Source organism: Perna viridis, chromosome 8, assembly GCF_037379345.1.
Source record: "Perna viridis isolate PV_CMFRI_1.1 ecotype Kerala chromosome 8, ASM3737934v1, whole genome shotgun sequence".
In the NCBI taxonomy this organism is placed as follows: domain Eukaryota; kingdom Metazoa; phylum Mollusca; class Bivalvia; order Mytilida; family Mytilidae; genus Perna; species Perna viridis.
Genome location: NC_142452.1, coordinates 14,502,405 through 14,790,762, shown reverse-complemented (window position 1 = coordinate 14,790,762; position 288,358 = coordinate 14,502,405). Strand labels below are relative to the sequence as shown.

The following is a 288,358-nucleotide window of genomic DNA, read 5'->3' as shown; positions in this document are numbered from 1 at the left end:
CTTGAAGTTGGCATGTACCTAAAATTCTTCATACATTGCCCTGTTTCATTCTGATCTTAAAACAGCATTACAATATTTTTAAAACTATGGTATGTTCCCGGTACAAAAATGCATTTTTAAACAGTTCCCATTCTGAATAGGACTCACATGACATGAAATCTACAGAAAGTATTTCATAAATATGAAACCTGTACAATTGCATTTACATGAAGTCACTATAAATTGTTAGCCAGTTCAATAAATATTACCACCATTTATAAACGAAACCTTTTTTTTTCACGCATTTATACACATGATTTTGTCCTTTTCATTATGCTTTCATTTCAGGTTTTTACAGTTTGCATTTACTTTTATATGTGCCATGTATCAGTGCTACACATATACCTGGTGCAAGTAGATGTGCATAATGGGACATACATGTATCTACAGTTGTAATGTTGAAAGCTTGCAAAGGGAGATAATCCAAGTTTCATGTTTCTCATTTTACAGCCTGCACTCCTCCAAAAACCATTATATGGAATTTCTTTGAAACTTTACAGGGAAAGATTAAGCTATAGAATTTTGTTGAAACTTTACAGGGATAGATAAAGCTTTGGAATTTTGTTGAAATTTTAAAGGAATAGATTGAGCTTAGAATATTGATTTACATAAAGTAGTATTATTTCATGAAAAGGATGCTAACCCAACTAATAGATTTCAAGAAAGGAATGCATGGATTCAATTTGAACAAGATGGGTATCATTTATGTGCTTACTCAAAATAGGTCATATGTACACGTATGTGGGTCTGCATTCATAGTTGGTCTGATTATGAACAGCATACAAGTACCTTGACGGAACTATTAAAAGCATACATTTACAGTACAATCAGCCCCGTGCAGGTCTGGGTGTCAAAAGAAAAGGCCTGCAACAGCGCTAAGTTTGTCGTAAAAGGCGACTAAATAGTGCTCAGGAACCTAACCGGGGATTAGGCGCTCTGCCCACAGAGCAACTGGGATGTGTGCCCCAGGTGGTTGAATGGGGTACCCCTTGCATGTTACATGCTAGGGTTGTCCGGCTATAATACGGAAAACCTGACCACAAACCATAGTGGTGCACCTTGTCGGGAAAGATGTCACGTTCCTTGCAGGTTAAAGAACCTTGCTGTGGTATTTGATAGGAGTAGGAACCTTTGCGCTCCGCCACAGGATGCTAAATTGCCCGACCTTACCCACCCCCTTTTTATAGTGGCAATCAAAATTTGTCGACCCTTTTATCCTTGTGTCCCATCCGTTTTTCATTTCATCATTTTTTCATGTTCATTTTATCATCCATTTCATGTTCATCGTCTGAATATAGCTGAAATATTGCTGCTCGGACGTTAAACCCCAACAAACAAACAAACAAACAAACAAACAGTACAATCATGTGATAAACTATGTTCTTTGGGTAAGTAATTGTTAGTGAATGTATGGAGGAGTCAGACTTCAGTTATTCCATTAAGCTTGTAACTCGGGAGAGAGGGAGATGTGCTCCAGTCCCTCACACTTCAGTGTGAGGTGAAACAATTTCTTGTTACGTACTAAAATTGGTCGAATGAAGTCAAGTCTGGCAGTGTTTGGGGTTCACTGCAGCAGCCATCTGCTGCCACGTCCCCCAATTCGACCCTATAATTATTAAATTGGTACGTAGTTCATATACTAATTTAATAATTATAGGATCGAACGGGAGATGTGGCAGGCTGTTCAGCTACCATGGACAGTTTACTTCACCATTTGTTTTGTCTATAAAATCGTGATATTATTCAAAAACTACATCAATCGTGTTTTTCATGCTGACCGCGTAATTATTTGGAAGTGTTCAAACTTGTCAATTTTGAAGAATTTATTTTTAATTATCATATTCGTGTTAAATTATATGCCACACGGAAAAGAACTTTCTGGCAATTTTTGTTCTTCAATAGTAGATGGCGTGTCGCGTCGTTTTAGGTAGAATGGCACTGTCTTATCCCCCTTTAAAACATTGGAAAGTATCAAAATTGTTAAATTTGTTCTCTTTGTGATTTTTTTAAGTTATTGGTAATTTGTATTTCATTGTCTGCATGTCACGTTCCTTTCAGGTCAAAATCAACAGTCATGCTGCAGATGTTATTTGTCAGCTATAGTTGAGTGTTTGTGAAAGTGAATGGCATTTTCAAGGTTTGATTACATAGTTAGCTTTCCTATAATGTCCGTCTCCTCATGCGTGTATTCGATTTATAATATGACTTCATTTATTGAAATGACAGAAAAAAAACTTACATTTAAGCGAGCGGTGTGTTTGACATAAACTTAAAAAAAAGTGCGGTTGTTAGCACTTCCGGTGATGTAGGTTACACCCATTGTGTTATGGAATAAAACAAACATGACCCGGATGGGTTATTTAGTAACTTGTTGTTTTGTTTGCTTATGGTGATTAAATGCAATTTAGATTTAAATACAAATGATTTAAAGCAATAAAACAATAATTAAAGTTTGTTTTGCCTAAAAAATAACATATGTCTTCCCGTTCCACGAGTTGATAAGTTAATGATTTTTTTTTGTTCGAATAAGGACAAGATATCAGGCAGACTATGGATTAATCTGTTTGATCACATTATACAACACAGTCGGCTGATCTGTTTCTTTATTTGCATGAAGCTATATTTTTACTTGGGCTTTTACGGGATAATAAACATTTCCTTTGTTTGTGGCAATACACCGACATCTCATTCCAATGAAGTATACATGTAATGATTGATTTGTTATTATCGTACCTATTATATGTTTAGGGTCTTTCTTTTTAGAGCTACGGAAAGCTCCTTCATCTGGAATATGTTCTTTTTATATCCTTACTATCTAATTTTTATAGGTAATAATTTTAATGCAATTATTCAGTTGAACGATATGAAGATTCTATCTCACAGGTGAAAAAGTACATCTTCAGTAAGATATTAAGTTAGATTTTAAGCAAATCCTGGAAAAAATAACATATAAATCCTCTAGTCGTGGTACACGAATATCCATACGCAATTACTGCTATAATAAATATAACTATTTTCGAAAAAAAAAAATATATATATATATATATATATATATATATCATGTTATCCATTATCTGGATACGTCGTGCTGTCGTGTAAAAGCGTTGAAATATGTTTTACAAAAATATGCTTTTCATTTCTTTTGAAATCTTCAAAAAAATATTTTGGCACGATGTTATTTTTTTCGCATGACTTATTGGTTTGCGATATCAATTTCAAAATCGATTTCCAGCGTTTTAAGATATAGAGTTAGTAATGTCTAATGTCTTAATTTTAATTTTGTGACTTTTGGAATTTTTTTTTACAGTTTCCACATTATTTCCTATGTGTCTGGCTACTGTATTATTTTTTCTAGACTAGATTCACTTACATAACGGATGCTGCTGGTGGACCATGCTTACCCCTCCGGGAGCACTTGATATCAGTATTACTTTTTTGTTGGAGTTCATATTGTTTCTATTGTTCTATTGTTTCTCTTTTTGAGTGACGTCTTATTTTCCCTGTCTTCAGTTTTTATTAAGTAATCTACTTTATTTGGTTCGCTTCATTGTGTATCGACTTATTTTCTATGTTTATGACAAGTTGTTGTATTTTGTCGTATTTGATTGTGTTACAACTAATATGTGATATGTTTTTGGCCTTTATTTGAATGTACTAATCAAAATTGACTTGACATCATCAAGGATAGTCCTTTTGATGATTGACACACATTTTTAGGAACAAAATATGATGTCTTGATACTGGAAGTGGTTTTTCAGGACTGCGGGGTAGTTCGGCACCGGCCGTCGATCCGTTCTATGAATATATGTACTACACACACTACACTCTAAGGCATATCATGAAAGCAAATCTGGATGGATCTAATGTTACTTTTGTTAAGACGTACGCGTTGAAGTTAAAAACAGGTATAAATTTTATTATTACCTACTTGGATGATAATCGACTTTTTTATCGCTTTTAATAGGATTTTGGATTCAAAATATAGATTTTTATAAAAGCATTACATGCATGCATATCTTATGGCTTTACTGTCAATATGTATAGCAAATCAGATGCAGATATCTTAAATCGACATCCTTTAAAACAAAAAAAAAACTTTAGAAATACTTTTACAAATCAAGATGGGGATATGGATTAATTCTGGTAATCATTTCATTTAAAGTTTCATTGTTAAAAACGTTAATCAAAACCTCTAAAATGATAACAGGTGATGCAGTAATCAATTACAGCGAATGAAGGCTTCTAGGTCATTAAAATGTTGTCTTTAATTGCAATTGATATTCTATTATAATGAGTTTTGTTTACGGTGGCTGTTTGTCAAAGTGGGTAATTTTTATCTTTATCCAGAAATCGCAAAATGTCTGCTTGATGGTTTTAAATCAAAGTTCACCTTGTGAATTGGTTGTATCCAGATCAACTGTACTGAACCAAGCAAGGATAGATTTAGATACAGGTCATAGGTCATATATATGTTCATATAATAGTTTTCATAAAGATGTCCTGTACGCGCTTTAAGCCGTCCAACCTACGTGCCAACCTACCAACCAATCTATCATGATGTGATTAAATCTTTATGAACACATTACTTGAAGAGGAATCTTTTAAAGGGCAAATGTTAAACACAATGTCTTATTAATTTATTTTATTTATGTAGGTGTCATTGAACGAGTTTAATGGTCAGAAAGTTCTGGCATACTTTCGGCATATTTTATTGACTCGGATGACAAAACATTCAACAACACTGCAGATGCTGTTGATGTTTCCATTCATTGGTATTTCATATACTATTCAGTTCATTCAGAGAGCACAGTTTACAAAGTTGAGAAATCGATGGGAACGTAACAATTGTGTATACAGATCCACAGACAAAATAAGTGTATACAATTTTAGCAGTAACTTTTCAAGGTAATAATATCAGTTGTACGTCTTTGCCTTTTAGAACAAAATAATAATAAATCAAAGACTACAAAAGTGCATTGCAGAGGTTAGCTTGTTAATGTTAAGATTTCAGAAGTATCGTTTTATTTCTTGACAACTAACATAGTATTGTAACTCATTATATAAATTATCAATTATCAACATTTGAACATTTGATGGGAAGAAATGTTTATCTTATACAAAACCTGTTATTACAACATACATTGTATTTATATAAAATATATATGTTTCCCATATGCATTATACATGCTTGTCTCGACGTTTGGAGAGCACTGCTGTTGCATTGCATTACCTGAACGTTTCGTCTGACTCTTTACAGGAATATTAATCTAGTCAATGTTTATACTGTTTATTTATCGTTTACAATTGTGAACTTGAAATATTTAATATTAAGTAGTCTTTGAGCAAACGAAAAAAATAAAATTTCTATATAAGGAAATATGTTATAACTTTTTCTATTATTATATTATCATTTTCTGAATTATGTTCACAATAGAAGTGATATACCGCTATTGTTGTGCGTATGTTGGCACTGGTGGTGTGTAAGATATATTTAGCAAGCACCTTATAAACATATGATTTCCTTAACTAACATCTACACTCGCATTGCCATAACGATTCGATTCATAGTGTAGCTAAGCAGGATACTAAAACCTTGAATTTATGTAAGAGCTCAACTTCCGTAATTGTCAAAAATATCCCTAAAAGTACTGATATTATAGTAAGGAGAGATTTTTAATGAGTAACCTGCCCTCATTTATTACACCTTTTAAATGTTCGTTTTTAATCCGTATCTAGGAAGTCGAATTTTCAAAATAAAATCTGTATAATTCAAACTATCCTTAAATAAGAAGGATAACTTTTTGACACTTTTAGTTGAATGAACAAAGTTCGTGCATAGTCTTTTTAGTTTTATCTACGGGAAATCTGTGACAACATTAAAGTAAGTAACCTTCACAATAAAGGTAAAGCTTTGTCCTGTATAAATATGTTATATAGTAATACACAAAGTTCAGTTATTGTAAATCAATGCATATCGAAGTATTTTGAAGTAAATGAAGGTGTAAGGCAAGGTGGTGTGTTATCTGGTTTTTTATACCTTGTGTTTATTAATGATTTAATCAATGAGCTGTGTAATTCTAATCAGGTAACAGGTGTAAATAGTATAAAATGTTGTGCCCCTTCGCTTGCTGACGATATTACATGCATTGCTACAACACCTAAAGCATTACAACGAATGCTTGATGTGTGCACCGAATATGCGAATAAGTGGCGGTTTCAGTTCAATGGCAAGAAATCGTGTGTGATACAATTTTCTAAATCGTTCGTAAAATCAGACTTAAAATGGACAGTTAGCCAGGAAATAATTCCAATTTTAGAAAGCCATGTGCATTTAGGGATTGATTTCAATGGTAAATTTAAGTCTCTCTCAAGGATAACGAACGTTTGTAGGAAAGGTAGAAACATTTATTTTGCAATTGCCAATATCAGATGTGGAAATACAAATCCGTCAGTGCTTATAAAATTATATAGATCTGTTGTTATGCCCACCGTTCTATACGGTTGTGAAGTATGGAACAATTTAACGAATACCGAGCTAGCACTTCTAAATAGATTTCAACATTTTGTTGTCAACATGCACAAAAGTTCAGCACACTCACACGATCGGACATTTGCGAAAGTATGGTTGGGTTACGCAGCATTACAAGTGAAATCGAAAAACGCAAACTTTATTTCTTCGGCAAACTTTCAGACTTTTTACATGCCTAACAGACAATCGAAATCGCATAGGCTTTATCCCGGATATTTTAGATACCTTAATCAAATACAACCTGTACGAATGCCTTGCGATCTTTATCAGAGACGGTGACTTTCCTGGCAAATTAGAATGGAAACACATGGTGGTAAATGCGGTTCATACAAAACATGATAATGACTGGAAAACACGTATAGACTCACATAGTGGCTTTAGTCGATTCAGAGAAATCCACAATTCCATTGCTGTTGCTGACATCTGGAAGTACCCTACAAACTGCTTTTGATCTGCGTACCGCTCACATTATTGCTAAATACATTTCCTCTGTACCACATCTAATCGAACAATCATGTAAATTATGTGATCAAATATTCACCGACATGCTTATCCATGCTACCCAAAACTGTACAAGTACTTCAGAGTTGTTTAATGTTTGGATGGACCTTATAATTGAACATTTTCCTCTAGAGTTGTACGTAGAACTAAGCGAGTATGATGATGAATCGCTTGTCCGAATTCTCCTCGGTAGAAAAACTTCCACTGAACTTTGTGATTCCGATATAGATGAATTCAGACGACTCTGCTACATCCATATTGTAAAGTCAACAGGCGAATATTTAAGATGCTTACGTTGTTGCAATACATTTTTGTAGCTAATGCATGTAATGTCACCAGTACACGAACATGTCTTGCTCACTTTACTTGTATATAGATATGAATTAATAATACAATTCATTATTATTATTATTTAATACTTCCTATTTGTGTGTTAATTAATTTGTAATTATGTAATTGCAATTCATGTAATCTCTATTTTGAGGAATTAAAGAATGAATGAATGAATGAATGAGACAAAAATTGAATGCCATAAGGGAAAGGTAGAATTCAGAAAACAATGAAACCCTTGGATAAGGTACAGTACTAAGTTAGTCTATGGAATATATCTTACTCAGAGGAGAAATAGACAATCAAATTATTTATTCTACATTAATTTCATGTAATTGTTTATTTATCATCGTGGCAAGATAGTTTATTTTCAATAAACTAACTTGATATTGTAACCTCATAAACGTTGATCGGTACGCATACCGCAAACCAAATAAGGCCAATTTATAAATTCAACTTATAATTTGCAGATAAAAGATGGTGAGTGTTACAATTTACAATTGACTCTAAAACTAATAAATGTGTAGAAAGTTTTGTTACAACCATGAAAGGTAATGACACAATTACCGAACTGATACAATCTAGAGACTAGTTAAAATGAATAGTCAAAAGGAAAGGCTGTCTAACAGATATCAAAACCTGGGTAAAAACCGCAAAGTGGAAACCATTGCGATGGTCCATATCAACAATAAATAACAGAAGCTGTCTCCAAATTAAGGATTATTAATGAAGGGAACATCGTCAATTTATCGGTATGCAAAATTAAAAGATCTGGCCTCTTTAACTTGTTTCTCAATTCACAAGACTGAAGGAAGTCCAATTCATAAGAATAAAGAAACAGATCAGCTCCTAGAAGGGCACAATTAGAGATCAGGATTTTCTGTTCGGAGGAGTTAATTGTTAAGGTATTTGTTAATTTGAAAAATGTATTAAATGTAATTAAACTTATCCGTTTAAATGATGAAAAATTCAAAAATATATATAATTTAATGTGATAATGCAAATAATTTATAAGAAATCTGCAATGAGGGGGGTGGGTTTTTATATGGGGAGTGTTGATAGGAACCGTGGGGGATGCATGGGTAAAAGGGGTGTTATATGGTGTAAGTGGGAAGTTCAGACCATTCCAGAACTGCAGATCTTTAGATTGTAATCAGAACCCACATATGTGTAATGCCATACAGTTTCATAGTTATATTTATTTTTTTTCTAACTTCAGGTCTTTCAGAATGTCCCACAGCTTGCGTGTACATAGGAGAAATGATTCTATTATAAACATTTCCTATTTGTAATTTAGTTGTTTGAAGGATATCTATCAATGACCTTGTTACAAAAGAACACTAGATAATGAAAAGACTTAAGGTGTATGTCAGGCTATTGACAACTTTCTTTGTAAAAAAGACTTCTAATAGCATTCGCCCTACTGTGCTATTGCCATTCTTAGCCGTTCTTAAAACGTTATATTTTATTTCTATGTGATAAGAAAATCGATTGTTTCTACAACTCTATTACTATTATATTATATGTTTGTACTAGTAGGATGTTACTTTCTTGATGCACGTGTATAGCATATCGGTGTTTTGGTAATTATTTAATTATAAGTAATTATTTACCAAACTGATATTGATAATCTTGTATATATACCTTTATCCTGATGATACAAAGAATGGAATTATACCGTCAAGATTTTGTTCTTTATTTATCATGGTTCGCCCATTGCCCTATCCGTACAACACTGGCTTACATTTAAAGGAGAAGACTATGTTATTATGCAAGTCATAGATATCGAAACTAATCTTTTAAATGTTCATAAAAATTAAATTGAAAGAAAATAATTTCCTTTTCTTAACTAATTACCGGGATTTATAATTAGGGAATTTGAATTTCCCGCGCCTATGGGTGCCACCATGATCGGTTGAGCTGTGACATCACGAAGTCGGTTTGTAAAGTGAAATTAAATAATTAATTGATTACGATGTCCGAAGGAGTCGCAAATTTGGGACTTTCCCCTTATAATTTCAACCCAAGATAAACTGAAGAAGAGATTGAGGCACAACATGTAAGCAAATGTCAGAAAACATTGATGAACAACGGGATTTGCAGCCAGAAGACTAGTATGTTAGTGGAAAATTTAATGGCTACTTCCAAAGAATGTTCGTGTTGCCGGTCAAAAACCTTTAAGAATTTTTTTCTTCTATCATTCGAGCAATCGTAAGCTTGATGAGATAACATGTTTTGGTGTTTAGATAAACAGGATCGTAGAAATCTTTACGGAATATGCTTTGTTTACATATTATTTGCAGTACTTGTATCAGTACAAAACCGAATTTATGACTTCACGAGGCAATCGGAAGCTATCGGTAAAATCAATAAAGTCTGCTTATGATCTTCCTTCAGAGAGAAGACTTCTGCAAAATGGCTATCCACATATACTTCACAGATTTCGAACTTTGCATAGCCTTAAGCATTTTATAAAAGCACATTTTGCATTTAAGTTTATTTATTTTTTTTACATGGGTATGATTCATAATAAGAGCCTAACTTAATGCATAGGTGATCTTCCCCTTTAAAGTGAAACAATTGAATGAAAAGCTTATTCATTGGATTTAAGACATTCAATTCTTCAACCAGCTTCGAAGTTTCACAAAGAGTACTATGTTGATGTTTAGAATGACCGTTATTGTTCTAGGGAACATTAGTAAAACAAATATTGAAAGTATTAAAAGATATTTCTTCAATTGTTGTAAAAGAATAATCAAGGGAACCAAGGTTATAGCGGTATTCAAAAGAATGTTATCCAGGGACAAAGACCAGACATGGAAAACAGACATACACAACAAAGAGCATAAAGTAACTAAAATCAAACATACAAAGTAACAAAAGCAAATGAGCAACTCGGACTCCACTAAAAACTCGGAGCATGGACCAGGTGCACCGTTAGGGTAAGCGTAATGTGCTGTTCTAGAAACACCCGCCGAGTTGCTCATACAAAGTCAAGTCCGGGGTAGACAAACAAGGAAAGAAAAAGCATGACCCGTTGAATAAATCAGTTTTCATTGTGCAGATGGATACACCATAAGGATCCACGAGTTCATGACGACGACCATGACCATAAAACTTCTGTAGTGATGACTTCAATCTTGTAGAAAAAATAATTAGTCAATATTCGTTTTAAGTACTATGTCTAATATCTACAGAAATGTAGGTTACACAAACATAGTGATGATACATACATGGTGATTCACAACTGATTTCTGAGTCAAGTTGGGTTTTCAGTAATGCATGCAAATGTTATTGAATCATTGCAACCCCATAAATATGTATTAGAAAAAAAACATTGAGACGATGTCAATATCACTCAAAGAGTCTTAAACATTTATAATTATCCTAATGACTTATCCCTTTCACTGGATACGTTTAGAAAATGTTTCTTTATTAGAATGTTAGAGTTTTTAGACAGAAGTATCAGCCCCTGGAATGTTCATGTGCCATGAAATTATGACTTATAATTTTACCAAACTTGGAAATCTTTGATTCTGATGATACACGAATTTTATTTATGGCCATGTTTCACCTATTGCCTTATTCTTAGAGAGACTGACACTTAATGCAATGTCAATGTAATGAATATTTATTTTTTTTTTAGATTTTAAGCACGTTCAATTATTGAAAAATTTCTATGTTAAATTTTAGTATGACAGAGTTGCTGTTCTTTGACCATCTGGTAGTGAAAAAAATATTAAATGCACCGAAAATTCCTTATTAGTTTTTGAAGGAATGGAAACGAAACTATTTCAACCAGACATATTACGTGAACATTACTGATCCAAGTAACCTAGATCATTAATCGCCAAAACAATATTATAGTTAGAAATAAAACATTATCGATAAACAGAAATAATTGATACATAAACGCTTTTGTATGGCCGTTAACTGTGTTACTTTTTTATTATTATATAATTCTCTATTTTTATTTTTCCTTTAAGGAATATAGAGGAGTATACAAATAATGAGAGCAATGTTTATACAACATGTATTATAGTTTACGATAAAGTATTTCTTATATTTTTTTCTAAACTGTGTAAGATAAATCCATCACAGTCGATTATAAATCAATTGATTACTTTATCTCCGGAACCACCTACCATAATATGTCATATAGTGTGACCGATTTCTGTTGAATGTGCTGAATGGCATACTACCACGAGAAATGCAAAATAACTGTAAGCTGCATCTTTTTAACCGCCAGTTGTATTGGTTTCGCGTCATGATTTGGGTTTTATGTCCTTTAACTTAGTATCGTTTAGTTTACTGAAAATGCAACAAGGCTTGTTTCACCAATAAATATATTAATAATTGGCTACTTCAGTTTATATTCTAGCTAAATACATAACGTATTATTATTTAAGTCTTTCAGTAGATGGATGAGATCCATGGATTATTTGGAAGGGTCGAGCTGTTACGATGAAAGCTAAAGTTTGTTTTTTTTTAAAAGGCATGTCAACATAATGACCGTGGTCAGGGCATGACAACATCCTACAAATCTAATTGTATTCAATAATGTTTTTTGTTAAAGGTATTCATTTTTGTAAATAAATCTTCCATTCTCTTGTTATCGTTCAGATAATATAACTTTACAAACAACACAATAAATAAAATTCCACTACAGAATCATGTTAAACAGGAAGTTATAATTTGTAATTGCCTACAAGCCATTTAATAGTAGAATTCTCTTTTAATTGGGTTTGTAGTCGTAAAATTTCAGTTATGTAGATACTGACAACTTAATGTGTCCCAAAATTGGCAATAATAAGGTATTTTACTCCCTGCTTAAACGCTTTATTTACACCTCAAAATATACTTATCTTTGTTATTATCTAGAATATTTTGCTTAGTTTAGCATTTGTGTGCAAGTATCCGTCAGTAGTTAAGATCATCCGGTTTACCCATGATTTTAGAGTTCCTGTATTATTTATGTCTCTTTCCTATTTATGAGCACGGTAATTGTGTTTTGACCTTTTTATACAGTTGTCTTTCCCTTTGAAAATTGACAATTTACCCACGTGTTATTAAAAATAAATTTGATTTTTTGGATTAAATATTAATATATTATTGAGATCCAAAGGCAATTTATGTGTGAAATAAACTGTTAAATATTAATATGATAATCAATTGGGAACGAATTAAGCCCTACTACAAAAGTTGTTTGTCAATTAAATAAAAAAGCATGAAATAATTCCCTTTGAATTCTTTAATACCTGAATGAAATTCTTTGACCTTGACGTTTCATTTAAAGTAACCATGTTCTGCACAACCATAGTAACAGAATGTCCATGAAGCGATGAAAAAATTATATATTTGTTGCAATTTTACACTTTGTTGCAAATCCCGAACATTATAAAAATGATTCTAACACTTTATATGTTATCGCCAAAAAACCTATGTTTGACGGTCGTAATAACATTTTGATTGACCAAAATGAAGTTTATATCTCGCAGGTGAGACAAGGTATCTTCAATTAGATTCGACGTCTTACCGGATGGAAAACCTACCGAACATGACATTTACTAGCCTTAGTAAAGAGGCTCCTTTGACATATGTCAAAGTAGTTATGTCATTGGATGCACTACTGTTTTCTATTACAAATATAAACCACACCTGCTATCCTGAGAGTTTGTTAATATTACCAAAAGAATTTAATTTTTGTCGAGGTTTTTTTTTTTTTTTTTTTTTTTTTTTTTTCAATGATTGCATGGCAATTGGTAAAGATATAGAACTTTTCTATCCTCTACCGGAGGTGTTTTTTTATAGCCATAGCACACATACTAGCTGCATTGGTGTAGCTCCTTTGAATTAAGTGCATCGGAGCAAGTCATATGATTCAATATAGTATTATTTCTATTGCAATTACATGTAGCTGAAATTATACAGCGATATATTTCAGTTGCTTTGAAATATTCTATGGAACTATTGACATAATGATATTTTTACTTATTGCTATGTTTGAGGGGGCTTTTGCATATGTAGTTGATATTGTCAAATGTTCTATATTGACTTTTGTTTGTCTTAATTTAACTTGTCTGTATTGCAGCTAGACTATTCTCAGATTACATGCTTAAGGTATTTCGTGTTTTGTACTAGACTAGTGTTTAACCGAACTTTTAATTGGTCACTCACAGTAACAGTCCGAAGATAAGCGTGTTATCCACTATAAATTCATTCTAAATTCCGAGTCATTCAGTTGCATCTTTAGTATACTGCGATTTTTTGTAGTTACTACCAAGTAAGATTTTTAACACGACTGCGAATTCACAACCTGCGACTCCCGAATCAAGCATGCTGTTAGACTACCAGTCCAACAAGGTGGTTATCTTGTCCTTGCGCAGGCAAAATATGGATTCCTATTATTTCAGTCAGTTTTTTTTACAATTATATTTAATATTGTAGTCATTTATACATTTAACGTTGACACACGGCTATTACAACATAACAGTCTTCTTTAAGCATTCATTTTCATATATATTCAATGTATCAGATAAATGTGCAGCCTTTAAAATGACTTGTACCTAAATGATATGTTATTACCAATATTGCATTACAGATTCTTATTTATTTTACTAATTTTATGATTTTTTTTTTCGGATAATGAAATACTATATAATTAGTCATTATCCATTTTAAGTACTATGTCTAATATCTATAAAAATGTAGGTTACAAACATAGTGATGATACATACATGGTGATTCACAACTTATTTCTGAGTCAAGTTGGATTTTCAGTTATGTATGAAAACATTATTGAATCATTGCAACCCCATAAATATGTATTAGAAAGAAACATAAAGACGATGTCAATGTCTACCTAACGGCATCGCATAATTCAGAAAAGATTTGATTTATTTTTTTTTATTTTGGTCTTCACAAATATATAAATGTACATGTTGTTGGAAAATTTTGAAGCACATTATCAATGGTAAGATTATAAATGAATTCATAATGTATAGTGAAATATACGTGAATAAGTTGTTGAAATGAACAAATTTTGAGTTATAGTTTATTTTCCTATAAAAAAACAGCTTTGTAATAGTTTGTACAATTGTTCTTATTTATAGATTTGAATAAATACTGATATGTATTCTTAAATGAAGATTTTATATCAAACTGATTTACCACAACGTTGTTAAAGAGTAATCAAGGGAACCAAGGCCATAGCGGTAATTAAAAGAATGTAATCCAGGGACAAAGACTAGAAATGGAAAACAGACATATACAACAAAGAACATAAAGTAACTAAAATCATACATACAAAGTAACAAAAGATAATGAGCAACTCTATAATAACTCTATATTATAATTCTATAATAGCCTATGCTGGAAGGTTTTTATACAATAAAGTTTTACTAATTATGTCCAAAATTACTTTTTAGTATCAAATGTATTTTTGTGATGCACTCCTCGTAAAAGGTTATTTGCAAGCCGTTGCATTTTTCATGTGTCTCATTTGACCAGTATACAAAAATTATAGCTAAAACCTGTTGAAAGAGTATCTACACTTAAGCAAATTTTGATTACAAATTTTTTATATGTTTAATTTAAAAGTTTTTGCATAGTATGCGGATTTATTTGGAAAAAAAACAAAATGTTTGTCCAAATGTTTTATATTTACTGTCTTTTAGAATGGAAATGTGTGTTTTTGTTTTTCCCTTCGACATTAAAAGCATCATTCTTACAAACTTTGTAAAGTTAAATTGCATTGAATAGAAAATCCCGGATATCTTCCAAGGAAGAGAAAACAAAAAACTTAACATCACCGAAAAAAAAAAAGATTTAAGGTAATCTTTTATATAATCATACTAATTATAAATAGATCAAAGCATATTATACTTTTAACGCCTTTGTCAATTACAATTGAGAACTAGGCCATGAATGAAAATTCCCCTTCGTATATAAATTAGTCCACCGACTTTGATGGGTGATTAATGTCATTAGTACTATAATGATCACTTTATTTCACCTATACTGACTCAGCAATATAAAGGAACGAAATGAAATATCTAATAAATGGATCTAGACGAATTTAAATACTGAGAACTTAGGTGGCCTGATTGGTCTGAAGTGTCTCAAAGAAATCTTAAGTCGTGAAAAACACGAAGTATTAGAATTCATACAATAATTGGAATTGCTTGGTATTTCGATAAATAAAAGTATATGCAATGGAATATAATCTGAACTCATTTTTGTGTTGGTTGTTATATTTAAAGTTGACTATGTGGAAAAACATTAATGTATATCTGCTTAAAAATTCAAGTACGGTGTTTCTATGACTAACATGATATTAGTTTAAGCGTCAATAGTCGGAAAATTATTTGAAACTACGTTATTATTATTATTTTTTTTTTTGTTATCGTTGATTTTTATTTTATTTTTGCAGTTTTTTACAATACGATTTTTTACCTTTTTACGATATTACAATACAGCAATGATCTCTCTGAAATTTGTTTATGCTAATATCTATGTTTTTTTTTTAACATGAAAACCAAATAATCTAACTATTGTATAACATATTGTATTTTACTGTATTTTGTATTTTATTAATTATGTGGTTGGAATTTCTTATTTCAGCAAGCATATGTCGTAAGGAAAATGTTGGATGTGGGTTCAGTTATGGGAAGGATGTTACACTAATCAGTGTAAATATATTACTGTTCAAATCATTTCAAAAATAAAAAAAAATGCTAATCACATATATTGCAAGTTTTAAAATGCTGTACAGCTGTTTCAAGGATTATTCTCAGCAGCATTAGAATCAAATATATACGAAGATCTTATTCTTCCAAAGATTGAAGATTAAATGGCTACAATAAGATCAAAACAAAAACCTATCGAAATAGGAAGCTAAACGAGTACTTTTCACATATGTTTCATAAAATCTTCTCGTTTAGTATCATTTTCTTACCTTCATTCATTGTGCAAGTAATATTCGTTAAAATGTTAGTTTTTCCCCAAAAAAGTAGAAGAGATGACTTCGGATACGAGTTTTAAAAATTACTCTCCACCCTTCATTGTTTTCTTGGTTGCTCATCTGTTAGATAGATAGTTGTTTGTGGACCATAAATGACATATTTTTGAGTCACACGGAGGAGATCTATGGCAAGCCAAAGTAGACAAAAATCAATATTAAGTAATATTAGAAAATGAATTTTTAATATTACAAAATCTTTTTTTTATATTAGAAAAGATTTTTTAATATTAGAAATTCAATTTGTAATATTAATAATTCATTTTCTAATATTACAAATTCCTGATGTAGTAATATTATAAAATATTACATATTTTGTTATATTACAAATTGAATTTATAATATTAAAAAGTCACTTTACAATGCATACGACAAATTTATTTACTAATATTAGAAAATCAATTTCTTATATTAAAAAATCATTTTTAATGTTAGAAATTCCATTGAATTTTTAATATTAAAAGGTGTTTTGTGGTATTAGAAATCTTATTTGTAATATTAGAAAATGAATTTATAATATTAAACCAAACTTTTTTTTTAATATTAGAAAACACTTATTTTCTAATATTACTAATTCATTTTCTAATATTATAAATTCATTTTCTAATATTACAAAGTCATTTCAATTGAATTTTTAATAAAAAAAGAATTTTTTAATACTGAAAAGGGTTTTGTAATATTATAAATCATATTTGTTATATTAAAAATTAATTTGTAATATTAAAAAATCATGTTTTAATATTAGAAAACACTTATTTTTGTCCACTTTGGCTTGCGGAGATCTATTGTATCAAAAATGTTGTAACTCTTTAACTGCACGTGGACTTTGCTTCATATTGCATTATCTAATAGTTTGTCACGTTGTAGGAAGAAGCAAAATTTGCATATTTGTATACATTTACTCTTGGTAATTGCTGAAAATACGGTATCATTCAATTACAGTATATACATATAGCACATTTAACTTACAAGAAATTTACGTATACTGAGTGTATGGCTGGTTCAAATGGCTTTAATAAACGTATCAAAAATTACATTGGAAAGTAACCTTTCAAATACATTACATTTGGCTTTAGCAAACGTGATCGCCGATTGTTAACAAATACTCGATATTTTTATAGGTCTTTATAAAGAATAATCAGTTCATAATTTCCTACAAAAAAAATTAACATCATACAAAGTAAATGGAAGTTGTCCTGGATGACATATAAGCATATATATAGTGTTTAATATCTTATCTCATATATCGGCTCTTGGTAAATCATGCCTGTAGCTAAATACAACGGTTTTGGAATGGTACTTGGCAAAACTCATTTCTTCAAGTTCTAATTTGCAACAGGTTCTATTTCGTTTTATTTTCATATCTACACCCACTTTGGTGGGGAGACATATTGTTTTTCGCTTATTCGTCTGGCCGTCTGTCCGTGCGTCCGTCACAAAGTTTGTCAGCATAACTTCTCTATCGAGCAGAATTTGTAAGAAACTTGGTATGTAGCAAGAACATCATATGTAGTTGTGCATATTACCAGGAAATTTTGTTATCCCAATTGCTGTAGGATTTATGCCCCTTTGAACATAGAAATTTGCCAATAATCCTCATAAATTACCTTGTCAGCTCAACTCCCTTGAAACTACTGAATTTTACGAAACTTGGTATGTAGCAAGAACATCATAGGTAGTTGTGCATATTACCAGGAAATTTTTATCCCCTAGAGCTAAGTCCCTTGGAACTTAGGAATATCCTCATAAATTACCTTGTCAGCGCAACTCCTCTGAAACTATTGAACAAAATTTTACAAAATGTGATATGTAGCAAGAACATCATATGTTCTTGTGCATATTACCAGGAAATGATGATCCCTAGTTTTTGTGGGAGTTGTGCCCCTTTGAACTTAGAATTTTGCATGCCCTTTATCAGAGTAAATAAAGTTCAAACGTTCATTAGTATGTCAAAACCCTATATATTTTCTTGTTTTTTTATAGCTTTTTCTAATACTAAATATTACTTTATAACAGAGTAAGTGTATTAAAAACTGTGATAATTCAATGGATGTCATGTTCCTGACCGATAGTGTTGCCTAGAAAATCATGAACATATTTGAAAGTGTAATCCTTTTACATAGAGAACCACACCAATTCTTGAATATATTTTTTTAATAATTTTATTCTCCTTTATTTTGATCGTTATCAGTTTGTTATATTGGTCTTTAAATCTTTCTGAGTATTACCCTTATGATTGATTTATTGTCTTCTTTTCTCTTTGTTGTAAATGATAAATTGGTACATGTATGCATGCATTTATACGTACTTGAGAAATTCTGGTCGTGTAAAGTTGTCATTACTTTTTTAATATTCTTAGAAGTCCGTTTTTATCATGTGTATATACAAATTGATACAACTTATAATGTAAAAAAAACGCTCATTAAACACAAATAAGACTTTAATAATAATTTAATTATATATAATAAATGAATATGTAAAAGTACAAAAATATAACTTATATAAAACACATAAAAATATGTTAAATTAATAGGAAGTATAGAAAACGTAGGAATTGCAGATCCATCCTGATTTTAAAATTGAAACTCTTTGATTCTGTTGTTCTGCCTTTTGTTTTATTTTATCGAGCTTGCAACCTAAATAAATAAAGCATTAATTTAATTGCATGACTTTTGTTTATGAAATGTGGTCTCACATTAAGTATATCATGTAATGCAAGTAGAATGTTACAGGAAAAGTAAAGTAAAGATCAAGAATGTTAAGCAAATAACATATAATTTTACCAGTTGTTTCAGTTTTTTTAGTATGAAACGTTTTAAAAACAAACCAAAATGTAAGAGTTACATAAAATGGCTTGAATTAAATATCTTCTAAACACGAAAACTTACTTCGATAGAATTGTTGAAGTACATATGTTCCTATAGCACCCCCGACAAGTCCGACCATTATATTTGTAGAGAGAAGGGTATTTACAATATGATGACCAATTCTGTTCCCCACAGTCTAAAATTGGACATCCTCTGTTGAAGTACGTTTCATATAATGAGACAGATTTACCTGAAATTGACATTATAATCTGTGACTAAATGTTCTTTCGTAAATAACAGTTTATACTGTACAAAGTTTACAGTTTCTATAAAGTTGTCAGTTCCTGTAAATGAATTTTGTAATAGAAATACTATTTCCGAAAATATAACATAACATGTTGCTTTATAAGAAATGTGAGAAGCACAAGAGGTCAGTTTCTATAAATAAATTTAGTAATAAAAATACCATTTCCAAAAAAATATAATATAATATATTGCTTTTTAAGAAATGTGATCAGCGCGAAAAACATAATTGGTTAGTCTCAAAGGATAAATTTTGCATTATAAATACAATCAAAGCACCATTTCCGAAAATATGATTAAACATATCGTTATCATTTAAAATATTTTGACTTCTCCGATGTTGACCAGTAACAATGTAATGATGTCCGTTTATGTTTAAAAATACATGAAATGATTAACTGTAATGGAAACTGAGGGTTAAGCGCTCAAAAACCTGGTTTAAAGCACCCTATCGGAAATACCTATTCCTAATCAGCATCTCTGTGGTAGTTTTCAATTTCTGGTTTTACCCTGATATCGCCATTTGTTATACAGACTTTCCATTTTGATTATTTCTATAGTTTATAAGTTTGGTTATTAACCTTCATGTTTTAAAACAACTGTATTGAATTACTCACCGTACGTAAGACCTCCCATTAAGGCTACCAGTGCTATAATACCGAGTTTGTTCATGCTTATATTTGTTGTTTCTTTACTCTATTACAATAAAATGAAGCAACAATTTAATCATGCTTATTTATATACTATTACTCCTCCAGTTTAAACCAGTTATAAGGAATTACCTCTGGAAGTGAATCACAACATTACAAATTAGTTCCTGACTTAATACTGCAACCACAGCTTTCTTAATGAGTTTCCCCTCCTAAAGTTTACAACCAAATATATCTAGAACGAACGGGGGTGGTATTTATCAGTACAATATGTTTCCGTTGTACTACTAATACTTGTGCTCATCTCTTTAATGTCCACCTAATTGTACTATGAATAGAATTTTTTACGCTGATAACATGACATTTATGACGGTCGTATTTATTATACTGTCATAAATTGTATGATAAAAACAATTCGGTACAATTTTATCCATATAAGGGGATATTTGCTTACTTTTTAAATTATAATGCGATTTTTATCGAATTGATTAAAAATTTTCTTGATAAAAACGTTTTTCATTAGTACAATTGGTAAACAAATAATAGATTCTTGTATCTATATATTACAGTGACATGCATTACAATAACAATATAGAACGCCATTGTCTTAATTGTTTTCTCGCAGTTGTTTTTCTTCTTTTTTTCATTCTTGAAAATTTATTTGTGACCTTACATTTTTTTGTTCGCGCGATTTCATTTTCCAAATTACTAAAAATCAAAGGAAAGGTTCTAACAGTTTTATGACTCATTTCAGGTGTTTAGACTTTAAAACGTCTTTACGCCTGTTTTAAACACTACAACTAATTAATGTAGAAATGATGTTCCGTTTTATAGTTGCTTTTTCCATGTAGTACTACTGAAAGTGAAAACAAGAGGAACGAACCAGTGCAAGCAATACGGATTGCAGGCAAACTACAATTAAACACACAAAAAGTTAAAAGTACAAAAATAACACAAGGTGTAAACTCAGGTGTTCCATGTGAACAAAAAATCAGATTTTGCAAAACTCTCATTGTGCTTATCGTTGAACGTCGACCCGGTGGAAGTCAAATACTATAAAGGGAGTTAGTTTGAAGTTGAAGTAGAGGGGGTATCATAAGGACACACTTATTCATATGTAAACTCATTTCAAATGTCTTGCCCATAAGGATAAAGGTGTCTGAAAATATTTTTACTGAAATATAAGGATATTAAATTGTTAATTTCAACATTTAAAAGCCATTTGTCTTAATTTCTTTGCTTTTGTACTCTTCTTTTGTGTACTTGATTGATGACATTTGTTTTTAAATCATATATATTTTGATTGTAACAAATATGAAAATACCAAGCACAATGTTTCCATTTGTAAATAAAATCACGATCCTTAATGTTCTAGCAGATGTTTTCTTTGAAGTTGCTTTTCTAGAACAAGAAACAAAACCACATTAAGTTTGATGCACTTCATTTAATCAAAGAGATTAAATTCATATTGATATGTTGTTTATTTACGACTGTGTACAAAAAAAGAAGTACCACTGTCATTTCATGTAATTAAAACTGCACATGTTGATACAAAACATCAATAAGGCTTTGAAATTAAAACAAACTCAATTTAACCTATTCAGTACAATAGACTTTGAATGATTGATAAGATAATTGAACATCATTGGTTCAGAAGTCCTCGAAATTTCTAACGGCCGCTAGGGTATAACATTCTTCTTTTTTAACCCCGTGCAGGTCCGGGTGTTAAAAGAATAGGCCTGCAGCAGCGCTAAGCTTGTCGTTAAAGACGACTAAATAGTGCTCAGAAACCTAGCCGGGGGCTAGGCGCTCTGACCACAGAGCAACTGGTATGTGTGCCCCAGGCGGTGGAATGGGATACCCCTGGCTTGTTACATGCTGGGATTGTCAGGTTATAATACGGAAAACCTGACTGCAAACCATAGTAGTGCACCGTACTTGGGAAGATGCCACGTTCCTCGCACATTAAAGAACCCTACTGTGGTATTCAATAGGAGTAGGAACCTTTGCGCTCCGCCACAGGAGGCTAAATTGCCCGACCCTGCCAATCCCTCCCTTTCATCTTGTGGTAATCAAAATTTGTCGACCCTATTATCTTTGTGCCCCATCCTTTTTTTTTTATTTCATCATTTCATGTTCATTTTCTCATCCATTTCATGTTCGTCGTCTGAATATAGCTGAAATATTGCTGCTCGGACGTTAAACCCCAATCATATATCAATTTTCTTTTTTACGATTTTTCGATTCAGTCACATATATTGTTTGTACGCTGTATTTTATCGTTCACAACAGTATTTATACAGACCGACAAGGAAACGACAATCTAATATTTATATTTGCATATTAATACAGACATACGGACACTACATTTTTTGGACGGACTACAAAATCTTCTTATACTTTAGTAAACAGTATTTCGTGTTGTTACTGGAAAGGGCACTTATGATATTTATATTGTGTGTTTCCAATTTAATCATACGGCTAAAACACGCTATTTTGTCAAAACTCAATGTAGAACTTCCAGTTTTATCCTTGCATTTAAAATGATAACCTACAATCTCTAGACCATTTTCTGAGTGATCTAAAATTCATGTTCTCATTTACACTTATAAAAACACTGCTATCTTACATTCTGTTATAACGTTTTTATACCCAATATGAACTGTGCTATTTGTAATATAAATTTTTGCACACCTTCATTGTAATTAGATTGTAATACATAATCTCGAATTTGATCTTTGTCCCTGGATTACATTATTTTGATTACCACTATAACCTTGGTTCCCTTGATTACTCTTTCTTACCTTTTTGTGTCAAACGACTGAAAAACAATACTGGGATAAATTCAAGCTTCTTAACAGCGTCAGACGTTCAAAATGTACTCCAGACGCTGCTGCCATTCCTCTCAAATTTTTAAAGACCCTTGAAAGTTGCAAAAAATGAATGATTTTAAACGACGCTTTCCAATTGTCAAACGAAGTTTGAGTTTAATAATGTCATAGAATTTCGAAAGTCCTGTCTCTGCAGCGAATAGTAAAAGAAACTAACGACTGCCCTGCTCAGAGCTCATGGGATCATCAACAGTATAACAAACGACGATCAAATCGCACAACACAAAAAAAAAAAAACCAAAAATACATACTGGAAATGAAACCAAATAAAAACAGTATAATTTTTGGTGTACCCTTACAATGAAAGATACCGTTGCTACTTCGCTGGAGGTAAGACTGGTCAAAGAATAAGACTATAAACAGAGGTTGTTTATCGTACTAGGAACGGTTAACTGAGACTTACAAAATCATATTAATATTCCCTACAATATGCCTTCATATGAAATGTGTTTGTGAAATATATTTTGGCTTTAACTTAATGATACATTTATTTGAAATATTGTTTTCACACTTTACACTTCACGATTTTACCTTGATTTTTCTTGCTAATATGTAACTGATCGTATTCTATTACTTCTACTTAAGCCTGGAAATTTCAAGAAATGTTCTTCCATTAATTATAATTGATCATTGAATTAATATTCAAATCATTTGCAATATGTTCATCCTAAATGTGTTAATGTTAATCATCTTGAATTCATTTGTAAATACATATATTCATTAGTGTTGTATCAAATGGTTCATTTCCTACCGATTTCTAAACAGAGTACAAAACCACATCCAATTTTGATGCCCTTTCATTTAATCAAGACAATTAAATCCATATTGATATGCGGGTTTTTACGACAATGTGCAAAACAGCATAAAACAATATCTTTGTAATGTTGATTTAAGAAATAATTCATGGAGGGGGTAGATTTGTACTCATTTTAACATGGGTACGGCATTTATATTCGATTATTTAATACCTCGTTGTCGCTCGGTGTTAAATAATCAAATATAAATGCCAAACCCATGTTAAACTGAGTACAAATTTACCCCGGAAAGGAATCATTTATTTTCTGATATGACAAATACGTTTATTTTTGTGACAAAATTTCCCTAAGCGTAGCCAAAATAACGGCTGTTACGTTTAACGTCCCCGTATGGAAGTTGAATTGTGTGAATTTTTATCATTGAGTTCAGCCAGATAACCTCTCAGCCGTTAAATCATCGCGTAAATGTTTTTTTAAATGAGTGTTTTGTTTCGAAGGGACAGCAAAAGAAAAGAGACAGTGCGCAGGTGCTAAGGGTGGGGTTCTACCGACATATACTGTTTGACGATATGAAGACTTCATATTAGATATGACTTTAAAATTTGATTAAACTAAGAAATAAAGTTAAACTTAGTTATACTACTAACCTCACAAAGAGAGCAATGAAGGAAAGTACACATTTACATGTATTTTAGTTTGTTTTTGTAGTAATTTTCTTCCTTTATATACACTACATGTAATCGTCCTGTCTGTCAATGTAACAGTTATGCTGTTCTTATAATCACAAAAGATGCAAAAAAAAGTATCGAAAAATGCAATTCATGATTGTATATCTACTTTATTCATAATGAGAACAACATCCTTAAGAAGGTGATTGCGTTGTCGATTACCAATTACTTATATTATGTGTAGTAGTACTTAATTACTGCAATTCATAATAATAAAGATATCAATTGTAAAAATAATTTGATACGTTATTTAGAATTACACATGTTAGTAGTATAAAATGATTTACGGACACGTATTCCTCTGTATTTATTCTATAATACTGCATAAACCATATTCTATTTAACAATCAGATGCAAATATCACCAATATGCCTATACTGCATTTTATTGTTCATTACCGAATAATGAAAGACATTAGATGTACAAATCGTTATATTTCTAGGAGACAAATCTCCTCTACACTACCTGTGCATAATTCAAATTGTATTGCTGTCATTTTCATTATGTTGTACAGGTTAGGCCATAACCAAAGGATTTGTTAAAATGTGAATTAATTTATCATAAGTTTAAAAATTAAAACAAAATACAAATGTTCTGCGCATAGATTTCTATACATTTAACAAAAGATTTTTAACCAAAAAAAGAAAAACTGCTTATAAAGTATTGCACGGATGTCGTTTATAGTGATAGGAACTTCCGTCCGTACTTCCGTCTGTACTTCCATAAGTCAAAGGGGTTCCGTTCTTCTTTTCGCTACTTTTCCTAAACTTCTGAATGTAATTTAATGAAATTTTTACATATTTTTTTTCTAAAACATTGATGAGGGCAAGTAAAATAAAGGGGACAATAAGCAATTTAATAAGAAATCGATATTTTCAAAATGTATATTATATGCTCCAGGAGACTGAAGAATCAACATCCTTCCATGTCTTCGACCAAATTTGGTAAATAAGTTGTCCTTTTTCAAAAATCTTGAACATATTCGTTTTTTTTTTTCAAGGCCATTGGTCAAAAGTTTTTATAAGGGTGTTAGATGTGCATTCCTCTCATATTATTTTTTTCTATTTCCTTTTTCTGTTTGGTTTTACTGTTTATTTTTACTTTTTGCGTTCTGTTTTGATTTGCTTTGTTTTGTTTTGTTGTAGTTTAGTTTTTTTTTTCTTTTATTTTAATACACATAGTATTTTGTTTGCCAAAAATGGTATGATGACTTGTAGAAGTGTACGATTATTTTTTTCAAAAGAATTTAATTTTACTTTTAAATAAAACTCTCATCTGTATAGCAAACAAATGTGTCTATTGCAGCTTTACTATATTAAAACTATTTGTAAGTAGACGTATTAGTGTGATCTATTTTTAGTGCATTAAATAAAAAAGTATATTACTATATAACAAAAAAAAAGATATAAACACATCAACCATAGCTTCATTCTTCTGTAGTCTATAAGTTGTTCTGTTAGATTAAGTTAATACTTAATTAATTACAACCATAATAAATATGCTTTGTGAATATGGCTTGCAAGGTGTTACATGTAAGGTGGAATATTTTGGTAATTTGCTAGTGCAACACGTCACAATTGTTTAAACTAGTATTTGTCATGTATCATAATAATTGAAAGAAAATTCCCTATGCGTTTTATTGATTTCGACTTTTATCTGCCAATACATTTTGTTTGTTTCGAGAATATATTCCCAAAAGTGAATTACACGTAAACGTGACAGAATATAAGCCTCATAGTCAGACTTATAAAACAGATTATTTACCTAAATTATCAATATGATTAAATTCAAAAGCCCTAAAACACCGAGACCTCGTTTCCTGTGTAGTTCTTTTATTTTAAACTTGTCAATAAAAAACAGAACGAAGAATGCAGTAAGAAGTAGTCTTCATCCCCCACATTACACATAAAGACAATGTGTTTAGGTATTAGAGATATTGATGATCCAAATAACATTATAGATCATACCTTTCTTTTCATAAAATATTATTTATATAAATGTAGCCGTCAAAGTAAGCTTATGAAACTGCAAAATTATTATACAATCGTAATTATAGTCATAATTGATAAAAACGTATGAACTCTTTTTATAGAAAATCTTCCATAAAAACACACCAATAGTTGTTTAACTTATATTATTTTTTTTATTCAACAATAAAAAATATTTAATATAAAAGGACTGCATGTTTATTCAAAGCAGTAAGAAACATGAAATAATTTCATGTTCTTGGCATTTGATTAAACATTGTCAGTTATGCTTTAGCTTGTTTTTTTTTTTTTAAATAATTATCACGATTAAATTTAATTAAACATATAAAAATACTAAATATTACTATATTTTATGTTGTTTTACCAATATGTTTGATCTAGAGATTTTTAAAATTGCTAGAATTGACATAATACATACGTTCATCAATTTTCTTGTATAATTAGATAATTAGCAAGCGTTAAATGCAAAACGATTTCATCAAAGATATACTACGCTGCATTAATTATAATTCCATTACTATCAACGAGTAGAAATCTCACCGAAAAGAACATTAACGATGCAATTCATGAGACGAGGAGGGGAGGACTTTAAAACTAATTGCTAAATCAAACACATGTCAATGTTGTCAAACCTTTGAAAATTGGTTTGTTTGATTTTTTCTGCTTTATATTCCTTTTTGAATATTTTTTTAATGTGTAATCCTTATTTGTAAGCATGTGAAGTTGTATGTGCATTTTGTTACTTCGTCTTTGTTTTTTGACTTTTGTCATTTAAATCGTATTTAATATTGATTCTGTAAATACTCACTTCATATAACCATAACAAGACTAGCTCACTACCCACCTAACTATTTTAATTTTCTACTTCCGTTTCTTTTGCTGAATAGACTTTTTTTTTAAATTTTGGTTCGCAACAACGATTAAACATAAGGGCAAAACAAAGCAGTTAAAAATAGGTAAAAAGCCTTTATTTACAAACAATATAAAAAAAATTGTAGTAATATTTTGTATAAATGATGATGGAATTCGTCTATTCAACTTGAATCGTTACGTCTTCATATCCTGGGTGTCAAGTCTGAAAAGAAAAAAAGACATTTTCTTAGAACATCTTACAATTAAATTGATCAATTTATGTATAGTAACTTCCACATAAACGTATTATTATCATAGGCGATCATGTTAAACTGTTTTGGTTAAACAACAAGTCGCATATACTTACATGAGTTTTGTTCTTCTAAGCACAAATGCAAAGCACGAGTTTTTATTTAAATATAACCAGGGTTGGTGCGAATTTTGATTTTTTTTCTTTTATAGTCATTTGTGATTTTAATTCACGCGAATGGTCTATAGTAAATTCTCCATATTTCACTTCCTAATCATATTGATACATACCGCTTTTATCATAATTCACAGGATGGATGTAACGGGAGCAGATATTGATATGACATTCTCTATATAGTCTTCCATTATATCTATATAAGGTTGCCATTTTACACCGGAACGGACAGGACATATATGGACAATTCAGGAAAGGACATCCCCTGTTAAGGTATGTTTCAGCAAGTGGAACTCCAAAAGAAGTTAGCTCTTGACCTGCAAAAACGCAAAAGAAAATATGTTTAACTAAAAGGCTGATTTAGGCTGGCTTTTATTTATGACGTTATAATCATGTTTTCGCCTTTTATTTATGGTTATAAGAAAAGAAACATTCAATGGCATTCATGTCACATTCCTTAAATTTATATTAAATGAGGTTCTAAACGTTCGTGTGTTTACATTTGTTTTTATCGAAATGATTCTTTTTTATTCTTTTGTTTTAGTTAAGCATAACTTTAGAGTACGTTAAAATTAAATTTACAAACACTATGACCATCTACTAACTTTCTATTCAGTTTCCTGTGATTGCTGTTGCTATACCTATATGATTTTCTAATTTAATATTGAGAATTTAGTTTATATCAATTAAAGTGAATAAAAAAAATGACATTTAAAGCATTCACTTTATATAATGTACCACATTAAGTTTATACCTACCTCTTATTAAATGGGGAATAAATAAAAAATACTGAAAACTAGCAAGACCTTCATTTCGAATATATTCCTTTGTTTTCTTCAAAATATGTATAAATTATGAACGACACTTGCTGCTTTGTATAGTGTTACAAACGATGTAAATGCAAAACGTGGGTGACGAAGCATGGCTAATGGCTTAATTTGCGACCTTATGACAATGGGAGTGATTCAGTTACAACTAGATTAAAGGTAAAGAATAAATTATTTACAGGCGGAGGGAACGACCAAAAATTTGCATCGCAAATTTGACAGTTCTAACATCGTTGGGAATTTTTCAGACCTTTCTATACGTTTATATATCTTCTCTATATCAATTTGATCCGATGGAGCAGTGTAGCAAATAGAGTCGTCCCATCCTGAGACGTTTGTTTTTGAATATATATATATATTACTTATATAAAATTGGTAAATTCACAAAGGCAGTGCCTATTTACAAAAAAAAATCTATTACATAAGGTAACACTATATTGACGTATATTTCAAAGCAGTGCTTTCCTGAAAAAAAAAATTGGACTTATGTTCGTAGGTGTATATTTACATTCTAAAAAGAGGAGGACGTAATAGTACATGGTTCTTATCGTATCTGATGGACGTTAACATTAACATTATACATAAGAAAACGTCAGAAACAAGTCAACTGCTTCATAGATCAAAGTAACTTATGACATCTGGCGTGAGGCTGTGTAAGTTATCACATCATTGCCATAAACTTTGGTCTGTACCGAAAGACCCGTCATTCCTAATGTAATCATGTACTTTTTACTTATATTATGATCAGTTTACTACTTTATATACTTTAGGGATATATGATATATATATATATGTACATGTGTCAGATTGTTGTGGTTGCTGTAATATGAATGTCAGGAATAATTTTGTATTTACAAATGATTCACTTCCAGAATCTACTTCAAGTGACCAAACAAATTGGGAGAAACTGGTTCAAGAACAGGTATATAAATGCAAATTTCTGGAAATAAATTCAAAATTCAAATTAATAGTACCTTTCAGTGTACAAATAAGTATGATTTGCTTTACCATTTTCATTGTGATTGCTTTAGCAGGATATTTGCCGCAATGTAAGTAACTACTGTTGATTAGATTATTTGTTATCTTTATTGTAAAACTGAATTACAGAACTTATTTGAACTTATTCGCCTCTAACTTTGATTTATTATTTAATATTGTAAATGCAAATATAACGATAACTGTAAGATTCTCCTTCGATCGTGAACGTTTTGTCTACAAAATGAAGAAATGAGGTTAGAGATTTGTGTTATGGACAAGGAAATCATGATCTTGTGTGTTGAAGTTACAAATAAAAACTATTTTCACAGGCAGAAAGAGATAATATAGCAGTCTCTGTTTAATTAAGTTGTTTTACTAGATATTCCAAGTTCGTGTAATATTTGGTAAAAAATATCCCTTTGCGATTAGAAAAATAACTTAAGATAAAAATCCGTATATCCGTTTACAATATCTATTCAATTTAGTAATCTCTTTTTAGGCCATTCTGTGTCATTATATGAAACCTACTTCAACAGAGGCTGTCCGATTTTAAACTGTGGGGAGCAGAACTGGTCATCAAATTGTAAATATCCAACTCTCTACAAATATAATGGTCGGACATGTCGGGGTTGCTACAAGAATATATGTACTAGTTACATCTTAACAGTGTAAGTACCTTCCATTATGTTATGATGAAGCCTGAAATCAAATAAGTCGAATTGTAAGGACAATCCATGACTTGATTAACCATGATAAAATTCGATAGAGAAATGGTTATATACATGGCAAATGAGGGCTACTTGTCCAATTTGACACTCCAACAGTTTCATGTGATCGTGCTGACATCTTTGGAAGTTTTTATGACATCTTACATTAGCAACATAAAATATGAAATAAAACATTTTTTTCTATACACGTGAAATGATTTTTGTAAGTTAAATATTTAATTCTAATCTTTTTTCGTTTGAGAGATTAAGCTGTAAATTTGAAAAATTAATTGCAATACCAATTGAAATAAAAAAAAAGTATGAGCGAAAATTCATTATACAATAGCCTAAAGGTGACCATTCAGAAAAATCTAACATTGTGTTATTTTTTTTATTTTATTATTTATTTATTATTATTATTTTTTTTTTATTTTACTATTATTTTTTTTAATCTCATATTTCTAAAAAGCATACAGCTTGCGATGATGTTTTTTTAATCGTTTTGAGAACAATTGATTTTAACTTTTCAATCGTTGTAGTTAATTATATATATAACTATTCCTAAGAAATCATTTCAACAAATCTATTGCCCGTAAATCGGAGGAAGGCAACGACGGTCATTTTCCTATGGACAAAATAATGAAGGACATAATCTAAAAATAAATTTGTGGTCTATCTGTGTTTAGAGGGCTTATCGTCAACAAAGTACTTAGCATTTATTTTATTTTCTCAATTAAATGTTTTCTAGTTTCTATATTATAACCCTCTTTTTTTAGGTTGACTTCATAAAACGATTTCACCTAAACAGACTCAGCAGAGATGGACAGGAGGAGGGAACAGACGGATTTGGAAATCCTCATATACAACTTACTACAAACAATTGCTTTTTTTTTATCACCAAGCTTGTAAATAAAAGAATTCTAATTAAAGATTTCAGTTAATTATTATATGATGCCCTTCGTTTTCAGCACATATTACGGTAGCATGAAAACAGAATAACAATTCGGAGACACCAGATCCCAAAATTGGAAATTGAAAGCAAAGACGATCAACTATGTAATAAAGACTACCGAATAAATATAATTACATATAGAACTAAACATTAACGAAACAAGAAATTACAGAAATACTTCAGCACTTGCTTTCAAGCTGGGTTTTCTTTTTTAAGAAGTATTAATGTATGTTTTACTAAATTTATTATTCATTTGGTGTTTGTTGATGGTTTTTCCTTGCCTTTTAATTTGGTGGAGCAGTATATGCTTCCAGGGCATGTGATGTCACTGTCGGTTTTGTATTATTATTATTCATTATTATTTATTATTATTATTATTATTTTTATGTGAAATTTCATATATCTACTGCTCCAATTTTTTTTCTTCTATCGGTCAAAGCAGTGTTAAAAGATAAGTATGTTTAATTACTTAGTTTTGTATCAAGGGTAATGAGAACATTTGCATTTTAATGTATAATTATTTGTTCACTTTATAAACCAATCGAAACCGTCATGCTATGTCTATGAAAACTAGCGTTTTGCGGCATCGAATGGTTTCCAATGTATGGTTTATGTTTTACAAAAAAGAGTACTGGTATATTTATCCAAATTATTTTAAAAATGGAAAAAGAGAGATACATGTATAATATTAATAATGAGGAATGGAATGTCAATAATGCGGGCACTATATGTATGGGGTACATGTTCTATACATATATGATTTTAAAAATCCTCCTTTTATTCCATATAAAGTTTAAAAATAAATGTCTTGAAGGGCTATCTTGTTGAATACTTACTATCGTGTCAATCGTTGAAAATGCGTGACGTATACTTCCATGAGGTAGGGCTTGGGTAGAGCCAAAGAATTATCCTCGTAAAAATGCATATTAAACAAGCTCATCGACCCATGGTAAACGTGAATCAGACAATAGTCAAAAGCAAAACAAAAACAAAAACAAAATATATCTGTTAAAGACTTCTACATTTTTTATCCCAAAAATTATTTCGTTGGCTAAAATGTGTATTGCGTAATAGTGTAATTATAAAAGTAATTTCACATAGTCACAAGCTTATTATGACAATTTTTAAGGGGTAATCAAGGGAACCAAGGTTAATCAAAAGCGATAATCAAAAGAATGTAATCCAGGGACAAAGACCAGACATGGAAAACAGACGTACACAACAAAGAACATAACTAAAAAGAAAAACAAAAACAAAGTGATAATTGACGTATCACCAATATTTCGAAATTCCACTTTTTCTCTTGTCTTGTATGCACAGTTTTGTAAAATTGATCGCCGGGTTAAGATATGTACCGAAGTTCGTAATCGCACTAATAAAAGATATGATACGAGACCGACCATTTCATAAGGGGAAATATACTTTGAGATACTGCACATAGAGAGAAAAGGTCGTTTAGAAAATACATTCTTTGGAATTTGCTTGATTGGAATAAAATTCCTTAAAAAGCAAGTAAAATTCTCTCTTTTTGTATCCATTGCCTAACTCTTAATTACTTGAAATCAAAGTCTTGATAACAGACTTGCAAATTTCTAGTAGGATCATGTAGCCAGTAGAGACAGTCTTTTGGATAGCAACTTGGCATAGGAAAACTAAACATAAAAGAGGAAAGTAATTTTAGAAGATGTGCACACTCCACCTATATTCAAGTTATCTAATAGTGATAAAAATGACACCAATCATGTTAATCAAAAATTGTATAAAAACTTATGCAACAATTTAGAATTAGTTAGACCATTTGATTTTTAAAAAAAATGATTGTACGATGTGTAAACCAATTGAAACTATCCTATATTTTACTACAATTACATATAAAATTGTAGTTTTTCTATCAATTATCATGATATACTATATCATAAGGAAATATTATTGGATCACTAAAATCGAGACTATATGAAAGTGTAATCAAGGGAACCAAGGTTATAGCGGTAATCAAAAGAATGTAATCCAGGGACAAAGACCAGACATGGAAAACAGACATACACAACAAAGAACATAAAGTAACTAAAATCATACATACAAAGTAACAAAAGTAAATGAGCAACTCGGACTCCACTAAAACCTGGGAGCATGGACCATGTGCACCGGTAGGGTAAGCGTCCTCTGCTTTTCTAGAAACACCCGCCGAGTTGCTCATACAAAGTCAAGTCCGGGGTAGACAAACGAGGGAAGGAAAACTATGGCCCTTTGAAAAACATTTCCATGCCTATGGTGAAAATACTCTAAATATTAGTTTTAAAATGATCAGTCGTAAAATGTCAGCACTCTACAAAATCACATTAGTATGATATTTCTTCGTTGTGTGCTACTGGTTACTTACTCTATAGATGCTATTGTATCTTTGGTTTCTTTATTTTTTTCCTTTTTTTTTCGTTTGTTTTGCGTTTTATTTGAATTATTTTCATTTTTTTTATTCTCCGCCACCATAAATAATTATGCACCATATAACAACCGATGAAAAATTTTGGTATATTACCCTGACGAATATTAATTAAAGACTACAATGAATTTCGATTTAAGCTAGACACATTTAAGCATTCACGTAATTACAATGTGCAGTACATCCACTAAAAACAATGATATGAAAACAACCTGCACACTATATGTCGGGTAATTTGAAGTAAGCATTTGCTATTTTTATAAGGCTATGCTCTGGTGCATTTGTTGTGTTTCATTATATCTGTTTCTTTTTCTATTATTATTTTTTAAAAACTAGAATGACGATCACAGTATGAAATGAATAACTCCCTATCAGTATTTATACAGTGCAAACTAAAATGACATATTAAACAAAATACGCTTAGAGGTCAGAAAAACTTCGAGTAGGTTTGACATGAAACGCTGTATGTAATTGCATAATCTAAAATATATATTATTCTGCCATAGTTATTATTTGTAATCTAAAATATTTTATATAAGCCAAACTTCATTGACAACATAAACCATATAATAAACTAATTAGCCTTAATTTCTGCCAGTTTGTATAGCTCGATGAGCAGTATTAAAATAGCATAATATTTCTGTGAAATAGGCTGATAATACTTTTGTGACCCTGAGTATATACATGTACACAATACTTGCCATTAAAGATATATATTGTTACTTGCGATTCTATTTTCTACAGTCGACGTTTTCTTTTTTCAATCTTTAATATCCGCTTCCACACTTGCGAAATTGTAGATCAGTTTATTGTACTGTATAGGTTTTTTTGTAAAGTTCGTACATTTATTAACAGGTGATTTTCCTTCCTACACAACAATTCAAAGGTAATTCGGGGAAATCATTGTTTAAATCATAAAGGTCGTTGTAATGGCTTTAACCCAAACTCAACACGTTTTTTTTAATAATTTCATATATATAATGCATTTTAGTGCGTGTTATAACTATCAAAAACACGTGTTGTTAGTCTTTGACGGAATTTCAAATTTAATCGTTTGCAAATTATAAATTCACATCATAAAAGGGCGTTGATAGTATAGCAAAAATTAAGCTAAGTTATTACTAAGTACGGAGGAGGTCATACAACTTATATAAAAATATTGACATGTACTCCCACAACTTAATATTGCATTATTCACTAATGATTTATATTTTCAATATATTGTTTAGTAAATTCAATTCAATTTTGAATTTCGTGACTTTTCTTTCATTGAACGTTACAATGATTTATAAGAGTAATCAAGGGAACCAAGGTTAATCAATAGCCTTAATAAAAAAAGAATGTAATCCAGGGACAAATACCAGACATGGAAAACAGACATACACAATAAAAGAACATAAAGTAAGTAAAATCATAAAGTCACAAAAGCAAGCGAACTAAAGACTGGGAGCATGGACCAGGTGCACCTGTAGGGTAAGCGTCCTCTGCTTTTCTAGAAACACTCGCCGAGTTGCTCATAGAAAGTCAAATCCGGGGTAAACGAAAGAGAGAAGGAAACTTATGACAAACAAATCAGTTTTCATGGCGCAAATGGCTACACCGAGATACATCCACGAGTTCATGATGACGACCATAAAACTTTTATTGTGATGAGTTCAATCTTGTAGCAACATAACCCTGTTCCAGAAGCCTATTTGTTAGAATTCTATCGCGATACAAAAAAGTATGTGCAGTATGCTCTGGCATAACGTATGAGATGTAATATGAACACTAGATACGCAGGTATATAAGTTGTTCTTAATATATACCTCAGTGTCAAAACACACATTTTAGAGAGAAAATAAGTTGGTAAAAATTTTACACTAAGAGAGGGCCAATATTTGTTTTAGTATACATAACCACTTTATACTTGTTTATACAATTTGTCTGCCTTGTTCATGCAAGTGTTTATTTCGAGCTAATCAAATATTTGTTCGGTTTTTCATTTGTTTCCAATAGATATACGCTATTCCATGATGCTTGTTGCTAATTCTGTGTTTGCTTTTATGGCAAATAATTATGCAAATAAATCTTTGTGTATTTTCAAATTGAAATATTTAAGAAGATATATATTAACTCTGTCTCCTATACTCAAAAAGGGATGCTTAACAACAGGAATCCAGTCAAAGGATAATTGTGTCTTGACATTTATTACAAATTGTACACTTGATCTTTCATTCATTTGATTACCTGAACTAGTGCCTTTACCATAGTTATATCATGCATTAACAACAAGAACAGCGTCAGTTTTTAATAAGTCAAAGCATTTTAAATGCATTTAATTAAAAAAAATGGCAAACGTTTATTAATTTAAATTGATAACAACGACTTGTGAAACAAGTCTTTAGTAGAACGAATTTTGCGGGAAAAGATTAATGTACATATTTTTTGTAAAATTTGATTTCTTTTTTTTTTTTGTTAAAACTATTTTTAACTATGAGACGAAGACGTAAAAAGTCAATATACTTTTTGATTAACCTTGGATAAACTCGACTGTGCCTCGCTAGAGAACGTGAAATCTGATCTTTCAATTTTATATTAGTACTTCTAATGGTGCTAAACTCTTAAAATCCTGTAAGAAAAGAAGTAACCGCCTTCGAAAATCTTATCGCGATCATAGCAGGTTTAACGTATGAGTCGACAGGCCATTAAATGTTATCTGTAAGTTTTTAATGTATATGATGCACCGCTATACATAGATGTTCTTTGTAGTCACTTGCAGCCTCTTAGTCCTTTTAAAAAACGGATAAAACCGTTTAGTACATCTCACTTATTTGAAAAAAACAAGGAAAAAATGGTCAATTTAATGTTATACTGAAGTCATTATACTCCATAGCACCAACAATGCCAGTAACTTCAAACTATAACTTCACAAATAAAAGGGCCCACCATGAAAAATTTTTAATTTAATTACAATTCAATATAAGCACAGTATGGCTAAAAATTATTGTTTCTTTTAATTTAATGTTGGTTTTGTTTTTTTTAAACATGCATCAGCATTATAAGGTAACTAAACATGCATGAATATCAATTACGTCGAAATGTCCGTATTCATCTGTGTGGGTAGTATTCTGCTCTTGGACGGTATACTATTCTGAAAAATATGTATAGTTATCAAATTAATGGTTGGCAGATCACGCCTAATTGTCTTGAGGGTTGTTCATGTAACATGATATTTTCATTATAAGCATAAACCCTTCTAACAAAAACTTACATAGAGTGAGTTTAGGTATATTACTATAGAAACGACTTCTTCGTGTAAGTATACAGTCGAATTAGCGGTAGATGAAGTTGTTACACGATCTGTAATTGAAGATGTGTAACTCGAATACTAGTATTTATCAATTACTGATTTTAAATATCATTGTGACATCGACATGTTTGTAAATAAATCCTAAATCTAATGACGTCGTGGTCATAGTGCAAACTCAGAAAATACCCTTTGCATTGTATATTCGGAGCATCAGTAACCTTTCAAAGGGCATTGTTAAATATTTGGTGTAAATGTGCGAAAATTTACTTCATGTAAGAAGATTTATTTTTTCTTTAAATATCATTTGAATAATTAGTTTTTTTTAATTTAAATAGCATTGTAATTTCATGTCACAGGTTTGTATCTTTTTTAATGTGAATGAAATAAAACTTACTTATTCTGCATGGATGAAGAGTCAATCTGCAACAGGATGTTATTTTTTTCCCTTTTAACATGTACCTGTATAGATCAGCATCATTCCTTTTTCTCTTGAGGCTGAAACAATAAAATTCAAACAAACCTAGATTTGAGCGGAAATCATAAGAACGTATTCCATTGATAAAGACTACACAGGGAAAGCAGACACACGCAACAAAGAATATGACAGATCCAAACTAATACGTACAAAGAAATAAAAGTAAATGAATAACCCAGATTTTAAAAAAAAAAGGAAGCAGGTCAGGTGCACTGGTAGGGTAATCGTCCATTGCTTTTCTAGAAACACCCACAGAGTTGTTCATATAATGAAAATGAAATGTCCGGGTAGACGAAGAAAACATGGTGAACAAAGCGGTTCTCATGGTGCTAACACCATAACGATCCATGAATTCGTGATGACTTCAATCTGGTAGCAACATAACATTTACAGAAGCTTAAATGTGAGAAGTTTTGCATGTGTGATATGAAATTTCCATACGCCGGTGCTTAAGGGCTTAAGGGTGACATTATGGAAAGAAAAATAATCGGGTTTGTCATATAGTTTGGCCACGGGCTTTCCTCAGACATTTGATCTCTAGGTGTAGGTCAAGATACAAGCCGACGTATTGTGCATGTAATGCCCTTTACCTCAATTTCTTTGGGATAAATACGGTGCACTTATAGAATCCTCGAAAATATGATTGTACGTGATCTGAAAAGGGAAAACTGAGATAAAAAAATCTATCTAAACGATTTTTTTCCATTTGGATCAGAGTAATCAAGGGAACTAAGGTGTTTAATGTTGGTGAAAGGGAAAGGGAAATAATAGATCAGCGAGAAGTGGGGCACAATTTGTTATCATTGGAACAAATCGATCGTATATAGATACACGCGTCCACCATACCCGACTAGTATTTTTTGATGAAAAATTCCAGCATTTTGACATCTTCAGTATATTTGAAAAATATTTGGAATCGATTTTTTCATAGTATGGGCAATCTCTACCAAATACTACGTATTATCGACTAAGTTTACCATCTTTTTTTTTAGTAACAGCGATGTTTAATGTTGTTTTTTTTTAACCTCTGTCACTCAAGGCAAGCATGCAACCAAAAGGCCATCGAAACTGCCAAAACTATGTTTAAGAAATAAAACATCATAAACAAAATTAGAATTAACCAACGTGAATTATACAACATTGCACCCAACGTCTTGTCACATATAAACAAGCACCCTTTGTTAAAAATCTTAAATTAAGATTACTAAATAAGACCAAACTTTACGACAAACGTGATGGCACCTGCGTATGGAATGTTTATATCACAACTCATACGTTCTGCCAGATCTTGCCGAAACTACGCAGACTTTTTGTATCGCGTTAAAACTCTAACAAATAGGCTTCTGGAACAGGGTTGTGCTGCTACAAGATTAAAGTCATCACTACAGAAGTTTTATGGTCGTCATAATGAACTCGTGGATCGTTATGGTGTATCATCTCCACCATGAAAACTGATTTATTCAACGGGTCATAGTTTTCCTTTCCTCGTTTGTCTACCCCGGACTTGACTTTTTTATGAGCAACTCGGTGGGTCTTCCTAGAAAAGCAGAGGACGCTTACACTACAGGTGCACCTGCTCCATGCTCCCAGTTTTTAGTGGAGTCCGAGTTGGTCAATTGCTTTTGTTACTTTTATATGTATGATTTTAGTTACTTTATGTTCTTTGTTGTGTATGTCTGTTTTCTATGTCTGGTCTTTGTCCATTCTTTGCATTACCGCTATAACCTTGGTTCCCTTGATTACCCTTTCTTAAAAAATGTGCCATATTTGAAAACCTCAAAAGTAACATTTGAAACAAGCAGGTTACAAGAAATTCATTGAGTAATTGTGTTATGAGAATAGTATGATCATTGATACTAATTTAATCTAATGTAAGCATCAAAGTAACTTGGATTTATTTCATTCTCTTTCAAATGAAAGCTTGAAAATCATGGGTGAAATTGAATATGATACAAATATATAATTGATTTTAAGAGTCATGTCCTTTACCTAGGTCTCCTTGACCAATGATTTTAGAAAGTATGCAAAAATAGTCCCATACAAATTTTAGTGCACTTATATTGCGGAATAAGTTTACATCAAATCTGCAAAAATGGTCCTGTCCTTGCAGACATTCATACTTTTTTTATTTATATAAAATGCTCAGTGGTGTCATAAAGTAAATTTAATTAATGACCCTCTTTGGTATATCAGAGAATTAGTATATACAAGTAGCATTTAGTTAATATATATATAATAGTATGCTTAGGGTTAAATTACTTTTGTTGTCGTTTACACCTGTTGAAGACCTGTTGCTGATTTCTGAATGTATTTATTATTTTGTAATAAGGTTATACACAGGTGTATTTGTTATGTTTCACAATATCAGTACTTTTTCTCTATTGAATAGAAGTTTTTCACAAGCTGCCTGGCAGATTTTCATTATCTGACCATGCGTACAAGTGCATCGTACTTTGTGCTAGACAACACATTGGTCAATTAGGCAGGCTAATTTGGCATTCAGTTTTCATACTAGTTAATGTGATGATTGCATTTCAATACATTAATGATAACATTTATAAATACAAGTTATTCTAAATTTTAAAAAGTCGCTTATAATGTATATCAAATCTTTATGTTTGATCACTAGTGCTAGTGCAGTAACTACCAATGGTTCTTACTCTTGTAAGAACTTTCAAAGCAAACTACACATTCTATGGCAACCCGAGAAGGGCACTTCTCCTAAGTGATTCTATCAAGTCTACTCATGTCTCAATAACCTTATAAAAATCAATATGACTTAACAATATCTACACGTTAGTAACAAGACCCTTTTTTAACCATTCTTAACTATTTATAGAATAGTTTATGCTCCGAAAGTTCGGAGGGCTCGTATGAACCAAGATATTATATTAATTTCCCGTATAAATTGTCATATTTCATTTAAAGATAAAACCGATTACGATCTCAGAATTACTTACTTTTATTTTGTAAAAAATCTTAGAAGTATTGTCTTAATTATGGAAAAGTAACTAGGTAAATAATGTCATTTTTTTTAATGTTACACGTAAAATATATTGATAGAAGATCTAGAAAAAATAAATCGAGCGTTTTCCTTTGGTGGAAAAGGTATACATGTTAGTGTAGCAAAACAATTACCAATAACGATGAATGATTGTGAAACACCACTAATATGATACCACTACGTTATTCTTTAATGTATATTATAAATGATTATTTCCAGGAACACTAAACCTTGTATGATATCACTACTGTACCAAACAACAACAAAAAACGACTGTCCGTACCATAGTCAGTCTTATTTTAACTGATACAGTCTATATATAACTGATAATACCTGTCAATATGACTGAGGTAGACTGATAATGTTGGTACAGCCTTTTGTAGTAACTTTTTAAGTTAAAATTGGACTGAATAAGTCACTTTTCAACTGTCTGAACTTTTTTGCATTTAATCAGACATTTTTTGACTGATTAAACGTGTTTCTCGTTTAATCAGACGTTTTTGGGGCTGACCAAACCCTATTTCTGTTTAATCAGACGTTTTTGGACTGACTAAACCCAATTTGCGTTTAATCAGACGTATTTTGACTGACTAAACTTATTTTGCGTTTAATGGCATTTTTTACAGTCTGAACTCATTTTGCGTTTAATCAGACATTTAAAGGGAAACACCACCTTTTCATTAAGTTGGGCTCTTATCATACCCACGCAAACAAAAATAAATAACCTTTAATGCAAAATGCGCTTTTATAAAATGCTCAAGCCTATGCAAAGTTCAAAGTATATGTAGATAGCAATCTTTCAGAACTCTCCTATCTGAAGGAAGATTATAAGCAGACTTTATTGATTTTTACCGATAGCTTCCGATGGGCTCGTGACGTCACTAAGTCGGTTTGGTATTGACAAAAGCACTGCAAATAATATGCAAACAAATAATATTTCGTAAAATTTCTACGATCATGTTTTTCAAATCACCGAAACATGTTGTCTTCTCAAGCATACGATTACTCGAATGATAAAAGAGAAATAGTCTAAAAGTTGTCTTTACGGAAACACGAACATTCTTCGGCAGTAGCCGTTAGGTTTTCCTCGGACATACTCTAGTCTTCTGCCTGCAAATCCCGTTGTTCGTCAAAGTTGTCTGGCATTTGCTTACATGTTGTGCCTCAATGTCGTCTTTTGTTTATTTTGGGTTGAAATTATGGGAGGAACAGCCCAAAAGTTGCGATTTCAACGGACATCGTAATCAATTACCTATTTACTTTCACTTTACAAACCGACTTCGTGACGTCATAGCTCCACCGATCAAATATAGAAAACAGTTCAAATTCCCTATTTATAAATCGTGATTAATTAGTTAAGAAAAAGAAAGTTTCGTTGTTTCAATTTAATTTTCATGAACATTTAACAGATTAGTTTCGATATTTATGACTTGCACAATAACACATGTCTTCTCCTTTAAGACTTATTCGAATATACTTGTATATAAATGAATAAATTCATATTATGTTCATTCTTCCCCTTTTTACATTGGTTTATCTCGTGTTTTATGTTTTGTAACTTACCTAAAAATACATCACATATTCTTTCTAAATTATTATTTTCTCATCATTACAATTAATCATTCAACTATCCCTTAAACTCTCTTTCGATATCATGACATAACCTTATTTTAGAACAATGTAAACTCCATCCGTTGATGTATTTTGTCAATGTTAAGCTGTATCCATGCCGGTGCGGCATATCACCTTAAAGCATAGGTATAATATAGCTAAATAAGATGAAGTTCCGGGAACCTCTCGCAAAATACATGCATGTAAACCATAGCCAGATCCATGTAGAGGCAATCCGTCAAATCCCACCATAGAAAATATTGAAATTCTCTGTAAATCATTGAGATCGCCGCACCCCCACCCCCCCCCAATCCGTATTTCAGATCCGCCATTGTACACAGTTAAAGGGTAAAATGCCTTACAGTAGCGCATACCTTCAATATTGCATTATTATACATTTGTATCAGCGATCCCTGTGGGATGACACTAATATTTCTTACATTTCACTGTGTACCTATACGCTGGCAGTACAGACCTCAAATGTGCCATAATTCGAACATCTTAAAAAATGGCAATATATGTATCTTTAAAAAAAATGTCACACAAATTATTGTCAGTTTACAACTCACACCCCTGTTCGATAACCAGTTTAAATGAACAACTGGCGTAAGTTTTTTTTTCCTGGTTTCTACAGTTTCAAATCAAACTCCGTGCAAGCTAAGTCAAATAATGAACCAAATTATATACTAATTTAAGATATGTACCATCTTTGAAGTTCATGTACCTCTCAACTAATCACATCTATTTCTTACAAATATATAGCTTTTATGTTACGTATCGTCTCATACACAATGAATCCTGTAAAACACAGCTCTATCATCACAAATATTATTTTTAATACATGCATATCTAAAATTTCCTAAGCATATATTGCTTTTTAAGAAATGTGATCAGCGCGAAAAACATAATTGGTAAGTCTCAAAGGATAAATTTTGCATTAAAAATACAATCAAAGCACCATTTCCGAAAATATGATTAAACATATCGTTATCATTTGAAATATTTTGACTTCTCCGATGTTGACCAGTAACAATGTAATGCTGCCCGTTTATGTATGAAAATACATGCAATGATTAACTGTAATAGAAGCTGGAGGTTAAGCGCTCAAAAACCTGGTTTAAACCACCCTATCGAAAATACCTATTCCTAGTCAGCATCTCTGTGGTGGTTTTCAATTTCTGGTTTTACCCTGATATCGCCATTTATTATACAGACTTTCCATTTTGATTATTTCTAAAGTTTATAAGTTTGGTTATTATGTTATCAACCTTCATATTTTAAAACAACTGTATTGAATTACTCACCGTAGGTAAGACCTCCCATTAAGGCTACCAGTGCTATAATACCGAGTTTGTTCATGCTTATATTTGTTGTTTCTTTACTCTATTATAATAAAATGAAGCAACAATTTAATCATGCTTATTTATATAGTATTGCTCCTCCAGTTTAAACCAATTATAAGGAATTACCTCTGGAAGTGAATCACAACATTACAAATTAGTTCCTGACTTAATACTGCTACCACAGCTTTCTTAATGAGTTTTCCCCTCTTAAAGTATACAACCAAATATATCTAGAACGAACCGGGGTGGTATTTATCAGTACAATATGTTCCCGTTGTACTACTAATACCTTTGCTCATCTCTTTAATGTCCACCTAATTGTACTATGAATATAATTTTTATGCTGATAACATCACATTTATGACGGTCGTATTTATTATACTGTCATAAATTGTATGATAAAAACAATTCGGTACAATTTTATCCATATAAGGGGATATTTTGTTACCTTTTAAATTATAATGCGATTTTTATCCAATTGATTAAAATTTTTCTCGATAAAAACGTTTTTCATTAGTACAATTGGTAAAAAAAATGTGTATTCTTGTATCGATATACTACAGTGACATGCATTACAATAACAATATAGAACGCCATTGTCTTAATTGTTTTCTCGCAGTTGTTTTTCTTCTTTTTTCATTCTTGAAAATTTATTTGTGACCTTACATTTTTTTGTTCGCGCGATTTCATTTTCCAAATTACTAAAAATCAAAGGAAAGGTTACAACAGGTTTATGACTCATTTCAGGTGTTTAGACTTTAAAACGTCTTTACACCTGTTTTAAACACTACAACCAATTAATATAGAAATGATGTTCCGTTTTATGGTTGCTTTTTCCATGTAGTACTACTGAAAGTGAAAACAAGAGGAACGAACCAATGCAAGCAATACGGATTGCAGGCAAACTACAATTAAACACACAAAAAGTTAAAAGTACGAAAATTACACGAGGTGTAAACTCAGGTGTTCCCATGTGAACAAAAAATCAGATTTTGCAAAACTCTCATTGTGCTTATCGTTGAACGTCGACCCGGTGAAAGTCAAATATTATAAAGGGAGTTAGTTTTAAGTTGAAGTAGAGGAGGTATCATAAGGACACACTTATTCATATGTAAACTCGTTTCAAATGTCTTGCCCATAAGAATAAAGGTGTCTGAAAATATTTTTACTGAAATATAAGGATATTAAATTGTTAATTTCAACATTTAAAAGAAATTTGTCTTAACTTCTTTGCTTTTGTACTCTTCTTTTGTGTACTTGATTGATGACATTTGTTTTTAAATCATATATATTTTGATTATAACAAATATGAAAATACCAAGCACAATGTTTCCATTTGTAAATAAAATCACGGTCCTTAATGTTCTAGCGGATGGTTTCTTTGCGGTTGCGTTTTTAAAACAAGAAACAAAACCACATTATCTTTGATGCACTTCATTTAATGAAGGAGATTAAATTCATGTTGATATGTGGTTTATTTACGACTGTGTACAAAAAAGAAGTAGAACTGTCATTTCATGTAATTAAAACTGCACAACATGTTGATACGAAACATCAATAAGGCTTCGAAATTAAAACAAACCCAATTTAACCTATTCAGTACAATAGACTTTGAATGATTGAAATGATGATTGAACATCATTGGTTCAAAAGTCCTCGAAAATTCTAACGGCCGCTAGGGTATAACATTCTTCTTTTTTATAACCCCGTGCAGGTCCGGGTGTTAAAAGAATAGGCCTGCAGCAGCGCTAAGCTTGTCGTAAAAGGCGACTAAATAGTGCTCAAAAACCTAGCCGGGGGCTAGGCGCTCTGACCACAGAGCAACTGGTATGTGTGCCCCAGGTGGTGGAATGTGATATCCCTGGCGTGTTACATGCTGGGGTTGTTAGGCTATAATACGGAAAACCTGACCGTAAACCATAGTAGTGCACCGTGTTGGGGAAGATGCCACGTTCCTCGCACGTTAAAGAACCCTGCTGTGGTATTCGATAAGGGTAGGAATCTTTGCGCTCCGCCACAAGAGGCTAAATTGCCCGACCCTGCCCATCCCTCCCTTTCATCTTGTGGCAATCAAAATTTGTCGACCCTTTTATCCTTGTGCCCCATCCTTTTTTTTTCATTTCATCATTTCATGTTCATTTTATCATCCATTTCATGTTCATCGTCTGAATATAGCTGAAATATTGCTGCTCGGACGTTAAACCCCAACAATCTATCAATCTTCTTTTTTACGACTTTTCGATTCAGTCACATATATTGTTTGTACGCTGTATTTTAAGTTAATCCTACGGCTAAAACACGCTATCTTTTCAAAACTGAATGTAGAACTTCGAGTTTTATCCTTGTATTTAAAATGATAACCTACAATCTCTAGACCATTTTCTGAGTGATCTAATATTCATGTTCTCATTTACACTTATAAAAACACTGCTATCTTACATTATGTTATAACGTTTTTATACCCAATATGAACTGTACTATTTGTAATATATATTTTTTTCAAACCTTCAGTAGATTTTGGTAGATTGTAATACATAATCTCGAATCTGGTCTTTGTCCCTGGATTACATTATTTTGATTACCACTATAACCTTGGTTCCCTTGATTACTCTTTCTGAAGCATCGGAAATTCTCCGCTTCAATCATAATTTGGACGCAGACGATCGGAAGGGCGTCATAACTGAGGTCCAATCCGGGTAAGGAAATTGCACGCGAGGGTACGATACTATTGTCCTGTGTGTTTTCTATAGTGAATTCATGAAATCCATATCAGACTTGTGGGCTTTTTGTTTTGGTTTTTTTTTAATCAAATGCAATAACATTAATTCCATAAAAAAATTAATCACGAATTCATCTACAACCGGTGAATATGTTTGGTACAGCCTTGCAATGATTTGTGGAATTGAGCCTCATCCCTGCATCATGCACAATTACAGTCTATTCTACATTTCCTTAAAGTATTTTTAACAGCTTAATCGTTTCATTTCCCAATAGCTCTATATTAGATTCCAGTACCAGTCACATATTGACTTGAGTCGGATATTTCAAATATCACTATGTTATGGCACTTTTTTGTATCAAACGACTAAAAAGTTATGGAAAAACAATACTGGGATAAATTCAAGCTTCTTAACAGCGTCAGACGTTCGAAATTTACTCCACACGCTGCTGCCATTCCTCTCAAATTTTTAAAGACCCTTGAACGTTGCGAAAAAAAATGAATGATTTTAAACGACGCTTTCCAATTGTCAAACGAAGTTTGAGTTTTATAATGTCATAGAATTTCGAAAGTCCTGTCTGCAGCGAATAGTAAGAAAAGAAACGAACGACTGCCGCTGCTCAGAGCTCATGGGATTAGCAAAGGTATAACAAACGACGATAAACAAATATATTCATTAGTGTTGTAGCAAGTGGTTCATTTCCTACCGATTTCTAAACAGAGTACAAAACCATATCGATTGATTTTGATGCCGTGTCATTTAATCAATTAAATCCATATTGATATGCGGGTTTTTACTACAATGTGCAAAACAGCATAATACAATATCTCTGCAATGTTGATTTTAGAAATAAATCATTTTAACATGGGTACGGCATTTATATTCGATTATTTAACACCGAGCGACAAACCCATGTTCAACTGAGTACAAATCTACCCCGGAAAGGAATCATTTATTTTCTGACAAATACGTTTATTTTTGTGACAAAATTTCCCTAAGCGTAGCCAAAATAACGGCTGTTACGTTTTACCTCCCCGTATGGAAGTTGAATTAAATTTGTATATTAATGTCATCGTATATGTTATGTTAAATGTGTGTATTTATATCATTAATTTCAGTCATGGAACCTCTCCGCCGTTAAATCATCGAGTAAATGTTTTTAAACGAGTGTTTTGTCTCGAAGGGACAGCAAAAGAAAAGAGACAGTGCGCAGGTGCTAAAGGTGGGGTTCTACCGACATATACTGTTTGACGATATGAAGACTTCATATTAGATATGACTTTAAAATTTGATTAAACTAAGAAATAAAGTTAAACTTAGTTATACTACTAACCTCTCAAAGAGGGCAATGAAGGAAAGTACACCTTTACATATATTTTAGTTTGCTTTTGTAGTAATTTTCTTTCTTTATATACACTACATGTAACCGTCCTGTCTGTCAATGTAACAGTTGTGCTGTTCTTATAATCACAAAAGATGCAAAAAAAGTATCGAAAAATGCAATTCATGATTGTATATCTACTTTATTCATAATGAGAACAACATCCTTAAGAAGGTGATTGCGTTGTCGATTACCAATTACTTATATTATGTGTAGTAGTACTTAATTACTGCAATTCATAATAATAAAGATATCAGTGGTAAAAATAATTTGATACGTTATTTAGAATTACACATGTAAGTAGTATAAAATGATTTACGGACACGTATTCCTCTGTATTTATTCTATAATACTGTATAAACCATATTCTATTTAACAATCAGATGCAAATATCACCAATATGCCTATACTGCATTTTATTGTTCATTACCGAATAATGAAAGACATTAGATGTACAAATCGTTATATTTCTAGGAGACAAATCTCCTCTACACTATCTGTGCATAATTTATCTTTGATTTGTAAATTGTATGCTGTCATTTTCATTATTTTGTACAGGTTAGGCCATAACCAAAGGATTTGTTAAAATGTGAATTAATTTATCATAAGTTTAAAAATTAAAACAAAATACAAGTGTTCTGTGCATAGATTTCTATACATTTAACCAAAGATTTTTAACAAAAAAAGAAAAACTGCTTGTAGAGTATTGCACGGATGTCGTTTATAGTGATGGGAACTTCCGTCCGTACTTCCGTCTGCACTTCCGTAAGTCAAAGGGGTTCCGTTCTTGTCTTCGCTACTTTTCCTAAACTTCTGAATGTAATTTAATGAATTTTTTACATATTTTTTCTAAAACATTGATGAGGGCAAGTAAAATAAAGGGGACAATAAACAATTTAATAAGAAATCGATATTTTCAAAATGTATATTATATGCACGAGGAGACTGAAGAATCAACATCCTTCCATGTCTTCGACCACATTTGGTAGATAAGTTGTCCTTTTCAAAAATCTTGAACGTATTCGTTTTTTTCAAGGCCATTGGTCAAACGTTTTATAAGGGTGTAGATATGCATTCCTCTCATATTATTTTTTTCTATTTCCCTCTTTTTCTGTTTGGTTTTACTGTTCATTTCTTCGTTTTGTGTTCTGTTTTGATTTGCTTTGTTTTGTTTTGTTTTAGTTTAGTTTTTTTTTCTTTTATTTTAATACACATAGTATTTTTGTTTCCCAAAAATGGTATGATGACTTGTAGAAGTGTACGATTATTTTTTTTCAGAAGTATTTAGTTTTACTTTTAAATAAAACTCTCATCCGTATAGCAAACAAATGTGTCTATTGCAGCTTTACTATGTTAAAGTTATTTGTAATTAGACGTATTAGTGTGATCTATTTTTAGTACATTAAATAAAAAGTATATTACTATTACAAAGAAAAGATATAAACACATCAACCATAGCTTCATTCTTCTGTAGTCTATAAGTTGTACTGATATAAACAAAGTGGTTATTTTTATAACTACTGTAATAAAATATAATGTAGGAGACGAAGCGTGGTATATGACTTGACATATGACCCTCACAACAATGGAAGTGATTCAATTAAAACTGGGTTAATACTTAATTAATTACAACCATAATAAATATGCTTTGTGAATATGGTTTGCAAGGTGTTACATGTAAGGTGGAGTATTTTGGTAATTTGCTAGTGCAACACGTCACAATTATTTGACCTAGTTTTTGTCCTGTATCATAATAATTGAAATATGCAAGATTTTGAACTTAAGAAAATTCCCTCTGCGTTTTATTGATTTTGACTTTTATCTGCCAATACATTTTGTGTTTTTCGAGAATATATTCCCATAAATGCATTAAACGTAAAAGTGACAGAACATAAGCCTAATAGTCAGACTTATAAAACAGATTATTTATCTAAATTATCGATATGATTAAATTCAAAAGCCCTAAAACGCCGAGACCTCGTTTCCTGTTTTATACTCGGTAGAGCTTATCGACAGTTTTGTCTGTCAAGGTTGTAATAGTTGCTTAATATTATCATACTTTGCTATTAGGTAAAATAATGATCAATTGATTTTTTAAAACACTAATTAGCAGTTTCTATAATATTATATTGTCTTAAATGTCATGATTACAAATAATTGTATATAGTATACCTGTCGGAGTCTTAAATGTTTAGCCGCATCCAGCCATTTAAAACACCCTCTAAAAACCATGCACATATGAATCAAATTGTGTATTTTTTACTTCTTATCGACATGAATAAAAGCAAAACTGTTTAATCTAGATGCTATTTCTATTTGATATTCATCGTTTGTAAAATTGGTATTTACGGTACTTTTATGTAATTAATGTTTCATGTGTAGTTCTTTTGTCGATAAAAAACAGAACGAAGAATGCAGTAAGAAGTAGTCTTCATATGAAATCCCCCACATTACACATAAAGACAATGTTTTTTTTTGGCATTAGAGATATTGATGATCCAAATAACATTATTGATCATAAAATATTATTTATATAAATGTAAATATACTTGTAATATGCCTTGTGAGAACAGTGCTTTGGAATATTTTAAATATTGTATTAAGATAGAAATAATTAGTCAGATGTATGCTCATGGTGTCAGTTATAACAAAAATGTTATCACAGATAAGGAGGGAAGTCGATTTGTTTTTGTTTTTTGATTTTTGTTTTTACTGTTTACTTTTTGTTTTTATCCAGATTTGCTACAGATCAAACTGTGGATAGTTTTTACTTATTTATTATTTTCTCTACCTCCTTCATTAGTTATTGAATCACCATTGTGACATAATTGTTGAAGGATGAAAATACTATCCACTGCGTGAAACTTGGTTGAATGTGTGTTTCAAGAGATTAACTGGTCAAAAACATCTTATTTCTGCAAGTGGAACGGGTTTTGTTAAAGAAAAAGACTTTATGAAATTTCTTTTCAATGCGAAATAAGCATTTGATTTTGTTAAACTGTAAATTGTAAGTTGAAATGGTTAATACTCATCCATGAAGTAAAAATCATTCAAGAAAATTTGAACATTTATTGCATTTATTAACATACAATGAAGCAAATACTAATAAGCAAATCTTATTTATAAGAGTCTCTCACTTACCCTACCGGTGCACCTGGGCCATGCTCCCAGTTGTTAGTGGAGTCCGAGTTGCTCATTTACTTTTGTTACTTTGTATGTGTTATTTTAGTTACTTTATGTTCTTCGTTGTGTATGTCTGTTTTCCATGTCTGGTCTTTGTCCTTGGAATACATTCTTTTGATTACCGCTATAACCTTGGTTCCCTTGATTACTCTCTCTCAAATATTGGAATATATTCGTACCACAATTTTTTTTAAATATGAGTTAACATCTGAAACATATGTTCTAACATAACGTTCATATATAAGATTGTCTTTTGACATTCGATGACAATAGTTGCTAAGTACCATATGTGACATGTGACAAAGTACAGTATATACAAATTATTTCCACTTCTAGCCGTCAAAATAAGCTTTTGAAACTGCAAAATTATTATACAATCGTAATTATAGTCATAATTGATAAAAATGTATGAACTCTTTTTATAGAAAATCTTCCATAAAAACACACCTATAGTTGTTTAACTTATATTATTTTTTTTTTTTATTCAACAATAAAAAAATATTTAATATAATAGGACTGCATGTTTATTTAAAGCAGTAAGAAACATGAAATAATTTCATGTTCTTGGAATTTGATTAAACATTGTCAGTTATGAAAGAAGGACCGTGTTTTAGCTTGTTCTTTTTAATAATTATCACGATCAAATTTAATTAAACATATAAAAATACTAAATATTACTGTATTTTATAATGTTTTACCAATATGTTTGATCTAGAGATTTTTAAAATTGCTAGAATTGGCATAATACATACGTTCATCAATTTTCTTGTATAATTAGATAATTAGAAAGCGTTAAATGCAAAACGATTTTATCAAAGATATACTACACTGCATTAATTATAATTTCATTACTATCAACGAGTAGAAATCTCACCGAAAAGAACATTAACAATGCAACTCATAAGACGAGGAGGAAAGGACTTTAAAACTAATTGCTAAATCAAACACATGTCGATGTTGTCAAACCTTTGAAAATTGGTTTGATTTTTTCTGCTTTATAGTCCTTTTTGAATATTTTTAATGTGTAATCCTTATTTGCAAGCATGTGAAGTTGTATGTGTATTTTGTTATTTCGTCTTTATTTTCTGACTTTTGTCATTTAAATCGTATTTAATACTGATTCTGTAAATACTCACTTCATATAACCATAACAAGACTACCTCACTACCCAACTAGCTATTTTAATTTTCTACTTCCGTTTCTTTTGCTGAATAGATTTTTTTTATTATTATTTATTTTCTATCTCTAGTTATTTCTGTTCAATATATGTTTCTTTATTTTCTAAGTTTTTTTTTAAATGTTGGTTTGCAACAACGATTAAACATAAGGGCAAAACAAAGCAGTTAAAAATAGGTAACAAAGCCTTTATTTACAAAACAATATAAAAAAATTGTAACATTATTTATCGAAAGACAGTAGTAATATTTTGTATAAATGATGATGGAATTCGTCTATTCAGCTTGAATCGTTACGTCTTCATATCCTGAGTGTCAAGTCTGAAAAGAAAAAAGGACATTTTCTTAGAACATCTTACAATTTATGTATAGTTACTTCCACATAAACGTATAGTTATCATAGGCGATCATGTTAAAAACTGGTTTGGTTAAACAACAAGTCGCACATACTAACACGAGTTTTGTTCTTCTAAGCACAAATGCAAAATACGACTTTTTATTTAAATATAACCGGGGTAGGTGTGAATTTTGATTTTTTTTTCTTTTATAGTCATTTGTGATTTTAATTCACTCGAATGATCTATAGTAAATTCTCCATATTTCACTTCCTAATCATATTGATACATACCGCTTTTATCATAATTCACAGGATGGATGTAACGGGAGCAGATATTGATATGACATCCTCGACATAGTCTTCCATTATATCTATATAAGGTTGCCATTTTACACCGGGACGGGCAGGAAATATATAGACAATTCAGGAAAGGGCATCCCCTGTTAAGGTATGTTTCAGCAAGTGGAACTCCAAAAGAAGTTAGCTCTTGACGTGCAAACATGTTTAACTAAAAGGCTGATTTAGGCTGGCTTTTAGTTAAGACGTTATAATCATGTTTTTGCCTTTTATTTATGTTTATAAGAAAAGCAAAATTCAATGGCATTCATGTCACATTCCTTCAATTTATATTATATGAGGTTCTAAACGTTCGTGTGTTTACATTTTTTTTTAATCGAAATTATTCTTTTTTATTCTTCAGTTTTACTTCAGCATAACTGTGGAGTACGTTAAAATTTAATTTACAAACACTATAACCATCTACTAACTTTCTATTCAGTTTCCTGTGATTGCTGTTGTTATACCTATATGATTTTCCAATTTATTATTGAGAATTTAGTTTATAGACTACTTTGGAATAAAAAATGACATTTAAAGCATTCACGTTATATAATGCACCACATTAAGTTTATACCTACCTCTTATTAAATGGGAAAAAATAAAAATACTGAAAACTAGCAAGACCTTCATTTCGAATATATTCCTTTGTTTTCTTCAAAATATGTATAAATTATGAACGACACTTGTTGCTTTTTATAGTGTTTCAAACGATGTAAATGCAACACGTGGGTGACGAAGCATGGCTAATGGCTTAATTTGTGACCTCATGACAATGGGAGTGATTCAGTTACAACTAGAATAAAGGTAAAGAATCGACTCCCGCGGAGGGAACGACCAAAAATTTGCATCGCAAATTTGACAGTTCTAACATCGTTTCAGACCTTTCTATACGTTAATATATCTTCCTTGTATCAAATTGATCCGATGGAGTAGTGTAGCAAATAGAGCCGTCACATTCTGAGACGGTTGTTTTTGAATATATATATATTACTATATTATATATATGAAATTGGTAAATTCACAAAGGCAATGCCTATTTACAAAACAAAAAAAAATGAACATTGACAAATTTCTATTACATGAGGTAAAACCATATTGACGTATATTTCAAGGCAGTGCTTTCCTGAAGAAATTGAACTTATGTTCGTAGGTGTATATTTACATTCTAAAAAGAGGAGGACGTAATAGTACATGGTTCTTATCGTATCTGATGGACGTCAACATTAACATTATACATAAGAAAACGTCAGGAACAAGTCAACTGCTTCATAGATCAAAGTAACTTATGACATCTGGCGTGAGGCTGTGTAAGTTATCATATCATTGCCGTAAATTTTGGTCTGTACCGAAAGGCCCGTCATTCCTAAAGTTATCATGTACTTTTTTACTTATATTATGATTAGTTTACTACTTTATGTACTTTAGGGAGATATATATATATATATATGTACATGTGTCAGATTGTTGTGGTTGCTGTAATATGAATGTCAGGAACAATTTTGTAATTACAAATGATTCACTTCCACAATCTACTTCAAGTGACCAAACAAATTGGGAGAAACTGGTTCAAGAACAGGTATATAAATGCAAATATCTGGAAATAAATTCAGAATTCAAATTAATAGTACCTTTCAGTGTACAAATAAGAATGATTTGCTTTACCATTTTCATTGTGATTGCTTTAGTAGGATATTTGCCGCAATGTAAGTAACTACTGTTGATTAGATTATTTGTTATCTTTAAAGTAAAACTGAATTATAGAACGTATTTGAACTTATTCGCCTCTATGTTTGATTTTATTATTTAATATTGTAAATGAAAATAAAACGATAAATGTAAGATTCTCCTTTTATCGTGTACGTTTTGTCTACAAAATGAAGAAATGAGGTTAGAGGTTTGTGTTATGGACAAGGAAATCATGATCTTGTGTATTGAAGTTACAAATAAAAACTATTTTCACAAGCAGAAAGAGATAATATAGCAGTCTCTGTTTAATTAAGTTGTTTTACTAAATATTCCAAATTCGTGTAATATTTGGTTAAAAATATCTCTTTGCGATTAAAAAAAATAACTTAACATAAAAATCCGTATATCCGTTTACAATATCTATTCAATTTAGTAATCTCTTTTTAGGCCATTCTGTGTCATTATATGAAATCTACTTCAACAGAGGCTGTCCGATTTTAAACTGTGGGGAACAGAACTGGTCATCATATTGTAAATATCCAACTCTCTACAAATATAATGGTCGGACATGTCGGGGTTGCTACAGGAATATATGTACTAGTTACATCTTAACAGTGTAAGTACCTTCCATTATGTTATGATGAAGCCTGAAATCAAATAAGTAGAATTGTAAGGACAATCCATGACTTGATTAACCACGATAAGCCAATTCGATAGAGTAATTGTTATATACATGGAAAATGAGGGCTACTTGTCCAATTTGACACTCCAACAGTTTCATGTGGTCGTGCTGACATCTTTTGAACTTTTTTATGACATCTTACATTAGCAGCATAAAATATGAAATAAAACATTTTTTCTATATACGTGAAATGATTTTTGCAAGTTATATATTTAATTCTAATCTTTTTTCGTTTGAGAAATTAAGCTGTAAATTTGAAAAAGTAATTGCAATACCAATTGAAATTAAAAAGTATCTGCGAAAATTCATTATACAATAGCCTAAAGGTGACCATTCAGAAAAATCTATCACTGTGTTATTTTTTTTATTTTCTTATTTATTTATTTATTTTTTATTTTACTATTACATTTTTTTAAAATCTCTTATTTCTAAGAAGCATACTAGCAGTAGCGTCATATAGATTAAGCTTTTTCGTTTATATATATATATATATCAGAACCCCTATTGATTATATAACTTTTAAGTCATATATTAATCAGATTTACAAAACAGACGTTCGAACAAATCTTGTTACAAATTGTCTCGAAATAAACATTCATAAGTGCATTTACTCGTCTTTATTTTTTTTATTTAAAAAATCTCAACTTAAGAGTGGTGGTGTCTATAATCTACAAAATACAATTGATTTTAACTTTTCAATCGTTGTTGTTAATTATATATAAATATTCCTAAGAAATCATTTCAACAAATCTATTGCCCGTAAATCGGAGGAAGGCGACGACGGTCATTTTCCTATGAACAAAATAATGAAGGACATCATCTAAAAATAAATTTGTGGTCTATCTGTGTTTAGAGGGCTTATCGTCAACAAAGTACTTAGCATTTATTTAATTTTCTCAATTAAATGTTTTCTAGTTTCTATACTATAACCCTCTTTTTAGGTTGACTTCATAAAAAGATTTCACCTAAACAGACTCAGCAGAGATGGACAGGAGGAGGGAACAGACGGATTTGGAAATCCTCATATACAACTTACTACAAACAATTGCTTTTTTTATCACCAAGCTTGTAAATAAAAGAATTCTAATTAAAGATTTCAGTTAATTATTATATGATGCCCTTCGTTTTCAGCACATTTTACGGTAGCATGAAAACAGAATAACAATTCGGAGACACCAGATCCCAAAATTGGAAATTGAAAGCAGAGACGATCAACTATGTAATAAAGACTACCGAATAAATATAATTACATATAGAACTAAACATTAACGAAACAAGAAATTACAGCAATACTTCAGCACTTGCTTTCAAGCTGGGTTTTCTTATTTAAGAAGCATTAATATACGTTTTACTAAATTTATTATTCATTTGGTGTTTGTTGATGGAATTTCCTTGCCTTATAATTTGGCGGAGCAGTATATGCTTCCGGGGCATGTGATGTCACTGTCGGTTTTTTTATTATTTATTTTTATTATTATTATTTTGTTGTGTGTGAAAGTTCATATTTCTACTGCCCCAATTTTTTTTTTTTTTTTTTTTTTTTTTTGGATTTTGACGTATTTGAATCATCCCACTGCTCATTAATGGTTAAAACATTTCCTTTTGGTTGTTGATTTTCCTGTTATCATTTTTCTTTTATCAGTCAAAACAGTGTTAAAAGATAAGTATGTTTAACTACTTAGTTTTGTATCAAGGGTAATGAGAACATTTGTATTTTAATGTATAATTATTTGTTCACTTTATAAACCAAACGAAACCGTCATGCTATGTCTATGAAAACTAGCGTTTTGTGGCATCGAATGGTTTCCAATGTATGGTTAATGTTTTACAAAAAAAGAGTACTGGTATATTTATCCAAATTATTTTAAAAATGAAAAAAGAGAGATATAATATTAATAATGAGGAATGGAATGTCAATAATGCGGGCACGATATGTATAGCATACATGTACTATATATATATATATATATGATTTTAAAAATTCTCCATTTATTCCATATAAAGTTTAAAAATAAATGTCTTGAAGGGCTATCTTGTTGAATACTTACTATCGTGTCAATCGTTGAGAATGCGTGACGTATACTTCCACGAGGTAGGGCTTGGGTAGAGCCAAAGAATTATCCTCGTGAAAATGCATATTAATCAAGCTCATCGACCCATGGTAAACGTGAATCAGACAATAGTCAAAAGCAAAAACAAAAAAACAAAAACAAAATATATCTGTCAAAGACTCCTACATTTTTTATCCCAAAAATTATTTCGTTCGCTAAAATGTGTATTGCGTAATAGTGTAATTATAAAAGTAATTTCACATAGTCACAAGCTTATTATGACAATTTTTAAGGAGCAATCAAGGGAACCAAAATTAATCAAAAGCGATAATCAAAAGAATGTAATCCAGGGACAAAGACCAGACATGGAAAACAGACATACACAACAAAGGACATAACTAAAAACAAAAACAAAAACAAAAATATAGTGATACTTGACGTATCACCAATATATCGAAATTCCACTTTTTCTCTTGTCTTGTATGCACAGTTATGTAAAATTGATCGCCGGGTTAAGATATGTACCGAAGTTCGTAATCGCACTAATAAAAGATATGATACGAGGCCGACTACTTCATAAAGGGAAATATACTTTGAGATACTGCACATAGAGAGAAAAGGTCGTTCAGAAAATACATTCTTTGGAATATGCTTGATTGGAATAAAATTCCTTAAAAAGCAAGTAAAATTCTCTCTTTTTGTATCCATTGCCTGCCTCTTAATTACTTGAAATCAAAGTCTTGATAACAGACTTGCAAATTTCTAGTAGGATCTTGCAGCCATTAGAGACAGTCAGAATACCTAGAATCTATTTTTTTGATAGCAACTTGGCATAGGAAAACTAAACATAAAAGAGGAAAGTAATTATAGAAGATGTGTACACTCCACCTATATTCAGGTTATCTAATAATGATACAAATGACACCAATCATGTTAAATCAAAAATTGTATAAAAACTTATGCAACAATTTAGAATTACTTAGACCATTTGATTTATAAAAAAAAATGATTGTACGATGTGTAAACCAATTGAAACTATCCTATATTTTACTGCAATTCCATATAAAATTGTGGTTTTTCTATCAATTATCATGATATGCTATATCATAAGGAAATATTATTGGATCACTAAAATCGAGACTATATGAAAGAGTAATCAAGGGAACCAAGGTTATAGCGGTAATCAAAAGAATGTAATCCAGGGACAAAGACCAGACATGGAAAACAGACATACACAACAAAGAACGTAAAGTAACTAAAATCATACATACAAAGTAACAAAAGCAAATGAGCAACTCGGACTCCACTAAAAACTGGGAGCATGGACCATGTGCACCGGTAGGGTAAGCGTCCTCTGCTTTTCTAGAAACACCCGCCGAGTTGCTCATAAAAAGTCAAGTCCGGAAGGAAGGAAAACTATGGCCCGTTGAAAAACATTTCCATGCCTATGGTGAAAATACTCTAAATATTAGTTTTAAAATGATCAGTCGTAAAATGTCAGCACTCTACAAAATCACATTAGTATGATTTTTCTTCGTTGTGTGCTACTGGTTACTTACTCTATAGATGCTATTGTATATACAAAAAATCAAAGGTAATTCGGGGAAATCATTGTTTAAATCATAAAGGTCGTTGTAATGGCTTTAACCCAAACTCAACACGTTTTTTTTTAATAATTTCATATATATAATGCATTTTAGTGCGTGTTATAACTATCAAAAACACGTGCTGTCAGTCTTTGACGGAATTTTAAATTTAATCGTTTGCAAATTATAAATTCACATCATAAAAGGGCGTTGATAGTATAGCAAAAATTAAGCTAAGTTATTACCAAGTACGGAGGAGGTAATACAACTTATATAAAAATATCGACATGTACTCCCACAACTTAATATTGCATTATTCACTAATGATTTTTATTTTCAATATATTGTTTAGTAAATTCAATTCAATTTTGAATTTCGTGACTTTTCTTTCATTGAACGTTACAATGATTTATAAGAGTAATCAAGGGAACCAAGGTTAATCAATAGCCTTAATCAAAAGAATGTAATCCAGGGACAAATACCAGACATAGAAAACAGACATACACAACAAAGAACATAAAGTAAGTAAAATCATAAAGTCACAAAAGCAAGCGAACTAAAGACTGGGAGCATGGACCAGGTGCACCTGTAGGGTAAGCGTCCTCTGCTTTTCTAGAAACACCCGCCGAGTTGCTCATAGAAAGTCAAATCCGGGGTAAACGAAAGAGAGAAGGAAACTTATGACAAAGAAATCAGTTTTCATGGCGCAAATGGATACACCGAGATACATCCACGAGTTCATGACGACCATAAAACTTTTATTGTGATGAGTTCAATCTTGTAGCAACATAACCCTGTTCCAGAAGCCTATTTGTTAGAATACAATCGCGATACAAAAAGTATGTGCAGTATGCTCTGGCACAACGTATGAGATGTAATATGAACACTAGATACGCAGGTATATAAGTTGTTCTTAATATATACGTCAGTGTCAAAACACACATTTTAGAGAGAAAATAAGTTGGTAAAAATTTTACACTAAGAGAGGGCCAATATTTGTTTTAGTATACATAACCACTTTGTACTTGTTTATACAATTTGTCTGCCTTGTTCATGCAAGTGTTGATTTCGAGCTAATCAAATATTTGTTCGGTTTTCCATTTTTTTCCAATAGATATACGCTATTCCATGATGCTTGTTGCTAATTCTGTGTTTGCTTTTATGGCAAATAATTATGCAAATAAATCTTTGTGTATTTTCAAATTGAAATATTTAAGAAGATATATATTAACTCTGTCTCCTATACTCAAAAAGGGATGCTTAACAACAGGAATCCAGTCAACGCATAATTGTGTCTTGACATTTAATACAAATTTTACACTTGATCTTTCATTCATTTGATTACCTGAACTAGTGCCTTTACCATAGTTATATCATGCATTAACAACAAGAACAGCGTCAGTTTTTTAATAAATCAAAGCATTTTAAATGCATTTAATTTTAAAAAATGGCAAACGTTTATTAATTTAAATTGATAACAACGACTTGTGAAACAAGTCTTTAGTAGAACGAATTTTACGAGAAAAGATTAATGTACATATTTTTTGTAAAATTTGATTTCTTTTTTGTTTGTTTAAACTATATCTAACTATGAGACGAAGACGTAAAAAGTCAATATACTTTTTGATTAACCTTGGATAAACTCGACTGTGCCTCGCTAGAGAACGTGAAATCTGATCTTTCAATTTTTATATTAGTACTTCTAATGGTGCTAAACTCTTAAAATCCTGTAAGAAAAGAAGTAACCGCCTTCGCAAATCTTATCGCGATCATAGCAGGTTTAACGTATGAGTCGACAGGCCATTAAATGTTATCTGTGAGTTTTTAATGTATATGATGCACCGCTTTACAAATATGTTCTTTGTAGTCACTTGCAGCCTCTTAATCCTTTTAAAAAACGGATAAAACCTTTTCGTACATCTCACTTATTTGAAAAAAAAACAAGGAAAAATGGTCAATTTAATGTTATACTGAAGTCATTATACTCCATGGCACCAACAATGCCAGTAACTTCAAATTATAACTTCACAAATAAAAGGCCCACCATGAAAAATTTTAATTTAATTACAATTCAATATGAGCACAATATGGTTAACAATTATGTTTCTTTTAATTTAATGTTGGGTTTGTTTTTTTTAAACATGCATCAGCATTATAAGGTAACTAAACATGCATGAATATCAATTACGTCGAAATGTCCGTATTCTGCTCTTGGACGGTATACTATTCTGAAAAATATGTATAGTTATCAAATTAATGGTTGGCAGATCACGCCTAATTGTCTTGAGGGTTGTTCATGTAACATGATATTTTCATTATAAGCATAAACCCTTCTAACAAAAACTTACATAGAGTGAGTTTAGGTATATTACTATAGAAACGACTTCTTCGTGTAAGTATACAGTCGAATTAGCGGTAGATGAAGTTGTTACACGATCTGTAATTGAAGATGTGTAACTCGAATACTAGTATTTATCAATTACTGATTTTAAATATCATTGTGACATCGACATGCATGTAAATAAATCCTAAATCTAATGACGTCGTGGTCATAGTGCAAACTCAGAAAATACCCTTTGCATTGTATATTCGGAGCATCAGTAACCTTTCAAAGGGCATTGTTAAATATTTGGTGTAAATGTGCGAAAATTTACTTCATGTAAGAAGATTTATTTTTTCTTTAAATAGCATTTGAATATTTTTTTTTTTAATTTAAATAGCATTGTAATTTCATGTCACAGGTTTGTATCTTTTTTAATGTGAATGAAATAAAACTTACTTATTCTGCATGGATGAAGAGTCAATCTGCAACAGGATGTTATTTTTTTCCTTTTAATATGTACCTGTATAGATCATCATCATTCCTTTTCCTCTTGCCGCTGAAACGATAAAATTCAAACAAACCTAGATTTGAGCGGAAATCATAAGAACGTATTCCATTGATAAAGACTACACAGGGAAAGCAGACACACGCAACAAAGAATATGACAGATCCAAACTAATACGTACAAAGAAATAAAAGTAAATGAATAACCTCGAAACTATGATTGTACGTGATCTGAAAAGGGGAAACTGAGATAAAAAAAAATCTATCTAAACGATTTTTTTTCCATTTGAATCAGAGTAATCAAGGGGACTAAGGTGTCTAATGTTGGTGAAAGGGAAAGGGAAATAATAGATCAGCGAGAAGTGGGGCACAATTTGTTATCATTGGAACAAATCGATCGTATATAGATACACGCGTCCACCATACTCGACAAGTATTTTTTGATGAAAAATTCCAGCATTTTGACATCTTCTTCAGTATATTTGAAAAATATTTGGAATCGATTTTTACATTGTATGGGCAATCTCTACCAAATACTACGTATTATCGACTAAGTTTGCCATCTTTTTTTTTTAGTAACAGCGATGTTTAATGTTTTGGTTTTTTTAACCTCTGTCACTCAACCAAGCATGCAACCAAAAGGCCATCGAAGCTGCCAAAACTATGTTTAAGAAATAAAACATCATAAACAAAATTAGAATTAACCAACGTGAATTATACAACATTGCACCCAACGTCTTGTCACATATAAACAAGCACCCCTTGTTAAAAATCTTAAATTAAGATTACTAAATAAGTCATCGAGTCATCAAACCATAACTGTTTCGGTGGGACATACAAATACATTATGAAACAAGATGGTATATTTCTATTATTATGAAAACATTTCTAAATGCACTTTAATTTGTTTTATGTGAGAGGATTTTTCTTAATTCTAAATTCAGGAAAGATGTTTTTTGAAATAAAAATGTCATACTACATTTATCGTCATATAGAAATTAATCATTTGCATGTGCATTTTTTTCTTTTTCTTCTACCAACAATATTTCGTATTTACTTCAGGTTATTGAATGAGCAAAATTAAGGTACACTTACGCTTACACATATGCCGCGCATGCTTATTGGCTACCTCACAGTTAATTTAAATGATCTATTTACATAAATAAGTTCACAAAACATTCAACCAGGCTGTTAAACAGGAAAAAGATATGATAATATAAATTTCGGCAAGATCATTGTTTTAAGGTTTTATTTTCATTTTAGTCAGAAATTAATTTCATGAATCGTGTATTTCAAACTGTAGGATATATATAAATGCTCATTTTTTCAGATATAATAAGAAATATTGAAACTTTCGTCGGTTCCATAATACTTTTATATTTACCGAGTTAGGTTGCGGGAGCGGATTAATCCAATTTAAATTGAATACATAACTTACTAGCCTTCAGTATCAACAAGACCATAGCCTATTTGCTTGATTAGTTGGTCAGTTGGCCTCAATTTAGTTTCTGCATCATCAAGTAAAATCTGCGCAAAAGGGATGCGACGCTCTCTAGAAAATATAATATCATAGCATCATAGATTAAATATTTGTACTAAGTTAGTTATTGCAATTTGTAACAATTTGTATTTATCGCCTAATATTTTTTTTCTATAATTTAACGCGTCTACAGTTCAGGTCTTATATTAAAGTTAGCGTCTTCTTTCTTGCACTGGTATTTTAATTGTCTTTATATTTTCTTTTCTTATCATTATTTTTTCTTCTGTACTGTTTTGGGTACTGATTTTACCAGTTTTGCACAATTTATTTTTTTGTAATATACTGGAAATAATTAATCGCAATCGGCAAGGCATGTATCAAGTCAGGACCATTGCATTGTTTCAACTTTCCACTTTTTACCTTGCTATTGCAATTTGTTATACGGTCTTTCCTTTTTGACAATTCCTATTGACTTGCGTATATCAGTTCGATAATTTTCTTATTATCATGTATTGATATTACACTGTATAAAGTCACTAATATCACAGTTGAATTCCCGTTCATATCATATGATAAATAAATAATCATATAAAATTTATTATTATATAAATTATTCAGTGATTGAACAGTGGTAATTCAGAAAAACAAGTGTTTGTAAAATTGTGTTGTGCAAATGATACTCTAACGTAAATAAGTTAAAGGACGCAAAACTGGCGCAAACGGATATCTCCCCTGAACACAATTCGAATTTCCCAAAATGTCCTGGTAAAAAATACTGTAAAAAGTGGTTATAAAAACAAATTTATAGAACATTTTTAAATACGCAGTTGAGAAAATACAATAACACCGATAATGTTCTACAAAAAAACATTAGTTGCTAATTACATAAATAATTTTTATTTGATTTCAATTAAAATCAAAATTTTACTTTAGAAGATATATGTTACACGAACTAAACATGACTTGATTATTTTTTTTAATCTGATACATGACATAATGATTAACCACAGATTATTTGTTTATATTACTTGAAGGAATTATTTAGTATGCAAACTGTAAAATTTTAACTAGAAGTATATCCATGGAAAAAAGAAGCTACATGTTGCTGTATAAGTTCATGCCAGGTATACCAGGTATTCATCAGACCATGCTTCGAGCTGTACTGTATGTTCTCAACAATTAGTTCAAATAAACATGATATCTGTAACTAAATTTTCCCAAATTTGACAAATCATCGCTTAAAGAAAGCAATCTACATGATCCAATCTTTTGAAGCGTTAATTTGGAATTCACTTAATTATCTTTTGGAGTACTAACTGAAAACCATAGTTCTGTCAAGAAAGACAAAAGAGAAACATGAAATTGCACGCGTGCAAAAATCAAAATCACTTACAACGTATGCCCTTTCTGTATAAAGCAAAATTTGAAATCAATCTGTTAAGGACGAAAATGATAACGGACGGAATGACGAACGGACAAGGTGCTCACAATAAACCATCCACTCGTTCTGTAGGGTATAATGTATATTTTCATTCAGTGTATTATATGAGATATTAATTGGCTTAACAATATCATTGTCGTCAAACTTACACATATAATTTACATCAAAATATGAACGCACACATGCACCCTACATTAGTTAGAATGTTGCACATAACTTACATTAGAAAATAAATACTGAAGTAAAATATTCTAAACCCGGATTCAGTTACTGAAACACTACAAGACATACACTGTAAAAGAAATAGTTGATACCTTGAAAAGAGTGGTTTTGATGATGCTCCACTGATAAGGCAGCAAAGTCCAACGCAAAAGATAATACAAATAATTGTTGGTTTCATTCTCTACGAAAGTCTAAACACTAAATAACACCTCTACTACGTTCCAATCGATGTACCTGTATCTTGTATCAGCAAGGGATTATGATTGTTGCAGCGATTCGATTCCGACTTCGGTATAGACGCTTTTCGGTTATTGAAGATGATATATTTATACAATGAACAAATTGATCGGATCGAAGCCAACACCTCATATTGTAGACGATAACATAGGAAATACATTTATTTCATCTTTCTAATGAATTCGGTCGTAGGATGAACACGACACAACAATTAGTTGTAACATTTTATTTCCGTTTACCCACACTCGTGATCGAAATTGAGATGGCGGGCTACCTAATGTTAAGAATTAGAAAGGATATTGAACATGGTCATTGCTTGTATTCTACTGTTAGTTAGAAGAAACATTTGTCGCATATTACCAACGAGGTTTTACAAAAAAATAATTTGACACAGGAAACTCATTCTGATAAGGACTATCGTGGAGATAATATATACATGTATATATAACTGAATAAGTATAGTTCATGAGTTAGGGGGTAAAAGTTTGGTGACAGTGTGCCTTTTTCTAAGTAAATCAAAGTTCTATCGAATGGTAACCAGGTTTTCTAAAGATTGAAAGATGTCAAAATTTTAATTTTCATAGTTTTCATAATTCATTCTTTAAATTTTGGGGATTTGATACATCGCATCTACCCAAAAGAACTTGAGATGAAGGATACTACAGACACTGTCAAGTCAGCCTCATATCTTGACATACACTTAGAAATCGATGGTGAAGGAAAACTATTGACCAAACTTTACGACAAACGTGATGGCACCTGCGTATAGAATGTTCATATCACAACTCATACGTTATGCCAGAGCTTGCCGAAACTACGCAGACTTTTTGTAACGCGCTAGAACTCTGATAAATAGGCTTCTGGAACAGGGTTATGTTGCTATAAGATTGTAGTCATCACTACAGAAGTTTTATGGTCGTCATCATGAACTCGTGGATCGTTATGGTGTATCCATCAGCACCATGAAAACTGATTTATTCAACGGGTCATGGTTTTCCTTTCCTCGTTTGTCTACCCCGGACTTGACTTTTTATGAGCAACTCGGCGGGTGTTTCTAGAAAAGCAGAGGACGCTTACCCTACCGGTGCACCTGGTCCATGCTCCAAGTTTTTAGTGGAGTCCGAGTTGCTCATTTACTTTAGTTACTTTATGTTCTTTGTTGTGTATGTCTGTTTTCCATGTCTGGTCTTTGTCCCTGGATTACATTCTTTTGATTACCGCTATAACATTGGTTCCCTCGATTACTCTTTCAAATCACCGAAACATGTTGTCTTCTCAAGCATACGATTACTCGAATGATAAAAGAGACATATTCTTAAAGTTTTTTTTTACAGAAACACGAACATTCTTCGGCAGTAGCCGTTAGATTTCCCTCGGACATACTCTAGGTCTCACTAACCACTTCCGGGTCAAATGGCCATCCCCCTATGTAGTACCAAAAACACACTGAACCTAGACATATGCATTGTAAGTGCATTATTTGTGTTTATTATGATTAAAGGTAGTCAAAATAAAGCTGAGAATGTGTACTTTAAAATCATATATGTAATTAACAACAAAAGTGTATGAATGTTGTTTACATGTGTGAGTAATATGCCTCCATGCTGTCAGTTAGCAGAACAGGTAAAAATGTGGATTTTCAGTATTATTTATTCAAGTAAATTTTGTGAAGAATTTCTACTATCATCGTACCATTAGCATAATGATTTTGGAAGCTTTATTTTCCAAGCTTCGCAACGGTATGCAGCTTTAAGTTGTCATTTGTCCTGGGAATTCACAGTGAGACTTTGAAAATTACTTTTTTAACATGTAAAGTAATGGAAACGTTAGAAGTGGTTAGTAAGACCCTAGTCTTCTGCCTGCAAATCCCGTTGTTCATCAAAGTTGTCTGGCATTTGCTTACATGTTGTGCCTTAATGTCGTCTTCTGTTTATTTTCGGTTGAAATTATTGGAGGAAAAGCCCCAAATTTGCGATTTCAACGGACATCGTAATCAATTACCTATTTACTTTCACTTTACAAACCGACTTCGTGACGTCATAGCTCCACCGATCAAATATAGAAAACAGTTCAAATTCCCTATTCATAAATCGTGATTAATTAGTTAAGAAAAGGAAATTTTCGTTGTTTCAATTTAATTTTCATGAACATTTAACAGATTAGTTTCGATATTTATGACTTGCACAATAACATGGTCTTCTCCTTTAAGGCTTATTCGAACATACCTGTATATAAATGAATAAATTCATATTATATTCATTCTTCCCCTTTTTACATTGGCTTATCTCGTGTTTTATGTTTTTGTAACTTACCTAACAATACATCATGTAATGTCTTTCTAAATTATTATTTTCTAATCATTACAATTATTCATTCAACTATCCCTTAAACCCTCTTTCGATATCATGACATAACCTTATTTCAGAACAATGTAAACCCCATCCGTTGATGTAGTTTGTCAATGTTAAGCTGTATCCACGCCGGTGCGGCATATCGCCTTAAAGCATAGATACAATATAGCTAAGTAGGATGAAGTTCCGGGAACCTCTCGCAAAATACATGAATGTAAACCATAGCCAGATCCATGTGGAGGTAATCCGTCAAATCCCACCCTAGAAAATATTGAAATTCTCTGTAAACCACTGAGATCGCCGCATCCTCCCTCCCCCCCCCCAAAAAAAAAAAAAAAAAAAAAATCCGTATTTCAGGTCCGCCAATGTACACAGTTAAAGGGTAAAATGCCTTACAGTAGCGCATACCTTTAATATTGCATTACTATACATTTGTATCAGCGATCCCTGTGGGATGACAACTACTGGCGTTAGTCTTTTCTGGTTTCTATAATTTCAAATCGAACTCCGTGCAAGCTAAGTCAAATAATAAACCAGATAATATAACTGAAGATATGTACAATCTTTCAACTTCATGTACCTCTCAACTAATCACATCTATTTCTTACAAATATATAGCTTTTATGTTACGTATCGTCTCATACAAAATGAATCCTGTAAAACACAGCTCTATCATCACAAGTATTATATTTAATACATGTATATCTAAAATTTCCTAACATCTGTAACTGGAAATCGAATAATATAACACCAGATCACAGATTGTCACCATTCCAGAGATGCATTATCTAACCTTTAATAAAATCAAATCTTAACTGTCATCTCTCTCTAATGTTACGATGCTGGAATCGTGAAATATTTTTTCAGACTTGCTTAAGATCAGAACCCAATTTGCACGTTTTAAACTGTTTAATTCCACGTTTTCTGTATTGCATGTTTGTTTGTTTTGTTTGTTTGCTTTTTTTTTTCCTATAGGAAAATGCGACAAGTATGTTTTGTTTCAAAATCGTACGACCGGGTGGCCTTTTGAAAAGCAAATCTTGCTGTAATATATACAGAAAAAGTGTGACCCCCTTCGAAATTTTGGTATCTCTGGGTCCAGCCGCCGTCCATCCATTTTCACGTGCACAATATATGCGTAATGTTACTGGCAGAATTCTCAGAAGTAAATGTAGATTAGGTTTTAGTACATTCAATGAATAATGAGTTTTATTGCCTTAAGTTCGAATATTAGATAAATATGATTAAAACTACCGATACAATACAAAATAAAAAAGTGCGCCAATACGAGATCTAGCCGACAAATTCGGGATTAAGCAGCCCTATATCCGCTTTTTCAAATTTCATCGCGTGAATTCAAGAAAGGGCGTACCGGACTTACGCCCCATAAATTAGGGATTTTTGTTGCAAGAAATCTGCTTTTTTCGGTAATCTCTTTCCCATTGGTCTTGCAACTCTTCCTACTAACCCCCCCCCCCTGGATATCGTGTGCATCGTCGAATAGTCAAGCTATATTCTCTGATCTTGCTATCCCCGTATTGTTCTTTATTTTAAGTATATTTACCGGGTATGTCAAAACACCGCAAAGACCAGTCTTAGTGCACTAAGACCATAAAAGTTGCACTAAGAACAATAAAAAGACACTTTTCACAAGTAAAAGTACTACCAGTGGAAAAGGCATGTAATGCACTAAGTTAAATATTAAAAAAGTAATTACATCGTCAGATTTTTATACTTCGTTTGCGCATTTTTTTTTTCGACACGTCAGCCATTACGTGGGTAACAGACCCTGACCTAGACTCTTTGATGTCTACAGTTGAGTGTTGATATTTTTATTTATTAGTTGAACATTGGTTTAAAACATTTAAAATCAGACGTGTGGACATCATGTAGTGCCTAGTTTTTCATTTAGTATTCAACTGTAGATAATTTGTTCATTAAATATTACATGGAATTTAAAATCGCAAGAGTAAAAATTGAGTTGAAATAAAACAGGAAATGGTATGAAAAATGAAATCCCTTGAAAATTTATTCAACTTGAGCATTAAAAGTAAGTGCATGCATTTCCGTCAATTTGAAATAAAAAACTATATAAATATATATGAGAATTCGCTTGTTCCTATCTAAAATCAGCCATGTAGACATCCGTTAGTGACAATGTTTTCTTTTACTAGTATTAAAACTTTATGAGGCATCCATCGATAATTTATTATTTCATGTACTTTAAAATCGTAAAAGAGTATCGTTTTTTCCGCGCTGACAAGTGATTTTAATACATGTTTTTACTTGATGAAATGACATGTTCTTGTTATTGAAATGCATTAGAACGAGTTTAAGGAAATTTAAAAAGTTGTTTCTAACTGATTTTTCTTTTAGTTTCATAGTTCTTCCAATAATATAGATAGAGTAAAGAACCGAAACATGCTCTGAAGTGCCGAAGAACCCTTAGAATTAACATTTAAATCGCAAGATATTATTATACTTTGGTCATTTACGATAACCTATTGATTACATATTTATCTTATAGATTTTCTCAACAGTTTATAGCAATTTTCAAAAAAATTTTGAATTCATTAGTATTTTGGCCGAAGAAAATCCGATAGCGGAACCACAGGCTTTGTTTCACATGTGAAATTTAGAAATTTATTACACAGGCAAAATTCGATAATTTATTGTCATCTTTATCATAAATACATTGACATCAATTTGTGTCTGTCGTCTGTGTGTTTACCAACAGAAGTAAGTTCTAAAGATGAAGTCGCTATGTATCCGTGGTCTTTGTCCCCACAAACAGAAAACTTTGCACAAATTACTAAATATATAACTATTCAATGACTATTTCTATATATAATTAGGTGCAATATATGCATTTTTAGATACCTAATTCGGTGGTGGTACTTTTATTTGAGAAAAACATCATATTATTGGTCTTAGTACAACTTTTATGGTCTTAATTAGTGCACTAAGACCGGTCTTTGCCGTGTTTAGACTGACCGATATTTACCTCACTATAAGAGTCGAATACAGGGATGATGAATTGGGGGAGGGAGGAGTCCAGGCTATTAACTGTTCATTTTCTAGTAAATTTTGCACGTAATTAGCAAAATCTCACATAAGGGCGGAACCTTCTGGATCTACATGTATATATTACAGACTAATTATTCCGCATGCACTTCATCTGCCAATTTTGAATCTTGAATCTTACCCAAACCGATAACTCAATGAACAGTAAAGCATATGTGAGTCCCCCGGTGTTTATGGTCAAAGGACTAGTTGCTAATTATTCATGAAATGAATACTAATATAATATTAGTCTATATGGTTCATCCCCACGATGGTCCCAGTATGAAATATGTGTACATACAGTCACATGCAACCATGCTACGGGTAAATCTTATCTTTGCGACTCAGTCAATAAATTGTTGATTTTAGGGTGTAATTATCATATGGACAGTTAATTCGAGATTCTCTCTCTCTCTCTCTCTCTCTCTCTCTCTCTCTCTCTCTCTCTCTCTCTCTCTCTCTCTCAACTTTTAAAAAACATTTAGAAATACATCTTTCTTGGTACTCTTGTATTAGTAATTTTAATAAATGTGTTTCATTTTATCCACGTGTACAATATTAATATACCATGTACCCATGCATATTAGCTTTGAGCGTTTAATGATTAAGTTAATAACGTTTAAACACACCAGTTCTCATGACCAAATTTTCACATGAACATAAATGAAAATTTATACACGGTTGCTAAATCGTCCATTTTACACACCTGTGTAATTGGTTACAATGCAAAGTTTACTTTTGCTAATGTGTAAATGCATTTGCGTGAATGTTTTCCAAATTGATCTTTTGATATATACGTGTGCGGAAAGCAAAATTCACATACCCCCGTTTTCGACAAGTAAAGTTAGAATTCTGCCCAGAAAAAAACAAACAAAATGATACTATTTGACCATATTGGTATTCAAAACATGTTTAACCTTGCCAAATTAGTTATTTAAAGTGCCACTACTGGTAAGGAAACCTGATTTTAATGACGTTGAATAACTGAATTATAGGGCCAATCATTATTTTTTATGCAACTATCTTCTTTTTATATTCGTTAATTATTTTTTTCTTTTTAATCTAGAACTAATTTATTTATATTGTCCTTGTAATAACAAATAGCCTTTAAAGTCTGGTAGTTTACCTGGCTATCACAGCGGATGGCAGTCCAAGCCGAGCAAGGGACAAATCCGGGAAACTTCCCCGAGCCTTGCGAAACTATTAATTCGCAGATTGGCGACTCGTGTTGATGCTATCACAAAAAATTCTCCATTTTTTACATGAGACATTTGAGAGATTTTTGGATATGCATATAAAAAAAAAAACAATGCCCAATTTTTATTTGAAATTTTATTTTCTAATTTAAAATGTAATACAATTATGCATACATGTAATGTTTCTATGTGTATTCTATCTCATAGATTAACCTTTTACGTACCCTTTTATATGTAAATAGCTTTTTGTTTTAATTTCATTATTTTATGAAGAGACTTTGATATACATATAATTTATTCTGATAAAACCGATGTAGTACAATGGTATGCAGAAGTACATATTATTACAAATTGTATTGAGTTGTACAGTTGCGGAGGGAAATACAATCATAGTTTTCTAGAGGTCAGAAAGAACCCAGAGCGTCATTTATAATTCTAATGAATTTGCATAATTTTCTTAGTTTGGATTGTTGTTTTTGATTCATAACAGCACTAAATTTTAAAATATTACAGTTAGATATGAATTTTTTATAAATGTAAAGTTTTCTATCGTTCCGAAAAGTTGGACATTCCATCAGGTAGTGGTACTCATCACCAATGGCCTCTCTGCATACAGGGCATGTTCGTTGATTACGCTCTATATTTTGCCATCTGCCGCTTTCTATTGGTAGTTTGTGGTTCGTTGTCTCAAACTTCGAAAATGTAATACTATCTTTGTCATTTAGTATGTTAAAATATTGTTCGAAGTTATGTGAATTCTTGAATAACCGATAGTTAATAGTTTTTGGCGAGTTGTTGATGTTTCCTGCGCATTTCTGCTTATACTGGTCCTCTAGTCGTTGTTTTATTACGTGTGTAATATTAGTTGTATTTTGAAAAGTCAAAAGATACGAAAATCCACAATTATCGAGAATATTTTTCATCTTCATGATTTCAGGTGTAAGAGGATCTTATAAAATTGTAATTGTACTCTTTCCAAAATGTCAATATTTTCAAATCCCCACACTTCACATCCATATAGTAATATCGGTATGACAGGTATATTTAATAGATCTATGTGGCACTTTATAGATAGATTATGCAGACGACCTTTCCTTTGAACTTCATACATAGCGCAAGTTGCTTTGTCCTTGCGTTTCTGTTTGCATTATTTAAAACTGCCAAATTTACTAAGGTAATTCCTAAATAATTAAAGTTGTTTAATACTTCGATTTGACGGCCGTTGTAGTAGAAATTTGGATAATTTGTTCTTCCTTTTGAGAAAATAACTATCTTAGTTTTGTTAACATTAACTTTCATCTTCCATATCTCGCAATAGTTTCAAAACTTGTTCAAGGCTTCTTGCAGTTGTTCTAGTGTTTCAGCTAAGATCGCTGTATCATCGGCATACAAGATTATAAATAGTTTAAGAAATTTTCCTAGTTTTTCTTCAATATCTGAACTTATGTTGTTCAATCCGGCAATATTTTCAAGGCTTTTTGCAGTTGTTCTGGTGTTTCAGCTAAGATCGCTGTATCATCGGCATACAAGATTATAAATAGTTTAAGAAATATTCCTAGTTTTTCTTCAATATCTGAACTTATGTTGGTCAATCCGGCAATATTTTCGGAAATGAGGTAATCTTCCAAGTCATTTAAGTACAAAGAAAAAAGAAAAGGCGACAGATTTTCTCCTTGTCTGACGCCAACTTCATTTGGGAATAGTGCCGATGTTTGATTATCATAACTTAGGCTTGATCTTATATTCTGGTACATATTGTAGATAATACGGAACATTTTACCGTCTATATTGCTGCTTAATAATTTATTCCAAAGAGATTTATCATCAACAGTATCAAATGCCTTTTCAAAGTCTACAAATGCGCAGAATAGTTTCTTTTTAAAGTGTTGTTGAATTACTATCAGGGAATTAAGGTCTCACTAACCACTTCTAACGTTTCCATTACTTTACATGTTAAAAAAGTAATTTTCAAAGTCTCACTGTGAATTCCCAGGACAAATGACATCTTAAAGCTGCATACCGTTGCGAAGCTTGGAAAATAAGGCTTCCAAAATCATTATGCTAATGGTACGATCATAGTAGAAATTCTTCACAAAATTTACTTGAATAAATAATACTGAAAATCCACATTTTTACCTGTTCTGCTAACTGACAGCATGGAGGCAAATTACTCACACATGTAAACAATATTCATACACTTCTGTAGTTAATTACATATATGATTTTAAAGTACACATTCTCAGCTTTATTTTGACTACTTTTAATCATAATACACACAAATAATGCACTTACAATGCATATGTCTAGGTTCAGTATGTTTTTGGTACTACATAGGGGGGTGGCCATTTGACCCGGAAGTGGTTAGTGAGACCTTAAAAACAATTTATGAGTTTTTATGTTTTTCTTTTTTTACATTTTATGAAAGCTTGTGGTATTGTGAGTCTAATAAGACCAAAACTATCAAAATCAGACATAGGACTACAAAGAAATGGTCATTTTTATATCATGCCTCTCAGTGATATTTTCCCTAAATTACTAAAAAATTACAATTTTAACTAACTTGTCACACCAAATTGATACCTATGATAATTCAAGAAGTTGTAATAGTAAATATCATTTATCATTATGAAAAAAGAACAGATTTCAACAATTTATATCATACCTATTTCATTACTGTGTGATTCTTAGTCTGTGCTGTGTGACTATTTGAGTACTTTGAATATCCCAAGCAGTGACGTTGTGTATTTCATGGATGACGTCAAGTTATGAGTCACTGTTACTGATAAAAATCTTGTTGCTATGTTGTTTTTTAAAATACCTTGCACAATGCACCTCTTAAAATATAGCCAGATTACCAATATCACTATACTGATTTTATGGGAAAATGGAAATAATGACCAGGAAAGGCAATTTTCCTCAAATTATGCATTTCTCTGAAATATGCCATAATTTAATTTATGGTCTCACTAACCACTTCTAACGTTTCCATTACTTTACATGTTAAAAAAGTAATTTTCAAAGTCTCACTGTGAATTCCCAGGACAAATGACATCTTAAAGCTGCATACCGTTGCGAAGCTTGGAAAATAAGGCTTCCAAAATCATTATGCTAATGGTACGATCATAGTAGAAATTCTTCACAAAATTTACTTGAATAAATAATACTGAAAATCCACATTTTTACCTGTTCTGCTAACTGACAGCATGGAGGCAAATTACTCACACATGTAAACAATATTCATACACTTCTGTAGATAATTACATATATGATTTTAAAGTACACATTCTCAGCTTTATTTTGACTACTTTTAATCATAATACACACAAATAATGCACTTACAATGCATATGTCTAGGTTCAGTATGTTTTTGGTACTACATAGGGGGGTGGCCATTTGACCCGGAAGTGGTTAGTGAGACCTAAGGATGAATGCACAGTCAATTGATGAGTAGTTTTCTCGGAATTCGTTTTGGTTTTCTTTTAACAGTGATGTTTGCTCAGCAAAATTCTTGAGGCGCTCATTTAATACGGCTGTAAAAACTTTTCCAAAACAGCTAACAATGGTTATTGTCTATAGTTTTTCTCCCTTGTTCTTGTAAATCGGTTTTATAGTTCCTTGGGTCCATTTCGTATGAATTTTTCCGGATTCGAATATCACATTGAATATTTTCACGTACACGTCTATTAGGATATGGGACGATGTAAAGACGTAGGATAGTCGGATTGTCAGTCGGCCAGCATTCCTAGAGACAAAAGTAAAACTAATATTTTACTAAAACTAAATAAACTGAACAAATCAAACAAAACTAAACATATATATACACATGCAAATGAACATAAATAAATGGGCATGCAAATGAAAGTATGTAAGCAAACAAAAGTCACAGTTCACACACAGTAAACAGACTAAAAATTGGTGTAGTAAAATCTAATAGATCTATTCAATCATCATCTCTCACCATAGCTCCTACGGTACACCATAATCGACGGTCAAGATCTAGGACGCAACGATTTCTGTAGACTTTCAATATAAATTCAAACTAAATTTCACTATTTCAATATATATTCATTTCTGATTCTCATGGCACACTATAATTTTCATTTCTCATATAAATCAACCCAATTTATCATTCAAATTGACCAATACACACTTTTCGGCCAATATAAATTTCAGAAATAATTAACACAATTCTTGTGCTGAGCGTCCACACAATATTTCAACATTTCACCAAATACACCGACGGAAAACTAATTTCAGCAAATTTCACTGTGTAACAAATGGAACTGTAGGATATATTAATGCAACATCCCAGCTAAATTAACATCAACTATCGCTGACTATAAATATTACACCATCCGCTAAATTACGGAAATATGGGTCGTTGTTCACCGTACAAAACTGACATTAACATACGGTATTTAGGTAGATCCGTGTCAAAAACTAGGACGATAGTATTTGACAATATTTACGTTGTTTTCTTCAAAACGGAGCACAAAACTGGATAGGAAAAAACCCTGAAACAAATAAATTAACCTAAAATAATTAAATGTTCACTCAAAAATGGAATTTAAACGAAAAACTGACCCCCCAAGTGAGAATTTAAACTAAAGGCCTGTACAACACGCCATACAACGACAGAACCATACACGGTCACAAACAGAAATAAAACGCTTACCTGAGCAGATTCAACATATTTTCCTGTGAAGCTCCATGTCCTGAACTGACAATTCTGAGACCTCACCAAATATGTGAATTGCAAACTTGGACACAATACGTCCAGTCACTTCAAGAATCTAAATGTGCTCTGCCTAACCGTTTTACCGGTATAAATCACCCATGCGTATACGCACCTGTTTGGCAGGAGAATCATTGAGCGGGTATTACTTACCTTAAAAAATGCCTAGATATTTGTGAACTACAACATCTATTTCAAACTATGGGCAAAATAATAAATTAGTAAATGCAAAAATGAAAATAATATAATGAAGTTCGTTATAGACGATGATTTTAGATATTCGTTGATCAGTCCGTCTTCTGCACAAGCTTTATTATTTTCAAATTTTTGAATGTCTTTTATATTTCATCTTTTGTTATTTCACAGTTTAACATGTTATTAATTTCCTGTCCACTGTGTCGTGTATTCGGGTCAATTTCGTGTGCTTCGTCATCTTCGGGTGGAGCTCTGTTAAGTTCTTTGAAATAAGTGACCAGTTTTTCGAAGTCGATGTTAGATTGGTTTGTAATTTTCTTTGAGTTTAGGATTCGCTAAAATTCTTTGGAATCATTTTGCTTTAAGTTATCTGTTTTGTTTATAATTTCTCTTCTGTGTTCCTTGTGTGCTTTATTTAAGATATTTTTTATATTCTTTCTCGACATAGTTATTTCTCGATGAAATGGTGACATGTTTTTCTCTCGTTTCAGCTTATGGAATTTTGCCCTTGCTACTTTGCAATCATTGTTAAAAAATGGTTTGTTTTCTTTAGTTTTTGATCTATTATTTCCTCTGACTTTATAATATCCAAACGTTTTTCCTGCCGCATCGATTTATACATTTCCAATTTTATTAATGATTGAGTCTATACTTTCTTGCGTTACTTCTATGGCATTGCCCATTTTAGAATTTATAATTTCTATTTCTGTTTAATTCAGATGCTCTAAATAAAAGGTTTTATTTTTTCATTTTTCCATTTTCAAGGGACTTGACATTTTGCTGGTTAACTAGGATTTCGTCGTTTTGGCAGTCGGTTTCCCCGGTTTATTTCAACAAAATATCTAATGCCGAATGGACATCTGAGTAGAGACATGAAAATGCTAGTACTGTCAAATCTATGAAGTTTTTGATAAGGTCTTCGTTGCATAAACAGTAGTCAACTACGCTAGAATTACGGCATGTACACTTTCCGTTTAAGTCGCCCGGTGATCTTCTATTCATTATAAAGAATTTATTTCCACGACAAAATTCTAATAATTGGTTTCCGAATCTATTTCTATTGTTATCCCTACTATTTCCTTTGCGATTAATTCCAATTTTTTCTAAAGTGCAGATGGCATTAATGGACATATTATCCATTTCTAATACATTGAAATCACTATCAGGGATATAAATAAAATCGTCTTCTGAACCGGTCCTCGCATTAAAATCGCCAATAATTAAAGACTTTGAAAATTTGTTCGACAGCTCAAGGTATTCCATCTCTATTTCATTAATTGCATCAGGCGAAGAGTAAGTAGTATATTCTATCGTCTTTTGGACTAATTTTGTTTGTTATTTTACACCATAAGACATCTTTACATTCTGTTTTAATATATTCAATAGTTTCCTTAAGATTTGTTTTGTATGCTATAGCCAAACCTCCTGATCTTCTCTTGCCAATTTTTGATCTGTTTTTGGAAATAAATTCGTATCCTTGTAAATCAATACTAACGATATCATCAAGTTTTGTTTCTGCAAAGCCAGCAATGTCATTTTGTTTGATTAATTCAGGGTATGTAAGTTTTGATATTATTCCACAACAATTAATGTACATAAGTTTTAAATAATTAGAATGCGTATTTAAAATGTTCGAGGACTCTATCGACTGTCCTACATATGTGTAGTGACATTTTGGTCATTTATAGGTTCGTTTGGGTCAGTTTCACGGCGAGTTCTTTTGAACCGACGTTCTGCTACGATCTTGGTTTCAACTTCTTGTGTTTGATTTTCACGGATCAGGATATCTCGGTATTCTTGCTTTTAGTTTCAGATGGTTCGTACGGTTTCCCGTTTATATATAATTTGTCTCTCACCATTTTAACTTTCTTACCTTCGCTCTTAGCTTTTTTCATGACCGGGTAGAGTAATTTCCGTCTTTTCTCGATTTCGGGGGGGATTGTTCACTAATACCATAGCGCTTTCCTTTCAACTTATTTGCGTTGTTCAGAATTTCTTCTAATTCGTAATGGTGGATAAATTTTGCTACTATCGGGCGTACGCCGTTTAGTCCTGGCTTTCCAAACCTATGGGCATTGCCTAGATTTACTCTGTATGGTATTCCGAGCTCGTTTGAGATAAAGTTCTGCACTTTCAGTTGACATATTTCATCGCGCTGAAATGCTAAACCGGAGAAAATCAGGTTGTCTTTCATACTTCTACACTTAAGATCTAGCACTTCTGCCTGTAGTTCTTTAAGAAAATTCGTGGTTTGTATTCCCTGTTCTTTATCTATTGTCTCAATTTTTCCTTTTATTTCGGCTATCTGTTCAGCATTTGTTGAATATTTCCCAAGGTATGAATCGACTATTTGTCCCATTTGTTCAAAGCTATCCTCTTTGTTGATTTTAGAGTGTAATTATCATATGGACAGTTAATTCGAGATTCTCTATCCACTTGTACAATATTAATATACCATGTACCCATGCATATTAGCTTGAGCGTTTGATGATTAAGTTATCAACGTTTAACCAGTTTTCATGACCAAAATTTCACATGAGCATGAATGAAAATTTATACACGGTTGCTAAATTTTAATGACGTTGAATAACTGAATTATAGGACCAATCATTATTTTTTATGCAACTATCTTCTTTTTATATTCGTTAATTATTTTTTTTCTTTTAATCTACAACCAATTTATTTATATTGTCCTTGTAATAACAAAACGTGTCTTTGAAGTCTGGTAGTTTACCTGGCTATCGCAGCGGATGGCAGTCCAAGCCGAGCAAGGGACAAATCCGGGAAACTTCCCCGAGCCTTGCGAAACTACTATTGCGCAGATTGGCGACTCGTGTTGATGCTACCACAAAAAATTCTCCCTTTCTTTACATGAGACATTTGAGAGATTTTTGGATATGCATATAAAAAAAAAACAATGCCCAATTTTTATTTGAAATTTTATTTTCTAATTTAAAATGTAATACAATTATGCATACATGTAATGTTTCTATGTGTATTCTATGTCATAGACTAACCTTTTACGTACCCATTTATATGTACATAGCTTTTTGTTTTAATTTCATTATTTTATGAAGAGACTTTGATCTATGCACAGGTGTGTGTTACGGTTGATACATTATGCAGAGTTGTGAATTGTACGCTGGACTTGGTCCAAATTTTATTTAAAAGTAGTTAAAAAATCCTTGTGTACATTTTTCTTTAACTACTGGCTTGCCTTATATGAATGCATCATATCTGAAATGGTGAATATTTGCATAGTGGAGATAGCCGAGGGGTCAATGGAATTAAAGGCAATTTGAAATTGGCTGGAAAAAAATCAAGATTTTTTTTTGTCTCGAACAAATTCAATTTAGGCAGGGAATATTAATAGAGACATAGAGGATGGTACTGGTTCGTGGCTGCTTGCCATGGGAAGCAAGGTGGTTCTTTATATTACTCATCACTTTTCCTTTAAACTGACTTCCCTTTGAACTTCCTTCCCAAAAGTAAAGTTAATGGTTTAATTTTATTCAAAGAATAGTTATATGTCAAGATCGACATTGTGGTAAAAAAATATGTACACCCTTGGCAACGGACACGCATAGCGAACATTAAACTGATTGCACACACCCATTCTTACCCAAAATGACCGTAACACGTCATTTGATTGGTCAAAGTGTTATCAATGAATTAATTGCGTTATCTATGAATTAGCTTCGGTAGCTATAGTTAACACTTGCTAACCCATAGATAACGCTAATTTCGTAAATTAATTCATATATTACAGTGTTTTAAATGAATTAACATGAAATAATTATCAACAGCAAACGGTATTGATAATTAATTTTCCGTTATCTATGGGTTATCGGGCGTTATCTGCGGATAAGCGAGCGTTACCTATGAGTTAGCGAATTGCTAACCCATAGATAGCGGAATTTAATTGTCGATCACCTAAAAAAAAAGCCTGTTTTTTTTGTGCATTCTTTGTCAAATTTTGCTTCTAAATTACAAACTGTATATATCAAATTGAAAAATCTACAATATACCCTTCATATTTATTGGGTTTCTCTCCTAAATAAAACATAAATACCTCCTATCTATTCCAGTCGGAAGAATAACGTTTTATTGACCCTTATCCTTTTTATTAAATATGCACTGCCTGCCTTTCTTTTTCATATATGTATTTACTTATCAGCTGGAACTTGCATCGAAAAACCTCACTCATAGCGACAATGGTCACTATTATTGGTTTTAAGTAGTTGAGAAAAGTACATACAAAAAGGTCAATTGTGACATTTAACCAGAATCTTGCAAAATGATTTGTGGCGATGGGGTATCAAATTTCAAAATGCAGACTACATGATACACTGCCGAAAATGGCGAAATGAATAAAACTAGAGGAGCGGACCCGAAATTTTTAGAAAGTTTCAAGCGACGAAAATTATAGAAAGGGTTCCACACTATTATTAGAATAATTTGCCTCTTATTTTACACAAAACCATCACAAGTGTCCAACAAAAAAAGTAGATCTCTCTCTATGAAAAGAAGCTAACACGAAAAATAAAACGTAAAAAATCTTAAATCAATGAGATTAGACAAAAAAATACATTCGATTAAAACAGAATATATGATTAAACACAAAATAAGTTTTAACTTAAACAGTCGATACAAAATACTGTACCAACTTTATCAGTCAAAATCAGTCCTTTCGTCAGTCATTATCAGTCATATATATACTTTATCAGTTAAAATACGACTTACTATGGTACGAACACTCGTTTTTTTTTACAGTAGTGATGTATGTGTAATTATCTCCTGTACTTTGTCATTTGAACAAACACTACAAGAACAATATGACGTCGTCACCAAATATAAAAGTATCAATCATATAAATATTGCAAACTTCGGTAAGCTGTACACGTGTTTCAAGAAGTGACCTCGTGTCAATAGAATTAGAACCAAATAATTTCAAAGATTTAAAAATTCAGTTTTATGTAAGAGTTACTCAAAATAAAATACCGAAATAAGAAACATTCGAAGGAAAATTCGTCTTAAAAGATTTAAAGTATTTTAATGTGTTGTTATGATTCATTCATACCTAAACCCCTCCAAATTGTTATTTCTTATTCAGCAACAGTTACGTAATATACTTATAAGCAGTCTTCGATTAAAGCTAAGTATTTTGCAGTGTATGCTATGTATCTGAAAAGTGTCTGAATAGTTTTCATATTTTATGCTGACAGCGTAATTTAAAATTCCGCCATATCCTAACTCTAGTAACTTAAGCCCTCACTGTCCTCGATCTTTCCGAATCGTTAAAGTCCTTTCAGCTGCCTTGTGGATGAGGTGACCAATCAGCGATCTCCTTATCGAAAGTCTGTGCATAAGGGTTTCCGGTTTAATGTATATAGTCTATGGAGTGGATACATTTGTTGTTCTTCCATCGGTGTTTGGAAAAAAAGAGATATTCTCACATTTACCAGCAATTTACAAACTAATTGATGGCGTAATTGGGACAATTCTCTTCATTTCATTTATTAAATCGTTGGTGTCTGACCAAGGACCTTAGCTACAGTCGCTTGGAATAAATTCTACAAATATCGGAGAGAGTTACAAACGTCGCCGCTCAGATCCAAACAGGTGTTTTCTTAGTATTTTCATCACAAGAAGCAGCTATTATCTCCGGTATGTGGTGTTAATGCATCACCTCAGGAACTTTCAATGATAACCTGAAGGCTTTCATTATTGACGAAGTACGCTGCATAACGGAATTGATTGTTATCTCATCCTGTTTGTTCACATATGAAGAAACCCACCAATACTTTAGGTATAAAATCAAATACCATGCTAAACAATGATGAAGTTCATAATATTGTTTCCATATACAGAACACTCCATGAAATTTAATTGAGAATTCAGAAAGTGTACATGTTTAAGTTGAAAGTCTGATATAATTTTGTTTTCTATAAACTATTTGCAGTACAATATCGTTTCATATTTCATCTATATATATTTTACACGTGATATTACAAATGTGTAAGTGTTTTTGTGCGTACTGTGTTTTTTATTTATATTTTATCTAGTATATACATTTTACAAACTTTTTTCACAAACATTGTATTGTACAATGTATCTAAGTTACAAAACAAATGTGACGCTTATCATATTGTCTCTACAGCAATGCTTTAAATCCTACAATGAACATTAAAAAAAGACACGAACATGTAAGCTATAGATATTAATAGTTGTTCCTATGCGGCCTAATTTTAGCACATGTAACTATATATGGGTAATAAAAAGTCAAAAATCCTTCTACTGATATGAGCGTGATGGTTTTAATTATGTAACATATTTAAAGATGTATTCTGTTAAGTGATTATCATATTCAATCATACATGTTTTTGCCATATTTTGTCATTGTCTCTTGTGGGTCCTAAACTCGGAAATAAAGATCTTTTATTTGATACTCAATAAGGCATGTTACATTTGTACTAGTATTATAAATATGTTTTATATTTTCAGCGGTGCAGAATTTCATCAGAAGTATGGAAGATTAGCTGATATTCGTTCAATATGTCCAGACCAGGTTACATTTGTGACATTAATTTCAACAGCAACAAAAAGTGTGAAAGTGAAAATACTTGAGAACAATTAGACATGTTTGAACAGGAAATAGCCTGTGACAGTTGCATCTTACCAGAATATGATAAACTCCAACTATGTAATGTCTATGATAGATCTTTTTGACATCACAGTAAGATGTCTTGATGAGAAACAAATAAAACTGCTACGAGCAAACTTGCTTGTTTTTCGTGACTATATAATTGAGGAAGGTAGCAACAGCTTTAATTCATACGACAATACTTAGATTGAATCCATTGTAAAGAACTGTTACTACTTAATGTGTTAAAACGATAGTATTAGCGTTGACAAGGTTAATTATTCTTCTAATAGGGGAAGTCTGTTAAAAATCATCAATATTTTTTTTTCTTTGAATGCATTCATTAACTCGAGTATCTGTTCATTCTTAGTTTTTTGTATAATATAAAAAGTCACTTTTTCTCTATGAATTTTACTAACAAGGTGTAACTTAAAATAATCCAGGAAATAATTCAAACACAACATTCTATTCAGAAAGATGACCGTCTCATAAAAAAATACATCTACATTTTAATATATACTTTTATTGGTTTGATAGTTTGATATCCAGTGGCAAATATATCAAGCATAATCAGGACGAAAAAGCCGATTGTTCTCAGACAATACTCACACTTCCTTTTGGGTCCTTCAAATCTTTGGCAAAGAGATCTTTAGAGATGGAAAAATCGATACAACATTTATTCAGTTTATAACTTATTATGAATCATGTTATAAGTCATCAATTGGCAACAAAAACTGTAACAAAAGGTACATAAATCAATTAACGTATAAAACATAGCATTTTAAAAACATTTTTTTGCTATTTTATCAAAGAATGGTTTTTGAATTTACGTATCATCGATTCATGTGCATGTAAATGTGAAATTTAACAAACAAAAAATTTATTTACTCCAGCTAGGATAAACATGTATATATACATGTATATCCTAGCTGGCCGAGTGGTCTGAGACGCTGGACTTTGTGCAGGTGGTGTTGTCACAACGGTACGAGTTCGAGTCCGCGGAGGGAACGACCAAAACAAATGCTCTGCAAATTTGACAGTTGTTACATCGTTGGGAGTTTATATTATCTTCCCTGTATCAATTTGATACGATGGAGCAATGTAGCGAATAGAGTCGTCACATTCTTAGACGTTGTATAATATTGATTTGTTGTGACATGTATTACTAATTTGATCCTCTATCCTACTTAATAACACCTGGATGAACTGTCCCGTACTGCCATACATCGTGTACTAAGTTACAGCCCTAGATTAATCATAGGAGGAGGAATGACCCGGCCAGCGAAAGCTATATTTTTATATAGCCTAGTTAGCCGAGTGGTCTAGGGCGCTTGACTTAATGCAGGCGGTATTCCCATTGATGTCACAGCGGTACAAGTTCGAGTCCCGCGGAGGGAACGACCAAAAATTTGCTTCGCAGTTCTAACATCGTTGGGAATTTTGTAGACCTTCCAATAAATATAAATTCCCAACGATGTTAGGACATGATAATGCTGCTTTGTTACACTGGCCTTTTGTTTGTTTCTATATGAATCAGTACTATGTATGAAATCGTTTACCACATTAAATCTTATAATTCAAGAGGAAAGTTGAATTGAACTTGTCATATTAAACGTAAACAGTTTTGACAAGCTTACAGAAACTGTTTTTATGGTGATATTGGAAAACACATACTAAACAATTACAAGTGACGAACGGCCAAGGCATAAAGATAATTGATGATAACTGTGATGATTTAATCAAGCATATTTACTTAAATATGATTTGAACAATCGTTACAAATAAATAAAAAGGTAACAATCATTACTTTATCACAAGAAATTATACTGTTAACTTCAGGTTCACCTATGAATTATTTATGTTCGGAAGGTTATGTGATTTATTTGATATACACTGTATATATTTTATTTGAGGAGAAAAATCATCAAACAAGAGTCAAGTTGTTGTTTACGTCATCTCTGTTTCTGGACACAATAGTTTAATCGGTCAAAAGAGATCAGGTATGATTTGGATATGATATAGCCCCGAAAGGGAGATTGGTATATTGTAGATGTTTACTCACAATGACTGGTCTATGTAAATGATGTCAAAGAGAACAAGTATTTGGAAAGCTATATTGAACTGATTTAAAAAGTAGGATAATCTAAAACAAATAGAGATTGAAACAACATGAACATTTGTTCATGCCCAAGCTAAAAGGTAAACCAATAAAACGCAATAGTTTCTCTCAAACCAAACGTTGAGTTTATAAAAATATGCTCACAATTTTACAGAAAATGTATAACTCCATAAGTGTTTATTCGTCCTCTCCTTGGACTCAAATGTCACTAACCGATCAAAATATATATTACTGTCAGCATAAAAATACATTGCACAACTGAATAAAAGAAGTAATAAATCTCGATTTATTAAGTACCTGTTCTACGAAGAAGTCTATCCAATCATTATGTAAAGAAAGCATTACTTACTGCAAAAAATACTAATACAAACAGTATGTTTTACAAAAATTACCTTTTTTATAACGAAAGAGCAAGGTAAAAGCTCGATTTAATTACCATTTGTCTTCAATAAATTGACAAAAGAAGAAAACATGTGGTTGTATATATTGTTGCATGTACTACGGTGTTTTTTGTCTTATATACAATTACTTTGAAGTTTAAGAAAAAAACAAATTAACGTACAGGTGCAATCAGTTTCAGTGTGGTATAGTTCTGTACAAAAATATCATATAAATCAAGTCTTTGATAAGTTGTCTTGAATCTTGCCGACAGTACATACAGGAACCCAAACATGTCAACCTAAAAGCATTGTCAGTCAACCAAAGCATTTATAATGAACCTCATTAAAACAAATTTTAAAAATACTGTCACTTGTTAAACATATCTTTGTTTCCAAGTTTATCTAATAAGAATCGCGCACCTCTGAACAGATTGACATGTGGTGTAAATCATTGTTTTACTTAGTGATAACATTTTGAATCGATATCTTAAAAATATTACTCAATCTAGGTCATGGTTTACTAAACAGATGATAGCATAAATAATTCTTGTTTATTGGTATGGTACGCTAGTATTCACATAACACATGTTTTCTGTAACATTATTTTTATTAATATGTTAAGATTAATGACTATGGTAGTTAGCCTGTAAAGTCTGTTAAAAATTTTATTTGACTATCATTTTCCCAAAACAAAGAAAACGCTTTCTTACATTAGACACATGCGTGTACAAGAAGACAAAACATGAATAAACATGCATTTACACAATATATACATGTACAATACGACAAAATATTAGTGCCACTTAGTCACATAAAAATCTAACAGGTTCAATTTATTTTTATTTCTAAAGATTTCGTAGGATATTATTTTCAGAAACTCGTGCATAGAATTACCAGACAAAATTACAGACACAAAAAAATAGAAACCAAATCAAATTTGAAAAAGTACCTTGACGGCTATGGGCGTAATAGACTTCGACACTTTGTGTGTTGCTTAGTTCTTAATCGAACAACGTTGTCCTATGGTTATGAACAAAGATATTGTGTTTGAGCTTTTTAACAAAATTGTGATTCGGATTATGCTTGGCGTTTTATTTTATGTTTATCTACAGATCAGCATATTTGAACGTAATAAATGAGGCATTTTTAAAAGAATTTGTTAAATCATTCATTGATTAAGATGAAACGGAAATTTTAGTTCCTCCTAAGTATAGATAATAAAACACGAAAAATAAATCGCTTTTGTGGTGTTAGGAACATTGCGTATGGTAAAACAAATCATGATATCTAAAGAATTTTTTATTATAGAGTTTAAAGTAGCCTAATTTGTCATTTTGTCTTAATTTATTTCTTAAAATGTAATCAACTGTCGGAACCATTATTATTAGCATTGTTGCTATTATTAAGTGGTTGCTTTCAAATAAGTCGATTTCTAAATTTCAAATAAAGTTTGGCAACTATCGATTTTAATTTTGAATCTATCCTTATTATCTAAAAAAGGTACACTCTTCTTTACATTTTACCGATTACTCTCAAACAATTCACATTTGTCCCTGATCAACGCAGAAATGTTTCAAATTTTTATTTTTCTCATTATCTGTCTACTTGTATTGCTTTGATTGTTATCGCCTTTACGGAAGAACATTTCGAACTTACAAAACACAGAGGAAAGGAGGCAAGTTACATTAATTTACACCTCGATTTAAAAAAAAACTTATGTTCTGGAAATCTCAAAGACAGCATCAATGACAGTACTTCAACTGAAAAAAAATAATGATGAAAAATTACCCAGTAATGCTTTGTATAATACGTTACCTTCAATAAATCATGAAGGATCTGTAGGATGGTATATTCATTAATACTAGATATGTTTGATCGATTACCACATCCCGTCGAACCAGAAACTATTTCAAATATTGAACATCCGCATATTTGTGGTTCGGTCAATGATTATGAAAATATTTGTGTAAAGGTATGCTGTGGACGTTTTCAGCCTTATAAAATGCACAATAAGCAAGTACCAATAATTTCCTTCCTTGTAATGTTGAAATTTAACAAACAAACAATTACTATTTAGTATTGTTTTGCATTTCTAATGTTCTGTTGTCATGTGTGCGCTGAAAATACGCATTGTTCATCCCGACATAAGATGAACAATATGTATAAAGAATAAAACGAGTTTCAATCAGGGTATTTACTCATATATAAGATTTAGAAAATACAGGTACAAAACCATTGCAATTCGTTAATTCAGCAACATTTAGCATTCAACATAGTGGTTTCTTCACTTTTGCATTTACAACAGTTATCGACAAGAAAACTGAAAAAAGGTGTAAATTATCATCCTTCATAATGGAACTATAAATGACAATAAAAACTTCATACTTATTAAATTCATAGCCGACCTTGACAACGAAAATGTAAAACAGAAAGACATTTTAATTTCATCACCCATGTCAAATAATTAGACAAGATCAAATTAATATCATAGCCAATCAGATTCTATCAAATTAATATCATAGCCAATCAGATTCTATCAAATTTTCTTGACAAAGAAATCTCATGTTTATACTGACATGTAACCATAAAAATTCCTCTAGGAAGATCTCATTATTGATAATAAAAAAAAATCTGTAACTATCACAAGAATAAATAGTTAAGTGCAAAAAGGAGACCTAGGAAAGATGAAATAAATGCTATTGCAGATAAATATGCTTGCATGTAGTAATTCTAAACAAAAAGCTCTAAAACTACTTGATTTTTTTGACAATATCAAGTGGTTTTTTTGCGCTCTCGTCGTTTAAATTGACCTACCATGAATAAAATTAAACATTGGCGTTACAAAATCGAAATAATATTTGGAGCAATTAAACGCATAAAAAGCTAAAGATTGAAGAGATCTTCGAAATTATTATTTGAATTTACATTTAGTTTAGATGCTAAGCACATTCCATACAATCTCTATGTTCAATGCAGCAAGTTCACTCATTATATGTATTTAAAAAGTCGTTTATTTGTAATTGTAAACTGAAAACTTAATTTAAACTTACTTTATAAATATGAAATAGGTTACATGAAACATTAGTCTATATATTAGATATTTTAATTATACTGGGCTTACAAAACATCATAAAATAATTATTTCAACTGAATAGCAATAAAAAATCGCTTAATGAACGATTACATGAAAAATAAAGATATCTATATGAATTTCTGAACCTTTTAACATATTAACAAAAAAACAGCGACTCCAAACACGAATATGTACATTAGGACAATTATAGAATCTTCGGGTATCGATTCTATCAATTAAACACAATGGAATATATGATTATGCCAACTAAGTACATGATCATAGAAATGGTAAATCTTATTACCTTTCTAAACATGTTGTATCACTAGAGATAGCATTATATGGTCATACCAACCATATTAGTATTCAAGTAAAGTTAGGAAGAACTAAGAAAGCATTTGATAAGTTTTTGAATGCCCTTAAAATTTTGTTTTATTGTATGTCGTAATGATACAAACTATTATCAATAAAAAATAAACTACAAAAATATAGATCAATGAAATTAATCAAGGTAGCACAGGGCTACCGTACCACCGTAAACCAGGAAGTTTTGGAGAGTAAAATAACCGCCGTGTACGTTCATTATATAACACTGCACTTTAATTCTAAACAAGGGTTAAAGGTATCACGATACTAACGACTTCTAAAGGAAGTTTTTGACTACAGTCTTTTTGTGGTTACCCTCATATGAAGGTTACATAATGAATTTTAAAATCATAATTTTGTGTCAAATTTTGCACTGAAATTTCGTATCAAAGTAATCATTGATTCCTTTATAATTGAGGATCAACCGCAGACATTAATGTCATGTAAAACATCAATTATTACTGCTTCAATTAATAATCATGTTTTACTAAGATAAATCGTTTTTTACTACAAAGTGTTTCCTGTTCACAGGTAAACTGCATTGTAATTTATTCATTTCATTCAATAAAAAATTGTAGCATGAAAATAATAACACGAATGATCTAGGTGATTGAAAATTAACCCCACTTTTGCGAACAAATTATGCATAATTATGCATATTAAACAAAAAATTATAAAGAATGGTGTAAAATTTTAATAACTACTCAGGAAATTGGACAAATGATTTGGCAGGTATAAAAGGGTGAGTTCTGAATTGCAAAATTCATTCAATGTAGAACTTTAGACCATAAAGGATCTCAATTGGAATTATCATTATATTAACATTGTATAAACATAGTGTTTGGATATACATAACCACATAATGGATATAAATATGTACAATACCTTTGCTGTTGCATTTGGATTTATCTTATTACTCACAAAATCAGAAGGTATGTTAAAAAAATATTTCTGTTATTTCTATTACTTCAGGTTGTTTCCATGGTATTGCTTTCCCATATGAGCTCAAAGAATAGATTGTAACATAAATAAAAACCATTTTGAAATCAATTATTTAGTGTTACTTATCTTTTCATTAGTGTAAACCTTCCAAGATGAAAAGTCACGACTATAGATAAGACATTATGCAGACAATGATCACAAATATTTTTGTTTTATAAATTTTGATAATGTATCTGCATCTTTTTAAATAAAATTTGCTAAATGCTTTATTCTTCTTATTCCAGGAATGAGCTATGGTGGCAGTCGTACAATTGAAGAACAGCCAAGGAAAGAATGTCCATACCTCAATTGCCCTTACCAACGTGTGGCTCCAAGATGTTTGGTGCCAACAGCTTACTGGTACGAGGGAAGGTTATGTCCAGGTTGCTATAGAAACGTCTGTTCTACTTATGCTTACTATCCAAATCAGTACAACAACCAGAACCAGTACCAGTCAAATAACCAATATAACTCACAAAATCAGTACCAATATCAGAATCAGTACCCAACACAAAACCCCGAACCCTACTACCCAACCAAATATCCAACACAAATACCAAGGAGAAGACGTTATTATCAGGATTGAGGTCAATGAAATTTTTTTGGAGTTGATTTTGATATTTGCTTGCAACCACAGCAATGCAACTTTACTTGTACAAGTCTGCATGGAATGTTTGTACTGGTTGATTTAACTACCTCTGATTTTGTGACAATCGTTGAGTGAATCAAGATAGACATGCATCTAGAATATGCCGTCTTTAGCAATGGTAACAGCTGAGAAATATATAAGAATGTGATTTTTTTTTTAAGAAAAACGAATGATCCTAGAAGGTTACAATGCTGTTAGAATGAATAGATGTCACATGAAGTGGTGTGATTGGTGTGTGGCGACCATAAACCAATAATCTGAAAGGTGGTCTCCTTTCTGCACCAACATGCGTGTTAGGCTATGCACGGGCTTGCGCTTACAAGACGAAATTAAGGAGTGAACTCTCAAGATGGAGTCCACACGGGAATAAGATTTTACCGAGAAAGATTTTGCTTATTAAAGCTTAGAAAAAATATATTCCTATAATAAAAGTTTAAACTTAAATTCGTTGTTTGTCATGAGATTGTGAAAAGCAAAACAAAGCAAGAAATGTCTTTCACTCAAAAAAAAAAACAACAACAAAAAAACACACACAATATCGTCAACATTGAAAATCAAAACGTTACCATTTATTTTGGAGTAAAATCCATACTGCACTAACCTGACTTTGATAAAAACTTTGATTAAAATGTATTTAATAACTTTTCTAATGTTAAATATTCAGCTCTTCTAAAACCTAACTCCACACTTTGGATTTCTACACGAAATCGTATGTTCTAACCGCAACCATGGAAGTCTAATATCTAGATATTATACTTCCTTGCCTAAAACATTTCAAATGCTTAACATTGAATGCTGTAAAAAAAAACCTACAAAACACAGTTTCTATCAAAGAGAAAAATTATTATCACCACAACAAAACATGTAGTAAAATATACTATTTGTTTTTCATTTTAAATTCAATATTGGCAAACATAGAACAAGACAAAACCTGCATGAGCTCGCCTGTCTAAGAATTCGTCGGAATACTGTGGGTATTAAAAATTTGTATTTCATAAACGAAGTTTAAAATTGTCAATCATGAGTATAACATAGAGTAACTGACCAAATATTAATTGCTAGACAAAAAAAAAAAAAAAAAAAAAAAAAAAAAAAAAAAAAAAAAAAAAGGTTTTATACAGCATCAATTAATTTCACTGTTCAACTTTAACACTCATTGAAACAGTAAACAAAATATTCAAATGCAATTAGAATGTTTAAAACTACTCGCGGTTTTGTAAATCCCCCTAAAATGCTAATCACAATGAGAGTAAAATGGTATTAAAGTTAAATTAGTTTAATCACCTTTCTTGACCTACATTACATAGAAAACTCTTAAACGTCTAGTTAAAAAATATTGAAATGACATAAACAATAAAAAGAGGGGCACAGAAACGAGATATATGAAATTTCCTGGTACGATTTTGAGATTTATTACAAAGCATCTGGTTTACCACACAATTATTATTTAAATCAAGTCTTAATTTATTCCAATTCGACATTAAGGAAAACGATTTTGAAGTATAAAATGTCAAAATTAAAACATTGATTTCTAAAAGATAAAATCAATCATATAATATGACATGACATGGGCACTTTGATGAAGTTTATAGAAATGACAAGAGTAATCAAAGGAACTAAGGTTATAGCGGTAATCAAAAGAATGTAATCCAAGGACAAACACCAGACATGGAAAACAGATATACACAACAAAGAACATAAAGTAACTAAAATCATACATACAAAGTAACAAAAGCAATTGAGCAACTCGGACTCCACTAAAAACTGGGAGAATGGACCAGGTGCACCGGTAGAGTAAGCGTCCTCTGCTTTTCTAGGAACACCCGCCGAGTTGCTCGTAAAAAGCCAAGTCCGGGGTAGACAAACGAGCAAAGGAAAACTATGACCCGTTGAATAAATCAGTTTTCATGGTGAAGATTTTTTTTCATATTCGTGTCGGATACACTTGAATCTTGTTTAAGAAATACTGCATCCGCCAAATTGTATCTTTCAAAGAGATTTAACTTTGACTTATATCTATTATATCTATGAAATGATAGAAAACTAAAATGTTCTTGTAAATTGTCCAATAAGCTACTTAAGTGCATCGGGTAATTGTGTCATTCAATTTAAGGAAGACCAAGTGTATTTTATGAAGTTAACTACATTGTATATTAGTCGCTTTTGGACATTGACAATATCGATCACATTTCTTCATGTTAAGGGTAGGTTATCAACATATGCTACCGAGTCATAATTCCCATTTTTTCCTATTCCCGCAATTGGCAGTTTTGCAATTGTCGCAAAATAATCTTCACATCATTGGTCAAATTTGTCAGAAATGTAGACCCATCGGTATGGAATTTGTACAACCACATTAAGAGTTGCATAAAAAATGTACAAATATACGATACATTCAAACCATTTTGTTTGTGGTCTGATAATAAGATAAAATTCTTTATTATTTTACTTCTATTCATTTTCACATTTCTGGACACTTCAAAAATGTGTTGAAGAGTTTAAATTTGGGTTACACCTGGTATAAATCAAATATTTTCACTTTGTATAAGTTTTGACAAAATATGGTCACAAGTTTCCCTACAACCTGTTTCATGTTCTAATTCATCAAAACATCAATACATCAAACGAAGTTTGACATCAGTGATTAATTTCAAATCGTGATTTTGCTTCAATATGTATGGAATATCTAATTACTTCACAAGATTTGGTAAAATCTGACAATTTAATGAACATTAATTTTGCAAAAAAAAACTGTACCAAACGAGTCAAACGGTTACTTGAAGTTCGTTCAGTGTGTGAATTGTGTCAAAAGAGCTAAATGATACATGCAAAACCGAATGTTAAAGGTCTTTACAGTCCGCCATGTAGTTTTAATTTTCTGAGGGTCTTTTTAACATAAAAGTGAGTGCTTCAAACTCTGTTCTTTGTAACCAGAAGTTTCATCTTGATCTCTTTTCGACTTCGCTTTCCTTTTTAAGCTCAACCGGTCCCTTAGAAGTATACAAATGTCTATGACATTTATTTTATAATATGAAAACCGGGTGGATAAATAAGATGCTCTCTATTGATTAAATGATTATTTTGGCAATAGTACTGTACAGTAAGGTCAGAAGTCCAGCTGAAGAAAGCTAAAAAGACTATTTCTGAGCAGATAAGCAATGTCTCTCTAGAGTCTCTAGTATGGACTTGATATCAACCTTACATTTTGATACTTGTTATTTTTCTAGCGTACATATAAAACACAAAGGAAGATTTGAATTTACACAAATTTACTCTTTGATTTGTAACGTGAAAAAAAATCAACCAATACAAGTATCTTAAAGTCTGTAATAAAAAAATCAGGCTTTATAACATCTTAACTTGCATGAAGAAATGATTATATAACAGTTTATATGAATAGTTGAAAGGTGATTATTTATTGTTTGTTAAATAATTTGACTTCGGAAAAAAATAATTCCGTTGCTTAAGCTTCACAAAAAAAAAACTGTTATATTGCACTGAAACATTAACATAGTTGTGGTTTTGTTTATTATATTTGGCTGTTCGTCGATGAGTTATTTCGTTTTTTTTTTATGTTTTCGGTTGTTTTTTTTAAGCAAATAGGCCTTCAAAAGTCCATCTTGGATCGAAGTCGTAGGACGATTTCTTTCTCTTTTTTTTGCCCATGAAGGGTAAAACATTTCTTTCACTGCTTTTTGACTTTACTTTTTAAGAACCGTATAGATAGAAAGTTTTAACTGGAAGAATATTCTTTTATTCCCAACATCAGATATTCATTCACGAGACCAAGGAATTAGTTGCAGGCCAACTGGTCTGTTCTTCTCTTCCTCATTTTTTGAGATATACCTTGAAATCAGTATCTTTAACCTGTCTTTGACAAATCAAAAATCTAAATCAAAACTCCATCTTAAATTTTGTGCAGGACATATTCGACAACGATGACCATATAAACCAAGTGATGACAAAAGCTCAAATGGCACTTTGGGTAAAGTGAGCTAAAAATACCAATAAACTTGGCTAATTGCTACCACATCTACCACATCCAACTGCAATCACCAAATAATAAATACAAGTTTCTTTCCTGAATCTGCCCTTGCATGACACTGTATACATGAGAAATGTATTACCTTGAGGTTTAAGACAATTTAAACAGGCCCTATTCAGATTCATCATTTATAGTTTAACCTTGACATTTCTGACATCTTTCCTGAAATATTTGACTGACACTTCAAAAACTGTAACCTTTTTACTAAGTTTTTTCTTCGTTTAATAGACCACAAGTACTTATCTTTTTGTGTACAACTGCACCTGTGGTGTCAATTCTATACAGTTATAAGGTAAAGTCAGAGATATTGTTTTTAATACAGAAATAATTTAGGTTGACAATGCAATTTTAGTTTTTTTTCATTATCACCTTTAAGAAGTTTCTGCACTTATTTGTACTTTATAGTTTTAGTTCGAGATAGCAATCCATACTCAACAGATTCTTTAGCTCCTAATTTTAAATAGGAGAAAAAAATATGTCAAGAGATTCGTATTGTAGTAGAATTGTAATATAAGCATCCAGAGTTCTATGTAACATCATACAACAAGATTAAATGACAAAAAAGATAAGTGTATGTCTAGTCCTGCAGTTATAAAATATCTACCTACATCCCTCTCAGCAGTTAACATTTTGTATTGGTGGACATAGGGTTAACAAGTGCTTTAAGGTCATAAGATATTTGGTATATGAGCCCAGCAAGGGTCATAAAACCTCTTGCAGCTTGGGGGTTTATCAAATACATAATGTGAAACATCTGACTTACTACCACCACAAAGCCAGGTAACCAAGTGGAAAACATGAATAAGTGAAAAAGTGTTATACAACTAACTGACAAAATTCATTAAACTAAAATGATGGTGGTTTTCTGGTAGCCATTTAAAATCTTGGTATGTAGTATTTGGTTTGATACATAAGTAAAATATAAACAAGTGTTACTGTTTTATTACATGAATAATAAATAAGATTAAAACAAGAATGCAAGCAAAACAAAACAGCTGATTTTACTAACAACTTCATTCACTCGTCTTTACTGCAGCATCTTCATATTAATTCTTCTTTTTTTCCTAATTGGAAATGCCCATGTAATCATAAAATGGGATGACATATGGTGTAGTATGACCATATAAAATTTAGAAAATTGGGTCACTATAAAAACTGGGTCACCATAAACATTTTGACTTCTATAGCTTGTTATCTTATGTTGCTTCATACAGAAAATAACAAACTATTCATCCATCTGTTTCATTTTTTCATGGTAAATATAAAATGAAACAATTAATTGATTTATTAAAAATCAAAAACTACAATCCATCATTGAAGATGTTTTAGTAAACAATGCATAAAATAAGGTTTCCAAAAAAAAAAACCTAAATGAATTTTCGGTAAACCTTTTTGTAACTGCATAATGGTTTCATACCCAAAGTTCTTTTTAACAAAAGGAGATTTTTTCATCTTTTAAAAAAAACTTCTTACAAAAGAATGTTCAAAGTAAGCAGTATCCTTTTTCATTCACAACTTGTTTCCTAAAAAAGCTGTTCCATTAATACATCTGAAAATTACTCTAAATATGATATAACATGTATTTCAGATTAAATCTTTAAATTAATACACACATCTCACAATACCTCAGCAGACTGACATTTCATTGACAAAGAACTTCCAACAATCATTATGCTAGGGTTTTCCATAATCTCTTTAAACACTTCTAAGAATTGTGACGCTTGAGTTTCATCAATAGCTTGACTATCATATGATAATGTTACAGTCATATTAGTTTGTGGTGTACCATCTTCCCCAGCAATCAGTCGAGATGATCCAATTGCCATGATGGCTGTCTGGGGTGGGTTGATTACAGCTGAAAACTCAGAGATTCCAAACATACCTAGATTTGATATCCTAGAAAATTAAAAATAAATTATAAAATTCTCACATTCCTGTTTCTGATATATATGAATGAATTAACTATTCATGTTCATGAATTTTTGTTGAAAAGCATAGAAAATTTGAGAGTTATTTTTACATGTTTTTTAAGCTAGTAAGTTGAAATGCTCATAGATAATTAAATCAATTTTGTCATTAATGTTATTTTATTGATTTACTTCAGAAATGGTACAAAATAAAAGTAATTTTGTAAAATTGCAAAGTATAAAAAATAACCATTGGATAAAAAGATGTTATTTTAATAGCACTGAAGGAGATTTTAATATCTACTTACGTAAAAGTGCCTCCTTGAAATTCATGCAGTTGTAATTTGCCTTCCCTTGCTCTTACAGCAAGACCCTGTTGAAAAAATGGAGACAGATTAGAAGGAATATAAATGACTGCTTTGTTTTATAAAATGGAAAACAACATATTCAAATTGGGCCTGTAATCAATAGTAGTCATGGCAACGATTGATTATTGTAAATTCAGAAATCATTGGCACTATTATTGAATTTTCAATATAACTTATTGTAAGATGTTTCTCTTAAATGTAAAAACCTAAAATCACAGTTTTTTAGGTTAAATAAAAACATTGCAAAAATTAATGTATGCAATTATTTCTGAATTTACAGTACCTTCAGCTGAAATGTACCAATGTATTACTCCTTCAGGCTTCAATCTATGCAAGCTTCATAAAAATTCATAAAGAGAAACCAAAGTTTTGCAAAGAAAAATAATCAAACAGTCTGACAAGCAAAATGGCCAGAAAGCTGACTTCAATAGTTCTGTAAGCAACAGCTTGCCCAGCTTCTACTTTCAGATAGCATTTGATGACACATTTATATTATGAAACTTTAGTAAGCTGGTGAACTGAGGGAGAGACAACTGAGGAAATTGGTTTATATGTAATAAAAAGTTGATGAAAAAATGTGATGAAAGTTTTTTGGAGAAGTCAGAAAAGAACTTCAACAATAATACCCTCTCCTTCAAAGTAGGCAACAATTAAGTGGCACTCCATATAAAAATCATGCAAAATGTGATACATGGTTGGAAAGCCTACATATTTTCATTTTTGATATTTTGTTCAAAATGTTATAGTAAACAGAAATTAACATGTGGCTTTATATATAATCATTGTTCCTAGGAGATAAAATTATATAGATTGCACAATAGAATACAAAATTAAGGGAGATAACTCTGTGAATAATAATCAAATACAATTAAACTGTTAGATTTTCAATGTAGATTAACTCCTAAGAGCAGGTGGATTGGAATGAATAATTATACATTTCATCATATAGACCTATAAAGCAACATGAAAACAAAAAATTTTTAAAATGTAGCCTTCACATATAGAATTTGCATGATTCTTACAAAGACTACTATTTAATAGTTTCAGCACAAAACCATACCTTAACTGTACTAGAAATATCATCAACAGCTAAATGAGCTGCATTCTGTACTATTGGAGTAATTAGACCTTGGTCTGTTGCTACAGCAACACATATATCAACATTACTCATCATCTTTATTTCATCGTTTTGGAAGACAGAGTTTATAGCTGGTACTCTCTGTAATAAAAATTGGAAAAAAGTTCAGCTGATTTGTACATCAGAATTATGTAATTGTAATGGCATCAATGAATTTGATTGTTATACAAAGAATGAAATTTTTTGTCCATGAAATTCATATTAGCATATCAGTTTTATCTAGCATGTGGTCTACAAGTCATTATACAAAATAACTTTGAAGTAGAGACAAAACAAATATTACAGGAAGATGTGATGCTCAGTTGACATCCTTAAAACCAACGTCACAGTCGATGTTAGTAATCTTGTTGTTGGAAATTGCTGATATTCTTTACTATAATGGCAATAACCCAAGACAGGAATTTATCATGCCGTAGGAACAATGGAGAAATATAGAGTTGCTGATAAAATAGAATTACCTGTAATGCTATTGCTGATGCTTTGATAATAAAATCATTCATTGACACTTTAGTACCTTCAGCTGAAAGACAGAAGACATCTTGTTAGTTTAAATGTTGATTCAAATACTCCATATTGTAATTGTCCAGTCAATCTAGTAAAAAAATGACCCTAATCTAATACTAATTGCATTCAGACAAAAGTACATGTTCAGTGTATATATAGGGTAAAGCCTTCACTATCATAGAGATTAGATATTCTGATTCAACTTTAAATTCGATTTTCTGAATTTACAGCACAAATGTACTTTGGATTGCATGCAATATGCTTACCATCCAACAATTCATACAACAAACATCATTAACAGACTTTTAGTCACTTTTAAAAAATCAAAATGGTTTTAGAAAAGGTATTACTAAAAAGTAAATCCAACAAAATAAATTGAAAAATACTAAAATGGTTTCAAAGGACATTGCAGGATCATTTAGATTCTGAAAAGAGATACAATTATCATTTTCACAAAAACTCTTAAAGTGTAAAATAAATAGTAAGTTATGATGTTACAATACTTTGATATACTATGGCATTATAACTTACAATAATTTTACAATTATGACTTCTGTGAAAAGGAGTGCTGGTGATCTTCTAATTAAAAAGGCAGATAAAAACAAACTAACTTGTATAACTTGACTGATCAAATATTGATATTGTTCTGAAAATACATATATATTAAGTTGAAGTTAAAATTCAGGATGAACCACGAACAGCAAAACTTACCAATTAATTGTTTCCTAAGTTTAGTGACCGCTCCTAGGTTGCTGTCTATAGTTATATATGAATGTGGTATTGTGGTCTGAAAAAAAGACATAGTTTGACTTACAATAAAATTAAGTCATAAATAAACCATAACTAAATACAGCATGCAATATACTTATAAACACATCCAACAATTACAGCCAACATCATAAACAGACTTTCAGTCACTTATAAAAAATCAAAACAGTGGAGCAGTAGAGATGTAATATTTTTTACCATAACTGGATTGAGGTGAGCATGGTATTTATTCATAAGCCTGCACACTGCCTCCATAATATATTTTCTTCAACTAAAGACTCAAGTCCCTCAACAATTTTGCACAACAATGACTGATCACTGATACATATAAAAGCAATAAATGGTGACCTATCTAGTCACAGTTTTGTTATATAAAATGAGAGTAACTGATTCATCTAAATTTTTCAGAGGAACAAATATCACATCATAACTTTTAATTAAAAACCACCCCTCCACCAAAAAAAAAACAAACATATTTTTTTTTAAATTATAACCTTTATCGAATCTAAGTTAAACAGGAAAAAAACACAATCTTTCAGTACAATATACGAACTGATCAGCAATAATCACACAATGTAAAAAACAAGTTAACACTGGAGAACACACTGTTTGAAAGATCAATGATCATTTACTGATTATAATAGTTGAACATATTGGTTTAGGTACTGTAGGCTAATGGTTTAGGTACTGTATGCTAATGGTTTAGGTATTGTAGGCTAATGGTTTAGGTACTGTAGGCTAATGGTTTAGGCACATGGTTTAGGCACTGTAGTCTTATGGTTAATTGATTGATTGATTGTTGGGGCTTAATGCCTGAGCAGCAATATTTCAGCTATATTCAGGCAATGTACATGACATGGATGATAAAATGAACATGAAATGATGATGAAATGAAAAATGGGATGAGACACAAGAATATTGGGGTCTACAAATTTTGATTGCCACTGGAAATAGGGAGAGGTGGGTAGGGTCAGGCAATTAAGCCTCCTGTGGTGGAGCCCTATGGTTCCTACTCCGGGAGAATACCGCAGAAGGGTTCTTTAACGTGCAAGGAACGAGGCATCTTTCCCAGCATAGTGCACAACTATGGTTTGCGGTCAGGGTTTCAGTATTATGGCCTGACGACCCCAGCATGTAACACGCCAAGGGTACCCCATTCCACCACCTGGGGCACACAATCCAGTTACTCTGTGGGCAGAATGCCCTAGCCTCCGGCTAGGGTTCTAAGCACTATTTAGTTGCCTCTTACGACAAGCTTAGCGCCGCTGCAGGACTATTCTTTTGACACCTGGACCCGCATAGGGGGTCTTATGGTACTGTAGGCTAATGGTTTAGGCACTTTAGACTAATGTTCTACTGCACTGGCAACCAACACTTCAAATTGTACATGTATATCTAACAATTAAAAATGTTACCTTAGACTGTGTTAAACGTTTGGCTATAGTTCGTCTCATATTAGTTAATGGGATATCAGTAAATTCCTCTTCCTCCCCAGGGATAATCACTGACTGGGGCATTGCAGTACTGGGAGGGGCAGGTGATTCTCCAGTTATAGGGGTACTTGCAGGTGCTACTGACAGATCTTGTTTCTTCAACTTGTTTGATTCAACATGCTTTAGAACATCGCTAAAATATAATGCCCACATGATTATTTCATTATGTCTTCTTTTAGATCTTAGAAAATTAGAACTTATGCCTCAAAAGAAAGTATTCATATTTGTAAAAAGAATTATTATACCATGAAGGTCAGCACTTGTCACGTTTTCTCTTTGTTGATTTTATTTCAATTCAAGTCAGTCTAACAGAAAAAAATTTAGACAAAATACAAAATATTTTTTTTATCAATAAGACATTGAAACCTTATCACAACAGAAACTAACACACCAATGTCTTATTGTCTTACCCCAAAGCTACAAATCATAACAATCTATCACAAGATACTAGTTAACTGTGTGGTTAGGGAATAAATATGTCAATTAATCCAGTACTTACCCTTTCAACAATCTACCATGAGGTCCAGATGGAGTCACTTGTAATGTTGTCAGATTGTACTCCTCTAAAAGCTTCCTTACTGATGGACCAATAGCTGATTGTACTCTGAAACATAGGGTAAAAATTAATATAAATTTCTAGAAATAATATATAAGTATCATATATTTTTAAAAATTGTGATCTAGGACCAATGCATTTTTAAGATAAAAAAAATATCAATATATATCCTCAGTGCATTTGTGCTGTAAACTCAGAAAATGATCTTTTTTTTCAAAATTTGTGTTGGCTAAAGGGGGACAAATCTATTTTCTTCTAACAGTAAGGATTTATACTAAAAGACAATTGCTTATTATGATTCACTTAATACACCACTCCTTCTAAATACCAAAAATTAAAAAATTCAAGGCCTAGTACTAAACTATACTGTCATGAAGACTAACAGGTATATGCAAATGAGATTCTATGAATAGAAAAAAATATCTTTTTGCATTTAACATTTTTTTTTCACCATTCAACCCTTATGCCTGAGTTAAATCAATTTATATTAAAAGCAAATGAAATTATTAACCCTTTGATCCAAGATTTTTTATTGTTTTATTATATGCTCCACAAAAGAAGTTTGGGGGTTTATAGGTTTCACCCTGTCTGTCTGTCCATACTATTCTCTTAGTAGCTTGCTGCTTTGATATGAAACTTTGTAAGATGTAATATAACCACATGGATATGTGCATACTGTCAGGAATTTATGTTTGGACAAAAAAATAGTAGAAATGATGGCTGTTGAACTTATGGGTTAAGTCCCATTTTGGACATTGTCTAGTTTAAACAGTAGTAAAGTACCAGTTTTGATGGTTTTCATGGATAGTCTAGAACCACAAAATAAAAACACAAAATATCCCTACAAAATCAAATAAAACAACTTGAATTTTCATCATTCAAGTCTCTTTTGGGCAGAAGCCATATTGAGCAACAGACATCCTATTTTTTCTTAAAGATTGTAAATCAGAGATTTTTCATACATTTATCACTTGATTTGAAAAATAAAGAAATATTCAACCAACTCTCGTCATTTTTCCCACTAATCTTTCAGTGGTAATGAAAGCATGTGGTGCTAAAACTGTCAAGTATTACGAATCAGTCGGTGTTCGTAATTATTTATTTATTGATTGAACTTCTCAACTGTTTTCTGATGTGAAGAAAAAGTCTGAGAGATACAATGTTTTGTTTACCTTGTTAGAACCTCATTTATTTTTTGACACATTCAATATTTTTGTAACAGACTAGTATGTGATGAAATAACAAAAATTCCAATATTTATCGCGCTACAATTCTAACAAATAGGCTTCTGGAACAGGGTTATGTTGCTACAAGGTTAAAGTCATCACTACAGAAGTTTTATGGTCGTCATCATGATCTCGTGGATCGTTATGGTGTATCCATCTGCAACATGAAAACTGCTTTATTCAACGGGTCATAGTTTTCCTTTCCTCATTTTTCTACCCCGGACTTGACTTTTTATGAGCAACTCGGCGAGTGTTTCTAGAAAAGCAGAGGACGCTTACCCTACTGGTGCACCTGGTCCATGCTCCCAGTTTTTAGTGGAGTCTGAGTTGCTCATTTGCTTTTGTTACATTGTATGTATGATTTTAGTTACTTTATGTTCTTTGTTGTGTATGTCTGTTTTCCATGCCTGGTCTTTGTCCCTGGATTACATTCTTTTGATTACCGCTATTACCTTGGTTCCCTTGATTACTCTTAATAGGACTACAAAAAATAAGTTTGTTTTAAATTTTATTCTCAATCTGAGCATGTAAAAGACCAACACAAACATCCAATTTCAAGTCTAAACTCTGTTAAAAGTGACCAACATGGGCTGTCAATATTTCCAGAGCCTTGTTTAACACCCTGAAGTCCCCCTTTCTATGTAGTTTTATCAAAGTAAGTTAAGAAATTTAAGAGAAGCTGCACTAACAAGACCTGTGGACAGATGAATGGACAGACTTAGTTTGCAATAGTCACTATAAAATTTTACTACATACAATTCTATAATTAAAACACACTTTCACATAGTAGCCAATTCTAATAGGGGCAAGAATAAGATTGCCATGTTAAATTTATAAAATAAAATATCAAATATATTGCATTTAGTGTTCAAATAGTAGTTCAAAACATACTGCGATATTTCTGTTGCTGTCTGTTGAGAACTAGTCGGGGCTTGAGTAGGCGGACTAGGAGTAGGTGGAGTTGAATCTGATGTGGGTGTGTCAAAAGATGTATCTGGTACCTCAGCAGACTGCCAATCATCACCTTCTTCCACCATAACAGCTATCATTGTACCTATCTTTATATCAGCTGTGTTCTCAGCTTTCTGTTTAACACAAAACAAAAACAAAAAAAATAAAGATAAGAAAAAAGTCATGTATTATTGAATTTTGAATGGAAATTTCAAATCATTTTTTTTTCTAAAAATTTCATTTTGATCAAGAACTGAGTTGTCAATTTACTAAGATATATTAAGTCTATGTTTTCAGATAAATCTACTTTATTCACTTGCTACAACTGTATCATTATTTTTCTGTCAATATTCAATGCTATCAAAGAGACTTATAAAGTTTTATATTATCAAAAGCTATTTGTGATGTATAGATAAAAATGGCAAAATATGACTGCAAGTATTAAGTATGGCAATGCGTCATTATTCATGAGTAAGTTCTTTCACAATTATTTATTTTCTAATTAGGGTGTATAAATTTAATTTTGAGGATATTTAATTTCTCAACTTACACTCTGTCATATATTTGCAGCAATAAATTTTGCAGTTTTTTTCTTGCTCAAAAAATTAACAGAAATAACTTGTCCACAAAAATAAGTGGGCTAACAGAGATTTATAATATGTTCTGCATTTGACTTTATAACTACCAAAATTTTTGCTAAGATTCCCTCTTCATCAACCTCCATGCTGACAACTGCCTTATCTGTCTGTATCTCACATAATACATCACCAGGTACAACAGCATCTCCTGTAAAATAATGTCATTACCAAGAAAATATGATAAAGTGAAACCTGACACAGGATATCTCATGGTCCAACAGCATCTCCTACGAATTATTGTCAGTACCAAGAAAATTTGATAAAGTGAAACCTAACACAGGATACCTCAACAGCATCTCCTACAAAATAATGTCATTACCAAGAAAATATACCAGTTATTACCAGTAAGTGGAACCTGACACAGTACATCTCAAGGTACAACAACATCTCCTACAAAATAATGTCACTACCAATAAAACATTATAAAGTTAAATCTGTCCAAACTGAACCCTTAATAAATTGAAAACCTGTCTGTTTAAGCAAAACATCTATTTAAGTCTGTTTACATTTGTTTCAACACATTCTGAACCTCTATAAACTATTTAAGTCCGTTTACATTTGTTTCAACATGTTCTGAACCTCTATAAACTATTTAAGTCTGCTTACATTTGTTTCAACACATTCTGAACCTCTATAAACTATTTACTGTCTAAATGAACAGTGATAGTCGAAAGAGGCATTGGTTTGACAGATATCCTTTTATGAAATAAAAAACAAAAAACAGAAATTATCATTTACAAATTTGCAATACATGCATAAGAACAATGTGATACATACACATGTATAATGTAGGCATAGGATACTTACTGAAGAAAAGCTTGTATTTTAAGGTTATTTCTGAGTGACAAAAAAATCACACTGACAAAATTGAAAGTTCACTTTTTGCTTTTAAATCCATACACAGGTGTATTAAAACTACAATTAAATTTACTGTACCTTCTTTTTTTAGCCACTTGACAATAGTACCTTCTGTCATGGTAGGTGACAATGCAGGCATAAGGATTGGTGTTGATGCTGAAATATAAATGTAAGAAAAAGTCTTAATATCATATTTCAGACCATGTAACAGACTTGAACACTAAAATCACAACAGACCTTCTTGTGTAAACTGCAGGGTAGTTCATATTATGAGCATGGCTAACATACTTGGGACAGAACAAACAAGTTTTCCGGAAGTAGGGAAAATTTGTTTGTTCTGTCCCAAGTCCTACCTCTGGGAAGTATGTGTAACACATGCAGGGAAGGGTCTATTGAGAAATTGTTACCATTAACGTCATTAATTTTATAAGTATATTATCATGCTGAACATAAGCAAGGGTCTAAACAATTAATAGAATTTCAGAGGGTCATACCCCATTACTCAAGTTAAAGTTGATAATGTTATAATAATTATAATAAATTTAAGGACTGGCCCTTAGAATCTACATATGTAAGTCATCAACAAAATCACAGTCTGAGTCACTGAACAGTTCTAATGAATAAAAATCTGATAGTCAAGATATCACTGACATTAACAAGAAATGAAAGACAATATCAATGTACATTGCAAGTGACACCTTGTGGTACAATTTCAAAGAAGTCCATTTACATACATGTACTTATGGAAAATGCTAGTTTCTGGTCCCTTTTTGATCGCTTACTCCTGCAGAGTTTACAAACCTTCAAAATCAATTAAACAATGACCTTTGTGGTACATTGTATAGAATATTGTGGAATAATATCATAAATATGCATAAATCAGGGTTCTTCATGAGCTGTTTTAGTGTGACATCCTGAAAATTGGCAGCAATTTCTGGCAACATATTTTGAAGGCCAGAGTAATACATGTACCGGTACATGATATACTAAACGCTAAAAAAGGAAACTGGAAAACTTAAAAAGTCAGGGAAAAATTGCATTTAATGAAATAAATATCATAAATGTAACAAAACCCAAAAACAATCAAATGAACAATTGTCAATTGATTGTGTCGGCAAAAATTGTGCCAGAAAATTTTCCTCCATGGATAAATTTTAATGTGAGATCAGAAATCCCTGATATTTGCTTTAACTGGAGTTATATTCTTTTATATAAGGAGTTCAATTTTATGAAATAAAACTCAGTGGATTATGACCAAATTTGATAACCAGTATCCTTAGAGTATTTTCTTCAAAAATTGTGCCTATCACAAAGATCAAGCATAAAACATAGCGGCCATTGCAACATGTATTTTAAGACCACAGGAGACAAATCACAAATATTTACATATAGAAAACCATAAGAGATATCGAAAAATGTGATTTTTTTGTCTTCAGGTTGCACATATTCCATCTTAAAATGGTCTTTTGCTCAGGGATTTTTCAATTTTTGAATGAGATAAATAATGTGAGAGAAATCTTTCAATGCAAGAGTGTTTAGTCTCAGAGCTAACAGGTCTATTTCCATGGATCTCATGCCATCTTGATCTTGTTTAAACAAACATGTATATGTAAAACATAATATTATCCAGAGAAATCTTATCCTGTGGAAATTATTTCACATTAATTTTATTCCGGAAGATATTATTTCCCTACGAAAAAATGTCCACACCTATCAAATTGTTTCCACCACTTGAATAATAATATTTACTATAATTTATTACTACAGTATTAAATATTATCCTGAACAGAGTTTAAATGTACAAATGTACATCTAGTATGGACTCTATTGCTTACACACTTACATTGTATAAAAATGTACCTACAATGTACTTGAAATGAGTTGAAAGCTTGAAAATCTCTTCAAGGAATAACAGAATATTGCCTTCATGTCCTTGTACTAAAATAACCCAAAGACATACAGTATATACAAACTATCTCTGAATCAGGAAGTAGTACATGTAGTTGTACAAAAACTATCATGAATATGTAACACGAGAGAATGGTTCACATCATGTCCTTGAAATATGTAAGAGAAGAGAATGGTTCACATCATGCCCTTGAAATATGTAACAGGAGAGAATGGTTCACATCATGCCCTTGAACTAAAGTATAAAGTAACCCAATGACATTGAATTGAGATACTACACAAAGTCCCTAAACCAAGAAATAGCAGTTGTGTAAAAAAATGTCATGAATTCATGTATATAACAGGATAGCATGATTTACTTTACCATGTTTACAACCTTACGCTACCACTACCCAGGGTTTTTTTTTCAGGATTTCGAAAGCTTTAGTCACTTTCACTTGAGAAAATGAGGACCTCTTCAATGGTATATTTTTTAAAGTAGTATTTGCATCTGACATTAGACATTACAGTATCATCTGTTATTTACAGCACTGTGTAAATCTTAAATGTACATTGCATATGAATAAAGCACATTATTTTTTTTCACTATCATGCCACCATGTTTCCCAGACAATCCAAAGAGCATACCTGAGATTTAATAAAAACATAAACTCTGTTGCCTTTAAGAATCATAAAAAATAGAAATCGTTGTACACATTAATACTTAATCAGGGGCTATATATTCTGAACATCACTGACTTAATTTTAAATGTCTTTAATATTGAAAAAATTTCAGTATTTTTTGCATGGTCACCCTTAGTAGAAACACCAAAAAACATCTAGCAGAGTGTACATGCATTGAACAGATATAAATATTTTCAATTAAGTATTTCCTCTATGGTGCCTCTTGAGATTCTATTTTTAGCACAATTTCAAGTGTGTTATTGAGATCAAGACAAAGTTGATGACAAATTTATGTCATTATTTTACAGTTACGTGTATATTTAGTTTTGGCCTCTAAGGAGTTCATTGATTGCATAAATGATATATTCAAGATCATAAATATTGCCGACATGCAACTACATACTGTAGTGATACCAGGGTAGTGACCAACTTACCAAGATTTGGTTTACACTCAAGTTTGATGTACAAAAATAAATGATAAATAACTTTCTCTGTCATTTTGATACAAAGTTAACAAGAAGTAAAAGAATTTTGCCAGCAGAAATTTTCATCAGCATTTGAACTTAAGAGACCTTTAACCGTGAGCATTCAGGTCATGCTCGAGCAAATGTCAAATGATCAACATTTACTCCACGTGCCTGATTAGAGTAATTGGCAAATTAGGTTTTGTTGACACCTGATGAGAGTTGTAATTATATTGGGGTAATAAAATTGTCACTTTCGCCACTTGAACTATTGTTGTGCTTGTAACTCATGTTTTTTTGTACATGTACTTTCAATAATTTCAGGTGACAAAATATGAATATATTATTTTTTGTCATTCTGAAAAGTTTTTCAATGAAAATAACGAAAATGACTAGCGCTAGAAAAATCACTGGCTATCCTGTGCCACTGTCACTGAATTACTGTCTGATTTCTATTTTTATATTTTCGTGGACACATAAATGGACTTCCAAATGACAATTTTATTTCAATTGCACTACACCATATAATGTCATCACTTGCATATTTCTGTTGTTTTCTTACAGACGTAGGATTTATTTTTTGTTTTCTGATTCATCTAAAATAATGGATTTTTTTAATCACCTTTTCTATGAATTTAGATCATCCAAAAATAAATTTTAGTTGAAATTATCATAAACAAGAAGCTCCCAGGAACCTGAATTGCTCACCTGTTAAAATTTGTCTTTCAAGGGTAATAAATTTAACAAGAAAATGTCCAACAATTTTGACTCAAGAAGACTTTGGTAGGACTTATCATAAGGATCATTTCAGCAACTGAAAGTTTCTTTCTATCTATTATAGGTTTCAAGATATTGGCTGAAACTGTAAAAAAATTATAATTTTTCATCTTTCAAGGACAATTACTCTTACAAGGAGTCACCTGACAACTTTGATCCATGAAGACTTTTGAAGGCCTTATAATAAGGATCATTTCAGCAATTGAAAGAGTTTGGCTAAACCTAACAGTTTTGAGATATGTGTGAAAAACTACTGTCTGACCCCTATGTTCTATTTTTAGTAATGGCTGCCATGTTTTTTGACAAATCAAAAATCCCCATATCACTTATATGCAGGATACAACAATGAACACTCATACCAAGTTTGGTCTCAATTGGTCAAATAGTGCCAGAGGAGAAGATTTTTGAAAGAAATAACATTAAAAATAGCAAAAAATCGTTGAAAAAGGGCAATAACTCCGACATGGGTTAATGGATTAAAACCAAAACATGACCATAGATAGATCTCATCATGCTGAATACTTTTCCACATGTCAGAACTTAGCTAAACGTAATGGTTTTGGAGATATATTCAAAAATCTACTGTTTGACAACTATGTTCTATTTTTAGTAATGGCAGTCATGTTTTTCGACAAATCAAAAAATCCCCACATCATTTCTATGCAGGATATCCCAAGAAATATTCATACCACGTTTGGTTTCAATTGGTCGAGTAGTGTCAGAGAAGAAGATTTTTTAAAGAAATAACATTAAAAAATAGCAAAAATCGTTTAAAAAGGGCAATAACTCCAACATGGGTTAACAGATTAAAGCAAAACTAGACCAGTGATAGATTTCATCATGCTGAACACTTTCACCCCTGTCAGAATTTAGGTAAACCTAATGGTTTTGGAGATACATTCAAAATTCTACTGTCTGACACCTATGTTCTATTTTTAGTAACGGCTGCCATGTTTTTCGATGAATCAAAAATCCTCACATCAGTTCTATGCAGAATATCCCATGAAAACATTCATACCAAGTTTGGTTTCAATTAGTCAAGTAGTGTCAGAGAAGATTTTCGAAAGAAATAACATTAAAAGTAGCAAAAATCATTGAAAAAGGGCAATAACTCCAACATGGGTTAATGGATTAAAACCAAAACAGGACAAGAGATAGATCTCATCATGCTGAACACTTTTATCCATGTCATAAATTAGCTAAACCTAACAGTTTTGGAGATATATTCAAAAATCTACTGTCTGACACCTATGTTCTATTTTTAGTAATGGCTGCCATGTTTTTCGACGAATCAAAAATCACCATAATAGTTCTATGCAGAATATCCCAAAAAACATTCATACCAAGTTTGGTTTCAATTGGTCAAGAAGTGCCAGAGGAGAAGATTTTTGAAAGAAATAACATTAAAAATAGCAAAAAATCGTTGAAAAAGGGCAATAACTCCAACATGGGTTAATGGATTAAAACCAAAACATGACAAGAGATAGATCTCATCATGCTGAACACTTTCATCCATGTCATAATTTAGCTAAACCTGACGGTTTTGGATATATATTCAAAAATCTACTGTCTGACCTCTATGTTCTATTTTTAGTAACGGCAGCCATGTTTTTCAACAAATCAAAAATCCCACATCAGTTCTATGCAGGATATCCCAAGAAACATTTATACCAAGTTTGCTTCTAATCAGTCAAGTAGTTTCAGAGGAGAAGAGTTTTGTATAATTGTTAACGACAATGATGGACAACGATGACAGATGACGACGACGACGGACGCCAAGTGATGACAACAGCTCAATGGCTTTTGGCAAGGTGAGCTAAAAATCAAAGTGTTATCTGGCAGTTGAAGTATCTAATGTTTATAAGTCACATGACTTTGAACAGGAATCCCTGTCAAATATAGAAATATATACATGTAGAACAGTTAGCCAGCACTCCACAATTTAGTTTAGTTTCCCACTTTTGGCTAGGAATGAAAAATGACATAAATGGAAACCGGTGGTTGCTATAGTGATTAAAAATGAAGAATCTATTGTTGATAGAACATTTTCTGAAAAAAGGGGACTTTTAAAAGTATTTTGCAATGATTTATATATTTTCAATGTTGAAGGGGCTTTGTTTCAATGACAATTTGACTTCATTGTGAAAGTGAAAGTAAGTCAATTTTTCACCATGCTAAATTTAATAAGTGGATTACGAAGTGAAATAGCTCAAAATCTAACCAGCGATGCCCATATGAGGAAGGGGTTTTTGAAGGAAAAAGTTCGAACAGTTTCAGGAGATGAAATAAAAATTTCAGATATTTTGCAGGAAATTTGATATTTTTAAACCTGATTTTATGAACTTTTGCAAGTTTTCGCATATTTTTGCATGATTTCTATGGTAACCCTATATAATTTTTTTCCAGAAAATTTTTACTGCATCCTGAAGGCCTTGGCTAGAGCTATTTCTAGATATATAGATTTACAGATGCTTGACATTTTTTAAAGTGATAAATATAACTCTTAAAGGGAGACGGATCAACTTGGGGAAGGATCGACTTGGGGACTGATAAACTTGAGGATGGTAAAGTAACTGGACATATAAACCTGCTACCATATCAATATATATCTATATATATATATATACAAACGTCTCAGAATGTGACAACTCATGTCACTACACTGCTTCAATTTGATAGAGGGCAGATAATTAAAACGTATAGAAAGGTCTGAAAAATTCCCAACGTTGTCAGATCTGTCAAATTTGTAATGCAAATATTTGGTCGTTCCCTGCATGGGACTCGAACTCGTACCACTGTGATATCTATGGCAACACCGCCTGCACGAAGTCCAGCGCCCTACAGTATAGACCATTCACTAGCCAGCTAGGCTATATTTATAAATGGAGAAAAAATTCAGGTATCCAGATTTAATGCAACAAAGGTGATAATTCTTATATCCACGAATATATGTGACACTGCCATAATCCCTTTTAGGATTCAGCGCCAAATCCCAAAAGCCTTGAAAAGGGATTACCACTGACGATCAAAGTTCAAACCCAATACTTCTCAATGATAGGCAAAGGACAACATTCAGCTATTTTCTTTCTTTCAATCGAGTGGATTAACTGATTATTTCAAACTACTACCTACTACCACGCAGGAAGGCTGTCCTTACTATATACTACTAATTATGATGTTCAAGGACAATATAACTTCGTCACATTTCAGTTATTTCATTTAAAAGAAAACTATGTTACCTTGGTCTTGGCATTTTGTGAAAAAGTTTCTGTTTGAGGCTAAATGTTGGTGTCTAAATATATGCGGTTCTTTAAAAGATGAAGTCACAATCTTAGTCGAAAATCGTCTGCATAGTCTGACAAGACCAGAAGCCGCCATGACAGATGACCTAAGTCAAGGAAAAGTTTCCTCCAAGGGCTCTATTACATCAAGCGTTTGAGTGATGTCTAACATTTAAAATGAGAACCCGTCGTGAAAAGTATTTATTTCCGGGGAAAGACACAAGCATTACTTGCGTTGGTATGGAACAAATAAATAGATGCATTGTTAACAAAAACCGTAAAAGACCAAAAGGAGACATTTCTTATGAAGATTATGAAGAATATGGAAGGGTAAAGTTAGAGTTTTTTTTTTGTTTTCTATATTATCAAGTTTTTTTTTTAATGTGACATCAAAGGGATTTTGTAGTCCGAATTTCCTCTGACCTTGCAACCCTCCTCTTTTTTATTTGGATATTGATAAAAACAGCTTGGTAGATCAATGTATTATGTAACCTTGAGATTTTTTCCTTGCACTTGGTACTGATCATCAGAATATGTTTGGGTCCTAAATATTATGTTTGTTTTATTTGAAGTTAATTGATAAACGAAAAATTATTTTTGTTGTTTCCTAAATTAAGGGGGGGGGGGTAAATCAAACTTTGATATTAAACAGGAGTTACAGCCAAATGACAAATTTTATTTCCTCTAAATTGTTTTATTTTTTTTTATTTTTGATGACAAATTTCATAGAAGCTCGTAATCATTTCTAAGACAAGTGCCTGTCATAAAGCCCCCCCCCCCCTTTTTCTCTGGCAACATGAAGTAAAACAGACCATCAGATCTTGAGTATATATGCACCATTGATTTTAAGGCTTTAATTTTTTATACATCTACTTGATTCTATATTTTATACTAATTTAAGTGACACAAATGATTTCAATACAAGGTCATTGCATCTGACAATATAATATCTACATATAATTGTAACAATATTCCATTGAAGTAATGATGCAATTATATTAAAACATTTGATTTATGGGTGGAATTTTTTTGGTGACATTAGTACTTTTAATTGTTTTAGAAACTTCTTAATATATAGGCCACTACCTATCCATGAGAGAGTTATCAGCCACTGATCACTCTTAGAATTATCAAAATCCACAATATAAAGGTCTCAGTATCGTATTAATTTTCCCATAGACTTCTATAGTGAAGTGCATATTTTTAGGATTTTTTAAAAAATATGTAAATTGATTCAATAAAACTTTCACTTATGTAGCATTTCTAAGGACATGTGAAAAAATAATTTCCCGCAAAGAAAATAGGGTGAGTCCACGAAGATTGGACAGAAAAGTAGTCTTGAACTATAAATAGCCATTTTCCCTACTTTCACTTTCGTTTTGCACTCACCAAACCAACCTTTTCAGTGGAACATTTTTATGATATTATGTTAGATTTTCTTTTAAAAAAGTTCTTCATCTTACAGTGTGATGTTTGCTCTATTTTTTAAGTCATTGTTCATGTCTTTTGACAAAACATTAGTTTGTAGAGAGGCAAAAAGAAAATGCACTATATTTTTATGGCATCCATGTTTTGACGTACACCCGCTCAGGGATATGCAATACGATACTGGTACCTATTACTAATAAACATTTCAATATAATCCTAAAAGTTGTTGTTTTTCTGCTAGAGTATTCATTTCCATACTGAAAATTCAGAATATCATTGCCCTGCTACAAACATGAGTTTTCTATTAAAATTCTTATATAGGTACCCTATTCCAGGCATAAGACTAATATCTCAATGTTAGCCAGAAAATATTACTTTTGATAAAAAGCTGCTGTATTAATCAAACTAAGCAACTTTGTGGTTTATTCTGACATGGTAGATACATGAGCTGTACTATGAGTTCTAAATCATTATTTAATCCCCACTTGTGAGTTCCATATATGGAAATATTAATATCCGAACCTCCTTTTTTGTCTTTAACTCAAGGGAGCCTCTTGTTTAAAGTAAAGTATAATGACCGGTACAACCAACTGTTTTAAACTATAGATATGGTCATTTCAATTATAATAAATCCAGAAAAAATTATACCAATATCATAGTTTTAAAAAAATATAGCTTTTCATATGCAGAAAATACAGATTTTAAGCCATTTTGGTACCCCAGGCAGATACAAATGGACCTCAATGTGACAGGAAAAGGACTTTTTCTTTAAAACAGATAGCTATGATGCAAGAAATATAGTTTACTGGTATAAATATTATAATAACAATTGTCTGCTTTAGATACTTTTTGAAAAAATTCAGTTTTTATATGAAAAAACACCATTATTTTTCTTGCCGCATTAGAATCTGTCCATTTGAACCACTGAAAAAAGTCCACTAAAAAATTGGCTGATGACTTTTGTGACATTTCTGTGTTTAAATCAACCACACAGTTATATGGCAACTCATTTTAGCTATTTATTTGAAAGAAAAACAAAAAATAAAAAAAATATTCATTTTTTCATATATAAGAGGCAATGTATGGAAAATGACTATTTTCAAGTCCTAACCACATACTTAAAATGTGTTGTAACTTGAAAACTATCCTTTATGCAGGAGTATTACTTGCTTTAGGTTACCTGAATATAGATATGCTCATCATAAATAGTCAAGATAATAATTTTATTGAACTGATATCCTACAAATTCATGAAAACAAAATGCATTTCCAAATTTGGTAAAAATTAACTATAAATGCAAAAAACCAGAGCTACCATAAAAAATCAGGTTCAAAAGTTGGCTAATTCATCTTAAAAGTGTTACCTGTATTGGGGTACTACTTTTTCAGCTGGTAAAGACCACTTGCTGAATATCCAACTTTACTTGAAAAACTGGCTTACTAGGTCTCAGTATCGTATTAATTTTCCCATAGACTTCTATAGTGAAGTGCATATTTTTAGGATTTTTTAAAAAATATGTAAATTGATTCAATAAAACTTTCACTTATGTAGCATTTCTAAGGACATGTGAAAAAATAATTTCCCGCAAAGAAAATAGGGTGAGTCCACGAAGATTGGACAGAAAAGTAGTCTTGAACTATAAATAGCCATTTTCCCTACTTTCACTTTCGTTTTGCACTCACCAAACCAACCTTTTCAGTGGAACATTTTTATGATATTATGTTAGATTTTCTTTTAAAAAAGTTCTTCATCTTACAGTGTGATGTTTGCTCTATTTTTTAAGTCATTGTTCATGTCTTTTGACAAAACATTAGTTTGTAGAGAGGCAAAAAGAAAATGCACTATATTTTTATGGCATCCATGTTTTGACGTACACCCGCTCAGGGATATGCAATACGATACTGGTACCTAAACATTGTTGATGTCAAGGTCATATGTACTTACAGGCTTTGCATGTCAGAATGTAGTCTGAATGTAGGTAAATAAGTGCATTTATGTCATCTTTTTTTTCATCACAAATGTACAAATAAAGTACTAAAAAAAGGGGGAGGGTTCAGTCTGGTAATTTAAAAGGGCTTAATTTTACTTAAATTGGGCACAATTTAAGAAATTTTCCTCCTTAATTAATTAAATTTGGATGAACAAAACTGGTTATTATATCACAGAAAATATGAATTTTGAAACATGTGATTTTTTTAAATTTTGTTCTAATCAATTATTGTCAGTGTATAATTATCAGCTTAAAAACTAAATAAATTACTTCAATTCTTGTCATAACATGTTGCAAAAACAAAAAAATCGGCAAATCTCCCACTTTGAGAAAATTTTGAGAAGGAGATCTTGCAATAAATTTTCAAAGTTAAACACCTATGAATTATTCTAGCTAACTTGTATATAAATCATTTCTATACTTAATTAAAAGAATGTTTTAAATCATAAACTGTGTAATTTTTACTTAAATTTGCAGCCAAATTTGACAATAATATGGAAGAACCTTGATATCCCATCATTTTGGGAATTATTGATTATATCTTATTCAAAACTTGAATCAAAATGTCATATCTCTGAACTTATGATATAAATGTCTTTTGATTGTATGTGTACTGAGGTGGCATAAACGTAGGCAAACTTCAGCAAATATTACATATGAAATCTTAAATATGCATTAAATTTGAAAAAAAATATGGTCATATTTTTTTTTATTCTGGGTGTGATTTTTAGTATTTCTGCTCTTTATTTCCGTTTTAACATTACTAGTTTTTTTTACAGAATCATCCTCGAAACTTGATACCAGAGTTGTGTAATGAATTCTATAACCTTGGCTGGGTCACTGGTACAGGAGGTGGAATAAGTATCAAATTAAAGTAAGTTTTAAAAATACAGTAAAAAAAATCTCCATAGGAGATAACTCAATTATTTTTTTCAGGATCATTTGTGTGCTACATAATTTTGTAAATATGCTATCATAACTAGATAAAGATTATTTGTTTTATTTATTACCTTTTGGAACTAGAGTTATGAAATGGGTATTTGTAATGGTTTAAAAGGGAAAGGTTATTTCAGTAGTTGAAGAGTATCAGATCTTACATTTGAAATCTGTGTGTTAAGAAGGAGTCCATGCAAAAAGCAGGCAGTGGGGCACACATGACTAATTTTGTTTTTAAAAAAAATTCATTCATTTCATATCATATATGCATCCTTTCCCAAACTTGAATATTGCTTTTTGATTAACTGGTTAAAAGGAAATAAATTACATAGAAAGTACTGAAATTCATTGAAAAAGGGAGATAACTCTTTCATTGCGTGCAAACTTTGGTTTTTTTCTTAGGAAACTTCAAAATCATTTTCTTAGCCATCTATTGTCTATTTAAAAAGTACATATGATATTATATCAATTACATTAGAACAGAAAATTCAGTGGGATAAAATTTACCCTGTGCGGTCCATATCATAGGATTTGCCTGCTTTTTACCTGGACAACCTCATAAATGTTAGTACTAATACCTTATCATTAAAGTTCATTTTAATACACAGCAGAACAAAAAAAAATGTCAGTTATTACTTAAAACCAAATTCATATCACATTAATAGTAATAACCTCTTAAAATCAACATAATACCATGATAGTGTTGTTCATGATCTTTTGGAGTCACCCTCAATTCAAGATTATTATCAGAATATAAAAGCATTAAAACCTATGATATTTCAACACTGTATTCTGCTATTCCCCATACTAGTTAAAATCCCGACTCAAAAAAAAAACAAAAAAAACAACATTATACATTGTTGTTTTTTCCAAAAAAGATGGTATACCTAGATACAAATATATAGTTCTTGGTCTTTGTTCATGGACTGCATTCTTTCTGCTACAATTTTGGTTCCTTTGATTACCCTTTCAACAAATATTGCTGTTTGACTAAATTGACAGAAGTACAAGTACTCTCATAAACAAAGGTTTTAATATATATTTAGTATAGGGGAAAAATGATCCTTTACCTCCATCTGTATATTGGTGTGAAATTTAGCCATCATTTTGAAAGTTTAATTCGAGTATTTGCACCATCAGAATCAGGGAAAATTTCATTGAAATTCACCTAAAATAAGCATTTCAAGAGCAGATAACTCTGTCAAAAACCTCATTTTTCTAACTGTCTGTACAAATACATTGACGCGGAGATAGTGGCCTTTTCAAATTGATAAAGCATCCTTGAGTGAACTATATGGTCAGATCAGTGGGTTTTCGACATGGATGTTTCTCGTCTTCCAATTTTGCCTCTGATTCTACTAAAAGCTTATTCTTAATGCCCAAAATATGAAATGTAAGCTTACTGTGTATATGCTGTAAATAAATATTTCGTACTTTAGTTATTTTAGTTTATAGGTTTTGACATTGAAAAATATTTCAATTTTGAAGATTTTAAATGAGGTAGGGGTACATCTTATACATTTATCATTTTATTTATCATGAAATACTGCCTAATTCAGAGCTTTAGTTTATATTCCAGTATGCTGAAGTTGAAACTAAATTTATTTTCTGATCAATGCTATGAATATTTTCAGTGATGAAATTTACATTGCACCATCAGGTGTCCAGAAAGAGAGAATACAGGTAGGAATCTTTAATTATTATATAAACTTCCCATAGAAAATTTTTGAAGGCCCATTTTCCTTCCCATAATCCCACGATTAAAGTGACTGTTTGCAGATTTTGAAAGTTTTACCATCATATATTCAACTTTCATTTACCAGTCATGGAAATCTTTGAATGAAATGAAATTATGAGAATTTGAAAATATTTTTAGTTTTTGAAAACGAGTAAAATAATGTATGAAACTAACTCCAACTAAGGGTGTTATTGATACGATCATGCTATAAGACTTAAAATAAAAATCACTTAAGTTTAGTTACTGTAAATGTACTACCTTTCACAATGAACAAATTTTCACTAAGTTCGCAATGGACAGAAAACCCCAGAAATTAATACAGTTACAGGAATCTTTTGGGAGTAATTATATTCCTTAATATAAATCTATATAGATTCATCTTTGATGCACTTATCTTCTCAATAAAATTTCATTGAAATCCATTGAGCAGTTAAGGAGGATTTGCACATGCAATGTTTTAGCATGTAAAACACTGAAGTTGGATTATCTTTCAAAACCTCCAAAAGTAATTATATTCCTTCTTGCACATCCACATATGATGCCCAAACCTTCCTATTAAATTTCATCAAAATCCCTTGAGCAGTTTCAGACTAGTTGGTCTTACAAAATTTAACCTGTAAAGCCCTTAAGTTTGATTATATCCCTTTAGAGTCCTCCTGTAGTAATTATATTTTCTTATGTACATCAGCATACGATGTTCAACCTTCCAATAAAATATCACCAAAGTTTAGGAGGAGTTCAGCTGAAGAGCACTTAACATGTAAAAACCCTGAAACTGGATAATCTTCTATTGAAATCTCCAAAAGTAATCATCTTCCTTTTTGCACTTCTACATATCATGCCCAACCTTCCTAAAAAATTTCATCAAAATCCCTTTAGCAATTTAGGAGGTTTAACATGGAAAACCTTTAAGTACCTATTAAGTGTGATTACTCCCTATGGAGTCCTTCAATAGTAATTACATTCAGTCATGCACATGTACATATGGTGCCCAACATTCCTTTTGAATTGCATCAAAATCCCTTGTGCACTTTAGGAAAAGATGCAAGAAATATGAATAGAAGAATGGACAGATAGATAAACAAATAAGGTGATTTCTATCTATTCCCAAAATTTTGTTTGCATCAACCCAAAGCAAAACATGCAATAAAAATGAAAACTAAAAGTACTGATAAAAATATCATGTTGTTCTATCTTAATGTAAATTATTCTTTTAAATACCAAGAAAATGCTATTAGGGTTGGTATGTGGACATTTAAGAATATTTAAACAAAAAAATGGATCAAACTTAATGCATGTACATGTATCATCAAATAAAATGAACCATAATAAAATTACCCGTGAAATTAGTATTAAACTTTAGTTAAGATGGTTTAATTTAATGGTTAAATGCTATCCAGGAACATGAATATTAACTAATACAAACATATATTCTGGAAAATATTTTGCATGTAAAAACTATCCATTTTATGAACACTTTTTACCTCATAAAAACTGAGCCCTAATTTGTATTTGTTACATATGTCATGAACAGTGAAGTCTAGTGAATGCTTGACTATGTTCTTTGTCCATCCGTTATGCTTAGTGGATTATCTGTAACTCAAAAAGTATTTTATCAATAATTTATTCACATTTTGCAAAGTTGTTCTCATAAGAAAAATCCTTTCAACTAATAAAAAACATTTAGTGTATGGAAACAAATATTAAATCAATGGAAAATATTTGATTATTATGCAATATCCATGAATCGAAGTTGATATTAAAGATTTTCCAGTGGAAATCATTTCATAATGGATACTATTACTATTTACTATTTCTTGTATATTACACATACACATGTTCATCTTACCATTATATTGTTCTTTATTTCAGCCAGATGAATTATTTGTACAAACTATAGACAATGTAGATATCAGCTGTCCACCAGTGGCCAAGAAACTAAAGAAGAGCCAATGTACACCTTTATTTATGAATGCTTATACCATGCGAGGTGAGCCTTAACCAAATATTGAGTTATCAAATGTCATCAAGTGCCACGACAGGTTAGCCCTGACTATTGGATGGTCAAAATGTCTTCTAGTACCACGACAGGGTAGCCCTGACTATTGGATGGTCAAAATGTCATCTAGTGCCACGACAGGTTAGCCCTGACCAACGAATGGTCAAAATGTCATCTAGTGCCACAACAGGTTAGCTCTGACTATTGGATGGTCAAAATATCATCTAGTACCATGAGAGGTTAGCCCTGACTGTTGGATGGTCAAAATGTCATTTAGTACCACAAGAGGTCAGCCCTGACTATCGGTTGGTCAAAATGTCATTTAGTACCATTAAGAATTGATTGCAGTATTTTTTCAGTCTATGAAGAAATAACCTCAATTTTTTGCTGCACTATAACATTACCAGTAGTTTAGTACCTACAGCTTAAGTTCATTTATGCCAAATTGATTACTTCCTTTCAGGTGCTGGTGCTGTTATTCATACTCATTCCAAACATGCTGTCATGGCAACATTACTTTATCCTGGTACAGAGTTCAGAATCACACACCAAGAAATGATCAAAGGTATTCTAAAGGGTAAATCAGGTAAATATCTTACTTTTATTTTATGGGTAAATCATGTGACAGTCTTTTGACCAATGTCTTATAGAAATATTTATATTTTATTGAAAAAGAGTCAGAATTACATTAAAATTACACTCAAATACTAAAATTTACCAAGTACAAATTAAGGTACAATTGTACTAGATTAATTGTTGCCATTTAAATTGTGAAGATTCTAAAGTTCAAATTTAGTTGATCAAGATTACATCAAACAAAAAATAAATCCTAAATTTTCAAGAAATAAATAATGAGTTCCAAGAAATAGATATAGTGGTTTCACAGGCTTCTAAGAAATTAAATCATTTTAAAATTTTCATTCAGTGAGCTTGATGAAAAAATGATTTACATTTCTCTATACATGAATGAAGGTCAAGTAAACTTAAATGTTAGATTCTTATCCAACCTTTACAAAAAAATACGGGGCGGGTGGGATTATTTTTTTATTTTTTGTTTCTTACCACATATTTGCTAACCTAATTTTAGCTCTGAAATATAGATATTTTCTAAATCCATAGCCACATCAGTTTCAGTCATTAAGAAACAAAAGATTTGTGTGTTAAAGTATCTCAATAATAGAAACTGATGTGAAAAAAATCCTGATTTTGAAATTCCCACCCAGATTTTTTTTATTTATGTCAATTTTCAGGGCTGGAGGTGTTGAGAATTTATAAATTTTATTAGGACTAATTCAAGAATTTCACATTTATTACCATTCAAGGTAGTCATTATTGTTATGATGATGAACTGGTTGTTCCTATTGTTGAAAATACACCTGAAGAAAGAGATCTTAAGGTAATTAATTTCTATTTCTGAACTTATCCAGGTCAATATGAAGAATTAAAAGTGTTTTTGTACCATTACTTAGTGACTGATAATTCAGTAGTGGTAAACTCAAATTTGTCCAGGAGACTTCCTTGATAGTTTTTGAGGTAGCACACTTATTACCTCAAGTGCAGAAAGTTTGAGGTGACATCCTTGGCTAACTTTAAAGTAGGACATACTGTGATTGCATCATAGTGATGTAAGTGATCTCAGGTTGGCCTGCATAGTAAAAAAACGGTATATTAAATCAATGGGATGATATGCTTCCATGAACATAGGAAGGAATAGTAGGAGTGGTAAACTGCCAACTATAAAATATGTTCGCTCTGAATCACATGAAATATCTTCCTTTGGACTTGTAAGCTGCAAACTTATTCAAAAATCATTCACTTATCAGTTCATCTCTCCTCATGCATGATATATTTTGTAAGGCACAAATTATTTTATTAAAGAAAAGGTTTCACATACCAGTATGGTAATTATAATAATATATGATTTTTCCACTATTCAGACAATTCCCAGTTATAAAACAGTTGACACCTATTTTTCTTTTACTTGTATTTTGAATAAAAAGAATGGCAATGGAAGATGTCATCAATTAATTTTAGGCATAGACATTTAATTAATTTTACATCCAAGTGTTAGCTGTGGTATAAAGCTAATAGTGTGAGAAAAAAAAGAATTGCCTCCTTTGAATTGATATCATGTTTTAGGTGAGGTGTAAAACCAATCTCTTATACAGAGGTTATATTCACTATTTCAAAGCTCTACACCTCTGCAACTCTCAGTACTAAACCCAGTCTCTATATACAAATGACTAGAATAAAACGGAAACAACTAAGTAGATTTGTAATGAGCAGTTATCATGCCTTGTGACTTTTTTCATGTCCTGTATATTTGAGCCTATTTATTAACATAGTAAGCAGTTATAGGTCTGCGGAGATTGGTATAAAGCAAATAGTGTGATAAAGAAATGCTTCTCTTGAATTGATATTGTGTATAACTGCCTATAAAACTGCTTTTACTAGTTATATTCTTATTCCTTATATAGAAAAGGATGGCTTTAGCAATGGAAGATTACCCAGAAACCTGTGCTGTACTTGTTCGTCGCCATGGAATCTATGTATGGGCACCAACATGGGAGAAAGCAAAAACTATGTTAGTTCGAATTCATATACATATATTTTTCTCCACTTATACTGATTTCGATTTGCCAAACATTTGTTACTTTCCTGCAACTTTGAAGTTGTATTGGCAAAAATGGGTACTTCCAGCCTAAAAAAGAAGTTGTCGAAACATATCTGAAATAGGAAGAATGTGTGCTAAAGAATGAAATAAAAAACAAATGACAAAGATTTCTGCCTTAAACTTCATATTGATGTCATAATATTTTCCAAAGAAATTTTTTAAAAGTACTTTTTAGAGATTTCAATTGCATATTTATACATGTGAAAAACACTGTGCACATTCGAGAAACATAAAAATACTTTCAGAGAATATTCCCTGCAGTGTTATGATAGTAACTTCAAGTACAAAATTGCTCTTTTTGTGTTTTCATATTTTCCTAGTCCATTTTTACAACCATGATTACTTTATGTCTATTAAACTGTTAATTCATATAGTAATTGTATTTTCACTTCCGTATACATCACTGCATCAAAATATATAACCTATAAGATTCTTTGTATATGTACAATCGTGTACTCAGATTTCAGTTTTATTTTACTTTAACTTAAATATGTTTATTTTCATTTCTAGGTGTGAATGTTATGACTACCTGTTTGAAATTGCTTTTGAAATGAAACAATGTGGACTTGATCCTCAGGAAGTTCCGGTTGAACCAAAAGGAGCTTATAATCAGTAGAAAATGTGGGTTCTGGAGAGAGATTAACTTTGTTATAATATATTAGGGCAATAAAGGATATGTTCAATATACATTGATTTTATGTGCAGTATTTGCTTTTAATGGTGCTCACTTTTAAGCATCACTTACCTTTTGAAATAGTGATGAAAAAATGGTCAATAGTAAAAATATGTAAATTAAAACTTTTTAGTCAGATAAGTGTGTTCAATATAACACTGACGTCAGGGGTAGACAGGGGAAGGTTTCCAGGTCATTTGCCCTGGAGCCACTATCAATGGTAAGACTGGATGCCTTGTTCAGCAATATCCAACCAGGGCTATGAAATGGCCCATATTTTCCGAATTCACATCAGACAATGTATTAAATTTTACAACATTTCATGTTCAGTACACTGTACTAAAGAATATTTATCAGGTTTTTGGTCGTTCATATTCTGTATAATTCCAGTCTATGTAGCATATGCCTTTTTCATGTATTATGATTGGTTGTTTAGCTTTTACGACTTCTGTGATGACAGTTTTTATGACCGTGTAAATTCCATTTACACGTCCTAAGCAAACATGACTATCATTGCTCAACTAGAGTTGGAGATTTTTAAAGGCATTAAACAGTATCATGTGCTTTATTCCATTCATTTTCAGAATCATATACTGTAAACCAGGATATTTTCCTGCCATCTTTTTTTTTGTGACTTCTGTGATCGATCTACTGTCGCACAATTTTAGATTTGTAATCAATCCCCATATCAGTATAAAGGTCTTTGAACAAATATTTTTAGGACTATTTTATTTTCGGGCTACAGTTTTTGTCGTAAGAATAAAACTGCTGCAAAAATTTTAAGTTGTATAGTATTCAAAACAACAAATTTGAACGAATATAGTTATCAGTGGTCCCTATTTACATTCAAATATTGTCAATTTTGGGTGTTAATTTCACTGAATGAGATTTTACTAGAAAAAAATATGATAAATATATTGGAGATAGTTTGGGATTGATGGTATTGTGAGAATCAAACACTGTTTTTTCTAAAATTTATGGATGAATAAAATTGGACCATTTATTCACTAACCCAACATAAAAGTCCTTTACTTGTCTTGTGAGTGAATGGTCTGATTTTACACATTAATATATTCTGGAAAAAACAGTGTTTAATCCTGTCATATAATAATTCTATTACTGCTTCTTTTTTCATTATAAAATAAACTGATATGTTTCTTGTCATGTCTTGCACTTTGTCACTGCTTTTAATTGTTATATATGAAGTCAATTATGAAATACATTTTTGACCATATCATATGGTTAATCATTTAATTATGTGCACTATCACTTGCCACTTGTTATTCATGCCATGACCATTTATTGTGAATGCGTTTCCGTAAATAAATATTTTCTTTTTTTCTACAGTCTTGTTGCTTATAAATAAATGAATTGTGTTTTATTTCTAAAGCTATAGTGTATTTTTAATGCTATGATGCTGTATTAATATCTTGTTTACAATGTCCATATAATCATTGTATCTGATTATTGTACCGAATCAATGCCTTCCCAACCCCATGTCTGCATCAGCTATTTACCTTCATACACTTCATAAATTGCACTTCCAGTCCCATAAAAGTTGAACTTTAACTGTAATCATAAATGAAAAAGTGCTATCTCCAAAATCAAACCAGAAAACCCTGTCCCAATCTCAGATTATAAACACTCAATAGACTCAAGTTACATTTTTTCCTTCAAAATTATTTAGCTATAAAAAAAAATACACGTCAGTAATATGATGTCCAATTTTTCATTGTGACAAAAATATTACAAGATTTAGACATTTCTTTGTCTACTTGACTTTACCTATAGTAGATTCTTTGAAGTGTCAATGAAATTCTGCAAACAAACACTTAATCTTTATATGAAATTTCATCAAAATCCATAGAACTGTACAATTTTGTTTCTTAATATGTAGGGTGGTTCTGAAATAAAACTGTCTCTCAAAAATCTTGTTGGTAGTAGTGAACTTGACTTATAAAACTTTGTTATAAATGAATAGATCCTTTCTAATTACAGCTTCTACCTACTCAACTTTCAATTCAGTGACACATACATGGCATTCTGACAATTTTTTTTATTTTTTGGTTTGATTTGAATTACACCAACTCAGACATAAAGCTTCCATCTTCAAAAGTTCATTAAAATTCATAATTCATCAAAACACTCTGAGGTCCAATAATAGAAACCAGTACCAGAAGAACTATAAGGTCCAATTTTCTCCTAATTTTATTGCTATACAGTGGGGACAGAAAAAAAAAGGAATATAATAAGCAACAATGACATATAATCATCACTTCCTTCTAAGTAGAGGTGAGTAAGACAAACCATGAAACATTTAAAGCCATTTGGAATTTATTAAAAGTTTTGATCAACAATCATTTTTCCATAACAAACAATTTGTATAACATGATAAACCATGATAAAAACAGCAGGAGTATTACTTCCCAGTTCACAACAAATTAAAGCATTGGTCCAAGGAACTGTTTAGAATAACATGGTCTGTAGTGACTTCCTGACATTTGCCATCTCCTGCTGTTGCTGTAAAATCACAAATGAATGTTTATTTCACACAACCCAGTAAACATGAATACCACTAGCCAAAATACTGAAGTTAGAAGCATACCACTAGCCAGAGTTTTTTAAAAAATAGAGATATGCTTATTTAAAAAAAAATATATGGAATGCATACCTCCTCCTCATTTTTTTAAAGATTAGAACATATATAAATATAATAATAATAGCTGCCTTGCAAAGTATCAATTAAAATATTACTACACATTTTTATAGGACATGACAATGGTATATAATGAATGAACTACACATATATAATTAAAATATGCACAGAACTAATTTTGAAAAAATATAATAAATGAAAATACCATGATATATATGCTGGTTAAAAACTACTTACAGTGTCCATTAGTATACGCTTTTGGAGTAATGCCATTTCTTTCTTCATTTCTGACTGTACAGTAGAATGCTGACTTTGATGACATTTGTCCAAACTATCTATGCCCTGAAAATTTTAAATCATGTTAAGTTGTCTCTTACTTCTATATTTAGAATTACAGGCTGTCCAGCACCTTTTAGCAAAAAATAAGGGCTAGTTTCAGTGCTAAAATAAGAAATCTTAAGGCTTCTTTAGGACCAAACTTAGGAATTTTATGACATACAAGTAACACTGACAAAATTTTCAGTCTTTCTTCCATGTCTTTTGTGAATTCCCCACAGAAGAACACCTGACTACATGCAGTGAAGAAAACATTTATAGACAATTAAGATGTACTCTCTTAATTACAAAACAAGCAGTCATTGAAACAGAAACTGCAAGGATAATTTTCTAAACTCCTAATACAGCAGTGAAGTAACATGAAAATTTAGGAATTTACATGCAAATTAAAGGCTTTTTTTACAGAATTCCCTTTTAATTTCAAGTTTTTTACATAATTTTAGACAAACTGAAAAATTTTTTTTATGAATTTTAGGGCTGTTGGACTGCCTGGAATAAGGATTGAAATGCATTAGAAAATCCTATGTATTACTGTGTACATGTTTTACATAGTAAATCTCAAGTTAAGGATTAGTTACTCTACAAACTTTATAATGCATGTCCACTCTATATTACAGACATCTTAATTACCTTGGAATACTGTTCATGTAACTGTTGTATTGTCTTCAGCCTTTGACTCTGTACAACTCTGGCTTGCTGAAACAGCTTCTGTTGCTGCTTGAATAGTAACTACAAAAACAAACATTTTCTTTGATAATAAACAGTTAATTCAACCTTATTGTTCATGTGTCTATTGTGTTTCATTTCTTCCTTCATTTGCATTTAAAAGAAAGCTACTAAAGGTAATCAATTAATAGAAGTTCTTTTTCTATTGATTGTGAAATGTTTAAAACATTAATCAAATACAGTTTTATAATTTTGCAAAGTAACTATTAACTGTTTCCAGGAAAGTTAATGAGCATAAATCTAGAAGAAACATGTGGATTGAACGATTATGTATAAAACAAGCATTCTGACAGTATTGCTGATGCAATACAGTGTCCCCTTTCGGCCTTTGAACTCATTGCCTTTATGTGATTTTTTTTATATATGTGAACTAACAATAGATGGTGTTATATTTTAACAATCAAGAGAAAATAACTCTTGAACAGCAAAAGCAAATTCCATCAAAATCAAACCTGAGCTTCATTTTACAGTAGATAATAACACTTTTGCATTACAGAAAGCTGCATAAAGACATTCTCTTTCTATCACCTGGAAAGTTGAAAAAAACTTCGTTATTATGAATTAAAGGGCAAATGACTCTAGAATGACAGCAGCAATTTGCATCAAAATGATGAAACATAAAAGTTTATGTAATTTTCTATGACAAACGGCCGTAAGTTCCATATAATCTTTTTGCCACAATAATATTTAAAATTAATTTGTAACTTGTCATGATAAGACTAGCTAACAAATATGAAATCAATTGGATGAGGCATTACAAAAAAAAGTCTGGCAAACACAAAATTTTATGAAATTTTCTATGTCCAAGGGCCATAACTTCCGTAAAAATCATTCAACCGTAAGGTCATTCAAACTTAACTTGTAACTTGTCATGATAAGACTATATCCCAAATATGAAATCAATTGGATGAAGCATTACAATAAAGTCCGAAAAACAAAATTTCATGAAATTTTTTATGTCCAAAGGCCATAACTTCTGTAAAAATCATTCAACCATAATGTCATTCAAACTTAACTTGTAACTTGTCATGATAAGACTATATACAAAATATGCAATCAACTGGATGAGGCATTCAAAAAAAAGTCCTGAAAACATAACATTTCATGAAATTTTCTATGTCCAAGGACCATAACTTCTGTAAAAATCGTTCAACCACAATGTCATTCAAACTTAACTTATGACTTGTCATGATAAGACTATATACCAAATATGAAATCAATTGGATGAGGCATTACAAAAAAAAGTCAGGAAAACCAAGTGTGACTGACGGACTGACAGACAGATGGACGGACGGAGTGCAAACCTAGGTCCTCTTCGGCATTTGCCGAAAGGGGACAATAAATACGATGTAATACAGTTCAAAAGTGTACAATACAGAAAATACTGTATTAAGTCCACAGTGTACTGAAAATAATGAGAAGAGGTACATGTATGATGAATATGTCAAAAAGACAACAACCCCACAAGGGATAAACATGTCAGCCCAAGGCCACCAATTGGTCATCAATGAACGATGAGGAAACTCTCATACCATAGGGTAGGCTTCACCAATACAGTACAATATTTTCATGTATTGTACACTAAACTGTACAGTAACATATTACTATTTTATAGTAACACTAACTTATAAATATAATTTCTAGGTTCTATGATTTAAAAAAAAAAAACAAAACAAAACAAAACAAAAAAACATTTTAATATTATCTCACAGTCAATTTCTCTTCTTGTTCTTTGGTTTTCTCTATGTCTGATTCCCACTGAGTTAAAACATTACTGATCTGTCGGTTATATTCATCCTGCAGCTTTATTCTGAAACAAATAAATTCCTAATTAATTCATATGGAAAATCTGGAAAAATAGATATACATATAGAAATTCTTGCATGTTTCAATCTATATCATAATAAGTATTTTTTCCAGGTCAGTTGGTAAAAAAATTAATTTAAATAATTGCAAATATATATATATATTCATAAAGGAAACAATTGTCTCCCTTAATCTTAAACTTCTATAAATACAGTACGGTGCATCTGCAACATGAATTTAGAAATGATTTGAATGGTTTAAAAAGCTGAAATTGATTGTGGAAAAAAAAATCAAATAGAATTTTCAAGAGCCTGTGGTAACCTAAAATTTTATAAAATCATACAACAAGGATACAATTAAAGAACTATGAGCCCACATACTGTACCCTCAAATAAAAAGTATTTTAAAAAGTTCAAAGCCTCAAAGGGCTCTAACCCCAGAAAAATTTGAAGGATAAATAATGGTCATAAACCAGGGCCACAATATCTGTAAAAATCAGTGGAGAAAACCAAAAAGTAAACTTGATCTGTTACTCATGGTGGTAGACTCGCAAACTAAAAATCAGCAAAATATCTGTTAGGATTCAGAAAAAAAGTGCAGACAACTGTTATTTCTATGAAATTTTCGAAGTCAAAGGAGTTAAATGTAAGCAAAAGTCTGCGAAACCAAACAAAACCTAAGAAGTTGTCCTGTGACACACAGTGGTAGACTAACATACAAAAAAAAATGTTCAGACAAGAAAAAAAATGTTGAAAACTAATGTTGGACTGACAGACAGATGGACATCAGGGTCAAAAACATTATACCCACAGTAACTACTCTGTACGGGGTATAATGGATATCTAATATCTAATATAGTAAGAATGGCATAGCTCTTACCTTTCATTCTTTTGTGTTGTCCAAATATCTTCCACTTTCTTGTTTGTACTCTTCAATGAATTCTGAGTTAGCTGCTCTAGTCTCTTCCGTTTAGCCAACATAGTTTTGGTGATATCAGCTAAAATACATTCTGTACTTTAATATTGTTCTTATTAAAACAAAAATATAGATATACACAATTTTTTCTGACATTTGATATCTTCTGCACATTGTGAAAAGATTTTAAATTTGAAAGTAAAAATTGAATAATTGCACAAAATTTTCATGTCACAATGTGTGAAGTTTTGCATACCTTTTTTTTGTATAATCTTAAGTTTTTATATAACAAGCGACAGATCATCTTGTTCATTGACTTATTTTACTATTCTCTCCAGTCTTAATGACAAACCATAGTGCACTTACTCCATATCTCCTATATTCTTAGATTAAAAAAATTGATAGCCTAATTCTAGTTTTTATCATTATAAATACTAACATACCTCCAAAACAATCCAACATCTTCTGCATTTCATTACTGCAATTCAAATAAAAATATAATGAAAAAAAAATCAGCATGCACACTAAATCTGTTTTTCAGTTATTGAGCATTTGATCTTTGACCAAACAATGGTGTAATGTGGTACCTCCCTAACCTCAACTAACATTAACAAATACTGTAAGCAAATAGACTTTTTCTGAGCTTTTGGTAATGCAAAGGATTTGCAGAAGATTTGCAGGAGTTTGGTAGACAATACTGTAAATTTGACAAAGTCCCTTACTTTTCACCAAATATTCCCACTTTTTGCAAGTTGAAGTTCTAAAACTTGTTCTATGGAAAGGTGGGAGAAAATAAAAAGTGAAACTAATTTACGAGCCAAACAAGTATCATCTTTAAGATTAAGAGCTTCACAGTGCACATCATGATACAACCTCAGCATGCTGAACTCTGTTCACTGACTTTGGGCAAGCGTTGACAGGATACTAGTCTTTGACATTGTTATTTAAGCATAAGAATTTCATTATGAATGAAACAATCAGTTTAAACACAATAAAGCACAAAATCAGAAATTCAATTGAAAACTTTTGAAATCATACAAAAAATAAACAAGAGGCTATCAGGAGCCTGAATCCCTTGCCTGGTTCATTTTTTTGCCCTTAAAGGGCAATAACTCTAACAAGGAGTTGTCTGACAACTTAGATGTGATGAAGTCTACAGTAGGCCTTATTTAAAGGATCATTTCATTGATTGAAAGTTTTTCTATCAACTATAGTTTTTAAGGTATTGGCTAAAACCTGCAAAAAACCTAATTTTTTAACATTTCAAGGGTCAGGTGAGCTAAAACATGAGGCTCCCAGGAGCCTGAATCGCCCATCTGGTTGAATTTTGCCTTTCACAAGAATTTAACAAGAAGTTGTCCAACAATTTTGACTCAAGAAGTCTTTGGTAGGGCTTATCATAAGGAAAAATTTCAACAACTGAAAGTTTCTTTCAATCTATCACTGTTTTCAAGATATTGACTGAAAACTGTTAAAAAAAATTATTTCCCCTTTCAAGGGCAATAACTCTTACAAGGAGTCATCTGACAACTTTTCTCCTTGAAACTTTCGTAGTCCTAATAATAAGGATCATTTCAGCTACTGAAAGAATTTGGCTAAACCTAACGATTTTGGAGATATATGTGAAAAAACTACTGTCTGACCCCTACACTGTATGTTCTATTTTTAGTAATGGCTGCCATGTTTTTTGACGGATCAAAAATCCCCACATCAATTCTATGTAAAGCAGGTCGTAACTTGGGTTCTAGATCTTTATTCAGTAAAATAAATAACCCTGAAATTACAACAATACAACAATAAAGTAATTCCAGTATCACAAATTATATAAGTATAACAACTTGCTCTCAAACTATCATTCATAGAATGCAGTTCACACTCCAGATATGTAATTAGAAAATAATGACAATAAAAGTACTCAAGTTCAAAATAAATCTAACAGTCATACTAGATAATAGCTATAAATAAATAGACAAACTTCTTCACATATGAATGAATGACAATCATATATTTTATCAAAATACTAAGCTTAATAATTCTCATATAAAACCAAGTACACTATAAAGCATATAAACCTACCAATCTATGGGAATAGGTTATAATAGTCTACAGCTATATGTATAACATACAGGGTCAGTACATAGAGTATCTCCTGAAATTAAGGAATAAAACATAAATACTGGGATCAAAGCTATGAACCCATCATATAATACAGAAACTTATTACACGATCTATGAGATATATATTTCTCAAAAATATCAATATAGCACGTCTCTTTGATGAAAGTACTAATACACATAGATACTAGCATACAATAAACAAGACTAGGATAAATAATTATCATGTGATGTCAAATATAGACCCATAACTGCAAGGGTCAAGGTCGCTCACAGAATCTCTCGAAAATATTTCAGACTACAACAAAACTACAGATTCATATCATAATACATTCACAGATTCATAAACGATCTTGCATCTATCATATCAATCGGAGCAAGGACCAAACTTACCAACTATGAACATAATACACTGCACACGCCACTCTACACTGTACAAGATATGATAACATACTTATCAGATAAGTGCTTCTTTTAGCCACACCAATTGAGTGTTCCTTTGAATATTATCTTCTGCACTCAAAATATTCACTAAAGTCTATATCACAGATTTGCGATAAACTTCTGAGGATGTGAATTATTTCAAATGTATAGCATTAAGATCAAACTTCCATCTTTTAAGTATAATTTTAAAAACCCAATGAGTTTTGTCTGACCAATCAGAACTGACCACACAGAGAACTAAATCAGGCATGACAATTAGCATTGTAAAAGCAGAAAACTATTACAACCAAGCTCAATGAAGTATGACTGATCAAAACATACTAGAGACCATATATAGCAGACGACAGAAAATATAATGAATACTCAATATCTGGCAAGCAATACACAATAATGGAACATTTATAAAATAGTAAAAATACACCCTATCACATAAGCCCCCTGCTGCGAGAATGTCGTCCTGGACATAACTGAAAAACAATGTATATATCAAGGACAAAAATAACCATCTTCCTCCCCTGGTGTGAGGAAAGACGTCCTCGTCTCCGAAAGATAGCGGAGATTCTTAAAAACAAGACGGTTTAATGTTTACTCACCAGTTTTCATAATTAGCCTCAACATCGCTCTTGATACTTCTTCGCCCATGTTCACAAACATCCCAGAGGATGTGGCTGCTTTCAAGTCTATCCAATCTGGTTGTGCGCTCTTAGAAACTGGTGGTAAGACAAAATCTCTGTATCTGGTTGTTGCTGTAGATGTCTTAGGTCTAGTGGATCGTCTTGCTTGTGGTATTGGTGTTTCTAAGGCGTTTTCAATGTTTAAATTCTCATCTGATTCTAAAGCATCATTATCATTATCTTCATCACTGGAAGCTTGCTTTTCTGACATCGTGAGCCCAGAACCTCCTCAGATTCAACCGCCATACTCTCCAGTGCAGACAGGGTCGTCACCAGCATTACTGGGAGTATCTGCCTCCTCCTCCTCCTCAACCACCTGTGAATCAACATCGGACTGAATGTTGTTTTCTGGTTGATTTTTATCCTGAGGCTGTTTATCGACAATCCACTACACCACTGATTTGTCGTCGCTCATATTGTTGTGGTCTGATGAAACTTCAACTTGAGCAACATCTCTAGTAGGTGTCACTGACTTTCTTCATCCAAGTCTAGGCCGAGGAACTGGTCTTTTTGGAGTTCATGAGGTCTCTCCATTGTCATCCTCACAAATATTTCCAACATGGAGTAAATTATTCCTGTGAAGTGTTCTCTTTCTCCCATGACCACTTTCTTTCTTCACCACATATACAGGTACTTCTGTGTTTGGCTGATCTAGAATAGTATATGGCTCTTCTTCTCATTTATCTTCCAACTTGTGTGTTCCTTCATGGGCTAGTATCTTCACAAGAACTCTATCCCCTTTATGTAGAATGGCTCCCTTCACTTTTGTATCATACGTTCTCTTCTGTCTTCCTTGTACTTTATCCATGGTTGATGATGCTATCTCATATGACCTCTTCAACTTTTGACTCAGATCTTATACGTATTTTGACATGGTCTTTTGTTCTGCGCTGTTATGTCCAAAGCTCATGTCCACAGGTAGCCTAGGCTCTCTTCCAAACATAAGAAGGTATGGTAAGTATCTGGTACTGTCATGCTTGGCGGAGTTGTAAGCATGGACTGTTGGTGCAATATGTGACTTCCAATCCCTTTTCTGTTCCTTCTCAAGCATTCCAAGTATATTGATTAGTGTGCGGTTGAACCTTTCGCATTGAATGTTGCCCTGTAGATGGTATGGCGTGGTACTGGATTTCTTGATGCCGGTGATTTCACACAATTCCTTGACCAGTTTGCTTTCGAAATTGGCTCCTTGATCAGTGTGCAATCTGGCTGGCAATCCGTAGTGTACCACAAAATTCTGGAAAAATGCCTCAGCAGTAGTCTTGGCTGTTTCGTTCTTCGCCAGTATAGCTTGGGCGTATCTCGTGAAGTGGTCAGTTATTACTAGTACATGTTGGTATCCACCCTTCGAGACTTCTAGCTTGAGGAAATCCATGCAAACTATTTCCATGGGCTGCTTTGAAACAATACCGTGCATCGAAGCTCTATCATTTGTAGGTGTCTTCCTCCAAATACATCTCCGGCATTTCTAAATCCATTCCTCTATGTCTCTAGTCATGCCATGCCAATAGAAACGGTCTCTAACTCATGATGTAGTTCTGTCTCTTCCCTGATTTCCCAAGTTGTTATGGAGAGATCTTAGAACAGTAGAGATCTGAGAATCTGGTAAAACGACCTGGTTCTTTGTACCTTGTCAGAAATGGTTCTGTAGAGCACACCTCCTTTTATCATCAGCTTATCAAAATTGTTGAACAAGGCATTATGTAGGGTGATGATGGAATATCCTGCTTTCTTGGTTTGATTTTCTTGCTAACCATGCTTATCCAGTAACTGATGGTGGGGTCTTTTATTGGTTCCTCTATTATGTCTACATGATAGTTGTCAAATAAGTCTGGAATATCTGGTACATCTGGTTGCTGAATTATTGATTCCAGGTAAGACATAGGCCTTATGGAACTGCAAATGGCTTTTACAGATTCTTCAAATATGTTGTCTGGCTTATTGCTGATACCAGGTAATCGTGAGAGTCCATCTGCATCAGCGTTGTTCTTCCCTGGTTGGTATATGATGTTAAAGTTGAACAATGCCAGCGCTGCTAACCATTGATGTCCTGTGGCATCCAATTTTGCTGATGTCAGTGCATATGTCAACAGATTGTTGTCTGTGACGACTGTAAACTTCTGGCCAAACAGGTAATCTTTAAACTTCTCAGTTACAGCCCATTTTAACGCTAAGAACTCTTATTTGTGAACGGGACAATTTTTCTAGGACTTCGACAGGCCTCTGCTGGCATAGGTGATAACTCTAGGCTTTCCATCTTGAGTTTGGTATAAGACTGCGCCAAGCTCAATCATGCAAGCATCTGTATGTAATTCAAATGGTTGATCATAATCAGGAAAACTCAAAATTGGCAGTGAAGAAAGATGGTTTTTCAACTGCTGAATCGATGTTTCTTCATAGTCACTCCAGTGCCATGGTCATTGTGGTTGGCCTTTCTTAGCTTTCTTCCCTCTGGTCCTACGGTGGGTTGATGGCATCAGGTCAGTCAAAGGTCGAGCAATTTTGGAGAAGTCGTTGATGAATTTCCTGTAGTATCCTGTAAAACCAAAGAACTAATGGACTTCTTCTGGCGTTGATGGTCGTGGCCAGTTCACAATCTTCTCAATCTCCCCGAGGTCAGGCTCAACTCCTTGTACAGACACAATGTCGCCGATGTACTTCACCTTGCGTTCAAAAAAGCAATATTTCTTTGGTGACAGCTTAACCCCTACTTCTCAGAGATGTTGAAATACTCTCTTAAGTCTACCAAGATGTTCTTCTGAGTTCTTGCAAATATGATGAGGTCATCAAGGTAGATAAAGCATATCTTCGTGTATAAGTCACCAAGTATTTCCTCCATCAGCCACTGGTAAGTTGCAGGTGCATTACACAGTCCAAATGGCAACCAGTTGAACTCAAAGAATCCCAACTGTGAATGCTGTCCTTTGCCTGTGGTCCTCTTCAATTTCTACCTGATTATAGCCAGATTTCATGTCAAGAACAGTGAAGATCTTATTTCCACCAAGGCTGTCCAGTATCTCGTTTATTCTAGGAAGTGTGTATGAATCAAGATGGTACGTTGATTCAGCTGCCGATAATCCACACACATGCATAGCTTACCATCTTTCTTTTGAACAAGGTGTAGATGTGTTGTTACCTCATCTAACATTGACGGTGGACAGTGGAACATGTCTATGTTGTTGTTTGAAGGGTGAGTTGTTATCCAGGTCAGTTCTGTGCTCCACTTATGATGTAAGCCCTATATCAGTGTCATTCATAGAAAAGATGTCCGTAAATCGTTGTATCAAGTCTTTACCTTGTCGCATATCGGATGGTGGTAATGTGTCTTCTGGTAAGGTTGTTGTAAATCTTCAGGTGTAACTTGCTTCACATCTCTGGTCACGGTGACGGGTTGTAATTCGCATAGTAATGCTCTTGGTGTGATGGGAACAGTTCGTGTAGTTACGTTTGAAATGCGCATTGGTATGGTTTCTCGATGATTACAGTTGAAAATGGTTACTGCTGGTACAATTTCAAGGTCAGTAGGTACAGCTGAGTTGTTTTTCGGGTGGTGCATGACAACTGTAGATGGGTATGGAATAATCATGATGGCAAAACCTTTATTGGCTTTAATAACTACTTAGGAGTTGGCAGGAATGATTACAGATGTAACTTCTGCTGACTTCACAAATTCTAGGCGATTCTGTTTTCTCTACAAATCCTTGTCTCAGAGACTAATGCATCTGAAGGCTAAGTAGAATGGAGTCTTCAGGCAAGCATCTTGAAGAAATTGTTGACCATACCGTCATTCTGTATCATTCATTACTTTCACTAGGATTTTGGTTCCTATAAGCAGTGGAACATGCTTATGATATTCACTGTCTGGTACACCTAGAAAAAGGCAAGGAAACGTCTTGTCAGGTGATGCACCAGGTAAATGTAAGTCTGTCTCTATATATCCAAGATACGGTAAAGGTTTCCCATCAGCACATTCGATGTTCAGTAGACAGGTAAATGCTTCAAGTGCTCATGACGACAGATGTTGATTGTAGAAACTCTGGCTGACAGTCGACACTGTTAATGTTCACTGAAACTTTGTTAGCTGAGCCGACAAGTCCATATGCCATGTGAAGGTTACCAGAAGTCATTGTCTGCTGCATAACAAAATTCCGTTGGAGGTGCAGGGCTCGTTGCGTTTTCCTTGAATGGTCTAAACGAACATGACAGTTGACTGCTATGTGTCCATGTTGTCGACATCGCCAACAAATCTTATCTTCATAGTTTTGTGTTCTAGCATATGGATGATGGATAACTGTTTCATCAGGTTGGAATGGTGAGTAAGGATTACGAATTCCGCAACTGACGTTGGTAACATGCTACTGATCTCTGTCGCCCTTCAAAGCTCTAACTTCCTGTGAAAACTGCTTAACCTGTGCAGTTAGTTGTTGAATCTGTTTATTTTCAGTGGTTGTTGTCGACTGTTTGGTTGATTTCTTCTTTGGTACTGGCTTTAAGTCATGTTGACTCTTGATCTCCCTAACAGCTAGGAGTAAAGTGTCGAACTTGGTTATAGTATCTTTCTTGTAGCCGACTATATTCTTCAACACCGGTCTAAGTCTATCAAAGAATTTGGAAGTAAGCATACTGTTTGAATCAGTAGGGTTGATGTTCTTACGATCTTTCGCCTTCCTAAAAATTTCTTCTGATCGACAAGCCTGTGTTGCTACATCTTCATCATCATACTGTCTTGCTGTGTAGAACTGTCCAAGCAGCAATTCTGCAGGGTAAACTGAACCATAAATACTGTCCATTTTGTCAATAATATCATCTATATCTGCTGTTGGACCAAGACGTAGAAGTACTCCGCTGGCATCCCCACATAGTTATCGAATCATTGCCATTCTAATGGTGCTATGGGTGTTACCAGATGTCACAAGACACTTCACTTCATACCCCAATATATCATATGGTGTTCCAGTCTTTTCATCCCCAGAAAATGGTGAAATGCGTGGTAAGTATTCATCCAGCATGTCAACATATGGACCCATAACTGCAAGGGTCAAGGTCGCTCACAGAATCTCTCTAAAATCTTTCAGACTACAACAAAATTAGATTCATATCATAATACATTCACAGATTCATAAACGATCTCGCATCTATCATATCAATCGGACCAAGGGCCAAACTTACCGACTACGGACATAACACACTTCATACGCCATTCACTCTACACTGTACAAAATATGATGAGATACTTATCAGATAAGTGCTTCTTTTAGCCACACCAATTGAGTGTTCCTTTGAATATTGTCTTCTGCACTCAAAATATGCACTAAAGTCTACATCACAGTTGTGCGATAAACTTCTGAGGATGTGAATTATTTCAAATGTATAGCATTAAGATCGAACTTCCATTTTTTAAGTATAATTTTAAAAACCCAATGAGTTTTGTCTGACCAATCAGAACTGACCACAGAGAACTAAATCAGGCATGACAATTAGCATTGTAAAAGCAGAAAACTATTACAACCAGGCTCAATGAAGTATGACTGATCAAAACATACTGGAGACCATATAAAGCAGACGACTGAAAATATAATGAATACACAATATCTAGAAAGCAATACACAATAATGGAACATTTGTAAAATAGTAAAAATACACCCCATCACATATGCAGGATACACCAAGGAATATTTGTACCAAGTTTGGTTCCAATTGATCAAATAATGTCAGAGGAGAAGATTTTGGAAAGAAATAACATTAAAAATAACAAAAATCATTGAAAAAGGGCAATATCTCCAATATGACTCAACAGTTTAAAACCAAAATTTGACCACAGATAGATCTTATCATGCTGAACACTTTTCCTCATGTCAGAAATTAGCTAAACCTAACGGTTTTGGAGATATATGCAAAAATCTGCTGTCTGACCCCTATGTTCTATTTTTAGTAACGACTACCATGTTTTTCAACAAATCAAAACCCCCATATCAGTTCTATGTAGGACATCCAAAGAAACATTTATACCAACTTTGGTTTCAATTAGTCAAGTAGTGTCAGAGGAGAAGATTTTTGAAAGAAATAACATTAAAAATGGGCAATAACTCCAACATGGCTTAGGTCTCACTAACCACTTCTAATGTTTCCATTACTTTACATATTAAAAAAGTAATTTTCAAAGTCTCACTGTGAATTCTCAGGACAAATGACATCTTAAAGTTGCATACCATTGCGAAGCTTGGAAAATAAGGCTTCCAAAATCATTATGCTAATGGTACGATGACTGTAGAAATTCTTCACAAAATTTACTTGAATAAATAATACTGAAAATCCACATTTTTACCTGTTCTGCTAACTGACAGCATGGAGGCAAATTACTCACACATGTAAACAATATTCATACACTTTTGTAGTTAATTACATATATAATTTTAAAGTACACATTCTCAGATTTATTTTTGACTACTTTTAATCATAATACACACAAATAATGCACTTACAATGCATATGTCTAGGTTCAGTGTGTTTTTGGTACTACATAGTGGGGTGGCCATTTGACCCGGAAGTCGTTAGTGAGACCTTAATGGATTAAAATGAAAATATGACTGCTGATAGATCCCATCATGCTGAACACTTTTAGTCAGTCAGAATTCAGCTAAACCTAATGGTTTTGGAGATATATGTGAAAAACTACTGTCTGACCCCTATGTTCTATTTTTAGTAATGGCAGCCATGTTTTTCGACGACTCAAAAATCCCCACACAAGTTCTATGCAGGATACTCCAAGGAACATTTACACCAAGTTTGGTTCTAATCAGTCAAGTAGTTTCAGAGGAGAAGAGTTTTGTATAATTGTTCATGACGATGACCACAGCGGACGCCGAGTGATGGCAATAGCTCACATGGTCTTTGGCCAGGTGAGCTAATTAAGGTTTTTTTTTTTGTTTTGGGGTTTTGCCCTTTTGACCCCATATAACTTGGAAACCATGAGAGTTAACTAAAATCTGACTGAAAAAATCATAAGGAATCCAAAAAAAAAAAAAATTAAAATCTGACTAAAAGTAAAAATGATTTGTTTGGGCTTGGCATAATTTTGTATCCCTTAACTCAAAAGTGGTTAAAGTTAAGCCTGCCCTGTAAAAAAAATTCAAATAGAATTTCAAAAGGAAAAAATTGAACTTTTTAATTCTAATGATAGCAACTATTTTCCCTTTTATTTCCAATGGGAATAGGGTAAAAACCTCCAAAAACAATAGGGTCCTCTATCCCAAGGAACAATGTAATTAAAATTTCATTAGGATTGTATAAGTTTTACTCAAGATATTGTAAACGGTCAATAATGATGTCAGGTCAATACCATTATAATACCCAAATATTTTAATCAGTTGCATATAAAAGATAGAGGACCCAGTAAATTTTGCTCTTTAAACTTATCTTTTTCTACATATTTAAAATTTTATACGAAAATAACACGAGACACAATTTCATTTTTTTTAATGCCAGAAAGTTCTCAGTATGTGACCAATCAAGAAACAGAACTAAGATCAGGTAACTTGCGTTTTCGTAGAATAGCATCTTTGAGGTCATAGAGTGAAAATCAAAACTATAAGGACTGCACCAGAAAAATGGAAAAATGATAACCTGTGTGATGTTTTAAGCACACAGGATTTCATTACTGAATACCTTTATTATACTCACCAATGCTATTATACTAGTATGGTTGAGAATAAGCAAAATAAACCATGAATGTTAAGGATTTGGACACTTTCTATACTCTTTATTCAACATGTTGCTATTAGAAATAAATCAAATCAGGAATAATGAGCTTCACAGAGCACAGCATGATACAACCGCAGCTGTCAAACTCTCTTCAATTGGGGCAAGCATGAACACAATATTAGTTTTGATACACTTAATCACAGGTACTTACAGTTCATCATGGACAAAATAACTGGTTTGCATACTATATATCACAAAATTTGAGATTCAACTAAAAATTAAATTCAATTTTAGTAATGGCAGGTATGTTTTTCACAAGTTCAAAAATCCCCAAGCATAGGTTCTTAAGGATATCCTAAGGAACACTCATGCAAAGATTGGTTACAATCCATCCAGTAGTTTTAGGAAAAAACTTTCAAACCTGGAAATGTAAAATTCAGGAGAAAAATCCATTTAAGGACCTGTAACTCCAACATCTATTAATGGATCTTTCAGAAGATTATGACAAAGGTCCATCCCATCAAGTTGAACAACTTCACCCTTGGCCTGATTTAAGCTTAATTAAACTGTTTTTGAATAATTTTCAAAATTCTGCAATTTGACCCCTATGGTCTATTTTAAGTAACAATGGCCACGTTTTTCACAAAATTAAAATGCCCATGCACAGACTGTAAAAGATGTTCGTAAGAACATCTCAGGAACATATCCATTTCAGGACCCATAACTCATTCATTCGTCAATGGATCTTTCTGAAAATTTGACATAGGTCCATCCCATTATGCTGAACAATTTAAGCTTAACCCAACTGTTTTTGAATTATATGAAAAATTCTGCAATATTCACTATGATCTATTTTTAGTAATGGTGGCCATGTTTCCTGCCAGACCAAAAATCCCATTACACAAATTTTGAAAAAAAAAACACAAAAGAACATTCATGCAAATTTTGGTTACAATCTGTCCAGTAGTTTCTGAGAAGAAGATGTTTTAGAAAGTAAACAGACAACAAAGAGGATGGACAACATACACAAAGTGATTGCAAAAGCTCACATGGCCTGAATATGAGCTAAAATGGTACAAAAGCCAAGTTAATTTATGTTTGAAATTTTCAAAATGTTGGGTCATACAGCATTTTTGCCATTTCTATAGCTTGTCTACATAACAATGTAAAGATGTGCTGAATCTTTACCCTGGTGTCTGTGAAGAAAATATCTGAAATGCAAAATAAAGAATGGGCATACCTTGAAGTGCAAAAATGAAATATCTTTCAAATTACACTATGAAAAATGAAAAAAAATATCAATTTTATTGCCATCTGTCTTAATATACCTCATGACTAAATGTTCTCCCTAAAATGGGTGGTACTGTTAATGACAAGCAGACAATGTATTTATTAACTAGTCTTAACAAGCCTACAATAATCCTGGCAAAAAAAAATTAACAGCATGCAGTTTAACAAAACAATAAGTGCAAAATCCAATTTTTACGGTTCAATGAAAACATTTGGATGTAAATTTTTTATGATAAGTCCAATTGGGCCAATAAAATACTTTAATTCACACTTTCAAACAACACCAGAATTGTCTCACAATGACCTTTTGATGTCAGAGAAACAATCTACCAGTCGTTTCACAATGTGAAGTCAATGTTTGTACAATTGGAGGAGAGTTCAGTATTAATAAATATCTTTCTGCAAAATATGTCTATACAGTGAACAAGAAGTACCTCACATCATCATCTCCACCTTCAATCTTTTTCTTTCTTGGCAAAATTGGTGTTTCATCTGTAACATTAAAGAAGATTAGTTAAAAATCTTAAAACGACCAATGTGCATGGAATCATGATATTAGAAATAAATCTAAAATTCAGTAACCTCTCGTGGTCACTTTAATGTGTTTAATTTTATATACAAACATACTGCCTTCAGGACTGGAGATTTTGACCTACTTATGAAAATTAGTCAAACTGGTTTGTCCAAACGAAACTTGCCCAAAGTGGAGAACAGAAAACAAAAACATCCAATAAAAGATGTGTTCCTATTTCCCTAGCCACGTTCTTTGAAAAAGACATAAAGGCTTGAGAGTGCTTATCACACAGATGGAAAATCAAGCAAAACTGTAAATTCAAAGGTAAATAACTCTGACTAAAACAATGGGTCAAGCATTTCTTTGTAACAATTGTCTAAGTTAATTTCCCTAGTCATTTTCTTTTCTCTTTGAAGTCTTTCCTATGCTTATGGTATTTTAAAATTAAAATTATTATGATTGTGCAAACCATCCCAACTGATTTGCAGAGAGCTAAATCGGCACTTTCTAATTTGCGATTTTTGGTAATGGTTATCATACGAATTGAAGTATGAATCTAAAGAACAGAATTCTGTATCTTGTCACTTGTCTTAATTACCAGGGTAATATTGGTAGAGTCTAAAACATGTAACCCGTACCTGTACCCGTAACCGTACCAACTTTTCCCCTTACCCAAACATTGTTTTGCTAAAATATTCATTCTTACGGTATTTTAAGAACTGAAAATTGCATGAGGAGTGGAAAAGTCTGTTTTTGGTCTGATTTTGGGTACGAGAATTTCGGGGTTACACATTTTAGAACTTTTGAAAACAGAAAATTAAATAAAATCTATTTTTTTAACAAACATTTTAAGAATCATTAACTCTAGCCTAACCACCATGTCATTTTGTAAATGTGTACCAACTTTCAGTTGGAAATATCAAGCAATAATGAAGAAATGTGCAAAGCAGTATATGGGTACGGGGAAAAGTTGGTTTGGGTACGGGTACGGTTTAAAGTAACATTTTAGACCATACCGGTAATATTCAGTAATCACAACGTCGAGTCTGTCAGATCTTTATATTCTGTTCCCACTTCATCGCGGGTCCAACTGTATAGCGGTATGGCTAGATCAAAAACATGAAACGATGCACACTTTCTGTTAACTACCGCCGTGATAAGTTATAGAACCCAGTATATTTTGTGTGACTTTTCGATATGTAGTGTGGCCCTACCTCTAATCGGACTGCTAGTGGCGCTAGCTTCAGAACAATTTATATCATCATCACTCTGTTTCTCTTGCTCAACTTGTTGATTCACTTCAGCCTTTCTCTTCAGTGCTCTTGGCATCTTTTAGGTCTTATTTCAATATCTTACAGCAGAACAGCAGACGAAAAAGACAACTTCCGGTATGTTTGCGATTCATCCGCATTCAAGAACGCTAATCGGAAATTAATATAGTTCTTTTCTTTTTCTTTCTATTTTGATTGGTCTGTTCGTTTTCAATCTTCAATTTTATATTGTTTTGTATATGATTTTGATGCGTTAATTGAAAATATTGACACATGTAGTCAGTGACGCTGGAATATTAACGTGATATTTTTTTATACTTCACTTAAACTATTCATGACAGGTAAAAAAAATCTTTTAGGTTTTAGGTAACACTTTTCATATATCAATCAGCAAATTGTGCGAAAGCCGGGAGGTATTCACCGAACTATGTATGATTTTAGTTGCTTTATGTTCTTTGATGTGTATGTCTGTTTTCCACGTCTGGTCTTTGTCCCAGGATTACATTCTTTGGATTGCCGCAATAACCTCGGTTCTCTTGATTACTCTTAAATCAAAAGTATTCATGTACTGATCAATTTTTAACGATTGTTAACATTTTAATCGATCAATTACAAAAATAAATGATTTTGGTTGTTTTAATCCAAGGTCAATCTATATCTATAAGGTCATTTCATTTACTACTGTTATCAAGGTTAAGCTTGCTAAGTAAATTATCTTTTGTATACTCTCATATGTTGAAGATATGGAACTTTAAACATTATGCAATATTTTTTTCTATTTAAATAGTCAATATGTCCTATAACTGGATGTTCTGTTATACGTTTCTAATGACAAAATGACCACATCAAATTTCATTTGCTTAGCAACATAGAATCTCTATTTAAACTAGTATCACTACTTGTTAAGGGACTCCGGTTGGAACTTCCATCGTGAGCAGACGTGTTTTTTGTAAACTACTCGTACTTTATATTTCTGTTCATAATATGGAGAATAAAAGCATTTGGAATTTAATTGATATTGCATAGGTTAGCCGACTGAACGCAGTGAGCTAGAATTCCCTACTCTCGATAGTCGAACTCAAAGCCCAATATCGCATTTATTGGCATCAAGCCCCAAAGCTTCTCGTCGAAGAGTCGCCCCATTATCGTCACAAATCGTAATAATTGAACTAATTGATTCACCACTCCATTTACGAATGACATTCAATTTATCTTTAAAATATTGCACATATAAAATTCACGTGTCATCGTTGCAGTGCGCGGCCAGTTTGTGTAATATTCATTCTCGTTGTCGGTTTGTAAACATGGAACACCTGGATGAATGAACAAAGAACTCTGCTACATCCTGCAATGCACATTTTTTTCTAGTCTAAATTCAATTGAATTGAACATAGTTTATCAGTCGCATAAAGAGCAAAGGGATTGTGACCAAAGTTATATCAACCAATAAACATCCCCTCCCATATTAAATGAATAAGTAACTACATAAATGTTAATTCCATGCATCAATAATAACTACACAATGTACAATTGGAAAGAAACAAACACAAAACACAAAAACAAAAAACAAAAACAAAAAATAAAACAAATATATATTTAATATACATAATTCAATTTAGCATACTCCAGGTCAAAAGTGTCTGTCAAATCATTCAAACTTGAGACACATTAATTGAAATCAACCCTGCCCTAAAATACATGTACCTTTCATCTAGCTACAACTATTCATAACTGAAGTGCTAAAATTAACGCTTAAACACCTACCTGTCCAGAAAAAGCGCTTAGTTTCTGGGCACCTAGTACCAGAGACACTTGCATTAACATAAACGCCGAAGTCTTATAAGAATATAATTTCAACAATAAGGTCTGCATGTGAAAGAACACTAGCATTGCACTTGAAAGTCCGTTGTACCTGTACATCTACAGCTCTATTATAACATATAATCCCACATACATATCTAGTTTTGAAATGAAACATAGTTTCTTAACACGTGCCAAATAGAATGATTCTAACAAATAGCAATAAAATCAGACCGCAGACTGATACCATTCCTGGAGAATAAAATTGCATTATTGATATTACTATGCACCGTCAAAGTGATTTATATATATTTATATCTGATCTCCTACCGATGTCGAGCGGCAACAACCGTGCTAAAATCTGTTAAAAATAAGATCAGTACACATTTTGTTTTCAATATTCCTGTCAGTTTATAGTTCGTTTGATTCGGCAATTTGTTTTTGTTTAGTTTTATTTTTGTTTGATTTTGTTTGTTTGTTTTTTCGTTCATAGGGATATGGAATCAGAATGTCTTCTGTGGCCATAGATAATATCTTTCGGCATGACGATCGAAGGCTCCATTTCTATATTTGCTGTTGATCTGAAAAGAAAAGCTTGAAACAGTAACGAATTACACCAGGATGATTTCGGGGTTGGGCATCCTTTTTGTTTCTAACGGTAGATTTGCGTATAATTTGGCCATAAATTAAATAAATAAAAGCAAATAAAACTCCGTTCTTTATCGGAGTCACTGCCCCTGTTTTGTAAATATTGATGCGCTCCGTGTGATATGCGAAGACAGGCTTTCGATTGGTAATTATAATCCTCTTTGTAATTTCTTTTCTATGATTCAAGACTACCTTTCTATGATTCATGACTACCTTTCTATGATTCATGACTACCTATAATCTCATAGGGTTTTCTTTGCTAAACATCAATCACTTGTGCATTTAATATCTGTAGGCAACTTGAATATCGAAGGTATCGGATAAATGCATAAGTCAACGATTTTTAGCTGGATCGTTGTTAATTCAAACCAATATAACCAGGATCGATATTTAGTTCTGAGTTGAATTTTGTTTTGTTTATTGAAAGACATGGAATTAAAATTGATATTTTAGAAATAACCGTAAAGGGGACTTATAATGTACGTATTCGAACATTAACGGGGCGTGCCAATGCAAATATTTTCTGAATTGCGGCGGTGTAAGGGATAGTTGCAGATGCTAACTTGTTTTACCAATCTATAGGCTATGGTTGTCGATATTTCGATTCTGTTCTTCGATCTAAATTAATAAAAAAAATTCTCCTTGTCATAAATTCTTTTACAATACATGTAAATCTTGGTTCCTTGGTTACTCTCAACAACATGTATTTTATCGTTAATATTTCTGTAAAGGTACCAGATTGTTCCAATTTTTGTAAACTTGTTTGTTTTGATTGTTTTTTGTTATTATTGTTTGCTTGATTTTGCTCTTTTCCTTAATATTTATTTGATGTGTTTGTGTGTGTTTTTTTTTTTATAATTTCTATGTCATCGGAAGCAAAACGATAAAAAAGAGTATAATTTATATTCGTTTATTTCATATTCAACATCGATTATTTCTTCACAAAACATTGACAAAAGTGTTAGTATATGATAATAATGTGATTGTGACTGGCGACAAAAAATACACAAACTTAACAACAAAAACAATATTATTGTACCAATTTATCATTATATTGACTAAATGCGAAAAAAGAGACCAGTTTAAGGTAAAAATGTATTTCAAATTGAACTAAATCGTGTCGTCACTACTGTCTGTCTCGGTTTCTGTGCTTTCGTCAGAACTTTCCTTCTTCCGTGTAACTATAGCCCGTGACCCTCTAACAGGATGTCGACCTCGCGCCGCAGATGGGGGACGGGAGGTCACAGAATGTGTCGATTTAGTGGAGTAAACGTTCTGGGCGTGGTTTTGTGAAACTGGTGCTGTATCACTTGGAGACGGGGATGAGGTGGATTGCCCAAGGCGAGCCTTTAGTCGAATTGTAGGGCTACAAATTAAAACAGACATAATTCGCCATAATTCATCCTATGGTAATGTCTTTCTACTTTGCAGTCATCGTGTTATGTTTTTTTTTAACTATTATTTAGAACAATCATATGATTGTAGAAAGCATAGATCTCCATGTGGTTGAGATCTTACATAAATGAGAAAATTTCGTCTAAAAGGATAAAAAAATCTAACTTTCTTCCGAACTGCTCATTCGATGAAGATCGACGAATCACAGTCAGTTTGGTTATCAATCATAACGTTTCCTAAACATGTTTTGTTTATTTCTGATATTTATAAGACGTTCTGTTTCACATGGACTGACTGTTGTTCTTCATTTTTTTTCCCAAAATAGTTGTTAAAAGTTTTAAAATGCACTACCCAGAACTTTGAAGATATTTTGAAGTTTCAAATAATTAAAGAAGAAAACGATTACATGTTTTGCATGTATAATTTCTTGTTTATTTCTTGAAAGCTTAAATTCTAGAATATGCATAGGGCATTTTTCAAAGGTACCATCTACCAATGCACTGTGTTTTTGGGACCTGGAAACTGCGGAACAAAAAAAAAACGAAACGAAACATATTGTGCCAAAACGAAACCAAATGGACCGAAACGAAACGTTCATGCCTTGTATGGTTATAATCCATCCTACAAATAGTCTCAGGGGAGAAGATTTTCAAAGTTGGAAATATAAAATTCGGGGAAAAAAACTATTTTCAGGGCCCATAACTCAATCATCCGGCAACGGGTCTTACTGAAACTTTCGGCACAGTCCATCCAATCATGCTAAGTATTGTTCCAATTCATCCAGTTCTTTCAGAGTAGAAAGTTTTCAAAGTTGGAAATGTAAAAGTTTTGGAAACATCCATTACAGGATCCATAACTCAAACATCTGTCAACGGATTTTTCTGAAAATTTCGGCCAGATTTCGGCTAAACCCACCTGTTACAATCTATCCAGTAGTTTCATAGGAGAAGATGTTTGAAAGTGTTTACGGACGACCACAACGGACACATAGTGGTGGCGAAAGTTCACATGGTTTTTCGGCCAGATGAGCTTAAAAAATAATCAAAGTAGTGCATCACGATAATTATTGTTAAATCAGTGGCGAAAGAGCAAAAGCACATATCAAGGATTTTTTTAAATAATCCACTCCATTTTAAAGTGTCAGATCATACAGGTTTTTTCCAATTCATCCAGTAATTTCAGAGCAGAAAGTTTTCAAAGTTGGAAATGTAAAAGTTTTGGGAAAATCCATTACAGGATCCATAACTCATACATTTGTCAATAGATTTTTCTGAAAATTTCGGCCAGATTTTGGCTAAACCCACCTGTTAAAATCTATCCAGTAGTTGGAGAAGATGTTTGAAAATGTTTACGGGCGACGACAACGGACACATAGTGGTGGCGAAAGTTCACATGGCTATTCGGCCAGGTGAGCTTAAAAAAATAATCAAAGTAGTGCTTCACAATAATTATTGTTAAATCAGTGGCGAAAGAACAAAAGCACATATCAAGGATTTTTTTAAAGAATGCACGCTATTTTAAAGTGTCTGATCATATACTGGTTTTTTTTTATAATTGAGTTGATCAAAGTTTTTAAGCTTTCAAATACTTGATACATAAAGTAACAATTACATCGTGCAAATAACTCAAAAAGTTCGCTTCCAATCTACAACAGTGTAATTGCCAATCAAATATCCATATATACGGAAGCGTATTTGTGTACTTTCTTTGCTTTAATTCGTTGAATAAAGTTAGCAATTTGTTGTTCAAAATTGCCAATTATTTATATCATCTTTTTATATTAAATACGATGTTCCAGCTTTCGTTTTCTTGGTGTTCATTGCGAATTTTAAAGACCGCTGTAAGGTCATTGACCAAATGTATGGGACATCATTTACACCAGAAAGGCTAATCTCATTTCCCCCGAAACACTGTTTACGTGTGGTTTTGGGTTTTTGTGTATGTTTGTTTTGTTTTTGTTTTTTTTTTTGCTCTCTCCCTCTCTCTGTGTGTGTGTGTGTGTGTGTGTGTGTGTGTGTGTTTTGTTGTTCTTGTTAATTTATGTGTATTATTTACTGTTGTTTTAATCGAAACACCAAAGCCTCTAAAGTTTCACAACTGTAGGCAGATTATTTTCTCAAACAGCAGGGAATATCAAAATGAGAATCGAAGCTTACTGTTTTAAAGGGGTTTCAATTAATTTCAAACCAAGCAAAAAAAAACAAACAAACTTCACCGTGAACAAACCCTAACAATCTTAACGAATATCTGCCGTAGAAGACAGAATTTCAGCATAGTATCATTATGTAATGTACACATGTATTGTGACGTTATGAACTTGTACAGATAATATATTTAGTACATAAAGATATACAGAAGGTAATTCTATGACTTAGAGTTGCAAGAGATGAGATGTAGAAAAGATGACATTGTTACATTAATACTGGAATAGCCTAATTAAAACGATCATGGCATCCTACATGTATGATTAACGATTACACTTTTGTATTCTTATTTTTCCCATAAACCACATAAAAAAAGGATGACCAAGATCTACCATGCCAAAAATGCACAAACAAGCACTATATCCGAGACGCTCATTAAAAACACCACTGAAAATTCTGTACTGCTTTGTGATCGAAGTGTATAGAAGATCTGGAATAATTGTTTTGGCGTTCAGTTTGATAGCTCTGCTAGGAAGATGGATCTTTTCAAACTTAGTTGTTCAACAAAAGTAAAGTTGCTAATGATACTAAACTACAACATTTTTAATAAAAAACGAAGATTAGACCAACTATGCTGAGCCATGACTGGGTCAAACAGTCACTCGATCTGTACATTATTTGGTAATCAATGAGTGACAACTGTAAACTTTTATTAATCATAGTGCAACAGCAAAAGAGGTCAACTTTAGTACGTTGAATTTATATTATGGTCCTAGGGGTAAATATTTAATTTTTTATCATCATGAAATTTTTTTTTTAAAAATAATAATAATATAACAGGGATACCTTCTTCAACCAGACTGGCCTCCAGAAAGAGTCAGATTATGTAAAATAGGAAGGCTTTACTCATCCTGACCATCCGGCAGAAATACACAGAAAATGTACAACATGGAGGCTTCTCTAACCAGACTGGCTTTCGGAAAAAGACAGAATATGTACAAGAAGACAGCTTCTATAACCAGGCCAGCTTTCAGAAATTAGAATATATATTTACAATATTGAGGCCTTCTTCAACCAGCATGGTTTTCTGAATTAGACAAATAATGTTTAACAGGAAAGCTATGGCTCTCAGAAATTGTCCGAGTATGTAAAACAGGGACACCCTCAACCAGACTGGCCATCAGAAATGGACAGATTAGTTATATCTTCAACCAGACTGGATATCAGAAATAGACAGATCAGGTATATCTTCAACCAGACTGGCTATCAGAAATAGATTAGGTATATCTCCAACAAGACAGGCTATCAGAAATTGACATATTAGGTATATCTTCAACCAGACTGGCTATTAGAAATAGACAGATCACGTGTATTTTCAACCAGACTGGATATCAGAAATACACAGATTCAGTATATATTCAACCAGACTGGCTATCAGAAATTGACAGATTAGGTATATCTTCAACCAGACTGAGTACCGGAAATAGATAGGTTACACATATCTTCAACCAGACTGAGTACCGGAAATAGACAGGTTACACATATCTTCAACCAGACTGAGTGTCAGAAATAGACAGATTAGGTATATCTTCAACCAGACTGAGTATCAGAAATAGACAGGATACACATATATTTTCAACCAGACAATAGACAGGTTACACGTATCTTCAACCAGACTGACTAACAACACAACTAAACATATGACAACAATCTTATATATGAATACAATTACAATATATTATAAGCACCAGACAATGCACATTCAAAGCTCATGGGAAAAAACCTTATGTGACACCAAGACACCAAAACTCACAATGTGATCACAAACACATATATATGTAGCACCTCAAAACACAAACATTTTGTCACAAATGCTGACATTAAAATGGATTACAAAAATGTGAAACAAAAATTGTACAAAACAAGGGAAGAGTGATTTTAGAAATTTTAAAATTAGTTGAAAAAATGAATATAAATCAATATTGCATGGGAGAACAAAGCACTGTGTTTACCTTAATTCTGCCTCTCTGAAACAAAAATCACTGTCATCTTAGACAGATAGAGCAACAGTATAAAAACCAATAAAATCAAACTATTACCCGTTTGTTTCTGAGGGTATTACAAAATTGAAATGTGGCTCACTGTGTCAAACAAAAGCAGATCATAAAGGGTGGACCAGGTATAGCCCCTCACTTAATATTTAGAAAAAAAAATTCTTGCATAAAATCTGAGTTTTCTTCACAAATTCACCCCAAATTTGTTTGCCTCGCTTCCCTCTGCCTTTTCTTCAATTTATGCCCCAGCCTCAAATTCTGGATCTGCCCATGAACTCTTTAGCATTTTTAGATCTTTCTAGATAATGAAAAAAAACTTTTTTTCATTTATATGAATCACAATTTCATCTATAGTGTTGTTAGAAAAAGAATGACTGCATGGTCAACACAATTTTTTCTTCATTGTAAAATTGATGACAATCTATTTTAAGAGTAATCTTAAATTATTAAATGCATACATAGTAATTGATTTTGAAAATGTAATTTATGCATCTTAGTGGTTTTTAGGTGAGAATTTTTGTTTAGCTGTCATACTAAACAATATTTTAATTATAAATCAAATGATAATTCAATCTGAAAATGAAAATACATGTAATATATATAATCACCATGCTACTAAATGTAATCTATTAAGTTTTCACTTCTGAAAAAAAAAATTATCCAAAATTAAGAAGTACTTTTTTTAACACTTACAACCTATATAAGCAATTCAGAAAATGGATACCCCTCTTCTGCCTAAACTCTTAACATGAATAACCCGTTAGTTGGGTTATCTCCCATCCCAAGCATCTGACAACAATTGTCTTCCAGCATGCACATCTAATACAATTACCAGCCTTCATATTAAGTTTAATAAAAAAAAATGTAAAAAAATATGCAATCTAGTGAAAATCAAACCTGTTTATTGTCTAATTGTTCCATTCAGTCACTGAATGAAGGATACTATTGTGCTATTAGAACAGATAGGCGACCATTTTCAAGTTCTTTTGGTTTTACCTTTAATCATGAGAGCTGAAATCAGGTCAGCTTATAAGAATGGTAATCTGTAACGAATTGTTAGATCCTTTATGCAGTGAATGAGGGGAACAATAAGGTCTAATTCAATTCCATTGTATAAATTTGATTTCAAGACAAATTGATTTTAAATAACTCTGGCTTCCTAGTTAAATTATCCTAAGTTAACTGAAGTATATCATACTAATATATAACCAATGAGATTAACTCTGGATTCAAGCATATAATGAATTTAAGGACATTTAGTTATACAAAACAAAAGATAGTGAATAATATTAGTAGTATGCAAAGCTACAGATATAAAGTGTTGGTTAAACATGATTGCCTCTACCAGAAAATTTTCTCCTTAATTGTGTGTGCATAGATAAGAATGTTATTGATCATGAAAATAACCAATTAATATCCCTCAACCTGAAAATAAACATGATGAAAATGTGAAGTAGCCACAACCTCAATGTTGCAAGTTTGTTTTATTTTTTTTTGTCATTTTATACTTTAAAGCTATTTTTCAGGATTGAAACCTTTTGACAATCAAAATTGTGATGTTCTTTGCAGAATGTGAAAAATTAGTCTAGTAATGTTTCTAGAAATAAGCATTTAAAGTTCCTACACTGGCAAACATGTAACCTTAACCCATAATTTGATCTAGCAAAACTAGTATAAAACTAATTAAAATACAAACAAAATGCTGAACTATTCTACATCTAAAAAAACACATTGCAAGATTGTTAATTCTGCATAACCAATAGCAAAACTAAACTGCTGCTCTATGATTTTTTTTTTTAAAGAAAACATTCTACTCAAGTTTTATATAGTACTTGAAATAAAGCAAGCTTTTCCTTGACTTCTCTATAATTGAATATCACATAACACCAAATTTGTCTTTATTCATTTATTTCAGAAGTCCACTGAACACAACCAGTTAGATACTGTAACAATAACAATTAAGTTAATCAATGTACATGCACTTTTAAATCATACCAGTGAAAAAAAAGAGAAGTCAGAAATTAAACAAATTAAAGTTGTCTCTCAATATTTCATATCTGAATGAAAAAATGTATATGACTTGGAAAGCTAGATGTTATTTTAGAAAGATGTAGATATGACCCTGATGCCCACTACTCTCAAATCAAACCTATTCAAATGTTTCTAGAGTTTGGGATCAAAACTTTGCAGAAAAAAATTTCAAACAACAGATGCACAGATTAAAGACAAACACTGTTTAGAATTAACACCGAAGACCGTACATATATACCAGTATTTCCAAAGATCACGTACAATCAAAAAAGTTAACTTTTGTGTAACTAATAATACAAAAAAATATTCAAAACAGATTTAAAAGGAATCTACTTGGCACTTAGCAACTAACAAACAACAATTTTTATTTACAGTACAAAAAGTCAATTCAACAGAGCAGTCAAAATCTAAACCAAGCACCGCAGACCACCATATTATTATAATTATATATTGCTTATCCTTCCAACTGCTACCCTGAAAAAACGCAAAACAACATCAAAACTACATTAAAAACAAAGAATGTATTAGTGTATTAAAAATTAAGTGAGCAAGCTCACACACTCCAAGTCCGAATCATAAATCTTCCCAAAATAAAGAAAAAATCTTTTTGTACTAATACCTTTGCATTAAATTATTAAACAACTTGTTAAATTTGATAAACTTTAAAACGTTAAGTCCAACCGTAAAGTTTTTGTATAAATAGATCTGAACCTTACATTAATTGTACAAATGGTCAGTGAAATTGTCTTGTAAAGTCAACAGTGATAACACAATCTCATTAAAATATGACCTATCAATCGTTTTCCCTATGAATAATGCTTTCAAAATTATGAAAGATGAAATCTGATTGGCAGATCAGAAAGGCAATCAGAGCAGGCAATGGACTGTTTTGATAAGTCTTATTTCAATTAAATTGGTAATAACATTAATAGTCATTTCCTAAACTTTGATGAATTATAAAATGTTTTATACAAGTTTTCCTATGCCTAGATTTTATTCACATAAAAAATATGTCACACATAATGCATTCTTAAATACATTTTTGGGTTTTCTTTTTGGAACACAGAGTACAGCTGCTTAATTTTTCAATGATTAAAGTAATTACGGTAATTTTTGTGTACATTTTTTTGTATATTTATATGCATTGATTTCATATACACATTTAGATATGTTGATGTCTCTTTGAATATTTGTTTAATTTGAATACTGGTCCATTGACAAAAAAATATTCGAACAATCAAGAATAAAATGCTTTGCAGGACGCAGTTTGATACGACCATAGTTACAAAACCCTGAACAGTTAGGGCAAATATGGACACAACAATCAAGCTTAATACAGTTCGGAGTTTGGATTGTGATTAAATGTTTGACACAGAATGAAACTGATCAAAGAACTTTAAAATTCCTTTTGAAATCCTTAATTTGACCTGATATCCTTAACTGAAAATTAAACAAGTCAAAGAATATCCATAGCTTCATTTATGTAAGACCATATGGTACAAATCTTTGATATTATGATCATATCAGAGAACATGCAACAGTGTTAACCAGGAATACTAAGAGCAAGCTCACAAAGAGAAAAATGTTTAGTCTATAAGCTCAATTATCTCCCTTTAGTGTCCTCTGACAGTAACAATATCCCTCCATGAGCATTTACATGTGATGCCCAACATTCCTATAAAATTTCATCAAAATCCCTTGAGCAGTTTAGGAGAAGTTGCACTTCCTAGGTTTTAACATGAAAAACCCTTAAGTTGAATGATCTCCCTTTTGAATCATCTGACAGTAACAATATTTCTTCAAGCACATCTTGTTGCCTAACCTAACTGTAAAATTTCAACAAAATCCTTGGAGCAGTTTAGGAGGAGTTTTGCTAATGAGGTTTTAACAGATAAAACCCTAAAGTTCAATCATCTCCCTTTGGAGCCCTCCAACAGTAATTATATCCCTTCATGCACATTTACATACAATGCCCATTATTCTCATAAAATTTCATCAAAATCCCTGGATCAGTTCAGGAGGAGTTATACTGATGAGAAATGTTGACTGATGGACAGACAGATGGGGTAATTTTTATATACCCCCACACATTGTTTGCAGGGGGGGTATAATAATACAATAAAATAAACAAATTTATTGAACTATACATTTCCTTTCAGAGTATTCTCAAGGTTTTAACATAAATTATATAACACTTAAAAAAATTCTCAATTTAATAAGATGCTACTGATACATGACCCCTCCCCTGCATCCACCTATGAAAATATACCTAGCAATAAAAATGTGTAAAATAAATGTAAGTGCCCACAAACTATTACTTACACTGAACCTTCATAATTTATTAGTTACTCAGGTGGTTGTAGAAAATTTACTTTTAATGTCAGAACAACAAACAAATTGTTTCTGGTCCCTTTTTGGCTCCTCATTCCTAAACAGTTCATCTCATAACCCCAAAAATCTGTTTAAGCCTTCCTTTGGTGGTATGGCACCTTGTCAAAAAGATTCATTCTCTTAAAGCCAAGTTATTGTCAAGATATCAGGAAAATTACTGATCTTGGTCCTTCTTCGGCCCCTAATTCCTAAAAGTCAACTCTCAAAATCAATCAAAGAATTCCTGTTGTAATTGACACCTTGTGTACCATTTCAGAGAGTTCTATAGCCAGCACTCCACAGTATTGTAGAACTGCCTAATTTTGGTCTTGTAATCTGATGCTTTGTAACATTTATCACTTAAAAAAAATGTCAAGCACCTGTAATTCTATATACCTAGAAATGGCTCAAACCAAGGCCTTCAGGGTGCACTGAAAATTTTCTGGAAAAAAAATACCCACAGCAAATAGAGTTACCATAGAAACCATGCAAAAATATGCGAAAATTTGCAAAATAGTTCATAAAATCAGGTTTAAAAATATCAAATTTCAAGCAAAATATCTGAAATTTTTATTTCATGCCCTGAAACTGTCCAAACTTTTTCCTGCGAAAACCCCTTCCTTGCATGGGCATCGCTGGTTAGATTTTGAGCTATTTCACTTTGTAATCCACTTATTAAATTTAGCATGATGAAAAATTGACACTTTGACTTTCACAATGAAGTCAAATTGTCATTGAAAAAAAGCCCCTTCAACATTGAAAATATATAAAACATTGCAAAATACTTTGAAAAGTCCCCTTTTTCAGAAAATGTTTTATCAACAATAGATTCTTCATTTTTAATCACTATAGCAACCACCAGTTTCCATTAATGTCATTTTTCATCCCTAGCCAAAAGTGCCAAACTAAATTAAACTGTTGAGTGCAGGCTATATACGTTTACTCCAGTCATGTATCATAAAAATGCCTGTTCTCTGGTCCCTTTTTGGTCGGTAATTACTAAATGGTTCAAGCAACAACCCCAAAAATCAGTTCTAGGCTTCCTTTGTGGTATGGCACATCAAGGAAAATTTCATAAAGATCTATACACTTATACAGTTATTGAACAGAATTGGAAGTGTCTACAGACAATGACAACAACTGTGACAGCATGATACCATTATATGACCGCATATTGTTTGGGTCATATAAAAATGGTAAATTTTATGAAATCCATGCCAGAATAATACATTTACAAAAGAACTAGCAAGCATCTAGACAAATGACTGTATACAATACCTACAGTCAAACTAAACAATAGTGTGGGTCATTATTTGGGCAACAAATTTTGAAACACAGGTTTTTATCTTTTACATAAGAATGCTTAGAAAAAAAATATTCCTTCAGCCAAGCTTTAATTTTTTAAAATTTTCATGAGGGAATAATTAGCCCCTTCCTAAAGAACTCCTGATGTAATAAGTATCGTAACTTTACATGACGATATTTTTTTGCAAGGTACAATTTTTCGCTCATTATTTATCACTCCCAAAATACATGCAGCTAAAATTTGTACATCATGACTTATGTGTATACATTCCACAAACAACATACCAGATACCAAAGAACAATTTGTTTTTGTCATTAAGTAAAGACAAAGTTCACAGATATTCTATTGATGTTTGCTTTTATTATTTATCTTATAGCCATTGTGCTTTTTTATCTATGAATAAAAAAATCTTAAAACAACAGCATCTGCAAAACATTTTTCTTTTACCATTGAGGCACGTACAGCTATTATTGTGAACAAGGAAGACAAAACACAATACAATGGCAAAAACTTCACCTAAACAATAAATTTTCTAAAATTCCCATTCATACTTTCAAGCAACAAAAGTACAATAAGCATCCATTCCTATACACACAAAGGAGTGGAGAAAATTTTCTGTCAGAAGGATGGTTAAGTGCAGTGAGCAAGAAAAGACAATACTTACGATGTTAACTCTGAGTCTGCACCTTCTAATAATTCTGCTTTAGGTGGTAGCCGACCTATTAAAAAGTCAGTAAAATGAATTTTAACATTTGTCTTTTCTATTTACAGACCAAACCATGACAAAAAATATGTCCGTAATTGGTATTTTAATAGAGGATGAAGGGTGATACAAAGAGAGCAAAGCAGTGATCGTTCTCCTTATTATTTTCAAAAATAAAATAAAGTAATTTAACCTATACACCTTTTGCTGCATTTCCTTATAGTGTCATACTTTAAGTCTCCAATAAAAGTAATCCAACAACAGCATGGAAAACAGTTTTTCTTTGGTCTTTCAAAAATAACTTGAATAACACATGGGGTAAATACTGGTCACTAGAATTATAAATATTTATCCCTTAAACAATTGTCTCCAAAACAAAGCACGGTAGCTGCAAAGAACTAAAATAATGCCTTAATGAAATAATTACAAATATTTAATACTGTCTGTTTACTTCCATGTCATATTAACAAACCTATATGATCATTAATGGCTTCGTTCTTGGCCATGGCCATAAGAAATCCATAGAAAGACACCCTAGGTACATTAAACAGTATCTCCTTCAAACTATTCACAGGAGGGGTGCTAAAATGAAAAAAAAAAAGACAATGTTTTTATAAGTAAATAAAGAATAACTGCTAGCATTTAAACCAGTGAACTCATAATATACATTGATCACAAATATACTTAAGAGGATGTCCATGCAAAAACCAGCCAGTGGGTACCACATGACAAATTTTGTTTTAAAAACATTTTCAACCATTTTATACCACAAATCATCATTTCTCAATGCTGAATGCTAGTTTCTGATTAACTGTAATGGTTAAAGAGAAATAAATTACATAGAAAGCATTTAAATTCATTAAAAAAAGGGAGACAACACTTTATTTTGTGCAAAATTGTGTTGCTAGGTAATTTAAGATCATTCTGAGCCATCCATAGTCAATTATAAAAAATTCTTTATACTATTTGATATAATATGGTATAAAAATTACATTAGAACAAAAAAAAACTAAGTAGGATATAATTTACCATGTGCCATCTCTACATGTACAGACTCTTAATTGCTTACAGCGCTTATAAAAGATCACTGACCTAAAGTTAGATCTATCACAGAGTGGGAACACAGCTCTAAAGTACTGCATAGCATCTACACCATCAACTGGATGGTGACTATTCTGATGTATACTGCTATCATCAGTGCCAGATGGAACTACTACTGGATCACGTGGACTTCTCTGAGTCTGCATCAAACTATTGTATAACTCATGTACCTTGTCTGAAAACTCTTCACATACGAAGAAAGAAAAACTTAAATATACATTGTTATAGGGTTTGTAAGTCCTGTTCTAGTTTTGTTTTCCATACTGAATTTTTTTGTGTAGAACATCTGAAAATCTGAAGACCGATCTACATTTTATTATTTTTTACTTCCAGGACCTTGGAGCGCTGCATCACAATGCAAAATCTTCTATCTATTGCCTTCCTTTTTTTTCTATTTTTTTTTCTTTTTTTATTATGTGTAATGAATTTTTATAATTTTTTATCAATTTTTTTTACAAGAGAAAGATTTGTGGCTTTTATTTGACTTGGACCCATTCTTGTGAAACTAAGGAGTCACGTGACGAGACTTACATACACTATTATACTTATCCATTTGGTACAAATAAATTATGTAAGAAATAAAATCATGAATAGAGATCAAATTACTTAAAAATCGTTTATGCCTTGAAGTTATATAAAAATACTTTCAGTAAAGTAATACAATTACTAGCTAAAATATGAAGCAAGATATAAACCCATTACCCCTTTTTTGAAGCATAAAAAAATTTGACTTTAAGGCTTAATCAGCAAATGGATGATTTGAAATAGACAATAGAGTGAACCATTTATATACCATCATAGTAGAACTGTATCTGGAATGCATAAATAAAATCTGAGAAACTAATCAAGCAGTCCATGGCATCATCCAGTAGAATAATTCTGCAATAAAGAAGATGTACAAAATTATAATACTCAAATATATGTTCCTTGAACATTGATAAAAGAACAGTCTGGCATATACTTATGTGACATACTTCCATGCACCTCCAAAAAAATCGAAAGTTATATATTTATAGCAAACAGCACAGTTGTGAAGTCATAGCATTGGATACTTTAAGAACATATTCAGGATATTAATTAAAACAAATCACATGCAATAAAAAAAATAATTTTATCCTTGGTGGTCATGTATAAACAACGAAGCACATTGAATGAACAGACACACAGATGAAGGGACATGCAGGAACTGCTCATCCTTCTGCAAGTAGATCCACATTTTTATAGGGTTAGTGCTGCTTGTCTCTGTGTGTTTTGTCTTTGTCAGTTGAAATGTTCTCCTATTTGTTTTTTTTTAGCCAAGAATTTACCTTTGATATTCCCAATTTTTATTGGCACTTTGAGATTTTGATTTATTGTCTATTCTTTGAATCTTGTTTTCACAAATAAATATATTCAATCCTTAATTGCATCCCTACATAAAAACTGAGCTTGACATTACTGCTCCAAATCTTGTCAAATGTAATTGTAGTGACTGATTATTTCTAATGCTGGTAGTTTTGATGGTAATGTCATTCTTTAATATGTTCTGAGCTAGCTTTCAGTAACTAAGTGGATATCTCACTTTGTCTGTATAGTGTATATTGAGGTATTCAATGAAGAGAATTGGATGCATGAATGAGTGAATTTTACGATGTGTTTGTTGTTTCAGGTCATTTTCACCTTACATAAAGGGGGGGGGGGGTGGTTAACACCTAATAAACTAGTTAAACCTGACTATAGATCCCATGTGCCTGTCCATTGGTCATTAATATGTCTTTATGTTGTTATTTTACTTTTTAGTTTAATTTTGAAAAAGAATTGTCACCATTTTGTTATAGTTTATTATTTTGTATTTAGGTAAAATACTAGTGCATTTCTTGTGTTTCAACATATCCATCTTTTTTTCTATTAGAAATTAATTACTTCCCTTGTAAACAATAACATTTTTTTTTAAATATTTCTGTTGTAACTTGATTTAAAAGGAATATTAAATATGTAGACTTTTTTCACCTTTTCACTTTAACTAATGTCAATTATATTAACACTAACATTAACCACATGTACCTTGCAGTTTTCTGTACCATTTCTAGGGGAAATCAGGACAAATTAACACTAACAAACATTAATCACATGTACCTTGCAATTTTCTGTACCATTTCTAGGGGAAATCAGGACAAATTAACACTAACAAACATTAATCACATGTACCTTGCAGTTTTCTGTACCATTTCTAAGGGGAAATCGGGACAAATTAAGGTCAGCAGGGAGTGATATTCATTTACACTCAACAAATCTGTAAAAAAATCAAGTTTGATGAATAATCTTGGATTTCTGTATGGCTATGCCTAAAATCCAGGCAGAGGCTTATAATAGGTGATTCATACATTTCTTAATCACAAATATTTTTTATTGCAAATCCTTCTGTAGGCCCAATAGAAACTGTAATAGGAAATATATTCGTAAGTAAAAGTAGTCCACTGGAGATAATACAACTTAAAAGTTTGTCATGTTCTGTTACAGAAAAAGTACAGGAAAACCTCCTGCCAGAATTTTTACACTAGAACCAGTCAAAAAATATTTCAAGATATATAGAAGATCCCAAATATTTTTGGACTGGAAATCCTGCAACAGGCTTCATAGAAACTCTATTCAAAAATAAATGTGCTACATATGAGAGTTGTTCACTGGAGATATTTACACTTAAATTGTTTTATGTTCTACTACAGATAAAGTACAGGAAAACTTCCCGTAAGAATTTTTACGCTATAACCAGTCAAAAAATATTTCATGAAAAGTTGCAGATCCAAGGACATGAACATAGGAAGAGTTGTTTATAGGACCTAACAAATGTATACATACAGATGGTACACCTAGATACAAATATATAGTTCTTGGTAGAGATTCCTCATATTTTGTAAAAAACAATTCCAAATATACAGAAGCAGATGTTTTCAAAATGCTGAAATTTTTGATCGACAAGATATTTGTCCAGTGTGGTGGATATGGTTCTCCAACAAATGGTCAGCATTCCAATGGGAACAAATTGTGCTCCTAAACTTGCTCACCTATTCCTTTATTCTTATGAGGCTGACTTTATAGCTGATCTGATCCGAAAGAAAGAATATTGTTTAGCTAGATCCTTTAATCTCAGTTTTCGCTATATAGATGATGTATTATCATTAAACAATCCTAGTTTCAAGGATTTGATACATCGCATCTACCAAAAAGAACTTGAGATAAAGTATACTACGGACACTGTGAAGTCAGCCTTATATCTTGATCTACACTTAGAGATCGATGGTAAAGGAAAACTATCGACCAAACTTAACGACAAACGTGATGACTTTTCTTTCAGAATTGTCAACTTTCCTTTCATCTGTGCCAACATTCCTGCAGCACCTGCGCATATTGCAACTCATACGTTATGCCAGAGCTTGCCGTAATTATGCAGACTTTTTGTATCGCAACAGACTTCTTACAATTAGGCTTCTGAAACAGGGTTACGATGCTACAAGACTGAAGTCATCACTACAAAAGTTTTATGGTCATCGTCATGAACTCATGGATCGTTATGGTGTATTCATCTACACCATGAAAACTGCTTTGTTCAACCTGTCATGGTTTTCCTTTCCTCTTTCCTCTACCTCGGACTTGACTTTTGATGAGCATTTGGCGGGTGTTTCTATAAAAACAGAGGACGCTTACCTTACCGGTACACTTGGTCCATACTCCCAGTTTTTAGTGGAGTCCTTTTGATTTCCACTAGAATCTTGGTTCGCTTGGTTGCTCTTACATACAGAGTTTCATTTTATATCTTAAGATATGATGAATCACCCCTTGCCTGGTTTTTAGGCAGAACCATACTTAAAACAAAATCAATTTTACTTTTAAATACATGTGTGTTATAATTTATACAGAGCTACATGCTTATTCTAAAAACAAAACGGAGCAAATATTGTTACACCAAATACATGCAATAAGTGCTTACCTCCCTTTTTACCAATCTGTCTATAACATTTCCAGAACAATCTGACAAATGAAGCTCTATTATGAGATGTAACTCGGACAAATGAGTATTCCCTAAACATTGTATGGTTTCCATCTCGTAAGGCATTAAAGCTGAAAATAAAGTGAAGGGCAAACTAGATCATACATGTCAAAAATTGAAAGACAATCAATTTAGATTAGCCTGTTTTAATTAAATCAGAAATGATTACCCGATAATATTACAACAGTACCTCCAAGTGTGGATGGCCATTAAAGTCAAATAAAAATTCCGGGAGTTGTGTAGGCACAAAGTCATACAAAAAATTTGGAAACCCATTGTTAAAAACACTAAAGAATTACTACATGTAATTTCATAAGTTGTATTAAAAAAACTATAAATGATATGATTTCCCAGAGGTATTAACTTCAGTGATTTTGCAAATGTTTTTTTTTTTTTTTTTTAATTTTAGAATTTTTTAAAGGTAAAAATAGAATTTTTTTACTTTAATTGGTGAGTTCTTACTAAGCATGTCATACAGAAAAAATTAATAGCAGTATTTTGGGAACTTATGGGGAAAATTATAGAAATTATCATGTTCTGGGCATTTTGAAAAAGTATTAATTTGGTGCTAATTCATATATAGAAAAATTCATTGTTAACTTATGGATGTTTGTTTAAATTACACTATTTTGTAACATTTAATAGTTTGGTCTTTATAGTTACATGAATTATAGGTAAATTTTATACTGTATTAAAGTAGCTTAATTATGTAAAACTTACTATTCACTTAGGAATTTGACAGAGTTTAGTTTGGGATTTTCCTCTCTATGATCTAGCAGTTGTGTAATACTATCTTCAATGTATACTAATAGATTGTGCTTAGCTGTGAAAATAAGAAAAAAATAATTGATGCATATCAATCATAATTAGATAAATCATAAAAAAATGAAATACATTTGTGTGAATTGATGTACAAGTCCTAGATCAGCTACACCGCAATGTCTTCATACCTCAATACTACACTTTAATACTACTGTAATGTTCTTAGCATAGTGCACATTGGATTTCAAAATGAATTCCAATCAGGCACAACAAAAGATAAATAAAGAGCTTCGCAGAGTGCAGCATGATACCACTGCATTATGTTGAACTCACATTCAATATAAGCTTTTGACACACTTAATCAAAAGGACTTACAGTTCATTATGGACGAAAACTGGTTCAGACAGATGTTTGAAAAATTCAACAAATTTGAAATTCAATTTAAGGGGAAAATAGTGAAGCTAATTATGGTGCTAATCAATGACTTTTACCTTCAATCCCTCTAACTAAAAAAACATAAGATATGTAAAATTTTCTGATAAAAAAATCAAAATAAGACCAAAAATAATAAATATATTTTTGGGGCACTGTCCCCTTTGGTCCTTTATAACTGGAAAATTATAAGAGATATGTGGAATCAGATTGAAAAATGCAGGCAGGAATTTCCCTTTATTCAAAATTGTAGACATTATTTAGAAGATATCTTCTATTTTTATGATATCTTATATCATGTAAAGTTTATAAGATATCTTATAAAATCTATAGGATATCTCATAAAGTATATAAGACATCTAACAAAATATTGTTTATAGGATATTTTACAAATGTATATAGTTTATAAAATATCTTATAAGGATTATAAGATATCTTATATACTTTATGGAAAATCTTATATATTTTATATGATATCTTATTAAAAGATATCAGACATCTTATATACTTTATAGGTTATGCTCTATTTTGCTTTTATTGTGTATTTGAATGTATGTTTATTATGCTGTTTTATCAGAGTTCATGTTTGTAATGTTGATTGTATATACATTACGACTCTAAATAAAGATTACTTACTTTTTATGAGATATTTTATAACCTGTATAAGATACTTTTAAACTTTATCAGATACCTAATATACTTTATAAGATAGCATATAAAACTTATGATATCTAATATATTTTTAACATATCTAACAAACTAAATTAAATAAGCTATCTTATAAAAATAGAAGGTATCTCATAGAATATATAATATATTATATATCCTTTAAAATATATCTCATAAAGTTTATAAGATATTTTATATCAAAAATGGTTGTATTATATTGTATTAAAGATATGAAATACCATACAAACTTCATAAGACATCTTACAATTTACTTAAGAATAATTTGTGGAAGGCTAGATTTTTACTCATTTTAACATGGGTATGGCATTTATATTCGATTATTTAACACTGAGCGACAGTGAGGTGTTAAATGAGAATATAAGTGCCAAATCCATGTCAAAATGAGTACATATCTATCCCATGAAGGAATTATGACAAAAACTTCCCTAGGTGTAGCCAAAATAAAATAAAATAAAATGTTCCGTTTAACCTCCCCCATATGGAAGTTGGATTAAATTTGTATATTTATGTCATTGTATATATTAAATGTGTGTATTTTTATAATTGATTTCAGCCGTTAAATCATTGTGTACATGTTTATAAATGAGTGTTTTGTCTCAAGCGAAAGCGAAAGAAGAGACAATGCACGGGTGCTAAAGGTGGGGTTGTACTGACATCTACCATTTGACAATATGAAGACGTCATATTAGAAATGTTTATAAGATATCTTATTAACAAAATTATATAAGATAACTTTTATCTGATATCTAATAAACTTTGTATCTTATAAAAAAATATCTACTAACTTATATTCAGATATCTACAAATTGGAATAAATATAAATAGGGTGTGCCATAAGTGTCAGTGCACGTGACTGTAATATAAGATGATCAATTTACTAGAACTGATATAGACATCAATTGTGTCAATTGTTGTTACACACCTAAATATCGCTCAGCTGACATAGAATATCGGTCTTCAGTGGTCATTCTTAATTCTTGCAAAAAATGAATCAGTAAACAAGATTAAAAGTCTTATTTTGGAATATTGCAGAGTAAGTTTTCAGATATAGTGTCATTGTTGACATTGACAACCAGTCAAATAGACAACTGCTCTTAAAATAAAGAGATTATTACAACTTTTTCATCATTTGGAATTAAAATAATGATCAATTTAATGTTTTGCCGTGTCAGAAAATAATTTTGAAACGGTCACATTATAAAGAAAGTGCATTTTGTTCGGTCATGTTCAAGGAACTCTAGCTCAAAGTGTCCGTCAAAATCATCTACACGCATTTAAAAGTAAAGAAAATTATCCAGACATAAAACGCTGAAATGAAGAAGACACAAACATCTTAATGTGCGCATGCGTTACATATTTCTATCAAAATATTTTGAAGATGATGGTAAGCGTGGTAGATATTAATTATCCAACTAATGCAAGTATCACCGTGGTAGATATTTTGCGTTCATACTCTTTGCACTTTCTTATCTAACCTTTTTCATAGTAAACGTGGTTTACATGTCGTTTCATCTCGTTTGAAAACCACATTTCTCGCCTTAATATGGGGTAGGCATTGCCTAAATGAACGAGCACCGTGAGCTTTACTATACATGTATCGTCTGTGCGAGACTCGTAAAAATGATAAAGGACATTACAAAGGGGTGGGGGTGACCCGGATTAAAATTTTTGTTTTGCAAGTGCAATATTTTATGTATAGTTAAGCAGCAAGCAAAATAAATATTTCTATTTGAAAATCTGTCTTGTTAACTAATGGGGGAGTTTTTTTTTATTCAATAAATGAATAACTTGAACATTCCCCCCCCCCCCAAAAAAAAAATTCCAACCCCATACCCCCCTTTCCCCAAGCACATAAAACAATGTCTGAACCTGCAGTTCCTCTCCTAATGAACAGGATTAGATGGTCGGTTACAAAAGCTCCAAAGAGCTTATGTTTTATTGTTGCAATTACCTTAAAATAAAGCTTATTTGATTGATTTGATGTGGAGCTGACCAAGCAAAATAAAAAATATCCTCCCAAGACAACTTTTTTATTTGGACTAATGAAAATTAACTTTGAAGGGAGATCAGCCAAAATCATGGCTTGTTCAAAAGCAGTAGGGGAAATAATATTTACACTATCAACATCTTTCTGACTAGAGAAGACAGGTCTCAGTGAGAGTAAGAGAGTAATGGTCATGGAGTCCTCTCAAGTTCATGCCCAAAATGTCTTTCAGATTTCTGATATTTTACTCTTGAAAATGACCTAGTATACAATTGTATCATACAACAGTTTTCGTTGAAGATTGAGCTGATTGGCAAGAATTGCTTCTCCAGTTTTGTCTTGAAAATTGCGAGATCTACTGTCTGTCTCTGACCAATAGACAACTTTCACATTTCACACTTTTACCGAATCTTGTGAAAACTGATTTACAGTTTTAAACTAGACAAGGAAAGGATATTGAATTTATAGGCTACAAGAACAGTAATAGAAATGTGGAAATAGTCACCAAACAAAACTATCCGATATGCTTCTATTACATATGTACACATGTACCATTCAAAAAACTATAGTAATCTGTTCCCATGGCAAACATGGCAATGTTCCTAGATCTTATGCCATTTGACCCCAATTGACCTTGATATTATTGAAGAACATTTCCAAAACAAAAGTGAATGTGAAAGTATTTTACACTCTAACAATGCTAGGCCTTCTCTTTTCTCAACATCCAGGCATTTCTAGATATAGAAGGTGTAGTAAGGTGAACCTTTGTAGGTGTCTTTGAATAACTTACATAGAACCTCAAAACCAAATGGTACTTTTTCATATTTATAAAACACAAGCCATTTTAGCAAGTTTGTCAAAGGGAAGTAATCCACCAAACACCTGATAACCTGGTTGGCAGTTTTTTTGTTTTTTTTTTTTTTTGGGGGGGGAGAAAGGAAGAACAGTAAACAGTTGTCTTTATAACTTGAATAATTTTTTATTCAGGAAGTACTTAATAGTTTAAAAGTATCCAAGTACTTACCATAGCTCCAATAAACATTATACATCAAATATTTGAATTTGAAATCTGCTGTCATACCTTATCAGCTGTTAAAAATCCCCATGGGGGTTTTTAGGTTGGACAACATTACAAAACATATTTGGAAAAATTATGGGTGAATGATACACGTCTTGCATTAAACATGTTGAAGGGTCTATTTTCAGTGTTTTATGTCAATATTTGATTACCCGTTCACAAAACTTTCCCATACCTATTTAGACAGCAATTAACAGCTTTTGTCAGATTCATGACTCTTCTAATCAGAGAAATGATATTGAAACACAATTTTTCAGGGAATTTTCCAAATGAAAACTAATAAAACTTCATGGTTTGGAAAAATTTATTGCCCTCATGTAATTTGATGGTGTGTGCCCTCAGATTGTAATTTTGAACAATGAAGTTGCCATCAGTATACAAAGTTGACCATGCCTTCACTATTTTCCAGGGAAAGATTATAATTGTATATTTCCATTATTTTATTAATTGTTGTGTGTTTATTTTAAGGTTTTTTAAATGAAGAAATAGCCATTGAAAAACTGAAAAAAATGGTATGTAACCTGCTGTGAAAGTACTATTGTGTGTGGGGTACCAATTTTTTGTGGGTTAGGTAAACCATGAAATTTGATTCCCAACGAAAAGGATTATTTACTTGAATTGCTTGACTGGATCTTCAAAACCACAAATTCAAAAATCCAGAAACTTGTACTTTTTCCCTAAACTGCGAAAATTTACACCCACAAATATAAGTACTTCCACAGTATACACTATTTTATTTACACACTGTTGAGTATATAAAACCGATGTTTATAGTATGTACGTACACAGTTTTTCCAAATGAGGCATAGTATTTCAAATTCATTAAATTTGTATAATAAAATTTGCAAATCAGCAATAGGCAGATACATGTTCATTTGTAGATTGTTTGATCAAATTTTTTTGTTTATGTTGATAAGTAAATATTTTATTTTGCTGTAGTTTTTTATGTAATAGTTTTGTCTTTTATCATATATGTATTATCATGTTTAAAATATAAAGTGAGTCCAAATATTATGACATATGTAATTTACATTGTATGAATTATGTTGATAAAAAACATGCTTATTCTGTTTGACTTTCCCGCTTAATGTCTTTTTTTAATTGAAAAAGACTATATTTATGTCTGGAAACATGTGTAAATGATATTAATAAATTCTTTTTTTTTTCAGTCTAAGAAGTTAGTTATTCCCAGCAAAGCAGAATGTGTCAAGGTTGTTGTGAGATGTCGTCCAATGAACGAGAAAGAGATAAATGATGGACATGAAAGGTACGAACAATGATATGTAGTACATGTATGTTCAGTCACTTACTACTGGTACATAAATTCAAGTATAATGCTTCTTGTTTCTTCCATTTCCCCTGAAAGGACTGGTTAAATATATAGGTATGAATATGGAAAAAAATATCACCACTTTGTGGCTTCTTTTTTTTGTTTCTCTTTGCAATGATAGTTCAAAATTAAGCAGTATACAAAATATAAAATTACAGTTTACTCATGGATCTTTTTGTTCCCAATGTCCCATCCCCCCAACCTATAGGAGGGAGTTCTGTAAAATAAGGTAACATAATCCCTTGTTACAGGTTTAGAACATACACATTTTGTACATGTATTCTTAAAAATAATCCTCCTTGTAGTATTGACATAGTGTTAATTGATTAATGAAAAATCCAGTCTACACATTATCATCACTTATGTTCCTATATTGAATTATTATGGTTTCATTGAATGAAAACTTGTATCAAATTCTACTTAAAAAGCACTTTTTGTAATCAAAATATGACTGTACATTATCCTATTTTCATAGGAAAAATCACAAATAAACACCCAGGGCTGTACCATTAAAAGATGTGTGGTACTTGGAGAGGTACTTGTTCACCAGGGGAGCCATCCATAGAAGTTCTATTGATGTTTTGTATTAAATTTTATACATGTATTTTGTGAACTGAACATCCAACCATATATACAAAAAAATAAAAATGCCTTTCCCTTTCCCTTCCCTTTTACTGGAACAGCCGTAATATTGCATTAACTTTTATTTTGATTACAGAATAGTAGACATGGATGTAAAGAAAGGTGTAATAGAAGTGAGAAATCCTAAAGGACCTGGATCAGAACCACCTAAAACTTTCACATTCGATTCTGTCTACGACTGGAAGTAAGCAATTCTTTAAATAAAAAAAAAAACATTTTAAACAATTAATATTTTGATCCACATTTCTGCATTTAAATGAAAAAAATGGTAGCACCAGTTCTAGAAGATTAAATTGTATTGCTTGATGGGATAAGTCATTTCTTTACAAATAATATTAAACAGAATACATTGGACTCTGTTCTAAGGAATGACCTTAACATATTTTTAGAATGACTGTAATATTTTTTTTTCATTCTATGAAAAAATAACCTCAATCATGTGGTGCACACTAAATAACCTGCAAAGCTGATTATTTCAAGTGAGCACTGCATGCATTTAGGTTATTTTTGATAGAAGGCGAACACTTTACAATCATGCCTTAAAGATTAATTTTAGTATTAAAATTTATCAAGTAAACCATCAAAATTGTTAATAACATCACCGTTATATAGAAAAAAATGTCTCTGAGATGAAAGTCAAAATCTTTGTCTCCAAGCAGAGAACATCTTCTGGAACTGAATGATTTTATCATAGATAGAAAATCACTATATTATGAGTGGTCCACAGCAAAATACTGTATGGATACAAGAAGAGCAAATTACTATGAAATTAATTGTCTATTACATTGTTCTATACTTTCAGTTCAAAACAGATAGACTTATACGATGAGACTTTCCGTGACCTGGTGCAGTCTGTGATTGAGGGATTCAATGGAACTATATTTGCTTATGGACAGACAGGCACAGGCAAAACACATACTATGCAGGGTAAAATAGTTTAACTATGTACATTTTGTTGATGTCCAGTTTTAAATAGCAGAATATAAAGAGGTAGAAATGGTATGAACTGAGAATATTAAAATGAAACATGTCCCTTGATGAAATAATCAGTTTCAAAAAAATAATGAACTGTTTTACTAAAATGGATACATTAATGCCAGAAGTATATTGAAAGCACCTTGTCTGTAGGTCAGAAATTTATTGCAATTATTTCGACTCCCAACAGATAGACTGATTTCATATTTGAAATATTTCTGTGGCTTTGTATTGATTGGACATGCATTGTAAGGTGCAGTCCAATAACTTTTTGTCCAGCATGACAATATGTGCAGCTTCATTCATGTTATACTTGTAATTGTTCTTATGAGCTGTACTATTACATATTGTAGGTGTAAAGAATGATCCAGAACAAAGAGGTGTTATACCAAACTCATTTGAACATGTCTTTCAGCATATTTCACGGTCAGAAAACCAACAATATCTCATCAGAGCTTCATACCTAGAAATATATATGGTAGGTCAAAGATTGCATAAATACATAGTGTTAATACATATGGCTTTTAATTTTAAGTAAGGACTTAACTACATTTTTTTTTTTAAATATTTATCTTGCTTTTACAAATACATTTCCAAAACCTTTCTACAGACATGCAGTTATTTGTTTTTTGACTTAAAGTAAATTTTATTGTACATTTATAACACTGAATATTTTTGACAGGAGGAAATTCGAGATTTACTATCAAAGGACCACACAAAAAGATTGGAACTTAAAGAAAGGCCAGACACTGGAGTTTATGTCAAGGTAAAGTAAGAAGTTCACTGAAGTTTTGGATTGCCAATGTGCAGAAAATACAAAGTAAACATTATGAAAACCAAGTAGTTTATTTAACAGACTTGTATGACCAAACCTAACTACACCTGACCAAACCTAACTACACCTGACCAAACCTATCTACACCTGACCAAACCTAACTACACCTGACCAAACCTATCTACACCTGACCAAACCTAACTACACGTGACCAAACCTATCTACACCTGGCCAAACCTAGCTACACCTGACCAAACCTATCTACACCTGACCAAATGTAGCTACACCTGGCCAAACCTAGCTACACCTGACCAAACCTATCTACACCTGACCAAACCTATCTACACCTGACCAAACCTAACTACACCTCCCTGTTTTGGTTACTCATTATGCAGAATAAAACAGGGTTCACAATAGAAAATACAACATTTAATGATAGCATCATTGTATGCTGGCAAACAACCTTGCATTATGTTCTTGTAAGAAAAAAAATTGCAAAAAATGGTAACATGTGTTACCATACACTCACAAAATAAATTATTTCATGCTAATTTTTTACATTATATATCAATATTTTAAAGTCATGCACCAGTAAAGTCTAACTTGTGCCTTTTCATTGTAGGACTTGTCTTCTTTTGTGACAAAAAGTATCAAGGAGATAGAGCATGTGATGAATGTCGGCAATGCTAACAGGGCAGTTGGGTAAGCATTTTTACTCAAAGTGCAGACTTCAATTATGTTTTAGTGTACTGTGAATATGGTGGAGCACAGATTTTCTACCTGTCATGAATTCAAAGTTGGTGAAGGAATGAAGAAAAAACCTGAATCACATGGTGCACACTAAATAACCTGCGTAGCAAGTTATATTCAAGTGTGCAACGCAGCATTATTTCAAATAAACTGAAAAAACATATAAAAGTCATTCCTTATAATTTAACTGTTGTATCAAAATTCAACTAATAAATCATTCTTAAAGATTGATAACATCACAGTCACATTAAAAAATTTGTTCTATGAGATGATGGACGAAATTTTTTATCCAATCAGAAAGCATGATACCTCTTAAAATGAATTATATAATGATAAAGCTAGAAAACTATAATCTTTATAATGAATGTGCACAATTAACTTTTCAAAGTACTGTAAATTCTAAAGTCATTGCAAAAATTTGACTTGGTTGCAGTAGCAATGTATGTTAACTTAATTATTAAATTTTCTATGTAACTTAAGTTTGATTATACTTGATATCATTAAATATTAAATCTGACAGACTACTGAGTCTTTATAAAAATACAGTAGTTTTAAATGTGGAATTTTACATACATACTATACTGAAAGGAAAAACAAGAATTTCGTGAATTGTTCATCACATTTATGCTTTTGTTTATTACAGTGCCACAGACATGAATGCTCATAGTTCTAGATCACATGCCATCTTCATTATCACAATAGAATGTAGTGCTGTAAGTTTTATATCATTAAAACATATTTTTCTATCAATATTATTTTTAAATTGAAATTCCTGTAAACAGTACAGTGGTTAAAAATTTGTTCCTCTAAGTGTATATCCAATTTATTACGAAAAAAATGGATTCCAGTTTCATAGTTAAAATATTGATTGTCGTAAGGTTATACCTAATATAACTGTTGATTGACTTAACACCATTAAAGGGATAATAGTTTGATAGTCATTGTTTCTGTATGTTTTAGATGGCAGAAGATGGTGAGAATCACATCAGGGTCGGGAGACTTAATTTAGTAGATCTTGCAGGAAGTGAAAGACAGAGTAAAACAGGAAGTCAGGTCTGTCAAATGCAAAAATACAGCTTACTGTGAAAGTACTTTTGTTCGTGGCTACCAATTTTTGTGGTTTAAGTAAAAAATGTTAATTTGCAGACTATTGAATTTGTGGATTTGACTACTATATCATACAAATAGATGAAAAATTTTTTAAGTTGGGGACTAAATTTCATGGTTTACCAATCCCCTAAAAAACACGAAAATTGGTACCCTGTGAACAATAATGCTTATGCAGTTTATTAATACTGCAAATTTCTGTATGCTGTACACATTTCATTGAAACCAAATACATGGGAAAATCTGAATCCAAAAAGTAAATTGTATCCAAGAAGTACTTAATACCCAAAATATTGAAATGGATAGCCAAATACAGCACCTAGAAGTTTTACCAAATGCAATACAAGGAATGAAGCCTCAGTGTTTTGCAATACTGTAAGTGTTGGTAAATAATCTATGATATAAATTGGATCAGACAATTCTTAACTACTGTGTAGGTAAATATCATTTGGGACATTTTGTCCTCTAGTAGCAGCGTCAACCCAGTGGTTACTAATTAGAAAAAAATTAAAGGATTGGTCAGATAGGAAATAGTTACATTTTCTTCTTATTTTAATGAATTACCTTAAAAGGATTATTTTTTCACGTTGGAGCTGTTAAAAAACATATTTATCATTTTATGTACAAATTAAACATTTTCATTGAATTTGACAGTAAATAAAACCTGATAAAGAGACAACTTCACTTATATTCTCTTTCTTTCAAATTTTTTTTCAGGTATCAATTTCATTAGTTATTGGACTTTTTCCATTAATTTCTAAAGTAAAAAATAAAAGCATTTGTTGTTAAACTTTTTGGGTATTATTAATTGAAAATGGAATGCTCTTTTCATTTGGCAGGGTGACAGGTTCAAGGAAGCAACAAAGATTAATTTATCACTATCAGCTCTCTGTAATGTTATCTCTGCCCTTGTGGATGGACACAGTACTCATGTACCTTACAGAGATTCTAAATTGACTAGATTATTACAAGGTACCTGTGTTTAATTGACACTTTCTTTGTCAGATTGATGTGTAGTTATAGATTGAAACTACATAGGCTATAGAGTGATACATTGTGATAAATTAGGTTTATGCACATGGTGTCTCAGGTTTTATTTGTTCTCTGTCAAAATTAACTATTTAAAACAAGAACCCTGCACAGCACTGTCAAGTATAAGGTTTTGTAAGGTAAGGTTACGAAAAACTGAAGAAGAAAACAGTTTGACACTAGTATAAATACTTGCTCTTAGAACAATCTTGCCCCGTGCAGGTCCGAGTGTTAAAAGAATAGGCCTGCAGCAGCGCTAAGCTTGTCATAAAAGGCGACTAAATAGTGCTCAGAAACCTAGCCGGGGGCTAGGGCGCTCTGCCCACAGAGCAACTGGGATGTGTGCCCCAGGTGGTGGAATGGGGTATCCCTGGCGTGTTACATGCTGGGGTTGTCATGCTGTAATACAGAAAACCTGACCGCAAACCATAGTGGTGCACCGTGTTGGGAAAGATGCCACGTTCCTCGCACCTTAAAGAACCCTACTGTGGTATTCTCCCGTAGTAGGAACCATAGGGCTCCGCCACAGGAGGCCAAATTGCCCGACCCTGCCCATCCCTCCCTATTTCCAGTGGCAATCAAAATTTGTCGACCCCATTGTCCTTGTGTCCCGTCCCTTTTTCATTTCATCATCATTTCATGTTCATTTTATCATCCATTTCATGTTCATCGTCTGAATATAGCTGAAATATTGCTGCTCGGACGTTAAACCCCAACAAACAAACAAACAAATAGAACAATCTTAGAATATTTATACCCCCCACAAACAAAGCTTGGGGGTAAATAGGTTTTCCCCATCTGTCTGTCCAAACTATTTTCTTAGCAGCTTGGAGCAATAGTATGAAAGTCTTAGAGATTTAATATCACCACATCAAGATGTGCATAATGTCAGGAATTTATGTTTCAGCAAAAATTGTAGAAGTGACCGCTGTTTGAACTTCGATGTTTTTCGGCAAATTTGTTCTCTTGCCTAGGCCGCATCTCCTCAACAGTATGCAGGATTGATATGAAATTTAATGAGGTGTTAAATTAACATATTGGGATATTGGGATATCCAGAAAACTATGTCCACACCCAAGAAACTACTTTATATTTTCACATGTGATATTCACTAAATATGAAGTTGTTTCTTCGATTTGGACACCATTTCCTTGCCAACAATATGACCAGAAAGCTACCAAAAAGTGCAAATTTTGAGAGAATATCTTGATGTTGGTAAACTTAAGCAATTTTATTGTCCTTTCAATGCAAGAATTATCAGAAGTATTTATGTTTTATCATTTGTGATGGATTCAAGTCTCCAAATCCACAATTAAATCATTCAACTCTTTAAGATTAATTTTCAGATGAATTTTAGTCAAATAAGTTCCTTATTGCCCATTTTTTTTGCAGTTATATTATGTCATTGTGTTGTTAAAAAAAAAGGTAGTGATTGAGGTTTGGAGTTTTGTGTTATAGAAATGGCAGCAAAATTGTGTGTCAAAAGTGCTTAGTTTATCTCCCATGAGAATTGTGTCAATTATGACTTGTGTGTCCACATTGGTCCTTAGATGTACAGGGTTCAACAGGCTGTTGGGGTATTTGTCCTTAGATGTACAGGGTTCAACAGGCTGTTGGGGTATTTGTCCTCAGATGTACAGGGTTCAACAGGCTGTTGGGGTATTTGTCCTCAGATGTACAGGGTTCAACAGGCTGTTGGGGTATTTGTCCTTAGATGTACAGGGTTCAACAGGCTGTTGGGGTATTTGTCCTTAGATGTACAGGGTTCAACAGGCTGTTGGGGTATTTGTCCTCAGATGTACAGGGTTCAACAGGCTGTTGGGGTATTTGTCCTCAGATGTACAGGGTTCAACAGGCTGTTGGGGTATTTGTCCTCAGATGTACAGGGTTCAACAGGCTGTTGGGGTATTTGTCCTCAGATGTACAGGGTTCAACAGGCTGTTGGGGTATTTGTCCTCAGATGTACAGGGTTCAACAGGCTGTTGGGGTATTTGTCCTCAGATGTACAGGGTTCAACAGGCTGTTGGGGTATTTGTCCTCAGATGTACAGGGTTCAACAGGCTGTTGGGGTATTTGTCCTCAGATGTACAGGGTTCAACAGGCTGTTGGGGTATTTGTCCTCAGATGTATAGGGTTCAACAGGCTGTTGGGGTATTTGTCCTCAGATGTATAGGGTTCAACAGGCTGTTGGGGTATTTGTCCTCAGATGTACAGGGTTCAACAGGCTGTTGGGGTATTTGTCCTCAGATGTACAGGGTTCAACAGGCTGTTGGGGTATTTGTCCTCAGATGTATAGGGTTCAACAGGCTGTTGGGGTATTTGTCCTTAGATGTACAGGGTTCAACAGGCTGTTGGGGTATTTGTCCTCAGATGTACAGGGTTCAACAGGCTGTTGGGGTATTTGTCCTCAGATGTACAGGGTTCAACAGGCTGTTGGGGTATTTGTCCTTAGATGTACAGGGTTCAACAGGCTGTTGGGGTATTTGGTCCTCAGATGTATAGGGTTCAACAGGCTGTTTGGATATTTGCTGCAATGACCAATGTGTTGTTTTCTTTGTTGATTTTATAATCTACCTGCTGATTTTGAACTATACATGTATTAAACTTACAAATAGAAGTAAGTTAAAAAAACTTTAATGGAGAGAAAAGGGAAACCTCATGTAAAAGTATTGAAAATAAAAAAAGCATCTTTGTCCCTGACCTATGATCCACTATAGATATTTCGTTTTATATTTGAATTTATAATTGTAGACTCCTTAGGAGGTAATGCCAAGACTGTGATGGTAGCCAACATAGGTCCTGCCAGTTATAACTATGATGAATCACTCAGTACACTTAGGTTAGTTAACTAATAGACCACTTGCAACAAAAGCAATTAAAAGTTGTATAAGTTTTAATATAACTGAAAAATATTTGCAGTCATATAATGGTATGGCCCTGATGTTGTTCATAGGCACATGGTTTTGGTGTTATAACTTGAATATTAGTTTGTTGATCTTAATAAAATTTTACCATGAGATTACAAACAAGTAAAAGGAAGTTTGATTGGTTTTTGGGGATATGACCCTAACCATTTTAGAATTAGGGGTCGAAACATGTTTTTCGTTGAACTATTGAATAATTTAACTCCAGTATTAACGTGGATGTCGCGAATATTGTTCTAAAATATTCTATACCGTTATGATAATACATTGTAATTTGGATTGATTTTTTAGTTTATTATTAATATCATTTAGGAATGAGAAACCAAAAAGGGGTCAGACAAAAGTGTTTTCCTTATGTCATACTATAAAAGAAACTCTTGGTTTGATTTTTTTGGGTTGTTACTTAAGTCGATCAGGGATAGAAATTCAGAAATTTGTCAACTACCTAATTTTAGCAAGGTCCATAAAATTGTACTTGTAATCTTAATTCCAACAGGTATTTCTTTAAGACATTATAAAATTTAAAGAATCCCACAGGCAAATATCAGCAAGTGGAAATAATTTTTATTTGAATAATTTAATTTTAATTGGCATTTAGCAAGTATTTCCCTTTGAATTCAATCACTGCTGGTTAAGAATTAGGGGCCACAAAGAGGCCAGAAACAAGCTCTTTCCCTGAATTCTTGATGCTAACTATAGTAAAAATGATAGATCTCTCTGAAATTGTACCACAAAGTGTCAAATGTCTAATGTCTAAAGCCATATCAAATTTGAATGGTGTGTCTATACCTGTCCCATCTGTTCAGGGTTTGACGTCTGTGGTCGTATCAAGCTGTGCCCTGCAAGACATTTTATTAACCTTAAGAAAAAAATTAAACAGCATAACTTTTACAATTAGAATAAAAGTATGTGGAAAAAAGTACAAGCAGCTGAAAACAAGCATCAGAGCTAGAAAATGCATGATTGTTTAACAATTTTACAGTGGTTGAATTTTATACAAACTTCACACTTTCATAACATTTTGGGTTTTTTAACCTGAATGTACAATATCAGCATTTAATTCCTTATATGTTCTCATTTCAGATATGCCAATAGAGCCAAGAATATAAAGAACAAGCCAAAGATTAATGAAGATCCTAAAGATGCTCTGTTAAGAGAATTCCAGGAAGAAATTGCAAGGTTTGTAACTAGTACAAAACAATTATATTGATAGTTAACATTAGTGTCTTGACTTCTGATTTCTGTGAAGACTGGAATTTAAACATGTCAGCTTGGATTTTATATTTATTTTATTTTTGTTGAATCTGTGGATTGATGTACAGAAGTGTTGGGAATTTCCTACTTTGTCAAAGGGACAGAATTTTTACCTTAGTTCTAATAGAAAATCTATAGAATTATCATGAATTCCAATAAATTCATGATTTACTTCTAGATTCTTGTTTGAAAAAATTCAGTTGTACAGATTTTTAATCCCCATTTATATTAATTTTGCAAGACCAATGTCAAATTTGAAATACAGGTTTGAAAACTCCTGATAGATATATTACACCATTATTCTTTTTATCCTATGACTTTCAATTGATATAATATAGCTATTAATCATTAATTTTTTAATATAGATTGAAAGCACATCTTCAGGCAAAAGGGGGACCTAAAAAGGGGAAAAAGAAGAAGAAGAAGCGAATTAGGAGGGATGAAAATGGTGAGATAATAACTAGATAATGAATGTTAGAATTAAGGATCCTGTTTCATAGAGAAACTGATATTTATATGAGTTATAGCACCAATATTACAAGCTGTATGTATAGTTTCAGTTCTTGACCACTTCTTACTATATACTCACATAAATTATCTTTTTTCAAAAGCCAGCTCTTTGTGTAACCCATGGTTATACTTTATAGATGCTATGAGTAATTGAGGAATAGTGATTTTTTTCCTGTTGTGGGATGAGGATTCGCATGAAATTGATTTGATGCACAAAAGAAATCTTGAATAGCTTATGCTGAATTTTTGTGGTTGCATCTTCCTATTAACTTTGTATACTTCTAAGGCAACTTACACATGTGGATTTATATAGAATATTACAATTTACAGTCACTCTGATGCAAGCTCCCATCATAACTTTTGGTCTCAGGGGAGATAATTTGAATGATTTTAGTCAGAATAGAGAATTGCTTTGATATTATTTCAGGGGAGGTAATTAGTGAATCTGAGGGATCAGAAGATGATGGAGATGAAGAAGATGAGAATGAAGAAGATACAGAGGCCTACATGAATGAACAGAAAGCTAAACTAGAGCGGGAAAAACAAGCTATACTAAATAATCAGTCAATGATTGCTGAGGTAGGCTTATCTGACTTAGGGCAAAAGCAAGATTCAAGTATTATAAAAATCAATATAGTCACGGACACTTAATATTTTTTGTTACAGAAATGAATCATATAAAAAGTTGCATTGAAACTTAAATGTCCCCGCATTATAATGCCAAAAGTCGACATACTTGAAGATATATTAATTAAACCTTGTCAATAGAGGTGCCATTGGACATAGTTATGCTGTCATTTTTCCTCCTATTCAATGTTCTAGGATTTTTTGGTCAACTTGACTTAAGTAACATTTCAAAGACAAAATATGTGTCATATGATTTGGTAACAAGTGCAATCATTTCCAAAAAAGCAGAGAATGTGATGTATTTTTACTGTCTGATTCTTATAAATGAATACAGTTAGATAACAAGGCAATAAAAATATTGATTCGTCCTTAGACAAGGGCCCTACCTCTTTTGAGGATGTGAACCCAAGACTATGGAGGTCCATTTTTATTTTGAATTTCCCACCATTCAAACATTTAGTATTGTATTTAAAAACATTGCTGGGCATAACTATGATAAAAACTTGTATGGGAACTTTTACATGTTTATGGCTTTTTACCCTTTAGTCCCCTATCTCAGTGCCCCTCTCCACTCAATACATTTCATATTTATTTGCAAACAAATATATAATGATCTGTTCAAAATTACGAATTTTGAAATTCGAATTTTCTTATTTTACCATTTTTGGATAGAAAATTATTGTTATCGCATCACAATCGTGTTGACTTCAATGAAATAAAAGAGGATCGTGATGAATAAACAATCACATTTTCTAATGAATAAAACTTAAATTCTGCTGAAATGAATTCAGAAATAATTGCCACAGGTCAGGAAAGTAAGGACTCATTTTCAACATACCCAAACTTTAAAACTGACTTCCCCACGGGTAACCAAAGGCTCCCAAAGGACTTTCCCAACCTGAAAACTCATTTACCACAAGTAAGGGGTAATAGGAATCCTAGAACACTGTAATTTCTCTGTTAAGTCCATTGAATAGTCTTAAATCGACTTTTTTCATAGATTTTAACCAAACTTTGTTCATATGGCTTGGGACAGTTTTCAACCCTATTGGTTGTCAGTGTCAAAAATCCAGGTCATCATGTCAATTTATAAATGTGGAAAGGGGATGCTACTTTTTAATTTTCCTCACTTTAACAATCAGCCAAAAATTGACAATCCAATTTGAATCCAGTCTTTTGAATGTCTTTTCCTTAACCTCCTTAAAAAGTTTGATTTATGGTATTTGTCAATTTAGGAGAAAGAAAAGTTGCTACAAGAAACTAAAGATAGAGAAGAAAAATTACAGAAGGAGAGAGAGGCAAAGGATGCTTTGGCTAATAAAATAAAGGCAATGGAAAGTAAACTCCTCATGGGTGGCAAAAACATTGTTGATCATACAAATGAACAACAGAGGGCGCTGGAAAAAAGGAGGATGGAGATTGCTGAACAGAAACAGAAGGAGAGGGAGATGCTTCAGAAATTAGAAAAGAAGGAAGAAAGTGCTGTAGAACTTCAGGAAACATACCAGTCTTTACAACAGGAGATCGAAGTAAAAACTAAAAAACTGAAAAAGGTCAGATTTGTGAATATATCAGCCGTTAAATTACAAAAAAAACTGTTAAAGGGATGTAGATTGTTTTAATCTTTCATATAACAACATTGTCCAATTATTGAGATCTATTTAGAACAGAAAGTATCATTGTGTCATTCTCAATATTTTCTTGCGTACACTTAGTGATTGACAAACAAAGTTTATTAATACTAATAATTGGTCAAACGTTTGCATGTTATCCTTTACTATTGTTTTAAATTGGAAGAAATATGTACCAGGTTTAAATTCTGTTGTTGAAAAAATAATGGAAGTAATTGGTCTTTACTAATTTTCTTTGCCATGATGCAGTTGTCTTACAGCTTTATTCTTTTTTTTCAGTTGTTTTCAAAATTACAAGCCACAAAACAAGAAATTCAGGATTTACAAGAGGAACATTCCAAAGAGAGACAAGAGTTAGAACAGACACAGGAAGAACTGACAAGGGATTTAAAACTCAAGTAGGTTAACTTCTGCTTGTTGATAATATATATATATATATATATCTGTGTGTGTAAGCGGTGGTTTATTTGTCATTCAGTGTATACAGAAATAATGTTTGTTCTTGATATAAGACTTCAACGTTAAACAATGAAAACTTGTATAAACTCGACTCAGAATAAACAGTGGCCCTTTTCACAAAAAATCGTAAGAGTAAAATTAGTTGTAAGTTATGATGTCACAATACTTTGATTTACTATGACGTTATAACTTACGACTAATTTCACACTTGCAGTTTTTTGTGAAAAGGACCATTGTATTTCTGTCAAAACAAAATATGTTCCTTGACAACAGTTTTAGTTCATTTTTTAACCTGTGAAAAAAATGTCAATGTATGTCTGAAGCGTTCAGAATCCTGTGAAAAAAGGTGTCTATGTATGTCTGAAGCATTCAGAATCCTAAGACATAAAGAAAGGTCTCATTGTATTAAACAGCAATGATTAAAGTTTTCTCAATGTGATAACATCAGAAGAAGCATAGAATTGTAAATTCAATTACAATAATTTGAAATGTTGAAACTGAATACTTATAGGTAGTAAAGCATGTAAAGTGAAGTTTGTTTCTGATCTTTGTAGATAATTTAACTTGGCCCTTACATTCAAATGTTCATTGTAAAGTTATTGAAATTCCTTGGCCTTGATTTTCTAGTTTATTGTCATTTTAAATATTGATTACACCTAAATTGAACATCATTTTAAGCTCACCTGGCCCAAAGAGCCATGTGAGTGATTGCCATCACTTTGCCTCCATCGTCATTAACAATTTTTCAAAACTCTTCTCCTCTGAAACTACTAGACCAATCAGATCCAAATTTGTATGAATGTTTCTTAGGGCATTCTGCATAGAACTGATGTGGGGATTTTTGATCTGTTGAAAAACATGGCCTCTACTATTACAAATAGAAAATAAGGGTCAGAGAGAAGTTTCTCATATATACCTCCAAAACCGATAAGTTTAGCCAAGTTCTGACAGTTTAGGTGTTCAGCATGGTCAGATCTATCACTTGTGAAATTTTTGTTTAATCTGTTAAGCTATGTTGGAGTTAACATCATATTTCGATGTTTTTTTTCTCTTTTTAATGTTATTTCTTTCAAAAATCTTCTACTCTGACATTAGTTGACCAATTGGAACAAAACAATTTATGAATATTCTTTAGGGTATTCTGATAGATATGATGATGGGGATTTTTGATCCATCAAAAAACATGGCCACTGTAACTAAAAATAGAACAAAAGTGTCAGACAGATAACCATAATAGATAAAAAGAAACTTCAATTGATGAAATAATCCGTATGGTAAGTCCTACCAAAGTCTTATTTGAGTCAAACTTGTTGGACAACTCCTTTTTAAGTTCTTGCCCTTGAAAGGGGAATATTTAACCAGGTGAGCAAGTCAGACTACTTGGAGCCTCTTGTTTATTGTGCAGGCAAATAAAACTTAAGCTTTTATTTGCAGAATGCTGATCATTGAGAATTTCATTCCAAATGAAGAAAAGATCAAGATTTCCAACAGAGCTACATTTGATGAGGATGAGGAAACATGGAAACTCAGACCATTAGCACAGAAAAAGTTAGTAGATCTCTATAATATACACCTTGTAATTTAGAGAATACAAAAAAACCTGCAAACAATGATTTGAATTGCATATTAATAGTTCTTGAGTGTTCCATGTTGTCCAAATTTTTTCACCACAGGAAATTCTCAGAAATAAGGTACATTGTTTATTTCTTGTATATTTTGCTAGACTTTGAAAGTACTTTCGTGGATTCTTGAATTTTTGGTTTTGTGGTTTTCAGTACACACATCAATGGAAATCTCCTTTTCGTTGGGAACTAAATTTCATGATTTGGTCTACCAACAAAAACCACAAAAATTGGTACCCCACGAATAAAAGTACCTTTGCAGTATAATGTACCAGACATTTTTGTTTTGAATATAGTTTTACTGGATGTGATTTTAAATTATTTTTATGCCCTTGATGCCTCAGTCTTAAGGCCTTAGGATGCCCTTGATGCCTTTGCCACAGCCTTAAGGCTTTAGGATGCCCTTGATGCCTTTGCCACAGCCTTAAGGCCTTAGGATATCAACTTTCACTGCTGTCCATGTGTTTACATTTATCCCTAAATTTCTACAGAATTTGAAGTTTAATATTCAGTTTCTGCTTGAGAGGTTTCAATGTGTGTAAGGTTATTGACTCATTGCTGTGTCAATATCCTGCTGTTGTAACATCATCGTTGCTTAATTAGTAATTTTTTACCAGAAAAATCTCAGTAAATCTTCATGGAAGTTACTTAAAATTTGGTATGCACCTCAACTTCGGTTGTGCCACAAGTATAAGCTTTTGGGATGGTGGTGCATCATGTATTTTGTAACATTTTTGTTGATGTTTTTAGGGCTGTGTTAAAATTTTGTTCCTCAGGTCATTTGAACACATCATTGTAATATTCGGAAAATTTAATAGGACACTTTCAGGTATGGTATAACGAAGCTTAGTGCCACATCCGTCTGTGTTGATATTAAATGTAATGTAAGAATGTTTGTAATTTAACAGTACCCAGACAATGGCAAAGAGACCCAAATCTGCATTAGGGAATAGGAGACCGGTTTCTGATTTTGCAAAAGTGGCCTCTGCAATGGGTGGAAATCCTAGATTTAAGGTATGTTATCTTGAAATAATGAAATTCTGTACAAATTCACAGGGTTTTTAGTCCATTCTCAGTTATTAATTTATTTAAATCTGTATTAGAGAAAAACATTCAGATCCAATCTTAAAGATGAAATGGTCTTCCAACATACGCTTTATATTTTTGTAGCGCTAAAAACAATTATTCTAAAGTAAGAAAAATTAGCATTTTTTTTTTTTTATGTGAGGTTAGGAATCTGACCTGATAAGTGTTAAATCGACTTTGTAGGGAGAAAATATAATGATGGTAGAGTTGGATATGCCTAACAGAACAACTAGAGACTATGATTTACCACAAGTGGCTCCACGTATCCAGGCTGCATTAGATGCTGCACTTCAGGATGAAGAAGATATTGATATTGAAGGAGGGTAGGTTATTAAGTAGATTTGCCTTTTTTTGCTGTATTTATCACTAATTTATATTTTCTTCTAAGTTTTCAATTTTCTTGTAAATTTTTTAATGTGCCAGTACAATATATGATTTGTTGAATGTATACTAAAAACACCTTATATGATACTTATCACCGTTTCTCTTTCAGAACTCCTAGTATATTCAGTAACAAACCTAAAGCTCGCAAGAAGTAAGTAAAGCAACATGGAATTGCTATGTTTCTTACCAAAATAAAAAAAAAGTGCAATGATTGAAGGCAATGAGCTAAAAGATGAAAATATCAGTGTAAAACATTGCAGTAAATCTTGAATAAATTTGTATAGAATAAACTTAAGTATGAATTATATAAAATCCTATAACTGTATAAAGTGTTTCTGATGATAACTAAGGGAAGATTATTGATTAGAAAGCATTTCACTAAATATTGTAACATAATTTTGCAGCGTTCGACCAAAATCATCGAAGAAGACTGACTCACAGAAGTTTCCACAGTCTAGAGGACTTGTTCCTAAATGACCTATGTGATAGAACTTTGAACTTTGACCTCTTTAGACAACCACATACCATGTCTTTCTACACACATATTGTAATTCAGCTTTTCAATAATAGGGCTATTTCAGCATGTAGACTACAAGTCCTAAGATGTAAGCATTACTGCAGGACAATATTGATGCCGGAAGACTTATTTCAGGAATTTGAGCACATTTTATTTTGCTCCTTGGGGTCATTTTTATGTTAACTTCAATAGCTCTGACATTATTATCAGTTGGCTTTGAAATTCTTTTGATTTTCAATTTTGATGTGATATCAATGCAGTATAGACTGCTATTGTATTTTATCATATGTATCAATCTATCTGTGTCATATTTCTTCTAAAAATAACTATTATCCACAAAGCCTCAGTGTACAATCTAATTACGTTATGAGATTTGTTTCAAGCAAAACAACATTCCAATTTTTCTTCTCTTTAACAATAATCAACCAAAATTCTTGATGATTCTATTTAATAGGAGAATATATGTCTTTTGCTATAAAGTGTCATGGGGCATTAGTATCTGATATTCTTAAATCATTCTGAACAAGTCTTTGTAAGAATCAGGCAAAATGAGATAAAAAATCTTCGTTTTAAATACCAACCAATCTTTCAATTTAAGTGTTCTCTATTTGAATTGACGACTATTTTAATTCTAGATATACTAGTGGTTGGAAAGTTTCATTGGAATGGTGGAAAATTGAGGCTTATGACATAGTTATCTCCCCTGAGATGTTTATTTGTGATGCATTTCAATGAAACTATAATTCATTTTACCAAAGTGATGTCAAACTTGCATTTCTTCCTTGATTACTACGTCCTTTGATGGTAGAAATTACATATGTTAAAGTGGTTTATTCTGTACCATTTTCACCAGCTGCATGTTTCTTACACAGACTGATACTCACTAATACATATTCATGTACCAGATATCTCATGTAAAACTTACATTGGTTATACTTGTTATTGTACTCATCAGTTCAGTGTGTTTTCCTTATTGGCAGGATTACACAATTGTTTGAAAAATATTGCAGAGTGAGTTTAATTTCAATGTATGAATGAGTTCAGTAAACTTGGAGGATAAAAATATTTTGTCATGTATACTTTATAACTAATGCGAAAATCTTGTGAGAACAGATCTGTATTTTTTTTATCAAGATAACATTTCTTTTTTGTTGACATATTGTTTGTTATCTAAAAGGAACCAACTATTTTTGTTCCCACCAATGTTAGAAGCTGTATGTCTGTCAAATTCATTGTCTGTCTGTCTGTCTGTTATATAATATGTTGCTTTAATTACAAGTTTAAAACTAAGTAATTGTTGTGTGGGCTCGTTTTGCATTGGGCCCAACTTTTTACATAACTGGAAAACTATAACGTAATTGTAATACTTATTTGAAATGTTGAAATTTTAGATAAAGTGTGAATTTTTTTATAATATATTTTCCAAGAATAATAGCACTTCCATTTACAATTACTAAATTATATCAGAAGACTTCATGTGACCCTAAGAATAATGTAGTGCCAAGGATATTGTAGTGCTGTATCTAAACTCCTAACTTCTTTTTTTTTGTGATCTTTTGTGTTTATTTTATTTCCAAATCAAACTTTATTTTCCGTCCATATTTTGTTTTCTAATTATTTTATACTTGATGTTTTATGCTGTGTACATGGTTGTTATGATTATAAGATAATTTATTGACTATTTATGGAACTTGCTACACAATTTTTGTAGTAATTGATCTTCATTAAAATCCATGGATCTGAACGTATTAGTCTTATATTGTGAACATCCTGGGTCTTCCCTTGCAGTAAATAGTTATGAGTCTTATAAGGGTGAGTTGGACCATTGTGAACATCCTGGGTCTTCCCTTGCAGTAAATAGTTATGAGTCTTATAAGGGTGAGTTGGACCATTGTGAACATCCTGGGTCTTCCCTTGCAGTAAATAGTTTTGAGCCTTGTAAGCATGAGTTGGACCATTATGAACATCCTGGGTCTTCCCTTGCAGTAAATAGTTTTGAGCCTTATAAGGGTGAGTTGTACCATTATGAACATCCTGGGTCTTCCCTTGCAGGAAATAGTTTTGAGACTTATAAGGGTGAGTTGTACTATTAAGAACATCCTGGGTCTTCCCTTGCAGTAAATAGTTTTGAGCCTTATAAGGGTGAGTTGGACCATTATGAACATCCTGGGTCTTCCCTTGCAGTAAATAGTTTTGAGAACCTGGGTCTTCCGTTGCAGTAAATAGTTTTGAGCCTTATAGGGTGAGTTGGACCATTATGAACATCCTGGGTCTTCCCTTGCAGTAAATATTTTTTTGAGCCTTATAAGGGTGAGTTGTACCATTATAAATATCCTGGGTCTTCCCTTGCAGTAAATAGTTATGAGTCTTACAAGGGTAAGTTGTACCATTATGAACATCCTGGGTCTTCTCTTGCAGTAAATAGTTTTGAGCCTGATAAGGGTGAGTTGTACTATTAAGAACATCCTGGGTCTTCTCTTGCAGTAAATAGTTTTGAGCCTGATAAGGGTGAGTTGTACTATTAAGAACATCCTGGGTCTTCTCTTGTAGTAAATAGTTTTGAGCCTTATAAGGGTGTTGTACCATTATGAACATCCTGGGTCTTCTCTTGCAGTAAATAGTTTTGAGCCTTATAAGGGTGTTGTACCACTATGAACATCCTGGGTCTTCCTTTGCAGTAAATAGTTTTGAGCCTGATAAGGGTGTTGTACCATTATGAACATCCTGGGTCTTCTCTTGTAGTAAATAGTTTTGAGCCTTATAAGGGTAAGTTGTACCATTATGAACATCCTGGGTCTTCTCTTGCAGTAAATAGTTTTGAGCCTTATAAGGGTGTTGTACCATTATGAACATCCTGGGTCTTCTCTTGCAGTAAATAGTTTTGAGCCTGATAAGGGTGTTGTACCATTATGAACATCCTGGGTCTTCCCTTGCAGTAAATAGTTTTGAGCCTTATAAGGGTGAGTTGTACCATTATGAACATCCTGGGTCTTCTCTTGTAGTAAATAGTTTTGAGCCTGATAAGGGTGAGTTGTACCATTATGAACATCCTGGGTCTTCTCTTGTAGTAAATAGTTTTGAGCCTGATAAGGGTGTTGTACCATTATGAACATCCTGGGTCTTCTCTTGCAGTAAATAGTTTTGAGCCTGATAAGGGTGTTGTACCATTATGAACATCCTGGGTCTTCTCTTGTAGTAAATAGTTTTGAGCCTGATAAGGGTGTTGTACCATTATGAACATCCTGGGTCTTCTCTTGTAGTAAATAGTTTTGAGCCTGATAAGGGTGTTGTACCATTATGAACATCCTGGGTCTTCTCTTGTAGTAAATAGTTTTGAGCCTGATAAGGGTGAGTTGTACCATTATGAACATCCTGGGTCTTCCCTTGCAGTAAATAGTTTTGAGCCTGATAAGGGTGTTGTACCATTATGAACATCCTGGGTCTTCTCTTGCAGTAAATATTTTTGAGCCTGATAAGGGTGTTGTACCATTATGAACATCCTGGGTCTTCTCTTGCAGTAAATAGTTTTGAGCCTGATAAGGGTGTTGTACCATTATGAACATCCTGGGTCTTCCCTTGCAGTAAATAGTTTTGAGCCTGATAAGGGTGTTGTACCATTATGAACATCCTGGGTCTTCTCTTGCAGTAAATAGTTTTGAGCCTGATAAGGGTGTTGTACCATTATGAACATCCTGGGTCTTCTCTTGCAGTAAATAGTTTTGAGCCTGATAAGGGTGAGTTGTACCATTATGAACATCCTGGGTCTTCCCTTGCAGTAAATAGTTTTGAGCCTGATAAGGGTGTTGTACCATTATGAACATCCTGGGTCTTCTCTTGCAGTAAATAGTTTTGAGCCTGATAAGGGTGTTGTACCATTATGAACATCCTGGGTCTTCTCTTGCAGTAAATAGTTTTGAGCCTGATAAGGGTGTTGTACCATTATAAACATCCTGGGTCTTCCCTTGCAGTAAATAGTTTTGAGCCTGATAAGGGTGAGTTGTACCATTATGAACATCCTGGGTCTTCCCTTGTAGTAAATAGTTTTGAGCCTGATAAGGGTGAGTTGGACCACTGTGAACATCCTGGGTCTTCTCTTGTAGTAAATAGTTTTGAGCCTTATAAGGGTGAGTTGTACCATTATAAATATCCTGGGTCTTCCCTTGCAGTAAATAGTTTTAAGTCTTATAAGGGTGAGTTGGACCACTGTGAACATCCTGGGTCTTCTCTTGTAGTAAATAGTTTTGAGCCTGATAAGGGTGAGTTGGACCATTATGAACATCCTGGGTCTTCTCTTGCAGTAAATAGTTTTGAGCCTGATAAGGGTGTTGTACCATTTTAGCCATACAATAATCAAGATCAAATATAATATTTAGTTAACATAGAGAAGATATGAGAAATAATTCATTTTACAACTGAGAATAGATCAAAGCACCCACAAGATGCAGAAGTTATTTCTATCACACAAATCGTAATGTAAGCATGATGAGAGACCAACATGAAATTGTGTTTTGCCATGCTGGGTATACCCCACTCGTACGGTAGCCAACCAAATCGCTTACAACATACCCTGGGAACATATGCCTCATCTATATAACCACATACCATATTTGAAATTAATCCGTCAATTGACTAATTGACTAATATAGAATTTCACTACACTACTGAAAAGTATGACGTTTTGCGTTCGCTATGTGACAGTTATTATTATACCAGCAAGAATAAGTATGTGAACTTATGAACCCGCTTACATACCAAATTGTGAAATCAAAACGTCCAACAGACGAGATTTTTGTGACGGAAATTTTCTCAACTAAAAATCTCTAGCTATTCAATTTTGTGCAGCCAATGAAAATCAAGGGTATTAATTTCATAGCTCCTATTGGACTGTATCTGTAGTTAATTATTGTCAAATCAAAGTACCAATGTCAACGGACTTCAGAGAGAAGATAAGGAATGATACAAACAGGCGTGGACTTCCATGTGACTTTCAGGGACCTTACATAATCCTTGTTAATCTATAAAGACCACCACAATCAATTGCATGTGATCACTACTTGGAGCGTGTATACAAACAGAATGGCGTTATTTTCCTTGGCGCTGTTGTTGACTATTTGCATTTTCAATGGAAATTGTATGCAATTACCAAGAAAAGTTGGTCAAATAAGTGTAACAAATGCAGCTTTTCTGAACTTTCGAACAAATGCAGTTGATACGAACAAACACGACTTGCTTATATCAACCTTCAGTGGATCTCCTTTTACTAGTGGGAACGTCTTGATGGTATCCAATGTAGGAGAGAACTACAACAGTTTTGATCAGACACGACCTGTAACGTTAGCGGGAGGTTTAGCTTGGCCTAATGAAATAGCTGGAGTACCTCGTGAGTAGCATAGGTTTTTGCTTGAAATAAATGTTAAGGTTAACAAATTCTATCTCATATTAGTGAAAACGACTACATTCAACGTTAGTTTTAGGCCTTTGAATTGTTCTGCTTTTCAAAATCACGTCATCACTAAGCCAAACATCATTGTCATTTAAAAAAAACATGTAAATCATTTTATAATGTATACCATCATAAACGCAGTTGATTTACTCAGTTTTTAGTTGGTATATCATTTACACACCCGGTAGTAAATTCACTGTTTAAATTTTCAGACTCTGTGTTTAACAAGTCAATGATTGTTATTCCGGATGGTTTTTTGGTACCTTTCCACACTGATGGTGCCATCTACATGGTAGACCCCACACACCCGGGCACAAAGTTCAAAATTACTGGAAACAAAGAGGGTAAATGGTTTTATCACCGTGCATTGTTTAAGGATATGGATGGAGATGGTGATCTTGACATCGTCACGTGCAGAGCTCGGGAGCCTATTATATCAATTTTCAGTACGTATGGGTAACATATCATAAACACTTTTCTTTCCCTTTATTAAAATGATATTCATGTTTGCAAATTAGAGAAAGCGGGAGCACTGTAAGATGTTCTTATTTTTTCTTTAAATCATTACCGATGTTTTAACTTATGTTTTTCAATGGGAACAACAAACTATGAGTCAACATCAAAGATCAGTATTCCTGAATTTAATACTTGTTACCATTAGTCATTATCTACGAAGCTGTCTGAAAACCTCTTGTTGTGTTATAGGTTCTAAGGACAGTGAATTGTTATGGTTAGAAAACCCAGACAATCATTCTTACAAAACTGTTTGGAACGAGCACGTTATCACTCATGGTCCAGACGTATACTTTAAAGATCTTAAAATAGCCACACCAGACGGAACTTTTGACGTCATCGTAACAACAGAATTTTTCACTCGTAAACTTTCTATTCATTGGACAACTGATCCAAGTAACAAATGGGCAGACAGTTCCAAGGTAGATACAAGATTTTTAGCTTTTCGTATTATAAAAGTGCTATGACAATATCATATTGAATGCTAAATTTTGATTTCTGGTCACCGAACTATTTCATAATATTAATTCAGAACCTGAGTTTATGTGTTATTTTCTCCACTTTCTATCATACATCGAAACTCGGTAGATTTTTAAAGGAATATAAGGTCGAAAATCAAATTCCTATCACAATGTCTACATTTCCCATTCCAATGTTACATTAGTAGCAGTTCACTTTCCTACTCTAAATAAGATATTGTTCTCTCAGGTCCAATCTAGAGTAATAACTGATCAAGTTGGTGCACTGTTTGATGTAGAAGTCAATGATTTGAATGGTGATGGTAACAAAGATTTATTGGTTGTTTCTAATGGCAACAATGGATCAGTCCTGGCGTTTGAGATACCAAAGGATTTTAGGTATATAATGCAAGAGATATTTTGTTATTTAAAGTTAAGCAATACTTGCAATCAAAACACTTGCTTTAGAATGTCTAATGTTATGTATATCCCGTTTATAATTTACATAGCCGCCAACCCTATAAGGACTTGATTTTCTTTGTGTTCATTACCGTACGTGTAATAGTTTTCCTTTCCTCTTCCATCTATCCCGGTGATATTCTATGGGCAACTAGTCGGGTGTTTGTAGATAAGCAGAGGATGCTTACCCTAACGGTGCACCTGCTCCATACTCACAGTTTGGAATCCGAGCTGCTCATTTACTTTTGTTTCCTTGTATCTGTTATTTTGATTATTTCATGTTCTTTGTTGTGTGTATCTGTTTCCCCTATCTAATCTTTATCCTTAGCATAATCTTTTGATATCTGCTCGAATCTTGGTATCCTTAATTACTCTTTTCACAATGAGGACATCGAACCCAGAATACCTTTGTTCTGTTCTCTGTTTTATATATTGCATTTAAATGCTTTTCCGTATTTCGCGAGAATATACATTAGTATATTTTCCTTTAGTTTTTAGTCTTCCTAAGTCACATCTTTTTATATCCCTTCAATACCTAGGTGATTATAACTGTATCTTATAAAATGCCATTTGTTTCAAAGTGACCAACATTATGTTTATGTATAACATGCTATATTGATGTTTCAGAGTAGATCCATTCCCTGTACACGTGTTAGCTACTAGTTTTGTTCCAGCCTCATCTGGACCTGGTAAAGGAGCCCCTGGATCAGCCTTCGGGTTCTATCCAATTCGTAGCAATGCACAACAGTAAGTCTACTTAACAATGTAAACAGAACTTCCAAAAGCGTATATTTCAATTGAGTTTAAGTCCAAAAGTGTATATTTCAGTTGATTTATTTTTAATCGCCAGTGAAAACTGATACACGAGGTATATCGCTTACTTTAATTGCTTAGATGCATTTATCATATAAACTGTTTTAAGCACTGTCACACCATGTTGTCTCGTATTTTAGACAAAAGCCGCATATCCTAGTATCTGGTGACGACGATGGTAAAGGATACATATTGGCACCATCTAGTTCTCATGTCAATGATTGGTCCTACGACTCCCATGTGTTTGTAGACGCCGGAAAAGGCACTGTTGGACAATTTGTACATGGAGATATAAATCAGGATGGATATACTGATATTTTTGTACCGGACTATTCCCATGGAACTGTTTCATTGTATACATTTGCTCCATGATTTTTTATTTGAAAATTCATTATTTTTCTACATACATTGTAAACGTTCCATTAAAGTCTTTTACAGAACTATTTAATGGCTGTTGTTAAGTGGTAAAGGATGAAATCATATTTTTGTTATGTGTTCAATTCTAAAGGGGAAACAGTGTACTTGACAATTGAATTTATTTCTTAAAACAAATCTAGTCACCAATATTGACATTAAGGATTTTTTTATGAATTATTATCATAGATCATTGTGTAAAAAATTACACTTTACATAATTGATATTGTTAGATCAGAACTATAAATTGATCCGACCACAGTGGGCGAACCTTGAACAGTTAAATATGGACTTGACATTCGAGCTTTTAAAATACAAATCAGTTTGGGTTGTGATTAAATGTTTGACACAAAATAAGATTTCAACACAGAATGAAACTGTCCAAGAACTTAAAATTTCTTTTTAAGCATTTCTTTAATTTGACCTGATATCTAAAAATTATAAACCTGCAGTTTCATATTAGTATGACCAAGTGGGACTTCAATATTATGATAAAATCAATGAAAACCTAACAGTGTTAATGATACAACTAAATTAACAAATTTATTTAACTTTATTTCTGAGTATTTTTCAGGTTTTGGTATAAAATAAATAACACCTTGAAAATTTTCCATTTCAATTTCATAAAGAGAGGGTTCAATGCCCCCTTCCCTGGATCCATATGAGTATATACCTGGTAATAAAAAAGTGAATGAAAAATGAAGTCCCCGAAAACTATTACATTTGAATCTTTTTATTTATATGAATTTGTTAATTACTCAGCTGGTTGAAGAAATTGAAAAGTCATTAAATTTTCAGCACATAGTATACAATGATTATATTGGTCTAACACATTAATACTGCTGTTAATGAACGCATTTTTAACGATAATGATGTAGAATGTTACAATATGCTTACCCCACTACACCTCATCAGATAAACATCTTTAAAATCAATAAACAATTAAGGTGTGCAATTATATAAAAAGGTCAATTTGTGTGTTGTGCAATCCCAACCAAGAATTTTTACCTTATCTCGTGACTAAATAATACAATATAATTAAAACATGCTATTGATACTGATTTGAACTCAAAGTTCGATTCCAACAAGTATGGACACACCATTCAAATCTTAATGATACATTCTGAATTGGGATCAAGATTAAATGTTGGACACAGGACAGGAATTAAACAAGAAATGATGTGGCTCCTTTTTGGCCTCTAATTCTTAATCAGTACAAGTCATATATTTAGGTTACAGACCACGAATTCAACCAATGAGCATTTGGAACGTACGCAAAAATAGTCCTACGCAGAAATTACCCCTGTTCCTCATAGTGCTGTGAAAAAAGTTCTCATCTCATTTGAAAAATTTAAACAGTTTCTGAAAGGAAAAACATTTCTGTACATTTTATAGGTGCATTTTGCTTCTTGTGATGTGAAGCCTAATCTCCATAATGATTTCTAAATATACCCCTATCTTGTGAAAACACTGGGATTTCCCATGCTATTTATAGACACTTCACTTCCGGTGACCAGTACTGCACTGCAAGTCTGCTAACCCCACATGCCATTCTGAGGATTGTGAGCTGACATATGTAGAATCATGCTGATATATAGTCCTTTGCAGGTTAAAGTTAAGGTAAAGTCCAGAGAAGCCATTGAATATTGTGAAATTAGCATAGAAGCCTATGGGAAGTGGAATTAGTGGTTTTTAGCCTATACTCCAAAATCAATAATCGTGTTCATCCTATTGTAATGCACCTTCAGGTATAGTTCACCAGGAAAAAGCTTGTTTCTGGCCTCTTATTCCTATGCAGTTCTGAGTCACAACCCCAAAATTTATTCCAGCCTTCCTTTGGTGGCATGGCACCTTATGGTACAGTTTCAAAAATATATGTAAATTTTACTCATTTCATTGTCCAGACTTTAAGAAAGTGCTTGGTTTCTAGCCCATTTTAGGCCTTCATTCTTTAACTGTTCAAGTCTCAACCCCAAACTTCAATCAAAACTTTATTTTTGTGGAATGACACATTAGGCACCGACCATTTTTATACCGAAAGGTGTGTGTGTGTGGGGAGGGGGGGGGGAGCTGGGAGGCTGGGATTTTCAATGTTGCTCCAATTTTTTTTCTGTTCTTCTTAATTTTTTTTTCAATAGAAATAGAATTATAATTTTTTTTTTTGCTAGTCAAATTTACGATTAACAATAAATGAAAAATATTATATAAATATCAAGGGAGGACATATGAAAGTAAAGACTCAGATAATCAGATATTGTATTCTTGTTAAGTCCGAATAAAATTAATTAATAGGGTTACATTCCCTCCCGCTCCTAAAAATGACATTTTTTTAAATGGGACGGGAATTCCAAAATGCAGTATTTTTTTTCACTTCAGTTACTTGTATTTAGGCACTAGAATATACAAATCTTTCAATTCTTGGTAACCAAAATAATGTTTCTTCTCTGAATCTGATGTGGATATGGATTTAGAACATGTCTATACACCAAAAAGATAAATTAGGCCAGCAAATATCTGGTAAGGAGTAAAAAATAAAAAATAAAATCCTCCTCCCCCTGGTGAGGATTGAATGAAATTTACTTGGCCTAAACAAGACATAGCTTTTTGTCTGTGGCCAGGAATTGATGAGGAGCTGCTTCTATTTTCTAAACCATACAGAGCATGAGAAAGTCTGGGACTCGTGCAGGCCGGAAAGTTTCCTCTGCGATAGCACGAGAAAGTCTAAAACTTTTGCAGGGAAGCAGCCCACGTCACAATCAATTATGCATGGCCAAACTAGAGTCTAGAGCCCTTTAGAACCCCAAAATATATCAATTAGGCAAGAAGCAATCTGTGAGTAAATTCATCATTGTAAATTAAAATTCTTACACACATTTGAAGTTGATCAAAAGACCCATTAAAGACAATAAAGCCATCATCTCGGAGCTAATTATGTTGTGCTTTTTGGGGAACGTTTCAACCATATAGTTAATAAGTTAAACACTTGTATGTCGCATATGTCAGGGCAAGGGACTGTCCTCATTGCACATCGCACGATTAAGAACTAATTCTAATCAAACAAATTATGATATTAGAAGTAAGTTCTCATTGCTCAAAAGTGTAACAATGTCTTTTTTTTTATTTCGAAGTGAACGTTTTCAGCTGCCTTAATTAGTTCATTACTGAACATGCTTGTAGATATACGAGTATATAAGTTCCTTGGTCTTCAACTATAGGTAGCAAAAAATAGTCACGAAGTCTACATTTCCCAAATGGGGAATAATAGGACGGTGTGATATTCTTATCTTTTCTCTATTGGAGATAAATTGGTTGTAATATTTATTGGTAGTTCGTGTATTTTTTGCATCTTTCTAATAGTTGGTTTAACAAACTAGATTAATACAACACAAAAGTCTCTGGATATTGATATCCATTTAGTTGCTCATTATAACATTATGAATTTTTCGACTATAAACCGTAAAATGTTGATATTAAAGACATTTGTTACATACTACTTCATACATAATTTAACATGGTGAATGGCAGTTTATGGTACATTCACTATATGTTATGAGATTTCTCTCCTCTCCTTTCCTTTTCTTTTTTAATTTTTTTTTCTAGCTAAACTTTTTTTTATGAAAAACAGAATACAACATTATTTATTTTTTTAATAACCATTAAGCAACTTCATTTATTTTTTTCTTGCCACAACAAAAATATTTTTGTATTTTTCTTCAAAGTGAAATTAATATTGTTTTTTTCAAAAATATCCCAGCCCCCTCAATATAAAAATGGTTGGTGCCTTATACTAAAATCTAAAAGAGATCCATCCTCAGTTTTTGTCCAAACATCAAGAAACTGTTTGTTTTTGGCCCCTCATTCCTAAATAGTTCATTTCACAACACCTAAAACCAATTTGAGCCTTCCTTTCATGGTATGGCAACTTGTGGTACAATGTCGAGAGATCCATTCACTAATAGTTACGTTATTGTATGGATATCAGGAAAATGTATGTTTCTGGTCCCCTTTTTGGCCCTTAATTCCTAAACAATTTCGAGTCACAACCCCAAAAATCAAACCCAACATTCCTTATGTGGAATGACACCTTGTGACCCTGGCCCCTTATTCCTGAAAGTCACAACCCCAACAACAATCCTAGGCTTCCTTTTGTGGTAATGACATCTAGTGATATTATTTAAAAAAGATCTATACACTTATACTCAAGTTATTGAACAGAATTGCATTGTTGACGGATGTACCTGCTGAAGACGGCATGATACCATTATACAACCACAAGTGGTCATATAAAATAGGGCTTTTTAACACATACAATGATGACGTACAGGGGACAAAAGTTGTTCCTTAGGTAGTTAATTGAACAATTGAGAAGGAGAGTCAACTCAGCATCAGAAAAGATTTAAACATCTATGGAATATGATAGAAAGTCGATATCTCCTTTACTTGACTACCTAAGGAGCTTCATCAGGTAATGGTCATCAAGGGAAGACTAATTCAATCCCTGAACATCATTATTGTTTGTTATGAACTTTAAAAGTACATCTGGTGGTCACATATACATATACCCCACATTCCAATCTTCGAATTGAATAAAGACCATAACTATTGGTTGGTTAATGTTATATAAACAATAAATTGCCCAATATTTTATTGTCCAAAACACTGAGCAATAGTTTAAAAAGATTCTGTTTGATAGCTACATCATGTAGAAACTAAAGTGTAAATGGACACATGAATCACTATATACACCTGACTTCGGACCATACTATAGCAAGTGTATAAACTATGTGACAAAAGCAAAGCAAATGTATAGGCAAAATTATCACAATCCAGTAACAACATTGAAAAGTTACCATGGGAACTAAACTCTCAACCATGAGGTTTTCATAAAATACAAACTGATGGCAAGGAATGAGTTTTTTATTGCAAATGATAACAGATTTGATCAGGCTTACAACTAAATAAATACCACAACAGTTACAATCTATCTACAACAAACAACTATAGACCTCGTTATCACATAGCTATACTTCTCATTAATGTCAACTGGAACTTGTCTATTTAAGGAAGAGCTGGCAAATTTGATTTTAAAGTTCTGATTACAATATTGCATGAAACAAAGTTTGGTTCATTTATGGTCTAAATGAATAAATTTTCTTTTTTTTCAAACTTATAATTATGGATGGGAATAACAAGTCATAGTTTAAGACTTTATAAAAAAATCATGATGATATAAAGGGAGATAATCCATCTGTTTTGAATGGGAGATAGCAAGTCTCTTCACATTCCTCCTCTCAATAACTACGATCTTTACTAAACTATGATCCATCTGAACTAGATTCAGGACACTAGTACACAAAGATAGGATAAGCAAGGTTGATAGAATGATAAGTGATCAAAATAATTGCTTTAAATTGAAAAAAAAAAAATTTTAACCTTTCATAACAAATGTAGCAGAACAATTACAAAGAAATGTGAAAAATAATACTTGGTAAATATAGACAAATACTTGTATAAAATACTGTGCTATATCTCAATATAGTTTACTTAAATATCAAGCACCTTCAATTATAAAACTCCTATATAATATAATGGATACTAAGCACAACACTAAAGGGTTAATTGAGCAGCAATAATTCTTGTCAAATATGTTTTACGTATTCTTATAGACTTAATGTTGTGTACATGAAAAAATTTAAACCTTCACATGTTTCTGCTCAATTAACACATTTTTTATACTGCAGACATTTATTTAAAAGGTTGCCTCAACTATTTTTCTTTTGCTTCTAAATAAGATGCAATGTACCCTTTTTTTATTTTTGAAAATTTCCTCAATACCATATCAAATGTATATATTCAAATCTAAAACAGGACATCTTGAATAAATCCCAGTTTTAGCTTGTTCATATTTTTTTGTCCCATTTCAAATCATAAATCTCATCAAATATAATAAGTAATATCATGTGTAAAAATCTTAAGTATTTGATTAAATAAAAATAAAAATGTACAAATATAATTACAACTTGTAATTTTAATCTGAAAATACACATACATAGTCACATAGAAGAAGACAAAGACATTAAAATAATCACTGACCGACATTTGCTTTAAAAAATGCACACCATGAGTGAAACTTGTTTGTTCAAATGGCAAATGGATTAAAAATGGTCAAGGTCATTTAAACACGACCTTGGATTCAGTTGACTTATGGATTATGGGATTGAGGTCAAAGTTCAAATTCCATTTGCTGTATCATCTGCTGTCGTTTCATCTTCTTCATAACTCATAAAAAGGGTTTTTATTTCTGAAAAGAAAGTGAAATTTGATTATTTAAAATTTAAAATGTTTCTTACAGTATTTAGCTCATTAAGGTGTTGAAACTTTACTCTAATTGGTATACTTTCTCTATAAAATCATATTTGAAGCATAACTAGTTTCCCTTGATAAATTAGAGATCCAACTGACTGTCTATTAAGAAAGATTATGTAGAGATACATATATCTGGAAAGTAAACATAGTCTCCAATGAGTTATGTAAATTCAGAAATTATTATGTGCATTAACCATTGCCATTTTTTCATTTTAGTCAAACAAAAATTATAACTTATGTAATTTTGAAAAAAAAAACATCAAGTAATTTCTTTTAAAAAAGAAGTTTTATTTATTTCTATCTAAAGACATTCACATTTTAAAAAAAATAATAATTTCAGAATTTAGAAATGCCAGTATCAATAGCTCTTTCCAATATCTACTTAATTGTGAATACAAGTAATGTCTGATTATGACATAAAAATACATTGATACTAAGCAATGAAAAAAAATGATTTAGTTTCTAATCATTTAGTGCAACAGAATGTGCTTAGTCTCTAACCAATACTTTACTCCATTTAATAACATAAATAGCATGAAAACTGAATGTAAAATATAATAGTAGTTTAATAAAAGTGTTAAGAGAAGCATAATTCTAGCAACAATAAGTTAACATATTGTGTATGTGTTCATTATTTTTTTTTAAATTAAGCTGCAATTATTGTTTAAGTAATAGATGTTTGATGGTGTTAAATAACAGAGGCTTTTTTAACTAAAACTGAACAGGTGAGTTGAAAAGCTTAGTCAAGGTTACTCCAGTTGTGAATTTCTAGCAAAGGGGGACACTAGAATGAAACATTCAATCAATGTGTGTGTGTGTGTGTGTGTGTGTGTCCTTCACTCATGCACATATATTGAGTCTGATCATACAAGAGTTAAATACAGACTAAATTTCAATGGACACATTCAGAAATTCCAACTTTTGTCATGAATTACATGTACAACCAGGTTTGGTTGGTGCTACTTGTTCAAATGATTAAATTTGTTAAGAAGAAGTGTGAAACAGAAACTCCTTTTATTTCATGTCAGCTGGATAACAGGGTTTCTGCAACCATCACTGGACCTTGTTTCTGAATTTTCTACCAATATGAATGGATTTACTTATATGATAAAATAAGAAAAAAGTGTCCGTAGCAACTTCCCCACCTTTCTCCTAAATTGACATAATACATGTATAAAAATGGCATTTTAGTCAACCATAAGTTCCTAACATTATAATTCTCATGTGTACAGATATGGCCAATAAATCCTTCAACCCTTTGAATATTTTGGGGATAAAATTACTCCTACTGTTTCAGTAAAATTTAACTGAATCAACTTTGAATTGATGCTATAACATTATTGTTTTTTTTACCGTATATTTGAAGCCTAGTGAAGGCATTTCGGTTAATTCATTTTCCCCCAAAAGATATGCATTTATCCCCATTTACTAGTTTTGTTGTTTTCCTAGAAAGGATCACATATAATTATCAAGTTGCATTTCTGAATAGATCATTGAAATTGACACTACGTACAACAGAGAATTAAATTTTATTCAGAAAAAAACTTTTCTCAATACATGTACATATACTAAAATATCAAGAGATTGGAAAACGCAGGGACATACAGGAAACTTAAGGCTAAATATCTACTGAAAGAACAAAAAAATATTAATAGGAACTAATAACATATAAGGCTACCATTTATCTATATAATGGTGTGAGTTTTGCTGCTCATGAGAGAAATAATTTTATGGTTTTCCTGTTTTAGAAGGGTGATGAAATAAAGTTCTAAATGAAAAGATCTTTACAATTAAATAAAAATAGTCATTATTTAAAAAGCAGCAAAGAATAAAATGTAGTTGAATTTGTCATATTATTAATTTATGTATGACAAGTTACTTCATATAATATAAAAATCCCCAGCACCATAAAATTTCAATATAATAATTTATGTTAAATATTCCTTCATGATTTTCAGTGCTGTATAAAATATCATGATTTAATATTTGAATACAATACGACATCCCACCGTAACTTACTATGATAGCCTTACATGTGTTGCTTTCTGTGAAGGGATGAGAAGATGTGAATCTTTTCAAACAGGAATTAATTGACTGTTTGTATAATTGTTATACTGTGAAAGTTCTTTTGTTTGTGGGTTAATAATTTTCATTGCTGTTCAAATATCAGTAATCTATAAAATTGTAAAACTAAAGATGCTTTTGTTAAAATCCAGTAACTTCATAATTTCACAGTAGAAAGGATATTTCTTCAAACAATGTAATTTTATACCCACTAAAAAGTTCCTACATTAGAATTGGTGAAGAAATGAAAACCTTTATAAGCCAAAGAGAGTAACATTTTTTTTTCTAAACACCTGGACTTTCTATTGATTTGAACCCTGTCATCCAAGACATATGTGTATAGGGGAAGTTGTCAACATCATTCCTGTTTGATTGTGATGATCAAATGAAACCTACCTTTAGTGAAATATGATGATACGTCAAAAAATTATTCAGCCTGAAAGTATGTGACCATATATAATTTACTTACATGCCAACATACATATTGTGAGAAGACAAAGTAACAGCTATTTATACATTATACTTCTTTATAATGCAATAAAAAATTAAACTATATCCAAGGACTATAAACTTGGCTCAATATTAAAGAAGTTTGAAAATAAACCATTATTAGGATTTATACATGAAATACTCATGGGTACAGTCAATATCGAATTATACTTATTTTTGCAAATACCCTTTTTTTGCCATTGGTGATTTTCAAACATTTTTCTGAGTTCATAAACTTGTGTCATGTTGAAAGTTACCAATTGCATAATATGCATACTATAAAAATACATATATTTTGATACCAAACCACATTAATATCGTTCTGTAAAAAATTACTGATTATACAATATACAGTATTGGCAGATACTTATTTTTGCAAATAATTACTGATCATGAAAATACATAGCAAAAATGTGTACACATTCTGTACCTGAGTTACAAGGAACTATAGTTTACAAGATAAAAACATATGAAAATCATTACATCATATGACAATCTATATATGTATACTTACACTCTCTCCTCCTTCTTCATCTAAAGTATATTTACTCTGCCCTGAAGATTTCAGGTTGTCACGGAAATCAGATTTGTCTTTCTTTGATGCTATTTTATTAAGTCTAAAATAAAAAAAGAAATAGTTCTCTTACATAAAGTCTTTTACGATACAATTTAAGAAATAATCTTAGTACAGCAATAAATGGATTTTTTTCGTGCAAAATCATGTCAACCCATTTCTGCAATGGGAAATCCCAAAGATCTAGTTAAGATTATGAAAAATTTAATTCTGCCATGTATAACATACCAATACCTGTGTGGGGCTTCATTTCTATCGAATTAATATTACATAGAATGTTGAAAATATTTTAGAAACAAACAACAAGACAAAATCACAACAAGTTGTCTCCCCTGGAAAATAAGACTTGACATAATGTCTGTTATCAAAAGTACCTGAATATCTTCCTTGAAAATATTTAGAAGTACTTAATTTTGATTTTCTATATTTAGAAAATCACATGGTACTATTTTATAAACTTACTTGCTCTCTGTTTTATTGACCTTCTTTAAGACCGGTTTGGCACTGAAAAAAAGTACAGAACAATTCTCATCAAATTAATATTAGAACATCTGCTTAGATATAAAAATCTACACAGACTTCTGAAAAATCTTGAATTGTACATAATAAGAATTTGTTTATCATTTCATATACAGTCTTAAAGCTGACAGAATGTGCAGGAGAATTTCTTAATAACAGCAGTATCTGAATACCTCTTTATACTGCAAATTCAGACATTATTGTATATTGCATTTTCTCATTTTTTTACCATCATGTGATTACAGGTAAATTTTCTGTTAGATCTAAAAACCTACACTTCATGCATATTAAAAATTCTAAAAGCAAAATTTTGATAAATGCAATTATGAAGCCATTTTATTTTTGACAAAAATATATACATCACAACAAGTTCTGAATTCTAAGGTAACAGTATGTATAAAAGACCCAACCAGCTACAACTAAATGACACTATAAGTAATTTTTCATCATCACCCTTTTGTGTGAGGTAGAACACCTTATTTTTTCTATCTACCAAAGCTTCCTCAGGACCCTTTATTAGGTAAGTAACATATGTTTTGTCTTATTGTATCCTTTAGTCCAGTTGTTTGTTCTCAACTTATCGTTAATGCTAAACTCAACATTGGATGCTGACATACAATCCTTTTGTATGCAAATTGGAATTAATCATTGTAGACTGCTGTTTCTAAGGCACTCTACCTCTTCTCTCACACACTGACACAGTCCAATCTCAAATAACACTAATTAGTTGCTTATTGCCTAACGTAATCTTGTCATACTTACAATTTACCCTTAGAATCATTTACTTTCAAGGTTAATTGGATAATCTGAAATACAAGGAAGAATACTTTATTTCATGGAGTTTAACAGAATTGTTTTAACCTGTTTCAAAGTAAGCACTGAAAAAAAATAACCATTGAGAAAATTACATCAAAACTTTCAAAGCAAGAAGAAAAACAAACTATCATACATTATCTATGTTTTATGTAACAAAGGTTTTATATTTTTTTATATTTACAAGCTCCATCATTATGTAGTCATATTTTATAAGTATTAAAAACCATTCTTCTAACTGAAAAGACAAAATGTTCCTCCCTAACCCTTATCAACCTATATAACCAATTCCTATTTTCAGTCATTGACTGTTTCTATCCTCCATTATGCTTCCTTCCCTGACCCCTCTATGTTTCCACCTCAGAGACAGACACCCCCTCCTTATTTAGATAAACAATTCCTCTACAAGTTACAGAAACTCAATGAACCCTTATTTCCAATGTTGTCATGATGTTGTTCTCTTATTTTTACCTCAGAGTTCTGTAATTTTAACTTTGATAAATGTTTCCCATTTTAGTCCCATTTACCCATCCAACCTCTCCCTGCCCTCTTCCTACTTCTGTTTTATAATTTAATGTGACATGCTTCAAAGATATTTAGACCTGTATCATGGTAAAACTTTGATAAATATATGACCAACGTCATACTCATATGACAGTCTTATTTCTGGTGCCATAGATAAGTTTTACCCAAAATTACAGATGTCATAACAAAATTTAGCTCCGTAATGGTCGCCATTATGCAAAACTTAGGCTATTTCTTTTAAAAATAAATCATGGAAACTCCATTCAATCATTGTTTTACCATGAGCTGGACATTCATGTCATTGTTTTACCATGAGCTGGACATTCAATCATTGTTTTACCATGGGCTGGACATTCAATCATTGTTTTACCATGAGCTGGACATTCACGTCATTGTTTTACCATGAGCTGGACATTCATGTCATTATTTAAACCTTTGATTGGGTGAAATGATACAACATAAATGGCCAACCAATGGTAAAACAATGATTAAATGAAGTTTTTATGAATTACTTGTTAATTTACCTCTTGATCTTGTTTTCTAATTTTAACCTCCCAGTCATAAACCTCCTCCTCTAGTTTTGATAATTGTTGATGTAACTGTTTACACAATTTAACTAAGTCACCTACAAATATCAATGACATTGCTATTATAAATGTCAATCATTAACATGAAATAATGTACATGCAGTACACAGTAAGCTATCTGTAGTGATAATTCAGCCTTCTAAAATGCTTTGAAAACATAAAACCATAAATTGGAGGATAACATCACAGACATTAGGAATTCTGTATAGACAAATTTTATCTTCAGAACTTGACTGGGCTTTAAGATTTTCATTTTAACATATAATAACCTAACACCTATATTAGGACAGATTTTTTTCTTTAAAATTTCAAACAATAATTGATATGCAGAAACCAGAGAATGATTAGAAATGTATGACTTTCAGTCTGTCAAAGGTTCCAGTTCTGATAGATTTTGCTGTATTTTAACAGTATTACTCCACATTAATTGTAATGGTGTAAAACTTTAACCAGTGTAAATGATTAATCCAGGGTAAATACTGTCAAAGTACTTTCCTTCATGGACACCAATTTTTGTGGTTTATAGAAAAATGATCAGTTCATAGATACTTGTGTATTCCAGAACATTATCATGCAAGCAAACGAAAAATTTCGGTTTTTGTTGGGAACCAAAATCCGTGGTTCATCAAACCCATGAAACCACAAAAATTGGTTCCCCATGAACAATAGGACTTTCACAGTATACAAGACTTAATACAACACGGTACAGGTTATCCACAGTTACAGCAAGTAATACAGATAACTTCAGAGTACAGATTGCATAACCGTCTTAGGTAATTAACTGGACAATTAACAAGTTCAAACTATCCATTATTTCATAGGAATTATAATTAAAGTTTGATACATGTAGGAAGTATAAATCTCCTTGTCAATTGTCCAATTAATTAAAAGTTTATCACATGTCATGTAATCTAGGGAAGTCTCTACTCCCTCAAGTTAACAATGTTACTCACTGTATAAAATAATACCATACCAGTGTTTATTTTTATGGGACTTTAATTTCATTTTTTACCCCAAATTTTAGCATTAAAAAAATCTATTTATTTATTTACTAAATTCTGGGATCACCTAAATTTTTAACCAGGAAACCAGTTACCAATTATACAGTATGAACAACATGGAAAATAAAACAAAATGTAAAACAACAGAGTAGTATCATCATTTCAACCACTGCACAACAGTTATTCTCAAATGTTAATATAATTCTAGATCATCATCATTCAACAAATCAGTGCCATAATAAAATAAGGTTATAAAGAAAACTGAAAGAAACTGAATAACAAATCTATGCCTCACATAAAACTTATCTCATTAAGAAAAAAAACATATGCCATATTTGCAATGCTCAAGGAACATTGTAAGGCAAACTAAAAATAAATATTTGTTTCTCAGCCCCTCCTTTATCTTCTCTTTCATTTTCAACTTTTTTATTGCCATTTCAATAAAATAAAATTAAAAAGAACCCCAACATAATTTGTTCTGAACAATGTAAATCACACCTTTATCATGAAACTATAAAAAAATGTTCACCAGTACTTATAATTGCTAATTAATGAGGCAATTAAAGAAGTACTGAATTTTTCAGTACTTTTTTATTTTAACCAGCAAAAAATAGAAATGATTAAGAAACATAGTATTGGGTTTATTATGTTAGGGATAACATGAAATAGGAAGGTGAAAACCTGTTGTATAGATTATTAATGATTCACTAGTGAGTTCAAAGTTCCGGCTTTAGCAAATGGTAAAGGATGAAATCATCACAAAAATAAAGCACTGACAAAGCTAGTGAAGGAGCAAGAAAGGTTAGAATTCGGGACATGCAGAACAACAGCTCGGATACCTTCACTCTTTCCCTCGGTAGATAATGAGCCGACTCGCTCATTTATATAACGTTCTTTCTCTTCTGCTTTAGCTTTAGCCTCATTACGAAGGTCTTCAGCAGCTTTTTGCATAATAAGTTTCTAAAAATAGATGGCAAAATTACTACCTGTTTTTTTTTCCTTCAAATTTTAGGAAAGTTCATGCATGAACCATACTAGGGAACCAGTGCTATGACATTCACATTAGTCCTTAACTTTTCTCCTAAATGGTCAATTTTACAATAAAGATGAAAATGACAATGAAGAGGGAGAATTGTAATGGCCTTTTGTAATTTAGATTCTAGCTCCTGTTATAAGATGACTGTCCGTTCTTGACAATATAAATTTAAATATCTTAGTTTGAAAGGTTATGCATGGACACTCCAACATTTTTTATCAAGACAGACTAATATTGCTATTACTTTCTTTTACAATATATCTTGGCTACTGACTTCATTGGTCACCAAATTGTAATGTCTGAAATCAGTTTTAGACAGCACATAGATACTGTTTAGTTAATGTAAACATTATTTAAAAAAATTATTTAACATGCTCAGAGAGAAATTATATAGGTGGTCGGACAGTTCAATAGTCCAACAGTTCAATAATCTGATAGTTCTAGGAAATCACATCGAAAGGAAAAATGAAATAATATATGTACTGTATATCTCTGTCCATTGGATATATAATGATATTAACGAAAAGGATTGTGTTTGGAATATAATTATGTCTCCCCAGGAGGTAAGACATTTTTTGTTGTTGTCCTGACTGGTTGTCTATCTTATAAGAACAAATCTATTGAAAACTACAGCACTGAATCTAATAAAACTAGTAAACAGAGTGACCCTAGGGCTCCCCTGTAGGCTACTATCTGTCACAATTAATTAGAGTAAAGAGTTAGTAGACACAGATATAAACAGAGTGATCCTAGGGTCCCTCTGTAGGCTACTATCTGTCAGATTTAATTAGACAAAAATTAACAAGAAAAGAAGTAAGTTCTAGCAAGGATTTTAATGTTATTTAAGTTCTAGTTTCTAGGATCAATTTGTAAGGATATACTACCCTAACCTGATTCCAAGTCCTGAATTAAAGTCTATTTTTTTATAGTCAAGACACAATTTCTAATACATGTAGCTGAATATGATTTATTTTTTATTCTATTTACATATATCATTTGTGCATATATAGCAGTCATGTATTTTTGACAGCCTACAATAAACAATAATACTTCCCACACACATGGTAAAGGATATCATTTAAATGATGCATTTTTTACTAAGTTTGAAAATCCCTACAGTGATTTCTGACAATGAGATCTTTGCAAAAAAAAACCATTTAGGGACAGTCGGACGCTCAATGCAAAATGATGACAATAGATTACTCTTGGTTTGATGTCCGGTGAGCTTATGATAGTGGTTTTTTTTTTCAAGTGGTACTTAAACTGAGATTATGATATTTGCCGTATGTCAGACTATTGACCTGTTGGACCATCAAACTGTCAAAGCAACAGGGTGTGGCACTATCAAGAGGACCCTGCTCACAGAAGGTGCTTTTATCCACTACCTATACATACAATGCAATTGGTGTATGCAAGTTATATACAATATGCATGCTTCAATATATATTTATCAACAGAAGTGGATCAGTTTGGCACACATGATTACTTATATGATGTTATTAAATTCTCATTGGTCAATACTAAACATTTGTACCTATTTCAATTGCTTCTCCCTATTTAATCATGACTGAATTTTTTAAAAGAACTAAGCCTTCATTTTTAAAATTTTATTTACAAGGACTGACTTTAATACTTTCCCAATTTCCATTATGACATAAATTAATATTAATATTGATGTAACATTTTTATGAACAAACAAAATTTTTCAGCAGATACAAGGAACCCATTCTCATATACAGATGTACTTATTAATTAATACATGCCACCATATCCAACCCTATATTTTATGGTAATATTCTTTACAGAGCACGGAAACCTCAATACTCCTCCAATAAGTTGAGTAAACTGCTAAATAGGTTAATTTGTGAGGAACATAAAAAGATTTAAAAGGGGAGGTTTGTGACAACACAAAAATACTTAAACCCCCGCCACATTTTTTGCACCTGTCCCAAGTCTTAAATGTCTGACCTCTGTATGTATTGTTTTGTTTTCAATATCAGTTTACAATTATGTTGCTGGAGTATAGAGGGGCAACTTTTTCACTTCACCAGTTCATAATGTTGTATTGGGGCCATCTGCAGCCTACTTAGTGGAGTAAGGGTTTCCTCATTGTTCATTGAAGACCAATCGGTAGCCTTGAGCTGGCACTTTTCAATCTGGTGGGATTGTTGACATCATTTCCATTTTCTTTATGTGTATATAGATTGCTACACATAGCTTTCTGTGCCCAGTCTAATTAAAGTGCAAAAGTACAATAACTCCGGTAAAATTTGTAAGATCATAATTGTGGTACAATATGATCAACTACATATTGTGACTAACAATCCTGCAAAATTTGAACAAAATCAGAGGCAGACTCAGAGGAGTTGCATCTAAAGAGTGTTCCTATTGTGTAGCATGTACAAATTCTACAAAGTTTAATTACTCCTATAAAATTTTTCAAAATAAATGATTAACTAAATATGGTGACTAAAAATCCTACAAAACTGGAACAAAATCTGTTTAGGGTTTTCCAAGGAGTTAAATCCACAAAGTCAAGTGTGACAGATACACACACACAAGGATTTCTATGTCCCCTCCAGTATTGCAGCAGGAGAAAAACACTTTTTCTTAACTTTCGTTTGTTTAAAATTATCATAGACATTTTTATTGCAAAGTTTCATTATAAACATTAATAAGGTAACATTTCCTATGTAAAAGGCAACAGTCTGGATGACCCAAATTTCTGTTTTAGTCATTTACAATCCCAGAACAACCATTTACAAAAGACATGTCAATCTGATCCACATAACTGTAAAATCAGAAATTATTCCTGTTTTTACAACAGATTCTAAAATTTGAAAATACAAGCACTTTTTTGTTCAAATATCTTGTTCCAAAATAGACAAAATTCAAAAACTTTAACTTGAACTCATTCAGATAGTAGTGTATCTGATATTACAATAATTTCTAGACTTTACAGTATTTTTTGCAATCCTTATAGAATACCTTTCTCCATGCTATCAAGGCCAGGTATATGTTTGATTCTTTGTTTTAATTCACGGGCCTTATCTGCATTCCAGAACTTTGATCGTTCATTGATAAATGTGTAATAAGGGTCCTCCTCTTCTTCACTTGATGAATATTCATCATCCTAATTAAACATGCAAATTTATTCAAATAACATGCATGAATTTTTCTTGATCAAAGATGACTAAATTAGTTTGTGTACAGCAAAATCTTTCTGGGTTAAAGTCATAGGCATTTGAATTTAAGTTCATGAATGCATTCACTCCCTCACTCAAACATGTAATCATGCACCAACTGCAGGCAAAAATATTTAAAAATACAATTCAACTTTACTTAAAGGAGTGCATGCATCAGAGGGTATTGAATGTTATCCTTGACAGACTATGAAACACATTTTCCTACCCTAGAATTTTTTTTATGTACTCTATCATGGATGTTAAAGCTATTACAGCCCCTTTCACTACAAAGCTTGAGACACTCTTAACTGAGAAAATTGTTCAGTTCAAAAATAGTTTGAAAATCTAAGAAATAATAATTTCTCAAGTTCTGTGGTAGGAGTAAGTCGAAGGGTTCTAAACAATTTTGATTTGCAATTTAATACTTAATGCAAATTAATTTCTTTTAAAACAGCGACTTTAAAATACACAAATTCCTAATTTTTTTATAATCTTAAAATGGGAAATACATGCCCTTCAAATTTGAAAGAGTAAGGAAATATTCAGATTATCCTGTTCACATCTTGGGGCACATCATGTACCACTAGGAACACCTACTTTTAACATCTTCTTCTTTTCTGGGGACAGACCACCCAGTCCCTTCCTCTTTCCCTTCTTCTTCTTTTGTTGTTCTTCCATTATTCTGGCAGCCTGAAAGGGGGTAATTCATCAAAATTGTTTCAAATTTCAATGCAGATATTTTTTGAAATTTGATTCAAATGCACTCAAAAAGATTTTGTTTTGGGTATTTGGTATTGTTTCAACCTTCCATTTTTCACAACCACAATTTTTAGCAACAATCTGAGAAAAAGATGATCAAATATCAGAAGCCATTTCAATGCATTTAAATCAAACTCCAGATTGACAACGGATCAAACTTATTTTAGTGGTGGAAAGAAAGTTTCTACTTAAAGGGATGTAAATCAATAATTTTACCCATACTGTTTCTAACTCTTCTGACTGAATTAAAATATTTTGACATCACGAATCAATTTAAAGTTCCTAAAAATGTGTCTATGATGGGTATAAACAATCAAGTGACAAAGTCACATAAACAAAACCTAAAGTCTGGATTTTATCTTTAAAATTTAAGCCAAAAAGGATGACAGAAAGTTGTAATGAATGGAAATGTGATAATTGAAAGGAATTGTTCCTATCACTAAAAATAAAATACCAAAACTGAATCATGAAAACAAAGACCCCTTTTTAGAAATTTTCTTGATCTGCCATTAAAAATAAGCTTTCGGAATGATCTAAGATGTCACCTAAACTATAAAACTAAATACTACAAAATATCTGCATCATATTTAGAGGCAATGTTTATATAGAAAACTATAAAAGTGTTATTCCTATAAACAACTAAAAGTTAATAGAACATGCATGATGTAAGGTAATGATTTTGTTTTAAGTTTTAACTTGAATATTATAAAATCTTGTCATGTACTAAAGTACTTGTTGACACCTAAAGTAAATGGTACGGTTTTGGTTCATATGACAACTTAAAATATGGCATACAAAGATATTAAAACCTTGTCAAAGTTTGCCTTAAATTAGATTTTCAGCATTTTGTTTCTAAGTTTTTTAAATATAAAAATAATAAAGTATCTTGTGACCCACGACAATCATAATTCCCACAATGTAAGAGTATGTAATTCCGTTAGGAGTCACAGAGTCAGAAAATAGCTTACCAGACAACCTCTAGCATTGCTGGAGTAGACAATTAAGTGTTTACTTTTAGAGCTATTCAGATAAAACACAAAATATATAAAAAATAAAAAGCCATTTTTATCACTTTTTCATGAAGAATGATTGATGCAATATAATAAGATGGACCAACAGTTGAAAGAAAGGGAAAAACATGGATGTGTGTCACTCAGGGTTTTTCTAAAAACCAACATAATGATTGTACAATATAAACAACAACAAGTACCCAACAGGTATAATATGTCTGCCTTAAAAATTAATCCTAAAGCAAAACCATGATAAACATAAAATTACTGTGATCTTTATTTTTTCAGTAAAGTGCTCATTTGATTATAATAAAAAAAAATTGTATTGCAAAAATGTAACATATATACCAAATGATTGTACTGAAAATGTTGATATAGCCCTGTAATAGGTATTGGTTTTTATTAATTGTCATTAATTTGAATTTAGCTAATTCATGAAACTAACTTTTTAATCAGTAACCCTGACAAAGATTCACAGGACAATGATTTGTGTAAATCCATTGTGAAAATTCAGTCAGCTTTCCTTGGCACAATAAAGGCAGACATACCTCCTGATTGGTGGCAATACATAGATCTAATATACCCTCCTACTCACAAGATAAGGGCAGAATTGGGTAACAGAGAAACACTGCTCATTTTGATTCCAGCTGAATAACCCTACTCTACTAACAGCACTGAGCCCTGTTTCATAAAATATCTTAATCTGATTTTTTTCTCAAATCTTGAATCTTTTTGAGGTCTCATTAGTTTAAAATACTCATGTATCTAAATTACAAATTTGAGAAAAACTTCATTTGAGATTTTTTTTATGAAACATGACTGTGATACATGTGTCCCATGCTACACTTCCATACCAAAGACACATCCATCAATGCTGACACAATACAAAGAATCAGAATAAACATTGCCACTTTTATCTATAATCTGAACTGGGAAAGAGAAAGATTCAATTTTTCTTTACTGGAACCCTGTAATCATTCAACATGACGTCATTGTGATGTCACAAATGTAATGATGATGTCACAATGTGTGAATGTTTAAAGCAAGGGTGTTAAGGGGTTCTTATCGTCCTTTCTGTGTCATACCTCTTCACGTTCCCTCTCTTCAGCCTCAAGTCTTTCTCTCTCTAACCTCTCCTCTTCCTCCTACGAAAAGAAAAAAAAAGTCCATAGTACATGTAGTTTTACATGCATTATCTATTAGGCAAAATCATTTTATAGCTTTCACTCATCAAATTACATTAGCCAATAATTTTTCCATTCAACTGTTCTATATTTTCTGACTTTCTCGTAATAATGCATATGTAAAAAACTTTGAAGTTATTGAACATAATTCACAGAATACAATAGCTATCAAAGTTTTGTCTTTAAGAATCAATTTTGGTGGGATTTTAAGCCCACAATCCAAGACTGAAAAACTATATACTGTATGACCTGTTATTTTGGTGTATGTAAAATTTGACAATTTTGAGACAAAAAAGTACATACGAAAAAAATTTGGCATTTCTAATTTGGTAGATGGTAAGTGGTACACTAAGTTCTTAAGCCAGGAGTAAATATTTAACAAAGTCTATTTTTGGTGTTTAGCCACACTGCTAATATACACCAAAATTAGTACACCATGAAAATAAGTGGCTATAAAGTAATAATTGTCATGACACCATTCCAATAAAACATCAGTAAAACTAGGATCCAGTCATTTCAATCATTTAGGAGTTTCTGTCGACTCTAACATACCTCATATTTGAACTTACCTTTAATTTTATACATACCAATTTAGAAGAGCTTTTCGGTCTCCTTGTTTGTGTTGGAGAATTACAATCTAAAGGATTACCCTACAATGACATGCACAAGCAGGTTACATGCTGGGAATGTGTTAGTATCATTTTACCTTACTATGTAATAAAATTTTAAATACTTGCACAGAAATATAATGTATCCTAGATCAGTTTTTCTGTTAATAAAGTCATTTTAACTTGGGAACATTTCTGGATTACAACTTCTGAAAATTTGTTAATAGTGTAAACAGTTTTTGTTTTCACAAAAGCAACACAAGACAGCACTGAATCATCAGAATTTTTCCCTATAAATCACCATCATTAAAAAAAAATATCTGTAAATTTCTTAAAAGAGTGAGCGGTGTACCATGCAAGGTAAAGAACAACATACAAGTACTACATTTAACATGCTGCAAGCCTTCAAACGATTTTACCCAAGTTGGAGAACCTGAAACAGCACAAGTAGACTACAGTCCTGATCAAATCTTAAAACTGGTCAAATAATGGTTGTTTAGAACATTTAATATTTCTTAATTTATTCATCAAGAAAAATACATAAGGTTCTCTCTCCCACAGGAAAAAGTTTCTTGATTTTTACATTTTATCAAATCTTTTCATCTTAATACATTATGACATTTCTCCATAATATCAAAATCCTTACTACAGTTCTATCTGAACAGGAAGCAGACTTGGGTCTTATTCTAAATTCTGACTCTAGAGTATTAGATAATTTAGCATCTCCTGAAGTCGGTGTTTGATGACGCCATCTCTCCATGACATTTGACCTACAATGTCTATTGGTATCTCTCTCTTCTATAGCATCACATTTACTGGAATCCTCAGCAGTCACAGACCATTGTTTCATCAGTGAGGATATATCCTTATTTGTGCTGAGGGGCAATGTTGCACTTTTAATAATCTTAACAGGCTTTTCATTCCTATTGTGATCAAATTTGGATGTCAATTTTCCGATATTATCCCCCTTTTTATGAAGATCAAATTCATAACTTGTACTCATAGACTTCGATAACATAGAATGTGATTTTGTTAATGATTTCTTGGTTTCTATGACTGACTGCCAACGATCAAGTATGTGTTTCTTACTGTCTTTCATCACTATTGGTTTTTCCTATAAAATTTTTAAAATATATTTTGTACAAGCAATACATAAAATTCCCAATAAACCTCTCATAGGGTTCATTTTTAACATATATCTAAGCTGTTGATTCACTGCCCGTAAATATTTTAGAAAACTTAAATATTCTTCTTTTCAGAAATAATCACAACAGAAATGTCTGTTGCGGAAACAAACTTATTGATATCTCTAATTGTAGAATTTAAAAAGCAAATTGTTTCTAATTTTAAATTTCAGATGGTTTTGCAGGATGTAAAACAAATGTTAAAATACCTGAAATGATAAATTTTACATTAAGAAAATCAGAATCACAATAAAACTTTTTTTATTGAACTACCTGCATATGACTGAGATATCTTACATTAAGAAAACTTTCACTGACACTAAACCGTCCTAATCGACTACTTGAGTTCTCTGTACTACCAGTAGATTTGTCCTCAAACTATAACAGAAATGTTTTATCATCCATACTAAAGATTCAGATTTGCCATGAACTGTTTTTTCAGTAGATACTTTGCACTTTTAACATGGCACTATAGTATCATGTTTATTTTCTAGAAATATTTATCAAAAAGAAATTTTCTGAATGCAGAACTTCCAAAGCAACAACTGCCAATACAATTAAACCTGTAATAATTGATCCCTATCAAAAGTTCTTAATTCATAATTCAGCTTAGCTTTAATAATTGTTCAATAATTAAAGGCTTTACAGAGGAGAAGTAAAAACTACTCAAAGAAAATCTGAAATGAATCTAAAAATTGAACATTTATTTAATTATCTGTCTAAGTAATGACTAAAATATGTTGCTTTTCTTACTTTCTTCTGAATATCCTTCAGCCTGGCAGTACCAGGGGAGATAACTCTGGCATGGTAAACAGAAATATCTTTCTTACTCTCCTATAAACAGTTATAGAGAGTCACTTGAATTTCTTGGGTCATAAAATCTGTGAAGATCCAATCTTATAACAAAAATGTAGACAATTTGTGGTGAACCCAAATAGCTTTCAAAGCACCCTGTTTAATTAGCTCATAAAACTTTCATCAACAAAATACAGAAAATGCAGTCTGTCTTAATAATTAAAAGATAAAAAAACATTTTTTTCAAGTGAATAGGGTACAATCCTTGAAATAAAATATTAAATAATTATGTTATGACAGTCAATTAACATTATTTAATTTAATCATCTTTAAGAAATGCTATAATGCTCAAAGTTTATAACATGTACCTGATCTTTTGGTTGTTGGTGAGTTTCAAATTTTCTCAGTTTTTCGTGAACTGGAGATTTATCTTCATCAGGAGAACCTATTGTCTGTGTAAAACATACCAGTTATATTAAAATGTAAGCATATCTTTGATTCTTTATGTTAATTTGTATGTTCTTTTGGTATTTTTGTTTGCTTAAAGCAACCAGCAAAATCAGCCACCTGTTGTAAATATATGTTTTATGTCCAATTTTATAAATCCTCTAATGCTATGAGATGTTTACCTTAAATTTTATGCCTACACCCGATACTTTATTTATTTGACAATGTCATGCCTACACCCAATATTTTATTCCTTTGACAATGTCATGCCTACACCCAATATTTTATTTCTTTGACAATGTCATGCCTACAATCAATATTTTATTCCTTTGACAATGTCATGCCTACAACCAGTATTTTATTTCTTAGACAATGTCATGCCTACATCCAATATTTTATTCCTTTCGACAATGTCATGCCTACACCCAATATTTTATTTCTTAGACATTGTCATGCCTACAACCAATATTTTATTTATTTGACAATGTTATGACTAAAACTAATGAAGCATTGGCAAAAGACTTACAGATTTTTTATTAAAATTCAGACTTCTTGACATTTCTGTCTGATCTCCATTGACATGTTCCCCCTTTTTCTCTTCAAAAAATGACTTTAGTTTTTCACATTTTCCATCTTCCCCTGCCCTCAATGAATATTCCATCACTGATCTTCGACCTGGTTCTTTAGGAGACAATATTTTTCCTCTTTCATCAGATTTCCTTCGAAATCTAGCTATACCATTAGATGTCTTACTCCAAACTTCCTCTTCCTCTAGAAGCAGATCACTTGCTTTTTCAAGATTTTTCAGTCTCTTTAATTGTTCATCGATCTTTTGCTCCTGATCAACACGGACCTTCTCCATTTTGTCAGATTCCATACTAGATATTGTATCTGATTCGGATTCTGTATCTGAATAGGTTTTATCCTGTTGTAAAATACATGCAAAACAAACATGCCATGCAATCAACATCAATCAAAAACAAACAAAACAAGAAATTTATAAACTTCAGATAATACATTATCAATATGGCAAAGAATTCATTCAATTGTTTGCCAAAAAATGTTAACATATAACAAAAGAAACAAATTCTTAGAAACTAAATTGAACACAGACAGGAAGCACTAACAAGCACATTTATTAATCATTTATCTTTTCAATAGTAGAAGTTTTAATCACTTTAGCATGCATTTCATGCTGAATAACAGACAAATCAATTAAGTTAAACTGTCTTCACTCAAAAAACAAAATGCATGACATAAAATTGTTCAAACCAGAATATATCTTGTCATACTTTTTCTCAGCCTCCTCTACCTACCCAAGCAATTTGTCTTCTCACTATATTGCCTCCAATCTGGATATGTAGCATAATTACTTACCCTTCTTCGCCTCTCTTCTTCCTGTCGACGTTCCTCCTCCTCTCTTCTTCTTCGTTCCTGTTCTTCCCTTTCTCGTGCCTCTTCCTCTTCTTGTGCTCTACGTCTAGCTGCCTCAGCTGCCTGTCTCTCTGCTTCCTCCTCTGCCTCTTGTTGCCTACGACGATCCTCCTCTTCTGTGTCGTTTGAAACTGGCTCCGAAACTGGAGCTGGTGCACTGTCTGTTTCCTGTCAAAAAGTTAACAAACATTATACACCATATACATGGTATGATAAATTCAATATTCTCCTATCTCTACTTGCATTAAGGAGGTAGACCTAGGATAAGGGACACAACTCTTAAAAATCATTAGAACATTTGTATTCAGCATTTTACATCAATCTTATGTAAGCATCTAATTAACTTGTATACATTTTATTCTGCTTCAAACAAAAGCTTGAGAGGCTTTGGTGAAATTGAATATGATACAAACATATCACTGATTTCTTGATTTATGTCCCTTACCTCCTTAAATGACATGTTAGTATAAGTGTAGCTTATGAGTAAACCTCTATAGAGAATTCAGCATTAGATACTAGCCAGAGATAATATATTAAGCAAAATAATATTTTTTCATGTCCATGAATACATTTAAATCTTCAAGGCTGGACCAAAAAAGGAAAATGAATCAAAGTTCTTTTTTATAAAAACTTTTAATAACAGTACTGTGGTGGATTGAAATAAGACTACAAAATCAGAAAACAATTTGAAACCAAAACCTGGTTCTAGGACAGAGAATTCAATATGAAGAGAATGGATACAGAATAAAATCCAGTAAGACAGGGAACCAGCATCTTTACTGTTGCTATAGCTACCCTCATATACAATTCTTTATTAATATCAATTATCCTACAAAACTTGTATTTGTTTCTGTTTTACATTATCACCTATGCAACATTCTACAACAAGTACAAAACCTACTTAATATTTACTATACCAAATGATTATATTATACTATACTATAAACTATTTTCTGGATTCTATAACTCATACCGATTGATACCAGCTGAAGCACCCACTATAAACACGATATTTACATAGTTCTATGATAACTAAGCATTGCAGCAGTTTGTTATATTACCTCTATAGATCATACTACAGCAGATATTTATTGCACATGCTTAATTTCACAATTTGTTCTTTTTAAAGGAGTTCATCACTCAAAGCAATATATTCAATTTGGCATGTTTGAAAAATGGCTTAATATATATTTTTTTCATTTTTTGCACTTATTAAACTTGCAATAAAATAGTCTTATCGAACATGGTATACACCAGTGATACACAATGTCTGAATAATATCCTTGCACTTTAACGATATCAACTTTTATATTTGAATATCATTTCAAATCATGCCAAAAATACTGGTAATTCTGATAGATATGATTTACATGTAAAGAAAATCCTTATTCTGTTTTGTTTGTACATTTGTACAGCAATTTTCATGTGTAAATTTTATGTCAGCTGTATGTTGATATAAGACTTATGTTTCAACCTAAAAAAAATTCAACTGATATCTAAGATCTATAAAAACGTATAGCATATCTATCTGAAATTCTCATTCATATTCATACTTCTAAGACACCTACAATTTATGCTGTTAATATAACCCTACTTTACATATGGTTGATAATTAAAGTTAAATGAAGAGAATCTATCAAAGTAGATCATTTGTATAACATTGCATAAAGTTACTGCCAAAAGTCAGGTTTTGAATAACCACAGCAGTTTGGAACAAATGTTTCATATTGAAAAGTTCTGTTTTTTATCCCAGAAGCACTTCCCCTGCATATCTTTTCCTTCAACATTTGAATTTCAAATGATGCTAAGCATGTAAAACTTTTCAAAATGAACATGTGTTACATATGATCTACCTTAAACAGAGAGAGAAACATGTTTTGTGCTAATAAAGCATACTTGACATTTGACTTCTATGCCAAAGCTGTTCCTACAAACAGTCACATATATGTCGACTATAGCAATTGATACTGGATTGAGCTAATAGTGTGTTAGTAAGAATGATCTTTGTCTTATTAAGAAGGTAACAGTAAGAACGATCTATGTCTTATTTAAAAGGTAACAGGAACAAAGGACAAAACACGCAACAGATTCACAATAGAATTATGGAAATTTATACTTTTCTAAAGCAATGTAAATCCCTATGAGTTGATCATTGGAATCAATTTATTGGAATCTTTATCATTTTCTCATCATCTTCACTGCCTAATATTTTCTATCTCAGGCTACTGCCATTATAATAAAAATATCATCAATTTCCAATGACCACATTACATCTAATGGACTGTAATGTCACCAAGAAACAGAAAAGTGATAGTTTTGGAAATGTCGACAGCACATTAAATTTTGACTTATCAGGCTGACTTTGATATTTTTTGTCTTGACTTCAATGCTACTGTTAATGCGTATCAATACAATTTGTGTCACTTAAACTATTAAAAGTTAAATTCAAAACAATGACATTTTCAATGCAATATCAATATCTTATACACACATAAAAAAAATAGGTCATTTTTGAAGTCATTAAAATGAAAGTACATTATGTAATTCAAGGGTATGGCACATTCTCTAAAGTTAACAGACTTTGGAACCAGTGATTTGAACAAGATCTGTATATTGTGAAAAAAATACAGTAATTTGCTAAAGTACAGCTAAAATAAATAGTCACACAGAGGTGTGGATAAAAAGTCTACAGTACAGTTAGAACTGTATAGAACTACTCATGGAAGTGGAATAAGAGGCATGTATAATACTACTCCAAAACATTGGTAGGAAATATCATCAGCTTCTTCAGAAATGGGGAATCTCTAATCTGTGGTCTGGTACTTTGGTGTTAGTAAATAATATGTTATATGACCTATGCATGACATATATGGCTGATATGGGCATGGCATATGTTTACCTCTTCTTCCTGTCCACGACGTCTACGTGAACGATAGCTTGATACTTCCTGTTAATGAACACACATGAATTCACAAATTGAAAATGAATACTTCACAGAATTAAGTTTTTGTGTCTAAATATGAAAAAGAAGATTACATGTGCACATATGAGAAAATGATGACTATAAATTTTTTTTATCTCTGAGAAATGTTGGGAGAACTAGCAACAAATGTACAATGGTTACTCATTAAAAGACAAGTGAGACTGCTAGTTATTTCTATGACCAGTATACCCATCCATAATAGTTACTCATTAAAATACAAGTAAGAGTTCTAGCTATTACCCGTCTAACCATTGCTAAACAAAACAAAGCCCTCCTTAAAATTGTCATAATAACGTTTAATTCAAACAACATAAAAAATGCTTACTTCTGTTGTTGTTGTGTCTATATCGTCTTCAGTGCCGCGCCTCCTTCGGCTTCTACGAGAGGAGGAATCCTCAGAAGGTGTTTCTGTTGAACCGCTTCTACAATAGACAAAAGGGAAAAATACGTAACTAACACAATTCTTGACAGATTGATAAAAAAATCAACTGCATGGCAATTATTCACAACTTCACACATTCCATTAATGTGGTGAAAATCATGCATGGTAATTATCACAAACACACTTCAAAACCAACAGAAAAGAAACTAATAGTACTATCACTTGGTTCTATGAAGTAAAATTTTATCCACTTCTTTCAAGCTATCATCAAAGGAAACTTGCAGGAAGTAACTTTTTTCAAACAAGAAACGTTATATTCATTCCATCATTTTTTATTGGTGTTTATTGACAATGGTATTTTATTGTCCTAGTTACAATCTCATCTATTTTTAATTATTAAGTAATCATTTATAACTCTAATATCAATCAATTCTTCTATATTAAACAATATCAATTTCAGTCCTTTAATGTTTCAGTTATATTTAGCAACAGCATGACCAAACTAAGTTCTTAGCAAATAGCATAATATACCAATCATTGTCCATTATTTTAAAATCTTTTGACAAACAACCTTATGTCCTTGATATTAAACAGACAGACACAACACAACAACATCTCTTGCCTTAGTCTCTGTTCCCGTCGTTCTCTGCGACGACGTTCTAATTCATCCTCCCCGTTGATAGTATTATATCCGGCTGCTCTGTATTAGTGGGAAGAAAAATCACTCAGTTAAACAACTCAAACTCAAACAAAAACATTCTAAAAAGGTGAAGAAAACAAGGCTATATCAGAAATCAAATGGATGAATTAAAATTCTTATGACTTGTCAAGTTCATTGTTTTATTTAACATACTTTTTGAATATATTACAAAAGTAACAATTTCTGCTTTCTTTTTTAATACATGACAAGTCATAAGTCATAACACCATGCAAAGGGAGATAACTCTAATAATCACGTCACACAAACTGGCATTTTGTGTAATACCTGATTTTTATTGAAAAAAGATAACACACTATCTGCAAGTATTTTAATAGCACTGCCCTAACAGAAAAAAACTGTGGTCAAAGTTTTTACAATCTGCTGTGAAAATGTGAACTTTTGACAAGATTCCCCACAAAATTCAATTTCCCCGGCAACAAAATGATTATTTTTTTCTATGTTTTTTTAAATACTATCTCAGAAAATTGCAGAGGTTAATGAAAACCTGTATTCCTGATTAAGTGTAAGTTGGCTGTTTTATGACATTTGGTACAGCAAGTACTGGCACAGAATTAATGTCATGCATTTTTACCCTTGACAAAGGGAATAAATAGCTAATAAAAATGAGTTAGTTTACAAATTAACATTTGAAAAAGCAATTATAAAAATGTATTATGTATACTGGTAATGCACAGTATTGATATCTAATTTGCTTGCCATTATTATCAATTTGGATAAATACACGTTTTCTACAGCAATATATCAAGACACAGTATGACTAAATATCATGTAACTTGCCCTGTAATTTTAACTGCACCTGAATACAAGTATGTTATCTTATTATGCGAACAATGAATAGGATAGATTATTGATATATGGATGAATAAGAAAAAGCATCTCAGACAAAGGAAATCTTTAAACAGTGGATCCTACTTCTACTGTATAATATAGTGTGATGATGATGCCATATAATGCAGCTTCCCATAGCACAACACCATCCCTTTCCCCTTATACATTAATGCAGAGTGTCACCTGTATAATTCAAATCCCCATTGGATTAATAAAATGAATAAACAGGATTCAAAACATGATTAGGTCAATTAATGGTATAATTTTAGACAAGTTTTGGTAAATTAAGGGTGTTGCTTTAGGCAGTTTTCTGGTTTAATAATGACAGTCTATGATGTATTTTGAAAGTGTTTTTCATATATATAAAGTACAAATACAACATGCAGTGAAATATAATCCCATTTGTACTTCATCAATCACAGAAAATCAGAACTGTGATTTTTTATTTTCAATATGAAACAAAAGATATCAAGTGTTTACTAGGGTAACAACTGTTTATGTACTAGCTATCATTCTTTATCAAATGCCGATGTTTTATCACAGAATGCAACCTCAGCAGAAAACACTCTCAGCTCACAATTCTGGCAATGGTCCAAGTCTGTAGTTCCTGAAATTAATCCAACATGACCATAATACACACCATCCCAAACACAATATAGCATCAGCCAGAATAGCCATCAAGGTCCCAAACAATAATCATATCATTTTTCTGGTAATTAGCTAGCACTACAGATATCATCTGTTTCCATGGCAACAGAATTCCACATATATAAATAAATCATAAACACGTAGTTCATAATATGATCCTTTTTTCATCACAAATAAGTTGTATCTGTATATCCCACACAAGAAAAGAATCATTTGCATACATGTAATTCCAATATAATGCACAAGAATTAGATTTTCATTTCTGGAATGATAGCGAAGCACTAAAACAGGTGCTACACTGTAAACATTAAGATGAAGAACTCAGTGTAAACCATACTGGTGTTGAAAGTTCTTCATGAAAATTCAACACTTCATTTGACCACAAAGAGCTATATTTCTGTAAATGTCTATATAAGCATATCCGTGACTCTTCTTTTAGAACATAAAAATGTCTTACAAATATTTAAAATTTTGCAACATTTTTGTTTGTGTCTTGTCATTGTGTGCCTGAAAGAAGTTTACATCTTCAAAATGATCAAACATGCTACATCTTTGCATGCATCAGGTTCAAATATTTTACTCTCAGGTACACAAACAATAAAAAGTGTGGAAAGAACATGAGAAGCAAAATTATCAGAAAAAAAAACAAAAAAAAACAACAGTCACACCTACCATAAACATCACTGAGCGATATAAGCATTCAAAAAATACAAGCTAAACAAAATTGGATACAATGACATGGAACCAGTTCATCCAGAGAAACAACCACAAAGGAACCGACCGTTACGCCATTCCCTGTGACTAGAATTTAAATCAGACCATAGTTAGATATGTAACTAGATCTGGCCACAGGAAAACGATTGCTTTGGTCAATTGTAAAAAATTATATGATCAATGCATTGACAATGACAGCACATTAAAGGGAAAGTTAAGTAAATGAATATTTAGAATGTTTAAAATTTTCCTCTTTTATAGTGAGACATTTTTAAACTAATTCTAAAGAGAGGCAAAATTCACATATTAAAATTAGGTAGAGTAAAGTGCTCATTTTAATGATCACTTTGTTTTATATAAAATATCTATTGTATAAAAGAATCTACCTTTTAAAGATTTACTATTGTAAATTAACAATCAAACGATTTACTATGACTTATATTTCATTTTTATTTGGTTGTTTAAAGTAGGATAAGTACATCTGAACAGAATTAACCTGAATATCAAAGCCTACAAATAAATATATCTCTGCTTTAAGGCTTTTTCACATTTTGGTCAGATGGTAAATAAATACTTAAGTTTTCATTCCCAGTCATGTTTTTGTGTGTACACCACTTTTTGCTCAATTTTTTAAAATTGACCACCAAAAATTTCTATGAGTATGTGAGTGTTTAAAATATACTTTACCCATAGCTTAGGTCCCTGTACCATTGAGAAATTTGTCTTGGTATTTTTAAAAAATTTTAACTATTTGTAACACATCAAAATCCAAAGATTATTTTTGAACTATGTACAGAACTTGAAAATATTTTAAGAACAAAGTTTTTCAAACTTTTTGTAACTTTCTACAAATATTTGCTGAAAATGATTAAAACATAGTGTTTAACCATATATGGATCACAGATTAGTAGTACCAAAGAGATACAATTTATTTTTATTCAGCTAAGGATTTTACCAAAAAAACTGCAACCTAATTAACCCAGCTCATTGTAACAAGGGGATATATTCAGCATCCTATTTACGGAAATGAAAACGAATAAACAGGAATTTATCAATTGATAAACTGACGTAATACTATTTTCCAATTTCAATCATAAGCTAATACATTGCAGAGAGATAATTAAAATAATTAGCTATGTAAAGTACATCTATAGGGGTTCAAGCAGTCTGTTTTGAGAGAAAACATAAAAGACAAGTAATAAGATGATATAAACCTCATTATCTCTGGATCAAACAAATCAATCTCTAACACTTGAGGTAGACTGATGTTCTGAATAGACCTGCCAGATATCACCATTATAAACAACTGTTAGTGCATTATAGATGATTCAAGGCCATTTATATCAATCACAGTTAATGTAACCTTTCACAAAATTTTCACTTAAACTCCATAAAAGTTTTCTAAACTGACAACCAACTTGCATAAAACATCTGTTCAATATATTTAAGTTTAGTCTTAACTGTTTGAATTCAATAGGATGCAATCATTAAAATTTTGAAGATTTAGAATACACTAACAGGGTAGGTTGAAATGAACTGAATGTGTTTTGCTAATGTATAACATTCAGCAAGGCAGAAAATCTTCTAAAAAAAATTACAGAAACAAATATCGGCAGTACATTCCTTTGCTTATCATTATTTCAGTACAAGTAAAGGCAGGTGATAGAAAATTCTCTGTTAAATATTGTTTTTTTGACCTACAAGTGCTATTGACGTCATAGGCAATATACAGATAAACAGATTATCATGAGCTTCTTTCATCAAACATTCTATTCAAAGGATAACAGGAATCTTAAATGTCTTGTAAAGGTTTTAATAGGACAAAACTGAAGACCTACATTCTCTGAAGGCGTTCTTCTCTTTCTTGTCTTCTTTTTTCATTACTGAAAGCAGTCTCCTGGTCAGGGGAGGTAACTTGGTCATTTACATCATCCCTGAACATGCAAAGATACTAACATGCAATAACACACAAAAGGGAAATAATGCCACATCCACATGCAGACTACATTCCTGTGCAATACAGAAACAGAATTACAATTTTTTATCAGATAATTAAGTTTGTTTTCATTGAGTAATAAGTAAATGAAAATTGATCATCAAATTAAAATTGTTGCAGATAATTTTTAGGCTTAATTCCTGCGTAAGGTCATGGCATCAGTGAACTGTAACTTTATGAAAAGTTTCATTGAAAAGATTGAAACATTTACAATTCCAAACCTGCTGCTGAAGGAGGTAGACCTAGGGTAAGGGAAATAACCCTAGAAATCAGTGATATGTTTGTATCATATTCAATTTCACCAAAGCCTTTCAAGCTTTCTTTTGAAACAGAATGAAATAAGTCTAAGTTACTTTGATGCTTAAATGAGGTTGATGTCAAATGGTGAATACAAATGTTCCAATTATTTGTAAGAGATACGTCCCTTACTCTAGGTCTACATCCTTAAGCATGAAATGTACGCATGAAATGTACACATTTATAGTAAACTATTAACATGTGATAGTTTGATCATTTAGTAGCAACATGGAATCTGGTTATCCACTAATTTTTTTATATACAAGAGGGGAACGAGGTACAGTTTGACATGAACTTGTTCAATTTTGACTCTATTTTGATGTACTGTAACCAGACTAATGATTTCTTGCCAAGACTTAATACTTTATTAATTATATTAAAATCCAAGTCATCCCCAGTTAAAAAAAACAACTAGAAATAATGTGAGCAAGCTCACAGTAAACATATCTCCTATCAATAAGAGCATATGTAACATGTAGGATTATCTTCCTTTCCAGTCACCTGGCAATATTTGTATTCCTTCATGTACATCTATAAACGATTCCCAATCTTGCTAAAAAAAAACTGTGTAAAAATCTTGAGATTTGGAGGAATCATACTTGTGAGGTATAAACATGTTGAAAAATTGTAGTTGGATTATCTCCCTTTGTAGTATGTTGACAATTAACTTAATTTCTTCATGTGAATCAATTTTCCTAAAATACTACATTAATAACCTTTTTTATTGGTTTAGGAGGAGTTGTGCACTTGTAAAACCCTAAAGTTGGATAATTTCCCTTTGCAGTTTGTCAATAATAATTATATTCTTTCATGGACACCCAACCTTTCCATTTCATCAAAATCTCTTACGCAGTTTCTGAGGTGTAACACCTACAAGAATTATAAACAGACAAGTAGACAAACAAACAGACAGAGTGATTCCTATATACCTCCCAAAACTTTGTTGGCAGGGGGTATACAAAGTACATAAATTCCCGACAAACTAAAACCAAATCTTTGTTATTTCTGATTAACATTTGGCAAAGCAATGGAATTCAAAATTGATTCAGAATTCAACAAATTGTCATCAATCAATGATGATGTGTATTGGTAACTATATCTTCTCTCACCCAATACACTAACACAGCAGGAATGTTATGTAATGATGATAAGGTTAAGGTCAAGCTTAAGATAGTAACAGTTTCTAAAATTGTAAAGTTCATGAAAGATCTGAAAATTTTATGATCTTCTTGATTAGAAACTTCTTGAGTTGAAAATAAGATACAAATATAGCAAACAAATTACTGCCCGGGTTTATCATCAATTTCTAAAAGATTGGTACTCATAAGAAAGCTCTAATTGTCAGAATATTGAAAGACATTAGTGTCTCAGGGCAAAAACATTTATATTTTTGCTGAGCTAGTCAATATTGTGTGGGTTGTAAATCCATCAACAGGGATCTCTGCTATCTATGGATTATATATATAGATCTGCCATTGTACTGAGTATGTATAAAGTTAATGCCTAGAAAACTCTGTGTTGTCCATAATATATAAAGAACTGATTCACAAAGTTGTTCAACCTGTAATGAGTATTTTGTCAAGTCCATACAAGGTACCGTCCAAAAATGTTTAAGTTTTTCTCCTAAACCCAAGCAAGCTCCTAAACAGTGTCTGATGTTCAAAATTCACTCTTCTGTCTACCTTCTCGGAAAATGCAAGAATCTTGCAAAGTGGGATTATTTTACTCGATGTTATCCAATTGTCAAAACCCAATGAATCTTGGGAAACACTGATATTAGGTAGACTAATGTCAGGTCACAGTGTTTCTGACAGTTATCAGCCTCCAAAACAATCATATCATGCATACATAGCTTCACAGAAAAGATACAACTGCAGTGGTTGCACCCTGAACAGCTGGGGCAAGTGTGGACACAATAACAGTTTTTGGCACACTTAAGCATATGGACTAACAATTCATTATGGACACAATAACTGGTTTAGACACAATATTGCACAATATTTGAAATTCAAATAAAAATGTTCAAAATCAGACCAAAAATAAGAAAAGTCGATTTTTTGGGGTGTGGTCCCTTTTACCCCTTATAACATGAAAATCATAAGAGATATCTGTAATCTGATTGAATAATGCAGGCATGGATTATCACATGTAATACAATAAAGATGAATAAGATGTAAGTCCTATGTTGAAGGCTTGACAAAACTCTCTTGTTTTGTTGGGACCTTGGTCCTTCTCCATGCCCAAGACTGTAACCTAATAAAATACTACTTTGTTCTTGGTGAAGACAGAACCTTCTTGTGCTGCTAGGACTGAGTTCCTACTACATGTTTAGGCCATGACAGGTCCATTTTTTATTTTGCTGCTGGGACTGTCCTTGGTCTTATGAACATTTTTTCACTTTCTGTTTAACTTTGATGATCAACGGTTTGATATACATTGATTTTACTGTAGTGATCAAAGAGTGACCTTAGAGTGACCCTGAACAAATGTTCTGTATTAATGTCCATATGTTATGACATTGTATCAACTTTGCTGTCATGTATTGAAGGACATACTGTTACTAAACCAAACAAATGATAACCAGATATAGATAATTAAAGCATATATTAATTATAAATTTTCTCAAATTTTGAAAGGGAATATTTAACATATATGAGCCATGGCTTTATTGAAAGCTTTTATAATTTAATAAATGATATTACTCTAATGTATGAAAATGTAAATCATTTTTACAGAAAAATGCACATGCATATTACAAGTAATACTGAAGAAAATATTAAAACCCTACCTGAAAACAGAACGGTGGCGAAACTACAGAAACCAGAAATCCTCAGGATAGATGCAAATATTGTTATTAATTATGACTACTATCATAATGAATACAGCTCAAAAACAAGGGCCATTAAGGAGAATGTTTGCAAAAAAATTAAAGTTCGCCGAAATTTAAAATGATGTTCTGGATTTTTGTGATCTAAATCTCAGTGGTTTTGACATTCTTAGTTCATAATAGTAGAACCTGCAAAAACAAATCATTCCATATCCAAATTTCCCTCTTAGTGCCTACATGACATTGAACCTCAATTCATCCAGGCATTTCCTATTACAGATACAAGACTTGTCAAAGTTATTGTGTTCACTGTTATCATTGGTTAAAATTACCTGTTGACAAGGTTACAAGAGAATTATTGCAGCTGAATGAGACAAGGCATTTGATTGGATAATTCCCCAATGACATGATTACAAAGATGATAAAAATTTTGCCAATATCATGCTTACTGACTTTGTTTATATGACAAGTCTACTGCGTAAATCTAGTCAAACAGCTTAGTACATTTAAAGTTACCATGCACTAAGTAACGCAACAACTTAGTAAGCAATCATATCTCTTAGAGATAAATTGAAATGCCAGAGACAATATTGTGTAATTATAATTTTGTACATATTGCACAAAGTAAGAAAATATCTCAAAGAAATGCAATAAAACCTACTCTATGAGGTTATGTCTAAAGGAAACTCTGTCACTGCTCAGAATATAATTTGAGGAGCTCTGATATTTATATATCAATCATTTGTCATAACTGTTTATTTATTAAAATTAAACAATGATATAAATAAAATATTTAAAAGCAGTAGATTCAGGAAACCCCTAAACTTTACCTGAACAATAAGATTTTTAAAATTTTATATATCTTTTAGATTTTACTTTGAAATACTTTAAAATATGTCTCCTTATTTTAAAAAGTAAACATTTTGGTACAATCAATTTCTCTGAAGTTGTGGGATGAAACTTAAAAAAGAACCCCAAAAAGTATGAACTTAACTTTAAAATAGCTTTGGTCTGTTTTTTTTTTTAAGTGGCTTCACTCCTAACTACCCCCATACTATTATTTCTTTAATTTGAAAGATAGAATATTGGCTGCATTTAAAATTTATGGTCTAAGGCTGGCATCAAAAACAAATATCCCAACAAAATGCTTTGCAAAGCACAGCATGATATGACCACAGCCATTTGAAATCTGTTCACTTGGGGCAAGTGTAGACACAGTATTTGTTTATGAAACAAACCTAAGGAACTACAGTTCATTATGGACATACCAAACTGCTATAGAAACAATATTACATATTATTTATAAATTTTATTTAAGCAGAGATAACCCAAACTGATTGAAATTGTTATGAGGAATCCAATGAATATTTTCAAAATGAGACCAGAAATAAAAAGTTTACTTTTAGGGTGTAGCCCCACTTTGGCCCCCTATTAACTGAAAATGCTAAATGCTATTTAAAATCTGTAACATTAGTTTGAAACAGAATTTTATTAGTAACAAACAGAAAAAATTACATTTTTTTATTTTAAATGAACATCTACTTTACCCTTTTTGGCCCTTTAATCAGAAAGGTAGAGGCCATTAACCCCATTTTAAATACAGGGTAGTAAGCTTCCTCTTGTAGCAAGCCACAGTATATAATAATCCATGACATTTGGTTTTTCTACAAATAATTATCACATGAAGAAAAAAAAATAACAAAGACAGCATCATAGAGTATAATGGGACAGCAAATTGTTACAGTAATATAAAAATCTAATACTAGTATCATTTTTTTGTGCTGCATGCATGGTAATGGGTTTTATGATTTTTTTTCTGTGTCAAACTAGATCAGATGACAGAAAATAATCAATTTATATAGAAATTTGTAAATTCCAAATTTCAGTGCCAGTTAATAGGGTTCCTTGCTTATCTCCTTTGTTCAGCAGTTAAGGACTTTCAACAAGTTAGATAATTAAGCTTTCACTTACTTACACCAAATTTGATAACAAGTGACTAGTAAACAAGCTACATATTCTTAATGTAAACATACAGCAATCAAACTGGATAATTAAAACTGGATAAACATGTAAAAGTCAGCAGTTAACAAGTAAGTTTATATCAGGTATGACAGCTGACAATATTTACCTGAAAAGTTATGACATATTTATCTTGTTAAAGACATGTTTATTAGCCTCCTACAACCCCTAGTCTGGACTATATATATGTAATTGGCACAATCTTAGAAAACAGACAGACAGACAACATAGCTTCCTACAATCCCTAGTCTTGTCAATCTATATGTACCGGGTAACAGGCACAATCTTAGAAAGCATAGCCTTCGACAACCCATAGTCTGGGAAGTCAATATGTAATAAGAAAAATGTTAGAAAAAATAGACAGACAGACAAACAAACATAGCCTCCCAACAACCCATAGTCTGGAAAGTCAATGTGCAAAAGGCACAATCTAACATACAGACACACAGACAACCATAGCTTTTTACAGCCACAGTCAGGACAATATGTAATAGGTAAAATTATTGACACACATAACCTTCTACAGTCCTTTATCAGAAAGAGTTACAGACATTCAAACCATAGACAGGACAATCAACAGTTGAAAGCAAAACTGAAGAAAATAGACGGACATGAAATACATTACACTTCTATTGATTAATCCATTAAAAATTGGCAGTGTAAATGTAAGCTTGGTTCTGTTATACATGTAAAACAAGAACTATGTTTTTTCTTTGCTTTCAATTGAGACCACTGAAAGTCATTTCTCAATGATATAAAAGTTGCTAATAGAGTAGGCCATATAATGTGGTAGACCAAGGCTAGGACAGTGATATTGACTGATGCAGAAATGGTGGTAGACCAAGGCTAGGACAGTGATATTGACTGATGCAGAAATGGTGATAGACTGTTACTGACTGAAGCAGAAATGGTGGTAGACTGATATTGACTGAAGCAGAAATGGTGGTAGACCGATATTGACTGAAGCAGAAATTGTGATAGACTGATACTGACTGAAGCAGAATTGATGGTAGACTGATATTGACTGAAGCAGAAATGGTGATAGACTGATATTGACTGAAGCAGAAATCTCAAGATTTCATACTTCAATATTTATTTTCTTTAGTTAATCAAGTGTATCATTTAAAAGGACTTATTGTTCTGTTTACCCAATCATCATTTTTAACTGATGACAACAACAACAGCAGTACTATACAATAATAAGACAGCGAAATATTTGTGGTTGTATAAAAAGTAGGACAGGAAGTGTCAGATAAAGATAATATAGTCTCAGAAATTAAAACAGCAACATGGCATTATTTAGTCTGCCCAAAGGCTGTGGTATTGACTACAGAACTCAATGCATTCCTGGTCTATACAATGTCCTAAGGGCTGTCAGATATTTTGTGATATTGTTTATTGCATTGAAGAGCAATAAAACATGCTGGACTAATACATTTCTTTTTGCAAAATGAGGGGCCAATTTCACCCTTAAATGTACATCAACTTTTTGACTGGTTATGTTTTTTACACCTACGAAACATCAGTGTTTAATATCCCCTGGTATGCAATATTTTAAAATAATGGATGTCACATGACCATCTCTTGTCCAATGATGTTACTGAATAAAAAGTTTGTTTTGAGGAAAATCTAAAATCAAGGGAACCAAGATTCCATCGGATATCAAAAGAATATAATCCAAGGAAAAATACCAGACAATAAAGACAGAGATATACAACAAAAAACAAGAAATAACCAAAATAACATGTATAAAGGAAACAAATAAAATGACTAGGGCTCAATCAAAACTGGGAGCATAAACAAGGTATAGCAAGTAAAGACATAGACTGGAGAAGAAATAAAGCCTGAGCTACAGCTAGAAATGAGTAACTAGGGCTCAATCAAAACTGGAAGCATAGACAAGGTATACCAGAAGGGAAAGCCTCCTCTGCAGAAACACCTGCTGAGTTACTCATTAAATATCAAGTCTGGGGTAGACACCAAGAAGGAAAGGAAAACTATGATCAGTCAAACTGTCAGTAAAAGCACAACACATAAAACCATTTTCATGACTTTTGACTGAACAAGTGTACCCCTACCAAATGAAACCTTCCTATTAGTTATTACTTAATGCAAAACAGATTTTCTGAAAAGCTAATACAATGCCATTAATAACACCCTAAGATACCATATTACTGAGAGTGAGTGGTGGATAGAGCACATATTACCCATGGTACTGCATATGTAATAACTTAGTCAAACATGTATGAAAGGTCATCCTTGACCCAGTTCCTGAATAGATGTTTAAATTAAAGATAAATTAATGCTATGTGAGAAAACATGACTTTCAAAACAGGTTTTCAGTTCCTGATAAATGGAGTGGTCAAAAGAGCAAGTTTAACAATTAATTTCAATAACCCAGGTTACCATTACATTGGTCAAGTTGGTATAAAGTCTGAACCAATTACATGAACATAGCCTTTTTTAATGCATAAACCCATAGGTGTGAAAATTTCAAATTTTAATTCAAACAAATCCTGAGAGTAAAACCAACCAATATGGCCGCCAATGAAAACTAAAGTTCAAAAGGGCTCAATCCTGATTATTCATTCTAGTTTCACTGTATATAACATTGTCTTTATGACTGGATGGTGTGGGAAGTTGATGCATCCTAATATTTAATCAGGAGCCAGACCCTAGTATTTACTCAGGAGATGGACCCTAGTATTTACTCAGGAGATGGACCTTAATATTAACTCAGGAAATGAACCCTAGTATTTACTCAGGAGATGGACCCTAGTATTTACTCAGGAGATGGACCTTAGTATTTACTCAGGAAATGAACCCTAGTATTTACTCAGGTGATGGACCCTAGTATTTACTCAGGAGATGGACCTTAGTATTAACTCAGGAAATGAACCCTAGTATTTACTCAGGAGATGGCCCTAGTATTTACTCAGGAGATGGACCTTAGTATTTACTCAGGAAATGAACCCTAGTATTTACTCAGGAGATGGACCCTAGTATTTACTCAGGTGATGGACCCTAGTATTTACTCATGAGCTGGACCCTAGTATTTACTCAGGTGATGGACCCTAGTATTTACTCAGGAGCTGGACCCTACTATTTACTCGGGAGATGAACCCTAGTATTTACTCAGGAGATGAACCCTAGTATTTACTCAGGAGCTGGACCCTAGTATTTACTCAGATACATCTATATTCTTATATTCAGATATAGTTCATTGATGCCATGTTCCAGACATAAATATTATGTCCAAGCTAGAAATAAACAATATATTAAACAAAAAGACCTAGAATATACCAAAAAAAAAAAAAGAACTTATCCTACTGTTAGTAGAGAGTACATTCTGTTAAATAAAATTTCTTTCAATATACAAATACAAATAAGTTCAAACAGATTTTGAGTATACATGACAATTATAATCTTAAAAAAAAATTACATGCAAAACTTACTCTTCTTCTTGTTGACGTCTACGGCGACGAGCTTCACGTCTTTCTTCTAATGTACTCATACTGATATGTGTTGTGTAACTATATAATCCTCAACGAAAATACTAAATCCTGAAAAAAGGGAGAAAATGAAAGCCTAAAATGAAGTTTAAAATTAAATAGCACTTCAGTACATGTACTTTATATATGTAATATGAGATATCACTCTAGATGCTATTAAAGGTCAATATGCAAATTTTTGATATCCAACTTAATATTTTCCATTTGATAAATAGAATGATCATATACAGACCAAGAAATATCAGACTCCATGAAACAACCGTATTCCATTAACAATTCCTTCACAAAAGTCAATGAGCTAAATTATGTGACAAAGTTATAATAAAAATAATATTTGTGGTTTCATTAGCATCCAGAAATAGACAACCCCCTCATAAAATACATACTTTTTATATATTTAATAAAACAAACATAATAAATTTGTTAACCAACATAGAGCTATTAATGTTATTCTATAAACTGTTCAGGAGATTTATGATGAAGTAATAAAAATAATAATTTGGTTATAACTTCTATTATGCCAACCAAGAGGGAGATAAGATCATACTGCCAGTTATTTTACACAATAGACAGTAATGTTTTACAGTAGTGATAAACATTTCACATTTAACAGTTTTCTTCAGATTCAGAGAGTTGAGGAATTCTGTTCACAAACCAATTTTATGCTTGTATGATCAAATTCACATATTATATCTATTTCCCTTACAGATTATCAATCTTACAACTGAGCAAAGTTAAACAAGAACTTCAAATATAATCATTTTTAAGTTAAATGACCATTTGTCAGGGCAGGCAACTCATGAAGATTTATCTGACTTGCTGGGTATAGAATGCATAACTGATACCTTAAGTTTATGCAAATACTACTCTGAGTTTACAGAAGTATAAAAATACTCTTGATAACCTGAAACATAATTACATTGGTCAATACTCTTTGGCATCTCTTCCTCAGACAGCCTTGTAAATTGATACCATTGATAAATATTATTTTCTGTACATGTTAACTATAGTGCATAAGACAGTCCATGAGATTCTTTGCAAATTTTCTCCCATCAGAACCCAACAAATTAACACTCCAACATAATGAGGAGACTTCCACAATGTCAATGGAAAAAGTTTAACTTACTACATAAAAATGTAAGATTTCTTGGAGGTTTTTGGTTACAATATCTTCTGTGAAAATTTTTTAAAATACTAAATTATATTTTCGCATAAAAAATTTGCTTTTAGGTAAAAATCTCCAACAAGAGATAGTGTCAAAGTGAGAGAATTTCCAAAGGTTAACAGGTATGAAATCCTCTCCAAAAATCAAGAATTATTTTACAAATTTTAGTTTTATTATCTTGTTATATGTGTGCTCTTTACAGAACTGTTTAGCTAATGTCAACAATGTTGCACAGAGATTAATTTATATACATAATGTTGCTATGAGTCTGTATCTAGTTCTTACCCAGTGACAGAACTAATTTTATGGACAAATCTTAGTTTTAGCAGCCTCTCCGTGGGTATTTCTAGAAAAGCAGAGGACGCTTACCCTACCAGTGCACCTGGTCCATGCTCCCAGTTTTTAGTGGAGTCCGAGTTGCTCATTTGCTTTCGTTACTTTGTATGTATGATTTTAGTTACTTTATGTTCTTTGTTATGTATGTCTGTTTTCCATGTCTGGTCTTTGTCCCTGGATAACATTATTTTGATTATTGCTATAACCTTGGTTCCCTTGATTACTCTCTCCTTCCCCTCACAAATTCTTTGAAAACACTAAATCAACACTATCTTGTACTTAAAGTAAATCTTAAATCTTCAGGAAAGAAACATCACATTTTGTGACAAATATTCTTGTAATGATTTTATTTCTTAATGATGAAACAAATAACAATTTACACTGGAAGTTTGTCAATGTAACACCAATCTCTCCAACAATACATTCAAAGCAATATTATAAACAACATGTATAAAGAATATGTGAACCAAGCTTTCACAGAAATACCCCTTATACTTTTCATATGATGTGCTCATCACCCAGGATATGAAGACTGTGCTGGAAAAATAACCTACATCAATGCTGGAAGACAGACTGTGATTTTTTTTTTAATGTCTGTGAATACCCTTTCCGGTCTCCCATGGATGCTGGTACATAGTATGTACATTAAATGGTTTTAGGCATATCACCATGTAAAACACAGATAGAACATGAGTGATAAGAACAAGGTGTCGTTCATAAATCATGTTAAGCATAATCAACATGCTATTGCCTCAGTCATAACAACTTATAATTAATCAGTTAATTAGAAACAGATTCCAATGTATAAATAATCATCAAGAACCCCTCCTGGGTTACTGGGTAGTTTACTGGCACCCCATGGTCATCTCCATAGGATATCTTGGGTACTAGAGGCATACTGATAAATAGACATGTGACAGCTATGGGGTGTCTAAATTACCCCCTGCCTAGTTTTTCTAATTGTGTCATCATTATTATTTATTTTTAAGTAGAAATCAATAGTACTAATCCTTGTAAAATTCAAACTCTGCCAATGGTAGAGAGTGTTAAAAGGTGCAGTAACACCCACCAACTAAGGATGCATTTTCAATCTATTGTCGCAGAGTATAGTACAGTATTGTATTAAGTACCAGTTCACTTAAATTCAGACACTGCCCATGGTAAAGTGATTCATCCACCAAACTAACGATGGTTTTTCAGTCTATGTATGCTATACTTTTACATAAAGATATTTTTTTCTGCATTCAAATCTGCACTTTATAGAAAATCATACATGCATCTCCCACTAGAATCAACCAAATGAAGCCATATCAAGAACAATAACTCTTGTCAAATGCAAATTCCATGTACAATCTATATAATTTTTATCACAAAAGCGTAACAACCAAATGAAGATCTAAGACTGGTTATGTGATCAGTTACTGTCTCTGAACAAGAAATAAAACTGAAGATTTCAAGGAAACAATTTGCTTCCCATATTTAGAGGTGGGGAATAAACCCGGCCCAATATCTGGAATCCATCCCTACATTTGCAAAAAGAAAAAGGGTAGTGGCACCCAACTGATCAATGTTAAACCATGTTCTTACTTATCTAATAAAAGTAATAAATATGTACAAGGAGTAATAGCTAAATTATTTGAATATTCAGGATTCTTTATATTTTGTATCCAGAAGGGTGTATCAATTATACATAAATATTTATAAGTATCAAAAGCGATACTAACAAGTAATTGATAAATACAATAGTTAATTCATCTGAAAATAACTACTGATCACTACTATAGAATAATTCCTACAAAACCAAGGATACCAAATGAAGCATTTCATTACATTACGTAACTCAGCCATAAAAAATCTCTTTATCTCCTGCCAAAAATGATCCCACAAGACATTTCTTCTTTAGCAGATTGATCATACCACAATCACTACATGTATTGAGTACATACTTCCGTTACTATGAGTTGTTCATCAAATATGCTGGAATGTAAATTTAACTGGCTTGCAGCTCGAATCATACATACTGCAGGCAAAATCATCAAATCATTTTATATTGTATAAAATTGAAAACAGTAAAATCATCTTAGACATTAAATCTAAACTTACCTGACCTGCAGGAGAAATTTAAACACTTTCCAAAGTTTTTTTGTCAGAATTGAGAGCAGAAAGTTTGATGACCTTCAAAGAGAGGCTAAAGCTTGAGACAGATGTGTACTCCACACACACAAATGATGAAGAAAAGATTCTACATTAAATGCTGTTTTGATTAACCAATAGATTCCACATGCAGGGGATCACCAAGGGGTGTACCAAAGATCTCATTCAAAATCTAATCTATAAGTAGTAATTGTCTATTTTCATCAATCAAATAAATTCATTTTTTTTTTATAAAAAAATAACCAATATATTTTTTAAAAAATAAATCTGAGATTAAAAAAGTCCTTTTCAACATAAATGTTATCAACAACAGGTGAATATTTTCCAGAAATCAGTGATTTTGATTTTCCTGTATGAGGGCCCCTGACAGATAATGAAACTGGATATAGATGCCCTGATCCTTATCTTGTAGTAACATTATGTAAACTCCCCCATATACCCATAATAGGCACCTAATTCTAGTCAATGAAACTTACTAATGTTCAGAAGGATAGATTTTAATAGAAATAAATGAAAATATGTATTTTACTGAAATAAGTTGTTGATGGATTCGACAGTTGGGATACTATTATGAATGGAGTCCTCTTGGAGAGAAAAGGCAACAGATATCAAATAACAAGTCTAATTTAGAAGTGAAGGAGCACAAAAATACTTTGAGCTTTTTTTGACATTGTCTACATTAATTAAAACCTTTCTGTCAATTTAGGAAAGAATAACTCCAACAGATATGCTGATTTTGTAAGAACTACCTTAAATCACAAATGTAATTCTGAAGTAAAAAGTTGCCTCTTTAATTGAATCATAAGGATGTTATTTTGTGAAAGAAGTCAGCCGTTCCCCCATATTAAAAAAATTGCAATATTACCTGATCTCAATCTATCAAATTTTCTTACTATATGATGTGTGACATTTTCAGCACAGCATTCCGGTACAATATCACATGCCCATAGATTACTTTGGGAGGAGGTCATGAGTTATTGGCCTTAAAAATGCAAAAATGACCCGAAAAGATAAGGAGGTATGGGTCACAATGTTTTGTATACAAATAATGCATTATTCCTATTATTGGCCCATTGTAATATTTGAAATCAGCAGAATGGGTCATTGGCCCAATACTAGAAATTTAAGAGTTACCTCTGCATGCTGACATGGTAGTTCATGCTACATGTCTTTGGTACTATGACAAAGACATTATCACCCAATAAATCTAAGTACAGCACTCTAAGGACTCTATCGTGTGACACACAGAAAACATATTTTAATAGAATTATATCTTGAAAGGAGCATCATACACCAACAAAATAACTTAAATAATAAGATTTTATAATACAAAATAATACCATCCAATAAAAAAAACACCAGATCTTAATATATTTTCCTATCTAATAACTATAAATGGGATTAAATTACAAAGATGTCATAATTACCACTTACTTAGGTTTAACCTACTTTTAGCACTAAAACATCTGGAAAGGCTAAAATCATAGATCAAGTAAAGGATTGTATAAACATTGTAATAAGCTGTGATGTTGGAAGTGAAAAATGTAAAATTAAAGTATCATTCTGAAAATTATCAGGACAAACTGTTTAAATCAAAATTATACAAATTCTTACATTTCTTTAAAAATTGGTTCATGAATACTCTAAAAAAAAGAAAGTCTTTTGCAACAAGACTCTATCATCACATAGGTGGTTTTAGGGGTCCTCACCCTGCCACCTAATGTTGGAAAAGTTTGGTTAATTATATAGGAAAAAAATGGAAACAGTGTCCCCTTATGGTTTAGATCAGTCAGTCAGTTCCCCTCTATTCAGAATTTCTATATATGCCTCTGCATCAAATAATTCAGCACAATTTACTGAGGGGTTAGGTAAGCTTTAGATAGAGAAAACAACTTGTAATATTCTATCTTAATGTAAGCATAACATATGCACAGATTGTTTGCTTAATGTACAATTGGCACCAAATCATTCTATAGATCTTATGATAGCAAAATAATTATATATATATACTTCATCTGTCATTAATTAGTATCTGTGACACAATTATTCACCTCAACTTAATATTAGTGACAAAATAACTAATGATAAACATCCATGAAGAAATTTGAAATATATATTCAACAATTACCATGTATCCATTCTCGTTTTATTGAATTTTCAAGTCAAAAGATAAGACATCCTTTGTGGCTACCTGAGACAGGTACAAATTCCTTTGATCTTACAGATGTTGACATCCCAAAGAACTAATTAACAGGTGGTAGTAAGTTGTATATGTTTGGCATATTTTCTAATCTTTGATAAACTCTTCATGTTATGTATCATGCCATAAGATTCACTAAATCTACATGTATGTTAGATGTAATGCATGCATTCCAATATCAGTAGACTAAAATTTGTCTGGAGGCTTAAGGAAATCCACACAGTAAAACTTGAAGGTAAACATTTCAATCTGAAACAGTTATTTTCCCTTGTTTGAATTACCTATTCCAGAATATATTAACAATACCTCTGAAAAACAAGTAAAAAAAAAGCATCAATATGACCTTATCTTGATGTGTACTGATGAACCAACAAAGATAGACACACAGAAGGAACATGAAGTTGCATGCATTGTCATGATAGGTATACCCAAACTCATAAAGGAAACTGATATCAGACTGCAACAAAAACCTCTTACAATATCTGCTTTATCTACAGAAATCAGTGGGTCTAGTGGCAGCCTAAGTTTTTTGGATTGGAATATTCTTTATGATTCCATATTGTGAATATGTTCTCTACGATTCAATACTGTGAAAATGTTCACTATGATTCCATATTGTAAAAATGTTCACTATGATTCCATATTGTGAAAATGTTCTCTATGATTCCATATTGTGAATATGTTCTCTATGATTCAATACTGTGAAAATGTTCACTATGATTCCATATTGTGAATATGTTCTCTATGATTCCATATTGTGAATATGTTCTCTATGATTCAATACTGTGAAAATGTTCACTATGATTCCATATTGTAAAAATGTTCACTATGATTCCATATTGTGAATATGCTCTCTATGATTCCATATTGTGAATATGTTCTCTATGATTCAGTATTGTGAAAATGTTCACTGTGATTCCATATTGTGAGAATGTTCTCTAGGATTCTATATCATGAAAATGGCTACGTCCCATAAAAAAGAGGTTGATATTGTATAGCAATCAAAAACACTTACATTTACTATGTGTGCCCTATCTATATAAAGGTACACACCATTTTTTGAAATCGATCTTTCATTGGGACTCAGATAATTGTGACGAAATTCAGATGGATAAGCTCTCATTCAGTGGTGGTTTGAAGTTTTTAATATATTCCCCTATGCATGAATTTACCAAAGTCCTGAAACATTTTACCCATGAACAGAGATTCATTATTAAGTGCAAAGTACTTAATTGCAAGGAAGCTTTTCTCAATACTTGCATACAGGGCAGATGCATTAAACTACATGCCCCTAATTACAGTTTCAAAGATAATCTGTTTCCTAGTCCAACAGCATTCTAGTAAGGGAGTTAACTCAAAGTATATTCATTTTTATCAGCTGAGAGGTCTCAGTATTGTATTAATTTTCCCATAGACTTCTATAGTAAAGTGCATATTAACAACAGGCAAGAAGCATTTCATCCAGTTCTAACTTAAATCTTCCATAATATTCATAATTTTAAATTATTTAACAATACTGACAATTACATTTGTATGTTCAGATTTAACATGGCAAAATGAGAGGCATTTTGGAAAGTTAAACTTTTCAGAGATATAATTTTAACTGATAAACAAACATTCTCCAATGAAAACAATTACTGAAAATAAGATTGATTTGCAGTAACGATACAGATTAAATTATGTAAAAATCAGATGCTTCCAATGGTAGAGGTTATTCATAGTATAGAAAAACCTACAGAAAAAAAAACAATGCATTTTTTATCTACATTTGCCATATTTTTAAGTACTATTGTCCTTACTGCATTCAGGTCTGTACTTTGGAGAAAAGCATACATTCTCCCACTTAGATCAAGTACCGATAATAAATTCTGCGAAGTTCCATGGTAATTCAATTACCATGGAACTGTGCAGATTTTTTCATCCCCATTGATGAATCAAGCAATTCAATTACTGAGAGAATTATTTTCATTATTGTCAAAAATCAGAAAATCACACCTAAGTGACCCTTTTTTCATGAATATTGTCACCAATACTGAAATGTAAAAGCAGAAATTTATAAAAATTAGAAGGGAGCTTACAACAATAGAAACACACACCTCAGCTGGAAGCAATTTTAAGTTATTGTTTGAAGTGTGTATGAATGGATTGACAACAATTTACCATATATTATTTATATTAATCAACTTATGAAAAGAATTATAGTAAGGCTTAATTCAAAAACATTTGTAACCCCTTCTAATACATCAGCAGAACTTTATTCAGGCATTAAAAAAACTACTGGAAATAGCAAAACAAAAAACAAAAAAACAAAAAACAGAAATTTGACCTTTGTGGTCAAGATCATACGAAGGTTGTCATAGCATGCAACACCCCACATACAAGTGATATGTTCAAACACATTATGCCTAGGTCAAAAGACAAACTAGTAAAAAGGATGCCCCCACAGTCCATTTTAACACAGCTACCACATTATGTTTGGTTGTCAAAATTCATTTATGAGAAGATTATTGTGTCTAAGATACACATTTGATGCCCCTGCATGTATTTTCTGACATATATGAAAGTCAATTTATACTTACAAGCTTTAATTCTTTGGAACAATTTTATGATCAGACAAAATGACTAAGTCCAACTATCCACGAAAAAGTCAAATGCTGATAGATATCAAAACCATGATAATATGTTCATCTTCATTCCATATATAATCATTCTGAAAAGCATTAAATTCCTATCCTAAATAGTGTAGGACAATCTAATTAAAAACCAATTTCACATCTCCCGGTTATCGGTTACCGGGAGCAGCGAGATTAGTTTTTAAGTAGATTGAGTATAGGAGGAGTTATCTAGAATAGTCATGTACCCTATTCTCTCAAAATGGTGACAAAATGAATAAGTCCAACAATCCATAAAAATGTCAGATATGGATGTAAACCCTGATAAACCCTGGATAATTTCACAGAGAAAGTGCATAAGCTAAGGTCAATGTTCAAGGTCAAATGAATATAATCAAAGAAGGTAATAAATATATGGACTCCTATTGAAACATACATTCTATATGTATGCTTTAAGTCAAGTAGGTCAAAAGTGGAAAAAGTATGACAATATATGACCCTAAACTTTTGAATGAAAAGTGAAGAACAAGAACGAGAGAAAGAGGACAAATAAAAGTATGTCTCCATTCTTTGAAAATGAGACAGACACTTAAGTAACTCCCATATGTGCTTCATGTCCATACCGACACAATCGGTATAGTTTCACTTTTTACCCTTTGACAATAAGGATGTTCTAGTCACCTGATCACAATTCTGTTTCCTTATTGGCCAAATACTGATAACTTAGAGGCATTTGAAAACACTGTATCAAAAATTTGAAATTGCATGCCATGTGCTATTTTCTAGAAAGGAATGTAGAAACTAATTTTACTGCATTGGCTATCTTTCTTTTTAAAGATAGTACTTGCTTTTTCTCTTTTGGTCTATGCATATCCACCTACAAATGCCATTTATAGCATTCCTGAAAATCAATTAAATTAGGAGCAATTTATCAAATCAAAATATTTAGTTACGCAACAACCAAACCATCAATCACACCAGTGCATTCTGTAAAAACTACAAAATGTCAAGCCAAGAGAACAGAGAATTTATAACATGATGGTTAATACAATAGAAAGTACCTATATAGTGAAATGATATTAATAGTATAATCTACCACAGACATAAAACATAACACCTATTGATACATATGATTATAAATATGTGAAATGTTTGGCCAAGTTATTTTTAGGTGATATGGGTGAATTATAGTGTTATTTTCAGATTATAATTAAAAGTTCAGACAGTGACATGTCTTGTTATTATTATATCATTTTGCTGTTAGATAATTTGGCAAACACAGAGTCTAAGTGAACTTGGTATATACAAGTGGCAGAGGCGGGTAAAGAATAGACCAATCTCGCCCCAATACAAGTATCAAATAAGGATAACAACGAGATTACCGAACACTAATCCATCCATAATTAAGTCAAGTCCAAATCTAGCAAAATAAATATTACACCTCGAAGCAGCTGGTACATCAATGGTCCTGACTTGGTACAGGCATTTCAAAACAAAATGGTGGGTTAAATCTAGGTTCACAGTGCACTAAAGACTTGGAAATAAAATTTATTAAAATCATGCAGAAAAATGAAAAAAACTAGATGAAAGATTAATCAAGAGAACAAAGATTCTAGCAGAAATCAAAAGAATGTAAAACTGGGACAGACCAGACATGGAAAACAGACAAACACAACAAAGAACATAAAGTAACTTAAATAATACACACAAAGTAACAAAAGTAAATGAGCAACTCGGACTCCACTGAAAACTGGGAGCATGGACCAGGTGCACTGGTAGGGTAAGTGTCCTCTGCTTTTCTAGAAACCCCTGTCGTGTTGCTCATAGAAAGTTAAGTCCTGAGTCGACGAAAGAAGAAAGGAATGCTATGACACAATGAACAAATCAGTTTTCACGGCACAACTGTTCCCCTTTTTTACTGCTATCTGACTACACCTGATACATTAGCTGCTAGTAACATATCAACACAGAGTTAGACTTAATTCCCCCACCTCACACCATCAAAAATATTAAAAAATCTTTTCCAAGTTGTTCTCAACTTGAGCAAACTATCAAAGGCATTGACAGTTAAAATTCACAGCCTTAAACTAAAACCATGTATTTGCTGACCCTCCCCCTTTTATCACCTTGCTACTTCCAGGTTATAGCAAAAAAAACCTTTTCAGATTTTTGGGTTCACAACTGATACTTCTTTCTGAAGGCATTAAACAACACATTTCTTTAAGCCATTTACAATTAAAACACATTCTGCATTATCAATATCAGATAACAAATGATATTCAAATAATATAAAATATAAAACAAATACTTCTAAAATATTCTGACAAAAAATATCCTAATTTACAGTGAATAAAACATACAGAAAAAAATTGTAAAAAGGCATTTTTAGTATAAGAAAGAATGAGATTAATTTGAAATGCATTAATAATAATTACCTTAGATGTAACTTAATACTGAAGCCCTCTCCTAGCTGTACAAATGACAATTACATTAAAAAGTGATTTTTACAAAAAGACAATTACACCTATGTAACACCTGACTGTGTAGGTATTTAAAACCTTTAGGCCAAGGTACTACAACGAAATGTTAAACATCTTTGTTATAGAGATCTGAAATTTGAAAAGGTTAGCAAAGAGCTTACACAAATCTGGAGAATTTACGATTTTTGTAAAAACACTAAACATTAAATAGCCAGTTGAGTATAGTATATGGTTGACAGAAGAACAGCTTAGAATAGGCCTACTTATAAACATGATCAGATTACTAGAAGGGGACCAGTCATAAGCCCCCTTTAAATTTGGGAGAGAAAAACATTTTGCATGAAATCTTGACTCTACCCCTGCAATTTTCTTGGCTTGTTACTCTCAGTCTTTATTTCTATTTATGCTCCCAAACCACCATCCTGGATAAGCCCTGATAACCCTTCATACCATACCAGACCACAATCAAATCTTCTTTCTAAAGTTTTCTCAACAAACATTTCTTCATGTTAGTAAAACAGCTGATTTTCATCTCTAATAGTACACAAAATTAATCAGAGATTTTATACAACACTCATCAGATTTACAAGTTATGTAATAGAAACATTCAAAAACAATCTTTACACATTATGCAACAATGTAAAAACATGTTATTAGAATTCCTATCACCATTAGACATTACATGTACATGTATATGTATTAAATGTATCACTATACCTTATCTTATGACAGCTTCTTTTCCAAGTCAAAAATGACCAATTAAACATAGAAAATAGAAGAAATTAAACAAACAATATTTTCTTGCTTCATTTACATTGAATTGACCCAGAAAATTATGAATTATCTTACTACCATTATAGTTCTGCCTACCTTAATAGTTTAATTGGTTAACAGGTGAAATTCACTGGTGCATGGAACAGTAAAACTATATACATGTCTGATAATCTCTCTGATAACAATTATCTTTACATTTCTTCTCAGGTCAAACATGGAGAAGTCTGTCAATACAGAGAGTGTAGAGATTTAATGCATCTTATTATCAATCTACACTTAAGCTTAAACAGTTTGTATCAAAAGATATCAAAGTCTTTTTAACCTATAGGTAAAAGTTTCAAATCTAACAGATAGTAAAAAGCTTCCTGGAGTACAGCATGATACAACTGCCATGGTGGCCGAGTATTTGCAAAGCTCTTGGCTGGTATGTTTTAACCACTGATGCCAAGTTGCTCACAATTCCAGGCGGGTTCAAAATAAAGAGAATTGTTGCTAATCAACAGTTTATTACGATTATATAGCAATAACTTCCTGTTAAGGCAAGTTACACTATCATCAACACATACAATCTACGACCTCGGACCACCGTCCGGCACCTCAGACCATTGTCCGGAACACGTTAACTTCCTGTTAAGGCAAGTTATACTAACATCAATAATTCACAATAACCTCGGACCATTGTCCAGAACCTCGGAACATATTGTCCGTAATACAGACACTTCCTGTTAAGGCAAGTATACGTCAAAATGTCAAACAAACATCAACAACAATGAGTTAACTTCCAGTTACGGCAAGTTACAACTCTAAAAAATAATATTCCTCTTGCATCACCTGTCTCGAAAAATACATCCCTTAACTTCTGGATATAAGACTAACGGTACAATGACTAAATCAAAATATGCTTATCTAGACATGCAACTAATTATCATGAAAATATACACCTATAAAACACAACCACAGTGGTCAAACCCTGAACAGTTGGGGCAAGTGTGGACACAATATTAGTTTTTGACACACTTAAGCATTGATACTTAAAATTCATTATGGACACAACAACTGGTTTGGAAACTATAATGCACAAAATTTGAAACTCAAACAAAAATATTCAAAATCAGACCAGAAATAAAAAATAAACTACCTATTTTTACCCTTTTTGGCTGTTTATTCTGACATGATAATGGCCATAAACTCCAAACTACATAGGAACCTTCCTTTAATTGGCCAGTTAATTCATATCAAAATTTCAAAACAATTGATCAACCACAACTAAAGTTATTGCAAGAAACAAAGTGTCACCAGACAATGACAACAACCACTCCATAACATTGTACAGCAGCAAAAATTTTGCAGTCATATAAAAATGGAAAATCTAAAATTCATATAAAACAAAAGGGAGCTGTTATCCATAAGATAAAACAATTCACCAAAGATTTAAGAAAACAGTTCCAGCAGCTATTGATAGATGTACAATAATTAAATTTCATCAGTACAAATTAACAATTCATCAAACTTTCATTGAAATTGCTGCAGGGGATTTTGAGTAACAGAAAAACCTCTTCATTTTGTACAAAAAGCCCAATAACTTAAAAATGAAAAACCTGAAAGTTCACAACAATCAAAAGAAAGCAATTCACTACAGTTTAACAAAAAATGGTGGCAACATTTTTAAATTTTTTTGCAAAGTGTAAACAATGGAGAGACAACAGTGTATCATTAAACATCCAGTCTTAGAAGACCTAAAAAGACAGCAGTATAAAACTGAATGATGGTTAATCTGTTTATAATGGTCTCATTAAATTACCACTTCCAGATTAAATGACAACCCTTCTATGTAATACCAAAAAACAAGTGGATAATGAGACCTAATTAATTCATTGCTCAAAGACACCTGAAAACAGATTCCTTGTCATCCATTTTTGATACAGGAAAATTCCTGTTCTCTCCTGCAAACAAGGGGAATCTTTCCCAACACAAAATACAAACTACAAACATACAACACAAAAAACAATAAATACACAGATAAAAACATACAGCAAGAACCCTATAACAAACCATGGTGAACTCAAGTGTCCTGTCTTTTATCCTTGATTTTGATGGTGCAAATAGTCAAATTAATCTTTCAATTTTTTTTTCATACCATGCTTCACCAACTGCCTGATTATTATACAGACTGATACTTAAAATTATCAATTGTCCAAAATATAAAGCCTAAAGTTCTTCAAGACAAATAATACTACATTTTGTTCTAAATGTTCTGATCAAAAGTCTTAGATAGGATTACAGCAAGAAATTACAAAACTGATGGGTATATACAATTTGGATTTCCTCAGTTCAATAATAAAAGGTCAATCTATATCTGATAACAAAATAATTAAAACCTTAAATAGGCATATAACAATAAAACAAGTATATACATTTACTGGTAGTTCTTTAGATTTTTTATGGAGAGCTTAGACAGGGGGCTAGGACTGACCTGTTGACTGATATCCCTTCAAAAGATTCTATATGTACAGCTTATATAAGAGGCTATGATTACATTCAATTTACTTAAATAAAACATTATTATAATAGTAGTTTGGGTCTGTATAGATGTATCAAATTAAAGGTGACCTCTACAGTTTAATGTTATGTATCAACTAACTGTGGTTTCCCATAAACTGACCACATGTAGTCACTATAAAGATGTCAAAAGCCTACCTTATTCTCTGGAGATCATCTGTTTACTATGTATATATCTTTAACAAGAAGTTCTCTAAACATTCTAAAGTCACAAGGGCCAGCTCATTTTTCAATAAAAGCCAAGTTTGGTGATATGATCTGAATAGATTAGTTTACTTCTAACATTACACATGGATAGTTAGTAATGTGAAAGTAAACTTTCTTATCTCACCCCTATAATACAGGGCTACTATTATCAATTTCATATTACAATACCATTTGTGAAGGACGTAGAATTTCGTAAATACAGTGTGTAAGTCATTTCAAAAGTCAGGTTAGATTTAACAGATAACATTTTATGGTCACAGATTAATATCATATAGCAGGGGCGGAATTCAGGTAGGGGCGTGGCGGGCGTGCTCCCCCTAAAATTGGCACAGCATGGGTTGTTGGGTAGATTTAGGCAATTTTAGGTTGAAACTTTAATTTCTCGCTAATTTTACCACAAAAAATACCTACATTGCACTCCCTCTAGAAGAATATTTAAAAAATTTAACCTAAAAAAATTATAATTTTTTCAAAATTTTAACTGTGTGCCCCCCTATTCCAAAATCCTGGATTCGCCCCTGTATAGTGTAGGTACCTAATGAGTTGTTATAATTACCCTATTCTTTTTTTTTAATGAGAAAAACATCATTTGTTTTATTTTACAAGAAACCAAAATTTTATGTAGTAAATTCATTTGCAAAAAATGTAACTATCTTAAGTTTTATTAGTAAAAGTTTCAACTCATAATTTTAAACTCTATCATAAGTTATGAATAAATAGTAAGGGGTTCGTATAAAAAACAAATTTGTTCTAAAATGACAACAAATGCAAGTATCAATTTTTCAAAACTTAAGTGTTGAAAAAAATATTTGCTGCATGGAGTTGTCTCCCCATTAACCAAATTTTATGCATTGAAGTTACGATTCACTTCATTTTCCAATGGCTGTAATATGGATGTGATCTTAACTATAATGGAATACAAAACCAAGTCCTAATCCCTACATTTAAATTCACCATGTAAATAATTATACTGCACAATTCTTGGAAGGAGTTGTTACTAAATCGATTGGGTCCATGCCCTGCTGTGTTATATTATTGTAGTCTGAAGAGGATACTTATACAGTACTTGTCTGCTTATTCTCCCTTTCAATAGTTGAAAATGTTGAAAATTTTAACCATGGTCACTGGGACATAAAGTGCTTGCATGACTGATTTAATTAAATACCATCATTCAACCTTGTTATAAACTAAGGCATATAAAAGACGTTATATGTGAAAGTATCATTGCTTTTCTGGTACTAATTTTCATGTTTTTTGTAGATTTGGCAAACTATGAAATTTGGTTCTCTGAAAAAGAAACCCAAAGGCATGAAAAGTTTGACATTTCTCACTACAAACATGCAAGTGAAATACAAGGAAGAGATGTGGAAGAAAATCTGAATATAGAGATATAACTATTGCATTACAGATTGATTAAAACTCAGATTTCATAAAGTATAGTTTTAACTCAGTTAAAATTATTCCTATGAAAAATGTAAATCATGTTTGGTCAAATTGTTAGTGACCCTACTGCTTCACTTGCCTCAATGGGTGTTAAAGCCATGTGTCAGCATGTCAGACTACAACAAAGCAGAATGTGTTCCATTGGTCAGTTCTTGTTCTGAAAGTCAGGCACAGGATGTTAAAATACAATCAGATCATCAATCAATCAATCAATCCTGTACATGTCAATGTATGAAAAAAAGTGCAAAATGAAAGAAAATCTTTAAAATAATATTCACATAGTAACTATAAAAACATTACTGAAATTTTCAAAATTTCGTTTTTCTTTCTCAAAAAGTCGTAACTATTTGGTAATTGTTTTTGTCCTATGAACTATATATTGTCCTCATTGCAGTGACGTTTTGAAGTTGTATGGACTATCCTCAGTTCCTGAGGCTTTTCCTACAATTGTCAGCACATTCTACACATCATAATTCTCGCAAAATGCATGTCTGCAAATAAAACTGGTACTATGTAAATTATGGGATATTTCATATATACTTGCTGTTTGTAATCTTTGCTCAAAGTCTTAAGTTATTTTCATCAGCTTCAGTATTCTTTTGGGGTGCACCAGGATAGGGGACAGAAATACCACAATACTCGCTAGTCTCAATATCGCGCAACAAAAGGGTGAGAGAGTAATCAAGGGAACCAAGGTTATAGTGGTAACCAAAAGAATGTAATCCAGGGACAAAGACCCGACATGGAAAACAGACATACACAACAAAGAACATACAGTAACTAAAATCATACATACAAAGTAACAAAAGTAAATGAGCAACTCGGACTCCACTAAAAACTGGGAGCATGGACCAGGTGTAAGCGTCCTCTGCTTTTCTAGAAACACCCTCCGAGTTGCTCATAAAAAGTCAAGTCCGGGGTAGACAAACGAGGAAAGGAAAACTATGACCCATTGAATAAATCAGTTTTCATGGTGCAAATGGATACACCATAACGGTCCATGAGTTCATGATGACGACCATCGAACTTCTGTGGTGATGACTTCAATCTTGTAGCAACATAACCCAGTTCCAGGATTTTGGATGCAATGGGTGAAATATAGGAATATGAAATAATTGGCATGGATTTGTCTTTGAAATAGGGGGGAATTTTGTTGGTAACGTTTTTGTGATGGAGGATGTTAGCCAAATTAATTGTATCTATACCTTTGTTGACAAACGGTAGTAGAAGAAATGATCGTTTTTCTTCATCATGACTATTCACACAAACTGGTTTAAAGAGTGTGGAAACCAATATCCAAAATGATGGCAACAAGTCTGTATAATGATGAGGTTGGGTCAGAAACAGGATTGTCAAGATCTGTTTTGTAAAAGGAGTGTAGTAGTGTGAGAGGTATAGAATAAAGTTTGGTTCTAATGTGATGAAGTCCAAGAGGTTTTTGTATGAAAGGAAGGAGACCATCTATGGAGACATCATGTAACTTAGGTGACGTATAGTGGCGATGGCCATGACTCTTTTCCCGCCTTGGAGTTTTGTCAAATAAATCCATCACATTTATGCTATTGTTATATTGAAAGGTTTCCTATACTTTTGATGTTGTCATTGCATCCGTGAGGTATTGCAGTACCTAGTCTGCGTATCCAGTACTCCTCTTTTTCCCTACGATAGTTTTTACTTAGAACGGGACTGTTCGTAGGATGGTAAGTTTTTTTTCTAAAATACGAACTTTCATGGAGAGGATTGAATGATCTTGTTGATTAAAGTGTTGATAAACTATCGAGAATTTGGTGGTGTTAATTCCCAAACGATGACCGATGAGCAAAGGAGAAAAAAACTATCGGTAGCTGAGGGAGTGAATAGGTCTTTTAAATGTTGTTTGTCTTCGTACGATAAAATAAAGTATTATATGTGAAAAAGAGAATATCATTCCATGTAGAAGTAATTTATCCAACTAAATCCTCGTCACGCCGTGCACAGTCTAAATTACATTTATAAGGGACTCGCCAACGATTTTCGCTGAAAAGGCAATGTTGACCTAGTTAGTATTTGGAATCGTCGACGTTTATTTCCATAATTTCGGTGTAAATTTTTACCTTACTGGTTGCTTTCTTTAGAAAATCAATTAAAACAAAGAACCCAACTCATTTCATCAATACCAGATATTCGACTGTTTTGAATGTAGATTAAGTATTGAGAACATCGGCAGGATGTTGTGAATGTGACTAGCGGTCGTTTTGGCACTTTTTGCTAGTTTTTCAGCAAAAGAATGCTTTGAAAAAATGATTGGAACCCCCCTTTTCTTTGACATACTTAATAATTCATAGTTATATTGAAGTGTAAACCATTAGAGCTCCCTAGAAAACATGTCAAAATAAATAAAAGAACTTACATACATTAAAAAGTACGTCTTAATTAATTTGTATGGATTTTGTTTCACTCATTTACCACCAATTATTACACCCCGCATAGTAACCGCAAAGAAACCCTCACACCAATGGACAGACTGCAGCTGACCGCAAAACAACTTTATACAGATGCACAGCGTAATGTAGCATGCCTCTATATACTCCAGCAACATAAAGTAAACTAAAAGTTATAACGAAACAAGACATACAGAGAAAAGAAAATCCTGACTTGGGATAGGCACAATAAATGCGGCGGAGTTAAAGTAACTTATCATAACCATCCCCTCTTATGTACTGGTCACTGTGGAAAAAATATTACACTATTATATAACACAAATGCACAAACAAAGGACTATTACATGTAGCAGTTCTGACATGCTAGCTTCAGACCAGTTTAAACTACAAAAGGTTATGACCTTTGTCAGCTCTTATTTCCCTTTCTTATATATATCCCAAAATTTACTTTCAGAGTACATCTAATAACAGAAGAAAATCAAAATCAGGGGTGCGACTACCTCTGTCAACTATTTATTTGCATATAGGATCCGACGTATATTCTTTTTCTTTTGTTAGAAATGATCTACATCATCTGTCAAACATGTAGGATTTTTCAATTGACAACATTGGTGGTGGACATATGTTTTAACAGACAGTCGGTGTACAAAAAAGGGAATTAATTTTGTACCTCTGTTTTCCGGTCTTCTTCACTCCTATGAGGCGGACTTCATAGCAGATAAGTAATCGGTTAATTTCATAAAAAAATCTCAAGATGAGATTTTCTTCAAACTTTTGTTCAGCTGAAATTTTGACCTATTAGATAATTGAAGATTTGAGGAGTTTTTTCATGAAAACCCGACCTAATTAAAAAGAGGTAATGACACTTATCAAGTTTTTTACATGTAAATAGTTGACGTTCTGTAAAATCCAAGTAATATTTAGAGTATATTAAGTAAAATTTTATTGGTTAAGAAGGGATGGAGTGAGCACAGCGAACGAACCCCCTTCTTAACCATTAAAAATTCACTTAATATACTTTAATTAGCTTAGAATGTACACAATGTAACCTTATTTTAATTGGCCGGCATTTGGGAGGCCAATTGTGACTTCATAACACGAACATTTTTAACCATTCTGGACGCGTTACTTACTGCACGAAGGGGTTTTCTGATGAAGCTGTCATTATTAAGGGTAATCACCGAACTAATGCTGTGCATATATATCGAAGAGAACAATTCGAGATTTTTAATGACATAATCAACACTTTGAGTGCACTGACACCTAAAACAAGAACCGTCAAAGCGAGATTTAATCCGGCTCCATCGGAAAAACACACAGATAACGTTAAAAGTGTATTGTGTCCGAAAAACCGGCTTAACATGATTCTACTGAGTTTTGAGAATCGAAATTCCAGAAACTGTAAATAGAATTGTAATCGTGAAAGGCCAGAGAAAGATGGATTTTTAGAAATATTATAAAGTTTTGATCATTTTTATTTTCTTCGTTTTATGACCTATATAGAGCCACTTCTCTACTCTGATTGGTAAGGTTATATTATAAGATTCAGTTATTTTTGCATCGTATTTATTCTACCCAATAAAACTTGCGATAAAGGATGCTACGGACACCAAGAGAAAATCTACTGCGTATGAAGTTATATATCACAGTTCACACGGTGTGTCAGAGCCTGTGGAACCTTTTATTACGAAATTTTTTTGTACCGTGCTCAACTTACGAATAAGTACTTGGAACAAGTTCGTGTTTGCCACGCGTCCCAAATTATCACTTCGAAATCAACACATGTTGTGGTATAGTAATGGACTAATAGATGGATTTTTTTCTAGGATGGAGGGGAGAGTACAGATGCTTTATGATAAAATATATCTTATGCTTTTTTATTATATGCTTTATATTTTTCACATAACTATAGTCCATTCTGAATACTGGTCTCTATTTTCTTTTTAGAACACCATATATCCACCCCCCCCCCCACTTAAATCAGCCACAATCAATTGTCAGTTATGTCCTCCATACTGCTGAGTGAATATGTAAGGTTGCCAGATGAATTGTCATGACCCATTTCCTTAGTAATTTTAGTGTCTTTTGCACACAAATGCAATGTTTTAAGGAAATTTGGCTGCTGATACGAAGACAAGTGTGTCAAGAAAAATCTGACAAAGTACTTCTTAACCTATGAACTGTCAAGAACGGGGCTTTGAATTCATTGACATCCTTAGACGGCAAATGACTTTATCCAATTAGAGATTGTCTCAACTTCTTCTCTTTTCTGTTTAGCCCATTTAGTTTCATGTTCCTCATCTGAATCCTGAAGTTTTGTTTCCAGTTTAAATGCCTGAGCTCACGATATTTAAGACCCTTTGAAAGAATATACGTGCAATTGAGTATTTTCAACAATAATTCTACCATCAGTGACGACATGTTGACTTGTCTAACAGGACTATAATTGAATGGCGACGAGGAATATGCAGTCTGGAGGTTTCAACTAAAGTTATCGTGTTGAAGATCACTTTATTATGATTAACAATCCTAGTTGTAATCGTTTGATGTGGGTGTAGTATATAAGTTGAACTGAGTAAGCATTGAAATATGGAGGAACTTGGGGTGTATCAGTTTTATTTTGCAAGATGTTGCCAAGGGCCTCTGTAAACAAAACTGACTTTCAAGAACTGACGTCGCTCTTGTTAAGCCGTTAATATTGTTATCGACTTCTTGCTCCCGCAATGTCAGTTCTTCATATTGGCATATGATTTGCATAATCATATATTTATACTCCACGTAATGCTGCAGATCTGTGCCACGTCATTGTTCTAGCTTCATACGAGATAAAAACGTACCTCTTAAATAGTTCTACGTGTGTTTCTTGCTTGTATGAGAACGGGAAATGATTGGTTATCATTGAACATTACCCAGTTTCCGAATCAGAGACAGGGGCTCGTTACAAGGTTATATATGTCATATACATTAGCACGGCCCGATATATATGAATTCAATATTCATTGCCAATTATTTAATCTGGTTCCTAATCTGATTCCTTGGTCAATATCATAAGCGACCCGAATATCGCTACAACGTATCTCTTTTTAAACAACATCATACGCATGTGTGTGTGTTTTTTTTGTTTTTTGTTTTTGTTTTTGTTTTGTTTTGTTTTGTTTTGTTTTTTTTTGCTTATATGAGAACGGGAAGTTTACATTAAAATATGAAAGAGTAATCAGGGGAACCAAGATTCTAGGGAAAGAATTACATTCAAAAGAATGTAATTCAGGGACAAAGACCAAACATGAAAAACAGACAAACACAACAAAGAACATAAAGCAACTACAATAATACATAAAAAGTAACAAAAGTAAAAGAGCAACTCGGACTCCACTAAAAACTAGGAGCATGGACCAGGTACACCGGTAGGTTAAGCGTCCTCTGCTTTTTTCTAAAAAACACCCTCCGAGCTGCCCATAAAAAGTCAAATGCGGGGTAGACGAAAGTTGGAAGGAAGACTATGACATGTTGAACCAATAAGTTTTCATGGTGAAGATGAATACACCGTAACGATCCACGAGTTCATGGTGACGACCATAAAACATTTGTAGTGATGACTTCAAGCTTGTAGCAACATAACTATGTTTCAGAAACCTAATTGTAAGAAGTCTAGTGCGATACAAAAAGTCTGCGTAGTTTCGGCAAGCTCTTGCATAACGTATAAGTTGTGATGTGAAAACTCCTTACGCAGGTGCTGAAGGGATGTTGCCACAAATGAAAGGAAAGTTGACAATTCTGAATGAAAAGTCATCACGTTTGCCGTGAAGTTTAGTCAATAGTTTTTCTTTATCATCGATACCTAAGTGTAGGTCAATATGTGAGGCTGACCTCCCAGTGTCTGTAGTATCCTTTACATTTGTATCTCAAGTTCTTTGCGGTAGATGCGATGTATCAAATCCCCGAAATTAGGATTGTTTAAAGATAATACGTCATCTATACAGCGGAAAGTAAGATTAAAGGATCTATCTAATATCCCATATTCTATCTGAAAACCAGTGTTATGCAAACAACAAATAATTGCTATTTTATTTTTTATGTCTGCGATTGTAAGTATGCAACTTTCCTTTCATCTGTGGCAACATCCTTTCAGCACATTAGTATGGTGTGTTCATATCACAACTCATACGTTATGCCAGAGCTTGCCGAAACTACGCAGTATTTTTGTATCGCGCTAAAACTCTCACAAATAAGCTTCTGGAACGGGATATGCTGCTACAAGATTGAAGTCATCACTATAAATGTTTTATGGTCGTCATCATGAACTCGTGGAACGTTATGGTGTATCCATCTGCACCGTGAAAACTGATTTATTCAACGGATCATAGTTTTCCTTTCCTCGTTTGTCTACCCCGGACTTGACTTTTTATGAGCAACTCGGAGGGTTTCTAGAAAAGCAGAGGACGTTTTCCCTACCGGTGCACCTGGTCCATGCTCCCAGTTTTTAGTGGAGTCCGAGTTGCTCATTTACTTTTGTTACTTTGTATGTATAATTTTAGTTACTTTATGTTCTTTGTTGTGTATGTCTGTTTTCAATGACTGGTCTTTGTCGCTGGATTACATTCTTTTGATTACCGCTATAATCTTGGTTCCCTTGATTACTCTTTGACATGCTAAGTGTAAAAAGTGTTAAAATCTCTAATACATGTACTTGTTAAATTGATTTTTGTATTTCATTTTAGTTTTCGACATAAAAAAATACCAAAACATCGAGACAGAGTTCTGATACCTCAAAGTCCAACTACATGGTAGTTATGGACACAAAAATATCGAGTCACCAAAACTGAAGTACAATTCAGATACCTAAAGGTCCAACTACATGTTAGTTATTGACACAAAAATACCAGTGACATTTGAGTATATTTAACGATTAGCGATTTTGAAGACTTCAGTCTTTGATTACTAATGTCAACGACTCTAAATTGCTTGAGTGAACAATTAACATGATTATAATGGTAGTGATCGGGCATTGATTAACTTGATCTGGTTCAAAGTACGAACATGATTGGTCACGATTGGACTTTAGAAGGTCCGGAAATTCTAATCGGTGACTGTTTTATTTTGGACCAAACTCTATTTCTACACGATCTCTTCCCGTTCAATTCGACTGCTACTCGACGAATACCCGACCGCCTATCTAATGCTAGGCTTCTAGATCCTTGCGCGAATAGTTAATACATCAGAACTGTTATAAATATTTTTCGATGCGTAGTTAGCTAAATGTTTATCATTAAATACATCATTGATAGTCATGTGATGAACTATGAAATGTTGAACAACAGAACAGATTGACTATCATTGTTGATAACCATTAGTTCATGTGAAGCACTGTTATAAGCCAAAGCAGAAGGATTTTTGATCCCATCATCGCTTGTCAGAACAATGTCATGGTCCTTCCCATCAGGAGATATCCTGTGAACATTGTTGGTTGCCCATCCTACAACGTAGACATAGCCTTGATCATCTACAGCCAAACCATTGGTGCCCACCAGTTCAGAACTAAAGTACACCTGACGCTCTTCGCCTTCTGTTGTAACCGCATAAACAGCGCTACCTCCAAATGTCGTAAAATATACATCGCCTGACTGATGTACGCAGATATCCCATGGGTCTATGGTCAGGTCAATTATTCTAACCTGAGAACCACTGCTAACATTCAATGTGATAAGTTTGTTCTTGTCACTTCTTACCCAGATTTCCCCTCTCCTACAACCGATTGACCTACACTGGTTACCAATATATGTTTTCCTTCCACAACTCATGTCGTTTTTTAAGTCAATGGTCTGTATATAGTTAGCATTAGAAGATACCAATGCTTTATTATCCTCCAGCATGGTTGCATGGTATGGTTTGTAACTAACTATAAGTGCTTTGCCCTGTGAACCGTCTTTATTGCATTTTATCAGAAGATGCCCATCATGCTGCAGGAGGAGTAGTTTGTTGTCGTGTGCAAAGCAACCCCGGAAAACTTTTATTCCTGATCCTAACTGTGAAGTAGGAAATGAACTTTTAAGTGCGAGTTTTTTTTCTGTCCAATGAAGTTTGTCCTTGCAGAACAGGCGATAACGTTAGTATGTCTACGCTAATGTCGCCGAGTGACGAAAGTAGTTTCTTGTACTCCAAAGAAGGTTTTGACGGTTTAAACTCGAAAGCTGGTTCACTTTGTTGGCTTTGTGTAATCCTAAGTTCGCGCTTGTGCACTTCTTTATCAAGGTATTTGACAGCTTGGAACAGATGAGTTTCAGAAGCACTCTCTTTTAATACGTTTAAGTCGACCAGACATTTATTAAGATATTCAACATCTGCCTTCATAGAATTTCCTTTGATTTCACCACCGCCATGCATTTTACTTAAGTCGTCCATTTTGTCTAGAAGGTCTTTTTCAAGTGAATCGAGATGTCTGTTGATTTCTGCCTTGATGTCATGAATTTGTTGTCTTATTTCAACTTTAGAACCTTCCATTGTACGTTTTTACTATCGCCCATCAACTTACTCGTTACATTAATGAGGTCTCCCATTCTTTTTTTCAAATCTTTAATGGCCACTCCTCTTCGGACATCTTTTGATGCCTTCTCTATACACATTATTGGTCTGCAGTTATGGTGTTCTTCCGTTATGCACGTGTCACAAATGGTCTCGTCATGTTGGCAGCAGAAAAGTACAACCTTCTCCGCCTGATGTTTATAACAGTGTTTCGACATATTCAATAGCTCGAAAGATACCTGTCCGACTTTCTCTATGCCAACAATCTTGTGAGGCGGTGATAATTTCTTATGGAACTTGCTGCATGCCAAACAGACTGGTTCATTACAAGTTGCACACCATGAATCTGCAATGTTTTTCTCGTCATCTCTAAGGCACCCTTCACACAATGTAACGCTAGACATTCTGAAAGGAATGAAAAGAAAATCAAAACTCGCACACTGCGTCAAAACGTCGAATAAAAATATATTATTGAAACGAAAAAGAAGATTTTAATACAAAAAGTTTCAAGTGCTACTTAAGAGACCATGATTAGAGGAGGAAACAGAATATTCATAGAACATAGATTTGACCACGAAACCAGACAAAACACTACTGATAACGCAAATAATCAAACAAATACACACACACACAAAACGAACTGCACTAGATACAAATGTAACAAACAGAGACCTAAATGAAGTGTTTATATTTTATTTAAAGCTCAAGTTCTTCAATATAAGTTGATGCCAGCGTGTGGGCTATTTAGTAGAGGTTTAAAAAGTCTTCAAATCACGAAGTTAAATGCACCGAAATATAATACGGCTATATTTGGTATCAATTTTAGAAAAAAATATTCTATTGTTAAAGTAAGATTGTCCTACAAACGTATTGTCACAATTTATATAATTTTGCGTTTTGTAAGGGCGCCCTGTTTATCTCTACAAATATAGGCTGTTAAAAGTTTATTTTGATTATGAAAATATGAAAAAAAATTGTTAATGATATAAGTGTTTTTCAAAGTAAGCATTAAGGATTACATGAAGCTGTAATTTTGAATTAAATATTGTCATGCAGCACATTTTGTGCCAATTTTAAGCCAATTTTCGTTAATTGTATGAAACTCCTGCATTTTTATCAACCACAGTGGGTTTAAATGTGTAGATTTTGCACCCAGGTACCTTTTGAATGAACTCTCAATTTTGTGTAATGATAAGAAGTATTTTTAATTAGTAAACAAACAGGTCAATATCGGTGGAACTAGCCACCCCATAAATGCGGAATTTCACGTGCTCGGTGTATAATCTACAGCATATTGTGACCACTCAATAACTAGTACGCTTAGTCAAATAAATACAAAAAATACCAGTTTTATATATTGTAAATTTCGATATGCTGTACACGTGTTTCAAGGAGTAATCTCTCATCAGCAGCATTAAATCAAATATGTAGGAAGATCATAATCAAAATATTAGTTGTATACAAGAAGTACTCATAACCAAATCTATTGAAAGAGGAAGCCAAATCCATCACCGAGATGTTCTACCATATGCAATGCAAGGAATGAAGCCTCGGTGTTTTACGTACTTTTAAATTTGGAATATTGCAAGATATCATAAATAGGGTAGATAAAATGTGATATTATTCGGGGTTAGACAAGTCTGACTACTGGGTTGGTGAATACCCTCGGGGACCTCAGGTCCACCAGCAGTGATATCGACCAAGTGGTTCTTAAATGCAAAAAAATACCAGTTTAATATATTGTAAATTTCGATATGCTGTACACGTGTTTCATGGAATAACCTCTCATCAGCAGCATTAAAATCAAATATGTAGGAAGATCATAATCAAAATATTAGTTGTATACAAGAAGTACTCATAACCAAATCTATCGAAAGAGGAAGCCAAATCCATCACCGAGATGTTCTACCATATGCAATGCAAGGAATGAAGCCTCAAAATTACACTCTTGTGTTGTTGCGTTTTACCAATGATAGTTGTGTACTATTTATTCTGGTGGTTTGTTTTGTTTCCTTTGCAAGAAAAGTTCGAAATAGTTATGTATTTGTGTTCTTATATGGATATCCGCTTATTTTTATCAAGTGATATTTATATGACTCTGATCAAATCTGAAGATGATACGTTTTAATTGCGGATTATAGTAGTCAATGAACATTTGCATCTAGTACTAAGATTACTAGACTTTAGAGATGATTTTAGTAGGGGTTGTAACAAATCTTAGCCAATAAAACATTTAGGCATATAAAAAGAGAGGATTGGATCAGTGGTTTAGCTGAAGAAGAAATAGCAAGTGTGCCAAAACATTTGAAAAGGAGTACATATGCTTAACAAATTGGAATTTTGGTTTCTTATGTATATGAATGAACACTGAAGGAGTGTCACTGCATTAATTGTATAGATCCAATTTCGGCTCTGACCCACAACATTTTCTTTATATCTATAAAACGATGAATTCATAAATAGTGTGTCAAGCCTTATGCAGAACTCCAATCAATTTGGAATGTCAGACTCTAAAAATCGAATCATTATGGTACTAATGATTTTTTTATGGAGAAAATTAATGTTATTCTTATAATTCTATGTTTATCCGTTTCTCTGGGACCCACTTTCGCTATAATATATTTTTGTACCTCGTGATGAACAGAGACTCCATATATATATATTAAATTAGGGCTAAAATGATATCATGTACTACAATATTTTTACTTGAAATTATGACTGTATAATATACCATAATTCTGAATCTTATATCAGTATAAAATCTCAAAACACAGAAGTTCAAGTACCTTTTTACAGTTTCCTTACATTTAAAATATACACATGAACTCTCGTTTCAGATGAGACCTATCGCAAAAAATTTGCTCACCGCATTCCTCCAGAACAAGACATAATTAATAAAAAAGGAGTCTTGGCATTTAAAACATTCTATGCCGCTTGTACATGCAGTAGCCGATCGTGATATACCTCAGCGAACGAACGCTTTACAATGCAATCAAGAAACATACTAATGATTTCCAGACCTATGTCGGGCTGAAACCATAATATTGTTGTTTCACTTCATGCTACATGTATATGCTGCAAACGGAATCTTGTTTTACCATTAGAATCAAAGGGAACATAAACTGACCACGAAGAGCCAAACTAACTAGGAGTTAGATTGACAACATTCAAATATAAATGTTTATCAAGTAAACTCACACCCAAGCAACATGTATTCATATCTATATTACTTATGTTTGGATGTCTTCACAAACACCCAAGCCTCCCGAAATCCACTAATTTGTTTTAGTTCATTTGAAACGGAAAACTTAAAACAACCTGCAAACTATTCCAATATGAAATATGTCAGGTTGGTATACGAAGGGGTAGAACAAACACTAACTTCAATGCTATCCCACATTATCTAACATACTTCAAATCGAAAGCTATCCTAGTATCCAATCACACACTGTATACTCATAACAGCTCTTTGTGAAGGATACAGGTTTTCCTGCCGATACTTTTACTCGCTTTTAATTCACGACAACTTAACTCTTTTTAGAAGCTATTCTTTCGACCCCTGGTTTACTATAAGTAACAGCCATGTGTGTTCCACGTTAATGGCTTATAAGGTTTTCAAACCGGACAAATACTTGTTGCTGACACAAATTATCAAAGTGGTCAGAAAAAGTGTCTTGAAGATGTATATTTTGTGCATTTCATGACCTTTCAAAACCCTGGTACCACTATACAATAAAATAAAAGTATTTTTGTTTCTTTCTTTTGGCTTACACTGGCATGTTTAAGGCGAATATCGGCGATATGGAGTTAAAAAAAAATACCAAATCAATTAGGATACAATAATGCACCGTTTCGTTATGTGCAATAGAATTAACTTTGACCAATATTTATTTGTATTTTATTTGTATTTAATTGTCTTTTATCTTTTGAATGTGTCTATTATTCACTTATTAATCTTTCTTATTCACATAAATTCGTTAAGAATTCTGTATGCAGGTCTACTCATACGAGGAATATTATTGTTTGTTTGTTGTTGTATAACCTCTCTCTCTCTCTCTCCATCAAGTACAAAGTATAATAATTCTATAATTCTATTTACTGGTGTTAATAAAACTGAAATAAGGTACTGGTACTTGATGTTTTAAAAGTGTGACACAAAATCATTTTATCAAAAGTTTTAGTCTTTTTCCCTAAAAGGATAATGTTCATCTGATAAAAAAAAATACTACAGAATCTCTTTTAAATATTCAGTATTTCAAATTTGGATTAACATGAAAAATTAAATGCCTGAACTAGGTTCACTTTTTATCCAATATTTCTAACTGTGACAGTTTAACATGATTCCACCAGATAAAAATGAATAAATTATTATTTGGAATTCAGTATGTTTTCTCCTTTAATTAATTTGTTCGATCATACTTTTTACAGTTTACCAGTTGGTTCATAATTACGATATTTATCATAATACTCTATCATTGCTTCTTTTCAATAGTGTACTAGACGTTTGAATATAACTGCAAAATTGCCTGACTACTCTCCCTTTGAACACAGATTCTAATACAGAGCAGCTATATTTTAATTGAATCTTGCTTATATATTTTTTAAAAGTCAAAAACATACGTGAATGAAAGTTTATCACAAGAACGAAGTCTGCATACAACAATTTCTAATTACAGGTGTTATTAATGAAGAAATTTTCAGTCATTCTCTGGAATGTGGTAAAATAAATAAATGCATAGAATGAAATAGAAGAGCGAAAAATAAATAACTTAAAGATGAAAGATAGAAACAAAACAAAAAAAAAGAAACCTGACAAAATCCTAAACGAATTTCTTCATTTAACATCAGTTGGTCACTTTCTATGACTTTTTACGACCATGTTTTTTATTTTTGATCTTTAGTATGTTTAGTATATGTACACTCAGATACTGTTAACAACTAATCAATTATCCAAACACAAACAAGACGAGTTACAAGGTCAGAGGAAATTCGGACATTTAGCCACTTCATGTAGATTTTGCGTGATTGACCTTAAAAATAACATCACGCATGTAGTCCGTTAAACTGCCACTGCTAAGATCCCAATGGTGACAAATAAGGATGAGTTGTGTAGGATGTCTGTTCCTTTTAAAATGACAATGAATTGAATGGAGGTGAATTGGTAGTTGATAGCATATAATAGCTGTACTTATAACCTGAAAATTTAAGTGCATGTCACTGAGCCTTGTTGTGTATGTCTATTTTCCTTATCTCGTCTTTGGAATAAATATATTCTTTTGATTACTAATCGAATCTTGATTCCCATGATTACTCTTACTTTAGTGTACTGACTTTCGACACTGGTGATTTTCAAACGTTTTCGCGAGTAGTTTGTTGATATTGAAATGTTCTATAAGTTTACCCCTGAATATGCATATTCGAGGCGGGAGAATGGATACTCCATGAAAACAACTACAATTAAAGATTATAAATTGCTCTATCTTCTAACAGCAGTATCAAGGTACTTGAAATTCTATGCATTTTAATCTAATTCTATTTACGAGAGGTTACTCCTAGAAACACTTGTTTAGGGTATCACCGGTTACGAGAAGAACACGTTCAAGGGCACGGAGACAGATGGTGTAATTCACGCTTACAATAGAGGAAGTAGCAGTTAAATGCGCATGTGGTAAAACGTGCAAGAACCTTCGAAGATACCGAATACAGATACGGTGATGTAAGGACGCAAACGCAGAGTAGTTTCGTCTCATGAGACACAGGAATGTTACAGTCAGGAGTCAACCTGCAGTACGGGAGCCCTCTCAGCCTAAAGTAGCTTGTAACCTTAAAGAATAATCATGGAAGACAGTACTTGATCCTGATAGAAAAGCTAGAACATATTCAGCTCCAGGAATAAGTGTTGTATCAAATGAAGTGTACAAGAAATGCCCAAACCTCCTGGGAAGATTTTAGCAGACACAGGAAACTGTGGAAGAAAGGTGTAATACATGCTATACTTGGAAGAAGGCAAAGGGATGTTTTGTATCTAGAGAGAAGAGTTTCAAAATAGAGCTTCAAGTCCATTTGACTGACAACAGCGATGTTGATACACCAGCATAGAAGGCATACTAAGCCAAATGGTACGAGAGACGAAAGCAGACAAAGAAGACCAGACAGTAGTATGGCTTAATCTTGCTAGTGCATATGGGATAATTCCAAATAAGTAGAAAGAGACGGAATTGGACCATTACTAAATACCAAATCACATCAAGGGAATCGTGAAGAGCTTTTCCAGTGGAATGATGCAACATTTTTCGGCAGGCATTATCACTACATCATATCAAATTCTGGAGAAAAAAATTGTTACAAATTGTTCAGTGCCGCCATTATTATTTTTTTTCATGGGAATGAAACATCATCATCAAGACAACAAAGAGAGAACAAGGGGGCATTAAATGATTTTTCTGTAATCTACTAACCAACAAATAGAGGATTCATAAATGACCAATATTAACTAACAGGTACGAATAGATGGGTTCTTTCAGCCCTTGACGACTTTGTATCATTGGCAAGAATAAAGTTTTAGTCAAATAAATAAAGATGCATGATATCAAGACGGTTATCCCAACAGTTCAATCTTAAAAGTCAGGGAGAAATTATATCATCATATTGGATAACCCAATTTGATGCCCTGGAAAGTGGTTTGATGAAACACTCACTGACAGCTCGAATTCAGGATCAAGTCAAGGAGGCCTTCTTAGTAGAGTACCAACACGGGATATTAGAGTCGGCCTTAAGAAGCGGTAGGTTTTTCCGGATGTAGTCTATACAAACTTGAGGCTAGACATAGTGCTGTGGTAAGAAATGGGAAAAAGATAGATTTACAGAACCACTGAGGGAAGAATGTGACGAAGCACACGAGAGATAGACTTCGAAGTGAAGTTCTTGAATGGTTTTAACTTCCCATTTATACCATATACCATCCCCATTGTCCCATCTCTATTTCCCATTGAAAAATCTCCATCCCACAATAGAATTCTCCTTGAATACTTCGTATCAAATTTTAAATTAAATTTTACATATTTAAATTCTTTTACATTTACATTGTTATTTTTAATTAAATTTAATACAGGTTTCATATCAGTAAGTACTAAAAAATCTAATTTCAACATCCTCCCATTCAAAATCTCCATCCTCTATTCTCCAAAACCATAGATTGGTAGGTTTTTTCATATGAAAAAAAACTTTACCAAGAACTGTTAGATCTTTGCAGGGAAAAGAATGGAGTGCATGGTTATTTCCTGGGTGTGTACGGGTTAGAAGTTTTCCAGCACTGTCATCATGGAGCTAGGGATAAATGACAAGACTAGAACAGCATGGCTGCTGAGTGGTCATTATGTTGGCTATGAAACAGAAGAGGCAAGCAGAAATGGGGAATGGCAGACAACGATTAGTGGCGGCCACCACTACAACCGAAGGATGAAGAAGAGATGCTGGAAACCAGTCTTAAGAACATCATGTCAACTACCTGAATCAGACAACACATGATGTTTGATTCAGCAACAACATATTTTATTTGGTAAGTGTTTTTGTTTCATAATGACATTTACAATGGTTATGTTTCATTTTGAAGTGTTTTTGAACTTGTTTTTTAATATTATAATGATTATAAAGCAAATTCATTGGTCGCCATACAAGCAGACTAAGACAGGCAATGAATGATAAGATACCATAGGCATGAACTGTTATGAAATTGTACAAAAACAGAGACAATCTGATTCAATACATATATGAGTACATGAAAACCCTTTACGAAACTTTGCTTTGTCGTACTGACGACCGAAATAGGTAGCACTAACCCTTACATTAAATAAATAGTATCCTGATGATGAAATATCATCGTATCTATTTATAGAGGACGGAATCTTAAGAACGGAAATCAAAACCTATTTAGCCCTTCACCAAAAAAAAAAAAAACACTGATAGCTCGATTTCAGTCTTGCGGGAAATTAATCTTCAAAACCACTAAAGGATCTTTACTGGTTTATATCTTGAACATAACAAAATGTTTATCTGTTGCTATATTATGCCATAAAATATTGTTAAGTGATGCCTTAAAATACTGTTATTTTATGCCTTAAAATATTGTTAAATTATGAAGAAGAAAAATCCAAATTGATGTAAAACTTTTAAAGGCATAATTATTCTTTTTTAAAGATCAATACATTAAACTTCGCCCCCTTACCGGTCTGTACAACTGTTTCAGTTTATATGCAGTCTGGTAAATGAATTAGGGATTCATTTTGGTAGGTATTCTAAATTTAGTAAAAAAAAAAATACGACAAGATTATAAACAATACCAGACACGTGAAAACGAATCAGACAAGAAAAAAATAGAAATACAATCCCTAAGACCCAGTTTCTGACCACATTATATAAAATAACAATTCCGACAAATATATAGAAAATTGCTATTGCGATGTGGAATTGTACTAAAGATGTTTGTTATATTCAGTGTAACCAGCGACAAGCTTGTTTGTGGGATATTATATTGGTTTAGATGGTGCATGTGACAAAATGCTCCATTTGATCACTTGAATAATTTACCATAAAGAAAAAAAAACCCTTTCTTACACATTAAAAAATCCATTGTTTTAAAGCTACATGATGTATAAATAAAAACGATACTGGATAAAGTTTTAACTCAAACTTGAATTAACCATTATTGTTAGGTTTTATTTTCATTCTTTCTTTTCATGTGTATATTCAATTTGAATGGCCGATATGAAGATGAGAAAGAGTAATCAGGGAACCAAGGTTATAGCGGTAATCGAAAGAATGTAATCCAGGGACAACATACACAACAAAGAACATAAAGTAACTAAAATCATACATACAAAATAACAAAAGCAAATGAGCAACTCGGACTCCACTAAAAAAGATATCTTCAATAAGATTCCGAGTCTTTCTGAATTGACAACCTTTCAAACTTGACATTTAGGAGCAGCAGTTGTGTAGCTCCTTTGACGTAACCGTTTGGCAAGTTTAAGGAGCTAGATCATATTTTTCTCAATTACAGCTACCATCATGTGAGTGTGTTCAATTAACAGTGGCAGGTATTTCATATCTTTTTAAATTGACATGATATTACTTTATATTTTTTTTAATTTGAATTCTATAAATATATTCTGACATTGATTCTAGTATACATCATTTTGTTTCTGTTTTAGTATTAAAAGGAGAATTGATATGATGAATAGGACAAAGAAACCTGATCATAGCCTTCCTATTTTTCAAAACTGTCCACTTAAACAAAAAACACAATTAAACACAACTAAAAATCAGTTCAGAAAGGTCTGAGCTCTTTTATAAAACTCAAATAAAGAAACTAATAATACTAGTCTCTTCAATATGGAGAAAGATGTAAATGTAATGTGAGATAAAGCACATTCTGAAAAACAATTCTATACGTTTCGTTTTTTTTTAGTTCCATTTTGTTGACATATCAATAATATATATAGAACGAATTTTTAAACTAACTTGAAAAGGTGCGCTTTAATTTCAATCAAAATGACCCAAAGTCTTACGCGTGCACTTTTGTCTGCAACTTTTTAGGTTCTCATGTCTGTAATAATAAACTGCGCATAAACATTTGTTTCATTGTATCTATATTACATTAAAATGCTACAAAAAATGATAAAAGTGATAAATGGATTATTAATCGACAAAACGTCTGTAATGTTCACTTCTTGTGCATTTTTCAAATATTTTTATACAAACATTCTTTTTCAAAATTAAGTTATTGCCAATCCATAACTTTCCATCAAGTATAACTGTTGCAAAAAAAAAAAACAAACAAACAAAAAAAAAAAAAAAAGAAAAAAAAAAGAGTACGTTTCTTAACATTTAACATAGAAGATAATTCATTTTTCGCAAAGTTTCTTGTCAGACTTTTGATGTAGCATGTGTTCATTTGACCTCCAGAAGTGTCGTCTTTGGTTAGAGTGGGTACAATGCGGTTGAATCTTTGGTTTTGCAAAAAAGTGTAAATTTGTACTTTTGTATTTCACCTGCTTCTGTACTGTATTTCTATATATTACGTATAAATACTTTCATGTAGTATTTAGTTTATATACTGCTAATATATTTCATTGACAATCTAAAAGTTGTTCAGTTTCGACATGATAGGATTATATACGACTAATGTGTCTTAACATATTAAACTGTGTATATTAGGATCATTTATCCAAAAAGCTCTCTACTTGAACATGTCCACAGAATTTCGCTTTTCTCGTTTTCCTTTGCAAAAATATTGAGTATCCTTTATTAAAGAAAAAACCCTCACCTAAAGGTCCAACGTTGCAGTTACATATTAGCAAAATGCAGAATTATGTTCAAAGTACATCAGTTATTTTCACAGTGGATGCCTATCAAACATTTTTTTACCGATTGGTAACCTATACTGTCCCATACTCTTCTCCAAATTCGAGGATTTGCTGTCTAGATGACATTTAACTACATTTCTACGTTTGAAAGCACTGTATATAAGATGACTAAATAAGGATCAAACGTACATTTAAGAGAGAAAAAAACTGTAGGTCAACAGCTCTAAATAAGGAATCTGAATATAATGATCTTTTGACATTTTCAGCATTTCGTAAATTTTTATTACAAACATGTGCAAACATTTCAGTGGAAATTAGAGACCGATAAAACGTTACGTGACATATTGATTGCAGTTAGTTTATGTAATACCGGCAAAAAGTGCAAGGGGTACAGCGATACTTGAAACACTTGATGAACCTGTTAGCTAAATATATATTATTTATTTGGTTATCATGTTTTTACAACTGCATATCTGTATCATACGTAATCTCGTTCACACATTTTGCATATGTTCAAGTCGTAAATTTACCTAAGCAGATTGTACTTGTTTGTAAGGTGCCTTTATCTATAACCAGAACGAAAAAAAGTATGTCACATTTATTGAGTACATGGTAATTTCTGGCCTTGTTTGAGATTTCATGATTTGACAGTCCTATTAACGGAATTGTGTCAGTCTTTATACAGTGAGTCCAGAAATATAGGAACATGGTTTGTATATAATCATTAGATATTACTATCATCACGTCATTAAACAATTGAAAATAGATACAATGCCAAAACATTGTCGTTTTTTCCGGTGTCAGTAAGTCGAGTACGCCGGCTACAGTTCACCCTTCATTCGCTGATACATTTTTGTAACAACCAGTGCACAAGGATCGTTAAAATGTTCAGTCAATAATTTATCACATCAATTTTCAATTACAACGTACGTGAAGCTAACTTTGTTTAATAACAGCAAATAGGAAATCCAAAATGTCGCAAACCATATACTTGAAATGAAAATATTTATCCATACTTAAATTGATGGCATCAGAACGTTTTTACTATTAGTATACGTACAATTATCATCGGATTCAATGTTCTTTTTTTGTGACCATTCATTCAATAAAAAATAAATAACTATTACACAGAATAAAAAGATATTTTTTGGCGTTCTGTTTTTGAGTGATCAACTCCTTTATAGTTTTCTTTGTTATAGGTTCTCTGTTGCTTGAGTTGCTTACATGTCAGTCTCTGTAAATATAAGACAGTGGGTTAAACATGGTAGAACAAAACACCATTTTGGAGGTGTAATTGGACTATTAGCACCATCAAAATCAAGGAAACATAATCATGATAGTCCATAGCAATTTGGTAAATTGAGTTAAAATTTCATTGAAATGCACAAAAAAAATGCACATTCTAAGGGCAGATAACTCGGTCAAAAACCTCATTTTTCTAACATTCTATGAAGTCCTGATAAAGAATTTTATCTACACTTTCATGACTTCTACATAAGAAAATGTTTTACAAGATTACGATTAAGCGACCACAATTTTGAAATAGAGAGGGAAATATTTTAAAGTTCCTAGGGAAAACCGACTATGTAAGCATTGCAATGTTATTGAAACTGAAGAACATTTCCTAATGCAACGTAATTTATAGGAGAATTTAAGACATAGACTTCTGAAAGATTTAAATGTATCTAAACTACTTAATCCATCCTGTAAGGAAAATGTACAATTTATCGTCTCCTTTTTGAAATAGTCATTAGAACCGAGGGTAGCAGAAGCATAACTTTATTCATGTTCTACTTTAAATAGTCTCACATTTGCATTTGTCATTTTTGTATGATTTGTGATTAATTATTGTTAGCTTTTGTTTGTCACAAACATTAATATATTTAAATGACAATAAAATATTTGAAATTTAATTAAAAACTTTCTGAACAAATCAAGTGATGCAGGGATCAAATAATGGTATTTTCAAATAGAGACATCAGCTTATGTGAAATATTGTCCGATCGGTTGGTTTTTGACATGCATGGTTCTGATTCTTTCCATATTGCTAATTTAAACAAATATTTACACTTAATACTTATAGATAAAGCACATGTCAATTCTAGCAATAATGAATAAAGAGTTCTCTTTTCAGAAAAAATAATAATTGATATTTCTTTTAATGATATATCGCAAGACCAAAAATTTAGGAATTTGCAATAGCCAATTTGTGGTTAGTAACTTAGGCATCCTAGCGACAGCAGATTACTTTTAACACAATGAGAAACAAATAAAGCACAAGAATACATACAACTCTTGTGGCAATTCATGTAAATAGATTAATCCTTCAAGCAGGAATAACCCGGCCAGCGAAAGCTATATTTTTATATAGCCTAGCTGGCCGAGTGGTCTAGGGCGCTGGACTTAGTGCAGGCGGTGTTGCCATAGATGTTACAGCGGTACGAGTTCGAGTCCCGCGGAGGAAACGACCGAAAATTTGCATCACAAATTTGACAGTTCTCACATCGTTGGGAATTTTTCAGACCTTTCTATACGTTTATATATCTTCCCTGTATCAATTTGATCCGATGGAGTAGTGTAGCAATATATATATGAAAGTAAATCTACAGAGCAACCAGTCATATTATAACGATAGAATAATTAATACATATCAGAACCAACAAGTCAAAAAGTTGTTAAACCAAAAAGAAATTTTAAAAAATCGTGCCGAAAAAAGGCATCACAGAAGCAAAAAAAAATTAGAATAATAAAATAAATAAATAAAAGAAACAAAGAAACAAAATAACCAGCCCAATACAATTGATCAACTGAGAAAAAAGTCAATCAACGACATCATTTCAAAGTAATGAATTAAAATCGTAAAGGAATTTATAAGCCGAATATCTAATTGTTGATCAGACAATTTTTGTTGTTTCGATTGCATACAAATATATATGCTTTATGTCTACAATATTCTAATCAAATGAAAAAGACTTTTGAATTTACTGCATAGTTTGTACTACTTTTTATTGTTCGCCTGCCTTTCAAGAAATGTTTGAGCTACGAAAGAAGCTCTTTTCTCCGAAAACCATATTTTATTAATGACTTTGAAATGCATTATAGCCTTATATCTTTTTCTTCAAACTAACTAATATATCATGTATACTACAGCCTGTCAGTATTAACATTTTCCAGCTATTGAGAGCTACAAACTCTTTGTTTTACTTAACACTACTTAAAATGTATATTAAGGAGCTTTTTAAAACTTATGATTGTTGATTGATTGATTGATTGTTGGGGTTTAACACCCGAGCAGCAATATTTCAGCTATATTCAGACGATGAGCACGAAGTGGATGATAAAAGGACCATGAAAGAGTAATCAAGGAAACCAAGGTTATGACGGTAATCAAAAGTATGTAATCCAGGGACAAAGACCAGACATGGAAAACTGACATACACAACAAAGAACATAAAGTAACTAAAATCATACATACAAGTAACAAAAGTAAATGAGCAACTCGGACTCCACTAAAAACTGGGAGCATGCACCAGGTGCACCGGTAGGGTAAGCGTCCTCTGCTTTTCTAGAAACACCCGCCGAGTTACTCATATAAAGTCAAGTCCGGGGTAGACAAACGAGGAAAGGAAAACTATGACCCGTTAAATAAATCAGTTTTCATGGTGCTGATGGATACACCATAACGATCCACCAGTTCATGATGACGACCATAAAACTTCTGTAGTGATGACTTCAATGTTGTAGCAACATAACCCTGTTCCAGAAGCCTATTTGTTAGAGTTCTAGCGTGATACAAAAAGTCTGCGTAGTTTCGGCAAGCTCTGGCATAACGTATGAGTTGTGATGACGAAATGAAGTATGGGATGGGACACAATGATAAAGGGGTCGACAAATATTTACTGCCACTGGGAACAAGGAGAAGTGGGTAGGGTCGGGCAATTTAGTCTCCTGCGGCGGAGCCCTATGGTTCCTACTCCGGGAGAATACCACAGTAGGGTTCTTTAACGTGCGAGGAACGTGGCATCTTTCCCAACACGGTGCACCACTATGGTTTGCGGTCAGGTTTTCCGTATTATAGTCTGACAACCCCAGTAGGTTACACGCCAGGGGTACCCCATTCTACCACCTTAGGGCACACAACCCAGCTGCTCTGTGGGCAGAGCGCCCTAGCTCCCGGCTAGGGTTCTGAGCACTATTTAGTTGCCTCTTACTTCAGGCGTAGCGCTGCTGCGGGACTATTCTTTTGACATCCGGAACTGCACGGGGCAACTTATGGTTGTAACTTTACCACGTATTATTGTATGCTCAAAAAATCATTTTAAAAAATTTAAGACATAATTTGAAAAACTTGTTTCTGTTATCTGTAGTTTTGCAAGATAACAGAAAATAATGATCCATTTAATAGGTTTGATACGGGCCGAGTGGTCACGGGCCGAAAAGTCCACGAGCCGAGATGTCCGTACCCCATGGAGTTTTTTGGGCATAGATATAGTTTTTATATTTAATCTATTATATTTGGTTCGTTACATTTTGTATGTAGATCGTCTTTATTTCCAGTTCAGTCCATGTTTTCGGACTTAAATGTATTGTTGTTGATATATTAGATGAAACACGCCAAAACGCTATAATAATGTTTAAGAAGTGCAAGTCTTTAAATAAAACGTCCGATTTTTTACATCCAAGCTTTTAAGCATGTATAAACTAGATCACAAATGTTTTCTATTCCATTAACTCTGTGTAATAAAATGTTATTCTTTGCATGACCAGAATTATTATTGAACATTAAATGACACTTTATTTCTAATTAATACTTGGTCAGTCTATTCACGGAATATTCTTATTTTGTATTTAGTTGTACGACATTTACTGGAATGTCCAAATTCCAAACAAAAAGTGGCTGGTCATGTCCAGTAAATTTACAATTACAAACTGGAAATAACCAGTAGATAGCCATCTCCCGTCAGTTTACATTTACATACAGGTTAAAGCCAGTGGCTAGCCATGTTAGGTCAGTTTACAATTATACACTGAATACAGCCAGTGGCTAGCCATGTCAGGTCAGTTTACAATTATACACTGGATACAACCAAAAGCTAAGCATGTACGGACAATTTGCAATTATAAATGGCATGCAACCATTGGCAAGCCATGTCCGAACAATTACAATTATAACCGGCAACCATTGGCAAGCCATGTACGGACAATTTGCAATTATAAACGACATGCAACCACTGGCTAGCAATATCCGGTCAGTTTACCCTTATTAACGGCATGCAACCACTGGCTAGCTATGTCCGGTCAGTTTACAATTATGAACGGCATGCAATCATTGGCAAGCCATGCCTTGTCGGTCCATTTACTCAAGTGTTCACGTATACTAAAACGTGGAAAATATCAGAACTAAACGGACCGAGAGCTATTTAAAGAAATACACTGTGGTTTGTCATAATGAGTTAAGGTAGTGATGTTATCTCCATAATTTATCATGATACCAACAAAATGTGCAATGATGAATAGTACTTTTACTGATTTTAAACGAACAGGTCATATGTTTAAAATGAAATTAAATGAAAGTCAGACAAAAACGTAATTGAATCGACAGAAAACGGTAACAAGTGATAAATTCATTGGGCAACTGTGGCTTTTCCAAGTTAACTAAAAAGTTATAGGTGATAATGAGGTATATAAAAAACGTTTTGATCTTTTGATTATTTTATCGAACTCTTCTTTATTCTAATTTAGAAACCTTAGAATTGTCAGATGTTACTATTTTTAGACGCAAAAGCCCTGAAATCCAACTCAAACGTAGACTGGGCAGTATTCAAGAGAGCCGAAACATTGTGGTGCCTAAAGTGAAGGAGGCAAAGAGAACTTGTGTGGACGAAGCTATTGAACAATCTCCAATGCAACCAAAAGACATGTGGAAGCGTTTGAAAATATTTATACCATCTAAATCAAAAACAGTGTTTTCATCTTATATGGAAGTAAATGGTAAAATTGTCTTTTAAAGTGATGAAACAGCGGACAAAGATTTCTTCTGCAATATTGGGCATAATCTTGGTAAACACTTTGACGACTCATTATCTAAGGTGGAACAATAAATGGACTTATTCTTTTTTGATACCTAAGATGTCTGAAACTTTTGATAAAAAAGAAATTCATGGTATGTCTACAGCCAAAGCAACTGAACTGGATAATATTTCTATAAAACAGTTGAAAATTACTTCTGATGTCATTGTTAATATTTTAACACATATTCTGAATTTATCAATTGAAAGTGGTATTTTTGAAAATGATTGGAAGATAGCTAGAGTAACTCCAATATTTAAATCTGGAAGATGATCACATGGTCAATAACTACAGAGCAGTATTGGTATAACCTATTGTCAGTAAAATTATAGAGAGACATGTATTCAATTCTTTTTATGATTATTTATCCATAAATAAGTTAATTGTCAGTCTGGTTTTAGACCAAAGCACTCTAGTGAAACTGTTTTAAGCAGTCTAATTGATCGTTGATTAAAACATATAGACCAAGGGAAGTCAACAGGTGTTTTATTTATAGACCTGAGTAAAGCCTTTGACACGGTTACTCACGCTTAAAATGTTTGGTGTTTATGCAAAATAGTTTAAAATGGTTAAAACTTTTTTTGTCATTTAGACAACAATGTGTTGGTTGGAATGGTGCTTTATCAAAACCAAGGGATATTACTATAGGTGTACCTCAAGGATCTATCTTGAGGCCTTTATTTTTTATTCTATTTGTGAACGATTATCCTGATTGTTTTGTTCGTTCTCATGCAACTATATATGCTGACGATACATCTCAAGATGTTGCTGATAAATGTATTGATGTTATTGAAACAAAACTCAAAGAATTTCTGTAAACTCAATTAGATGGGTGCAACGTAATAAACTTACAATGAACCTTAAAAAGACTCAATGTATGCTTATTGGTACTCAACATAAATTAGCAAAATGTCGCAAAATTTATATTAATATAGACAATATTGTATTAGAAATGTTAAGCATTCCAAACTTTTAGGTATTAATATTGATTGTTATTTATCTTGGTCTTATCATATTGATTGTTTGACCAGAAAGATATCTAAAACAAATTGGTGTTTTAAAACGCTTAAAAAGCTTTATGTCACCTGAAGCGCTTTTAAAGGTATACAACTCTGTCACTTTTCCTCATGTTAATTATTGTTGCACTGTATGGTCTAATTAAAAAAATGTGGCAAATATAGATTTGATTTTTAAACTACAGAAATAAGCTGCACGTATAATTTTGAATGTGCATAATATTATGACACAATCTAGTGTATTATTTAACAGATTGAGGTGGATGCAAATACCTAATTATTTTATATATAGAAAAGCTATTTTACTTTTCAAGTCACTTCATCAGTTAACACCTCAATATTTTTATGATTTTTTAAATATGTACATGAGGTAAGCTCTAGAAACACTAGACAGAGCGACAGAAAAAAGAAATTTATTATATATACCAAAAGCTCGAACAGAATATTTTTAAAGATCCTTTTTATGTCAGGTAGCTTGGAATAATTTGAAATCGAGCATAAGGAACTGTTCTACAATTGAAAGACATACTTAGATAATAACTTTAACATGTCGACCAATAACTAGACATTATGTAGTGAATTCCTTTCATACACATGCAATATTACCTATTCAAAATTGTTATTTTATTGAATGTGTATTCTATACTTTATGTTGTAAATTATGTATATAATGCAGGACCATTTTTTAAACTAGTCTTCGGACTAAATATGTAATTCTGTTGAAATAACGGACTTTATTTTTATTATTAAAATATTTAGTATTTTTAAGCAGAAAGACTGGGTTAGATTTGGATGAGATACCCCGATAATGATACTAATTTGGTAATTCGATTTGAATGCGATGATATTATCAGTTTAAATAGAGTTTGCATGCTATAAAATGGTTTAATAAGTTTAATTTGGTTTGACTTGTTTTGCTTAAAAAAATAAATTTGGTTTGCATGCAATAGTATGTTGTAATTCAAATTTGTTTTGCATGGAATTATTTTGCAATTAAAGGTTGTTTATACACTTACACTGAGATCAAACAAATTTTCATAGCTTGGAAAATCTTTACCGCATCTGTTTTAAGGTTTATATTGTAAGTTACATTGTAAGTTTGCGTATTCATCATCTCAATCAGGTACTGCTCTTGGGTAAACGGAATCACCACTTACTCTACTATCAGTTCAACTACCTAAGATTTATTGAACAAATTCAAATATATCATAGAATGTCCGGGTCCGGGTGTTAAAAGAATAGGCCTGCAGCAGCGCTAAGCTTGTCGTAAAAGGCGACTAAATAGTGCTCAGAACACTAGACGGGGGCTAGGGCGCTCTGCCCTTAGAGCAACTGGGATGTGTGCCCCAGGTCGTTGAATGGGGTACCCCTGGCGTGTTACATGCTGGGGTTGTCAGGCTATAATACGGAAAACCTGACCGCAAACCATAGTGGTGCAACGTGTTGGGAAAGATGCCACGTTCCTCGCACGTTGAAGAACCCTACTGCGGTATTCTCCCGGAGTAGGAACCATAGGGCTCCGCCACAGGAGGCTAAATAGCCCGACCCTACCCACCTCTCCTTTCCAGTGGCAATCAAAATTTGTCGACCCCATTATCCTTGTGTCCCATCCCTTTTTCATTTCATAATTTCATGTTCATTTTATCATCAATTTCATGTTCATCGTCTGAATATAGCTGAAATATTGCTGCTCGGACGTTAAACTCCAACAAACAACAAACAAACAAATTGTACATGGAATTTATAACAGAAGCAGAAGTATTTGAAACCTTTTGATTTTACCAGACATTGTTCACCTAGTATTGCCACAAGGTATTGTCTGTCGAGTATTGTCAATCGAATATTGAAGTTCTTTTAATCAAGAACTTGAAACATAATTTCGTTTATCTCTAATTCATAATTGATTGAATTAGTAACACCCAGGTAGATTTTGCATTGTACTTGCACTATTAATTAATTATTTCCTAGCATCAAGGATTATCGGGAATATGATTTCTGATGCAGTTTTAAATGAACAAATGTAGTGTGCATTTCATGAAATGTCAATGTACATCAATTTGTCGCTATATACCATGCTATAAAATTATAATGTAAATCACTGAAAGCAAATAACTACATTTCTATCAAGTATCTTTCTGTGTAAAAATCAGGCAATGAGTGTCACATTATTTTTTTTAATTTGGTCTTTTTAAGTCGCTCTTTTTAAATACACTACAGTTGTTTATTTAGTCATATTCAAAGCGGAAACGATCTAACATGTCCTTTCATCGTTCTTCATGTCCCCTTTTCAACAATATCCCAAGTAGGGATTGTGAATAACACTAGTACATGAGGAAAAGAAGTTGGTACATGGACAATCACTTAAAGATGTAGCCTTGATTCTGAATGTGGTCATGTCTACTATTACTTAGAAGACGCCATTTTGTGCTACTGATCCGAATTGTAAAAATTGCTCAAACCTGCTTTTTCAACAGTGACATAACCTTATAAAATGTGCGAAATTTTATGAAGTATAAAAATGTATTTTCACAATTTGCTGTTAAGTAATGATTTGATTCTTTGCATTCAATGGAAAAGTCAAATTACGAGCACTTGTGTATCACAAAACGTATTGTATGTTACATTGACTTATTCTTATTGCCATTACCTAGTAATTTACATTGACTTGACACTTGAATGAATTGACTTGAATTGTTTGTACATTGAATATAATAACATTTCTATATTTTGGCAATTAATCTGTGATCATTTACTGCCAATCACTTTCAGCCTTTAAATTTATACGACCCTCCGACATACCACAAATATTAATAAAGCATGCTTTGTTTTGGATAAGGATTTCCTATTGTTTCTACCTTCGGTGTTCGTTTTTGCATCTTCTTTCATTACGTTCAACTTCATATCAATATATCTAATGCATAACCATTCAACTGACTGTTTTTCTTGTTATTAAGAGACTTCGCATATAGTTTAGACGAAATCTTTTTTTTTTTTTTTTTGCGTTGTTCCTTTTTTTTTAGCAAAAGATTGATGTCAGACTTCACTTTGATATTACCTTTGCATAAAACCTCAAATGCGCCGTTTATGATCAATGATATTCTTAAACTGTTCTTCAAGTACACATCAAGTTCAATTAAACTTCACGAATGTGCAAGGTAAATATTAAGATTTATTATATATAATTCAGACGACTAGTTACTGCATGCAATGGCAATTTGACGAACTCTCGTACTCCAAACGCCTTGATGATTTAGTTCTATAATTCATTTCAAATACGACGTGGTGAACGAATTCAATACAATGTCCTTAGACCCAAAAACATACTGGTACACTAGCACTATTTACATGACAAGGCGGTTGACCGTAATATTTACAATGTTTACATATGTAATATGATTATATTTACTAGGTAGATAATCTCTTTCAGATAATACATCAATCATTTAGACGATAACTCCGAAGGTCACCAGCTCTGAATGTTAAATGTCTGCAAAATAAAGTGTCTTAAGGTTCAATATATAGTATTTCTGGACCAGGTACGTAAGTTCTGGAATATAGACGAGTTACACAACTGTCCAGTGTATTTGTGACCTCACTTTCAAATTAATTATACTGACAAGATCACAAGTAACCATAACTTTTCGGTCTATTGTTAATTGAAAAGGATGACATCCAACAATTTTGTTTTAGAACGTTACTAAGTGCGTGAACTCTGTGTAGGAGAGAGGACCGTAAGAAAAATGTTTCTCAATCATTATATGTTTGAAGATAAGTTTGCTTTCTCACTTTCTCACCACGAAAAAGAACAAAATGAACAAAAGAAAACAAGCAAACAAAAAACAAACAAACAAACAAAAAAGAAAACATATTTTTCTAAGATACTGAAAGGTTTACACCTACTATTCTACGGATATGTATAAATTTATATATATTTATATATATGGCTGATTGCAGGTGTTCGGGGCTTGTTTTTTCGATTCCTTCATTGTTGTTACAATAATTCTTTTTACATACAGTTTTGACAGTATAAAATATTGCAGATGAAAGAAGGATATACATGAAAAGATCGCGTATAATCAGTTCGAACAAAAGCAGATGCAATATTTGAGTTGAAAGCGAAATAAACATCTCAACATTTGGGTGCTGAATTAATCGTAATCTGCAGAATAGTAATGTCAATTATATGTATTATTAATCCTTCAGCGAGGAGCCTTTAAGTTTCTCATTTGATTGAATATCGGAGGTTGGACTGAAAATAAGAAAGAAATCAAAATGTTATTGAAAGATAATCGTGAAAGTATCTAATCTTTCATTTTTTTTAATTTTATAGTTTTTTTAAAACAAATGAAAAAAAACCAAACAAAAAAAAAAAAAAAAACAAAAAAAACAAAAAAACAAAAAACAAAAAAACAAAAAAAACGGGAAAAGCCTGCTACAGTTCTATATGAAATGATTCAAACAGTATCCTAAAGAACTTTTTTTCAGGAATTACAATGCTTCATTTAACTCTTCTGTGATATTTTAATTGGTATTAGTATTGTTTTTAATTTTGAAAACTAAAATTATGTACTTTCCTGATTAACCGACTGTTTAGTACTATCTATTGGTCTAAATGACCATTTGTACTTATTAGTTAACGCTAGAATACTAATAGCCTAATATTTACTATTTTAACGTCCGAGTATACATTAATAACATCTTTATTCACAGATGACTGTATAAGATAGCTGCATTTCATATGTTGGTTGACCTTTCATACAAGAGGTATATCATAGCTACAGGGTTACCTTTTTTTAACTTTATGTTTACCTATCAAGTTATATACACAAACATGACATACCCAAATATAGTAACAACATCTATTTTTGAATGTACCTTTTATTTTGAGACTATCCTTTGTTACATTGTGTATGTGGATTCCTTCGGTGTTTATACTATTGAAAACTGTTTTTTTTCTGTTAAAAGTTGTTCTTGTGTAAAAGTATAGTGTATCAGATGATATACTTGATTTCTGAAATATATCATTTATGTTTTATTAAAAATATTTTATTAATAAAAAGTATTGTCAAGTTCTTACATTTCAATTTCTGTCATAGAGATTGTGTTTGATTGTAGCCTTCAAATGTTTCTCATAAAACGTTTTATATACAACAAAGCAACTATTATGTAGAAGCCTTGTATCAGATTCATTTCTTAGAAATCTTAAAAGAAGATAACTCATGACTTAGCCATTACAAGTGAAGGTCATAACTTGTGTCATATTACATGGACTTTTCATATCTATACACATTTTTAGTCGAGAACTTCTTGATGATTGCCCAAAACTATTTAGATGATGCAGGTGCTTTGGGAATAGTTCACTTGTCAGATATCGCCAATCGTATTATTTATTTGCATCAGGTACTTTGCTTATTTGTGAATGGTTCACTTGTCAGATATCGCCAATCGTATTATTTATTTGTATAAGGTGCTTTATGCAATCAAAACAAAATAATCATAAGCAAAGCGGTAACAACTCCAATTTGTATATCTTATTTGGTGGTGTCTACATGAATTTGCTGTTCGCTTTTACGATTTGATTTGTATTGATTTTTCTGATCTTCATTGACTTTAGAATCCAATAAAATGTAGACATTGAAAATGGTAGCATGGATTCCAGGTGCAGAAAATAAACATCGAAGAAGACTGCCTTTTCTATCTACATACGCCATATTTTTACACAATTATAATGATCTATATTTTGTAGAAAACCATGCGTTTATCTCTCTTTTAAACGAATCAAATGAAGAACGTTGACTCATACGAATGTCAATGTCATGTACAGTCTAGATAATTAATATTTTAAAAAGTGAAACACCTGATGACAAACTTACACTGCGTATGTGGTCTGTAGCTATTGCTGAATAAAAAGTCAATTAAAATGTTTTTCTTCATGCATGAATCAAATTCTGTCCTAAATAAATAAAGAGTACTACATAAAATAAATTGTTACACATTGTGTACTCTTCCGGTGCACCTGATATCTCTCCCGTTTTTATTTGGTAAGAGTTCATGTTGCTAGTGCTTAAGTGTTTTTGTGTGATGTATTGTTTTCTTTATTTGTCATTAGTTTTAAATGAGATTGTATTTTCTGTACTTTGTTTCCTGTTTCCATGGATTTTGATGTTCCTTTGTATCTGATGTCCTATTATTCACGCTTCAATATTTGTTGAAGATATAAATAGCGTATGCTGTTTTCAAAATTCAGTGCGAAAATGTCATTGTGGAATACACCTAAAAGTTTAAAAAGTGCATTGTATATGGCTGAGTCCAAAATATCAATTTGTGTAATTGAAGTCGACACTTTTAGCACTGCTGTCCCAGATGTATATCCACTACTTGATATTAAAAGTAGAGCGTCATTCTGATGGTTTAATACTGGGTGCTTAAAGTGCAAAAATGACATATATTTGGCATTGAATATATTAAAGTGTTCGTATAGATTATTTAGATATTAAGAACTAAAAATACACACATATCATATTTTCTTACTGGCAATATTTGTTGATTTTCGATGTATAACGACTTTTTATTTATAAGTATCGGACATTTTTGTTAGTTATTTAAGTTGAAATCGAACTCATACCAAACGTTTGCTCATTTTTAATTGTACATGAATATTACAGTAAAAAACATCTGTATCCTGATCTTTAGTCTCATAAAATATATGAATAATTAATAATCAACATTGAAAATAATCTGCGGTACATCAACCACTTTTCATTGAAGTAAACAATATACATTTATTTTATGCAGAACACTTTTACAAGTTGTAAAATAAATTACAAATTCTGAACTTCTACAAAAATAGCAATAAAACAATCGAAAAACAATTTTCATTTTCTGTTAAAAATACTCATCGTTGTCGGAAAGCAGAATTTCCAGAGTTCCTACTCCTACTGAAATTAAAGATAAACCAACAAATGAATATTTCCAATTATTTGACTCCTCCCACCGAACTATCGTCTAATTCCTATTGCGTGGATAATAAAAAATGTTATACGTTCCATAGAAGTATTTTCACCATATGATAGGTATATATAAAGGTATTTATTGTGTATAACAATCAAAGTCTGTTAGCCTTATACCGTAAGTCGACTTTATCATTGATCACGTGTGTTCATTATTGTATACTTCTTGCTGCGTTTTAAAACTATTCATTAATAATAAGTGTTAATATCAACTACCGCAATAAGTGTTTTTAGAAAAATAATCTTTATCGTTTAAGTAAATATGGAAATAAATGGAGTTACCTAAATTAAGTAAAGTTACGTTAATGTTTTTCTATCTTTTTATGAAAGTTTCAATATCTTAATAGAACTTAATAGAAACATTTTTTATCGTATGTATTTTATCTTTTTTTTATTTACAATTTATTTGATATGTATCTCATAAAGTATTTTCTCTAATCACTTTAAAATTCAGGGATACAGTGTTACAGGTAAGACAGCATTAAGGTGAAAATCTTAAACTCTTATTTTTGTACCAAAAAAAAAATGATACAAAAATAAATTTAGATAAAAAATTTGCAGTCAGTGCTTAAATCGTATTTTATTTTCAATACTACATATAAAAACAGTGCAGTTAAGATGTATAGCAATATCCGGTTGAACTATCTTCTGCGGCTCTTGAGAGAGTATGTGGTAAATATCTCTAATTTTTACACTGTCAAAGTATTCATATAAAATTAGAAAAAAATGACATTTAGCCATTCATCATTCAGTTGCCACACCAACTAAAGATTAACTGAGGCTATGTCATCGTCAACGATTCGTCGATTGCTTTCATCAGAATTAAAAAGTCAAGTGAATCCATACAGAAATACAGCTGCTCTTGCAACCACTGTTTTTGCTGAGGAAACCAAAGCTAATTCATTCGATGACATCCCGAGTCCACCGTCTATTCCTATCCTGGGATCACTTGTCAATTATCTACCTTTTGGTAAGTTAAAAGTTTATATCAATTTGTATAAATTCCCCTAGATTTATTTCGATATTTGCAAAACGTATGCTATTTAAACTAGCCCGTGTCGTCCAGAATAGCTTGTGGATATACCTATTCGATAGCATAAGTGAAGAAAATTGACCCAAAAAAGTATTTTCTCATATAGGCATGTACTTATTGAAATAAATCTTATATTTATACAGGAGCATTTTACGGAAAATCTTCACCACAAGTTCGTAAATTGTGTAAAGAAAGGTATGGACCCATTTACAAGGAAAATATACTGAGCTTCGTCATAGTTAACGTGTTTGACCCAGATGATTTTGAAACTGTTTTACGAGCGGACGGAAAATATCCAATGCGAGATGCGTTTCTTACTCTTGGATATTATAACAAAAAACACAATAACGATGTACAGGGTGTTCTGACAAGGTTAGTGTTTACATAAGTAACTAAGGCGTGTCGCTGCTTTTTACACTTTTTTGTTTGGAAGTCATCACAACATCAATGACCTACAAATAAGCAAAAATATTAGTATGATATTTTGTTTTACTCCTTTGTATTTCAGTTTATATTTATCTCCTTAATTATCCGATTCATAAACCTTTACAAAAATTCAAGACCCCTTGTAATATAAGGATGGTTTTAATAACTAGTATTTCATTTTATCATTTTTAAAGGTTTTTGTACGGTTTTCTTTCAATCATATATTTCTGTTGTATGTTAAATACATTTACGACTTATATCTATTACTTCCTTATTATGAATGTTATTTTAAAAGTTATCTTTAAAAGTAAAGTATTGCTTAAAATCTATTTAAAAAGAAAAATAAAACCACATTTCTATCTTGTTTTATGTTTGTGTGTTTAATAATTCTCTTGATATCATGATTACTGAAAATATATTTTTATTGTGATTTTTTTTTAAAAATTCAACCGTATTAGATGCAACCAGTTTATTCCCGACTTGCGGACCAACATTTTGTCAACATTTATCTCCCTTTGGAGCAGGTGTCTATTCGGAGCACGTAAGGTTTTCCATCCGATATCGACGATACTTTAGAAAATCTCGAAAGTCAAAAGGGAATTTCTCGCTCTACTGACCTTTCAATAAATTTTCTTTACCCGGGATACAAATGGAAATTATGAAACACCCTGTAAATTTTAGAAACACCGTTGTGTTTGTCTGCTGGGGATTTCATTTTCATTCGAGTTACCTCTTTTTTCTGCACCCGAATCCGAACATCGATCGAAATTATACCTGCTCTTACGGGAGGTAACTCTGCAAAAACAGGATAAAATATGGCTGTATCCCGAGGTCCGCAAGTAGGGAATAAACCTAATATTTTATCTCATATGTATTTTTATGTTAAAAGGGAAACGAGGAAGGGGTGCGTTTATTGATTCTTGATCATTCGTGTCCCTTGTTCATGTATTTTGGGCGCAATTGATAAAAACAATTAACATCTTCACTGCTGGAAGGTTAGTTATTTTGACAGGGGACATTCTTTTAAGGTCAATTTGAGTCACTATTTCTAAAATATACAACCTTTACCTAGATTAACAAATGAACATTATATAAATAATACTAACATTAAATATAAACGAATCAAGAATGGAACAATTTAAAAAAAAAATGACAAAACATCAACGCCCGAAATTTATCATGTGACCTCCTGTTTATTTGTTATTACTGTGCCTTTGTTGGTTTTGATTTTTGCAATTCGGAAGGAAAATGCCATTTACAGATATAACACAAACGCCACTCATTGGCAAATTGATCATTACAGTGCAAGAAAGAAAATAACGACGCAACATTCTTGTATTAAACTTGCATTATTACCTCTTTAGAACTCAAAAGTGCCGGATTTAGGTTCATGTTTTGATCACTTTTGTTTTAGGTACTGATTTTTTATTCCTTAACTAAATTTGGGCCTCTATTGCTGCTGATGAAAACTTCTTCAAACATGCGTACAGCATACCGAAATTTGAAACATTTATATTATTAGTAATTTTGTACTTCAAGGTCTCTAAAACTAACTTCCCTTGAGGGAGTCGACTTACACAATGAAATCTACTTACATTTCATCATATGAAATTCACTATTGCAGCAGCCATGAAGAATGGCGTGAAATGCGTCGAACTTTCCAACAAGTTATGATGCAACCTAAGTCTGTTGCCTGCTATTTTGACGAGCATTCTGGAATTGCTGATGACCTTGTGACAAAAATTCATCACCTTCAGGACAGTGATGGCATTGTTGATGATCTCCGGCCTGATCTGAGTAAATTTGCAGCAGAAAGTATGAAACAATAAAACTGAATAAGAGTT

General features: G+C 32.1%; 11 protein-coding genes and 3 long non-coding RNA genes across 36 annotated transcripts in view; 5 read left to right on the top strand and 9 right to left on the bottom strand.

Moving 5' to 3' along the window:
- Positions 1 to 36,713: 36,713 nt before the first annotated feature.
- LOC148609465 (uncharacterized) lies at positions 36,714 to 64,878 on the bottom strand. 2 transcript variants are annotated; one of them, XR_015914729.1, is made up of 4 exons: positions 64,648 to 64,878; positions 62,851 to 62,964; positions 61,365 to 61,464; positions 36,714 to 36,853 (listed from the first exon to the last, which is right to left on the bottom strand). It is a non-coding gene; the product is annotated as an uncharacterized LOC148609465 (long non-coding RNA). The 2 variants fall into 2 exon arrangements; XR_015914730.1 differs by lacking the exon at positions 36,714 to 36,853 and adding an exon at positions 60,632 to 60,813.
- Positions 64,879 to 71,679: 6,801 nt separating this feature from the next.
- On the bottom strand, positions 71,680 to 76,251 carry LOC148609464 (uncharacterized). Its single transcript, XR_015914529.1, has 2 exons — positions 76,078 to 76,251; positions 71,680 to 75,144 (listed from the first exon to the last, which is right to left on the bottom strand). It is a non-coding gene; the product is annotated as an uncharacterized LOC148609464 (long non-coding RNA).
- A 12,996-nt stretch (positions 76,252 to 89,247) lies between these two features.
- LOC148609463 (uncharacterized) lies at positions 89,248 to 91,743 on the top strand. The gene is made up of 2 exons (XM_088540618.1): positions 89,248 to 89,845; positions 90,140 to 91,743. Exons 1-2 carry the CDS (start codon positions 89,776 to 89,778, stop codon positions 90,478 to 90,480), a joined length of 411 nt encoding a protein of 136 aa, XP_088396744.1. The 5' UTR covers positions 89,248 to 89,775; the 3' UTR covers positions 90,481 to 91,743.
- Positions 91,744 to 95,510: 3,767 nt separating this feature from the next.
- On the bottom strand, positions 95,511 to 112,218 carry LOC148609462 (pyruvate dehydrogenase protein X component, mitochondrial-like). Its single transcript, XM_088596330.1, has 11 exons — positions 112,047 to 112,218; positions 105,074 to 105,151; positions 104,185 to 104,285; positions 103,440 to 103,633; positions 101,266 to 101,370; positions 100,689 to 100,899; positions 99,217 to 99,292; positions 98,460 to 98,521; positions 97,924 to 98,082; positions 96,804 to 96,868; positions 95,511 to 96,484 (listed from the first exon to the last, which is right to left on the bottom strand). The coding sequence occupies exons 1-11, from the start codon at positions 112,183 to 112,185 to the stop codon at positions 96,205 to 96,207; spliced, it is 1,470 nt and encodes a 489-aa protein (XP_088452456.1). The 5' UTR covers positions 112,186 to 112,218; the 3' UTR covers positions 95,511 to 96,204.
- A 60-nt stretch (positions 112,219 to 112,278) lies between these two features.
- Positions 112,279 to 124,872, top strand: LOC148609461 (methylthioribulose-1-phosphate dehydratase-like). The gene is made up of 8 exons (XM_088596332.1): positions 112,279 to 112,418; positions 116,286 to 116,380; positions 118,077 to 118,125; positions 120,053 to 120,170; positions 120,643 to 120,765; positions 121,502 to 121,575; positions 122,657 to 122,763; positions 123,364 to 124,872. The coding sequence occupies exons 1-8, from the start codon at positions 112,329 to 112,331 to the stop codon at positions 123,467 to 123,469; spliced, it is 762 nt and encodes a 253-aa protein (XP_088452458.1). The 5' UTR covers positions 112,279 to 112,328; the 3' UTR covers positions 123,470 to 124,872.
- A 970-nt stretch (positions 124,873 to 125,842) lies between these two features.
- Positions 125,843 to 144,096, bottom strand: LOC148609459 (synaptonemal complex protein 3-like). Its single transcript, XM_088596333.1, has 8 exons — positions 143,917 to 144,096; positions 142,623 to 142,680; positions 130,409 to 130,443; positions 129,930 to 130,047; positions 128,955 to 129,054; positions 127,149 to 127,247; positions 126,420 to 126,524; positions 125,843 to 126,046 (listed from the first exon to the last, which is right to left on the bottom strand). The coding sequence occupies exons 1-8, from the start codon at positions 144,029 to 144,031 to the stop codon at positions 125,993 to 125,995; spliced, it is 684 nt and encodes a 227-aa protein (XP_088452459.1). The 5' UTR covers positions 144,032 to 144,096; the 3' UTR covers positions 125,843 to 125,992.
- On the bottom strand, positions 132,085 to 133,412 carry LOC148609460 (uncharacterized). The gene has a single exon (XM_088596334.1). It carries the CDS (start codon positions 133,406 to 133,408, stop codon positions 133,109 to 133,111), a length of 300 nt encoding a protein of 99 aa, XP_088452460.1. The 5' UTR covers positions 133,409 to 133,412; the 3' UTR covers positions 132,085 to 133,108.
- Positions 144,097 to 147,315: 3,219 nt separating the features above from the next.
- LOC148609458 (centriolar satellite-associated tubulin polyglutamylase complex regulator 1-like) lies at positions 147,316 to 166,712 on the bottom strand. Of its 2 annotated transcripts, XM_088540445.1 has the most exons (10): positions 166,359 to 166,712; positions 164,273 to 164,375; positions 163,493 to 163,623; positions 161,713 to 161,797; positions 160,319 to 160,404; positions 159,517 to 159,709; positions 158,897 to 159,006; positions 158,386 to 158,440; positions 151,973 to 151,987; positions 147,316 to 147,787 (listed from the first exon to the last, which is right to left on the bottom strand). In XM_088540445.1, exons 1-10 carry the CDS (start codon positions 166,402 to 166,404, stop codon positions 147,532 to 147,534), a joined length of 1,080 nt encoding a protein of 359 aa, XP_088396571.1. In that variant the 5' UTR covers positions 166,405 to 166,712; the 3' UTR covers positions 147,316 to 147,531. The 2 variants fall into 2 exon arrangements, with proteins under 2 accessions (XP_088396571.1, XP_088396572.1); XM_088540446.1 differs by lacking the exon at positions 151,973 to 151,987 and having other exon boundaries at positions 166,359 to 166,711.
- Positions 166,713 to 166,776: 64 nt separating this feature from the next.
- LOC148609457 (kinesin-II 95 kDa subunit-like) lies at positions 166,777 to 187,864 on the top strand. 3 transcript variants are annotated; one of them, XM_088542962.1, is made up of 22 exons: positions 166,777 to 166,820; positions 168,967 to 169,010; positions 169,668 to 169,765; positions 170,547 to 170,654; positions 171,273 to 171,397; positions 171,799 to 171,923; positions 172,128 to 172,211; positions 172,843 to 172,922; positions 173,614 to 173,683; positions 173,931 to 174,023; positions 174,917 to 175,049; positions 177,858 to 177,945; positions 179,114 to 179,209; positions 179,650 to 179,732; positions 180,222 to 180,373; positions 181,657 to 181,974; positions 182,332 to 182,450; positions 183,946 to 184,059; positions 185,042 to 185,147; positions 185,403 to 185,542; positions 185,713 to 185,754; positions 186,008 to 187,864. In XM_088542962.1, the coding sequence occupies exons 1-22, from the start codon at positions 166,781 to 166,783 to the stop codon at positions 186,078 to 186,080; spliced, it is 2,331 nt and encodes a 776-aa protein (XP_088399088.1). In that variant the 5' UTR covers positions 166,777 to 166,780; the 3' UTR covers positions 186,081 to 187,864. The 3 variants fall into 3 exon arrangements, with proteins under 3 accessions (XP_088399088.1, XP_088399089.1, XP_088399090.1); XM_088542963.1 differs by having other exon boundaries at positions 166,792 to 166,853; XM_088542964.1 differs by lacking the exon at positions 166,777 to 166,820 and adding an exon at positions 166,837 to 166,868.
- A 2,470-nt stretch (positions 187,865 to 190,334) lies between these two features.
- LOC148609456 (uncharacterized) lies at positions 190,335 to 195,275 on the top strand. The gene is made up of 6 exons (XM_088542961.1): positions 190,335 to 191,500; positions 191,776 to 192,009; positions 192,269 to 192,498; positions 192,785 to 192,933; positions 193,621 to 193,740; positions 193,947 to 195,275. Exons 1-6 carry the CDS (start codon positions 191,197 to 191,199, stop codon positions 194,176 to 194,178), a joined length of 1,269 nt encoding a protein of 422 aa, XP_088399087.1. The 5' UTR covers positions 190,335 to 191,196; the 3' UTR covers positions 194,179 to 195,275.
- A 3,844-nt stretch (positions 195,276 to 199,119) lies between these two features.
- LOC148609455 (uncharacterized) lies at positions 199,120 to 247,678 on the bottom strand. 16 transcript variants are annotated; one of them, XR_015914823.1, is made up of 23 exons: positions 239,332 to 239,463; positions 235,671 to 235,778; positions 226,915 to 227,010; positions 222,788 to 222,865; positions 222,109 to 222,205; positions 221,700 to 221,747; positions 218,744 to 218,968; positions 217,893 to 218,291; positions 217,288 to 217,371; positions 216,878 to 216,958; positions 216,422 to 216,502; positions 215,587 to 216,054; positions 214,920 to 214,982; positions 214,234 to 214,293; positions 211,977 to 212,069; positions 211,183 to 211,327; positions 207,998 to 208,118; positions 206,095 to 206,195; positions 204,995 to 205,038; positions 204,176 to 204,217; positions 203,654 to 203,756; positions 203,047 to 203,086; positions 199,120 to 200,521 (listed from the first exon to the last, which is right to left on the bottom strand). XR_015914823.1 is itself a non-coding variant. In XM_088542947.1 (22 exons), exons 2-21 carry the CDS (start codon positions 235,727 to 235,729, stop codon positions 203,078 to 203,080), a joined length of 2,376 nt encoding a protein of 791 aa, XP_088399073.1. In that variant the 5' UTR covers positions 235,730 to 235,778; positions 247,545 to 247,678; the 3' UTR covers positions 199,120 to 200,521; positions 203,047 to 203,077. The 16 variants fall into 16 exon arrangements, 14 of the variants coding, with proteins under 14 accessions (XP_088399073.1, XP_088399072.1, XP_088399076.1 ...); XR_015914824.1 differs by lacking the exon at positions 203,047 to 203,086; XM_088542947.1 differs by lacking the exons at positions 207,998 to 208,118; positions 239,332 to 239,463 and adding an exon at positions 247,545 to 247,678.
- Positions 247,679 to 258,742: 11,064 nt separating this feature from the next.
- LOC148609454 (uncharacterized) lies at positions 258,743 to 261,001 on the bottom strand. The gene has a single exon (XM_088542138.1). The coding sequence runs from the start codon at positions 259,945 to 259,947 to the stop codon at positions 259,375 to 259,377; it is 573 nt and encodes a 190-aa protein (XP_088398264.1). The 5' UTR covers positions 259,948 to 261,001; the 3' UTR covers positions 258,743 to 259,374.
- A 20,122-nt stretch (positions 261,002 to 281,123) lies between these two features.
- LOC148609453 (uncharacterized) lies at positions 281,124 to 285,169 on the bottom strand. The gene is made up of 3 exons (XR_015914444.1): positions 283,919 to 285,169; positions 282,921 to 283,056; positions 281,124 to 282,294 (listed from the first exon to the last, which is right to left on the bottom strand). It is a non-coding gene; the product is annotated as an uncharacterized LOC148609453 (long non-coding RNA).
- Positions 285,126 to 288,358, top strand: part of LOC148609452 (cytochrome P450 10-like) — a 6,743-nt gene continuing 3,510 nt past the window's right edge. Inside the window, exons 1-5 of one of the 4 annotated variants that reach the window (XM_088540570.1) lie at positions 285,126 to 285,173; positions 285,808 to 286,025; positions 286,232 to 286,460; positions 286,973 to 287,038; positions 288,139 to 288,329. In XM_088540570.1, coding sequence (XP_088396696.1) covers positions 285,839 to 286,025; positions 286,232 to 286,460; positions 286,973 to 287,038; positions 288,139 to 288,329 — 673 coding nt within the window. In that variant the 5' untranslated portion in view covers positions 285,126 to 285,173; positions 285,808 to 285,838. Of the gene's footprint in view, positions 285,174 to 285,258; positions 285,347 to 285,401; positions 285,526 to 285,807; positions 286,026 to 286,231; positions 286,461 to 286,972; positions 287,039 to 288,138; positions 288,330 to 288,358 lie in introns of those variants that run through there. The other 3 variants (XM_088540572.1, XM_088540571.1, XM_088540573.1) reach the window with 3 other exon arrangements.

Excerpts from the sequence above, each read along its gene's own strand:
- LOC148609460 (XM_088596334.1), bottom strand. The coding sequence starts at position 133,408 with ATGTCAGAAAAGCAAGCTTCCAGTGATGAAGATAATGATAATGATGCT.
- LOC148609459 (XM_088596333.1), bottom strand. The coding sequence starts at position 144,031 with ATGCCAAGAGCACTGAAGAGAAAGGCTGAAGTGAATCAACAAGTTGAG. Across the intron at positions 126,525-127,148 it reads TACATGAACAGTATTCCAAG|GGCATAGATAGTTTGGACAA; the intron begins GTAATTAAGATG and ends TAAAATTTTCAG. Across the intron at positions 126,047-126,419 it reads AGCGTATACTAATGGACACT|CAACAGCAGGAGATGGCAAA; the intron begins GTAAGTAGTTTT and ends GTGATTTTACAG.
- LOC148609461 (XM_088596332.1), top strand. The coding sequence starts at position 112,329 with ATGGAACAAATAAATAGATGCATTGTTAACAAAAACCGTAAAAGACCA. Across the intron at positions 120,171-120,642 it reads GAATGCTTATACCATGCGAG|GTGCTGGTGCTGTTATTCAT; the intron begins GTGAGCCTTAAC and ends ACTTCCTTTCAG. Across the intron at positions 122,764-123,363 it reads TGGGAGAAAGCAAAAACTAT|GTGTGAATGTTATGACTACC; the intron begins GTTAGTTCGAAT and ends TTTCATTTCTAG.
- LOC148609462 (XM_088596330.1), bottom strand. The coding sequence starts at position 112,185 with ATGGCGGCTTCTGGTCTTGTCAGACTATGCAGACGATTTTCGACTAAG. Across the intron at positions 101,371-103,439 it reads ACAGCAACAGAAATATCGCA|AGTACAATCAGCTATTGGTC; the intron begins GTATGTTTTGAA and ends CCTATGTTTCAG. Across the intron at positions 96,485-96,803 it reads TTTCAAGGAGGCACTTTTAC|GATATCAAATCTAGGTATGT; the intron begins GTAAGTAGATAT and ends TTAATTTTCTAG.
- LOC148609458 (XM_088540445.1), bottom strand. The coding sequence starts at position 166,404 with ATGACCACTGAAGACCGATATTCTATGTCAGCTGAGCGATATTTAG. Across the intron at positions 159,710-160,318 it reads GATACAGTTCTACTATGATG|AGTTTTCAGACAAGGTACAT; the intron begins GTATATAAATGG and ends TCGTATGTGAAG. Across the intron at positions 159,007-159,516 it reads TGTGATAGATCTAACTTTAG|CACCCCTCCTGTGAATAGTT; the intron begins GTCAGTGATCTT and ends TTTTCATTTTAG.
- LOC148609457 (XM_088542962.1), top strand. The coding sequence starts at position 166,781 with ATGCGTTACATATTTCTATCAAAATATTTTGAAGATGATG. Across the intron at positions 169,011-169,667 it reads TTGAAAAACTGAAAAAAATG|TCTAAGAAGTTAGTTATTCC; the intron begins GTATGTAACCTG and ends TTTTTTTTTCAG. Across the intron at positions 169,766-170,546 it reads ATAAATGATGGACATGAAAG|AATAGTAGACATGGATGTAA; the intron begins GTACGAACAATG and ends TTTTGATTACAG.
- LOC148609463 (XM_088540618.1), top strand. The coding sequence starts at position 89,776 with ATGGATATAAATATGTACAATACCTTTGCTGTTGCATTTGGATTTATC. Across the intron at positions 89,846-90,139 it reads ATTACTCACAAAATCAGAAG|GAATGAGCTATGGTGGCAGT; the intron begins GTATGTTAAAAA and ends TTCTTATTCCAG.
- LOC148609454 (XM_088542138.1), bottom strand. The coding sequence starts at position 259,947 with ATGCTGGAGGATAATAAAGCATTGGTATCTTCTAATGCTAACTATATA.
- LOC148609455 (XM_088542947.1), bottom strand. The coding sequence starts at position 235,729 with ATGAGTACATTAGAAGAAAGACGTGAAGCTCGTCGCCGTAGACGTCAA. Across the intron at positions 216,959-217,287 it reads ACCAACAACCAAAAGATCAG|GAGAGTAAGAAAGATATTTC; the intron begins GTACATGTTATA and ends AACTGTTTATAG. Across the intron at positions 214,294-214,919 it reads CGAAAAGCTCTTCTAAATTG|GAGGAAGAGGAGAGGTTAGA; the intron begins GTATGTATAAAA and ends TTCTTTTCGTAG.
- LOC148609456 (XM_088542961.1), top strand. The coding sequence starts at position 191,197 with ATGGCGTTATTTTCCTTGGCGCTGTTGTTGACTATTTGCATTTTCAAT. Across the intron at positions 191,501-191,775 it reads TGAAATAGCTGGAGTACCTC|ACTCTGTGTTTAACAAGTCA; the intron begins GTGAGTAGCATA and ends TTAAATTTTCAG. Across the intron at positions 193,741-193,946 it reads ATTCGTAGCAATGCACAACA|ACAAAAGCCGCATATCCTAG; the intron begins GTAAGTCTACTT and ends CTCGTATTTTAG.